Source organism: Ochlerotatus camptorhynchus, unplaced genomic scaffold (genome assembly GCF_037179485.1).
Source record: "Ochlerotatus camptorhynchus isolate MF236.1 unplaced genomic scaffold, CSIRO-AGI_Acam_v1.1 ptg000232l, whole genome shotgun sequence".
Taxonomy (NCBI): domain Eukaryota; kingdom Metazoa; phylum Arthropoda; class Insecta; order Diptera; family Culicidae; genus Ochlerotatus; species Ochlerotatus camptorhynchus.
This window is the reverse complement of record NW_027040722.1, coordinates 7,816,027-8,051,524: the sequence shown is the minus strand read 5'-3', so window position 1 is coordinate 8,051,524 and position 235,498 is coordinate 7,816,027. Positions and strand designations below refer to the sequence as shown.

Here is a 235,498-nt window from a genome sequence, read left to right as displayed (position 1 = left end):
CAAACATTGTGTAGTACTAGAATTTCGACTACAATAGGGTACGTTAATCGTTTGCTTGGGACCAATAGGCTACTAAAGTGGTGAGCCAATTTAAAATCTTTAGTTTCGTATTGATTGTTGGTACGACTGCGCCCATTGATTTAACACACGGCGGCTATTTATCCAGCATTCGCTCCTCAAGCCGCTGCCATAAAATACTATCTAAGTTACACACCCTTATATATAGTATAATCACAAACGAAGTGACAGACGGAGCGGCTCGAAAACTTTGGTGACTAACCTGCTATTGCAATTTTTCAGTGTACCACACGGCAACACCACTACTACTGGACTGTACCACATGGCAACACTACTATTAGATTGAACTACCATTTTCACCAAATGTACTAGAATATTTTGGTTCTATCTCTTTCACTCTACTCAAAACTGAAATGCATAAAAAAATGACAAAATGATACGCACTCTTTGCACACTGTCAAAGAATCATTGTACACAAAATCAACTTTGTTCAAATCAAAACAAAAAAACTAACCCATCTGGTGGATGATGGCACAAGCTTCCAAGAAAATTCTATTACAGTGAACCACATTATTTTAATGGATTTCTTCGCCAGTTAGTCGTCTGTAACTTCGTTTGTGGTATAATCCTTATGGGCAGAGTTGCATCAACCCGGGGGCAACTTGACAAGTCCAGTACATTTCCAGTGTACTCCGAAAATTTGGTGCTGGTGGTTCTGTCAAACTCACAAATTTCAGAAGTGTTATCTGAATAGGGCGAATGCAGATATGTAAATAAAGTAAATAAAATACTGAACATAAAAACAGATAGCCTCATCTGTTTCTTGAAACTTCAAGTTGGTGGGGAACAATGTTAATTAAACGGACGGGTGTAACAAAAGACAATCACTGAAATTTATTCGTTTTAGAAGCTCATTATGAATATCTTTTGTTGAGAGACGCTTATTTTAATTTATTTTATTTATTTCTTCATGTTTGAATGAATATACGAAATGTTAGTGTTCACACAGCAAACCTGCTACTCACCGCGAATAAGAATCAATTTTGTATTTTTTTTCACCCCTCAATAGAAAGATGGGGAAGTAAACTGTTTTTAATAATACGGCTTTTTATTGCAAGTCTTCACCGCACAAGTATGCTCAGAAACATTATTCTCAAGACTGATAATATTCAAGAGCAAAATATAATAGAATTAACCAATGTGTTTTTATTTCTATTTGATTATATAAGAAAAACTTCCATCAATCTGTTCCAATTTGTTTGGATTTATTTCATTTCACCACGAAAATCATAAATCGCTCTTTTCACATGGCATTCTTGCTTGTTGCTTGACATCCACACATGGTGAAACAAAAAGTTGCCTTCCCATAGAGAAATACCACTGCGGCGGTGAAGGGCAGTCCCTTTGTTTACGTTGTGTGGCGACATCTACTATTTGCAAGTGGGTACGTGAAACTAAGATTATCTGTCACCTTGCCGGGGAGTTGAGTTGCATCAACAATCAATACGAAACTAACGATTTTAAATTGGCTCACCACTTTAGTAGCCTATTGGTCCCAAGCAAACGATTAACGTACCCTATTCTAGTTGAAATTCTATTACTACACTATGCTTGTTTTGATTCGCTATGAAAGTTTGACAGATAACATCAGGGGTGTGTGGATTCATGCAGAACATGCAGGGGTGAGTGAAATAGCTTGGGACTGCTTGGGACCGTTGTTCTGGTACTGAGTGAGCCAAAAATAATAATGATTTTCTTCGGGACCCAGTGGTCTTAGAGTTACCTCTATGGTTGCATCGCGCTTATGAGCGGCGCGTTTCGACCGTCACCAAATGAGAATTTAACATAAGCGCGACAATACAATTTCGATGCTGCCCAGCAGATCATAGGCGCAGTAGAAATCCGCCGGGACGAAGCTCTTCACCAGCACGAAGCTCCGAAGGGAATCCAGATGTTCTTTTTCCTGTCATTTTAGTAAACACTGATCGAATTCCACTCCGTTATTCGGACTTAGTATAATTTTGACGAAAATTTTAATCGAACCAATGTATAAATTTTGAAAAGATGAATGTGAAACGTCATTTGAAATATTAGGGTCGTTTATAAATAATGAGACAATTTGAAAAGGAACGGGGCTAATCACAAATTACGTCCCCATGGTAACTGATATAAACATGAGTGCCGACCTGAGTACTGCGAACTCAGCCGATTTTATTTTTCAGGTGAGCTAGAAAACATCTTGGAAATCTTCCGAAGTTTCAAATTGTTTTGCTGAAACAACTCACGAAATTGTATATACATCTAGATATACATGCTGTCAAATGAACTCTTGGCTCCTCCTCCTCTGCTCCAGAAATAATGTATACATGGTGATGGGAGTGCACCTGCCCACAAAGCTCACATGACTCTTATAAAGTTTGATTACATTCTTGTTTCAGCAACCCAGTTTTGGCATTACACTGAAAAAAGTTTTCACTTAGTTTCTATTAGGAATGCACATAGTATTTTTCCAAAAACAAAAACTATGATTTTTACCTGAATATCACATAGCTTTAGAACTTCTATATGAGAAATCATATAGATTTCATTGGACACATAACGTTCATGTGATTTAGTAGTGCAATTTCCAATTATGGGATCACATGAAAGTTTTGTGAAATTCACATGTATATTTTCCACTGGTTATGTGATTTATTTTATGAGTGTATTAATATCAAATAAAAACACTTTTTCGAGCATCACGCTCCATGACTTACATTACTTGCCTACTAAGGTTGATGTTTCGACAGTTTCATAATTATAATTCTTAATTTGTTTTCAGTAGGTGGCAACACATTGACTTGTGGTTCAAATAGTAACTACCTACGTGACTTCTGACCCGCATAAACGCGAACCATAAATTGACCTTACCTAAAATGGTTAAAAATTGTTTATAATCCCTGCTAAACTTTAACTGAAATGGTTATGGAACTTTACATGAACGTTTAATGATAAAGTTTCAACCTTATGTATTAAGGTTTTTTGGAACTGGACCTTACAAATAATGGGTTGTTAAGAACCATTACCATTCCAAATTCTTGTTTTCTCCATACATTTTCAGAAAGAGAACTATATAAGAACGTTTTTACTTATGATTTGAGAACATTAATGGTAATGGTTATGGTAGTCAGTAAGGTCCATTAATGGTTTTGTATTATCGCTCAACTTTACGTGGAATATATCGTGAATTGGTAATCAGTAAATTACAGGCAACCAATTCGCGATATATTCCACATAAAGTTGATCGATGTTACAAAACCATTCGTGGACCTTACTGACTACCATAACCATTACCATTAAAGTTCTCAAATCATAAGTTAAAAGGTTCTAATATAGTTCTCTTTCCGAAAATGTATGGAGAAAACAAGAATTTGGAACGGTAATGGTTCTTAACAGCCCATTATTTGTAAGGTCCAGTTCCAAAAAACCATAATACATAAGGTTGAAACTTTATCATTAAACGTTCATGTAAAGTTCCATAACCATTTCAGTTAAAGTTTAGCAGGGATTATAAACAATTTTTAACCATTTTAGGTAAGGTCAATTTATGGTTCGCGTTTATGCGGGGAGCTCTTTTGAATGTTTGGCTCCCGCTTGACAGTTTGACTCGGCTCCCAGATGACAAGCATTTTGAGTTAGTTCGCAGTACTCAGGTGCTGACCGGTTGCTACTACGGCCATTCCATCGTACGACAGTGAAAATTTCAATTTGTCTAGATTAATTAATCTGTCAAGCTTTGTCAAGCTTCTGCATTCATGTTAAATCAGATGTCCCTGCTGTTGTTTGTGGTGACATGTATCGGTAACTACATACAATCTGTTTTCCGTTAATTGTTCACAGAGGACACTGCAGTGCAAAACATGTATGGTACCTCTATATATTGAGCCTGCACACAAAATAGCTCACCCCTCACAGAATTTCCCGCCGATTTTTATGAATGGGGTGAGGCTGAAAGAGAGGTACCAGACATGTTCTGTAGTGTCAGGTACTCTACTTTGTAATCTGTGAAAGGGAAATCACAAATCGAGTGTCATCAAATACATGGCATGTTGAGAGATACGCCTTTTTAATGCACCACCAACGTAGAGTGCGCCACGCGAGTTCGAGAAGAAACGTCAACCAAACCGTTTGTTTACATCAGAATAAGTATTTTGCCCAACGCAAATAACTGCATTTTTTATTCAAAATCTTGCCAATTCCCATCGCTAATTGTCTTATTGTACGATTCTCCACATATCTGAACTGATTTGCACCTTAACACACAAGAAATCCGGAAGATCATAACCACTAAGGCACTTATCTAATTTTCCATTTTTCTCAACAAAAATATTCCTGAACACCAGCAAGATATTTTCAAAAACGTTACAGAATTAAATTTTTCAACTGTAGATTAAGTTTTGCAGCATCAGATGAATCAATTTATCAGGAAAAGTAAAAAAGTGTTCCGCTTCCTATGTCTCAAGGCAAAAATTTATGCTCACAACACTCTTTTTGACGTTCTCCTATTCACCAGCAGAGGTTGAATCGATCGTTAAGTTTCTATTTAAAAGGCCTATTGAGGTCGTGCATTTTCTCTCTCAAATTTGAATTTTCGGCTCTCTGGAGACTGGTAATAAATCAGGCAAAACTGTATGGAAAAAAAGCATTTTTATTTAATTGTAGCTTTTTTTTTTCCTTGATTTGTTTTCCGTCGATCTTGTTTTCCGTGCTGAGCACCAATGCTGCCGACGCCAGAGAGGCAGCTCCCACATCTGGACCCTACCTATCGACCCATCAACTCATGAACCGGGGACCAACGGCTTTACTTCCCTTCCGAAGGAAGGCGTGATTAGAGATGTTATGCCTCAGAACATCCCGGCGGCGCTGACTGGGATTGAACCCAGGCCTGCTGGGGTGAAAGATAATCACGCTTACCATTACACCACCGGCGCCGCTTAATTAATTGATTAATTGTACACACCAAATTCCTTAAATCTTGTTCGGTACTATTTTTGCTGGATTTGTTCGGTAAAATGTATTTTTTACCGAATGCTTTGTAAAAAATATTGTTTTACCAATTTTCGGCAATCAGAACTGCTGAATTACCGTAATTTACATACATTTACCGAAAACTGTAAATAAAATTTGCGGATTGATACTGTAAAAGGCTGTGATTCCGCAATTCTGTAAAATTTGTGACGAATGTACTATAACAGCAATAAAGTACCGAATTCTGTAAAAGTTATTGAACATATTTTTGTACTGTTAAACTCAATATTGGCTGCCATTTCGATGTTGCGTGTCTTTCGGTTCTACCACAAACGAAGTGACAGACGGAGCGGCTCGAAAACTTTGGTGACTAACCTGCTATTTCAATTTTTCAGTGTACCACATGGCAACACCACTACTACTGGATTGTACCACATGGCAACACTACTACTGGATTGTACTAGCAATTTCACCAAATGTATTAGAATGTTTTGGTTCTATCTCTTTCACTCTACTCAAAACTGAAATGCATAAAAAAATGACAAAATGATGCACTCTTCGCACACTGTCAAAGAAGCATTATACACAAAATCAACTTTGTTCAAATCAAAACAAAAAAACTAACCCATCTGGTGGATGATGGCACAAACTTCCAAGAAAATTCTATTACAGTGAACCACATTATTTTAATGGATTTCTTCGCCAGTTAGTCGTCTGTCACTTCGTTTGTGGTTCTACGTTGTGAAATGTAAGTACTTTACTTTTTGCTAGATTCCGTGCAATTTATGCCGAAAATATAATTAGTACAATTTTTAGGCCAATTTCTTTCAGACGCCATAGACGTTAGGCAACTCAATGGCCCCCTCTACCGCAAAAACTGCAAAAATTTACAGAACGGATTGTAAATAAAAATTTACCGAATGGATTACCGAATGTTCAGCTGTTCTATATTCGGTAAAAAATTACAGTATACTGTAAAAAAATCTTAGTGTGTAGCTTGTTTAACAATAATTTCCTGGAAAAACTGAACGAAAAAGTCCCTGACTAATTCATTTAGGTTGTCGTTCACTCTTTTTGACCTGAATATGCACCGCAAGCGAATTATTCCCACTTCTCTCAATTTCTATATGGGGATTTCAGATTTCAGATCTCAGCCTGCAAATGAATTTGAACAAATAAAACAAAACATATTTGAGTTGTTGTCTATACCGGGTTGCCAGAATATGCATTATTCACAAACAAAAACAGTCAGCACAATGTGGCACAAAATAAGTGTGCAGAGTGACCAACCCCTTGAATTCGCCAATCAGCTACCGTGAAAAAATCATCCGAGAACTCCGAGGCCACAGCAGTGACGTCTTTGGAAACCACACACTAAGATCACAAACGAAGTGACAGGCGGAGCGGCTCGAAAACTTTGGTGACTAACCTGCTATTGCAATTTTTCAATGTACCACATGGAAACACGATCAACGTATCTCATTCTAGTCGAAATTCTAGTACTACGCAATGTTTGTTTTGATTCGCTATGAAAGTTTGACAGATAAAATGAGGGGTAATTGGTTTTTCCTAAGTTTCGAGGCGTGAATCGATTAGCTTGGGACCGAAGAGAGTACCAGAGCTGAGCCAAAAAGTTGAGCACGTTATTTCGGGACCTTCTTGTCTTAGAGTTACCTCTATGCTACTACTGGATTGTACTAGCATTTTCACCAAATATATTAGAATGTTTTGGTTTTATCTTTTTCACTCTACTCAAAACTGAAATGCATTAAAAAAAATGACAAAATGATACACTCTTTGCACACTGTCAAAGAATCATTGTACACAAAATCAACTTTGTTCAAATCAAAACAAAAAACTAACCCATCTGGTGGATGATGGGTTAGTTAGAAAATTCTATTACAGCGAACCACATTATTTTAATTGATTTCTTCGCCAGTTAGTCGTCTGTCACTTTGTTTGTGCTAAGATTATTTTACCGAAATCTCAACAGCTGAACGTTCGGTAAACAGTTCGGTGATTTTTACAGATTTTCTGTAATTTTTCAATGAATATCTTAATCTTTAAATCTGTGAAAAATCACCGAACTGTTTGCCGAACGTTCAGCTGTTGAGATTTCGGTAAAATTTAACAGATTTCGGTAAAATAATCTTAGTATGCAGGTAGACATCATATTATTAACATATTTATAGTATAATATATTCCTGAATATTGTATTTATCAAGTAATTAAATATAATAGGGTAAATGATAGCTTTGGCACCCATTAACTGTTCTCGGGAAGCAAATTTTAAACGTTAATTTCACTGTATTTCACGATCAACACACTTCGCTGAATGTATTCACACGATCCCTGAGTCCTTCAGCTTCAATCTGATTACATTTTTACGACTGAGCAATATCCTGTTATGCCAGATTTTTCTTTAAATTAAATATACGCACTCCAAAATGCGGTTGATTACGAGTTGCCGATAATAGAACAGCTGATTAATACCATAGAGGTAACTCTAAGACCAGAAGGTCCCGAAGAAACGTGCTCAACTTTTTGGCTCAGCTCTGGTACTCTCTTCGGTCCCAAGCTAATCGATGCACCCCTCAAAACATAGGAAAATCCATGAACCCCTCATTTTATCTGTCAAACTTTCATAGCGAATCAAAACATGCAGTTGAATTAAATGTTGTGCTCGAGGGACACGCACTAGCCTTTCAATACAACGTAGCCTGCTGACCAAATATTTAAAATCTTCCCGCATAAACAATAACCATGAGAAGTGCCTAACAACCAATTCGGGATATCATCCCAACTTTATGTGGTATGGACGTACCATCTATAATATCGTAAGTGCATAGTACCCGTTTATTAAGGCCCAAACGCAATGTGGGCGGAAGCGGAACGGAAACGGAAAGTTTGACAGTTGTCACAAATGACATCAAGATGCCTAACCGAAGTCGATTTGGATCTAACTAGTTTTCAATCCGACAAGTAGGCTTACTCAGATCGGGCTTTTCCGCTGCCGTTGCCGTTCCGCTTCCGCCGTCATTGCGCTTGGGCCTTTAGGGTTGCCATTACTGCATTCATTACTTTCAATACACTCTTAATTCAACAAATAACTTTTATTATTGGCAAAATTTAATATTTTAATTATTTTCAATACATTTATATTATTTTTCATTACATGAATAATCGTTAATTATCTGTTGATTACTTTCAACACCGCTAAAAGCTTTTAAATTCAAATTATTACTGTCTTCAAAGTATTCATGACAGTCGCATGACACTTTCCTACATTGTCTGTCAAAATTTGTCATACTTTATCATGTTTTGAAAAAAATTAAGCCAATTATGAAAATTGGAAGGTACGAATAACAAAGTTCATGGAATTGCATCGCCTGACCCCTTGCATAAAACATCGCCTGGAATCGTTGCGCCTTTTGTAAACAAACACAGCAAAAGTCGCGAATCTCGCTCTTCGATACCAGTAAGCTCTCACGCACACCAAATAAAACCACCAAAGAATAAACTGCACACAATGAGAACATAGAATTTCTCTGCCTCGCACACACGCACACCACTAACATCGTAGCAGCGTCGCTACAAAGAGACAGAGCGCAAAAAGCATCTATGCTACTGCCTTGTTTTATGCTGCGCTGCGAGCGATTTCGATGTGCTTCGCCTTTCGGTTTGGCTTTTCCGTCTCGCTAGATCAGAACGTCGCGTCCACTCGAGAAGAGCGAATGTGTTTTTTCCGTTGTTTGTCGTCGCCGTCGTCTGCCGTCGCCGTTTTTTCCAACATCTCATTACATATTGTATTGTGTGTATCAGAGCTACTCCGTCGTGTGTTATACACAGGAGCCTGTTTTTTTCTCCTAGTTATACTTTGTTGTGCAGTTTTGTTAGTCCCAGAAGCATAGAAAGAGCAGCATAGCTAACAACACGCGCGGAGTTCACAAGAAGTTTTGGAAGAGTGCGGAAATCGCGCACAGGAAAAGAGAGGAAGAAGAAAATTATCGTGAGTGAAGGAGTTCTACGTTCCTTTTTTTTTTGTGTTTCATTATCCTCCCGGTTTGGAGAGTTCTGTGGTGTGCGAACCCAAGGGAACTAGCTATCAGGAGTGATTATAATGCGTTCATTTTGTGATTGAATTGGAATTTCCACTGTTACAAAGCTACAGTGTTTCGTTTTCGGTTTGCCTGTGTTTATTGCCTGGAAGCAGAACAGTATAAACGAGAGATTATTCTCAGAAAAGCGGAAAGGAAAACGGAACATAATAATCGATTACAAAACAACGTTTGCAGATCTCGAAAGATAATCTCGCTGGAATTGGTTTGTGATTTTTCATTTTCTTCCCACCCTCCTATTATTGTATAATACAAAATGTCTGTAATCAAATGGGCAACCTTTTAGAAGGGAAACAAAACATAAGTTTTGGAGAAAACAGTTCCAAAATCGAGAGTAGTCATTAATCGGTGGAAGAGGTAGTCATTTTTTTTTTGGTTGGATGTCTGTGTCGCTTGACGCAGAATGTTTTGGCGAATTGATTTTTCTCCTACAACAAGAGAATTCGTTCTCGGTTTTTTTCCTTTGCTTCTTTCAACATTTAGAGTTTCTCGCATATTTTTTCCTTATTCAACTTTTTTTTTCCTGTCGAACGAACGGTGGTGGTCGTCGCCTACTATTCTGCTCTATGCTTTGCCCGAAGCCCGATGGATGGCATTTATGTGTTAACTAACTGGCTCGAAGGGTTGCCAGAAACGATCATTTTGATTGTTTTTGCATCGTATCTACGCAAGCAGATAGCATTTCCCTAGTGTGATGTTTAAACATTATTAACTCTTCGATCACCAAACCAAAATCAGACTTTTCAGTGCTTTTGTCATATCTTCGGTAATTTTGGAAGGATTTCTGATGTTTTTATCTTGTTGGAAAGTATAATGGTTCTCCTTTCGTATGGTTTAATTGGTTTTGTTAACGGGTAACCTGCGCAGTACGATAAGGATTAAACTTAGACGCAGAGCATGTTTACGACGGCGCTTATATTCCATGAACACTTGCTGGGTAGCTTTAGATGAGTTTTAGAAGATTTTTTTAAAAATAAGTTAGCTTTACTAGATTAACAACCACAAATACTTCATCGACCAAACAATATTCACAGCATGCGGAGCTGTAAACTTGTCTTTTCATGTGAGTTAATTTTTGAACTTTTTATACAGTTAACTCTCTCCAACTCTAAGGAAATGGATGGAACTCAAAGCTACTTCGACCACTTTTCGATACAAATTTCCAGAGATCCCTTAATGAAAACTATTATCGAAATACCGTAAAGTGCCATAATTCTGCGCACCTAATTCCTAATTCTGTGTAGTTTTGAAAAATTCAAAAATATTTATAAATTGAGTTCTTTAATTTAGACAAATTTACCGGTTTTTAAAATACTAACTTTAGTTTAGTTTATTATCAGCTCGCTCCCATACAAAGTGTCACCGAGTACCAGTGTATCAAAATTGATGAAATTTTGGATTCCGGTTCCGTTTTAATGAAGATTACGAATATGTATTAACCTCAAGCGCCTTAAAGAACCCAATTGTGGTCATTTGAATTGCATTGAACATTAGCGGGGAATAAGGAGTTGCCCAGAATTATGGCACTTTTCGGTAGTCTCAAAATGCAGTGAAAAATCCCCAATTTCTTTTGACTTCCTTCAGAAGCTTCTTTTAACTACCTACAGTAATTTCTTTCTATTTACCTTGAAAGATTCTTCAGATATGCACCGGAAGTTTCTTCAGACTTCTCCTTCTTCTGACAGTGTATTCTGTCTTCCACTGAAAGTGCCTTCCGACTACGCCCGGAAATGTGTTCTGACTTTTCCCAGGAAGGCTCTACCAATTTCCCCTGGAAGTTTCATCCATGTTTCCGTGGAAGGTAGTTACGGTTGCTTCTTCCGACATCTATGTGATTTTTTTCCAGAACTTTTCCGGAAAAATCAATAGATTTATCCTGGAAGCTACTTCTGACTTCCCCCAGAAGTCGAAAATCTCTTCGGACGCCCTTTGGAAACTTCTATATGCTTTCACTAAAAGCTTCTTCCGACTAGCTCCGAAAGCACTTTCACTTTTCCTGGATGTTTATTTCCTGACAGATTCTGTTAGCTTATCCAGCATGTTTTCTCAAGCTTTTCCCGGGAGTATATTTCAACCATATACTAAAACGCATCAATTTACTCTAAAAGTAAGGATCACGCCAGTTACTGTTAAAATCACCAGCAAGTACATTTAATTTATCAGTATCTAAGAATATCTCGAGGTAGATCTCTTGAATTTAAATGAAATGTTGGTTACTAGAATATGTAGAATGATATAATACCCCATAACTACGCCAGGTTTGTTAAATTTGGTGGAAAGGTAGCTGAGAACCCGATCTTACAAATATGTGCTACCCACACAAGCAGGTAAATGCGAAACCTATACGGCACTTTCAATCAAATTTCATTAATTTTGGACTTTGTTGAGCTGTTGTTTTCAGCTGAAAATTACATCTTCAAACTCAACCTCTTGTATTCAACCCAAGGGGTAAGTCACTCAGCTCATTGTGCCGAAATTAGATTGGGCACAGCTTGGGCACATCCATCAGCATACCTTCGACATATCTTCGGCACACCTTCGGCCCAATCTCGTAGACATTGGATTGTTGTAAATAAAATGGGAGCACGGCTGGGCAACTGTCATTGAAGTTGTTCACAACATTACGTGCTGTTTGACTGTATATTCAGGAACATCCTCTAATTGAATATACCACTCACACCAGCAGTTCACTTATAGATCTAAATACGAAATGTAGGTTCTAGATGGAGCTCATGAGGAAGAGGCAGTTAATCAGATAATGCTGCAACTCACTCACACTGCAGATAATTCAAATAATGCTGCAACTCACACAAAACAAACTACAGAAGTCTATTCATCATCCTCTATAGTCGGTCTCCAACAATATTCCCCACAGGTTCCGGCCGCTGATAGACCGTTGCTTTTCAGCGAACGAAAGGCTAGGTTTCTGTTCTACCTTTAAGGCATTAGAATGCCCTTAAACACAAGACTTCTATTATCCTTTGAACACAAAACACCAAAATTTCGCACACCCGCCACTTCCCGCGTCATCCTCAAACCGATTTATCCTTGCGATTTCAAACCAAAACATTCAAGGTGTCAGAAATACCGGGTTACCGGGATGGATATTTTACAAATAATCGCAGCTTGCGCTATGACTGGCACAATCGGCACACATGCGGCACACTGACAAAAAAAAATTACCCAAGATTGTTGTGTGGAGTGTACCCATAAGTTCTTTGAAGTTGACTCATAACAGTTCTAGACATAGCCTGTATCGTCTCTGTAGTTGAACCGTAAGGCCTCTGAAGTTCAGCCAATAAATATCTATAGATTTCTCATAAGGTACTTGAAGTTGATTCATATGACCTATAGACTTAGCCCGTTCGCCTGAGTTGGCCCATCTGATTCCGGTAAAATTTAATTGTAAGGTTCTAAGGGTGACCAGTGCCTCTTGATTAGCTCCCAAGAGCTCTGAACTTTAACCAAAACGCCTCTGAAGATGACAAAAAAAAATATCTTGAGCTGATACTTGAGTTAACTAAATTTGATTCATAAAACCTGTGAAGTTGTCTCACAAAGTCTCTAGAGTTATCTCATAGGCCTTGTCTAATTATCCCGTAAGGTTTTCCATGTCTGGATTCAAGGGGCTGAAGCAATGATTTTAAATCACTGTAGTCAAGCTTGAAGCCTCCAAAGTTGAATGACAAGACCTCTAGGCTGAGCCGATCGTTGGAGTTGATTCATAATACTGCCAATGTTTCCACAAAGGCCTCTGGGCTTTATAATTGGAATTTTACCCATAAGGTCTTTAGATTTCGACTGTTGTGTATCTGAACTAGTCTTGAAAGGAATTAAGGTCATCCCATAAGGCCTATACAGCTATACGGCATACATATAAGATTTCTGAAGTCAATCCAAAAGGTCTCTGGAGATATCCGGAGTTGATCCATAAGGATCCAAGAAACAACTGCAATTGCATTGAAACCAGACTAAATTTGGCTTATACTACAGGCTAATTTTAGACAGGGTGTCTACTACATTGAAAAACCTGGAATATCTGAAAAACCGGGTATCCTCAGGGAATTTTATTTTTCCTGGAAAAACCTGGAATTTTGAAATTCTCGTAAGATTTTCCATACATTTTAAAATACAACCATTGTCGCCGGAAGCCAAAGAAAATGCATCCACTGATTTTTTAGAAGTATTTGTTACGCTTCAAAGATGAAAATGTTACAATGTTTAGTTAAATACTAGGTACTGCGGAGTCGATCGACTTTATTTCGCAAGCCAAAGGAAAACTGCTTGAAAATTTTCTCATGTTTAAAACTGTGTTGCTCTTTCTCAGTTGATTCCCGCCAAAAATTTTGAGCCAGGAGTGCTCGAGCCCCCATGACTCTATCAAAATTTGATTACATACAAGATTCGACAAAATATGTTTTACTGCAATTGAAAACTCAAGTGAATCAAACTACGCTGGTTTTCATACTTTCATCATGTTGGAGGCGAACCAGCCCCAGGCTGAAAGCCTCCCTAATAAAGATAAATCAATCAATCAATACTTTCATCACTGAGCCTGTTTGTTTATATCTTTGAGCTTGAAATAAAAAATGTGTTTTAAAAAAATATGGATCATTTTTATGAGATTACCATGCTTTACGATAGATAAGAACAGTAACTGCATTTATTGCTTCTGCATGTTTGGCTCCCGCTGGACAGTTCACACTGGCTCCCATGTGACATCCACATTAAATCAAGCTGAACATTGCATTAAGTCCTAAGTAACATTGATCGAATCTCTTCGTCGACTTTCTGTTTCGTTAATAACTTGAGCACATAACCGTTTCTTGTTGTGTTTGTCGTATTAGATGCTAGATAAAAGCTTATTTTACCGATATGTGTACTGAAAATACCTGGCAATGTCTTTACATGGCCGTGGGAATACAAACAGAAAGTCGACAAAGAGAATCTGTCAATGTTACTTAGGACCTAATGCAATGTTCAGCTTGAAATGAGTCCGCAGTACCCAGGTTTAATATTGAAAACTGTATTTGAAATGCAAATCTTACAAAAATCTTACAAATAGGCGTCCAGAGATTGAGGTTATGCTGTTGGAAATTCTGTTTCTCAATTGATGTGAATGATTGAGATCTTCAAATTTCAATGTAAAATCAAGCTATTATGATTTTTTTATTAAAAATTTACGTAGAGGAAAAACAATGCGAGGTCACACTCAATCAACGCGTTTATTTTCTTAATTTTGACAGCTCTATCAGTTCTTAGCGGCTAGCGTCTACTCATTCCCGCAGGGCTTCTACAGTCGCCAGGGTTGCCGATTCAGCTGCTGTAGAGACAACCAACTTTATCTTCCTCATTATTCACTTTTACTCTTTGAATATAATAATTCCGGAGTGATTTTATCTTCAAAAACAACATATATTCTGAAACATAAATGGTTTTCAAGGGTTCTGAATCATGAATTATTTCTACAAATTTTAATATTTTTTGAGGACCTAATAATATCATACTTGGAGAAATTTTCAAGAATCTGGAACGAAAATAATGATCGAAGTCGTCGGAAGTTGAATGTTTTCTAAGGAACCAGATTTTTAAAAAAAGGCATTGCCTAAGTTTCTCAGCTTATGGACTTTAATGAATGCCATTTGATGAGAATTTTCAAGGAACTGTAGGGAAAAGGAATTCACAAGAGAGTTCCAAGGGATGAATTGTTAGGAAAACTTGAAGTGAAATCTGAAGGATTCCTTTCAAGTTAGTTCTGTTAAACACGATATTAAAAGTAAGGTAAAACGTAAGGAGAATTCCAATGTAGTTCTGATTATATCCCAAAGGAATCCTGAGTGGGATTCATTCGAAAAAATCCAACACAACTCTGAGGAGGATTCCAAATTCCAAGAGAGTTCTGTCTAAAGGATTTGTAAGGAGAGCTCCAAGGTAGTTGTGTCTAGAATTCCAATAGAAGAAGGAGAATCCAAAAGGAATTTTGGAACACATTCAGTGATTATTTTGATGATGATTCCAAAGGAACTCTAAGAATTTTACGGAAAGTTTAAAGGAAATGTCCAACAATGTTTTGAGGTAAATTTCAAAGGAATAGTTAGGAGAGTTTCAAGGCTATTCCTGTAATTATTTTAAGAGAAATCAAAGAAGAGTTCCTAGGAATTCTTGGGACCATTTCAATGAATTTACGGGATAGCTCAGAGAGAATTCTGAGTTGAATTTAGAGGAAATTCCGAAGATAATTTCATGGGAATTTCAGGAGATCTTTAGTGAATACTAAGAGGAGTTTATTTCAGCAGAATTATTTTGGATTACCTTGGTAATACAGCGAACCTAATTAGGAATTTAAAGCGAACAGTGGAGTGAATCATAGAGCCTTCTGGAGATAATTTGTAGAGTATTATGGAGCAAATTTTATGGGAATACCAGAGAGTACTCTGAGGAAATTTTAAAATGATTCTAAGGAAATTGTTGAGAAAATCCTAAAGACGTCCTGCCCGATGAATTCCAAGAGTATCGACAAAGACAACAACAACAAAAAATCAACGCTCATCTTAGAGCGCGATGCAACAAACTTCTGTTTGAAAGACTGATCTATGTATTGGGCTGGATGAAGGAATGAAGATTGATTTTACAAGCTCCTTTGATATTGTGAGCTGAGCTAGAGTTGACTCGACACACAAATGGTTCCGTTGCACATCGTTTTCTTATAAAGAGAAAGTGTAGCTTGCTATTTCTCTTTACTCATCACCGATGGCAGACACGAAGCTACTGCTGCCAGCAGTGACGGTTGTTTCGGGTTGCGTTCGGATGTAAAGCAAAAATCATGAAACTCAAACTCACCACGGTTTAGTTAGAATTGTCTTCATTCCTTTATTTAACGTCGGTCTCTGTTCCGCAATCTAGTGCCAATCACCGACGGACATCGATTGCCATCCATTGACGGCAATCGAATGTGCAGGAAGGCAGCTTCCACACCTGCGTAGGATATCGCACCCATTCAACACACATGGGCCGGGACCAACGGCTTTACTTCCCTTCCGAAGGAAGACGTGACCAGAGATTTTTATGCCTCAGAAAAATTCCACCGACCTCGGTTGGGATTGAACCCAGACCTAGTTAGAATTGTAGCTGGTCAGTTTTGTTAGCTTGATACTCGTAGCTACGCAGCTATTTCCTTGTTGATTTTTATCTACGAAAATCAAGCGTGATTTTGGGCATTGGTGAGATTTGATTTTTTTAAAAATATTTTCTCAACATTGGTTGTAGCAATGCTCGATTTTACCGTATTTAACCTTGTGGCTTCATTGGTTTATACATTAGGTTAAATGTATATCGCACAACCGATAACATTTCCAAACAGCCGGGAAAATCCTGAAAATTGCAAATTATTGCTGTTTGCTGGTCATCAATGTACAACTTAATCAAAAGGAAATTATTCAAATCACTTATAAAACTACTCATAGGAGATTCTATATAGGAATTCAATGTAATTTTCCATGGCAAAAAATGGAGCTTATTTTAATATCGAATCGTATTTCTATTTCTGAGAGCATTTAAATGTCACTATTGGTTAGTTATTTACGATTTAAAAGTAACTATTCGGTCACTATTTCCGTAATTTTAGTCACTACTATTATATCGCAGCCGCACCAGAGCTTAGTTTAAGTTAAACAGTGGAAAAAGGGCAAATAAAACTGCGTTAAAAAAGGGTTGGGTTTGGGTGTAATATAGGGGAAATGTATGTAATGTCGGCCTAAGTGTCCCTAATTTGGGCCCATACATAAATTCAGCAATCGACTAAATTTTCAATAGCAACCAAAAATATCCATTAGTACCGTCCCAATGACGCGTTCATCTAGATAAAATTGATCAATAGCAGATTTTTAGCGATGGGCCCAATGTTAGATCCATAGGCCAACATTAGAGCCATTTCCCCTATTTATTTCATAGCATGAAATTTTGTATGGCTCGTGGATAATTGTCAACCCTCCCCCCGCCCCCTAAACTGTCTAAGTAGTTTATGAAGAGCCCCTAATATGTATCAAGAAAAAAGACTACACACATTTTGGTATATTCAGCGAGTCAGCCATTATGTCCCGCTTTCACGCAAAATAATTTTTATTGAAATGAGTATCATTGAACTTCATTCAAGGTGAAATAATGCCATTCAACATTTATTTCCTGCCAACACTGCGTTCGGTCTGCGTTCGATTCGACCGGAGAGCGTGGTTGCTACAACACAAACACATAGAAACGGGCAGCTGCAGTTAGCGAGAGGATTAAAAGCTGCTGTTGCTGTTGTTGTTCTTGTTGTTGCTGGCTGCTGGCATGAAATTCTGTCAGCGGTGGATACGCGCGGTGGCGGCAGATGTGCGACAGACGCACGCATACATCGAAAACCGCGTTGCTTCGCTCGGTGTTTTTCTCCATCGTCCGTACGTACCTACGAATGCACGGAATGAAAGAACAAACTGCGAATCCTGCTGGCTTTTATGATGAAGACGATAATGATTGTCGTTGAATCGAGAGCAGCATCCGAAGAGAAGATGAGATGAGGAGTTCACGGGTGAGAGGCGGTGAAAGGAAGATGAATGGGAATGTTTGTTTTTGTTCGGAATTTTCGAAGCTTGCCGTTTTCCGTGCACTGCTACTGCTGCTGATGTTGCCGCTGTTGTTGTTATTGATTCCATTCAAGGAAATTAATTGGAATTTTTAAGTTGATGATCTATTATCAGCTGTGGATTTTTTTTACAAGATACATTTATAGCAATTCATACAGAAGCCTTTTATGATCTTGTTTAGTCGATTGAAGTGCATGATTGAGGAGCAATTTTCTCAAAGTTTGTAGATTTTGGATAGGGTGTTTCGTTGTGAGATCCTTATTCTCGTAACCATTTCGAAACTTAAAGAGCACAAATATCAGCTTCCTCGAAAGGTACCACATTCAAACTGGTACTTCACGTTTGATGTACTGCCGCAAACATGAAGTAGCAATTTCAGGTGACATGGGGCGTTAATTTCCGAGATTTGTGTAATTGAAAATTCTAAGTGGAAGTGCATGTATAGCCTATGGGGTGGATATTTGTGAACTCCACGAGGATTCACCTTAATGTACGTACGAACCGGCTCTACCCCATAGACCTCTCTGGCGTTTAGGGGTGAGCTCCTTGGACACCCTGACGTATTTTGGCGTGATGACTGCAAGAAATGTGCAATAATGGGTTTTTTTTTTTAGACACAGTGACGTCATATGGCAAATGTCAGAGAAGTTTATTGTGCATAATGGCTATTTGCGGGGCCGCATTTCAGGGGACCAACCTGTGCACCAACTTTCAAAACCTAGTTTGTGGCCATATTACACTGAAATTTGATGCAAAGTGGTGAGAAACTAGTTTCAGTGACTCTACGTTTTGCAACCGAATATAAATATGCAGTGGCTTCCCGTAACCTCTTTTTTTTACATGTGCACCAACTTTTATAACCAGATTTAATGCCATATTCATACTCGAATCGGTTGAAAAATACACTTAATCTTCTAATTTACTCAATATCTATCCATTGCAAGCAATATTTTGATAATTGTTTATGTGTTAAGGGTTGGTGCACAGGTAGATTGAGATTAAGGAAACGCCACTGAATATGACCATAAATCAGGTTATCAAAATTGGTGCACAGGTAAAAAAGGTGAGGTCACTGCTCTCAGCCAATCGACCCAAAGTTATGCCAATAAATCTGGAGTATTTGAAATATCTATCTAAAAAGTGTCCGTACAACTGTCAATCAATCATTGAACATTGCTTCTCTTCTTTTTAAACGATACGAGGTATTATTACTCGGAATATTTAAAACAAAGTAACCCTAAAAAGTGGTGTTAAATTTGGGCTTGATTTTAGGGACCAGTAACTACTGTTCAGTAACTTTAAAAATTAAATGCATTTAGATAATTGTAGTAGAATAAATCATGCATTGTAAAAGATTTGCAAATCATGCAAAATGCCTCTGCAGGGTAAATTACTTAATGTATGAAATAATAACAACTTATACATTTTAAGCTTGTTTGGTAAATTTCGATACCCTCAAGAACTACATCTTCTTCTTGTTCTTCCCCGCATTTCAAGCTTTTGCTAATCGCATATTAGCTTATTGCGAGCTCTCAACATAGTGCTCTAGATACACTTCCACAGTTATTAATTGAGAGCTTTCAATGCCTGTTCCATTTTTGCATTGGTATAATTGTGTGGCAAGTACAATAATACCCAGGGAAGTCGAGAAATTTTCCAACCCGAAAAATTCCTAGACCGGACCGGGAATCGAACCCAGCCACCCCCATCATGGTCATGCTTTGTAGCTGTGCCTTTACCGACAGAGCTAAGGGAAGCCCCAATGAAGCACAGGGTCCTCCCGAATTTATTGAGTTAGAAAGATTTGAACAAAGTTTGCGGTAATTGTTTGTCATTATGAGTTTGTAAACCTAAAGAAATCATAATAGCACCTCGCAGATGTCACTTAGTTATTGTATGCTTCCCATAAACTGTTTTAATTTAATATTAATTTGATTATAAATAAATCAGCCCCGAACTTGTTCAGTTGAACCGCATTTCAATATATTATTACACAACCTCCATCGAAAAGAGGCTTTGTGGTTGTCGTTCTCGTCATGTGGTGGGTTGATGCCTGCTTGCTATGTGTAGCAACCAGCCACAAGCCGAAACTTTATGTCCGACTCCGACCTCCTCCGGAGGCGAATGCTGTAACAAACATGAAGAGAGAATTGAAATATCGTAACTTTTCATTCTTTGTGCCGGAGAGCGGAACGCAAAAGCCATCGTCCGTCCGGTGGCCGGGCCGTTCTGGGCCGACCAACCGAATGAGCAAGAACGTCAGAGCTTCCACGAAAACATAGCATAATGATGAATTTTATGAGAAATATGCTTTTTTATTACGCTCGATCATTTTCGACCCCTTTCATCCGGCAGTTATACGCCACGATATTCGGTTTGCCGCTTTCAAGCGGAAAGAACGTTTTTTGGCCATTTTTTCTCCATTTACTGGAGGTTGTTAAATTCTATTAGCAACCCATTTCGCGCTTCCCTTGTGGAGCTAATTCCCCAATTGAAATTCGATCCGGGCAGTGCAGCAAAGCTCTAAGAATCGCTCATTTGCTACGGCTTTCCCGCTTCAGTTTAGTGGTTTTTTTCTATTTCATAACAGCGATGCTTCAAGATTCAAAATAAGGGTGAGCCACGTTAATTAACGCGAGAGTATCAGATTCCGAGTTGCAAGACATTAAATAAAAACTGAGCTTTGTGTTTTCTCGAGCAGTCGAGAGTCGTGACGCGTGACGTCTACGGGTGCTAATCTCGCGGCCAACCACCGCCATTCGTTCGTTCAAAGATTAATCAATTTTGAATTTAGCAAATCACGCGCCCTACGGGCGGTGCCGCCGTACTTCATGCAGCAGTTCTCTGTCGTATTCTGTGAGTCGAGTTATTCCTAATCTTTCTCATTCATCGTCAAGATGGTGCAATAGGACCACTGAAGGAAAAAGAACATTAGAAAAGATTTTCAAAAAGAAGGCTGGCAAAATCGGGTAATTACTGTAGTCGAAATATACAGCCGACTACGATTGTTCGACTCGCAGAATCAGGCACCGCCTCAGAGAAGTGACTCTTGCTTGGGGTCTCCTCCGCCATTAATGCATTAATTCAATACCTAAGAGTCAGTGGGAGAAAATCACAGCGAACGCCTTTTGTTTTTCTTTATATACTACATCACTGTGTCGCACATCTACTAGTTATAGTTGTTCAGAGAACGCATAGTTGGGTGTTGTTGTTGTTGCGCTGGTTCGGTGTGGTGGAGCTCTCCTTCTCCGGGCGGGCTCCAGATTACATCTATAGATGGTTCTTTCCCAACCACTTGTGGTCGTATTAAGGCATTCTTGATGGTGCGCAATACATACACACTTAAACACGACGTGTAGCGCAAAGAATGCTGGATTGGGGCGAACGCGGGTAGATTAGTAAATCGGAGGTTGTTGTGTGTATTATACCGAGATCAACTGGATACTTGTCGTAGGTATAGAAACGAGCGGTGTTCAACTGGTTTAGCGGTGTGGTGTAATATCGTTTTGTTGAAATCTTCTTCCTAGTAGGTAACTAGTTTCGTTGTAGTGCAGAAGGTCGTTAGGTTTTTAGAAAGCAATTATACTTAGCATATGTAGAGCCGTTTAGCCCATTTGGCGTGTGTGGTGAGAGGATGATTGATGCGTCAAGTGTTAGAATTTAGAGTCTTGTTTCAGATATGTCCGTCCTGATGGTTAAATTCTAAAGAAACTAGTGTATTCAATTTAAGTTTATTACTGCTATTTAGGAACATTTATCATAAATTATCCAATCCGTATTGTAAATACAATTGTAATCTGATGTTACATCTTGTACCTCTTTATAAGAAAATCGTAAATAGATTGAAATTCAATAAAAGATACATATGAATCAGAAGGTCTCCACTGATGGGATTTTTTTTTTAAATCGATTACATTCAAGTTCGGTTAAGTTAAGTTAAACTGAACTATCACAAGTTACAGTTAATGGACGGACATTCTGATTCATCTGTCAAAGTTGACCAATTCCAAAATATTTATTGATGCATTTTAAATGATTTGATAACTGATTAGACGTTAAAAATTAATTTCAGTTAGTGAATATCGTTCACTAAGGGAAAAGTAGTTATTTTTTAGTTGGCGAACGTTTAGTGTACCGGAATTTAAAGATAGATCAATCATTGTCAATTTTTTCACAGCAATTCGGAAGATACAATTTCCATTCCAGATTCGGCATACAGAATTCCTGACACTACACGCACCAGATTCTCTTACAACTTAATAAGAAAAATAAGGTATAGGTTATGTGACATGTGGTAATCCGACATGAAACTTAAATCCTACGTTAGCCCAAAAATCAATAGGGTAGATGCGCCAGTTTTGGCACTAATTTTTAGCATTAAAAAAAGAGAAATAGAAGCCCCTTTGTTGTGATGAAACTGATACCATAAAGTTGACATTTATTTAATGTATTCTGAATTATAAAACGGTTTAAAAGATGTTAATTTTACATAACAAAAATCATAATAATTGATTTTAAGCAATGTAGTCACGCCGCTGATTTTGAAATAAATTCATCTAATTTATGGAATTATATAAAGTAACTTTCGGTAAAGATTATTCCGCTCCTAAAGGTATAATATTCATATTACCATGTCAACGAATTTTTATATCAATAATGTGATGTTTACATCTATGCTTTTTTGCTAGCGCTAGTGTACTACCACTGTACTAAAATGAAGCCAACATAATGTAAACAGGGCGTCAGCATCTACCAGCATGGGATTTCAGGAACAACTGAAATTCGTGCTAGTTGCTAGCTGGCTGAGTTAGTGAACTACCATAAGTGTAAACAGCCCTTAAAAGTACCGTAAAGTGGGGTATCTTTGATAATGCGGGTATCTTTGATAGTATGATTTAATTTACTCTCTACCCTTTTTCCGAATTGGAAACATTGGTTCCATATTGTGATATCGTATATAGTTTTTATATAGTATGTGTTACATGTTTGCCAAACATATTAAAAAAAAAAACAATTTTCTTGTTTTTTGCCTGTTTGAAAAGGCACTCAAATCAACTAAATTATTTGACTTTCAGTCATGTTTTTCTACATTCATCGAGCATTATCAAAGTAACCCCAAATCAAAATACTGAAGTTCGGCCACAAGACTAAAAACATAGTACAAATCCTGATGAATGTGGGCGTCTTAGTGGAATACCTGTTTAATGAGAGAGAGAAGGATTAGTAATTTCCATTTAATTCCACTACCTTATTTGATTATCCTTGATAGATACGCGTATTTCGTCTACAATGTGCAGACTTCTTCAGTGTCTTGTACTAATACTGTACTAGTCAAGTATTAGTACAAGACACTGAAGAAGTCTGCACATTGTAGACGAAATACGCGTATCTGTCAAGGATAGGCAAATAAGGTAGTGGAATTAAATGGAAATTACTTAGTCTTCTCTCTCTCATTATAGTACAAATGCAATAATTTCCGTTAAACATATTACTTACGAATTTACTCTAGGAACCTCAGTACATGTTTAAAAAAAAAATTGAATTCGAAAAACATTCTTTGATGTAGAATTTTTTTAGAATATACTTCAAAAAACTATCAATGTTACCCCGTTTTACGGTAGCACCAATCCAAAGCATGCAGGGCCCAAGTCTAGATATGGCTCTTGAGCAGTGGTGTTCTCCTATCCTCAATCTAGCTCCGTAACGTGGGTAGATCACCTTTTCGTTGCACGTTACGGGATGTAAGATCTACCACCGATTCCTAGTCCTGACTATTACAAACTAGCGGAACAGGATTTTTCAGCAATCAAAGGAACACATCTTAGTCCTTGTTACTTTTTATGCCTTGTTGATAGTGACAAGACTCAGCTTTGTCCACCGAGGCTGATCTTTAAACAAGGAAAAATTAGTTAGTTAGTCTTCATCTATGTGATTCCTAATCTTCTATGCGTTGTTCTATAGTTCGAAGTGGTTAAGACTAGGGTTCTGATGCATAGTCATGTCCTCTGAAAATAAATAACTTTAATAAAGTAAAAAAAAAACATAGTCATGTTATTCCTTAATTTTGTTGCTAAGGAATCCAATTTTGACTAACAAAGGGGCGCGCCTTTGGAGGGTGTTTCAACACTCCGAAAAGTATAAATAGCGGAACCTTGCAATTAGAGTTGGATCCTTGCGATAAATGCAAGAATGACAACTGTAAAAAAATCGAATACTTCATCATTTCTCAATAGTGATTTAGTAATACGACATGCACTAAACTAAAGACATGGGATATACTACAATAGATCAAATTACTGTTCGTAGTGGTGTTAGGTCCCGAACAGAGGACCTACCCATTCAACAATTCTAAAAACGCAATCAAATAAAAAGTTATTGTTTTAAATCGATCTGGATAAGTGAAACTAGAAGACCCTATGTATTTTGAAACCGATTTACGATTTCAAAGTTATTGAACAGGTAAAATGTAAGGTTATGAGATGCCACTTCTCTTGAGTGAATGTCTTTGGATGATCAAGATGATAGAAATAAGCAGAAACTTAATTTGCATTGAGTTTGTTTTATTGAATAATGATCCCTCAACTTATTCGTTGTGGCAGCAGCCGTTGTTTGTCCATGAGTTTTCAGATGGGGATAATGATGATGCTGATGTTGATAATTATGGTCTACCACTCATTGTAGCACGGATACTATTCCGATAGCCTTGGGCTCTCCTCACTGTTGAACTTGATCAAGCTTAATAACCTTTGATTGTCCTCAGCAAATCGCTGTATGAAGGGCCAAAATCGAATGGATGGATTGATAGCCAATTCGCCTATTCATTTCCTTGGGGCAGTTAAGCAGCTTCTTCCAACAACTTGAGCAGTCAATTGGTCAGGAAACGAGCCAACCAACAGGAAGATACCCCAAATGAATGAGGAGAAGAGCTCGCCCTTTATCCACGAAATGTTAGCAACAGGAAGTTGACATCTTCACTCTCCCCATCAAAATCGCTTCAATTGGTGGTCCTTCCTCATCTCGATTTTTCGATTTATACTAATAGGGGACATGGCTCTAATGTTGGCCTATGGATCTAAGATTGGGCCCATCGCTAAAAATCTGCTATTTATCAATTTTATCTAAATGAACGTGTGATTGTGACGGTACTAATGGGTATTTTTGGTAGCTATTGAAAATTTAGTCGATTGCTGAATTTATGTATCAGCCCAAATTAGGGGCATTTAGGCCGACATTACATCCATTTCCCCTATGGAATTTAATAATCAGATAATCAGAAGCATAAAGTCTACACAAATATGCGAGTCGATTGAAATTTGCCGTAAATAAATGAGGGCTAAGTTGATTCTTAATATAGAAGCGAAGGTGCATAGGTGAAGAATAAGAGTAAGGAGAGTCAAAGGTTTTGACATGCATCATATAAATTTGCATTTCATCTAGTTATGATTATTGTCAATGATATTTACATTTCGATGAAGGTGGTGCTACATATTTTACCTTTTATGTGACACCAATCATCACAGAAGCCAACCTTGAATCGTAGACCAGGTCCATTAACAATGCACTCATTCCGAGCAGGGGCTCTATGGTACTCATACTGTATAGCCATCTTCTTCTTCTTCGAGTTCACTCGCCATCCGGAATGAGCGCTCGGTGCTTCATAGATTTGATATGGTTAGTAATATCAAATAGTCAGACGTCATTTCAATCAGAAGTGCCGTTTACGTACCACAATTTTTTGAAAAAAATTGAAATGGCTTCTAAATTTTACAAGATCTAAAATGTCCGAATTTTAGGTAAACTGCGAATCAATGTCCATAGCAAACAATTATACATAGTTTCATGCAAATTGTTCGAGTTTTTCCGGTTCATCATTTGGCGTCATTGTAGAGTAAATTACTATAATTCAGTTCCAAAGAAATCATCAAATTTAGACAATTAGGCATTGAGAGCTTTCGATGCCAATAGCAATGCATGAATTTGTATATTATGTGTCAAGCACAATGATACTCTATGCCCAGGGAAGTCGAGAAAATATCCAACCCGAAAGATTCCCTCGACCGGACCGGGAATCGAACCCGCCGCCTCCGGCTTGGTAATACCGTGCCTTTACTGACTAGGCTATGACGCCCTTTTCTACATTCTAATAGTCTTAGAAAGAGTGATGTGATTCTTAGATAAATTTTCCAGATTCTGGTAGGTAGGAACGTTTCCAAGGTTCTTAGATGAATTGAAATATTAGGTTATGCCTTACATCGAAATAGTTGAAAGTTTACAAAGTTAACTAAAAATTCATTGTCTGAATTTTATTATAATTATTTTTTGAAGATTTTCACTGGAAAGGGTGCTAAAAAAATCAGTTTTCTTATTCCAACTTTGTTGCATCAAATTAATCGAAAAAGTGGCCTTCAGAAGAATTGTAGGGACTTCTATTCAAAAGTTATGGGTTAAAATTTAAGCTGAAAAACTGGCAGTCTTCCAATGTTAATATCTCAAGTAGTTGAATAGTTAATTTTAGTCTTGATGCGGTTTTTGGATGGTCACACAAAACGCAACATTTGGGGTTAAAATTACGAGAACAACTTTTTATTTAGTGGGGTAAATAAGCTTTAACAATACCTGCAATTAATTCGAAAATTACGTGTAACTCATAAACGCCTGAATATAGCAACTTGCTGTCTTCAGCAAAAAAGTAGGCTGTAACTACTTTTCCTGAAATCTGAAACATTAAAATTAGATTAAAAACTGATTTTCTTCGAGACACTCTATTAAAAAGCACAAACATAGCTCCTAGCATGGTCAAATGAAGTCTATACGGTGTCTTCAGCGAAGTCGCTTGAAACCAAAGTCGAAAAACATGAAATTCTTCAAGAAGCTATGTCAAAATTTATTACTGAAGTAACGGTGAAGTAACGTTGCATTTAAATGAGAATTCCAGATTTTTCCAAGCAAAAATCAAAGGTTTTTTTTTTTATGAGAGAGAGAGAAGGATTAGTAATTTCCATTTAATTCCACTACCTTATTTGCTTATCCTTGACAGATACGCGTATTTCGTCTACAATGTGCAGACTTCTTCAGTGTCTTTTACTAATACTCGACTTATTGTCGAGTATTACTTATTGTCGAGTATTATACAGGTATTCCACTAAGACGCCCACATTCATCAGGATTCAAAGGTTTTTTTGTTTAAGTACACCGAGATCTCGTTTTTGGAAACTGAAATACTTCATCTATATTGCTAAAATCGAGACCGTGCCAAAATAAAGACCTTTTTCAACGTGTCACAATTGAGTGTTACAATCACTTAACAATAAAACGGAAACGCACTTATTTTGACAATGCTCATGTTTGGCCATTTTTTGACAATATTTAACGTTTTTTACACGCTACGCGGTAAATATACATAGGGTAGAGCGCTACTTCGTCGTAATCGCCCATTTCCGTTCTATCGAGCAGAAATCATTAATAAAATCCATGATTTCACCGTACACAAATCAATAATACGTTTGTTTTGATGCGTTAGCTCATAAGCTACATCACGAAGCCTATACGAGTGCGTTGTATGAATTGTTAAACTCATTATTCTCAAAACAAAAGAAGCGCTTCTAGCAAATCCATTTTTTCGGCCTTCATTCGTAGAACGAAGAAAACCCCTAGATAAACCAATGGCGTTTGAAACTCGTAAAGGGTGATACGGTCAAAATTTGGTCCAGGGAAAACGCGTGTAAATCGGTGAAATCGTTTATTTAAAAAATCAAATTAAATTTCTTTTTCAAGTTCAATTAGTATAAAATTCAGGAAAAATATTCAGTTAGGCTTCCGCTTTTCCAAATCCGAATTGCCGGGCCTTACGCTTGACCCTTGCCATCAGATTTTGTACAGCCACCTTGTCCACCTTCTTCGCCGCAGAAAGCCAGTTTGCCTTGAACTGCTGCTCGCCCTTAGCAGATTTTTTGGTCTTCTTTAGGTTCCGCTTGACAATAGCCCAGTATTTCTCAATTGGGCGGAGCTCTGGCGTGTTGGGAGGGTTCTTGTCCTTGGGAACCACCTGCACGTTGTTGGCGGCGTACCACTCTATGGCCTTTTTACCGTAATGGCAAGATGCCAAATCCGGCCAAAACAGTACGGAACAACCGTGTTTCTTCAGGAAAGGCAGCAGACGTTTATTCAAACAATCTTTCACGTAAATTTCTTGGTTGACAGTCCCGGAAGCTATGAAAATGCTGCTTTTCAAGCCACAGGTACAGATGGCTTGCCAAACCAGATATTTCTTTGCGAACTTTGACAGTTTCATGTGCTTGAAAACATCTGCTACCTTTCCCCTTCCTTTTGCCGTATAAAACTCCTGTCCGGGAAGCTGCTTGTAGTCGGCTTTGACGTAGGTTTCGTCGTCCATTACCACGCAGTCAAACTTCGTCAGCATCGTCGTGTACAGCCTCCGGGATCGCGCTTTGGCCGTCGTATTTTGTTTATCATCGCGATTTGGAGTCACTACCTTCTTGTAAGTCGATAGTCCGGCTCGTTTTTTGGCTCGATGCATGGTTGTAGACGATACACCCAGCTTATTTGCGGCATCTCGGAGAGAGAGGTTAGGGTTTCGCTTGAAACTACCGGCAATTCTCTTTGTCGTCTCAGCGGCTTCCGGTTTTCGATTTCCCCCCGATCCAGACTTCCTGGCTGTCGACAAACGTTCCCCAAACACTTTAATTGCATTTGTAACGGTTGATTTGGCAACTTTTAGCGATTTTGCCAACTTTGCGTGCGAGTAGCTCGGATTTTCGCGATGCGCGAGCAAAATTTTGATACGCTGCTCTTCTTGCTTGGACGGCATTTTGACAACTGAAGAGTGAATTCCAAAATCAAAATAGGAGCAACATTCTACACACACACACCTTCAAAATGAGGGGTGTTCAGGTTTTTTAAATGCAAAATTGAAAGAAATACGTCCAGTTGATATTGACCAAATTTTGACCGTATCACCCTTTAGAACGAATTTGCAATCAAGAAGCATCTTTCAATCTTTCAATCTCAATAATTTGTGACTTTTTATCAAATCCAACGGTACGTATAGAAAGGTAAATAAATTTGGAAGTCATCTATAGTAGAATCACTCCATTTTTGAGTTCATATCCGTTCGAAAAAACAGAGGTTAATTGTTTCCCAAGCATCACACTTTCATCGAAATAAGTTACTGCAACTTGAATGTGACTGGAATAAGTTGCACACAAGTAACTACAATTGCTCAGCGAAAAGTGTGCTGCTAGGGTTATGCTTAGTAGGACGGAAATTAAATTCAAAATCCCATCGTCAACAAAACGCACAAAGTTTGTGATTTAATCGTTTTTCTGAGGTATGACCAAAATAGGCCTTGGCCAAAAAATGGTACATTTACCCTGTTACGTTGAAAATTATTGAAAAAAAAATGCTATTTTAAATTTTTGTGTTGTCAAAAACGAAATTGAGATCCAATTGATCATTTTAGATTGTCAAGTTTTGAACCCACCACAGCATGCTTTTGGCGCTACGGACAATCAAACGTAAAATACTGTGGTAGCCACAGCATAGTTCTGTCAAAACCTCAGCATTTTCATTGATCCATTGTAGTAGACATCCTGTAAGTCCGGCTGATTCGTAATTAGGGTGTAACTGCTTTTGTAAACAATCATATACATCACCGATTTCTCGCAGATAAAGGCTCAATCTCACAAACAAACTATACTAAATGGTAGGGGAATCATACTCTTCCCCCATTCCTTGATTGTGTTGTTAGTTTCCAAGATTGAGCTTTTATTCGCAAGATATCGGCAATTGTTCACAACATCATGTAAGCCCTAATCACGAATCAGTCCGGAAGTGTATTTGACTTAATGTTTGTCTAGTGTAAACATTATGTTCTTCATTGGATTCTATGATCAAAGACTGAATGTAAAATCACTTGCAACCAACCTAACATCGATTCACACACCGCCGTCACCTAAATAGCGTCGTTCTTCCAACAGCCCGGGCGGCGGGCGGCCGTGCACTCGGTCCAGCTCATTCAACTATTCTCGTTTAAATTTTCCCTTCATCCATCCATTAATGACTACTCCGTTTGGAATTCTCCAGCAGTCTCCTTAGAGCTCTCCGCTGCTGTTAGAGCGTGTATGCCTTCCTAGTATTAGTGTGTTAATAACAACATAAGGGGCTGTTCATAAACTACGTAGACTCTTTAGGGGGTGGGGGGGTTGAGCAATTTCTACGGTTCATATAAATTTTCAAAAAAATGTATGGACGATTGTCTACGCAGGGGTCTAAAATCTCTTAAAATTGGTCTACGTAGTTTATGAACAGCCCCTAAGTAAATAAAAACACTTTGTTCTCTCTTTCTCTCTGTCTTGCTGTGGCTCAGAACTACTAATAATTATCTTAATAGCGAAACTCGTACTTATAAATTATCATTAATCTACATAGAAGTTGTTTTCTAGCTATATATTTTTCTTTATTTTTTTTCTCTCTACTACCATCTAGCAAACCGAAACGGCAGAACCTAACTAGCGAGTATACACACACATATAGTACCAAGAGATCGTTTAGTGTTTTCGTAGTGTTTGAAAACTGCAAGTAGTGTGGAAACCAAAGCATACTGTAGTGGAAAATCTGGTAACCAGTATTTATATATTACACCCATCAAAACAAAAACAAACAAAAAAGAGCATCCCGTAGAAAACAAAAAAGAAAACAAACAAACAAAAAATACATCACATAGTAGAAAAATAAGAAAAAATGCTGTTTGAAAATCCCGTGGCGGCTGCAAAAATGTTCCCATACAGTGTGCCTCCGCCGATTCAAGGTGCAGCTGCGGTCCCGGTGCAAAATTTAAGGTTTGTGGAAAACTTCCAATTCTGTTGTTATCGAAAAAACACACACACAAACACACACACGCAAACATTTCCCTCTTTCTGTTTCCTGCTTTATCTTTATTTACCTGCTCTCTATCCAAATTTTTACTTTCTGTCTAACATCAAACAAGTGGAAATTATCTAATCATAAATTTCAAAACTTGGTTCGGGAAAGTTACAGGCAAGTTTTTATTACCTACCAAAGACGATCGTGTTCCGCCACCCACACCTGTAGAAGAACGAGGGATACTGAAAAAAAAAACAGCCCACAGAAGAATTGTAGACGGTTGATGGTGGAAATGGAACCTTCCACGGTGATGAAGCAAGGACAGATGAGATATTTTTTCTTATTTTTTTAAGAGATGTACGTTTCCTTGTTGTATCTGTATATACCTACACTTCTATACATATATATGTACATATTTTTTTAGTTTGTTCTCGGTATTTATGTTTGCTGATCGCTCCACTATTCTACACCCAAACGAGCGGAGCGTCGTGATGCTTAAAACGAAATTCAGTCCATGCTTAAGAGGAAAATGACCTATACCTTAGGAATTGGCAGAAAATGTTCCAATGGAATCTTTTTCAAGGTTTTCCTCCGACAGTATGGTCCGCTTTCGCACCGCTCGCCAGGGTGCACTATGCCCTTTCTTTTGGATTTCGCCTTTTCTGCCCTTTGGATGTTTCGTTGCGCTGCTGTTTAAATGAGGTTCCAATTTTTTCTTTCTCTCTCTCTCTATCTCTATTGCTTGGCCCTACTCGGAGGGGTCGAAAATAGCCATTTTTTTAAATTTAGCCTCGTTCATAATTTGCACACCTATATGACGTTTGCTCTCCGAACAGCCGTAATACTTCTCATTTTTCTTGCCCCAACAACACTTATAATCCATTTTTTGCACTCAACCTTCATGGGTATTTCTCTTCTGCTATTTTCGATCACTGCACAGTCTTCGGGGCATTCAGCAGGTACTTAGTCGGTGGTGGAAGGAATATTTTTAGCCGATTCGGTTGTCCTTGCTGTTTGATTTCGGTTTCGGAAAGTGATTTTAGTTGGGATTGACTTGGGGCAGTGCTATTTTTCCCGGTAGATCAGTTTACAAAGTATGTTCCCTTCTTTGTAATTAGCTCGGTATTTGTGTAGGTACGAGTATAACCCAGGTCGAAACGTTTCAATCTCCCATAACGCTGTCAAAAACCAAAGCTGACAGATTGACATCTTACGTTAGCACTACACGACATACTGTAGACCGCAAAATAGTCAGTTGCAAGTCAAACCGTAGCACAGATTTTTGTTCTCAACCTCATAATAGCTGACTGTTGGTCATAGTGATCCGATAATAGCGTGCTTTCATGTACATATATTATATTATTACACAAGTATGTAGACCAATGTTGCTACTGCCATTACTCGCCCCGGCCGGAGGTAGGGGCTGACGACCGGAGCGCTCTGTTGGCTGAGTTCATTAAAGTTGATGAATCGACTGTTTAGTTTTGCCATTTTCAGCCCGTAGTATACTTTGTATGTGCGCTCTCAGAGAGTCACTTTTGCATTCGTATTATTTCATTTTAGCAGCAGTAGCTAGCATGATAATCGCATTAGGATCTAAGGTTAAGGGGCTTGTACGCAAGTTAATCCGGAGCAGTTTTTCATTAACCATTGTTGACCTCTCGGAGAGAGAAGGTGGTCAATTATTACTTGGCTGCAGTACGACTACCTACATGTTTTGGCTTTCGACATGATTTCACGGGTCGGTCTGTATTTGAGTGCTTCCGGATGGACCTAGGTCGATGGATGTTGATTGGGTGCGTGGCAATCAGCTTGCGTGCATTATATAATGGCTATAAGAGTGAGAATCATTTTTGAAATACATCTCAAGTTTGGCAACACGTAGCTTTTGTTTTTTGTGCGTTCCATAGGGTTTATTATATGTCTGTTTCCTTCAACTCCTGGATCAGATAGCGTTACGTATTTTAAGATTGAATACCTTAGTGTCATGTTGCCAAAAACGAGTTCTCAGTGTAAATGTGGCGATTTTTTTCGTCACTAAGCAGAATGCCACTAAGCCGGACGCTACTAGCTCGGATAGGTATGGGTATGATTAAGATTTTCGAGGATAAAAAATCCAGTCCAAACCAATCCAAAACGAAATATCAATTTTCTAAGCATACGCATTCCTCAAAATCGCTCAAGATCTTGCAAAAGCTGGTGAAGGATGCATACACATTGTACAGGGATATTTCGTATTGGAGTGGCTTGGACTGTTGTTTTTTAGTTTGGAAAATCTTAGAGTCGTGCCCCTAGTCGGAAGAAATTTCCGGGGAATGTTTGAATTAGCTTCTGAAGGAAGCCGAAAAAACTTCCAGAGAAAGAAGAAACAAGCTCTTCTGAAGGAAGTTTAAGGAAAGTTCTAAGAAAAGTCGGAAAATATCCGGGGATCTTCCGAGACAAAGAATGAGAAACAGCTAGGGAAAATTCAAAGAAACTTTCGGAAAATATCGAATGACATATCCAGAGCCAGAAAGGTTTTGGAAACCGGAAGTAAATTCCATGAGTAGCCTAGGAAAAGCTAGAAGAAGCTTGGAAAAACCTTCCAATAGAAGTCGAAAAAAAACCTCCGGTAGAAGCTTATGAAGAAACGGAAGACGAAATAAACTTCTGGGCAGGCTTGTAATTGCTCATTACAGCTAAAATGCTATTTTTCGGTACTATGAAACAATGGGATACTATAATGATAATTTGTATATGTAAGATGCAAGAAGAGGTGGTGAAGTATGTATATGACATAAAAAATTTGTCAATTTTGCTTTCAGAAGGTTGCAACTAGCGATTTTATGATCGCTGATTGCTCGCTCATCGCGTTGCTCATCTTTACAGCTAATCGCTAGTTGTGACCTTCTGAAAGCAAAATTGACACATTTTTTATATCATATACAAACTTTACCACCTCTTCTTGCATCTTACAAATAAAAATTATCATTATAGTATCCCATTGTTTCGTAATACCGAAAAATAGCATTTTAGCTGTAATGAGCAATTGTAAGCCTGCTTCTGGGAGGATTTGATGATACTTCCGGTAGAAGATTAAATGGATTTCCTGGAAAAGATGGAAGAAACTTCCTGGAGACGCTGGAAAAAAACTTCTTGAGGTAGTTTTAAAGAAATTTCTAAAGAAAGTCGGAAGCTTCTTCCGAAAAAAGCTAGAAGGTTTTCGGAACAGTCTAAAGAAACTTCTAAGAGAAGTTGGGCTGCAAATTCCGGAAGAGAGAAGCCAGAAGAACGTTTCGAGCGAAGCCAGATGAAGCTCCCGAGGAAAATCTAAATAACTTACCGGGAGGAATTGGAAAAATACTTACGGACTAAAGTGGAAGACAATTTCAGGGGATTTTTTAAAGCAACTTCTAAGGAAGGATTAAAAAAAAACTCCAGAAAGTTCAAAATAACGTTCTGATGGACTGTTTTGGTCACATGAAAGACATAAGTATTTCCCGATTCCGAGGAATTTACCGAGATGAGCTAATCGCTGTTTCTCGAGTTCTGGGCGTGGAAATGGAAACACTATTCGAAAAAGTATCTTATTTAGTATTTTAGGGAAACGCGCGTTTTCGTATGCCTAATACATTCTCAACAAACAATTTGAGCTGATTAAAAGCTGAATAAGCTATTTTTTAGCTGAAGCAGCATATTTTTGCCTAAATAAGTCCTTATTCAGCTTTCGATGTTAGTTGGGTTGCTTTTAACACATTTGGAAACCCTTCCCCCCTTAGAGCGCGACGGATATAAAGGATGCTTTTTTAGATGAATTATTTTTTGAGCATATCCAGAACGATAAAAGTCTATAATTAATTATCTATACAAGAACGATTCATCTGTTACCTCCTAAAATGGCCCTAAAGCGAAACCGAAACTTCTGAGAGGAGAAATAAACTGACGGCTTAATATGGATCCGAGCATATAATCTGCTATAAGATATTATTGGGGCCTCCCTTAGCTCAGTCGGTAAAGGTGAAGCTACAAAGCAAGACCATGCTGGAGATGGCTGGGTTCGATTCCCGGTCCGGTCTAGGAATTTTTCGGGTTGGAAAATTTCTCGATTTCCCTGGGCATAGAGTATTATAGTACTTGCCACACAATTATAATAATGCAAAAATGGTACAGGCATCGAAAGCTCTCAATTAACAACTGTGGAAGTGCATCTAGAACACTAAGTTGAGAGCACGTAATAAGCTCATATGCGATAAGATAAGCTTGAAATGCGAAAAAGAAGAATAAGAAGAAGAGGAGGAGGACATTCTTGTGGTAACATTTCTGTACATTTGGAAAAATCCTAGGAATATGTCAGAAATGTATTTATAAACAACGGTTAGGGGAGGGTATTTAAGAAGAAGTGTAAGAACAAGTGGCGCCGGTGTTGTAGTGGTAAGCGTGACTGCTTCTCACCCAAAGGGCTGAGGCATAAAATCTCTGATCACGCCTTCCTTCGGAAGGGAAGTAAAGCTGTTGGACCCCGGTTCATGAGTTGATAGGTCGATAGGTAGGGTCCAGGTGTGAGAGTTGCATTCCTGGCGTCGGTAGCATTGGTACTCAGTAAGGAAGACAAGATCGACGGAAAACAAATCAAGTAAAAAAAAGGTAAGAACAATCATAGGTGAATTACACTTCTTCTTGAGTGGATTTTGTGAAACAAAAAAAAAAGTTCATTCAATTCACTAGTGCAGTAAGGGTAGACTATAGAGAGTCAACCCATGTCTTACGTCGGCTTATCAAACTGATTTTCAGAATTGGAACCTCTAATTGCGGCTATTTGGCTGATAAGCCGAGATTAGACATATTTTATTTTCTATATACTAGCTTAAAATCACTAGCAATTCATTTGCTGTTCTTATCTTCCTCCTTCTATAAATAACACTTTGAAATTTTCCGAAGCATCAACGATTCAACGGTTTTAAATAGGCTGTATAGCACAAGATTGTTTACGATTGAAATATATGGTTAATCCTAAGGGGATTAATTATTAGTATCTATTCAATGATATGTATGAAGAATTTAATAAATCTAGATAAACATTTCAAAAGGTCCTATCTTCTTTGATCGATTCTCTTCATCGACTTTCTCTTTCATCAATATCCCAGCTGCAAAACCTTTCCCTGTTGTATTTGACGTTTTGGACGCTACATAAGAACCTCCTTTATCAAATTTGAAATGTTTGTCTAGATTTATGAAATTCTTCATACATTTCATTGAATGGATACTAACAATTAATCCCCTTAAGATTAACCATACTTCAATCGTAAACAATGTTGTGCTATACAGTCTGTTTCAAACCGTTGAATCGTTGATGCTTCGGAAAATTTCAAAGTGTTATTTATAGAAGGAGAAAGATAAGAACAGCAAATGAAATTTGAAATGTACATCGAGAAATGTACGCAAATGTTTTGGAAAAATGTATTGTAAGATCCGTGAGAATGATTGAAGGAAAGCATGACAAATTCTAAATCCATACCATTATGCATTTAATCAGAACTGGTATTTTAAGATAGCGGCGCCGGTGGTGTAGTGGTAAGCGTGATAACTTCTGACCCCAGCAGGCCTGGGTTCAATCCCAGTCGGCGCCGCCGGGATGTTCTGAGGCGTAACATCTCTTATAACGCCTTCCTTCGGAAGGGAAGTAAAGCCGTTGGTCCCCGGTTCATGAGTTGATGGGTCGTTAGGTAGGGTCCAGTTGTGGGAGCTGCCTCCCTGGTAAGTCACGTATATTTACCTTTTTCGTGGAATATGACAAATTTTATATAAGCTGCAAGCAAGCTTGTAAAAAATTGCGTTGTTTCTTCAATGTTGAGTGAATTTTTATATGTAGAAAGGATTTCGATTAAATTTGTTTAGGTCTTAAGCCCATTTTAACCAGCGTGTAAAATCGTTTAATTTTGAATTAAAGTTGGCATAAACAACGAAATTGTTTGCAAGCTTGTATACAACATTTCTGATTTACGTTGCTAGCGTTGACTACGTGTGCGTTAGATATCGCAGAAATAGGGGAAATGGCTCTAATGTTGGCCTATGGATCTAACATTTGGCCCATCGCTAAAAATCTGCTATTGATCAATTTTATCTAGATGAACGCGTCATTGGGACGGTACTAATGGATATTTTTGGTTGCTTTTGAAAATTTAGTTGATTGCTGCAGAGTTGCTTCCACTCACTTGCTATAAAAAATTATTTTCTGAATTTTGAAATCATTCGATGTTATAATGATATTTTATACTTGTTAGATACAAGAAGAGGATAAAAGGCAAGTGTTTGACTCATAAAACCTGTGAATTTTGCTACCAAAGTGTTACAATGAGCGATATTATTATTCGTGAGCGTTCACTCAGAGTGAACGCTCGCGAATTGTAAAATCGCTGATTGTGACTATCTGAAAGCGAATTTGACAGGTTTAATGTGTCAAACACTTGCCTTTCAACCTCTTCTTGTATCTAACAAGTACAAAATATGATTATAACATCTAATGATTTCTAAATTAAGAAAATCATGTTTTTATAGCAAGTGAGTGGAAGCAAGCCTGGATTGCTGAATTTATGTATGGGCCCAAATTAGGGACACTTAGGCCGACATTACATACATTTCCCCTATACACGATTTTTTTCAAACGATGTAGGAAGAGTCCACAAATGACCGTTTTGATTGACAATTTGTAGTATCAGTTCAAATTGAGTAATAGTTTCCAACATCAAATCCGACAGATGTCGTCCCGCCAGTGGTGGATAAACCAATTTTGCGGTATGGAGATTTTAGAAATCTTTCTACCCTTCAAACCTTGCTTCTAATGGTGAGAAAATATCTATATTTCGTTCTTTTTAGTAAAAGTGACAATATTGAACAAATTGCACTATTATTTAATTAAAAGCGAATTTCAGCATATCTTTTAAAGTCGATTTTCCACCAGCCCATACGATTGAAGGCTACTCGTTCTCTGATGGTAAGTGCTGTCAGAAGCAGCATGAATCACCTAATTGCCACACCATATTGCCTGAACTGTTGCTCATCCATTATATGTTATGTGGGCTCTGATCTGCGTGCTCTTGAAGGAAGTAAGAATGAGATCCATTAGAATTATGGCTTCGATGTAGGCTCACTTTACATTAAACCACTTGAACTGCTATAGTGATGCTTTTTGAAAAACCAATTCATAAGGAACTTCTCAAAAGAAAAGAGGTTATGTTAAAAGTTGGTCGACTATGCAAATTTGACGTACATTCACGAGGTTATTTCGGCTATGCAGTCTTGGTATAAAATCAAACGATTGCTTTGACTACACACTTAAAAATAACTACTTTTACACGAGACGTAATCTATATTGGACGTAAATCATGGAACGTAAACAAAAATTTCATGTAAAATTAAGTGTTCTCAAACCGAAACATAAGCTTAAGCAACTCGACGAAGAGTACGTTCGATTGAATTGATTATCTCGTTACTTTCAACTGACTCTTATGTCAAAAGGGCCGCTTACATGTGTCGGTCTCATGGAACCGAAATTTACACGACTTTTTCATAGTGTGTAGTATCCCAAGTTTTCGACAGCGATTACTTGAAAAGGCAGTGATCACAGTCGAAACGTCAGGATACTAATCAATGCAATTGTTTGATTTTATCACGATGACCAGTAAACCGGGAAAACGCAAGGAATTTGAAAACACCGGGAAAAGACCGTTCGGAAGACAAACATTCTGGACCTTGACAAAAATGTTAAGACCCTTGGACTAGAGCATATTTTCAGAATACTGTCGCTTTGATGAACTATGAAGAAAAAGTGAATGAGATTTCAGAATGAATTCTAGGGAGAACAAGAAGGTATTTCAGTGGAAGTTTCTAAAGGAGTTTTGGGAAGAACTTTTGGAAAGTTTTGTCAGTTGTGTGAATTCAGAGTAGATGTTTTAAGTAGTTCTGGGGGAAATTCCTTGTTGATTGTGAAGAGGATAGCAGGTCCATTTCTAAAGAATATTCTTAATTAGTTCTGAGAAGAACTTTTAGAGAATTCTGATTAGATTTCTTTGGGTATTGAATTCTGAGTAGTGTTTACATTTCCCCACCTTTTTGACTACCTGGGAATTGGCAAAACAGCAGGTGGCTCTTCCCGGGAATCGAGAAATAATTATATCCAGTAATTAGATAGGTTCATCAGAATATTCATGTCTCAATTTCTATTGAATGATACATGAAGGGTTCTGGCCTTTCCTGAAATTGTCTTCCGACTTGTCAAGAGGTTTTTTTCCATCCTCATTTTTATCCCGAAATCTTCTTCCATTTACCGCCGCATGCATTTTGACTTCTAATTATTTCCCGCAGTAATTTCTTCAGATGTTCTTCTGGTTTCTCCTTGAAAAGTATTTCAGACCTCATTCCAAAACTTATCTCGCTAGTTTATTTGAACTTCTTCCGAAGTTTTCAACTGATTTGCTCTGGACTTTTTCCTGAAGTTTCCCCCGACATCGTCCAGGATTCTTGTTTGCATCCCGCGGAAGTATTTGTCTTCTGGATTTGTTTCGGAAGTTTCTGCTGGCTTCCCCAATGATTTTTTTTGACGAACTGCCGCTTATAATTCTTCTGGCTAACGTTGAAAGTTTTTCCGACATTTTCCAGAAGCTTTCTCCGGTTTATCCCAGGAGAATTTTTGTTTTCATCTTCCTTCTACCTCAGAAAGCCTTTCCAACTTCAGGAAGCTTTTTTCTCGAATTCATGTGGAAGTTTCTCCAAACTTCCTCAAACATATGTTTAAACTAAACCATAAGGTTCTCTCGAGGCTTCCGACTCCGCTGGAAGTTGTAACTGACTACTTCCGGAAGTTTTTTGTCACATCCCTCGGAAGATTTGTGCGACTTCGTCTGAAACTGTCTTCTTTCTGGCCTCCCCTGGTAGTGATTTCCATCTTTCCCCAAATTTGTTCCGAAATCTTTCGAACGTTTCTTTCAATTCCTCTCGGAAGTTTCTCTAAACCATCCTCAAAAAGAATGTTTCCCGATCAGAAAAAAATAACTTATTAATACCAAATTCAGGTATGAAAATAGCATAACTGGCAACCTAAATATGGTATTAGTGAGGCTGACATAAGAGATAAAATACCAAAAATAATACCTCAAAAATATTCTACGAATAACGAACTAATAAATCATTTAGTTATTACACTAACAAACGGATAACAGACGCTTTTTAAGATGCCAGAATACCATAGTTTGTTATTTTGAAGGTCTTGTAATACCAATTCAATAACTCTTTTAGGTGTTATTGTCTAAAAACTGAAATTTTTTGTTATTTTGGTATACATTTGATATTTTACAAAATATTTCAATAACTGAATAATATCAAAACAAGGTTTTATACCACAAGCATACCAAAATCTGGTATCATACCACATTAAGATATTCATTTGTTATCGATTAGCTATCGGTTCCTGCCAAAATGTTAACAAGTTCTGGTACCAAAATGATAACAAGTTCTGAAACCCGATTATCAAGATTTGAAAACTGAACGTGTTATCATTGTGGTTGAATAAACAGCCAACATAACACAAAATATAACAAAATTATATTCATTGGATATCACAAAAATTTAGTTATCATTGAAAACATCCTGATAACAAATTCTGTGATCCTTGCATTTTTTTTCAACAAATTTCAAATTAATTTATCAATGTGGCATTAAAGCCTTACACTGATAACTGAAATTAGGGGGTTAGAAAGAAAGGGGTGTAAGTGACTTTGATCGATTCTCTAAGTGACTTTCATGGTTTTTTTTTCTTTTGATCCCCACAGCCTTACAAACAGATTTTGCGCTATTTCTGCCGCATAGTTTGATAGAGCAGATTCTCATCTAGCATCCAGAATGCACACAAATCTAGATAATCGATCGAAGTCACTTACACCCCTTTCCTTCTAACCCCCCTCAAATATGATTGGCAGTGTTTTCTATTCTAAACATGCGGATAATATTTGAAGTTTTGAACTTACCTTGTATCACTTCGTATTCTTTCATGATAAAAAAATTTGTAGGGTTTGATAACTAGATTAGTAATGTGATAACAACTGAAAACAAAATGATATCTGGAATAACAAGACATGTTTTCAAGATGATATCACGTTGTTATTTTACTTTGCTCGGGTATGGTCTGCCTTCCTCCGAAAGTCTTTACGATTTCTTTCGGTCCGTCTTTTCGGAACCTTATTCAGACTTATCGTCGAAGCTCGTAGATTGGATTTTTTTTTCGATTTCCACCATAAGTTTCTTTTGATTAGCTACACAAGTTTCTTTCTGTTTCTCCGGATATTTCTTTCAACTTCTCGTAGATGTTTGTTATAAAATCCCACCGAAGTTTCTTTCGACTTTCCCAGGAAAACACAAAGTAAATTCCGCGAAAAATACCAAGGGTATCGAATTTTGATGGAAGAATCCCAAAGCAATTCAATGGGAATTCCATATCGTAAATACGTAATTTTTATGAGGGTCTGAGAGGTGGTTTAACTCGATTAATGGTCATGGGAACGATATGCTACGTAATAAATTTTGTATAGTCCCAAATTTGAAATCAGCGATTAACCAAGGAAATTCTTTCAGGGTGTCCATCCAACCGGGAAAAAAACCGGGTATTCTGATTTTCCGGGAAAAATACGGGAAACCCCAAATCGCACCGGGAAAGATAATGTATACTCATCCTAAGTAACAATTTTGGTTTTATCATAGTCTTGTAGGCCATAATTTGGTCTTCAAGAATCATTTAATCCCTTATAAAACTTGCAATTTTACATGGAATCAACCAATTTGTTTTAATATACATAATTATATTCATTTGGTACCACTTCTGTTTACAATTTTCATATTATGCTTTCACTGTGGTAAAATATCAAAATTCCTCAAAATTACAAAACAAATTTATTCTTTTCTTTCACTTGTTGAAGCATGTGGAGCTAACAAGATAGCTTACAGAGTATTTTTTTAGAATTTCTTTTTGTTGTCATTGGATGAACATTTTTTGAATTATTTTGCTACAGTTTTCCGAGTAAAGTAGTGTTAATATAAAGCCTAACCGAGACATATCTTGTCACGCAGCTATTGAAGATAGAGAAGCAAATTCATGCCAATTTGCATGCAAATTCACGCTGAAGTCAATGTACTTGATTATCTTAGAGATAAATCATCCAGCTCAACACTAGGGGTAATCATCATTATCATGAACTTAAATCTAACGGGAATAAGTCACATTTAAATATTTTGCAAACACATCTTTGTATCTCACAAAATGTTTTAGGCATATAGATCCAAACTCCTGGAAGATTTTAGGAATTTTCAATACTGCGTATTGATTTATACTTTTTTTAACATACCAAAACACCATTTAGGCTAAATTTTTGCAGGAGACCCTTTGATTTTATACGAATTCTGCGAATGCCTCCACGAGCTTTTGGAGATCTAGATCAACAACATATTAATGTAAATCTTATCTCATATTTTCCTGCAAAATTGACGTATTGTAAAGCAATTCTACTGAAAAAATATGATTATCTATAAACAGTTATTTTTGAATGCCTTTTTAATTTAAGGCAGCGGTGATTTTTGGGTTTTTTTTTAAGTAACCGGGAAAAAACCGGGAATCGGAAAACTGGATTTGAATGGACACCCTGTTCTTTCGTCATTGTTGCTGTTGAATCTTGAAATCAAACATTTTTTGTCTTCATATTATTGTAATTCAATATGTCTTTCATCTCTTTCACTTAAAAACTTTGGCTCATTTTGAGTTTAAAAAAATCAAAACCATTTTGAATAAATAAAAAAAAAAAATCAATCATGTTACACCAAACAAAAACAGTTTTTTTTCTGTCACACTTTAAAGATTCATTATCAGTGAATAAATTGAACAAGGAATGGAAAAAAATAAGTTAAAGTATACAAAATACAATTTTTTACCACTGTACAAAATGCAATTTTTTACCAGTGTACAAAATTTGCAAGACAAAATTTTGTTTTCTTTATCCAAAGTTAAAGCTTACACAAATTGATGTAAATTTAGGTGCACTGATACTGACAAATACGAGCGTCAATTTTGACGCAAAATTGAGTCGTAATGGACGTGAAATTCAGCTCAATCAAACCTACTTTCAAACTTTTCAGTCTCGGAGCACTTAATTTTACATGAACTGTTTGTTTATGGCTGATCCTTTATGTCAAAAATGGATTCCGTCACTTGTAAGATTAGGTATTTCTTAGTGTGTATATATGAATCTTGACATATTTTTTTTTCTTCTTTAGTACTCTCTAAACCATCATCCTTGAAAATTTTCAAATCATTTGTTATAGTAGCTAACCACTATAATAGTACAGCCACTTTGTGGTCCATTTTCCAGGTATACATCAATACAATACGAAAACGCAGTAGGCCATCGCATAACTTTTTTTTTATGATGAGTGAGATAATTAGGACCAACAGACGTTTAAAATATCCCCGATGTTAACCTTTGCATACCCCGCCTTTCTTCTCTACAGTAAATTCTAGGAAACATTAAATCATATTCGAAGAGACTTGCAGGATAAATTTCCTGAATTTTTGGATCGTTATAAATTAATTTTCTACCAGCTACCAGTTACGCCAAATCGACGATCAAATGCGTTGTTTACAAAATCTGATACGTCCCTTTGAAAAAGTTATCCAGATTTATTTTAGAGGAATTTTGAAACAAACTCTGTGAAGGGAAATGACTCTAAAGGAAATTCTAGAGATTATTCCAAAGAAATCCTGCAATAAGAATTGAACGAATTTTCAAGTTAGGTAAAAGATAGATAAATTTTGATTTTTTCAGTAATGACCCATTGAACCTAGTGATCTTTTTGCTACAATCGCCTTCGGTTTTATGCTTAATTTAAATGTATATTGCACAACCAGGAAATTTAGTGATTTTAGTGCATACGTTGTAAACGTTGGATTTCGCAAAATTACATGAAATACCACATAAATCTCTAAGATTGCAAGCATATTGCAAGAAATCAGCTAACAATTGCGTTTTTCGTGTCAGCTTATATAGCTTCAAATGATCAACATGCAGTGATATTTCGTTTGCATAATTGAAAAAGAGACCTTCACAAAAACCTTCTATAATGTTGGATATATCTGATGTGAAGTAAATGACGTCAACAGATTTGGGATAAGCTTTTAGTTGGTTGAGAATTTTTTTTGGGTTTGGAAGGTCCTGTTGGAGAATCTTTTCAGGTTGCCTAGTTTCCCGAATTCTCAAGTATCAATTGTAACTTATATTTGCAATGTGCTATTAGTCAATATCAGTTCTACTGTTCTAGAGTCAGTGAATTTCGCCAAAGTCAATAGATAGTCGGCCACCTCCTCACATAGTAACGATACTGTTTCCAAACAGAGTACATATTTCAATCCTAGCCTTTGTTTCTAGGCAAATTAAATGTTCACTTTTATCGAAATCCTGTTTACCAATTCCAGGTCAAATAGGAGAAAAAAAAAATTTAAAACTCGGCCTCGACACAATTATGCAAAGTTTTATGCAAACCGGAGTTTTCCGATTCGTCATTTGGCGTGGAACGCTCTGTTTCCAACTGAGCATCAGCCACACACACTCTTCTTCAGTTTTCTGTTATTCTGAAATTTGTTACCATATTCTACGCTCATCATCACCAGGAGAACCAGTTTTCAGTGGAAGGAGACGTTGTTTAATTTTAATGTCATAACCCACGAGCCCCTCGAAAGACAGGCTGAACCGCACAAATTCTTAGGCTCCTTCCGGTGAGGATCCATTTCATCGCGTTTCGTTTCATCATCATCATCTTCATCATTCCGTTAAAGTATCTAATGTAGCCTCCTAAACACGCACCCATACTCTCTTAGTCGTCGTCACCCGTTGATCCAGCTTTAAGGGTATGAGTATTTTCTTTCTCGTTTTGCATAGAATTGGACGGCAAGGAAACTTTTTAAGGATAGCCATTTCACCCAACAGCAACCGAAATCCTAATTGGTCCACTCGGGTGTTGCCGTTGTGCATGTTGGTAGTTTTCCCACACAGCACGTCCTTCCCCTCGTTAGAGTTTTAAACCGAAGCAGTTTCTTTGAAAGGACACCCCATATACGGTGCACGAGGGGGTGACTTGGGCCGTTACCTCTGAACCTTTCTAAGGAACGGCAGGGTCATGTTAGCCAAAACCAGACTAGAAACAAGACGCAAGCGATAACCCCGATGGGAGATTTTAAATTCAATTCGGGCAAAACTGGAACTGTCACTTTGACAAAGCCCCTCGAGTCCTCGCCTGTCGTTTGACCTCGAAGGAAGCGAACAGCCCATAATTTCGAGACCTCTACGCTGCTGATGCCACATGTTCGCATCACATCGTCACCGGTTGATGACGTATTTTTTATGTTGTTTTGTTCTTTGTCGACAACTACTTCAGTATAAGAGATACATGTTCGAGGTCAGAGCTAGTGTGGCGAGGTGAATGGAGCTCCAACGTCAACGGCAGCTGTTTCTGAGGGATCAGGTTCTACGGCTGAAATTGTTCGAGCTGCTGTTGTTGATCCCCGAATAAGAGACTTCGATGCTGCTGCTGATGATGCAAGCAAACGGTAACAACATACAATAACAGCAGGCATACAGGACGACGTCGACGACCACTATTGGAAGCATAGGAAAAAGCATATGCGTAGCTTACCAGTACACCATCTGCCTGCCTGCACACGTGAGGCTTGTTTGTTGCTCCCCCAAAACCGATCCAAAATGAAAAGGCTTCCTGTGTACGTATCTAATTTGCTCACCGGTGGTGCTTCAGTCGTGGGGCTTCGAAAAATACCTAAACCAGCTCGAATAGAGTCCTGCTGCCAGCGGTGGTGTTCGTTGAACCTGCCTGTCTGTCGATGTGGAAACGCGGTTACGGGTGACTCGACTGTTTTAAAATTATTCGCACCCCAACGACGACGCACATTTGCTGCGAGTCGCTTCTTCGACACTTTCAGAATAAGAATAGTTGGATGAGTTGCCAAAAATCGACGGAGCTACGAGAAGCATCCATCCATCCATCCATCCGAGTGCTCGCCGTCAAAGTGAATGAGCAAATAATTAGGCGACGATGAAAAGAGTCCCTTGACGATTGTGGAAAGGTTTTTCTGCGCTTTTTGGTAGATGAATGACGTTATTAGAACTGGGGAATGAAATTAAACGAACATTTGTTTTCAGCATGGCGTGCCGGACGCCCCATGATTGATACTGAAATGAAATATTGTTATGAACCTTCTACGCATACAAATCCTCTGACGTGCCTGCTCTTTCCTACTTAAAAACCTTTTGAATCAAACTCCGCTCAGTTATCGCGTCGCCCTTGTAAATATACGACAAGAGCAAATCAAGCACCATTGCGAGTATAGTAATTTCATGCCCGTCCGAATCTCCCCTTCTTCGCTCGTCCTATACCACACCAGCGTGCCGAACCATGCTGCGCCCGCGAAAAACTACTATCGCCAATCCTAGGGTTCATGGCTGTATGTTGATTTTTGTAGCCGCATGCTACTACTGCGCGCTGTTGCTACTATTATTACTGCCGTTGTGATTTAGTTTCTTGATTCAGCTCTTTCTATGTACCTACGATGGGTCCACTGGGTCCGGTCGTTCGTTTGCCCGTTCGAGTTGGGGGCAGCAAGAGCACGCGGCATTATGTTGATACAGTTTTGAAGTGTATTGGCGAGCTTTGCTGGTTTCTATGGACACTGTACGCATACATTCCTAGCTTTGCTGGCGTAAGGGGTGGTAACCCTTGCCAGTGATTCATAAGGAAAAAGAGATTTCAATACGATTGTTACCACCCGAGTCCCGGGTTTTACGGTCGTGTACCTCTCGGAACCATTGTAACTATAAATATCATGTAGTGGTAGAGCTTCCAGCCTCCTGCATCTACCTACTTTTACGCCGCACTCACCGTCACCGTCGTCGTCTCATCGTTCGAGATGTTGCCGTTCGTTGTCCGATTGATCTTCTCGGTCGTTGTTGCCACCCTGCAAAATATCACGTTTTCTTACCTGAAGTTGGACCCGGTTTGTTGTTGGCTTCTTTGAAGAAACGAAGCGAAAATGTAAGACACAGCTGCAGAGCCAGTTTACATTTGCACTGTACCGTACACCAGCGCCGGGTACCATGAAACCCTCGAAGAGTTCCTTTGCCTAGTTTTTTTTCCTCCTCGGAACCTTCCCTCTAATGCTAAATGTACTGCAAGCAAATGTTGTGCACAGTGGGATAGTTGATGTATTATGAAGTTTTAAATTCTACGTTTGTGTTGTTACACAAACTGAGCGGATACAAGGTTTTCAGAAGCAAATCTGGAAGTCCTAACAGATATACCTGAAAAACATTGAACGCTGAATTAGAACTTATTCAGGCAAAAATATGCTTCTTCAGCTAAATTAATAGCTTATCTAGCTAATAGCTTAAATTAATCGATGGAAATGGTTTCTGCGCTTATTGGCCATCAGATGTCACTACTGTTGTTTGTAGTAACATCTATCGGAAATTACGCATAAATTGTTTTCCGTTAGCAATGTCAGGTAGTCTGTGGTTATGTTATGTTATGTAGTCTGTGAAAAGGAAATCACACATCGTATGTCATCAAAATACATGGATTTTTGAGAGATTGACCTTATGAGAGCGAATAAAAAGTAGCTTACTCTCCGGGTAGTAAGCTAGTAAGTGAGGTTATAAAGTAAAAGTTCTCAAGATGGTAGATATTTACTATCTCTATGTACTTGAGCACGTGAATTCTTGATTACTGCTTGTCGTTATTGGAAATAATTAATGTTGTCCCTTACTGAATTCAAACGTTGACTACCAAGGAAACAGCGCCATCTCTGATAAAATTCAGTATGGGAATCAGTTAATTCAAGACCAACAATTGAAATGGCCTAAACTCCATGTTGTAAACAAACCTTGTAAGGTCATTTTCTAGCAAACCGAAACCTACATTAGCAAACCTAAACCACAATCGGGTAGAGGAGAATTTCCCCTACCTGTTCATTCTGTTGGTTGCCCTTGGCGGACTTCGGTTCGCGAGAAAATGGCCTTACGAGGTTTGTTTACAAAATTGAGTTGAGGCCTTTTCAATTGTTGATCTTGAATTGTTAGTTAAGTAAGTCATGGAAAGCAGAATCTTTGAAACTTATCGCTGAAAATATTGAATGATCTGATAGGAATGGGAAGCGGTGTAAATCTGATGTTTCGTAAGAACTATTTTGTTAGAATCTTAGGAGTATGTCGTTACAAATTACTACAACTCTACTGTAGTAGAATCTGCCTAACAAGCTAAGTTTGTCCCTAAGTTAACCATCATGCTGTAGAAAAAAATTACAAGGGACAACCCTATGGGGTTGTACGCAATGGTGCCGTAGGACTACGTGGTCTTATATAATAAATGTTATTTCAAGAGCCACATGTGAAAAGGGCATACAAGCTTTTTGTAAACAAACCTTTGTAGGCCCTCTTCTCGCCAACCGAGGGTCGCACACGCAAACTAACAACATCATCGGGAAGGGGAAACCTTCCCCTATCCGGCGATGTTGATGGTTTGCGTTGGTGTCATATGGGTGGCGAGAAAAGGGCATAAGAATAACATTAATAACATTATTTACTATATAAGACCACGAAGTCCTACGTCACCATTGCGTACAACCCCATAGGGTTGTCCCTTGTATTTTTTTCTGATGATGATGACGTGTAGGCAGCTGGATCAGCAAATCGGACCGGACAATCCCATATGCTTCGGTTCAATGATTGGGCACTCGCAATAGTCTCGGCTGGAGGTGGCTGACGACGAGCACTTGGAAGAGTCTCGGTCCGGCTACTGCTAGGCACGGGTTGACCCGGTGATTGGAAAGGCGCAGCGAAGGATACCTCAACTTTGCTACGAGAAATGGGCACTCAGTAGAGTCTCGGCCCGGTTGCTTCAGGATTAGAAGCTTGGTTGCTACCGTTTTGCTGGTTCATTTTGCTAATCGTGGCGATGATTCTAATTCCACACAGGGGTAGTTGCTTTGCTGGTTATGTGACTAGATGAGTGAAAATGAAAACTACATCAGAGATTTTCGAAAATGTCATTGAGGTTTAGTGTTTACCTAAGGTTACTTGATGATTAAATAAAGATAATTGCAGAAAGTAGGGCACGGCTTGTTGGTTGTTAAGGTGCTACAACAAATGGGCACTTGGAAGAGTCTCGGCCCGGCTGCTGCTGGATACGGGTAATTCGTAGAGTGCACTTGCTTCCAAGGTGGGTTACAAGATTACAACTCTGGAGAGCATTTTGTGTGGTCGTTGTTACGCAATTGCAACCTCCCTATTCGCACACGCCCGAAGATCGGAGGCGAATGCCTTTTCTTTCTGATGACGGTGTTGGGGAAGCAGCAATGCTACATCGACATGTTTCGTCTAGAAACGATTCTCTGATGACTGTGTTTGGGAAGCAGCATATGCATGTACGTAATTGGGGGATTTGTTAGTTATTTCAACGCTTTTGGATAATGCTTGACTTTTACCAGTTTTTCAAAAGTTTCTTGTTAAACATCAACAGTCGCAAGCATTGCTATCGATGCGAAGACATATTTGAGTTATTAACGTGCAAAATCTTTCATAATTTCGTTACATGTTCTATTTTCAGTTTTCACAAAGTGTCACGTCAAAAAACGCATTTCAGTTATGCGTCGAACCATTGCGTCTTATGCAATGGGTCAATCTTAATTGTCTCTACAGTGTAAGGACACTTGAAGTTTATTTTATCTAGGATGCTTGGTACGTCAACAACTCTCCTAGCAACCGTTTTCCAGTAAATAATGCTCTCTGACAATGTCATATCTGTTGCGTAAAGATTCCCTTCCAAGCAGATCTCGTTGAAAAATAATAAGGTCAACAGTTGGCCAAGGTTAGTTCCTTGGGGAACTCCTGAGCAGTTTGTAAATTAGTTGGATTACGCTACTCGCATTTTACAGACAAGCGACAAAAATAATGGAGATCCCAAACGATCAAATGTAGTTAAAACTATGCGTTGAGCTGCCTATTGATTAGAGTAAACTGTTTCCATTTTCCTCTGCAATGGTTCGTTTGTTTGCATCCGTTGAATCCGCGTTCGATTTTGGTATGTCCACGCCTCAATTTGTAAATAGAGTAAGAAGGTTGAACATTATTTAAGACATTGATGAAGACTGTTTTGTCATATGAATTACTAAACAATAAATAAATAAATTTGATTACCGTTTTCGATATTCGTAAGGCATTGTGACGTAAATTACACGAGATTTGTTTTCAACAGATCGCTCAGGGAGAAGCCGTGTTAATCTGGAGAAATGTTTGATTGGATTCAAAAAAACATACATCCCCAATCATAATGGCTAGCAGTATACAACTAACGTATACAATTGTTGACAGTTGAACAAAAAATGCGAAAGTGCCGCACCATTCAATTAATTTTCCAACTACACCTTCATATTCCATGGTAAATGACAAGGCAGAGAAAGTGCAAAAAAGACTGCTCCTTCACACTTGTTTTTGACCATCCTCGCGGAAACCTTACGGTTCTTATCGACTGAATTGGAAGAATCTTGGATTCTTTGATTTCCTGTTCATTTGGCAAATTTTTGATCAGTAAACAACATTAATTAATTAATTTATCTTTATTAGGGAGGCTTTCAGCCTGGGGTTGGTTCGCCTCCACCGAGTAAACAACATAAAATGGGTTGTTAAAAATTATCAGCTCAGTAGTTTTTGGCCCTAGTGGCTCTATTTTTTTCCTTGATTTGTTTTCCGTCGATCTTGTTTTCCGTGCTGAGCACCAATGCTACCGCGGCGCCAGGGAGGCAGCTCCTACACCTAGATCCTACCTATCGACTCTACACAACTCATGAATCGAGGGCTTTACTTCCCTTCCGAACCACTTCCGAAGGAAGGCGTGATCAGCGATGTTATGCCTCAGAACATCCCGGCGGCGACGACTGGGATTGAATACAGGCCTGCTGAGGTGAGAGGTAATAACGCTTACCACTACACCACCGTCGCCGCTCCAGTGTCTCTAATTGGCCCTATCTTAAAGTAGATATTTTTCATTTTTACAAAATGTAGTTCAATAGGTTAGAAAATAGATTTTAACATATATCTACGCAACTAAATCCACGAAAAATCATTTCAAATTTGATTTAGGTCGTAGGGCCAACAATATAAGCACTAGTGCAAGATCTGACATACGTACCCTAGTGGAATATAGACTATTTGTTTGCCGTTTAAATTAATTTTCAGACTTGGAAAATGAGATTTTTCTTGAACTAGAACACAGGACACGGAGAATAACTCAGAGAGAGTCAGTTGTATGAGATATTTCTAAAAACTGTAGGTACTCAGCACTGAGTTCCTGCAGTTTTTAAAAATTTCTCCCTACCTCTGAGTAGAAGTGACTTTCTCTCTCTCTCTCTCCCTGAGTTATTCTCAGTGTCAGTGTTTTAGAACGTGTGTCGTTTTTGGCATGAGTGAGAAAGCTTATTATCTTTCAAAGAAATCAAAGTGGATAACAACACAGAGGAATGAACGGGTAGTCCAAGATTAGTATAGGTCTAAATGTTCTCTCTAATGCAAATTCAATACAAACAGCATTTTTAATTATATTTTTTGTAGATGAGTAGTTCCAGGAATCTCACTTGTAAATGATTGTAAAAATGGATTCCTGGAGTTTTTACTTATCTGCCTTATTCTTCCCCGCACTTCCTTTGCCCACAAACTGATAAATCAAGTCATCCTGAGGATATACAAATCAGGAATTGCGGTATGGACTGCGTAACCGTAGGTGTTCTTTGCTGTTCAATTTAAAATTGAGTCGGATTTCACTCAAAATCGTGAAAAGTGGGGTTACTCACTGAGTTACTCCTCATATTCTAGGCGGTTTTTAGGAGAGAGATTATTACTCACTCATTTCGCAACCCCACTTTTAAGCATTTTGAGTAAAATTCGACTCAAATTTTGCTGATCTCATTGACCGCGTGGGCTTTTTTTACTCACAAAAAATCAGCAGCTCACGATGGCAGGTGACTGTAAACTTCCTTCCACAAGCAGTCATTGAAGTTAAATGTTTTTCACTCTATCTGGCTGACACGTAGGAAATTTTAACCGATGGGAAATAAATCCTAGAAATAACCGGGAATTTGATTGCAATCTCAACATATGTTTGTATGCATTTTGATCCTTGGTAACTATCAGTACTTTCTCCAATGTTTTATTTACTTTGCTCAAAATGTGTATGCAAACTAAGGATTTTCAGAGGCGAAACGTTTAACTTAAGAAAAGAGCTGAGATAGAGAATCTTCAAATCCCATGTCTCAGGGTTTTCAGAATTACGTTCAAAATTCCCCTGAATAACCTAAGGGGTTGTTAATAAACTAAGAAGAAAGTTAAGAGAAAAGGGTGGAAGTTTTAAGGTCCCCACAAAAATAAATATGTCTGAACTACTGTCTTTTAAAACCGCTTACGTAGCTTATGAACATCCCCCCCTCTATGCGTTCCCTGGAAATTTTTGTTCATAACAGCCTTCGAAATTCTCTGCATACCACTTTAGAAAACCCATCCAGAAAACTCTTAAAATTTACTCTATAATTATCTAAGTGGTCTTAATTATCACGAGAATTCGCTTAAATTTCTCTCCATAATTCTCTTTAAAAGTTACCCTTGGAGTATTTCCAAGAATCTCCTAGAAGGTCATCTTAGAATTTTATAAGAAATCTAAACAAAATTGTCTAATAATACTCCCCAGGATTTTTTTGTTCAGAAAATTCCCTTGAAATTCAGCTCAGCATATCCAAAGTATCGTCGCAAAATTCCCTTGTAATTTCTCCTCAGAATTAATATGGATTGCTTCTAAAAACTCCTTTGAGAAGAGTTATGAAAATGTATCAATGATTTTTCTTGGAAATTCCTTGCATTTATGAATTGAACTTCCTTGAAAGCTGCGTATTTTGACCTCACAGCTACAGACCACATTCCTAAGGGTCAAAAGTTTCCGAACATAGTAATGTATGTCCCAAGTATCAGTGTTGGTTTTATAATGCTCTTGTAGACCATGATTAAGGCTTGGAGAATGCTTTAAAACGTTGATAAAACTTGTAATGCTGCTAGGGGCATTTAAAAACGCAAATTAGATGTTACCAAACGGTTAATTTGTATCCATATATGTGTGAACCGGGAAAAATCCGGGATCAAATCCACCGGGAAAAAAATCGGTAATATCCCGTGAAGTTTGTGGACTAATCGCGAACAAATATTTATTTATTTATCACCATCTTCGATTGAGTTGTACATACTGAACATCTCATAACTATATATAAACTGAGGTATGAGGGATTAGCAAGTGTCCAAACAATGTATGGACGATTGTCTACGTGGGGGATGGGGTGGGTCTATAATCACCTAATGGTCTACGTAGTTTATGGGGCCGTATTTTTAAATTATTTTTAAAAGAAGAAATCTCACAGGATGAATCTTTCGAGCGATGTTAGAAGAAACTTCCAGGAGAGGTTTAAAAATATAGGGTAGAGAACTACTTCGGCCTAATCGCCAATTTTGGGCCTACCGAGCAGAAAACTTCAAATAAATCCATAATTTCAGAGTTAACAAGTCAATTATACGTTTGGTACGATACTTTTCTTAATAAGCTACGGAACGAAGTCAATGAGAACGCGTGATATGAAGGTTTGCACCCATTATTCCCAAAAACAAAAGAAGCGCTCCGACCGAAGCAATTTTTATCTGCATTCGATAGGCCGAAGTGAATTCATTGGCGTTTCAATAGCGTTTCAATGCGTTAGGCTGAGTTTAGAATCCGTAGGTCGAGTTTGGCGTCAAGAAGCAGCGTTAGACTTTTGACAATATCTCAACGATTAGTTTCTTTTTATCAAATCTTACGGTACGTACGGAAAGGTAAATAAATTTGGAAGCCATCAGTAATAATAACATTCCGTTTGGTGCTAAACTGCGCTAGATTAAGAAAGGCTAAGTGCGGGTTGTGCTTAATAGGCTGGAAATGGGGTAGTTAACCCTACCTACGCTTCAAAATGGAAAAAAAAAAGTAGAAGAGTCTGTGTCTAAGGGCACGAACGGAAACTTGATGTAGGACCGTGATTTCCGTGATTATTCGTTAATAACTTGGCTGCATTCATATTTAGGGCTAACTCTTCTGCATAGTCTGTTAAAAGAAGATAAGAACAGCTGAACATGTGTTTGGAGTCGATGAAGAGAATCGATCAATGTAGATTGGTCTATTTATCTGGTTCTCTGGTGCAATTTGACAGCTCCTAATTTTCCTCGAAGAAAAAGCTTGGTACATGTCGCGTCGCGTTATGGAAATAGAGAAAGTTTTCTAGATAATGTTATAGTTCAAACATCTGGAAAATCCGTTGAATTTTGTGGTCCGTAGTAAATCAAAAAATCCGTAGATCTACGGATAAACCCGTAGAACTAATGACATTGGTAGCAAGTTGCTTGCGGTCCCCTTTCCGCAGATCTTCTGTGGTGAGCTGCTAAGTGATGAACGATACGAACACGTCCGATGTTCGAATGTAAATGCTGCTTCGGCTTGTTTCGTTTGCTACCAACTATGTCTCTGTTAGGAAAAACACCTTGTGGTCTAAGCAAATGTATGGGAAATTTGATGCTTGAAATTTTAGTGAAATTTCTTAGTTGTTTAACTATTTTACCTATACCTACTGGATAAAAGTTGCCAAAAATGGATGGGAATCGGCAATGCTATTAGTGACAAGAAAAATCATGGTCGATGAAAACCCAAGTTTCCTTTTTCTTAGTAGCATGCATTGTATTGTCTGTTTTAATTTATATTTTATAAAAAATGCTTGCTAACTTAGTAGTAAAAAGTGTTTTGACTAAATACAATAGAGGGTGCATGTGCCCCAACTTGTATTTATTATTGCATTAAAGCTGTTATTCGTAAACGTTATATTTTTTTAAATTGTCCCATAAATTAAAAAAAAAAACAATTGTTGGCCTTGTTGATTACTCTAATAGCTAGACGTCGAAATAGATCTCCAAATAGTCCACAGAGTTCTCGGGAATAATTTCTAAGAATTTATAATCCTAGCCTAACATGCTTTAAAATTTACCATAAATCTTCCACTGTGCAGCGCCCGCAAAGCCGAACAAAACTGTTGCTGCATGTAAGCACACTGCGCTGATCCAAGCCAAGAAGGTTACGAAGGAAACCATCACTGTTCCGCCGAAGATTGAAGAAAAAAAGGCTATGAACTTTTAAGGGTCACATTACGATGCTGCTGGGTTGCCCTCTGAAATGCGTGTCGAAAGAGCAGGAACAACACCGACGGTGAGGAGGGATTATTTCGTTCTCATAGATCCTCTCTAAAGATGAGAAGACTATGTTGGTGTGCGTCTGTCTGTTGCGGCGGTGGCGATGATCGATCCTTCCGTCCGTTCGTCCGCGTCGTTCGAATGTATAGTGCTTTGTTGTTTTGATTCACACGTCTTCTAGATGAAGTAGAAGGAAGGCAAACTGTGGATGAAAACTGGTTTCATCGTCTTGTCTTAATGCTGTCGAGAAGCATACTGACTACGTATTGTGCTATCAGTTTGTGTTTGTGTTGTTGTAGCATTGTACGGGTCAATCACGTTTCTGCCGTGATGTGTTCCTGTTCTAGATAGACCGGTCACCGTTCTGGTGGTGGTGCTGCTGCTCAGCGAGAGGAATTTCAATTTGTTTAGAATTTGTTTAGGTGCGTCAAGATTTGGTTCATGGGGTGGGGATTCATTCAAAGGTGATTCAATGCGTAGCAGAACTGTGAACTGAACATGTTGACCTTGTTGTATTGATTCTTGGTTCATACTGAAAGACAGACAACGAAACATTACTCCATTTTCACAGTCTAAATGAACCGGAATGAATCTCATTACAGTCTTCTGTTCGGATCAGGAAAAACAAAATCAATTCACACCGTAGAAAATCACCTTAGTGGATCACAACGCCATTAGACCCTGTGCTGCGCTCTGAACATCGATGGTGGTCGATTTTCTGCAGATCGAATGCGCGAAAAGCGGCACAAACACAATCTCGAAGAGCGGAAATTTGCTGCCAAAGCCGTTCTGATCTGATGCTGGTTGGTATATGCCGTGGTGGTTTGGTCTCATTGTTCTTCATCGGATTCAGGGACGCCAATCGTCATCATCATCATCATCATCGTTGCCGGCAACCACCATCACCGGTTGGACATAAAAAAAACGAAACAAGCAGTCTGATTCAAGGATCTTCCATCTCGCTGAGAGAGCGCGAGGAGATTGTGTTACATTGGAGAATGGTCGGTGGAGGTAGGTCGCACAAAAAATCGCATTGAAGCTATGCCCCGCCACATCCGCACCGCGCCCGTCCGTCCGTACCGCAGCTTTTGACATCCGCTTTTTTCAACCTACTAGGTCAATTTGCGTATACACTCGGATGGATCGTTGGGCGGGTAGAGAGGGGGGGATTAGTGTGCGCTCATCAACTGGTTCATTAGGATTTTGTTCTTCTTCAAGGGGATGATGTTTTAACCTCTAGCTCTCTGTGAAACCAAATTAATGAATGTTTCAAGTGTGCTTGGGTTTTTTTTTGTTGAATTCAGACCTATTGAATAAAACAAACATTATATAATGATGAGAATTCTAATAAATTTTATGATTTTCATAAGTTCATCACTAAAACTAATACCTTTACAAATTAAGTTCTTGGTTAAAAGTTAGTTATTGCTCAATTTGAACTACTTTAAGACTCCTGTGCATAACATAATTGTATCGTAATATTTTCGAACAGTCAAGAAAATTTCAAAAATCAACTTATTTGAAGGCAGCTAGCTGCTTTAAGAAGTGCGACAATATTACTGTGTACCTATTTTCAGCGCACGAGTCTAATAAGGTGTTAAATCTGCAATAAAAATACAGTACCCGTTCGATTTTGGCAACAAAATCACAAAACTGTTCGTTTTTGGCACTGGGATTTTGAACATAATGTATTTTTGCTCCTTGTGATTACAATGTTTAATTGAAGATTAATTATTAATCACGTCTATGTCATAAAGATGATTCACGGTGGTTCAAAACGAAATCGTAAATTAAACATCAAAATTAAATCGTTCGGTGTTGGGACGGTTCGAATTTTTCGGGCTTGTTGCCAAAATCGAACAAGTACTGTAATTAAATAATATTATTTGAAAGGTTTCCTGACAATTACATTTCAGTACAGCGAGGTACCGTTGTTTGCGGATAGAGCTGTAGCCACTATTCGTGTTCCCAATTCCTAGCTGCCTGATCTTTGGTAGTAAGAATACTAAACGCAAATGGTATCTTTATCAGGCCTGAACCAAAGACAACAAATCAAGAAGACTGGCAACTTTGCCAGATACAATGGCGCTGCGCTTGAGTGAAGGTGGAAGCAACGCATAGAAAAATGAGCAAATACGTAAACCCTTCCTCTGAGGATGTAATTTTTGCTATCAAATTCGTTCGAAGCATTTTTTTTTTGTCAATTTCGCTTCCAGAGTGTCACAATTAGCGATTAGCTATAACGAATAGTACTCACTCATGACGATTACTCATTACAGCTAAAATAGCTAATTGTGACCCTTTCAAAGCAAAATTGACTGGTTTTATGTGTCATACACAAACTTTACCTGCTCTTCTTGTATCTTACATATAAAAATTAGTATTATAATATTTCATAGTTTCATAATTTCGATAAGTAGCGTTTTAGCTATAATGAGTATGTTCAGGCCTGATCTTTATTTCCAAAAACCAAGTATCAAGGAATCCAGAAAAGATAATACCGACTAAAACTCGATCCGCAAACAACGATGCCTCAAAGTATTTGTGTGATTTATCACATATTCTGTATATCTATTGCACAATATTGTAAGATAATCTTGCATTTTCAGACATACACCGTTCGGTCACCCTTCGCAACTAATGCTGCCTCACTCAAAACTGTGAGATAATAATTCAAATTTAATAAATTACCTAGCATTTTGGGGGATAAATGGGTCTGCAGAAGTTGTTACGCGCCATGTTACGCTACTAGGGGTTTAAAATTGGTCAAAAGTATACTACGTCTAATAGTTATGCCACAAAATCCAAAATAACTGTATTCAGGTGAAATAAATGGCCCATAGAAAGCTTGTTAGCATTGTAATATTCTAAAAAGCACTTCGCAAATTCACGAAGAACTGTTTCATTTTCAAGACTCCATGGCAAGCAACTTCAACTGTAAAAGGGAGCAATCTGTAAAATGAATTCGGTAGTTCACTTCAAAGGCTTAAAGTCCATCTACCTATTTATGGCAATGAAGACAGGATTGTGAACTAATTAATACTTGAACTTGAAAAAGGCTTGGATGCATCTGTAATTTCCCAGTATTTTCAGCTGATTATATATTTACTCAAGCTCAAAGTATAACTTCAATCGTTTGAAGATTGTCAGTTGTTTGCATTCTCAGTATCTTCGGAGTGCAGAATTTCGTCGTTAAAATTCCTACGCTCACTCCGACCGAGCTTTCATTTTGATAGAGCAAAATTAGAATTAATTCCTGCAATCCAAATGCCTAGATCAAATTTTCGAAAACAACCCATTCAGAGATCAAAGGAAGCTCTTATGCCAATCATTTCTTCTCAATAAACCGGAGAATCCCATCCAACATCCGGTGGTAAAGGCCCCAATCTCAACCCGGTTCATCTTTAATTTCGGAATTAATTTATTTTTAGCCACCTAATTCTTCGACCACCTTCGCCTTCGTCAGCAGGCTTCCGCCAGGCCCCAGCCAAACTAGAGTCAGGGGAGATCACAAGCGAACGTTGGGATTGGAGATACGATAGAGTACCTCTCAAGAGCGCATTTCAACAAAAGATCAAATAACACCAATAGCAGCAGCTCCTCCAAGCAACAGCCAGACAGACAAACAGAAAGAAGTAGCAACTAGAGGAAAACCAATAATAATACCACTGGTAATAAGTACAGTATACAGCCACCAGCCACCACCATCGGGTCGCTCACACATGTGGTTTGAGTTGTGAGCACACTCATATCGGGAAAGATTTGAACTCTACCGGGGAAGGCTTTTTCTGCATCCTTCACTGAACTCTGTATCTGACAGTGTAGCGTACGTACTAGAGAGAAAAAGAGTGAGCGAGATATTTTCTGGTTACGACACCCCCAAGTTAAAGAATGCTGGAGCATGGCAGCAATAGGCACCGGAGTGGCAAATGATTGAGGCAGATAAGCGCAGAAGAAGGAAGCGAAAAAAGCTCTCCCTGTGTTTGTGTGTCGGAGACGTAGAGACAAAGTCGAAAGCTCCATTCAATTCTACTAGTTCGTTCCCTTGGCATGGAAGGCAGGCAGGCAGTGCTGTTGACTGAAACTGAAATCTACCCTGGTGCTTGTGTAAAACATAGCCAATGCGAGAGGAGCACTGCAAACTTCTGCAAGAGCCCTAACGACAACGGAAAGTGAAATAACACAGGGCTGTAATGTGATCTTCTTCAGTCACAATACTAGAGTTTTCTGACCAGATTACAAACACTAATTACAAAGATCTTCCTCTGGATGGTGAAATAGATATTGGATCCAAATCGCTGCAACCGACCTCCAACGACTACAACCCTTACCGGATGAGGAGGAGGAGGAGGAGGACGCTGTAGGAATCTCTCGTGCACTGGAGAGCAAAAATGGTAATAACAAAAAATTCAAAACACATTCTCCTCCATTGATATACAATGTGCTCTGTTGCTTCTTTCCGCGCGCGCTCTCTTGTGCACTCGTCCATATCCACCACCCGTCCAGTTTGAACACGGTCTTCGTGGTGTGGTGAATCGGTTGTAAATGACGCAAACCTACGTCGACAGAGAATACCAATTCAGTCACGCGGTTCTGACATTTGAGCGGGTCCGCCAGAGGAAGGGAAGAGCCCCGCTCGTAGTCACTGCGATGGTATGGGGGGTCGTTGGAAACTCAGAAACATTGATGGTACAGTTGTTGTTACTTGTGTTGGCTTGCAGAAATCTGTCTGTCGGACCCCGGCAGTACCTACGAATGGACGGAGACACGGACAAAAGCACGGCAACGAGAAGAACTCATGCCAACAAGCGATCCAGCAAGCACAAAGAGATCGAAAGTAAACGGAGAACTATAAAGCCAAAAAAATACAGAGTGGAATGAGAATTAGCGGAAGATGTGGGACAGGAAGTTAGGCAGAGGGCGAAGGAGGTTCCAAACGAAAGAGAAACGAAAGCATAATCAGAGCACGAAAAAAGCACCCGGTGCTTGAGACGCTAAAGGTAAATTCATCCAAATGAGAGGCAGAGTGTGGCAGCGCAGCACTCTGCATGGTGCGGCGAGAGAATCGAGACGGACATAACCGTGCGGTGGTCGACGGACCGGTTTCGAGGGGTGAGCTGATGGAGAAGCATAGCAGACAGAGCGAACCGAGCTGGTGGAAAACAAATTAAAATGCGATCCTGAAATCGTGATGGCTTATTTGAATAATGGATTCTGTTGCGACATTGTCGATAATTTCCAGAAAACGACTCGTAATGGAAGTGGCGCTTTTGTGGGAGAAGTTCTGTAGAGCTATTTGACATTTTGTCGGTAGCCTACACCGAAGAAAGATATTCCGGAATTAGACGGCTCGAGGTTGATTTAGGTTCAAAGTATGTCTGAAGACAATCCTAAGCTCACGAGGGAGGTGAATTCGATTTCCAATAAATAAAAGACTAAGTTCAGAAGATGCCAAATTAATTAAAAATACTAGGTGATACAGTTTTTCCTACGTATTGTCATTATTCTGTGCGGTCACAATTTAGTCCCCGAACTTTAATCGATCGAAGAGATATTTCAAGATCTGGTAATGAGTAAATTGTCGATTAATTTTCAAATTCTGTGCACTGGTTGACTGTCCATGTTTTTTTTTTCAATCTTCTAGCTATTTTCTAGCATTGAAGTCTTAGAAACGAATCAAAACAGCAACACCAACCACAAACAAACAAACTCCCTCTCGAGCGACGACGAATTGATCCTCTGCAGCAGTAAATTATACTCTAACGCGATTAAATTTCTCAATTACCTGTGGCCCCTCGTTTTTCCCAAGCCTATAATAAATATGACCCTGCCGTCTCTGAAGGAGGTGCTGGTCGGCGGTGCGGTGACTTCGTAGAGTGTGACAGAGAGCGGAAACTACACTGAAGTAGTAGCCGGAGGAACATGGAGGGGTCACGGGAACTCAAAGAATCAACCACCGATGCGAGTATAGCGACGAAGACGGTGACGACGACGACGACGACCGGTGGTATGGCGTGGATACAGATGGAACACAAGAAGGTTTCTTTCCTGTGCTGCTCTCTGACGTCGTCGACGATGGTGTTTTTTCCCCTCTTCACCAATGCTAAAGAAAGGAAAAACGAATGTTATACGCGTCGTCTTCGTGCACTAAACAGCCAGAGTTTATTGGCCGTTCTCTGTTCCGTAGGTACAAGCTTCGCGTAACAAGAATCTAGACCAACATGTGAACAGGGCCAATAAGCCGAATGGCTTTAAACGTCGGTTTCTTGCTGATTGAGACTCGTTCTGGCAAATCAAGAGCAGCATTTGGTAGAGAAAGTTTGCTCTATCAGATACTGGAGTAAGTTTGCGTGGGTGGGTTTGTCATTCGCGAGAAACCGACGATTGAAGGCATTGTTTACATTTGGATCATTGACCCGTTTCACATGTTCAGCTAGGAATATGCTTTTGGATGGAGCGAGTATTGCGAAAACTAAAGCGGACCCCACACGTATCCATATAATTGACAATCATCGTATTGTCAATACTTCCGTCAATCACATCAATACATCGGTATTGACAATATGTTTGTCACTATGTACTGTATAGTCGAATTTTGATCACGTTTTAGTAAGGTTCCAGTTAGTTGGGCTGTAACTCACCTAAATCGAAGTCAAACGTCATTTCTGACAGTGCTGATTCATTTTCGTGGGGCTCATGGATGAACCATTTGGATAGTTGCTAAACGAATTTGATAATAATAAACAATCGGAGTATCCCTCAACCAATTTGAAGCTTTTACAGCTCAGCCCACACAGTTCGAAAAGTAGTGTAAATTTCTGTTCAATATGATGCACACAAATGAAACGTCAAATATCATATAAGTTTACATTATATATCATGTAAAGTTCTAGCACAATCCATGCAATGTAGCAAATATTGTATACAAAAGCCCATCTTTGTAAACAACATTGTTGTGTGAAATTAAATTTAAGTTTACGTGAATGAATGTTTACATCACAATTAAAATTCAGAATTTTTATCTGTGCAAATAACAAAAGTCTTTCACTAAGTGGGTTATAGGTTTACCCCAACGAGCGAAAGTTGACTGTATCTTACACCATCAATATTATTTCTAATAATTCCGCTTCGCGTCTGCGGTCCACTTAATGCAAGAAGTCGTTCGATTGCTGATTCTATTACTCTTACAATGGAACGACGTGCCAAATCCTTATGAAGCAAATAACTAAATCCCTCCCCACCCCGAAATCTCACACGGCTCTCCCTTCCGACTGAAAACAAAAAAAAAACAATGTCATTTTGAATCGATTCCAAACTTCACACGATGACGCCGGACTACCTGTCAGACACAAAATCGAACGCGTTCTGGGCCGAACAAGAGCTCCGAACTCGTTCTACCTGTTTGCGGGTAAAACGTGCCAAGAGTCTGATCACCCCCCGCCCCCCAGGATAGTGGCATCGAGCTTTTTCGGGTGCTAAACTTTTACAGTCATGCATAAATTTACATAAAATGTGAATTTGTCTACACAGCCACCAGCACCAACTCCTGAAATACAGCTCTAAGTCGTCGGTACGCTCTGCAGCACTACTGGAGCAAATTTGGACTACAAACATTTTCTCAGGTCGCGTTCATGTTGGACACTTTCCCACTTTTCGAGAGGTATCAAAAGCGGAGTTGCTGGATTTATTGCGGCACATGGAAACAAAGGGATAAAGACATCGGATTTGGAACTTGATTTTCTTTGCGCGTTCATTGTGTTTACCTAGCTGAAAAGCTAGGTAAATACGACGCAAAAAGTCCGCCGATCTAAATAATGCTGGCGAATATTTTTTTTCGAAACCATTATCAACCATTTCATAAACTCAACCGAGGACTAGAATAGAAGCGTGACTAGACACAAAAGAAGCTTTAGTCGTGCGATGAACTTTGATGTCTACCATAATGATGCATAATTGAGTCAAATAGCTTGGTTCCAAAATCATGATCATGAAACTGTATCTATGCAAACTTGCATGGTTGAATTTTGATGGTGTGCAAGCATAAACATAACTCAAAGAGAAAGGTTCTTGCCTTGATACCAGGAAACGCTCTAATGGGTAAAGTTTATGTTTAAAGGAAGCAATGGATCAGCAATCCTTCAGAAAAGCCAATCATCAACAATGATTACTTACGTTCCTTTTTGGAAAACGAGGAAGATCAATGCAGAGGTTGGTTGATTGATTATCTTTATTTACAAGACTTCCGTCCAACGGCTGGTTCGTTTTGGACAATCCAGACGATATCAACCCTTATAAGGCAAGAGCTCTTTCAGGTCATGTTTGAGGATTACAAACTGAACTTCTCCCTTCGCTCTTTGTCCAGGGCATGGTCAGAACGTACACTAGATATGTTGAATGGATCCTCAGGACTCCTGGAACCGGGTTTTCAGATCAAACGTTGAAGTCCGACAGGTTAATTGGCAGTGAATCAATTCTTGGCATATAGGGTGGCCACTGAACTGGGAATCGAGGAAAACCGGGAATCTAAAAGAACCGGGAAAAACCGGAAACAAGCGGGGATTTGATTGGATACAATATTTCATTGTGGCAGGTACAGGATACCAAACATTAAGTCTGAGATGTAAACAAAATAGCAATGTCCCAGAGTCTAGCATTTCTATTTTTTTTATGATTTTTGATGTCACAAATTCAAGGAAATTTCTCCATTTAATGGACATTGAGTCTATGGAAAAATTTTCTCACTTACCTTACAGTTATACTTTTCTGAAATTTCTAGCTACATAATCCTAAACAGTTTTCTTCATTCCTTTATTTAACGTCGGTCTCTGTTCCGCAATCTAGTGCCAATCACAGGTGCAGGAAGGCACCTTCCACACCTGCGTAGGATATGCACCCATTCAACTCACATGAGCCGGGACCAACTACTTGACTTCCCTTCCGAAGAAAGACGTGACTCAGAAAAATCCCACCGACCTCGGCTGGCATTGAACCCAGACCCATTGGAGTGACAAAGCAGTCACGTTTACCACTACACCACCGGCGCCGGCTAATAAATAGTTTTCCAATGCCAGGATCTTAAAATTTGTTCTCAATTGAAGTCTCAGAATATTAAGAATGTTTGTTAATCCTGGATCTTGAATTTATGTGCACAGAATCTTGAAAATTTTGCAATGTTTGAGTTTACTAAATTGTTTTTTTTAAGGAACTGTATATCTTTGCAAATTTGTCAATGATTTGCTTCGGATCATTCCAAAAAGTCTTCAGAATTACGTTTACTTTCAAGATTTCCCTCAATAATCTTATGATTCTGTTCGGTATTCACAAGACAGTTTCCGTCTCGCAATTCTGTGCAGAACAATTTAAGAATTCCTTCCTGAAATTTATCAATTAACTGAAATTAATTTCGATCCATATTTTTGCTTCCAATTCACTTGGAATTCGCCTCGGGAATCTTATGGTATGCCATTTAGAATTAAAGTATGTATTTTCTCAAAATTTCCTTGGATTTCTCCTCATAATTCTTCTCAAAATGCCCTTAAGAGGATCTCTTGGAATTCTATTGATATTTTCCTTAGTATTCCCTGAAAATTTCTGAATATTATCTCATAGTTTCTATGGAAATTTGCTCAGGAATTCTCTTGAAACTATCTTCAAACTTGCATGGAATTCTGCAAATAATTATCTGAGCTATTTTAAGAATTAGAGTTTCATGGAATTATAATCGTTATTCCCTTGCAGGTCTTCTTAAAATTTCTCTTTGATTTATTGATTGTAGTCATGTATTAAAGTTTGTTTCAGGGTTAATTCTCTTTGTTGAAAGAGGCTCTGAATTCCCTTAGAATGCTCCCTGAAATTATTTTCGATTTGCTTTAGAGTTCCCTGGAATTTTAATCTTAAATCCCATAACAGTCTCTTCAGTAAAGTTCACCTTTACTTCTCAAAATAACCTGACATTTCTAGTTCAATTCCATTGTAATGTTGTCCAGAGTTCCTTTAGAATTATCCCTAGATTTCCTCTACAACTATCCTCAATTTTTTGGCATTATCATCTTAATTCTCTAGTCAATGCTTCATAGTGTCATATGACATTTTTTCCCCAGTGAAAACAATTGCTACGTCGTATTTAGCTATTTATATCAAACGGGGAGAAATTTGTTGGGTCCCCGTGGAAACCCGGGAATTCAATTTCTTAAATTCAGTGGCCACCCTGCAAATATCAAGGACAATCCAAACAGTGTTCACCAGGGATAAACTTGCTAACCTTAAGGATAATGTCAGAAGACTTCAACGGCAAGTTCAGATCCCTTTGGAAGCATGTTCGAATGACTCAATACGAGACGATAATCTCGGCTCGTAGCTGATTCTTTTGAGCATTCCACATTACCCAATTCTTGCTGTACTTGGTGTCTAACACCATCTTAACGGCATTATTTTCAGTATTCTCACAAAGTGCCCCGGCGATCGTAGCATTAGTTTCGTCAGTTCACAGTTCATTCTTCTACTCAATACGCCGTTTTTATAAACTCCTTCAAAGATCTTCAAAGATTTTAAAGTATTTTCAGCTGAACGGAAGGATTATGCCGTTCAAAAAGTTCATCCGCGTCGTGGGCGTACGGCTGGACCAACACCTCACCTTTATCGATAATTTCAACAATGTAAAGAAGATCTGCCGAACAAGACTCGACCTGTTTTCGGAACCTCGTCAGAAGACACCAGACAAGCAATCAATCTGTCTGGATGCGCGTGACCATGGCGGTAGTCGATTACAGACTATCCTATAGTGTCGAGTTAATCTGCCTGGCATTCGATCAGTTGGATACCACGCTGGCCTCAGCGTATAATCAGTCCATCAGTATCACTTTAGGTCTTCTTCCCTCTACCATGCAAGTGAGCCGTCGGGTTAGCAAAAAAAAAACACTGAACCAGCAGAAGGAATGTCTCTCCTGGAGGAAGCGAACGAGCTCCTGGCAATCAAGAGCTCCTTCGAAATCTGGCAACCAATTAGTTCCTTCCGGTAATAGAGGTCCAACGCTGTGGAAACAAGGAGCTGGAACTCTCCCGGAAGCCAATCGACTTGACGATAAAGAACATGGGTGGGAATCAACAGAATTGTCTCTGCTACCGACTAGCCAAAGCATTTTCTCGGATTCAACCAGCGCTCCATTCTGAAACGGCCAAACATCCCTGGATCCGGGGAGTTCAGGGGTCTGGATTTCAGGGTACTGTGTTGTGAAGGCTGACCACCTCGCGTGTTCAGTAAGTCCTCTCCGAGAGACATAAAGAACTGGATCATGGGAGTAAAGGGTGATACGGTCAAAATTTGGTCAATATCAACTTGACGTATTTCTTTCAATTTTGCATTTAAAAAACCTAAACAACCCTCATTTTGAAGGTGTGTGTGTGTAGAATGTTGCTCCTATTTTGATTTTGGAATTCACTCTTCAGTTGTCAAAATGCCGTCCAAGCAAGAAGAGCAGCGTATCAAAATTTTGCTCGCGCATCGCGAAAATCCGAGCTACTCGCACGCAAAGTTGGCAAAATCGCTAAAAGTTGCCAAATCAACCGTTACAAATGTAATTAAAGTGTTTGGAGAACGTTTGTCGACAGCCAGGAAGTCTGGATCGGGGGGAAATCGAAAACCGGAAGCCGCTGAGACGACAAAGAGAGTTGCCGGTATTTTCAAGCGAAACCCTAACCTCTCTCTCCGAGATGCCGCAAATAAGCTGGGTGTATCGTCTACAACCGTGCATCGAGCCAAAAAACGAGCCGGACTATCGACTTACAAGAAGGTAGTGACTCCAAATCGCGATGATAAACAAAATACGACGACCAAAGCGCGATCCCGGAGGCTGTACACGACGATGCTGACGAAGTTTGACTGCGTGGTAATGGACGACGAAACCTACGTCAAAGCCGACTACAAGCAGCTTCCGGGACAGGAGTTTTATACGGCAAAAGGAAGGGGAAAGGTAGCAGATATTTTCAAGCACATGAAACTGTCAAAGTTCGCAAAGAAATATCTGGTTTGGCAAGCCATCTGTACCTGTGGCTTGAAAAGCAGCATTTTCATAGCTTCCGGGACTGTCAACCAAGAAATTTACGTGAAAGAGTGTTTGAATAAACGTCTGCTGCCTTTCCTGAAGAAACACGGTTGTTCCGTACTGTTTTGGCCGGATTTGGCATCTTGCCATTACGGTAAAAAGGCCATGGAGTGGTACGCCGCCAACAACGTGCAGGTGGTTCCCAAGGACAAGAACCCTCCCAACACGCCAGAGCTCCGCCCAATTGAGAAATACTGGGCTATTGTCAAGCGGAACCTAAAGAAGACCAAAAAAACTGCTAAGGGCGAGCAGCAGTTCAAGGCAAACTGGCTTTCTGCGGCGAAGAAGGTGGACAAGGTGGCTGTACAAAATCTGATGGCAGGGGTCAAGCGTAAGGCCCGGCAATTCGGATTTGGAAAAGCGGAAGCCTAACTGAATATTTTTCCTGAATTTTATACTAATTGAACTTGAAAAAGAAATTTAATTTGATTTTTTAAATAAACGATTTCACCGATTTACACGCGTTTTCCCTTGACCAAATTTTGACCGTATCACCCTTTAATCTGGGTCAGCTGGAACATCGAATGACTTCAGTCTAGTTCACTCTTCATCCGACGCACAGTGGGGATTATAGGGACAAAAAAGAAATAAAATTGTCTGCCGCTGAAATCCCAATATGAAATATTTGTTCATTTAGGTAAATGGATAAAGGAACCTTTTTCGTACAATTTCATTCGGTGCATGCTATGGCTTGTTTTGAGCCTATTCTACTCCAAAATTCCATGAAAGATCTGAAAACTTTCGAATTTAACGGTACCAGTGGGGCCTCATAGTCTAGTCAGTAAAGGCAGGGTATTACCAAGCCGGTGGCAGTGGGTTCAATTCTCGGTTCGGTTGAGAAAATCTTTCGGGTTGGAAATTTTCTCGACTTCCCTGGGCATAGAGTATCATTGTGCTGCCACACAATATATCAATTCATGCATCGGTATTGGCATCGAAAGCTTTCAATTAATAACTGTGCATTTGGTGTGAGGGCAAAACTTTTTTTTCCTTGATTTGTTTTCCGTTGATCTTGTTTTCCGTGCTAAGCACCAATGCTACCGACGCCAGGGACGCAGCTCTCACACCTGGACCCTACCTATCGACCCATCAACTCATGAACCGGGGACCAACGGCTTCACGGTGTAGTTCTAAGCGTGATTACCTCTCACCCCAGCAGGCCTGGGTTCAATCCCAGTTGGCGCCGCCGGGATGTTCTGAGGCATAACATCTCTGATCACGCCTTCCTTCGGCAGGGAAGTAAACCGGTTGGTCCCCGGTTCATGAGTTGATGGAAAGATAGGTAGGGTCCAGGTGTGGGAGCTGTCTCCCTGGCGTCGGTAGCATTGGTGCTATTGACTAAAAAACATAAATGGTAACTTCTACTAAAATTTACTGACTAAATAGATGATTGAAAAAACCTTTGATGTATGGGAGCATGGGGCAACATGAGTGCCAAATCACGAACTTAGCGTAGTGTGCGACAGCGGAATCGATTTCTTGTTATTATAAGTTTAACTGAAACATATTGTCGATCTGCTCGACGGTGCCAAAATTATCACACAGCCAATGAGAGTAAATCAGTAATTGAGTCGAAATCGATTCAAAGGTGCAAAAAGTGGGGCTACTCAGTGAGTAGGTTGATATTTCCTAGATATTCCAGGAAAAATTTTCTTGAATCTGAGGAAAATCAAGAGATATTTGTCTCAGACTATTAGTATACTTCTGAGTAAAGTTTGTCGTCGATTTTCCTCATATTCACCCAGTTTTTCCTGGAAAAACGAGGAAATTTTCCTGCAATAATTTAATAACAAGTTTGCTACAGTCTAAATTCAATCTTATGTACAGGGGGGGGGGGGGGCAATGTCCGAACGATAAGTTTCACATGCCCACTTCAGATCCTTTTCCAGTGTCCCGAAAATTCCTCACTAAGCTCAACGCATCCCTTAGGCCCCCATTATAATATCATAAATTCCTTCCGACGAATGGGCATTTTATCTTAATAACAATAATCCTGCCCGAAGGGGATCTCACACCTTCTACACGACACCGACCTTTCTGATAGCAACAAAACACACAGATTACTAAGAGTAGAAGAAACACCTGCCGCATTCGGCAGATACCTATCACACACCTGTACATTTACGAGATACAAAAAAAGCAACAGAGACTTGTCTTGTACCTAATAATAGATGTATACCCTTTCCAACCATGTGATCTCCGTCCATCCCGGGGTTGTCCAGCCCCAATAACAATAAGAAAATAATTTTGGTCAAGCAAACCAATTACTGCGCCACCATCCAAGCAACCGAACCCAAGTGGTCGGTCCCAGAGGATAACATGCTGTTCTACATGAACGTTGTGTGTCCCGCCGCAATATGTGTGTTAATCCCAGGCCCTTGTCCGCTCTGCTGACCGTTCGTTGACTGGAATAGGCCGTATTCAGAGAGCCGAACAGGGCAGCGAAGTATTTTTGTTTTTGCACACCTCTCCACGTGACAAAGTAAACATGAGACATTCTATTGCCTTTGAAATGTCACTGTCCACTGTCTGACAAGCGAAGCGACGAACGATCCGTCTAGTTGGCTAACCCCAGGGGACAAAACGGCTCCTTCTATGCTATTCCAGCTCAGAGGTGGTTTGTTTTCACTACAAATTCTATTACGGGTAAGGAAGTAATCACTCATCCACCATCGTCGTCGTTGATGAAGCCGTTGGGATTTCACGTTCCGATGGGTCCGCGTCGTTCGTGCAGGTTCATAGCGACCGACGACGGTACGACTTGCAGCAATATTAAATACCCATATTATAAACATAAGCTGCGAAATGGGGCAGTCCTTTTCATGGGAATGTGACACAGGAATCATCCTAAGTAGGATAATGTATTGAAAAGGACCTGCGCTTGGTGCGTCATCCTGGTGGAGGAGTTGTGATGTAACTTATCTCGCTCAACGACAACAACAGCAGTGGGGATGCATTCAAAAGTGAAAGAGCTGGGATTTTTTTTAGCGAGCATCGAAAGCAGTGGAGGAAGTATATTCCTCCCAGAGGCTGCTTTGACATGGATGAAAGCTTTTACCGGAAGGATGAAAAGGAGGAAGAAACCGGGGAGAAACGACTGCAAACATTCAAGGTTACATGCTATGTAAAAATGGGGGAAAGCATCGAAATCACCGACAGCAGTGTGGGAGTGGGACGAATCTTTTCAGATGTTCCAGTTTTCGTTTGACTAGGTAGGTGTGGGAGGGGAGGTGATGTTACGCAAAGGTTTTTGAGTGGTTGTTCAGCGAAAGCTGTGTGCGCGTGGGTGTATGGGCTTGCAAACTCGGTTATTCACCTGAATGGGTTGTTCATTGTTCTGTTCTTTTCCGGAGCAAGGCTTTCAACATAAATTTATTGTACTGCAACACATACTCATATGTGTTCCTAGCTTATTATAAATTCCATCCTTTGAAATGGGCTCCGAGAATGCCGGATTAACCGCACCGCGGCATTTTCGTGGAACAAACTCTCTCAGTGGCTGTCAGTTCTTAGGAAACTGTGGATATGTTGTAGGATTCGAAGAAGCTGAGATACTGGCTTTTGTTCGAAATTGAATTTATTAAGAGACATTCAACCAGTGTAATGTTGTTGGATACTGATTTATAACGTATATTTCCCTAATTTTTTGGAGTTTTTGCTAAAACCCCAATGGAAGGCAGGCGTTATCAAAATAGATAAACGATTCTACAACATATAACATAGTTTGTTATCTGGCACCACTGTTAATCAATACCAATGCATCACCAATCTTAATTAGGTCAATTATGAGACAATTCTGGGAACCTCTTCCACCAGCAACCAACGAGAAATCACGTCCAACCTGCTCCTCTTGAAGCACATTGTTTTTTTTTTTCTGCTGACGTAATGAGCTTCTTCTGAACATGACTTTGGCAAAACTCAATTACGTTGTTCCCCGGCAAACCGAAGTACCACTATGTGACTACCTACAGGCGAATGTTGATTTGGTTTTCTGTTATCTTTTCCGGGACCGCTCCCGGCAAAATGGAGGCTGAGCTGAGATGATACGTTGAATTATACGGAAACGAAAAGCGATGAGTCCGGTCGGTCCGCAATGAAAGGTCCATGACGATCATGGTGGCGGTGATGATGTTCATTTGTTGATGCGAGCGGCTGGGATTGGTATGTAAATATAACCTCAACAAGGCCTTAATCAAGGATGGGTACTGATAAATGGTGCTACTGCATGATGATCCTTGAAGAGCGTTTCCCATGCTCGTATGAATGTCTCTCCGTTCGTAGCACATTTCAATCGGCGCCCTAGTTGTGTTTCGAAAGGTGAATCATATGGAGAATGCTAAGAGGATGGATGGGAGATGAAGGTCATTTGGAATAACATACCTTACTTGTCGTGTACCTACTGTCTGCCATTTCTCATATTTCGATTTTTTGTTTGCTCTCCGACTGAGTCAATGTGGGTCGAGTGCTTGTACACTTTTTCAAACAAAGAGTAAAAGGAATTTCTAATTATTGGTATCGTGTTCAAGCCTGATTAATGAAAATTGAATGTTCAAATGGACTTGCCATAATTCATAACTGTCAAGTTTTCCGATGACTGATACCAAGGTGAAGCGAAGACAGCCTTCCAAGAAGACTGAAGATTCTCCCAGAATCCAACCTAAGATGTGAAATTTGCTCCGAGCTGCCATCATTGGTTGTTGACATCGTGCCTGTTACCGAAGACAACATATCAAGAAGACCGGTGGTAACTCTCACTCTATGTTAACGCTTAGAGACAGATACAGTCTCGCCATCTACCGCTCGAAGATAAAAGCTACGAACAAATTTCATAGCAAAGATGTCAGCTAGTGTATTTGTTCATTTTCATATGCGGTAGTTATACCTTTGCTTAGGGTTACAATAAGCTAGTGAGTAAATGAAAATTTCATAAATGGTTTTATCTGAGACATCACTTCCGATTGCAAAAAGCTCTCGTCGGTGTTTTCCTTGTATTGTTTCGCACAAAACTATTCACTAGGTCACTTTTACTTTAAGCGCAGCACTGCAGTATTTGTCCCTTGGATATTGCCAGAGGTGCCGTTATTTTAAGATAATTTTGAAAACACGTCTTCACATAAGGACCCTCATAAAACTTTCAAACGGGATCTATGCGAGTTATACCAGATAATATTAAGGTGATTCCCTGTAGCGTTCTTTTTCGTGTTACACTTCGCTATTTCTGATGTAAAAATAATAAGGTTTCTGTGAATGCTTGTAGCTGAAAGTACTACTTGTTGTTTGCTGCAGAGAAGCAAGCAATGTCTGAAATTTGCAGATGTATAAACCTCGTAGATCTTGAGCTGTGTGCTCTTGAAATTGCGAGGTGTGATGGAAAAATGGACTTTACAAGGAAACACCTTAAGGTTAAACACAAAATAAGAAACGGGTTTTGTAACATTAAAACGATGAAATGCTCCATAATCCTTGTAATAATCCTTTTGAAAACACGTCTTCACATAAGGACCCTCATAAAACTTTCAAACATGATCCAAGCGAGTAATAATATTAAGGTCAAACTCAAAATGAGAAACGGATTTTGTAACATTAAAACGATGAAATGCTCCATAATCCTTGGAAACATTTCTTAACTGATTTACTATCCTGTTCATGTTTTTTTAGTCAAAGGAGCGGAGCGACGGGCAAGCGTCTAGGATAAGCTTCTAAAAGAAGATTCTATTGACAAAAATGTCTAAAAAAGTGTCTAAAATAAGATAAATGAAAAAAGAATAAGAAGATGAGCAGTTCCACGCCAAATGACAGGGCTGATAGCGGGTCACTTTTTTTTGAAGGTGGTCACTAAAAAGTCCCTATTTTCGACAAAAAGTTACTAAAGTCACTTTTTTCAACATTTCTCCTTGAATTGCAATGAAAAATTCATTCAAAAAATAAATAAAATTTGCTACAGTGCTACAGTATATCTTGTTCCTAGTTGGAAGTCCGTTAAACTAACGAACGGAAAAGTACGCAGAAGAAACCTAGACGATACATCGGCAAAGCACACATTTATTTGCGATTCCGCACCTTTGAGGAGTCCAGTTTCAACTGCAAAATACAATAAACAGAGGACCAGTTACCCGGGAAATCGGGAAATTCGGAAAATGTCAAATTAGATGTCACCAAAAAAAAAACGAGGTTAATCCTTGAACTTCGAGTACTTCTTCCTCTCTCTAAAAAATGTCAAGTAACTAGAACTAGACTAGATTTTCAGGATACAGTTACTAAGAAGAACTACTTTGAGAATTTATGATTTTTCCAATGCAATTTTGAACAGATCTTTTCCAATGCAACTTTGAACAGATTCTAAAGATACACTCCTGATCAAAAGTTAGGGGTCACAAAAAACCATGCAAATGTTTTTGTATATATCTCTACCATTTTACGTCCAGTTTTAAAACTTTAAATGTCATTTGAAAGGTATTGAATGAAACTTATTTCGTAGGTATTTTGGTAAATGTGTTTCTAATATTTTGTAAACTAAACCTTTACCTTAAATTACAACATTTTCCAAAACTCACACTGTTAAATTATGACTGATTTTCTTAAAATTGGGTCGGCCAAGATTTGAAATGAAAGTGGTAGCAGAACCAGAGCTGGTAACTATCACGGCCGTCATTTGACCATGAGAAAACAGGTCCTCTCACTATCACGAGACGAAACTACCTATCTTGAACTTTCTTGTCATTTTCCAATGATCGAGCACTCGTGAGAATAATTTTCATACGGTTTTGCAATCAAAGTTTCAAACTGATTTAGGTGAATTTAGGAAAACAACAGTATGTAATCGGTAGAGTGAATATATTTTTAAGATTTCCGTGGTACAAGTAACAATAATATCAATAACTGAGCTAGTAGTTGCAATGTTCATAACACTGTCACGTTCTGTCATGATGTCGATGAGATTTTGAAGAAAATCTCTATTATCGTTTCCTCATTCGATGCTGGTGACAGAAGTGTCTCTGTAAAAATCGTGTGAGATCTTTCATTGAAATTGACATTTGCCAGCCCTTAGCAGAACCCTTATCCAGGAAACTACAATTTGATGGAAAAATTTAGAAAATATTTTAGATCAATAAAATAGTAATTCATAACATCGATCATCATTTGAGGACGCTCACAAAAAGATAGATCTTAGTAGAATTCCAATGCAACCCTCAACAGGATTCAAAAGATCTAACAACTTTTGACGTTAATTTGTTTTCTGAAGAGAACTCAAAAGTAATTCAAAAGAGAAACCTAACGACATGATTTCAAAAAGATTCTGGAAGAAATGAATCCGGAACATATTTCCATGGGAGTTTTCGGAGAATTCATAGGGGTATGTTAAGGAGGATTACAATTAAATGTGAGTATAATTCCAATAAAACCTCAAGTTAATTCGGTCAAAAATTCAAAGAGGGTTCAGACAAATTTTCAGGAGGAATCTAAGGATTTTTTTCCTTTTGTTCGGGACATAAAACCACTGCGACCAGTAATTAGATCTATTGTAGTATATCCCGTGTCCTTAGTTTAGTACATGTCGTATTACTCCACCACCATTGAGAAATGATGAAGTATTCGGATTTGATACAGTTGTCATTCTTGCCTTGCGATTGCATTAGCAAGGAATCGATTCTAATTGAAAGGTCTTGCTATTTATACCCTTCGAAGAGTGAGAGCACCCTCCAAAGGTGCACCCCATTTGTCAGTCAAAATTGGATTCCTTAGCAACAAAATTAAGCAATGACACCGATAATGACCATGCCTCAGAACCCTAGTCTTAACCACTTCAAAATAGAGAACAATGAATTATTAGGAATCACATAGATGAAGACTAACTAACTCATGTTTTCCTTGTTTCAAGATCATCCTTGGTGGACAACGCCGAGTCTTGTCACTAAGACCTCACCTTGGACTAAGATGAAAAGATAATCTACCGTTACGAGGCATGATATAGTTACAGCTATCCCTCAAAGAAAGCGTTACCCTCTGCGTTCTACCCATCTCTTTTTCTCGGCGGGTTATCAACTAGTAGGTCTGATTTTTTGCATGTCAGTAATGTCAATGGAGAATTAGGTACTCGCAGAAAATCAGAGCGATTGGTTGAAAACCCGTCGAGCAACAGCGGTGGGTCGTTACCCGTTCTTCGGGGAAAAGCTGTATAATAATTATCGTAAAAAAAAGTATCATCGATAGCCTTAACATATTATAATTCTCAGTCCGGCCAGTCTTTTTAGAATCATTTATATACACCTCGTAGATATATTAATCCATCAGAAAGATCATCACAACTGCCGTACTACATACACGCTAGTTTGCTTTTAGGCAATCAAATAAAACAAACCTGAACTTCTTTCATCTGAGTACCATTTGCATACATTTGGTAATCCAGAAAATTGAGGCCCGAGCTTTTTCCGAGCGAAATCCTCGCTCTCGAAAAGTTACACCAACTTTTAATTTGATGGATCACTCTCAAGAGCTTCCACACCGTACCGAACTGGTTTCCGATTTCCAAAGCGCCCTTGTAACCCACTAGGGACTCCCATTGACGCCTCAGTGGGATTCCCTCCCCAGCCTTTCCAGCCGAGCAATCGGTGGCAGAGGAAAATTCCCACGAACTCCTCTCAGCATTTCAATAACCCCTTTACTTACTCCCAGCTACATGCCACTCGTTCAATCCCCAACAGCGCCAGTCAGTAGTGGTGAACTTGTACGTGTCAGTGGGTACTGCTGCTGCTTCTGCGAGGGTGATGGTTGGTGCTTATAGACTGCTGCAGCTATTGAATTCATCGAATGGGAAAAAAATCGATCGATTTTTCTCCTTCTTTGCAAATCCACCCCCTCAGGATTGCGGCTCCGGGTGACTATCCGTAGGCTAGTAGCATAGCGAGTGGTCCTATCAGGTGAATACACTTTTGTCGGCTGCTCGTCGACACACAAAGGTCTCCTTCGAGGTAGAAAATCTTGCAATTACCTGTCCATAATAAACTGTATGTATACGTACAAAATAATAATCCCTACGATTTGCTAGCCTCCAACTCCACTGCTGCAGCAGTGCTGTCAGCGAAGGATGTAGAGAAGGAGAGACGGCTGATAAAAGTCGGTTTGGGATTCGGAGAACGAGAATCTTTGTGAAATTACACTCGTAAAAAGGGGTTCGATGAGCATTACGGGAGGGGATATCTTTTTACGAATCCTCATTTACTTTTCGGAGCATCCTTCTTGGTGGATTTGGTGAGGATTGTAGGTAGCCTTTTCTGATCAGTGTTGGTGCTGAGAACCTAGACCTTGAAAACTGTCTACTTATTTCTTAATCAGTTCTTAAAGCTTCTTTTCCGTTATTTTCATTAGTGCTTCATATGTATGTACTGCTTTGTAATCTGACCTGAACATGTGATGCATGATTGTTTTTTATTCCCTAGCACTAATCGTAATGATTCGCTCACTCTTTCTAGTTCCGTCTCTTTTTAAATAATCACCTTTTTTTGCTCTTGTCAGTATTCCACTATCATCCCAATTCATGACTTTCAATAGTTTTAACATTTCAGAAGATAGCACCTAGTAGTGGTTTAATGATAGGAACTATATTTTTGAGATTAAAAAAAAAATGCAAATTTTGATTTGATGGTTGGGGGTTAAAAATGTGCGATTTTTTTATTACTTCTACTCTAGCCCGTTCAATTCCGAAGCGAATGGAACACTGTTCTGCACCAGCTAGAGCAGTGTAATTAACGCTTAATTAACAGTCGTATATCTTGTCCGATATTTGCCAACATGGGGTATGCTTTTATTTTCATTCCTTCGAGTTTTCGCCCCCTAGGATACCGTTCTCACCGGCGCTCTAGAAAGCATAAAATAGAAATCACCCATCTGTGTTGTCAGTGATGGAGACAGTGTACATACATGTTCAGCGCTGGCAACGTTCATCTGGAAAGTTTTAGCGCTCGGTCCTGATTGTCGTTGGTTATATAGAGTTTTAATTGATAGACAAGTGACAACTTACCTTCTCAGGACCTACCAGCAGCTGCCCCCTACATACCTGTCTGTCTAGCATTCAAGCCAAACGTACTAACCAATATGTATATTGTATATAGTATCTCTACTCTCACACTACACCTGACCAAAATAATATCAACCGACTCACCCGTACAAGAAGACACAATTATAAAACTTTGTCCTCTCTTGTTTTCTTCTCTTTTCTTGGTGCCGATATAGATTGCATGGAACTACTTTTAGGTAAGTAGCCCGAGTTGAGTGTTCAGACGGAGACCGCAGCAACCAGCAGCCAATATCAGAGGTTTTCTCTAACTGGCTGCTGCTAATCAAGTGCCCCCTGCAGTGGCATGGGAAAATGAGTTCTCTTCGATGATGTACTGTAATCAACTTCGAACCTGAACGATGTTCCATATAGGTTTGATTTGCTACGTGTTATTTCATGGGGGAAGAGGTGATTGTTTTGGTTTAAACTTTAAGTCTGACGAACGTTTGACCTGTTTCTTCAACCAAAATCTTTAAAATGTTAGGAACGAATGTTCAATTCAATTTAGCTACTGGATTAAAAATTTACACCTGGACGGCGATGAAATTAAACCCATCTAGCCATCACTCCTACAAGTTCGTCGTAAATTCGGAACGCTTCCGGTTTCCTAGAATCGCTGTTAGCTATTCGAGTATGGCAATACAAACAACCAATTCCGAAGAATCTCGTCGTAATTAATTTTTATTCAAACTGGGTGAGCTACTGATGACGAAATCTACTGGTCTAATCTATCCTGATGAATGTGGGCGTCTTAGTGGAATACCTGGAATGGATAAGCAAATAAGGTACTGGTCTAATCTAGTTCGCAATTTAACGTATTTGAGCTATTATTATTGAACGTAGGCTTTGGATTGTTTGTATTTCAATGGAATAACGTAATTGAAGCAATTTAATAGCATCTTTGCCGTATTGATTAGAAAAATATCCGCAGGCAGATTTTCACTAAAATGACACAAATCGATGTCCTAATGGATCCTAAGGTGTTTTTTTATCGATGGAAACCCAACGAACTATAAGCAGAAGAACCTGAGTTATTTTAACTAAGTAAACTCGGTTAAAATAAGTTGTTCCCTTAATAATCTTGAGCACCCGTAGTCTCTCAGCATTGGGTCAATAAAAAAGAACTTGCTTTGACGACGTTTTCCAATCAAGAAACAATGTCCTGCCGGATTCGAACTCGTAGCCGCTCTTTTATGTTGTGGTTGATCCCTCTGTGGAATTACCCCCCTTATGTTCACTAATTTCTGCTTTTGATGACATCGACGATGGGGCTTAGCATACACATTTAAAAATAACTAATTTTACACGTGATGGAATCCATATTTGACATAAAAAATGAGACGTAAACAAACATGTCCGAGGCTGAAAAGTTCGTTGCTCGACGAAAAGTACGTATGATTAAGCTAGATTTAGCGTCTGTTATGATACAAATTTATGTCAATTTTGACATAAAATTAAGTCATAACAGACGAGAATTATCGAGATTTTCAGCTGCAGGCTGGTTCATCTCCCGTAAAATTAGTTACAATTAGTCATTTACATGATTTTTTCTAAGTGTGTATAACAGCATACACGGAAACAAATCCGATTCCATTTTCATGAATAAAAAATCATGGAATGAAAAAACTTGCCATCCCATGAAATCGTAACAATGATTCATGATTTCGTCATGGAAATTCATGATTTCATAATGCGTAATAATTGCCGTTGAATTCTTTTTGGAATTTCCTTGCAACCCCTTCTAAGAATTTAATTGGAATGCTTCTTAGAATTCCCTTAAGCCTATCCGGAGACTTTGAATCCTTTGAAAATATTTTCAAAAATTTCTTTTAACTATATTCAAAACAGCAGAAATCTTTCGAAATTTTATTTAGAAATCCCTTGGAGTGTTTTAAATAATTTCTTTCTAATTCTCAGCAAATATTTTGCAATAAATTTTGTTTGAGTTCTGTGATGAATCTTTCGCACTAGGGTTGAAATTATTGCCAGCACAATCTAAGAACTCTGTTTCTTGTTGAATTCTGATCATAATTCTCTTGGAATTCTTCTTAAAATTTATCTCTAATTTTCTTCACGATACCCATACAAATCACCTAAGAATCACGTAAGAATTTTCCGCTATGTTTTGTTTTTGACAACTCCTTTTTAAATCTTCTAAAATTACCTAACAATTTAATTTAGAACTTGCATTCTTCTCCACAGAAATCCTTTCAAATTCATCTAACAATTACTAAGTTGGTGCACAGGTAAAAAGTGAGGTTATGGGACCGCCACTGATTTAGACTAATGAACATTTTAGATTGATCCATACAAACTTATTCCATAGCCATCAGAAAGCTGTTATGTTGCATTATCCAAACAAACATTTCATTAAACTTTTTCGTTATTTGACCGTATTTTTTTATTAACTAAACGAGAAATGTTTAAGAATGAATTTATGGCATTGGCGAGGCGTTCTCGCTGATGAGTTAACTTCCGCAGGTAATGATAACTGTTCAAGATCTAGTTCATATAACTCAACCATTTTGGCTAATATTCATCATCTCTGATTCCACATTTACAATTGCTTTTTTTTTAAACTTCCAGTACATAACATAGATATAAAATTGGCCAGTTTAAATAATATCCGTTCTCTGAAAATTTGAAACCAATGCGATCCTATTACTGATCATGGCTTCGGTATTCATTTCAAGCTGCCTAGTTATATCTTTTAACAGGCTAGTTTAGTTTAGTTTAGTTTAGTTTAATTGAGATTAATGTTAATACAGCCACGTGACTTTCATGCTATCGATCTCATGTGCGGAAAACGTAATCCATTACAAAGGCCACAATCGAAACCGAGTAAACCGGACGGGAACCAAATGCGATTACCAAGGTTATAGAACTATACCGATCCAATCATCCAATTAGTCGAAAGACTCTTGTTTGAGAAATGTCAATTCCCGTAGCGAAAGCACGAGAATCAATTAACCTCTTCCGACGGGCTGCGTTTTATGTAACGTTGGAACGTTACATCATAAATTTCAATATTGAACGCAAGAAATTGGATTAAAACATGAACCAACATTATCCAACGGCAACGAAAAGGCTATGTCATCCACGCTAAAAGAACGCAACGTCGTCGTCGTCGTCGTCGACGACGACGAGTAAGACTTGAAAGCTTCTCTAATCTCACCAGGTCACGATTCGCTTGGATCACGAATCGAGAGTGAGACACACAGACTGACTACTTTTATATTGTGCTCTACAACTCTACCATCTAGTAACGCGGGGGAATAATTTATTGGCTTAAAACATTGCTACTAATATTGCTGCTGTTGTCTTGCAACAACGACAAGTGATGGTCTTAAGTAACGATAACTCTCTCGGTGCAGTTTCAAGTAGTTCTGGACCGTGCTGGCGGTGTCGAGGTGTGCTGTTATAAAACGGATATGCTCAATGCTTATTAATTGAAGTTGTACGGTGGTATTACTATGATAGCAATGTGTGACACATGCTCTGCAAGATCTATTGGCTATGGCCGGGGACAAAGGTTGGGTAATCTAATCTGACGAGGCTTGCTTGGCATACTCCTCCCGGTAGGATAGGGCTTCATTAAGCTCCGGCATAGGCTTATATTCCTGGTTGAACACGCGCATCTGCAATGGAAGTGGAAAGGGAAACAAAATCAATAATCTATGTTGTGGGAATATATATATGTAAAAACGTTGAAACTAGTGGCGCAAATTTGTATTTGTGTTGAATTTGACGATTTAATTACCAGCGTCACTGGTGGCATCTAGAAAATTTTGTTTTAATCCATCATGCGAATCTAAAATCCGATAATCCAGTAGGAAAGGGGTGGCACTCACTGGAGCATAGTGAAATAATCTAAACTGTCAACTAGCCCACCCTCCATCACCGCTTAGTATGTTTTCCATGCACACATTAGTATGCTTTGGAACGCAGAAAAATCGTCGTTAGGTGAACAGTGTATCTCAAAATTGAGCGTACAGCTAATCAGGTGTACGAGGACAATTTGAAAAGTTTGATTTCTGAATTTCTGGCTGCTGGATCATCAAACATTTATCGGTTATTGGTATAGTATTTTTCTCAAAAAACCTTTTTTTTTAAAATACAATGAACAAATCGTTTTAACATTTTGCACATTTGTAGTCATAATAATTTTACTAAAATCCATGACAATTAAAATCCACAAAGTGACAATCTATTCAGTGTGTACAAAAAAATTGTCCATTCAGGTGTACGCTCAATTTCGAGATACACTGTACATAGCACTGCTGGGCGGAAAATGCTTTGGAAAAGCGGCTTTCCCGCACGTTCCAACTCCCAACAATCGACTTTAGTGATGCGTTTGTTTACTGGAAGAAAACAAATAAATATTCGCAGATTTTTTTCTTTTTCCTTTTGGTGTGCTAACGAACTTCGGTGCTTTTGTGTCGCTTGATGGAAAAGTTCTGGTTGTTGGTGGATTTGGCCAACATAGTTCCCCCACCTGATTCCTCGGAAGGGTGGGTGGCGCGAAGAGGCAGACGACAGCGATGAGACGACGATTTTGTGTCATAACAAAGTTTTATTGCACTGTTTTGCTTTTTACTGTACACATTATATTCTGTCGCCTCGCGTTGTGCTTTTTGTTTTGTTCTGTGTATGGTCCGTAGATGGGAAAAGGATATGTACATATGAGCCTCCAGGGTGGCATCAATAGCCGAGCTAGAGGCTAGGGTTACCATTAGTTGTTGTTTTTTTTTATTGATAATTAGAGCTTGGACTTCAACTATCCGGATACTTCAGTTTTTTTTCTTCAATAAAATGACAAATGGAATATCAATGAATTGGTATTCAGTATACAGAGTATCATGCTTTCTAGTACCCAATATTGAAATAAAATCAATATAGAAAACATTGAGATGCTATACCTCTCACGCCAAAGTCACGAGTTCAAATCTCACCCCCGGACAAGTCACGAATGACCCAAGAGCGTTAAAGTGACTATAATAAAAAAAAAAAAAAAAAAAAAAAAAAATTGAGATGCTTATCAGGCGGACAGTAACTATCCGGATATCCGGATAGTGAAATTTCAAATTTGTTCTCCCTGTACCAGTTTTTTTTTTGCTGTTGCAAATATTTGTCAAAAAGTTGGTTTTTAGTTTCCCATGTGGCCTGAAGTGGAATGGCAAATTTGTTAATTGCCAAAATTTAATAAAATTGAAAAATCAAAATATCCGGATAATCCGAGTCCCAGCACATTATCAATTGATATTCTGCAAAAATGAACGTCACTAAAGCTTGTATTGAACCAGGCGTGATTTAACGGTTATTGACTGAGTAAATGAATAGCACTCTATTGCCCAAGCCCGGCTTAAGAGCTGGGATCAGTGCTGAGATTTGTCATGGTCATTGAAAGGCTTCAGGCGATATTGACATTATCTCATTTATGTTTTCGTCAATGACAAAGATTCACCTGCACAGCAAAAAAATAATTTTGATATCACATCAAAGTGGATGCACTACAATCATGTCGAAAATTTCATGTAATTTTTATGACCACATAAATAAACAAATGCAGTAAAAGCAGCATAATGTCAGTTCATGCATTGTATTAATGATAATTTTGTCCTTTTTAGCAAGTAATATTACACCATATTTTCGACATGATTATAGTGCATCCACTTTGACGTGATATCAAAATTATTTTTTTGCTGTGTGGTAACCAATGGTGTAATGTCGTAATTCGGGATTTTATTTTCACCCGGAAAATCTAGGAAAAATCTGGAATTTTAATAACCCATCAGGAGAATAATCTTGTTTCAATGATTTCAACAGTTTCTAAACTACACATACATAAGTGATATTGGCAACTTGTTTAAAAACTAAAAATATTGACAACTAATCCAAGAAAAACTTATACGGCAACTAAAAATGTGCTGTAAGTTGAACAGAATTAACCTCAAGTAAGGTAAATTGTATTCAGTATTTATCGTTCTTTTCAAAATTTATTTTCGAAACAATCCAGATGGCGACGTGCTTCGTTGATCACAGAATCAAGTAAAAATTGACTAGTGAATGTGCCGTGGCTAATTCTTGAGTCGTTTTCAAGTATATTTACAGGTAGCTAGATAAGCAAATCAATCCCGGCTTTACACATAGTTGTGATACTGTTATTGAGATAGAGATAATTACTATGTTTTAGTAGTTAAAAACTATCCAAATGGGTAGAATCTGAGCCAAAACCAATTCACTCACTGATTTTAGATCTTATTGTTCAGTAGGTTAGAATGGTTTTCATATTCTTTCAGTTTCTCGCCTGTTTCGTTCTACTGCTGCTGAGTCTATTAGCAGTTGTCTGTTTGGTAGAATCAACACTCGTTCAGTTATTTTTAGCATCAAAGTATTTGAGCATCCAATAACAGTTTAAAGTAAGTGAAAGTCGCATTACTTTCTGATCCTAAAATTGGATTCATGCACGGGACTGACATCCCTATTTCTACAAGCAACAACTGGTAGTAGTCAACATAAGCGAGGACTCATACTGTGGGCCCAGCCTGACAACGTATGCATGCGCATGTGTTACCATTGAAACCAGCCATGTTATACTTTGAATGCTGGCTACAAAACAAATACGACATACCAAGCCCTTAGATTCATGCGCTACGGGTGATCCGGAGTTGTTTTCGGTCCGGTCAGAAAAGAATAAAGATTGATATTTTTCTAAGTTACATATGATATTCTATTGTAAAATGTAGCGCTTTATTACATTCTAAACGATTATTATTTTTTTACTGGCCTGAGCAGCGGTCTACTTTGGTGCATAATGCTTATTTTTTTATACTTCAAAATTGGTTTGCAAAAACTTTTCATATTTTCATAATATATTCAGACATCTGTATAAATGCATGTATACAGCAGCATCAACATTTAATAGCGCTCAATAAACTGCAGTGATTTGAAATGCTAGGCTAGTGTTGATTTAAAATCTTCTGAAAAATTTATCAGATTTTAAAATTCAAAGTTCGTTTGTTTTCATTTTGTTAGGTAAACCGGTTTGAATTTCTAATCATGAAACACTTGCGGAAATTGAGTAAATTTTCAATAAAATTTATAAAAGCATTTAAACCTTTATAAGGCAGTGGTAACTATATAGCCACCAACAACTATTTCTTTTTTTTCTGTTCACTTACAATATCTTTACAATTTTGTTTTACCTGTTGGTAACTTCTGGTATTTGTCAACACTTCATATTTTTCTAAGTCACAACAAAAAATGACCATTTGAAAGCAATATTTGTGTCAGCAAACGGTCATTTTTATCAGAAAAAAATAAATTAGCTGCTGTATTGAACGTATTTTAGTTACATAGAAGCCAAATCAAAGATTTATGTTTTTATAATAAATGAGCAAAATCTCTGCCAATTTGGTTCCTGGTTCTTAAAAATAAAGCAGTTTGAAAATAAGTGCTTTAAAATAAATCGGTTTACTAAAATTCTTCAAACTTCTGACAGAATCAATCATTCAAGCTCAAAACTATACAGATACAGGGTGTAGACTACCTGAAAAAACCCGAATTTATCCACCTATGGTGTGATCAGACCCTTCTTACTTATTCAAGTTTATTTATTTTATTGTCATTATCAATGACCAAGCCCCCCACCCCGGTGTCATCCAGTGACGCTACGCCACTGCCTGGGGGCACCCGGAATATATCCGGGTGTAGTCTATTTGGTGAGGCTACCAATCACCTTATCATCGTATTTTAATGTTTTTTTTTTTTTTTCCTTATAGAGATTTTTAGTTCATCTCTTATATTTTAATGTGATTTAATGGGTTTTAATTCAATTCATATTCAAACAACTTCCCCGGGGTACCCGGAACATGTCCAAGTGTGTCCAATGTGGTCTGGAACACTTGACACGACTTGCATTGATCTTATTTTTGAATTCTGTAGTAATTTGATGCGTCGCATGATGGTTTTGATACGTTTTCCGTTAAATCCAGCGTGAAGGCCCATATTCACCGGATCTTATTCCGGCCATATCTCCGGAACCGGTTCACCGATTCCAAAACCGTTCAATAGCGTTCAATGGGACCCCAAGACCTATCATTTGGCGCCGAGTTTGTCCAAATCGGTTGAGCGGTTGCTGAGAAACGTGAGCGCATTCATTTCGTTACATACATTATTATTATTATTTAGCTTTATTAAGGAGGCTTTCAGCCTTGGGCTGGTTCGCCTCCAACTCGTTACATACACACACACATACACACATACACACGTACACATACACACACACACACGTACACATACACACACACACACACAGACATGTTCCAATCTCGTCGAGCTGAGTCGAATGGTATATGACACTCGGCCCTCCGGGCCTCGGATCGATAGTCGGTTTTTCAAGTGATATCTATACCCTTCTTTGTAAGAAGGGTAAAAATCTGGAAAATCTGGGAATTTAAAGGAAATCCTTTTTAGTCCTGGAAAATTAGAGAATCTCAGGGAATTTCTTAAAAAATCTGGGAAATATTTCTTAATCCTCTCTGAAAAGTATTACTGATCTCGCTAGACTCATACAATTTAATTACTAGGTGCAGTTTTAGGATGTTTGTAAATTAATAAAATCTTCAATAGAATTGTAAAGCTTGTACGTGCTGAATTATTTTAATTAATTAAACAAAGAACATAGTCTTCTCCAGCTGCATATGTATTGTATAAAAGACTTTTATTAACAGTTACAGATGCATAACTGTAAGAACTGTCAAAATCCTATGAATGTACACGCTAGTGTTCGTGAGATTCTGCTTGGATTTAATGAATTTTGGGCGTCCCTAAGTTGAAGTGGGATCCAGAGGGACGGCAAAAATCCATTTACATCTTTGAGTAGAGCTGTTTGTTGGTTGTAACAACATTCATGCTCCAAATGGATTAGCGCGTTTCTGGGTGGGGCTGCGTTTGTTCGGTACAACAAAAATTAAACCTCTGAAAAGAATGGCAAAAAGTTGAGAGAATAAATCTGCATACTTGTAGTTCTAGTTCCTCATTGTGTGCCCTAGAAATTCAAACATTAAGCTATACAATGAAAATTTAGATTTATCATCCTGCTTGGATGAACGAATTATTGATTGCTTGAAGGGTATCCCTTAGCTCAGTCGGTAAAGGCGCAGCTACAAAGCAAGACCATGCTGAAGGTGGTTGGGTTCGATTCCCGGTCCGATCTAGAAATTGTTCGGCTTGGAAAATTTCTCGACTTCCATGGGCATAGAGTATGACTGTACTTGCCACACAATTATACTAATCCAAAATTGGTACAGGCATCGAAAGCTCTCAATTAATAACTGTGGAAGTGCATCATAGCAAAATCAATCCAAAATAGTGGGCTTATTGGCTACTTCCCAAGTAACAATTTTGGTTTTATGAGGGGTCTATAGACCCTGATTTTGACTTTGTAGAGTGCTTTTAAACCTAAATAAATGTTACTACGATTTCCCACCGGTGCGTGGTATCCCGCTGCGATCAACCGTGTTATCCATAACAAATGTTCAACGGAGATGGGCAATGAAGTGTGCACGGGGAATATATTTTATAGCGGGGGATTAAAAACAAGTGTTTCATATGCGGAAATATCCCTAACGGAAAGTCCAGAAACAGTCAGAAAAATAACTAACAAGAGTGAGGAAATTGACATGTCAAGGAGAGGAAATGAAGTAAATTGAAAAAAAATAAGGGGATCATGAACGTGTTGAAAACTTTCTGGCGATCAAGCTAGTCATGAAAATGCATGTTGGTGGGATTTAACCGATCGGTTTACGATAACTTTATCTTTAAGTTATTATTATTATTATTTAACTTTATTAGGGAGGCTTTCAGCCTTGGGCTGGTTCGCCTCCACTTTAAGTTCTTGTAGATTACAAGATAGCAAGCTGATTGATATAAAAATGATTGCAGTTTCATTCATACATCATTATAAATCAAAGTAACACCCCGCTTACTGACTTAACTGATTACCTGGTTCATGGCATGTGTTTAGCCAGTAAATTTAGAAAAATGTGACTTATTTTCTACACCTGGAATTTTTCTAAAAATTAGGTCCTATTTTTACATTCAAATTTTTTTAGCAATTAAATTGTATTTGTTCATTACAACATCTGAACTTAATCTTGTATTGTAGTACGAGTCGATTCCATCCTTGGTTTCCTCGGGATTATAAAGGATTAAATATTCTTATAATAAATCTTGATCACTATTTCTATGGAATGAAATTGTTTTTTTTAACATAGTAATGACACCATTAGGAAGAGAAATGTTTCCTCTATCAGCTGGCATCGTTAGTTTGCAGGAGTGAGCTTTCATTTGCGCGAAATCGGCTGTGGAAGACATTGTTTACAAAAGCCGTTTCTACCCTAATGAAATTTTGGCACCGAAATGTTCAACTTTTGGCTACAAACATGATTTATGAAACCAGGAAATTTTGGAATTATTGATCAGGAGAACCGGGAAAAACACTGGAATTTTAAAATTTCTGATTCTTTGTCACATCCGTCACATGTTATCCAGGCAGTTAAGGACGAAGATGCTTGTTCCCTTTAACGGCTCCATGGAATTATTTTGCTCAATTAATTTAATTTCGTTTCAAATTTACTACCCATAAAAGCATTTCAATCCCATCTGGGAAAACAGCATGCCGAGAAAAACGCTGTTGAAAATGTAATTATCCGCAGACTCTTACGGGTGGGACAACTAAATTTTGGTATTTTTCACCATCTTTTCTGAACAAACATGTTACTTTTTGTGTGAAATACAGGTAGTCTACAAGCAATTCTAGTGGATAAATCATTTCTGACTGTCATGCTATTATCGGCAGTTTATTTAATAAGAAAAACTGCAAATGTTCGTCACTGATAGCATTGTCACTGACAATTGACATGACTTCCCTTGAAGATAACTCTTAGCTCGAAGGAGTGAGCAAAGCTGTTTTTCCAATATCGGTTTGCTTTCATTTCATCTACTGACTTTGCTCGGGTAACCCCCGAGCATAGACGGATACCTAAATATTATCAAATTATATCAAATTTTGTTTTTAAAATCGTAATGTTAAATCATATGAATTTTTTTTTCCCGAATCGAAGGTTGAGTTCATATGTTGATAACTTTTAGATATTTTTGAAAATTTTAATCGATATCAACATAAGATATTGAGAAAAATATTTCGATATGTCGACTCTGGGATTTGTCTGTAGTAACAAATAGGGTTCATGATATACTTGTGTGTAATTTAATAATAAATAAAACCATGATAACAAGTGTTGACATAGTATCTTTTGTAATTTCGTCACATAGGGTTTTTGATCTAATTTCCGTCCTACTAAGCACAACTCGCGCTTTACCTCTCTTACCTTTACCGGAAATGGGCGATTACGACGAAGTAGCGCGCTACCCTATGGATTACTCTTTTTGATAATCATTACCAAAACTACCGATAGCATAATTAGTTCTTGATTAGTTTTCAGTGGCGCCTGGATTTGCCATTAGTTTGATAATATTCATGCATTATTTAGATCGCATTTTAGTTCTGATAGGCTAGACACGTAGGCAGTTTTCGGGGATCATTCATAAATGCCGTAGAATTTGAGGGGGAGGGGAGTGGTCTCAGAAGTAGAGACCGGACGGAACACGCTACCAGGTGGAAGGGGCTGTATGAAATTGGTCAAAAATATGCGCCGTCATTTATGGATGTTCCCTAGACAATCATCCATAAATTTCAAAAATTTCATATTATACAACAGCGAAATGGCTTGGGGTTTTGATTCGATGTTTTACAAATTACGAATTTATCTATAATATGTAGATCAGCACTTCAATTTCAAGCTCTAGTTAAATCACAACAATAGGATAAATAATATCTGTGCTGCCATCTATGTACCATCTATTCTCGAGCGGTTTTGAGTAATAGTGGCACGTGTGAGCCGTGCCGAGATATTTAATTATCATATCAAATCCTCCCAGGGTGGTAACCCTAATCTGCTAGATACTATCGCAGCTAATGGGAAGTCTTACAAGTGGGAGCAATCGGTTCTGGAAACCGTGCAAGTGCTTCCTCCGGCAGCAGCGCTGCTCCTATCGATTAGGTAACATCGTCCCCATCGTCGTCGTCATAGGCCTCATCGTCATGGGCCCCCACCTTTGAGGAGGACTTTAAATTGGATTATTGCCCTCTTCCACACTGCCATCGACTTCTTCTTCTTCTTCTTTGGGTTGAACGAATACAAGGACAACATACAGCGCACGGGAGCAGCGGTGTGCTGGTGTCAAAGGTAGAAAAAGGATTTAAAGTTGTCTGTTTATGTAGAACCGAAGGAAAAAGTTTTCCCTCACTCCAAGCCTATGTGCTACAGAAGCGAAAATTTAATTACCGGTGCATATTGATTGTGGTGCAGGTATACCACCCATCCAAGCAAACTCTCGTACCCGTTTTGCCCGGCTTCAAACGGAATGGAGGATTCCAAGCGGAAAGAAGCTTTTCTATGGCTTTATTCTCACCAGGCCAGTCTAAAAATAACCAGCTCGTGGGCACAGGTGCAGGAACAGGAGCAGGTATTCAACGAACTCGGGGATCGACTGACTCGGCGGAAACAGAGCGAAAGTGTATCTCCCTTCTAACGTTAACCGCACTAAGTGAAGTGACGACAGGATTTGTCAGTCAAGCTTATGTGGGGCTGCCACTGTCAGCGGAAGTCTTGTGACACAGGCATGGGGGAGTTTACTGCGGTGCACTGTTACTATGTACACAAAACCGATCTCCTTTAGCTTCGTTGAATAGCGTTCGTACAATTCTCAACTTTTAAAACCTGAACATTTTTTTCAGCGATTTCGTCCGGATATCCTTTTACGCAGCAAAAGCGAGGATGATATCAGATTTATCCATGATTTCGACTTAGATGTCTAGTAAATCAACCTAATAGGTTTACCACCGATGGGACCGTTCACGTTCTGTGTCGCATTTTTTTTCTGTCGGAAATCATCCATTGATTGTGTTGGTTTGCTAGGAAAATGAGGGTGGGAATTCGAATTACGCGCACACCATTCCGTGGATTCAATTAACGAAATTAATGATCGATTGAATCGTAAATGAATGGAAGCGTTTGTTATTTCTGGATTGTGCGATCTGGACCACTGATGATGGTGGCGGCGGCGGCGGCGGCCATCGGCGAGATTAATGCGCCGGAAAAAATATGAACGCGCAAGTCTGACGATTTTCAATTCAACTAGCCAGCCGACAGCAGCAGCATCATGCATGGGAATTAATTCATTTCGACAGAGTACTCTTTCATCTATTGCTACTTGGCAACAGTACAGAGAGAGAGAGCGAGCAATATGCCGTGTGAGGGTAATTTCGTGCGATATATGGTTCTTCCGTCGCACGCAGCCATCTAAGCCCCGGAATAGATTGCGCTAATCGACGCTAATGGGAACAATCTGTTGGTGACGCGTTAAGAAAAGCGAGAACGAAATCGTCCAGTGGTTCCACCACAGAGGGCAGCGGCTTCAAGTCGTTGTTCTTGTTGTTGATGTGCGAGCTAATGGAACGAACCAGCTGGTGCTAGTGCTGGTCGTACTCAGAAGACGATTTTCCTAATTGGGGCCACCCATTAGCCGAGGGGAGGGGGTCATGGATCTAGTTGATATGGGTGGAGGTTGATTTGTTGGCTTACTGCAATGGCTGCGGGGGAATCTGGTTTCTTTTCGGTTCGGGCTACGCTTGTGATTATACGGCTTGGTTCTGCTGTTTCGGGTGAATTATTTCGGAAACAAGTACCTATTGTGAATTACGATTGAAGCAGGGGTTATGGTGTGCTTCTATTATGGCATATGGGACTTCCATATGCCATAATAGAAACGTATAGAAAGCGTTGATTGAACTTGATAAGTTAAGTGATATAACAAATTATAGTCAAGCCAGTGTCCGATAAGTGCTTCATATTCAACAAATCAGTATTATTATTATATTTTTATTATTTGCGATTTTACTGTGTTCTTGATCGTTGCGAACAATTAGCGTTCGGGTCCTGTCTCGATCCGGACGGCAATCTTGTAGACTTCAACGACGAAGATTGTGTGAGGATTCTAAAAGATGTTCGTCCGCAACAGCTAGTCTAGCATGCATTATTTCTCGAATTTCAGAAAGTTTTTGCTCGATTATGCGGCATTTAAAAAGAATATCCTCCCAGGTTGGTTTTGAACAACTAACCTCGATAGCTTGTTGTAACATACTAGCTGCTGTAGTTCGTATTTTTCCCGGTCAGCAAACATCGAATCATCATGGCGCATACAATTCAACGTTTTGCTCCACCAAGAGAGTTTGTTTCTGTTCCGATGGAAACTGCTTGGGCAGAAGCCTTCGCAAGCGGTCAACTGTTGTTCTTTTTCTGATATGGACTTAGAACAATGCGTACAGCTCATCGTAAGAGGTGTTCGTTTGTTACGCCGCAAAATAAAAACAATTGTGGATCACGACTCAGCTAGCAGTTCGCGAAAAAAAGGATCTTTATCGGTTGAAATAGAAACTGGTTGTTGCAGAAAAAGCTGAAATATGACCGAATTTTCGAGAATATGACACGACTAATTTTTCACTGGTAGGAAAACTACAGTATGCGGCAAGAGCAACTCGATCAATGGATCAATCGTTCGTATTACAAGTTTTTTATTGGCTCAAACGGAAAATTTTATGGATTTATTTTATCGATTATGTTACAAAACAATACAGGTTGGTATCGATTTACGGTAATGACTATTGTCACATTCATAACCGATTTCTAGCAATCGACCATCAATAACGTGAAGTAACACCATCATTGAACAGCTAAAAATTCCCCTTCTTTTGGTAATATTCATTTGTATGATTACATTGTATGATTTTATCACAAAAGTCAGTTACCGATGATCGAGTCCGACCTGTAATAGCACAAGTGGTGTACTAATGATCTTTACTGCCCATAACAGCGCAACAAAATAAAACACAACAATATGGAAAACAGTATGCCAAGTCACTGTTGATTTTTGTTTTGCTTCCATGGGATCATATAATTGATTATAGTTGTTGACTTTTTTCGTTATTTTCTAAACAATCAAACTAACTTTTCATGGACAGGGGTTGTCCATAAACTACGTATACCGTTTTTGATAAATTTTTGACTCCCTCCCCCCGCTTTGACAATCGTCCATACAATTGTTTTGAAATTTATACGGACCGTAGACATTCGCCTGGACATGGTTTATGAACAACCATAGTCAAACACAGTACTGCCGCTATTCGCATAACAGTCCCATGTAGATAGCGGCAGAGTACTGTTATGCTTTTATGGGTAGCTTCAGTGTTGAGAAAATAAATTAAAATATCAATCCTCAAAATAATCACCAAGCGGAGATGGCATAGAGGTATTTCACATAAGAACACTTCTAGTATTTATGTTATACAAAGTGGTTCAAATATTTGGTCTAATATGTGATTAGACCCTCCGCTGAGCGGCGCCGGTGGTGTACCCGTGATTACCTTTCACCCCAGCAGGCATGGGTTCAATCCCAGTCGGCGCCGCCGGGATGTTCTGAGGCATAACATCTCTGATCACGGAAGTAAAGCCGTTGGTCCCCGGTTCATGAGTCGATAGGTAGGGTCCAGGTGTGGGAGGTCTGCCTCCCTGGCGTCGGTAGCATTGGTGCTTAGCACGGAAAACAAGATCGTCGGAAAAGAAACCAAAGGAAAATAAAAAAAATAGACCCCCCGCTGTATTGACATTTGAAGCTGAAGAAGACTTTGAGCGAACCGCGGATCCAAAGTGGAAGCGTTCCTGCTCGGTAATGTGTTGACGGAGGTTTCGCATGAGGGAGGATTTTTATAAATGGAATGGCATTCTCCGATCCACAATTATGTAAAGTAGTTGGTGAGTGATCACTGAACGGATAAAACTGGGAAAACCGCGAATCGAAAACAACCGGGGAAATCCGAGAAATAACCGGGAATTTAATTTAAACCTTTTGTAATATTTTTTAAAACCTATTTTAATTAAATTCTGTTGCATTAAAAATTTCATGTCTGCCATCTAGACGATTTCACTTAGAATCTTGAATATTTCTTCAAGTCTTGTATATCGGAAAAAGCCCGGAATTTTAAAATGGAAATTCAGCTAGGGGAAATGTTGGCTTCGGCAATACCTTAACCTATTATCGTCAGGGGGTAAACAAAGTCCTAGAGCATTCAAATTTGGCCAATAGTTGCTCTGAAACACAATGTATCCACATGCGAAAATTGAGCTCTCAAGGACTTTGTTTACGCCCCTGACGATAATAGGTTAAGGTATTGCCGAAGCCAACTTTCCCCTACCACCCTAAATTTTGATCAAATCTTACGCCTGAATGGAGAATCCCAGAATTTTCAATGCTGTTTTTGTTTTTCTACTGGGCAGTCCAAAAAAATCAACGCGTTACTTTGAAAATCTATCATCGTCGAATCGTCTACATTCTAAATTTGATTTTTTTTAAGGGAATGTTCATAAACTACGTAGACAATTTAGGGGGGGGGGGGGATTGACAATTATCCACGGCCCATACAAATTTTAATTTTTTTGTATAGACAATTGTCTACGCAGAGGGAAGGGGGGTCAAGAATCGCAAAAAAAAACTGTATACGTAGTTAATGAGCCCCTAATCAGGTTTTTCATTTGTGAAGGCTCAATTGCTGTAGCTTTACGGAGTCGAAATTCATGTTGTAATATACATTGTGTCTTAAAGCTAAAGGCTCGGCTAAAGTAAGAATAATGTGGCTTACTCGAATGTTTACATTCGCAGTGCTGCGTGCTATCAACAATGTGAATTGACATTATATATTGATCCAGAACTGAATTTCACTTCTGACACTGATAGTCGTAGCAAAGGAGACATCGGGCGGTATACGGCTTTGACATATGAATCCATATGAATATCACTAGCTGACAGTTGTAAAATCTCACTTTTATTTCAATAAATGAGCTATGTTGTATAACCATTGCATTGTTTCAATAGTACCGATGAGTTTTTTAAAGATCAGTATGCGATTAGCTGGTATGAATCAGACATGTTTGCTACAGAACTTTGATGAATATCAGTAGATCCTATCACGATGTCAATGTCATTTGCACACTGACATTGAGCTGAGTGGAACTATGTGAGCTTTTTCTTCCTATCCTATCGACCCATCAACTCATGGACCAACGATTTTAATTAGCTTCCGAAGGCCTCAGAAAATCCCGACGGCGTCGACTGGGATTGAACGCAGGTCCTTTGGAGTGTGAGAGGCAGTCAAGCTTATCACTACACCACCGGTGCCGCTCTATGTGAGCTGAAACCGATAAAATTTTCGTGGCATTTTTTTCAGGTCATATTTTTTTATGGATTGCTAAGATAATTTCCTTATCATTTCACTACAAAACGTTCTTCCGTACGTTATGAGTTTTGAAAGTACGTGATGTCCGGGACAATCCGAGAACTTCAACTTTTTTTTCCGGGAAAATTAATCACTCCGAATTCAATACAATTGACACCCTCTTCAACCATAGGCTGCACAGGCTGAACGCTTAACACTAGACAATGGACAACATATAACACCCAGTAGACCAGTAAGGAATTTTTCGGGTAGCGAAATGTTCCTCCGGCTGGAGCGGGAATCGAACCCTAACTTCGTGGCACTCACAATACGCCTGAATGACTCCTGCTGCCAATCTCCTAAAATAACTTCTCATATTTTAAAGAAGAAAATAGGGGAAATGGCTCTAATGTTGGCCTATGGATCTAAGATTGGGCCCATCGCTAAAAATCTGCTATTTATCCATTCTATCTAGATAAACGCGTCATTGGGATTGTACGAATGGATGTTTTTGGTCGTTATAGAAAATTTAGTCGACTACTGAATTTAGGTATGGGCCCAAATTAGGGGCATTTAGGCCGACATTACATCCATTTCCCCTAACTGCTATATTTTTTTTGTTCCCAGCACCCGGGGTCTGGAGAAATGTTCAAAGTGTGGGATTTCAAATTATTCCTAAGTGCGGGATGTTCAATTTTCCTAAAGATTAATATCTCTCAACATTTACAAAACCCCGGATTCTTTTCAGACAATGTTGCCATATATTGATAATTTGTCCAAGTTCCAAAATTATGATAATTTTCCAACTTCCAGAAACAGAAACATCGCTTAATTTTTTTTTCAAAATTAGAAAATGAAAATCATTCGAAAAATGTTGTAAAATTTACTTATAGTTCATTGAGAAACTCATTGTATATCTCCTTTTATTTGAGTTTTTCCTCATTTCAGTTGTTTTTTTTTGTTCTGCATTTTTTTTTGTATGTGTAATATTGAGGAGTTCCTTAAATTTATCAAATAATTGTGAAAGTCTTAGTAAAAAATAAAATGATTTCGATAGATTAAGTTAAAAACCTATCGAATGAACAGAGGCTTGAAACGTTGTGAAATAAGAAGCAAGTTAATTTTGAGTGACAATATTTAAAGACTGTGGAAAGTTAAGTAAGTTTGTTATTGAAACGACGTTCGTGCTAGAGATGGGCGATCCGCTCCCGAGCTGTTCTTAAGACCCGATCCACTGAAGTGAGCTTTTTTTTCCTTGATTTGTTTTCCGTCGATCTTGTTTTCCGTGCTGAGCACCAATGCTACCGACGCCAGGGAGGCAGCTCCCACACCTGGACCCTACCTATCGACCCATCAACTCAAGAACCGGGGACCAACGGGTTTACTTCCGAAGGAAGGACGTGGTCAGCGATGTTATGCCTCAGCACATCCCGGCTTCGCCGACTGGGATTGAGCTCTTCGGATCTTTTTCTCTCGATTCCTCACGATTTAGCTCCAGATCCGGATTTGAGCTGACGATCTGGAACTGAAGTCGAGAATAGTGAGAGCATTTTTGCGTGCATTTTGGTTACGCGGTGGTTGTTCAGTTATTGCGTTAGTGGCGTTTTCAATTGAAAGGTAGAGATTTATTGGTTGAGACTACTTTTACAATTTTATGTAGTTGTAAACCTAGAGTCACCAAAACCACTTATATCTTTTACGATTTTGAATTCGTGTCAAAATTTCTATAATTTAAATATGAGCTAAAGAACTGTTCAAAAGAATCGGCTCCGCTTAGTGAGCTGGACGGGTCTGATCCGCTCAGCCAGATGAGCTGTTTTGCCCAACTCTAGTTCCTACCACTCGTACTTTAATGTTAATAACAACTCCTTAGGATAAAATCGCTTATGAGCAGTTCCTCGCCAAATGACGAACCGAGCTAATGCGGCCTTCTCCGATTTGTATGAAACTTTGTATAATTGTTCACATTTGTGCTAATATTCGTCCATTTTGAATATCGCTAAAAACTTCAAAAGGCGCATTTGATATTTTTCAACAAATCATAACTCTGAAATGTCACTTCCGATCGGAATTACTTCTGAGACAAAGTTGTAGGAACAATAGTTCCTTTTCAGTACAAATATACACGGTAAAAAAAAACTCATGTTATTTCTGGTAAAACATTCAAAAGATTATCTCTTCAATTTTTTTTTTAAATATTTGTCATTAAAAAGCAAATGCTGTCTGTGAAAAATTAACAAAAATCATTGAACAACAAATTTTGGAATATTTTCAAACTTTTTATTTAAAATTAATAGAAATCATTTTTTTTCAACTATCAAAATCGTTTCCCCTGCGAAAAATTAGTAAAAAAATGTAAAAAAGTTCCAAAAATTGTAATAAAAAAGTTCTATAGTGTGTCCAACTTAAAATTTTCGCAGACGCTAGCATTCTTGATAAGCTTTTTAATTAAACATATTCAATAAATATTGAAAAAGTTCATTTTTAGTTATTTATGCTTTCAAAACTTTTTTAGGTTTTTACCCAAAATTACTTGAAATTTGTTATTGTGAATATTTTTCCTGAAAAGCAACAATTTTTTTTCTACAACTTTGTCTCAGGCGTCATTTCGATTGGAAGTAATGTTTTTGAGTTATACTAATACGCCATTTTGAAGTTTTTTTTTTAGACTCAAAATGGCCAAATTTTTGATCAAATGTAAAAAAAAAAAAAAAAAAATAAAAAAAAAAAAGTGCAAATCGGAATAGGTTGAGTGATTTTTTTTTTCTTTTCTGTGTTGCTAGGCAATTAAGTTAATCTACTGTGATATTGAAATCGTTTTTCCAAGCAACATCTACCCACTGTATAACAGCAACGACTACTACCTACATTGTGAAGGTCGCCCCATCGATCACGTTACAATCTCGCGACCAGAACATTGTCGTTCCCCACTTTACCGTGAATCTCATTCCCCCAGGGAGTCATTTTACCCACCGAATCTGATCCTCTGCTACTAAATGCGATTTACAGTTTTAATCGACGAGCGGACTACTGTCCCCATAGCGACTGATTAATTTCTAGATAGGGGTTTTCACCCCCACCAAAGAACCGCACACACACACCGAGACACGCAAACTCTCAAACCGCAAGTGTGCGGTGTACAGGAATGGTGTTGACAGAAAGTCGATTCCCACTTTCGAAACTTGCCAGCTAAACAACTACGGAGCTGTGCAGAAGGTCGACTGGGAGTATACTACACTCCAAGTATGTACTACGAAAATGGCATCAATTTGTCAAGTTCCGATAAGGATGACTTCAAGTGTCACTCCAAGCAGCCACCGTCTGTGCGTTGACGACGACGACCACCGAAAGTAATTTCGTATGTTAGTGTCAAACCGGAAGGATGATAAATCATGCGTGCGGAAAACGGAAGAATGTGCAGTGTACCGAGTTGAGCGAACACACACACACACATACACCCAGCAGGCGCCACCCGATGACGACGGTGGTGGGATTCGAAATCGCATATCTCGACAAATCTCGACCGGCAGCAAGCAATCACTTGCTGGATGGGAAAGTTATTAAACGCACTGTGACTACTGTTATACTTTTGGGGGGAAGAAACTTCCTGTATGCCTAGGCGGCTGCAAGGAATCCGGCAATGCCGTCCGAATCCAGGGGTATTGGAAAATGGAATTTCCTTGCAGACGACGTTTCGGTTGGTTTGTTTCTTATCGCATCTCGTTTCCTCCATGTGCTGCCCGGCCATAGGAGCTGGACCGCAGTAGCAGTATATTTCTTTTCTGTGTTTGAACGGTGCCGGCGATCCAATCGGGGGCGCAGCAGGGAGGCTATGGGGTTTGGGGCCTTGGGGGATGAAATCGAGCAAATGAAGTATTCCACACCAATAAATCATCTCGACATTCCTGTGCCGCGCACTCTGGTTGCTCGATACGCCATCACCTCCCAAAAGCGAGTGCGCCCCTGGGGGTGGGTAATCTTTCAGCACGCAACGTTCTCGGTAGGGTTTTTAGTAGCATTGCAACAATTTATTAAAAGTATGAACGTCATGAAGATTGACCTGCAATTTGCTCCCCAAAAGATTGCAATGCATTTTTGGATAGTTTTTCGGTCTTGTTCGACATTTTCGAAAGACTTCAAATAATACTGGTGAGTGGTGGATCTTGATTGTCATTGTCTCCTTGATTTACATTACGTTAGAACCAAATTTCACAAAACAATTTGAAGTAAATCAAATTCTCTGCCTTCAAATTTTCACATCTGGCAACCCTGACAAATTCTAAATCCTCCCCGACAGGGACTCAATTTATTTTTTTTGGCGATGGTGCGCCTCAGTCCCTTTTCCGCTTTTTTTTTTCATCGATCCGGCTCGTTATCTTTATTCTTTTTGCAGTCAACCTCAAACCACCAATCGCTTCAACGATTACGGTGTATATTTTATTGGAACCGTTATGACATAAAAATGTTGTGCAATGCTACCAAGGGAACTTAAAGGGAAAATGATACACAGATAATAAAACCTGCCATGAGAGGCCCTAATCGCAACCTCCGAAGAATCCTGGTTTTCTATAAATTGTCAAACGAGGCGCAGTGATTGGGCATGTCTTTTGACTTTCTTGGCGTGGCAAAGGATATTCACTCGGGCGATATTGCCACCGAGTAAGCAAGCAAGTAAGCAAGGTTTCGTACCCTCAGAGGGAAAGGGTAATAAAAAATCAATAAAGTTTGATCGATTTAATATCTGTTGCTAGTATAACAATATCTTTCTGCAACTATGCTTCGTCGAGCGGCCAGCAACCGTCTATGTAACAAAAAAAAAACAACAACGAAAAACTTGTACATACATACAGCGAACATCCCAGGTTGGAAAATGGCGCTGGAGTTTTTCCTGCTCTATGTCTACCACGTGCTGGAAAATAAGGCTGCCTAAATAGACACACTGCGCGCAGGCAGGCAGGAAGCGCAAGGAAATGGCAGAATGAAAGCAGGCAAAAAATAAATAAATGAGAAATACAAAAATCATGCAATTGCAGGAATTGATGATTCGACTCCGGTTGCAACAGCAGTGCAGCGATAAGAACAGACAGGAAGCGAACTTCACAAGTCTACACTGGAAACGAATACCCATCCTTTCTCAAATGAAGAAGAGAAGCAGTTCAGGGTTAGGCCGGGGGAATCGGGGCCGTTGGGTGGAGGAAAATTGAGCGCACGGACATAAAACTAGGAAGCATTCCAGTACACACAGCCCACGGAAGGTTATAAACAAGAATAGAATATGTAGAAAGTTGGCCCTTGCGAAGCTTGCAGTCCGAAGCTCGGGTCTGATTTTTATGTCATTATTAATGGCATTTATCAGGTTGTTATTTGACTGTTTTGTAGCAAACTTTGCTGGTGACGTGCTCCACTAAATTGGCATGTTTGGTGAACTCGATAGCAAACGCGATGATCGTATGCAAATTTCCAAATAGATTTACGGGGTAGCGTTTGTGGGTTTTTTGGGCGGATGCTTTCACCGTTACGTAAGCAAAATTCTTGCGGGAAACCGATTTACGCGGCGGAATCGAATCGAGTGTGACGTTCCAATCATAGGCATCAATGTCAAACAATGATAATTACGACCGTTCGAGTAACGGGGGTGAAATATGGCTTGGTTGACATCGTTGTTGTTGTTCGGTGATCTGATTCAATATTGATAACCTTGTAACCTACAAACGATATTGTTCACGCTTATAAAGAAGCATTTTGAAATTCGATTCCCAGGTCATGAAAATAGTTTAAAAAAGAATAGTCACTGAAATTAGTAAAACCAAAATCCGAATGTTCGTGCTTGGTGGCCTCACAATTTGATCTCCAATGCTGAGCTCCATTGTTTAACCAAAATAAAAGCCGAAAAAACTGATTGGTTGTTTGGTATATTTGCTAATAATTTAAAAAAAATATCAAATTGTTTTTCGGTATCGCGGTAAGCTTTTCCTTAATAGAACTAACGTAGAGTTTTCAGCATTTTCCTGAAATTCTCTGAGAACTTCATTAAAGATCCCGTTATTTTCCTGATGATCCTGACGCTCCTAATTTCTTTGAAGTTTTCTGGACATTATTCTTGGAGCATCTGTCAAGTTCCTGAAGTTTATTTTTTAAATTAATCAAACCGCCAGTTTCAAACGAACTATTAAAAAAATCTGAAGTTTTAGAAATTTCCCAAATGTTCTCAACCTTTTTTTATGTTTATGGAAATGCATGGAATTTCTCAAAACCTTCCCGATGCTCTTTAACCTTCTTTAAAGATTTTTAAACTTACCAGGAGATTGCTTGAAGTTCTTGTAAAATGCTTGAAGTTGATGCAACTGTTATGAAGTTATCTGATCTTCATCAAGATAAAGATTTTTTTTAAGTTCATGGAACTGCACTAAGCTTATGAGAACTTACCCTTGAAGATCTTTAAACTTCCCAAAGTACAGGACTTGAACATCAAAAATTAATAGAATAGATTATTAGATTAGCATTTTTCTAATGACCAGTACCGAAAATACCGGTATTTTCACATGCCAGTAACGGTATTTCGGTACCAGAAAATTACCCGATATTACCGGTAAAACCGATACCCGTAAAACCGATACCCGTAAAACCGATACCGATAATACCGGTACTACAATCCTACTCATGTAACAATTTTGGTTATATCATACTCTTGTAGATCATGACTTATGTGATGCTTGGGGTATTTTACCACTCTTAGCTGTTTCCAGTACACCAGGAAACCAGGAAAAGTACTGGAATTTTAATTCTTAACTCAGTGGCCCCCCGTTTAATCAATTTCTGTCTCCAGTCTTTTACTACCCGAGATATATGCTAATGATCTATTCATGATCTAAATTCAATCTCAACCTAGGTATAAATTATATTGATAAATGCGTTGTTTACAAAAAAAGTAAGGCGGTACAAATGGTTCGGGGTGATGAATTGTGTTAAAAGTTATTTTTAGAGATGAGATTTATGAGTAATGCACCTTACAATTCTTGTTTTCATTGTAAAGAAGAAAAAGTAAGAGTTTGTATCCAAGACACGACCGTAGATTTGACGTAGGATTAAGAAAGGTAGTTTTGATGTCACAGCAAAAATATAGTATACATTAAATTGATTTCTTAGCTCGTTATCAGCGAAAAAGTGCGGAAGCAATCTGAGAGTTCTGTTTGTGAGGTGCTCTGTCGATGTCCTCTGGACGATATGTCTTGGATACAAGCTCTTACTCTTTCCTCAGTCATTTATGGTCCTGAAAAGGATCGATGGGTTGGAAGCTTGGAAGCCAGTTTAGAACAATGCTGTGGAATTATTTCCTCGATGTTCTTGGAGATGATAGCGATGCGGAAATGAAATATGTATTAGGGAAAACACGTGAATCACAGAATTTGAGCCTACCGGACGGTACCTACGTTTATGCTTTTTGATGAAAATTTTAAACCCCTTCTTTTAAGAGAATTCGGGAAGAACAAAGTGTTTCTGGTTATTTAATGTATGGGGCAAATGGTTATCATTTTTACTATCATAGCAACAGTTGCACATTGGTGAAATTGTCAATAGTGACATTTTGAAAAATGATAAATCCTTAACTTTAACAGATCCGTAGAAAAATTTCCTACCGATTAGCGTATTCAGAATTAAAATCCATCATCTCTGGATCAAAATCAGACCACACAGAACTTGCACTGCCATTGGCCTTAAAAATATACGGTATGTTGGAATTAAACATATGGGAACTGACATCCGATTGATGACCTTGACAAATGTCCAAAAAATACTCTATCAAATTTATGGTGGTCCTGAAAAGGACTGTTTAGCCGTGATGGTTGAGTAATGCTGAGCTATTAGGGTGTTCAACACAGATAAAGCTGGCGAGCTGTACGAGAGTGACGCTCTTGGCATAGATGGCCCTCAGCAACTCACGAAGATGGATCCCGATCAGTAGTAGTGAGGCTTCTACCTCCTTCTTAGGTGAATGGAAGTTCGCTGCTTGCGGGCAGCCTTTCGTTGAGTACAATGCTCAACGCTACGCACCGAAAGCACTGCTGCTGACGAACGATCGGACACCACAACAGACGGTCGAATTAGATTTTGAAATCTGTGTTAGGAAATGCGCTGTTTTAGGCAATCGTTGATAATTTTGATCACTATTGCAACAGGTGGACTTTTGTGTAATTTTCAGTAGTGACCTATTGAAAATTATTGAAGTGTTCAATTAAACAAATTCGTAGCAAAATTTCTAATCGATTGGCTTATTCAGAATTAAAATCCATCCGCTATTGACGGAGTTATATGTGCTCAAAACCTGACCACTTTTCGTAATGCAGTCAATTTTGTTTTTTTAAATTGCACCCCCAATATGTTGCCGAAAGACGTAATCCTACGTCAAAACGTCCATAGTGAGTCACGAGCTGATAGAATTTTAAAAGTGGGTCTCAATCAACGAAAGATTGAAAACCGTTGCCTCAGAGTATTATTTCCTAATATGTATTTGTATGAGTTTGTCGCTGGGCTTTGGCAAAACCTTGAGGTAGTTTAATTAGGCTACCAGGTCCCAGGGCCGATCTGGATCTTTACCACATTAGAAAGATGCTCTCTAATGTTGCCAGATCAGTGCTGATGCGGATCAAAAGTGCATTTGTGAACCCGCTCGTAATAGCATTTTAATCATCACATATATTGTTTTGCTCTGAACTACTAATAAATGATTAAGCACAGCATTTTTTAGTACGAATGCAGAATTTAGTCACAGTAGAAAAAATCGGTTTTTAAAAATATCCTTTGTTGAATTCGATTTATTTCGATTCACGTTTGGAAAGTATCATCACAGGGATTCTGCACTCAGTTCAGAGCTTTTGGGCAGAAAGCGTTGTTTTTATCTATTTATAGAGTCAATTCGTAGAAATACGAACCCTAAGACGAATTAAGCATTAAGCACAAGACCTTCAAGAAAATAAAAACACGAAGTCTGAAAATGCTAATAGGGGAAATGTCTCTAATGTCTCTAAAAAAACTTCTGGCTAAACTGAACGTCTTCTGGCTTTCCCTGGAAATGGCTTTCGATATTTAAATCTTTTTTGGCTTTATCTGGATGTGCCATCCGCTTTTTTTTCCGAAAGTTTGTTTAAATTTCCATCAGAAGCTTCTAAATATTTCTCTTAGGACTTCCGCGGATGCTTTTCTTTAGGACTTTCTTCAAACTTCCTCCAGAAGAGCTTCTTTATTCATTCTCTGGAAGTTTTTTCGACTTCCTTCAGAAGTTAATTCAAACATTCACTGGGAATTTCTGCTGACTTCTCCTGAAAAGCAAATTTTCCGTTCTTATTCCATTCTACGGATTATACCAAGACATTTCAGTGAAGAATGCCAAACTACACACTGCGAAAGTCTCTTGTAAATTTAGGTGCTCTGAAGGGCGATTTGTTTACCTCCGCTTAGATATTAAAACTGTTTTAAGGCTTAAGCAGAGGTGAAAAAATCGGCCCTGAGAATGACACATACGAGCTTCACTTTTGATATTAAATGATTAAAAACGCGAAATTCAGCTTCAAAACAATTTTTGGAAGAATTCCAAGATAATTGAGAGACCAGCTCCAGGTGCATTGTAACGAGAGTTCTGAAAAAAAATTCCATGACGATTGGATGAGGATTCTAGGTCCAAATTCTAATAAGTTTTTAAAATAAGTACTGTAAAAATTATTAGAGCAAATCTCGTGAACTCCAAAGGTCTCCAAACTCAGCGAATAGTGAAGGAATTCTGCGGCGATTTCTGATGCTGATTCCAAGAGAATCCTGAATAATTCGATGAAAGAAGAATTCCAATAGAATCAAAATGGAACTGTGAGAAGAGTTTCAAGGGTATTCTGGTATGGATTTTTTTGTTGAGAATCTAAACTCTAAAGAGAATACAAATTCAGGGTATCATTCAGAACAGAAAGTTAAATCATTTCTGAGGTTAATTGCATGCAAATTCTAAGGAGATTTCAAGTAAATTAATGATTCTAAAAAAGTTCTTGAGAATATTGCGATGAATTTCTGTAAAAAGTTATTAGCGAATAATCAAGGTTAACTAACCTAGATACATAGAAATTTGTGGCTTCATTGATTTATACATAGGTTTAAATGTATGTCGCACAACCAGTAAAATTTGCAAAACTCCAGGAAAACCCGGAAAATTTTAATATTGATATTTTCTGGTCATCATGTAAAATGTAATCAAAAGAAAATTATTCAAATCGATATAATTAGAGGAATGTAACTTTAGGTTCTATGACAAAAAATGGAATTTATTTCAATATCAAACCGTATTTGAATTTCTGAGTTACCATATTTATTATTTATAAGTCACTATTTGGTCACTATTTTCGTAATTTTAGTCACTACTATTATATCGCATCAACACTACCAGCCCTGTTGTTTTATTAATATGTATGGATTGGCGATGCGACATAGTGCCGAGGAGATATACGCGTTTCAATTTCATTGAATCAAGTTTCTTTTATTTTTATGATCAGTAGCGGGTTTGAATTAAACAAAATTGTATATACGGCTGAAAGTCTCCTTAATAAAGATAAAAAAAAAAAAAAAAATGTATTTTTTCTACATTTTACAACCTAACCAATCCTAATCTTTCCCGAATGGCGTTCAAGTGGTTCTCATAGACTATTAAGCCATTACCCTTCCCTAATACTCCGATTTGGATTGACTTGCGCGCACATTGCCCCACCAATCACTGTAAAATGAAAATGAATATGACATAGAGAAATGGATGTAATGTCGGCCTAAATGCCCCTAATTTGGGCCCAAACATAAGTTTAACAATCGACTAAATTTTCAAGAGCGACCAAAAATATCCATTAGTACCGTCCCAGATTGGGCCCATCGCTAAAAATCTGCTATTTATCAATTTTATCTAGATGAACGTTACTAATGGATATTTTTGGTTGCCATTGAAAATTTAGTCGATTGCTGAATTTATGTATGGGCAGCAATTAGGGACACTTCGGCCGACATTACCTGCATTTCCCCTATGTCACATATTTCGGTGCTACACATTGAAAGTAACCTGGTTTATTTTTTGCAGAATAAGATATCATTATTTTGTGAAAAGTTTGTGAATGTACTAACCTTAATATTGTATAGGTTTCCTTTAATTTTCTATGAACACTAGATGTGGTAGCAGTGTTTAATTGAAAACGAACATACAATTTGAACCTGACATTTAATTATAGGGACCTGGAAAAATCAAGGAATTTCTACTGGGTATTTAAAAAAAACTCCATGACTATACAGTGTCAAATTTTACCGATTCAAAGGAATTCAGTTTCAGTAATTCTTTGAGTTGTCTCTAGGAAGCTTAGCTTAGACTGGCTCAATGATTGATGCTATTTCCTTTCCTTTATTTAACGTCGGTCTCTGTTCCGCAATCTAGTGCCAATCACCGACGGACATCGATTGCCATCCATTGACGGCAATCGAATGTGCAGGAAGGCAGCTTCCACACCTGCGTAGGATATCGCACCCATTCAACACACATGGGCCGGGACCAACGGTTTTACTTCCCTTCCGAAGGAAGACGTGACCAGAGATTTTTATGCCTCAGAAAAACCCACCGACCTCGGCTGGGATTGAACCCAGAACCATCGGGGTGTTAGAAAGCAGTCATGCTTACCATTACACCACCGGCGCCGGCTAATGATTGATGCTATGTAATTGATCAGCATAAGTGAAAGTGCACAATTAATCAACTGAATGGGCTGGGAGTGATCGTCCATTCTCGTTGCCTTGAGGTCTCTGTATGCAGCTGTATTCAAAGTCATGTAATTACTTTTTTTTTATTGCGGCAGCGTTCAACAAAATGTTGACAGCAGACATGAATTCCGGTTGGAAGAATAAGGCACTGTGATTTATCGATTTTGTCCACCAGATACTTTCTGATTCACTATGAAACCCTTGTGTAGTTTTTTCCAATTCAAAATTCAAGGTTTATGTTTCAATGACCCTTATTTTACCGGCACAATTGATAGAAATACGCATGCTCCACTCGTTGCAATCGAAACTCATTTCAGCAAAGATTGTCAATTTGCAAACAATCACGATTTGTAGGCCAATGGGTAATTGCTTTCACTTAGTGCAGTCGCTTCTATCCCTTCACTAAATGACCCCAAATCGCATTGAACCGATTCCAAGATTTGTTTTGAGCCAGACGATCAATTATCATGCAAGGCCACCTATTAACGACGCGATGTAATTGTTGAAACAGACATGTACTAAGCTCGAGTTTGTATTTTTTTTTTCGTTTCACACCCAAAGCTTAACATTTTCATCGCTCCACCCTGCAACGCCTTCCTCTCGCGGGCATCATCATATGGTTCCCAATCAACGCGGGCGCAGTCGAACCAGCAGCAGTACCGGTCGGGCTAAATCAAGGATAATCTGTTCCATTCATTTCAACGAGTGCAGAACGCCCTCGTCGTCGCTGTTTTGCTTTCTTCTCTTTTGCGTCGATCAACCAAGCGTTTGTGTTCTCGTTTTTCTTTCGCTATCACTTGGGTGGTAGCGAAGCGGAAACCTTGTCCTTCTCCGAACCGAACTGCCAGCTTGGTTCGACATTTTTGGCAGTTGTTTTTTTTAGAACCTACTACCTAAAATGCGCGAAAGCTGTTGTAATGGTTCTAGAAATTGACGTAAGCGCCCTAGACACATTCAATAACACTGCTGGGTGGAACGATGTGAATCTTGATGTTTGAATAGATCTGGGAAATGTGCCACCGACGAGTACAGCAAGGAAATAACTGGCGTTAAAAGAAGGCCCACAGAAGCGTTGTTTCTGGCAACATCATTAACGAGTTTTATTCTAAAGTATTTTTCGACTATTCTCTACCTTCATTTTTTTTTTTGCTTATCCAACCAAGGAACAGCGCTTCGGAAGGTTGGTAGCTCCGGGCCCGTTCGCTACAACAACGTAGAGAGGAGCGATTTGGACGGCTTTTTATTGTCGCTTCAAATTATTATCATCGGGTTCTGGAGGATTTTGCGCTCGTCTACTCCTGCCCGAGCCCCTCACGTCGGATTCAATTTATGCAGAACGCAATCTGATTTACTGTATTAAAAATTCTATTACCATTTGCCGTGCTTTTCGTTTTCACTCTAGGCATTCTAGGAAAGGAACGCACAATATGGTGAATGTTAGGTACTTTTAAGTACGATTTTGTTTCGTTTCTGTCTGTTGAACAACTTGAAGGAGAATTGTGCTGCAGAAGGTATTTCCATTTTAGAACTTTTACGGGACTTCCACGCCTTTCAAATTCCTATTTAAAAGACCGTAAAGTTCTCTTTCTCTCTCCACAAAGTGGTAACTTTTTTCCCATCTGCAATTTACTGGTACGTTCCACATTCCATCGCCTATGTCGTGGATTTCTTCGGGGAATGGTTGATATCGATCTACCCTGTTCGTGCAAATTCGCAGCACCATGGGATTGCGTGGGACTTCTTCTGCCGGCGCAATTATGTCGTTCCCTACTAATTAAATTAACATTAATCCGATTAACGCTCAAGTGGGCAATTTTGTTTCGTTTACAGAAGACCACCACCAGAGGAAGAGAGTGGTCAGCGCATACTACTTCTTTCAGTGCGTTTGCACGCTATGTTTGTAAGCACGTTTGTGATGATTAGTAGGAGGCCAAGCCCATGAATCGTTTCGCTTGCCACCACCGTGTGCACCTTTGTGGTTTATAGACTAATTGTCGTCCTTTTTAGTTGCGTTCTCGTGCTTTGCACGCCATAAAATGCTCTTGAAGTGCAAGTGCTCCCGTAAAATCTTGGCGAACTTGCAGTAGGTCGCGAGACCGTTCGTTGTTCCGTGACCCACCCACCCAAGGTATAGGCCGAGGTCAATGTGTTTACGGTGCTACTATGCGTCATTAATTTGGTTCCATTTCCTACCGCCACCTTTTAAAGCTCACGACGAAGACGGCAAGAAATCTAATTTGCAGTTGATTAGCATTTGGCAAAAAAGTGAAAGTGCAGCACCACACCGTCACCGGAGGGGTTCGTGAACTTTTGTTGTGTCGTTGAGACGGTTATAAAATTTAGAACTTGGGGTGGCTGGCGGAGAAGTCCGTGGAGTGTTAGTATGTGTTATGGTATGAAGGACTGAGAAACTTCTGACTAGGGTAGAGTAATGTCATCTTGGGGGTGGTCCACATTTTTTGAGAAGTTTTAGAACCCCACCGATCATATATATTTTTCAATGTTATACACGTGCTATATGCACAGGTCCCTGGAATATTCGATCAACCTCTAATTATGGGAAAGCTGGAACTGGAACGATAGTTGTATAAATGCTTGAAAACAGCCGAAGTAATATTTACTTGCATCGGAACCATAAACTCATCAGCTAAGCATTTCTATGCCGAAGAAAACTTCCAACCTAGAATTATTCATGAGTTTATCAGCCCAGCGACGCACAAATTTATGCGTCAGCCGGTGCCTGTAGGAAAACCGAAAAACTTCCATTCGTAAAATCCTGAACTGGATCCCCTGGGGCAAGGCTCTAACCCATCCGCGGCTACTTCTTATCGATTCTGCAAAAATTTCCACCCCAGTGGCGTTGCGTAACATTTTCTCTTTTCTTCGAAGGGCAATAATGAACCCGTTTGCGGAAAGACAATGATCGAATTAAACTCAGTTTCAAGATGATTTGAATGTGAAATTCGCCGTTCCGACGAAACGCGACCGGCTGCTTTCGAACGAATTTCAATCAGCTCCATTTCCAAAAGTGGAAATTCTATCCGCCTAAACTATAGTAATGGCATAATTAGGAAACTAAACTCCGGTTCGTTCATTTTATTGTCCCGGAACGCATCATTCATAATTCATCATCGCGCACTAACCGCGCTCACACACACACAGTTCGGTTGAGTGCACTTCAACTTTGTCCGGCCTCTCTCGATACCGTGGGAACATCACACGCCAGTCTGTATCTGGAAACTCAATGTTGATATGTGTACTTTACCACTCGCCAATTACTTATTCATAAACGGCTGCTGCTGTTGACTGACCCGAAAGCTCGTGCTCCCGAAAATTCCCTTCCCTTGCCTAAGCCTTGCCGATTCAACAGCTTGGACTAAACCGTATAATAATCATGGGCGGGTTCAGGCACCTTGCACGAACTCGGCGTCAATCGATATAGCAATTTCATCGGATGCTGCCGTGGTGTATTGGATCATGTATGTTTTCAGCTTCTGTTCCAATCAGTTAGCAAACGCGTGAACTGGTTCAAGAACTGAAACAACTTCGGATGATTAAGAACGTTTCAGTTTTGTTAGAAAGTTTGTGAGAAGTGCTTGGATATTGTCAGGTCATATTTCTCAAGATCTCTCGCATAACCTGTCCCAAAGGATGTGCAAACTTTTCTCAACAGATCTCCAGATTTGTCCAATAACATCCGTGATCTGTACATTTCACGTAAGACATAGTCTTTTAAATCTTCGAAAGTAAAAACAATACTTCCTCTGAATAAGTCCCACAAGGTTATTGGACTTGTCCATTATAGTTACTCTTTAAGAATCGACCAAGATGATGATTCATAAATCGTCTAATAGGGCTTCTTAATTTAACCCATAAGACTAGTGGATTTTAAAGATGCTGTGAAGTTGACCCATGATAAGTCGAATAATAAGATGTGTAGAGATGACCCCTTGCCCTTAATCCATGCAACTTTCGGAGTTGAGTTTTCTTCATCATGGCTTTGGCGCTCTTCCATGAGCTTGTGCTTAGTGTACTTTGAAACACTTCGACAATTATTAATTTAGGGTGTGGAAATCAAAACTGATACTCTATACCCATGGATGCCAAGAAAATTTCGATACCAAAAGACTTCTTATACCGAACCGTGAAGAGAACCCACCGCCTGCTGCTTAGTAAACCAGTGCATTAACTTCTGAGGTCTGGACCCGTAGACTGAACTACATAACATATGTGGAACTTCATACAAAATAACTGACTAAAAGTTGGTCCCTTTTTTGTGTTGCCTCAGTGGTATAACTGGTATAGTTGGCCATCGATCTGTCAAAATAAAATTTTCATGATATCGACACTGAGCGTTCACAAGGACCAATGTTGAAAACGAAAACAATGGCTTCTTTCGTAAATTTCTCGTAGTTCAAAGTCAATCTATGTAAATCACTAACTCTATCAGATAGGGGGACTCTCCCTCTAAATAATCATCGTGGTGGTTTACTTTATTTACTCAATTAATGGGTAGTCCTAGTTTCCCTCGAAAATGCTTACGTTGTAGTCACTATTGGGTATTTTACGGTTACCGTGCATGGTTCCAGTGAGGCGCCGGAAAGCTTGACAATATTTTATGGGATTTTCATAGGAGTGAAAGGGTAAGGAAATGTTCACCATGTCGTGAATGTACCATAGGAGCAAAGAGTTGCAGAGTGGCCGGTGATTTGTATATTATCAAGGTAAAGCGGCCATTTTTTTTAGACTTGCTCTACAGGGGGCTTATCAAAGGATTTTTTAACTAGTATTTTCAAGTCGGTTAAAAGCGAATCAAAAGCGTTATTAACCTGTGTCAACTTGTCAATGTTATGCTTTTAGCACGAAATATTCTGTGGATGGATATTAACGTTTACAATAAAAAAAAAAGTTGAAATTCTTCTGAAAAAAGCAAGAAATAAAACTAGGGTAAATGTGCTAGTTTAAAGGCTCTAGTTGTGCTCGAATTGGCCCTTACTTAAATTCCCACATTCATCAGGTTTAAATTACACATTTTTGTATTATTTTCAATTTTTTTTTTTACAATACAAGGTTCGAACATATGTTTAATTTGAAAATATATTTAAAATTTGATTTAGACCCTAGGGCTGGACCAAACTAACTCTACGTTAAATAGATCCAAACGATTACTTTCGTTTTTAAATAGTGCTTAATCTTGATAGGAAAAATAGCCGTTCCTGGTAACTTTGAGACAGTCTTAGTTTGGGACCTTAGCCAATATGGTCGAACAAAGTTTGCTAGGATCCTGTTTCGCCCCACCTTTCCCTTTTAGATCAATCTTTCCACGTTTTTTAGTACAAAGTTATTGGAGTAGATTTTTGTGCTGGGGTTTAAGCAAAAATTTGCAATTGGCCGCAGTTGAATCCTTGGCTATTACAGGTATCGAGGTACTCGATTTGATTTATCGTCCTGCTTGCGAAATTCGTTTGATCCTTTATTTCAAAGATGGATTCCGTCACGTGTACAATTTGTTATTTCTAAGTGTGCAGGTTATTATTATTTTAATAGAATTGACTACCCCCTTGTCTCCCTTTCTCATTTTACAGCTGGTATAATCAATTTGACAGATCGATGTCTTTATATACCACTTGAAATCACTGAAATGGGGTCGATTTTTGATGATCGAGTTCCACATATGTTCTGTGACTGAACCCAATTGGGACTATCCTGTAAGGATTTCGGAAATAACCCAATTTAGATTATCCTGTAAGGATTTCGGAAATAACCCAATAGTTTATCTACAAAGTCCACGTCCTACAACGTTTATCTACAAGTCCCAATAGTTTATCAACAAAGGTTTCTAGACGCAACTACAAGGCCTGTCAAAACCCCAAGTGGCACACAACTGTCACAAAAAGTTGTAACAACTTTATTGTGGCTAAAATGAGTCACATAGAAGTTAGTTTGTGATAACAGTGCTACTAGGGAAGGACTCTGCAGTGGAACAAAAAAGGGCGTTGGGTCTTTTGTGGTTGACCCATAAGAGTTGACTCATAATATTTTTAAAGATGGTTCAAGTAACCAGCAAGCATTTAATTTATTTCATTTACAGCCGACCAACCATATAAAATTAAAAAATACCTACATCAGTCCGAAAAGGAGTTTTAGAGTTTTTAAGAATGCTGATATTAATGATATTATGCCAGGAGAAAAATGTAACATACTCTGTTTTATCAATTTTTTCCCCTCCTAATTTTTTGTTTCTTCAATTTAACCATAAACGCTATCTCTGGGCAATATTTCATAAAATTTTGGAATCTGTTGTGCCATTTTGTTAGATAATTTAAAAAAAAATCCTCAATTGCTTTAGAAATCTTGAACTTGAAACGAATGAGAGCTAAGAAAGCCCGGAGTCAGAAAACGTTTTATCACTCCTTAATATGTACTAACTAGAATTTTAAAATTTTGAGATTTAGGTATGGTTCTATAATTCTGAGGCTTTGACATTTGTTCACTCTACAGCCTATATTACGTGATATAGAATACCTTGACGTCATACATATTATCAATTCGAAGTTGACCCATAGGATCTCTGCACTTTTAAGAGACCAATAAAGTTGATAAAGAATGCCTCTTGATCAACCCCTAAGTCCTCTGAACTTAACGTATATGCCCTCTACAGTTGTCCTTAGGAATGTCTTGAGATGGTCCTGAAGTGTCTGAAGCTGATTCATAAGACTTCAGTACTTAACTCCCAAGCCCAAACAAGAGTAAATTTGAACCCCCTTTTGTGGTTATCCCATATTAACTGTGAAGTCAGGAGTCAGAAGGCTTAATTTAACATAAAATATTTCTGAAGCTAGCCTTCAGGCTTCCAAACATGATATACCACATAGTGCTCTCAACTTAGTGTTCCAGAGACAGTTATTAATTGGGAGCTTTCGATGCCTGTACCATTTTTGCACTAGTATAATTGTGTGGCAAGTACAATCATACCTAGAGAAGTTGAGAAATTTTTCAACCCGAAAAATTCCTAGACCGGACCGGGAATCGAACCCAGCCACCTCCAGCGTGGTCTTGTTTTCTAATGGAATTGCTAAGCTCATTCAATGAATTCGACCAAGTGCCCTTCGAAGAATGTATATGTAAGTTAATAAATTTCATAGTTCTGAGTCTTATAAGAACGTTTCAAATTTGGTAATTTGTTGCTATCTTGAAACCTTATAAATATAGGGGAAATGACGGCTTCGGCATGCCAGACTATTTTCGGCAACCCAATTTGAAACACTATTTTCACTGGATTTTCTTACGAAAACACTTCGCTGAATGCATGCCAACGATTCTTTATGCTTTCAGCTTCAATTTGACTATATTTTTACCACTGAGAAAAAGCAATCTAGCAAGGTTTTCTTGAAATGAAACACACGCACTAAAAATTGTAGCTGATTTCGAGTTGCCGATAATAGAACAGCAGATTTACATGCAGTTCAAATGGAACGGTTGCCGAAGAAAAACTGGTTGCCGACAATACTCGCTCTCACTAGAGAAGATTGGAGCTTTGTAAAAGCGTTTCAAAACAGTTTTTGACAATTCTTTCGACTGAAATTGTTAGAGCAGTTGGCAGCAAAATATTGTAAACAAACCAATACTGCATATTTGTCTGTTACTTTGAGAAAAAGGCTATAGAAAGAAGGTTGCTGCTTAGGTTGCCGAGAATACGTAAATTCTATTTTTTGGATCGATTAATTGTTAATCGATTTTTCAAAATAAATGAAAGTTATTTTGTTTTTCAGCGTGCATCAAAAAAACGATTTGCTTTCACGCCAAACCAATTGATAAATTTAATGAACATAACATAAAAATTTGCATCACCATAGTCGCTCCGAATGTTATATAAAATAGGTGACAACAAAGACGAGTAGTTCCACGTTACCAAGCTAATATTCCATGGTATGGGGTTATGATGACTGTCGTCACATTTTAACTATTTTGTGCAATTGAACTTGACAATTGAAAGCATATGTGGCATTAATTCCATTGCTGATTCTTTGATTTCACTTGTTTTTTTTCTACCTATCGTCTTCCATTTAAGGGATTTAAAAAAAAATCTTCTGGTAAACAAATAAATCTTTTGAACAACACGAGTAAATGAAAATAAAAAATGTGACTTTTGTTACTTTCAAATTGCGTAAATATAATTCAGCATTATGAAAAAAAAGATCGATTCTTTGGTACCGATTTAATCGATGGATTGATTCCGTCGAGATCAATCTTTCCCTGAAGATCGCCCAATTCTAGCTCATGCGTCTTACACCAGACTGCCAGATGACAAAAGTCAGAGTGGCCAGCAAACCGGGAATACCGGGAAATATCCGGGAATCTGATAAGTAACCGGGAAAACCCAGGAAATTCGGCGATAGAACCGAGAAAAACAAATTAACCATACCATAGGAACAAACTTTTACACCAGAATTTCTGAATAAACCATTAAAACAGAGGGTTTCCTTTACCTTGCTCTATTTGCAGCATAATTTTCATCAGTTTCCCGTCTTATTGTATTTAGAGTTTAATCACTCAGCAATATTGCAAATTGATTTTTGTCGTTTAAATTTCAGATGTAAAGTGCATGTTCCTTAAAAGAAAATATTGAATATGCTGGACTTTGGAAACAAATATTTGTAAAAACTGAATCTGAATTATACTTTCCCGGGGTGTTAATTTTTCGTTGTTCAGAATTCTCATGATATGAATTTCAGAATTAACTTGGAATTCTGTTCTGAATTATCTTGAAATTGTTCTGAAATGAAGCAGAAAACACTCCGCGTAATAATTACCGTTCAATTCTTTTCGAAATTTCCTTGCAACCACTTCTAAGAATTTAATTGGACTCCTTCTTAGAATTCCCTTGAGCCTATCCGGAGGCGTTGATTCCTTTGAACATCTTTCAAAAATTTATTTTAACTCTATTCAAAACAGCAAAACTCTTTCGAATCCCCTTGTGGTATTTTAAAGAATTTCTTTCTAATTATCAGCATTTTTTTGCAATCAATTTTGTTGGAGTTCTATGATAAATCTTTCGCACTAGGGTTGAAATTATTGCCAGAACACTCTTAGAACTCTGTTTCTTGTTAAATTCTGATTATAATTCTCTTGGAATTCTTCTTAAAATTCATCTGTCATTTTCTTCACGATCCCCATATAAATCTTATCAGAATCACGTAGGAAGTTTTCTTTTTCACAACTCCTTTTTAAATCTGCTGAAATTTCCTAACAATTTAATTTAGAACTTGCATTCTTCTCCACAGAAATCCCTCCAACTTCATCTAACAATTTCTAAGGATTTCATGTCAGAATAATTCTGGAATTCTGCTCAGAACTTCTCCTTCGAAAACTGTGTGGGAATCCTTCTCAATATTTGTTTGAAATCAACACTTTGAATTCTTTTAAATTTTACTAAAAATTCCAGGGTTTGTCCGCTAGATTCTATAGATTGTTCTGTAATGTGTTATAACCCTTAAAATGCTTTCAAGTCTCAGAGCGGGACAATTATGACTCCACAACTCATAAGTATGCTTGTTTTTTCAAATCTGTGATCTTGATTTTTTTTTCGAAATCTCACATTTTAATTATTTTTTCTCCAAATCTTGCATCATGAAGATTGTTATTCATAACAATTTTTTTTAAAAAGAAAGTTCTAGTTTCAACCCCAGAATCTTGGGAATCTTCTTAAATCCCTTTTTTATCCTTTCAGTAAATTCCTTTCAGCACGTTCTTAAAAGTGCGGTCAATTTCGTTTTTGTTGTTGAATATTAACAATCGGGAATTTTTTTAATATTTGAACCGGGAAAACCGGGGAAAATCGGGAATTTCAAAATGAAAATTCACTGGCCACCCTGCAAAAGAATATGAATGACTTGTTTGAGATCCTGTTGCACACACACGAGAAAAAGATGACTGACGATTTTGTTGGTTTTTTTTAACACATCTTAGAAAACCGAGTTTCTTCGGTTAAAATTTGACGATTAGGAATGTTTAGCGAACAATCGCTTCAGTTTACGGAGCTTTCACGATTTTCGCCTACAAAACTCTTAAATATCGCTACTTTACCATACTTTTCGGTTCAGCCATCATTTCCAGCTGTAAAATTTGGCCTATTGTAACCGAAATTCTGGTTTGACTCGAAAAAATACGTCTGGCAACATATTTTTAAACGAATTATACGGCTTCTCGTAGGTAATCGAAGTGGTTCGGTAGAATATTAAACCAAGTTCGGAATTATTTTCTAAGTGTTTCGAACGGATATGAAACAAAAATGGAATGATTCTACTATATTTATTTACCTTCCCATACGTACCGTTGGATTTGATAAAGAGTCACCACAAATTGTTGAGATACTGTTAAAAATCTTGAAACACCATTGGAACTTCTTCGTCCTACGGATAAAGACAGGAAGAATGGATTCGCTAGGAGCGCTTCTTTTGGTTTTGAGAACAATGAGTGTAGGTATTCATACAATGCGCTCGTATAGGCTTTGTGTTGTTGCTTATGACCTAACGCATCGAAACAAACGCATAATTGATTTATGCACGGTGATATTATTGACGTTTGCTGCTCGATAAAACGGAAACGGGCGATTACGACGAAGTAGCGCTCTATCCTACCAACCTATCCTTATGCATTTTGTTCTGAAATTCAGGAGAAATTCCGTTATTTTTTTTGAAGAAGTTCTGCCCTGTTTCTATTTTGGATCTATTCCTATTTCAGTTCTTTCGCTAAAAACCAGGATTGAAATACTTCCCTCTATTTTGTTCATGAGATGAAAAATCAATCAGCATTGATTCCGTTTTTTTCTGTTGATGAACGATTCATACCACTAACCCTTTATTGTTATCTAGAAACAGTACCTCGAAGGCAATGAGCGCCCCTCCGCTCTTGCTCCCTAGCTTCGGCAGTGGATATAAAAATCGCGTTCGTTCGATTTTTTGTCGCTCGTAAAATAACATTTTTTTAACGAATTCCTTCGAAAAAAACGAAGCTAAAACAAACTTCCATGTAATATCGATCAAACCACGCACATAAAATAAACAATCATAATGCTCTCTATATTTACATTTATGATCCGATTTACGGGTTTGTCTTTCCAAATGCATGACCGTAAACTCACCGATGATGATGGATGAATAAGGGGGGCGACGGATGGGAAAATTTCACTTTGCTCGCTTTCAAACAGCTAGTATCAGCGCAAAAGTTGAACGAGTCATCATTACGTGTTAATTAGACTAACTGTTGTGACAAAATTGCAAGGATCTCTCTCAACTGTCGGTGGTTTAATGAGGATTTTTTTTTCCGCTCCTGCTACTTCCTACAATGAGTGGGCGATGATGGTTATGTAAAGTATATTCGCCTAGGCTGTAAATGTGTGTTAGTAAGCCGTTTTCACTCGGTGTATCGCACTAATGTGCTTCCTTTCTTTCATTGCAAAGATTTTCCATAATCATCCCTCTCATTCGGATTGAAGTGCGGGAGATAAAAAGAATCTAAACAAGAGATTTGCTGGATTTGTCTGACGATGTGTCACGTGCGGGTGGTAGCAAGTGGGTGCATTCACACTTGAACTTGTAGTTCGGCTACTCGCCGCATGACGGTGTGACACAGGACGCTTTTAGGCTTCTCAAGTGCGGAGAAAGCTCGTTCTTATCACCGTCAAGGCTCTCTAGTTGAGGATAGTTCAATAAGGGAAGCAGCGAAGCTTTCAGGATACAGCACATCCTACGCGCATGTGTGACATTTTGCTCGAGAACCCTCTTCACCAAAGCACAAGGACCCGGTCCGGTCACGTGAGTGAAAACCGGGGATTCTCGTCAGAACCGTGGGTAACGCGGGCGCATGTTCCAGGTTGAGCTCGCTCTTGGTGTGCGTTTGGAGTATATCAGTGTGCACTCCGGGGGTGGCACAGTATATCAGTGTGCATTGTGGTGCTGAATGGGAATTTACGGCGGTCAAAATCATAATTAGACTAAATTTACTATCATTCTATAACAGTTTATTCGTGTTGAATGATTAACGATTTGGGTATGTGAAAATTCACGTTTGGGGAATTACCGTGAAATGATTAAAAACGTGGTTTTCGCCGTGTTGTGTAATAAGATAGATTTCTTTTAAATGTGTAAAGATATAAGGTGCCATACGGCTTCATTGGCTTTTAAACAAATTCTTGACGTAAAGGGGCTGTCCAGAAACTACGCGGACTGGTTTTTGTAAAATGTTAGACCACCCGTCCCTGTTCCCCGTGTACAAATTGTATCGACCGTGGATACTTTCCTAACGTCCCCTAAACTGTCCACATGGTACATAGCATCCCCAGAGTTGCAAATTATGAAAATGTTAAGATTAAATTCTGTTCAATCTTAAACTTTAAAAAAAATTAAGACGATTTTTTTTTCTTCTGGTCATATCTAAAGTGTGAGATTGTTTAAATTTAATTGAAAATCAAGGGTTTAGATTAATATGAACGCGTTAATCAACACAAATGTGATATGTTCGGGTAATGATCTTAGTCTGTGAGTGTAATAAGCATTTTGCGACATGCCAAATTTTGGCATTTCTGTTGAAGGCACAATCATTTTTGCCGCGCTCAATTTCCATTCTTGGCCACAGTGCGGTGTGGTTCGGGTGCACTCGAAAGGGGCAGCATCCTGTGCATTTTTTGCACTTAATCTATAAATAAAATCACAGGAGGTCGGGGATGTAATGACGGGGTACCTACACTTGAATGCTTCTTCGGAGCCGTAACCGTTTATCGAAAACTGAAACACACTCATGGCATGCAATGAATGCTCCTATAGGGGTAGTTTTCGTTTTCGTCGGCAGAAATGACGTATGCGATTGATAGGGGCTATCGTGTCGGTTTTGTCTTGAAGGAGGGTTGAAGGGTAGCGGATGCTATATTGTTTACACAAAATTTAATGATTCGTTGTGTGTGTGTTTGCGTGTGCGCTTACGCCGCTATGTAGAGGTGTTCTTGCGAAGGGGAGAGTTAAATTTAAATTTAATTAGCGATTTTTCCGCTCCTAGGAACCACTCCTTTGTGACACCTGATCGATAAGATAATTGATTTTTGGTCGAAGCTTCCGCAGCTTCCCGGAAGTGTGAACCCAAACGCTAAATAAAGGCAGCCTAAAAGATCATCGCCGCCGTCGTTCGTGATGAATAGTTGCGGATCGGGTTTCATGATTTGATAATTTCGTTGCACGTCTAAATTCGATTAAATTGTCAACGGTCGTATGTCCTCGGCGGCAGCCGACGAGCCGAACGGTTGTTGCGTTCGTTCTGGTAATTGTATCTCGGCACGTACAAAATGGCGTTCTAGCGATGACGAATTTCGGCCGGAAAAATCAATAACCGGTTTGTGTGAGCCATGGGCATAGGTTAAGGTTAATATTACTGCTTCATCAACTTAGATGAATTTCCTTCACAGTTAATAATTTTATGCTACTTAAACAACTGAAAATAGCTTTTTCCATGAGCTGTGCGTTTCTCCAAACGTTGCCCTCGTTTTTCCGAGAAACATTTTGCAGGGTGCATAGAATTTTCTCAGTATCGGCCGCCATCTTGGATCAATCACCGCTAGTTGACTTTGAACGAAGATTCCGATTCCAAACTTATCCACACTCCGAACGGTGTTACTCTTAGCATCTAATAATCCATCATAAGGGGCGTAATCCACAGTGTTCCAGACTGTGTGGGATGGGCAACCTGCTGGGGGGAAAAGTAAATCATTTGTCCACTTTGACACACGCTCGAACTTTTGGCTTGACGACACTCCGTTGTGACGGCTAGAATCAATGTAAATGTCCCGAAACAACAGTAAACTAGGAAAAGTACTGCTGTGACAGGACAATATAATCGGTTTCTAGCAAATTGTGATACACGGTGCGTGGTAGGCAGCCACCGGGTTCCGCCGGGGACAAGACAAAATTCACCGAGTTTCCTTTCATTATCTACAAGCACTGCCCCATGGACGGGGAAAGGAATGACACTTTTTCGAACTAGGGCGTGACTAGAATCGATTTTACATTTTCTTCGAATCAAGATACACGAGAACACGACTTTGCTTCCTAACGAATTTCCGAAATTCCTTGGATAGCACAGCGATTTGTGGATACAATTAATCCTTCTAATCTCTTGTCAGAGCTGCAGACTTTGAGCCTGGAGTCTGGCCTGGACTCCCCACAGCAAGGGTATAGCCAGAGCATTATCGGGTCGATAGTGAGGACCAAACGTATGAACACTTCGAGTCTACTGAAACGACTAGGGATGGTTCCCTTTATCCGGCTGATTTCCCGGTGGTGTCATGACAACACGTACAAATGTCGACCCGAGAGGAGTACGCATACAGTGAAGGTTCGCCCGCGATGGAGCATGCGCCCTGCCAAAGGAACAGGATCGCTTCGTCCTGTTTACGAGATTATACCTTGCGATACGCGTACGCGTACGGTGCGGCTGTATGTCATGGTGAAAGTCCTACATGAGGGTTACCAGCGGCATAACGCCATCACGCCACAGTTCCCTCGCATAATCCCGTCACCCTAGACGTAAATCATTGGATCAATAGAAATCCGTCCATTCATCTTCCCAAACTTCAAAAGGGAAACCTGTTTTACAAGCGATTTTCCCCTGTGACTAGAGACAGGATATCTTCAACAGCTTCAGTGCCGAGAGTAGGGCACATATCCGTGGGTAAGCCTGGTTGGAAAATCGATATTAAGATGGACTGAAGGCGCATACTCGCCCTATCGTCGGGCCCGTCTCTTTGTGTGGTGGTGAAGTAATACTCGATTCGGCGCGTAGACAATGGGAAAAATTTCCCGGCTTGTCAGGACACCAGAATGAGTATCGTACCATCATCTTCATCGTCGTCGCCTTCGTCATAATCATTCAATGCTCCTGCCGCTTGTGTGCTGGTGCTAGTATTAGACTTTTGCACGCGCAGATTCACAGGACGAGTTTTTTTTTTTCTGGAAACCATCAAATCGTCCGGGTGTTGGGCCCGGGATGAGGGAGTGTTGAGCCTGCCACATCTAGGTGTATTTAGAACAATTAGTTCCGGGAAAAGAATGCTTGCGTTAAATCATTCCTACATCTCTACCACTTCCCTCCCCCCCTTACAATCCGCAATCCCCTGTGTGTGTACAATGGAAAGGATCGATACTCACTGTTCCCACACACGAGAGCTCGCTGAGCTGACAGAGTTCGTTGTCCTTTTGAGTTGGATTCAGTAGCCTGGCCCAACCAAATTACGACCAAACTCGCAACAGTTTGCGTCTAGAAAACAGAAAAACTTTCTTCTCACACCCAGTTCCAATGCTCGGACGCCCGATTGAAATCAATTTTCCTCCTGTTGGTCTAATCCGACGACGGTGACGACGACGACGACAAGGGTGGAGGTGCTTACATCACACGCGAGCCTTAAATTAGCTAAAATACAAACAACAGCAGCACCGACGACGACCGGTGGGCGCGGTGACCTCAATATTCATTTTTTCCACAGTCGATCCTGGCCCCCTTTGCTCGACGAAAGCAACAGTGTGCTACTCCACCTGCAGCCGTTGGACAAAATTGCTCATGGTAGAGTTTATGATTGCTGCTAGACATGCAACCTTGGAGACGATTTTTTTTTTCTGTTTTTCCATTTGAAATATATATTGCAGGGTGTTACCCTTGAACTATTGTGGGAGTACCGTTTGGAGGTCCCTCTTGTACGAAGTCGTGAGAATAATTGGAGTCTTGTTTCGTTCGAGCACCACTAATGCTTGCACCGATGCAGGAGTGTAAATTTATTTCGTTTGAAGCCAGGGCTAGTGCAACTGGCGGGGATTTTGTAGTTGTCGCGAGTTGGACACGTTTTATGGTACCCTACAATTAAACGCGGATGGCTGAAACTGATGTTATTGTTACTTCAGTTTATAAAAATTAACTTTAGTTTAGGAAGGATTTATGGAACATCTAAAATCTGATAAACTGAGAATTCCTGTAGGGATTCTCAACAATACCACAAACAAATCTCAAGTATTCCACCAGACATAACTTATGAATCTGGAGGATTTTGATTTTACAGGACACTTATGAATTTCATAAACACGAGTTATGAATTAGAATTATTAAGTTGTTCTAATTCCCAAGCGTTGATAGACGTGAGAGCAAATTATGGGGTCGAAAATCTGAACACTCAGGGTGCTATTCTAGTCTGCTGTTTATTATGTTATGTACTTTTTTATGTTTTATAAGCTTACTTATGATTCCCATGAAATTCTTCTGTCGAAATTTCATAAGGGGTTCTTATGGAATTCTTACGTTTTTTTTTGCCTCAGTGCATTGCTTATTTATTTAAGGAATATTCATTCGATGACGAGCTTGTGAAGAAAATCCAGCACGGGAAGAAATCTGATTCCATTTTCATGAATAAAAAATCATGAAATGAAAAAAAAATGTTCCATGCCATGAAATCATACCAATGATCGACAATTTTATGATGGAAATTCATGATTTCATAATGCAGCGGAATCATGACCGCTACAAGCGTCGCACACGTACCTGGCAAACTGTGTTCATAAAATGCACTATACTATTCATAATATAGAGCTACCTCTTACACGCCTTTTGCCGTTCTCCTTATACAAGTACTGATAGTCTTGTGGTTAAAGTACAGGTTTAATTATCCCAATGTTCTTGGTTCGAATCCAGTCTGACGCTTTATTTTGTTTTACATGTTTTGGTTTAAAACTGAAAGTTAAATTTATGAATTTAGTTCATAGCTTCATCTCGGATGATTCATGATTTCGGGAATCTTGACTGCGTTACGCAAAAATAGCTCCTGATATCATGAATACTATGCATGGTGCAACATGAAAACACGCTATGTTTATGAAATCATGAGCAATTTTTCTCGTTTTGGTGATTGGATTTGTTCCCGTGAGGTAATCAGTTTCGATCAGGACAGTTTGGTATTGTAGAGTAATTTTGACATTTCTAGACCTCTTTGGCTCCGTAGGCTTTTTAAGAGCTTTGAAGTCATTTAGGAATTTATTGTTTATCTTTGAGGTTTTCTGGTCATAAGCAATTCAATCAAGGCAGGTCCTTTTGGTTGCCGGGTCTATTTCGAAGGTTATTTAACAGATTTATCAGTTCTAAGGGATGTCAGCATTTCATCAGGTCTCAGAATATTGAATGTTTTATTCTAAATGCTGCTTGAATTTCTTGGAAAATAGATCTGGTATTTGCTTGAAATTTTCTCCATAAATGTTTCGAAATTCTCTGAATAACACTATTTCCTTCAGGATACTTTTCATGCCTAAATTCGTTTAAATTTATCTTCATAATGAGCTTAAAAATTCCCTTGAAATATTCCACAGAATTGTAATGAAAATTTCCTTGGAGATCCCCACAGCATTCCCAAAGTATCCTCTAAATTATTCATATGAAAGTTAGAAGATACTGAGAGATAAGCACATATCGTCGGTAAGAGACGTGTGTGAGAAAATTTGCGATAAAACCGAAGGGAACCTAAGAGATTCGAACCCACAATTCCCATTCAGTACACGGGTGCATTTCCAATTATACAACGGTGGACCTATGTTCTTCGGATGTATTTGGCTGTATTTCGAATCCGTTTCCCTCCTTAGTATTTTTGTGCAAGCGTTCTCTAATACACAACAATCGTCTATTTATTATCGACGATATTTGTTTGTACCGCATCCACTCAGTATCAGTCGACGTAAACAAACACAGCTCGTTTGTGGTCTACATCACACATTTTGAATTAGGGTTGTCCAATGCAGTATGAATAGAGCAGTGAACTGCCGTCCTCACCGCCGACCACCAGGCCGTAGTAAGAAAGTATAGTATTTGATGATATGTGCTTACCTCTCAGTATCTTCTAACTTTCTCATGAACAATTAAAATTGACTGCAAAGTAGCTAATCGTACGTATCCTCTAAATATTTTCTAACAATACTTCAGAATTTTGATAGAATTATCAGAAATTCTTTTGAAATTCTTAGCAAAAATTTCCTTGAGATTCTCCTTGAAATGTATTTGGAATTATCTTCAAAATTATTTCAAACACTATTGGAATTATTCTGAGAATACGATTGCATAGAACCTCTCTTCAGAATCGTTGAAGTAACACTGATAATTCGTTTAGCAATATTCTCAGAATTCCCTTTGAATTCTTTTAAAAATTTCGTTAAAATCCTCCTAAGTTCCATTCTAAGTTCCATTCTAAGTTCCTCAAATTCCATAAGAATCAGTATGAATTCTTTCAAACACAAATCCTTTGTAATTTACCAACGAATAAGTTAGCTGGTGAAAAGCTAATAAACTTGAGTATAGCTGCATAAGCATTGTCTGTACAAGCTGTTTTACAGTTAAATTTTTTCTACTGGGTGCCTACAGCAATACACACTTAGTTTTTTTTTCTACCAAGCTCGGTTGTGCAAATCTCGGCAAAAATAAGTTTCACTGAGATCTCAGCAAAAGTGACATTTGATTGCTGAGTCTCGGATAATGCTTAGCTGAATCTCAGCAAACAAATGAAATGTTTGCTGAGATCTCAGTAAAACTTTTTCTGCCGAGATTTGAACAGCCGAGCTCGGTAGAAAAAACTAAGTGAGTAGCTTAAAATTATTGAAAGGTTTTAAGCTACGCCGACAGTTTAGGTTTCCAGTTTTCTGTTTAGATACAGTGCTTTTTTATACTAGCGACATATATTGTTGAAATCATGCATGTAGGTATTCCATTTTTTAATTTAACCGGGAAAAGTACGGTATTTCAAATCTATGAATCGAGTGGCACCCCGGCGATATTCAAGGGCCTATCGACTTAGGGAGGTGACAATTTAGGGGCTGTTCATAAACTACGTAGACAATTTTTTGGGATTGTTTACCCCCCCCCCCCCTAAACTGTCTACGTAGTTTATCAACAGCTCCTTATAGAATATAAAAAAAAATTCCCGAACATAATCAAATAATATTGTAGCATATTTAGCTATTATTTTGAACTCGGAGATTGGAAACATATTCAAGCATTTGTCAAGTAGATGTTTTTTTATTCATAAAAATCTCTACTAGATCACATGGAAGCTAAACTTAGAACCTCAATGATCATTTTTCCTGTAAGGCTTTATCTTAAATCATCGGAATTGTATTTTATATAATATCGACTTAGGGAGGTTAAAATGCATGGAAAAATTAATCAAAACACATCGAGTCAAAAATTCTGTGGGCCTCTACTGTTTACATCTCATTAGAGTTAAGGAGGTATGCAGTTACAGAAATATCGAGTTAGGAAGAGCTTTGCTTATAAAATTGAAGGGCTTTTGAATTTCATCGAGTTAGGGAAAATATCGAGATATAGAATATCGAATAAGAGATAGTTGACTGTATCGTAAGAGCTGTTTGGTTAATACAATTCTGGTAACTGTAGGGAAACACCAGTGTCTAAGAAATTCTAAGGTAGTGGGAAAAATATAAGAAAATTCCACTTACTCTGGAAGAATAAAAAAAAAAACTATGTCTCGATAACTTTTTCAAAGGGACGTATCAGCTTTTGTAAACAACATGCTTGACATGCACAGTTGTACACAAGAACTGCTCATTTGTTAATAACTTTTCACTCAGTTATTGAAAATTGAATTTCTTTAAAGTAATTGATAGATTAGGATCATAGCTTACTATAGATATGCAAAGTGTAGGTAAACCTTAACATTTGAATCAACACCAATGAATTTTTACACTTAAAGTCCGAGATGTGCAGCGAGCATTTCTCACTTAATTTTTTAAACGCAAAAACAAATACAGTTTATTACTAGAATTTAAATCTACTTTTTCTTACCTACATATTACAAACTTAAACATTATTCTATCTACTGCTTCAAACAGAACTATGTTATGCCAACTGTGTGCAAAGTTATTAGCAAATGAGCAGTTCGTGACCAAAATTGTGTTTGCCAAGCATGGTAAACAACGCATTTGATCGTCGATTTGGCGTAACTGGTAGCTCGCCCACGCATGTTTACACTACAATCAGATAGAGGAAATTTTCCCCTACCTGCTAGTGGTGTTAGTAAGAGAGTCAGAGCTACCAGTTACGCCAAATCGACGATCGAATGCATTGTTTACAAAAGCTGATACTTCTTCTTCTTCTTCTTCCTCGCATTTCAAGCTTATTGCATATCGCATATTAGCTTATTGCGTGCTCTCAACTTAGTGTTCTAGATGCACTTCCACAGTTATTAATTGAGAGCTTTCGATGCCTGTACCATTTTTGCATTAGTATAATTGTGTAGCAAGTACAATCATACTTTATGCCCCAGGGAAGTTGAGAAATTTTCCAACTCGAATGATTTCTAGACTGGACCGGGAATCGAACCCAGCCCCCTCCAGCATGGTCTTGCTTTGTAGCTGCGCCTTTACCGACTGAGCTAAGGGAGGCCCCAAAAGCTGATACGTCCCTTTGAAAAAGTTATCGAGATATGAAGAGGTGTTTGGCTCTATTTTGATAGACCTTCCGGAGCGAAACCCGCCCTAGAATGCCACAATCTTTTCTAAAATGGTATTGTTTGTGTTTTCGTATGCTTCGAAGTGGGACTCAAGTCACATAATGGTTCTCTGAAAGATACAGAATAATCGTAAAAGAGATTACTCTTTGTCGTTCAAATTCCCAAGTTTTGTTAAACTCTGAAATTTGTCATATTTTCAAACATAAATATTCAAAGGAACTTTAAGTTTGATAAATTTGCAAAGATCCCGAAATTCGTTTTAAATCCTGGACTTTAAATGTTACCAATATCCTAGGGCTTGAAACTTCCTGATAATTTTATCTTTCTAAATGTATTGCAAGGTCTAAGTCACAACCATACCTGCGCTTTGAATTGCTCCAGGATTGAATTTGGTCTAAAAAGCGGTTTTTTTTTACAAGAACTCAGTCTTGGCGAAAGGCTAGAATGGTGAGAACAAAAAGTTCACTTTTCCCATAGTAATTCCCATATAAACTTCTAAGTGCAGTATGACTTCACATCCAAATAAACTCAAAGACCTAGTTGAAGATGCTAATGGTAGGGGTAAACAATAGTTGCAATTTCCAAACCTACGACTGGATGCCTTCCTTCAAATAACAACGGAAGTGCGGTAAAAAATCGGTAGAACTGTTTCAAACACACAGTTGGTACTTGAGCGGGTCGGTTTTCATCTCTTTGCCAGTGGTGGCGGGGGGGGGGGTACCCCTCACCATCCCATCCCCAAAGGGGGAGTTTGGTAAAGAGAGATGAAAAAACCGATTTGTACCTTCCTTAAAAGTTGTCCTAGCTCGCTTTTCTAATATCTATACACAAGCTTCACACTGCCGTACTCTAACGGAACTATCAACTCTATGCTTTCATCTACTCCATCTATCGTATAAAAAAATTACCACTACAGTCTGTTATTTGAAATTAGCATCTTCAACTATGTAAATCGTTGACTTCACGTAGAAGTAATACTAAAAACATATAGTCAAAGCTCAAAGACCTGCTTTAGAACCGATTGAGCTTGGTGAAGTAAAATCGATATTTTGAACCACCCTAATAAATAGTCATACATTAGGAATCAGCCGAATCACTTTCGTCGTTGAAATTAAAATTGCTGTGATGACTATATTTACCCTTCTGTATGACTGATTATTATCTTAGATAGAAAACTGGGTAGTTAAAGTTAATTCATTCTTATTTTGTGGGATTATACCGAAATTATTTTATCATTCACCTGCATTTCTTAATTTCTCAGAATCTTTTGCAAACAACGGTAATAATACCTATCTTGAAACACACAACAATCAAATCAAGCTTACCTTCAGTTTCTTCGGATTCATGACGTCCATGGTGTCCCACTCGTAGGTTTTCTTGTTGAGACTGAAGCAGTAAAATAAGCACAAAACGAATTAGAATTCGATAACGAAATTGCTTCTTGAATCATTCTTATGGCTATACTAGGCCAGTGGCAATGTGTTCCACATCTACCCACCTGACATCTGGACGAGTTAGCGCGGCGTACGTACTGTAGCCAACGACACCTGCCATGGTACAACCAATGATGACGACCAGTGGGAGAACCTGTAAATGAAAAAAAAAATATGAAAAATTACACCCAACCGTAACACTATGATTGTAGAAGAACTTTAGTCAAATCGTATATCTAATTTTCGCTTTCGTTTGTCTCGTTTTTCTTCTTTTTGCAGTGCTGGAACCTTGGACACAACCGGATTACTTGAGCATGACCTACACAACGCACTGGTGCCAATCAAAACAGCAAACCTTCTCACACCACAGGCAGCTGCCGCGGCCGTCGTTGTCCAACAGAACAGGTATGTATCGCTTTCGATGCTCCCCTCTTCGTTTCCTAATTTCTTTATTTAAATATCGCTTTGAACAAAAACAATAAATCATTGCATTTCATACGCACACAGAGATCAACAACAACAACAGCAACAGCAACAGCAGCAGCAACAGCAACTTCAGCTCCAGCAGCAGCAACAGCAGCAACAACAGCAACAGGTGCAGCAGCAGCAACAGCAGCAGCAAGAACAGCTACTTCAGTCAAATTGCCAACTCTCGCTCGTCAGTAATGCTGCCACCAACACCTCCAAAGCCGGTTCAACCAATGGTAGCTCGTCGGGGCGGTCAACGCCAAACAGCAGCAGCGATCCAGCGCCAGGAAAGCTATTCGTCGGCGGACTCAGTTGGCAAACGTCGTCCGAGAAGCTCAGCGAGTACTTTGGAATGTTCGGTAAAGTGACAGATGTGCTGATCATGAAGGATCCAATTACTCAGGTAAGAACGGTGCAACGGTAATTTGTGATGGATCAAGTTCTATGAAAGCTTAATTTTTACAGCGGAGTCGGGGATTCGGATTCATCACGTTCCAGGAACCAAACAGCGTAGACAAAGTTCTCAAAGTGCCAATTCACACTTTGGATGGAAAGAAAATCGATCCCAAGCACGCGACACCCAAGAACCGACCGAAGACCCAATCGAACAAGACGAAGAAGATCTTCGTGGGAGGCGTTTCGCAGGACACATCGGCCGAAGAGGTCAAGCAGTACTTCAGCCAGTTTGGCAAGGTCGAAGAAACGGTCATGCTGATGGATCAGCAGACGAAGCGCCACCGTGGGTTCGGCTTCGTTACGTTCGAAAACGAGGACGTGGTAGATCGAGTGTGCGAGATTCATTTCCACACGATCAAGAACAAGAAGGTCGAATGCAAGAAGGCTCAACCGAAGGAAGCCGTGACGCCCACTGCCCAGCAGCTGCTACAGAAGAGAATCATTCTGGGAAACTTGGGACTGCCGATTGCCACACCAACCACGGCACGGATGGTCGGAGCGGCACATGCTCAATCCGCACCGTTGGTCAGCCAGCTGGCGAATCCGCTGATGGTACAGGCTCAGGCACAGGCTGCCCAGGCCGCTGCGGCCGCCGCTGCCATGCAGGTGCAAAATGGCTTCGGAAAGATGTTCACCACCTATCCACCGACGCTGCACAGTTTCAGGTGAGTTTGATTTGTGGGAACCCAGATATGACTCTATATGGAATTAGCTTTATGGATGTGCAGTTGGAACTGTTCTAGATCACTCGGGTGTTATTTTCGAGTTCACTTGGTTGATCTTTTGGAAATTTGGGTAAATCATCAAAATTGGCTACCAAATTGCATTCCTATGTTTTTTTTATTTAGTTGCGCGGTAATTTTGATCTGTGCGCTTTGAGAAACTGATTTATAGTACGTGTTAAAATTGAGAGATGAGCGGAGTGAATGTTTTGAGCCAAATGAACTGTCAAAATCTGATTTTTTAGCCACTTCTGGGCTGTAAACTATCATAACTTAACAATGTCCAGAAAATGTTGCGTCAAATTCCAAAACTAAGAGTCCACATAGAAAAACAATCTTCAACTGCGTTTTTCGCAGCTTGCTTTTTTAACGAATGGGAAAATTACGTTGAAAAATACAGTAAATTCAAAGAGGATAACTTTTTGAACATTTGGGAACATTTTAGAGTTTTGGGCCTATTTGTGAATTACATTGCACTCAGTTTATCAAACCTGGTTTGCTTTAAGTAGTCAATATAATAGATAATAGTAAGTAGATTTCCATCTAGGCGTTCACATTTTTGCGTTACATAATCGAAGTGAATCAGAGTCACGTAAAAATGACATAAGTGTTTCACGTTGGTCATTGATATAAGATTTTGTGAGAACTAAATTCGAGGAAAGTTAGCACCACTTTGTTTGAAGTTCCTTTTTGATCATTTATTGCGTTAACATCTAATTTCTGTGAACCAAATAGCGGAGAATTTTGAGAATTAACAAGCGTCCTGTATAAGTGCAGTCAGACACAGCAAGAAGTTTTTCAGTTAGGGATGTTCAAAATCAGATTTTTAGTTATTACTCATATTCTCGTTTAAGTTTAACTCGCGAACGAGATGAAGCCTGTTTAAGCCTCATGAATCTCGCTAGGAATTCTTCTTCAGTCTCTCGGAATTTCTGCAGGCATAGAATTCTTTCGAACTTGTTCATCAGAAACGTACAACACCTAATTTCTACCGTAATTTCTCGTGCAGTCAGATTTTGTGGCACATTACAAGGGATTTAGGGATGTCCATAGAGATTTAGGGGTTACAGTTTTGATTGCATCATATGTATGGGTTTACAAATCTAATTGAACGCGTGAAATGTTAAGTCCAGAGCTGGTAAATGTCACGGCCGTCATTTGACAATGAGAAAACAGGTCCTCTCAATATCACGAGACGAAACTACCTATCATTAGCTTTCTTGTCATTGTCCAATGATCAAGCACTCATGAGAATAATTCTTATGCGGTTTTGACATCAACATTTCTAACTGATTTAGATGAATTTAAGCAAGCAACTGTATGTAATCGGTAAAGTGAATACATTATTAAGATTTCCTCAGTACAAGTAACTTCAATAGCAATAAATGAGCTTGTAATTACGATTATCTTAACACTGTCACGTTCTGTCATGACAAAAAATTCGATGAGATTTTGAAGAAAATCTCTATCATCGTTTTCTCATCCGATGATAGTGACAGAAGTATCTCTGTAAATATCGCGTGAGATCTCTCTATGAGGCTTTCACGTGAATTCGGCTACTGGTTAGCAGCACCTTTTCAGATACCAATGAATCTTTGTGAGTGTAAAAGCTTTGTCCAGTAAATTAATTAACATAATCGTTTTTCTAAAAAAATCTAGGCTACCATTTGAAAAGAGGTGATCTTTGTTTCAATTTTTGTTTCTAATCATTACTGGAAAATGATGAGACATACAAAAATTTGATCAATAAGTGAGTTGAAGAAAATTTTCAAAATCTTCACAAAAAATCAAACATAAAAATTGCATTCATACACTGAAAAAATATATTTCAAAATAAAAACTAAGCACAAAAAGGCTACACGTCTTTCATACAATATGGGTGGCAATAGGGCTGAAATAAAAAAAAACACCTCTAACATTCCAACGATACGTTGTAAGCGTATTAAGGTTCAATTTACTTTGAAGCTTTTTGGAAAATTTCAAAAGCAGTTTTTTTCCGACGCATGATTTCAGATTGCAAAAAGTTCGTACTATTCGATTCCTTTCGATATTTTACACAAAATGACGCAAGATTTTTGCAATCTAAAATAATGCCTCGAAAAAAAAACTGCTTTTGAATTTTTAAAAATTGCATCAAAGTAAATTGAACCTTAAACTACTTTACATACTTGTTTTTCCCCAATAAGTTAAAATCGAGGCCACTTAAAATGTCTAATTTTTTCGATTTAATTAAAATATTTATTTTAAAAATTATACGTTCCACAAAAATTTAGTAAATAATGAAATTGTAGAAACTCGTCTAATTTTTCATAAAAACTTTTGTAAAAAACCATTTTAAAGGGTGATACGGTCAAAATTTGGTCAAGGGAAAACGCGTGTAAATCGGTGAAATCGTTTATTTAAAAAATCAAATTAAATTTCTTTTTCAAGTTCAATTAGTATAAAATTCAGGAAAAATATTCAGTTAGGCTTCCGCTTTTCCAAATCCGAATTGCCGGGCCTTACGCTTGACCCCTGCCATCAGATTTTGTACAGCCACCTTGTCCACCTTCTTCGCCGCAGAAAGCCAGTTTGCCTTGAACTGCTGCTCGCCCTTAGCAGTTTTTTTGGTCTTCTTTAGGTTCCGCTTGACAATAGCCCAGTATTTCTCAATTGGGCGGAGCTCTGACGTGTTGGGAGGGTTCTTGTCCTTGGGAACCACCTGCACGTTTTTGGCGGCGTACCACTCCATGGCCTTTTTACCGTAATGGCAAGATGCCAAATCCGGCCAAAACAGTACGGAACAACCGTGTTTCTTCAGGAAAGGCAGCAGACGTTTATTCAAACACTCTTTCACGTAAATTTCTTGGTTGACAGTCCCGAAAGCTATGAAAATGCTGCTTTTCAAGCCACAGGTACAGATGGCTTGCCAAACCAGATATTTCTTTGCGAACTTTGACAGTTTCATGTGCTTGAAAACATCTGCTACCTTTCCCCTTCCTTTTGCCGTATAAAACTCCTGTCCCGGAAGCTGCTTGTAGTCGGCTTTGACGTAGGTTTCGTCGTCCATTACCACGCAGTCAAACTTCGTCAGCATCGTCGTGTACAGCCTCCGGGATCGCGCTTTGGCCGTCGTATTTTGTTTATCATCGCGATTTGGAGTCACTACCTTCTTGTAAGTCGATAGTCCGGCTCGTTTTTTGGCTCGATGCACGGTTGTAGACGATACACCCAGCTTATTTGCGGCATCTCGGAGAGAGAGGTTAGGGTTTCGCTTGAAACTACCGGCAACTCTCTTTGTCGTCTCAGCGGCTTCTGGTTTTCGATTTCCCCCCGATCCAGACTTCCTGGCTGTCGACAAACGTTCCCCAAACACTTTAATTACATTTGTAACGGTTGATTTGGCAACTTTTAGCGATTTTGCCAACTTTGCGTGCGAGTAGCTCGGATTTTCGCGATGCGCGAGCAAAATTTTGATACGCTGCTCTTCTTGCTTGGACGGCATTTTGACAACTGAAGAGTGAATTCCAAAATCAAAATAGGAGCAACATTCTACACACACACACCTTCAAAATGAGGGGTGTTCAGGTTTTTTAAATGCAAAATTGAAAGAAATACGTCAAGTTGATATTGACCAAATTTTGACCGTATCACCCTTTATTTCTACACCGAAAAAAATAATATTTTGTAAACTAAGTGATTTTATCAATAATCACAGCTTTGATGATTATTTTTCTAGAAAGACAATTCCTACATATCCATCCACAGGTCGTCAAACGCATCAAGATGGGCACCTTTTTTAGAAAAACAAAATTCTTAAGGAGAAGTCTACCAAAATTTGTTTTTTTCTGGCTCGTTTTGATTTTTATAAATATATTGGAAATAGCTATCAAAAATCCATGAAAATCAATTTTTTCCTTAGATTTCTGAGAAAATTTTCATCATGAAAAAAGTTGAACTCCTGTTTTTTTAGATCTTCGATTTTTTTTTTTTTTTTTTTAGAATAAAAAACCAAAACACAAATTTTATTTTTGAGGCGTAAGCTTCTCTTAACAGCAGTTTTTTTTGCAATTGACTTGTACGTATCTCTCTGAATCAAGTTATAATTTTTAAAAATAAAGATTTTGAGAAATTTGGTTTTTAGTTTTTTTTTTCAGTGTAGGAATGGCCATTTTATTTTTAAACCTTTTTTTCTTACAAAAATAAAATTCTTGTCGGTCTTTTGAACTTTGCATAATTATGTGTTATGGTCAATCATTAACATTTGAAGTCAAATTCGGCCATTTTGAATCTCGCGAAAAGCTTCAATTCGATATTTTTCAACAAATCATTACTCGAAAACGTTACTACCAATCGAAATGACGTCTGAGATAAAGTTATAAAGATATAGACGGTAAAAAAATCAAGTAATATTGAGTAAAAAAATAAATAAAAAAAAAGTGTTTAAAACTTGAATTTTAAAAAAATGACCTGTGGAGATTCCCTTTTCAATCTTTTTTAAATATTTTTATTTAAAAAGCTGATAGAAAGTGCTATCTTCTGTGATAGTTTCAAGTTAGACACTTCGAAATTTGTTGATTCATAGAACAACAACTTTTGATAAAATTTTTGAACTTTTTGTCAATAATTTCAAGACCAACAATTGAAATAGCCTTAACTCCATTTTGTAAACAAACCTTGTAAGGCCATTTTCTCGCGAACAGATGTCCGCAAAGGTAAACCAACATAATGAACCGGTAGCGGAAATTCTCCTCTACCCGATTGTGGTTTAAGTTTGCGAATGAAGGTTTCGGTTCGCGAGAAAATGGCCTTACAAGGTTTGTTTACAAAATGGAGTTAAGGCCATTTCAATTGTTGGTCTTGATTTATCAAGATTGGTAGATTGGAGTTTAAAGTTATTGATTCACATTGAAAAGGACCTATCAGATTTTGATTTGAGAAATGAGCTTACAAAGTTTTGTTTACAAAGCTGATAGACCTTTTTCGATTGTTGGTCGAGAGTAGTTCTTCTGATTTCCTTCACAGAAAAATGAAATGAAAAAAAAAGCAATGGCATTAAAATGAACCCAGTCGTCACTTTAACCTTATTCGGCTATTTGCTAGCATTGTTTCAATAAAACCCAACTAATTTCTTTCCCTTCCTGCAGATATTCGCCATATCCCATGCAGTCGGCTGCCGCCGCCCACGCAGCGAATGCAGCCGCTGCGAACGCATCGAATCAGCTTACTACCGCCGCCGTAAATGCACAGGCTGCTGCCGCGGCCGCCGCCAGTCAACAGCACCAGCATCAACATCAGCAGCATCAGCATCAACATCAGCATGCTCAATCGATGACGGGCCACACGGGCCAACCGACGGCGACCGGTGCACCGCAACAGGGCAACCCACAAGCACCTCATCAGCTTATGCCAGCCCATCAGCTAGCCGCCGCCACCGCCGGCAATCCCTACCAAGGTTACAGCTTAGCCAACGTCGACATGTCCAGCTTCCAGAACGTGGATTGGGGTTCGATGTACGGCATGGGAATGTATGTATAATTTTCCACTTTCCCTCCTTCTTCTTATTAGTATGTTCTTAGTGCTTTCTCACCGCGAGCAACTTAAAAAAGCGACTATACCTATTTTAAAACCAATAACGCGGTTCATGTATGTTTATTTTCCAATATGTGTGAGTGTGGGGGCAAGAATAACACTTGGCAAAAGTGATACAAAGCTCAGACTTAGATATCTTATAACACACATCCTAGATTCACCCCGACAATTACGCGCCTGCCATCGGCTCGCGTGATATGTGTAACAGTAACCCACATTCAGTTCATTTTAACGCTTAGTCTAACGTTTGTTTGTAAACAGTAGTAATGTGTTTTTTAGCGAGACGGAAAATCTCGGGAATGTCGGAGACTATGTATGTAAACGGTGAAAACAATACTCCAACACTAAGCTTCCAAATCAAAGCAGTGAGATACATGATTTTAAAACCTAGGTTTCGTATGGTAGCAATAATTTAGTATCCTACTTGGAACGAACTATTTCTCTGTATACAAAGTGCTCTTGTCCATTCCAAATCATTACTTAAAAGATCTATTAGTAGGTACATTTGTTCTTAGCAGCATACCGCAAGTCGATTGTTTCATCTTCCCACTATCTTACATAGTTCGATCTTGTTGATCTACATTATGGTACAGCAGCAACGTCAGAGAGTACAGTAGAAGAGTAATGTAATATGCAATTCGATGCAAGCAAGTAAAACACACCTTGGTAAATGATAGCTCTCTTATGGGGATGTAACACGATTGCGGGTGCGGTGTGCGTGTTCTATTAGTGGATGGGAAACATGATGAATAGCTCACACTATTATTATAGCAAATCATTAAACCGCGCGCGCGCACATAAACGCGAGAGAGAGAGAGAGAGATTAATCCCAAGCACGCTCGTTCGCGCATTACGATAGAGTTTTTGATTCGAGGCGACAGCCGGTGCATGGCTGTTTTAACACCTAATTAATTCGTGTACGTTTTGTAGTTATTATTCGTTAAGTTATAGATCTCGTTTCCTCTAAATGCTCTGTTTTTAATGCCCTATATAGTAAAATACTTTCATAGTAGAGTTGTACACGGTAAACAGACTATATTCATTGCGTCCATTATTTTATCCTCTATCTATCTTCCCTGTTCCGTAATTGTTTTGCATCCATCATCGAACCATCGAATGCGCATTTAAAATAAAAAAAATATTTTTACCTGAACTGAACGCGTAAAATGATCGGTTTTGAATTTTCTCACCTTAAACAAAAAGCGAGCATCTAATTATCTCAGTATTGTCCGTTTAGCATGTAGTGATGATAATTTGTAATCAAAAAACACCGAAAACCGAACAATAAGCGAAGGGTCCACTTCTTGCGTACCTATCTAGTTTTCGGGTTTAGCTTATATACGACGCAACCCTTGTGTGATGGCAGACTGTGTATTTATGTTTCTGTGTTCGATTATTAAGTGTAAATTATTAATTACGTTTTTATGTGCCTGCATTTTTTTTTATCTTCTTCATCGATTGCGTCATTATATTTTAAAGTGATCATTTTGAGTTGGATTGAGACTGCGCTGGTAGCTAGTAGCTGGGACAGGTCCGTTATTTAGCTTTAGGTGTCGTAAGCGTTTGTGGATTGTGGAAGTGTATAGTGGGTCTTAGGGAACATGGTTAGTTGTATTGTTGGAATTTATTTTGGGATTCTTTCTCCGTCCGTCGGTTTAGGTTTTATCCCGGAACTAGACAAAAATTGTTATCTGTTTGTATTTAGAGGGGACGATGTCCTAACCCCAATTGTAATAGCACTTTAATCTGGTTTGGTTAGAACTGATCCATAGGCAATATTGAGGTTAGGAAATCGACCGTAGAACCTAGTTTGGTTGACATTTAAGGTGCAATTAAAAACATTAGTTAGCAGAGCCAGCATCTTGAAAATTTGTTCGTAGCCTGTAGTTCTTTCTGACAACATGAATTGACAGTCAACCTCAGAGATCTCAGCAAAATTCTTGTTTGATTGCTAAACCTCGGCCTTTTGTTTACTGAGTCCCAGCCAAATAAAATCGGCTGCACGGATCTCGGCAACTCCTATAAATTAAGTGTTCACGAATGTGTCCAGATCCTCACGAATGCTTCATGAATTGTCAAATGTGCAATTTCCCATGCTTCAAAAATCAAGTTTCTATGGAGCTGAGCTTATGTCATCTAGAAGTCAGGACTCCAGTCCAGGCATCTCTAGTCCGAGATTTTTACTTCAATTGTATTGTGTTCTAGAGGCCGCCTATAGACCAACTTTGTGCAAAAAAATGCCGCTGCTTTCCAAGATATTTTTTGAAAGATTATTTGCTTGACCTACCAAAAGACGTTAGATGGTCTCTTATATCAAGATGCTAATGAGTTCTTTGTTTAGGAAATTCTGGAAAAGAGACGTTTGAATCTTTGTTTACAAAAGCAGATAGTGTTCCTCAAACCTTTTTCAAGAAGACTACTTATAAGCCATTGCATAGATCAGTGGCGTCGCCCTAACCCAATCTACCTGTGCACCATCTATCAAAACGTTAACAAAACGTTAAGATCAGCAAAATTGGTTATCCCATCGCATGAGTAGCAATGGAACGAAACAAACTTTGATTGTGTTTTTCTCGGTTTGCTGATTTTTGATTTGTCTTGAGCGGCATTAAACAGCTGGAAAATCACAATGCGTAAAACATATCTAACCTAAATCTGAAGGTCAATCCAAAATTGGACAAATTTTGAAGACTTCGAAGGCAAAACCAAATTCAAGATCCAGGAACAATTCTGTCTTAGTAATTCCTCATTTAAGGACACTATCCATTTTGCATACAATTTGTTTTACCACTTCGCAATTTCTCGGGCACACATCTGGCGATCTACTTGATGGACAACGTTCAAAATGAATCCACATCTCTGCTGCAGAGAAGTAAACATTTAATTTAATTTTCACTTCTGTATGTCTTCTGGATGGCGAGATCAGTGCCACCGAAAACGCGAAGTGGAGGGATTTCATGAACCTTCAGTGATCTGTTCGACTCAATCGCATTCGGTTTGATGCTTAATTTGAAAGTATCACAAACTGGGAAAATTTTAAATTTGCTGGTATGCATGAATTAAATAATAAACCGGGAAATTTTTAAGATTTGTATCCTCCGCAAGTGTAGTTTTAGCCCTCAACTCAGACTCTATTAAGCTAGCAATTAACTAGCATTTTCCTAAGAAAAGTGAAGGCTGACACACGAAGATGACAAGACCCCCCTGACCACCGAACTCAGGTTGTCCTGGCAAGACTCAGAACAGACCATACCAGAGTCTCGCATAACTTTTCTGGGAGCGGCCCGTTCCGGAAATGTTGTGAGCTCTGCCGCACCAACTGTTCAGTGGAACACATAATCTGCCACTGTACTCAATACGAAGGCTCACGAGTGCTGTACGGCATACCGGGCAGCATTAAGGACGCACTGAGTAACGATCCGACTAGAATCACAGCATTAAGAGACTTCCTCCGCGAGGCCGGCCTCTTCGACCAAATATGAAACCTGCCAAAATCCCAACCACCGCAATACAAATGGACTTTCTCTTATCACCCAACATCTCAAACCAAAGCTAGATCCTCAGCAACTTAACAACCAAAACTCCGAAAAAAGACAGCACATTGACAGCCTCAGTATTTAACTAGAGGAGGCCTCTTACAGACCTCCTAACATGATAGAAAAGGAAAAAAAAAAAACTTTGTAACTATATGAGGTCCCTTCTGAACCCACACTTTCTTTTCAGAGACGAACCAGCCAACGGCTGAAAGTCTCTATAATAAAGAAATCAATCAATCAATCAAGATTTGTATCGGGAAAAACCGTGAATTTCAAAATGAATATTCCCTGGCCACCCTGTATACTGTTGATCAAGCATTACATGTCAATATAGGACTGATATGATGCAAAAAGGGGGAATAGCGGCCCGTAATAATGCTACTTATGACATTCCATAATAAACACTTCTTATGCCAACTTAAGGTCGATATTTTTCGCTGTTTATCTACTGCGAGCGGTGCATTGAGCTGTCTGATGACTGCTACCCGCTGTGGTAAGAAATTAATGAGAATCGTCTTTGAGGATTTCTTTAGGCATAGGATTGGCTCATTCGCGACTTGCCCGGGGATGAGATTTGAACTCGTGATTTTGACTTAAGAGGTATAGATGTTAACCAATACGCCGGGGTCGTTCCTCCAGTTTCGGCTTGTGTAAATGCTGCAGAGACCAACTCACTATAAGGACTACCCAACAAAAATTCTAGCTGATTAAAAGTGGATTAAGCTTCTTTTAAGCTGTTTAAGCATAGTTTTGGCATTGTAAGCTAATGTGTTTGATGTTTGTTGGATGCGGCTCAAACTGTCTATAATGAACTGCAGTCAACTCTCCATCTCTAGATATTGAAGGGACCATCGAGATATGGAGAAATCGTGCTATAGAAGACTAGACCGTTTGAAAAAGTGGTCACACATAGAGATATGGAACATCGAGGTATGGAGAGTATCAGTGTTGGGAAAATATCAAAAAATCATATCTCACCAATGCCCAAGATCACGCTTATTTTTCGTAGACAAAAATCAACAAGCAAATAACTGCGGTTGATTTTGCTAGCTGTGATATTGCAGGTCGGAATATCAAGCTAACAAAACTCACCAGCTGCAAACTGTGGTGAGATTGAGTTTCATGATTTTTGCTTTACACCCGAACCCAACCGAAACTTCCATAACGGCTGGCAGCAGTCACTTCGTGTCTGCCATCGGTGAAGAGTAAAAAGAGATAGCAAACTATTGTTTTCTCTTTATAAGAAAACGATGTGCAACGGAATCATTTTTGTGTCGAGTCAACTCTCAGCTTGATTTTAAAACGTTGTTAATAGTCTCGCAATATCAAAGGAGCTTGTAAATTCAATATCAAGCATGATATTTTGTTCCAATACCACGCGTGATATTGAGAGCGCATGAGAGCGGGAAAATATCATTTGATTGATGATTTTGCCAACACTGGAGAGTGTATTGATAGTTCACGTAGTTTTCATGTCAAGATGCTTCAAAGCACTTACGTAGCTATATATTTGCCTTTAACACTATGGTTTGGGCTAGGGCTTATAAGCATTAACAATTGCAGCCCTTTGCGATGCCCATGTGATGCTGATATAGGGCTTCCTTTTTTTCAATAAGCATTGATAAGCATTACCAGTACTAATTACAGACTTGTTTGCACAAGCTGTACCGAGTTGAGGCGTTGGTATAGTGCTTGTGAAGGAGTTTCAGTGAGTATCGTACGGTGAACTTAATAAGCCACTTCTGAATTGCTTCAATTGGAGTACTGATAGAGTATACTGAAATGCAAAGCTCATTCCTAAAAACAAAGGAAAAAAGTAAATAATGACTCCGTGAGGTGAATTCTCCCGAACGTCTCTAGAGGCATTATCAGAAGAGGCCTCAAAAAAGAAATTTTCTGTGATTCGTTTGACAACGTTCCTAACGGGAAGACCGGAAAACCTCTCCCATATATTTTGACAAGGAGGATATCTACAGCACTCAGTAGTTGGCTTCTTACGGTGGCCACTGGATACGTACTGTTCCCGACAAACGTTTTGTGGAACACTTTTGAAGCAGCCACATTGCATTGGGAGTCCGTTCAGACATCGAAGGCTTGCTACGGTATCGTTTTCGTATTATATAAAATCGGTTCAAATCAGAAACTGAGGAATATGTAAACCAACTATCTGTTGCAGAGTCGGGGCTCTACATTTTCGAAGCTCTGAAATGAGCATGAGTTTTCTTCTTCTGTCAGGCAACGTGTTTAACACATCATTTCCATAACGCCTGTCTAGTCTAGCAACGCCAAACGAAAATGACAAAAGAAGCTCGCTAAGAGCGAAAAGCTAGTTGTTGATTTTTTCGTCTTGCTTCGCTCACTTCCTTTCAATGGAAGTAGCTTCGATTTTCGAGTTGAAACGAAGCCTCAATTTGGCTTTCAATCCCTTTCACCGACACTCTGTTGCCTGCTCTTTCACGGGATTTAATATGTGTTATGTCCCGTTTTCGTTAATTTTTTTGTAGAAAAATATGTGGATGGAAGATAAATTAAACATATTACGTGTAATTTTTAAGTGTTCACATGTCATAAAAGGTCGGTTGATATGCCTCATGAAAGACGAACTGACCAAAGTCGTGCGTTTTTTCACTCGTCCGTTGCACCGAAGCTTGAAAGTATGGAAGAAAGAAAAACTGAAAATGTGTTTGTATTCAATTGTATTCAATTGAATGCTGCTCGAATTCAACAAAAAACTACCAGTCCCTTCGTCGCATCGACTTTATCGATTGCAACTGATATTGTGACGCTCTAGATTACCTGTCCAAAATACAGTCACCTCAGTATTATAGGTCAGCTAGTCACTATTATTAGTCAGTCAGTTTTGCGTGTTAATCAAATGGAAGTGGCCCATAATTGTGGGTGACCCACAATACTGGGGTGACTATAAAATGTATCGGAAAGTATACTGCCCTTAACCGCAAGCCAGTCCCATCTGTAAAAAAACCGGAAATGAGAAAACGTTCACAGATTTGTCAAGTTTTCTTATTTTGGAGGGATAATCTTGCATAAACTTGCAATGTGATAGAATGTGATGACGATGCTGCATTAGTTTAGCACACTATTGAACAGTAGAAAGACTCCATGATCCCATAGAACGTTACTGAATGTTTTTGGAATAATTCCGCTGGTTGCGGAGCTATGGCCGGAACATATTCCAGCGATTATGGGTCTTGAGACCAGATATTTTCAAAAACGAGCCAAACCCACATGAGAATTCCTGAATAAGATCAATAAGAGTCATAATGAGTAACCCACACCCGGACATGTTCCCGGTAACCCAGGGGGAGTGGTAAAACCTTTTTTTAAACAAAATACATCATGTGACGCATCAAATCACATGAGAATTCAAAGTCATAACCATCAGCGGTCATATTAAGAGTCGTAAGAACTATATTGGCCACATCCGGGTATGTTCCGGATTCCATCGGGAAAGTGCACAGAATCTGGCTTGAGTCAAATTTCATGATGCGATATGATGTCTAACATTCTAAGCAAGCAAGCCTAAAACATAGCTGTGACGTTGTTTCATAGTTTGTTTTCCTAATGGGACTAACTTGCGATTACTTCTCGCTGTGGGACAATTTGACTTGTTATTGTTTTTCAGTTTTCTTGCACAAACCAGCTGTTTTCAATAGCACAGCTCAAAAAACATAGAGCGATAAATTTTCCGTCACCGGCAGTATGGTACTCCTTCATAATACATATTAGCGTTTGAGGATGCTTGTACATATGCTGAATGACAGTGTTGTCGCCCTAACCTCAATTTACCTGTGAACCAGCTCTCAAAACGTTCACAAATCTCAAAATATTACTTGCAATCGGTGAATATCAGTAAAACTAGAAGATTATGTGTCTTTTGCAACCGATTTGAATGTAATTATTGCTAGATATCAAGTTTTTAAAGTTGGTGTACAGGTAAAAACTTGAGTTACGTGAAGCCACGATGAATATCTATATATTCCCTGTTAAGACAGAAGCTTTCAGGCGTCCAATGCTCATTGCTTTAGGTTGATATTGTGGTCAAATAAGGCGAATATTGTGCCTGCACTTGCAATGGAGCATCAAGTACAGTACGCTAAATTATGCTGAACTCTTCAATATATTAGGCCCCTAAAACGAAGAGCAAAGTAAAAAGTAAAATTACTTATGGGAATCTCACGGGGTAGTCGGTATTTCTGTTTAAACGAACAAGATCGCTCAATCAGCTGTAGCCATCTTACTGCAACACGATCCTTTGAAGAAAGAGGTAAGAACCCACAACGAAATGCTTTGGGAAGGCTTTGAACCCTACTCTTGCAGACTAAATGGGGTTTATCGGGGTTCTCTAATGGTTTCATCAATTTTTCAGTCTGTCATTTAACGATTGTGAATTAAATGCCGATTTCAATCCACAGGGGGGGCCCACAGCAAAGTGGTTCAGTATGCGAAACCATTCGCTTTTGATTGTTCAGTGATTAATTCCTCTTGAAATGAGGTGCCCAATTTATGCTGCCTCATTGAATGTAATGTGACGTTTTTGGCAAAGTTATAGCAATTGCTGTTACAATCAACTTTTTCGATTATATAATTTTGATTGTAAAAGTTTGTATATCACTTAGCTAACTATTTATACCAACCAAGGAGTACACAAATTTTATTTTGGAAAACATTTGTTAACTTTGAAAATATTTTGATATTTCAGATAGATATTCTGTAAAAACTTTGCATCCTGTACGCTACATCCTGTTCACAATCCAATAAAAAAACGGTTCAAGCATGACTCAATCCAACTCAAACGAATGCATTTTTACCTTAGCAATCATATCGAAAACTGCTTTCCATTGTGTAGTTTTTTTTAGGTTAATCCCAACGCGAAAGCGTTCCATATGTACAAAAGCAAAGCATACCTACTGGCTTAAGTTTTACCACTTAACAAATCTCTAAAAAAAAAGGCAAGCAAGCTTAACGACCGTGGCTTTTATCTTATTTATGTTTAGTTTTAGTGTAACTTTTAACCTGTGTTTTAACTGTGGAAGACTTTCCTAATTTAGCAAATAAATCAACCCTTCAAGTACCCACACTCTTTTGTGTTTTATATTTTCTTCTCCTTTCCTGTGTAAAACTGAACTAATATTTTTCTCCACATCGGTACTAATCCAATCGAAATAGAAGGAGCACACACACACACACGCGCGGCAAAATGCGTCACATTCGTCGTCGTAATGAAGTCATCTCAGTCAGCCTAATTATTAACGCGCCACGTAGCAAGTGCACTGCCGCAGTCTTGGTCTGTAATCTTCCCGTAGCATCATGCCGTCATTAGCGAATCTCTTACGTAACGAGGCCGGCTACTGATCCTATTTCGATCGTTGTGCCATACACCGAACCGAAATCCTTTAGTTGCTCTGCTCCCAACCGAATACCGCGTTGTTCGCAAGTTTGCGCGTATTTTGACATTTAAATCATTCATGAATTATGGCAGATATTCACGGTCTAAGTACACGCTCTACCCTCCAACGAACGGCGGGCACTTGATGCACCGTCTACCGCGCTCGGATGTACGTTTTTTTTTTAATAGTATTTTGGAGTACCCCCGTATCCTAAAATAGATTTACGCCGGCCTGTCTTCTGCAAACAGCTGGGTTCATAAATTTATTATTTATAGTTGTGCCGGTTTGTGGCGTGCTAGTCAAGTTTGACACATTCCGGTGTGGAGCGAAACGATTTCGCGTGAGATTTCCCCCGCTGTCGAATTCCTTCAACTTGTTGCCACGTGAAAGTACGAATATACTGTTGTATGCTTCGTTTATGAGAAAGTTTGAACATACTGAGAGGTAAGCACATATCATCGGTAAGAGACGTGTGTGTGCGAGAGAAAATTTGCGAAAAAATCTAAGGGCACTGGTGGGATTCGAACCCACAATTCCAATGCATTGCCAATTATACAACGGTGGACCTATATGGTCTACGGATGTATTTGGCTAATGACATTTGAGTTTCGAATCCGTTTCCCACCCTAGGCTTTTTGCGCAAGCGTTCCCTTATCGACGATATGTGCTTGTACCACAACCACTCAGTAACAGTCGATGTGAACACGATGTGTGCTTACCTCTCAGTATGCTCAAACTTTCTCATAAACAAAGTCGCTAAACCGTAAATCAAAAATTGTATGCTTCTTCCGTAGTCATGTTCATGTACTAAACGCCACTTCCAATAATTTGTCTACCAGTGTCCGGGTTGCGCTATTGTTATTGGAGTAATAAATCTTCACCGAGTAGCTACCCTTCTCGTTCGGCTGTAAACAATCGTGACAAATTCCTGTTTGTATAGATATTTGAGACAATGATCCCGACCAGCCAGCCTGTGAGGAAATCAATCGCGTGTGTGGTTTTGCATCCAGCTTCACTAAACCTCTCCATCCTCCGCGCGCTATCTTCTAATAGGTTGTTGTATGTAATATCGAATGCCCATCTACCCTCTAAGCAACTGGTACAAGTTTCAATTTGCATATCCCGCTCTGTTCCGCAATAGAGGTGAAGTGTGGTAATCGCAGTTGTTGCCTTACTCTAACACACACACACACCCTATATTCTGGCCTAACACGACACACGTAGGTACTCACTTACTTACTTACTAAGCGCAAGTGTACGATGATCTCAGTTCCCTAACAGCGCACAATTTCGGCCTCATTCACTCAACTGGTGGCGGAAGCAGTCCAGATCCATTCTTACGTATTCCCCTGTTTTCCTGTTCCGACCGATTGTTTGCAGACTGTTTCCCGAAGCGCACTGTTGATTGAAGCACGGCAGCACGGCAGCAGGGCGGTTTGAAATGCAGTGCGCCCAGTTAGTAGCAGCGGTGTGATAAACGCGTAAGTGATATAAAACCCAGCGCTCCCAGCAAAGAACGCACGCGGAGTTTGGGGCCTAATGAGGAGATTTTGGGCGCGATTCCTTTCTCATGGATACATGATTTTTCTCGCTTTTCCCCTCGCCGAAATTCGAAGCGGGATGAGCGGGAAGGGGGATTTGCTGCGATATTTTTCGTACAAGACTGTCTTTTATTTTACGTTTTAAGTAATCAGTTTAGTTTTGGTAGGTTGTATGTTTTAAGTGATTTTAGCCGTAGTTTTGATCTTCATTTTTTTTTATTTAGGGTTGTTTGGTTCGCTCGAGTCGTGTAGTGTATTGTATGTTAGTTTTAGAACCAATGATTTTAGCGCGTTTGCGTCCGACACACAGTATTTGTTAGGATTAATGTATTAGGTACGGTTTTACTTTTGCACGTAAGTTTGTATCGAAAGACAATTTTGAAAAGACGAGAGTGTGATTTGAGGGTGAGTGAGTTGGATTTTATTTTTCAATAAGCCTGATTTGTGTTCTACTGATTGTACGAGAAATTGCGTTACACATCACATCTGCTGTTCGGAAATTATGATTTCATAGAAGTAAATAATATTTGGTTGTTTTCTTTTTCTGGTTTGCGCCATCACATTTTTTGATTTTCAGCCATAGGTACCACAGATAAATGGATGAGACAGAAGATTAATGCATTCGAGATAAGTGGTGTTTGCAATTATAGGACGCACATCGACAACATATTCATCAAATAATGAATGCCGACATAACAACAACTAACTAATAAATTTGGTTCAACATTTCACATTTGTAAACAATGGGTTTCACTGTCGATTTCTCAATAATAAAATCTCACACACGTGAATTGATAACACCAACAGGCAAGGAAATGCTTCCTCTACCAGTTGATAGTAGTAGTTTGTGACTTTTAATTCGTGATATTTGCATCGGAGCTAGGAGCTACCGTCAGAGCGTGATATTCTTGAAAGCTTAAGCTGGGTGCGAAAGCCGCTCCATTCAATTCGTTCCCCTATCCACACCATTTCAAATCCCACGTTAAACACGTCAATAAACGGTTCAAGTGAGTTGATGATGGTTGGCGTTCAAGTGACTTGAAAGCGAATAGAACAACATTAATGGGCTTTGGGGATGGATATTTTCGATTTAATCTGAGGAATGGAATGGTCAGTTAATTACAATTAAATTACAACCAATTGCCTAAAATAGTGCGACATCGTTGAAATTGATCAGTTATAGATGTCACCCACGCGATTCAATTGAACGTCGCAACGATATCGATACTATTCAGGACCATGCAAACTCCATCTGGGCTACTGTTTCCAATTTGGAATGCAATGACTACGCTTTGCAGTTCGGGGACTATAACTAACTTTTGCTACAGTAGCAACAAGCGCTGAAATTCTGAGCTAAATCGAATCTAATCAACCAACTCTATGATCGAAAGAGTGAAGGGGTGTCATTTTCTCATACATTTTGACCAAAAACCCCATATAAACTTTGAACCAAAGGCTTCAGTTCGTGCCACAACCAAATGAGCTGAAACTGTCAGATAGTGGTTTTCCCACCTAAAGGCACTAATAGGTAGAAAATTAAAATTTTTATGTGGGCCATTCTACTTGATCCATACTAGATCCTGACGCCTTGGGCATACGAGAAGAAACTCATACATTTGATTTTCGATGAGCAATTGCGCAGTCTCCCGCGTTGACTGGCGACCAATCGAATCAGCTGGTTATGTTGACGACGCTGATTACTACTTTATGGCCTGTTTACATATGTGCTGGTTCATAAAGCGGATTAACCAAAATTGGTATAATCCAATCAAGGTTGAGTCAGAAATTGATGCGCCAATGTTAATCAGCACGGAAAAACTGTTTACATCATGCTAATAACCATGGGTTTGCGAACGACAGGCTCACCAGCACGTAAATCAGCACATTAATCAAACGATTTACGACCTCATGGTTGAATTTTTTTCACCTTTCTCGCCCACGCCCCGTGATCTAACGTTGTGCGTCGACGGAAACGGTACAAATCGGAAACTTTTCTGACCATTTGTCAACTCTAAGAGGAACCCAGTGCACGAAAAGGCGACAGCAAGAATGTACAGAACTACTGCGGAATCATCTCATTATACTGATACTCTAAGGTATTTTAAATCATCGTCAATCAGGTGCACATACATACACTCTCAATGAAAGCATAGCAGTTAAATCTTTGCTTGATTTCCTATTCAAATGAGACAGTATTCAACAACAATAGACAGGTTCGGTAGGAAACTCTTTTGGGATTCTTGCAGAGTGGTGTACCCCGTTTGGTATAATAGTCGTTTGGCATAGTAGTCATTTGGCAGAATGGTCGTTGACATAATAGTTGTTTGGTATAATACATACAAAAATGGTACATGAAGCTGCTAAGCGGTCAGTGGACTGTCTGCAATTTTTCATGTGACAGGGATTTTCCATAGGAGTAAAGAGCGATAGTAGCACCGTCAATGAGAATTTGATAGCTCGCTACTAGGATTTTGTTTTCTCTTAATACTTTTATAAGGAAGGGAATATTTCCTTCTTTGCAAATTATTATAAAAATAATAAATAATAAATGGAATTCCGGTGAACAGTTTATTATGGGAAAATAAATTTCAGGGAATCATTTCGGGAAATGGCATTCAGACAAATAATTTTCCGAGAAATGGCAACTCGGGAAATGGAATGCCACCGTTTGTCCGAATGAATTAAAAATAAAGCTATAGGGTAATTGCACCAGTGTTGTCCATAGTTTCCTATTTTGGTCATACCTCAGAAAAACGATTGAATCACTATATTCGTGCGTTTTGTGGGCGATATGTATGTGTACCCCTATGAATATGATTTGAATCAACAATCTTAACAGAACTCAAGACCACAAGCTTGTGAAAAACGTTCAATATCGCCAAAATAAGGACATGGCCAATATAGGTGCGTTTCCCCTATTAATATTCTTTGTGATGCCAATTAGAGGTGAAATTTGCTGTTATTGTTGTGCAATACTAAAATAACACTTTTTCACGGAATTCTGCCAAACGGCTGTATGTCAAACGGCATTATGCCGAACGGAGTAGACCCGTTTCAAAGTACTTCAGAAGCAAATTTAATGAACTTTCAATATAAACATAACTAAAACGGCAGTTCCAAGCAGAGACGTCAGATTTGAAGACTTGTCTTCATTTTGAAAACATTTGAAACTCCTTGAAAGCAGTGTAAAATTAATATTTTTAATAAGTTATTTAACTTATACAAAATCCACATCTTGGACTTCGGAAAAGTTTTATAATTTTTTGGCCTACATACAAACTTCTTTGGCATTGATTCGGTAGATAACTAGTTGCATGGCGTGGATTTTGCGGATTAACAATCGGCATTTTTGTAACAACCCTGCACTTCATCAACCTACAGTGTTGAAAAATAGCCAGAGAAACTTTACTGATATTTACGATAGACGCTGGAGATTTTGTTAATAAATCACAAGCTAATATATGATCAACCAGTAATCTTAGGAGACTATCTGAACACCCAGCGGAGTTTATTCATATTTTATTGGAAATCCGGAATACCAACGAAGTTCAAGTTTCAAGTTCCACAAAGTTTCTTGAACTTAAAGTTAGTTTCATGATTCCAAACGAAGTTCCCTGAACTTCTTTTCAATCCATTGAGCTTATCCGAAGCTCCCTGGGCTTGCGGGATGTTCCATCAACTTCTAAGAAGTTCCCTATACTGCCGTGAGATCACAATGCGACGTAAATCCAATTAATAAATTGTTCAGAAAACAGATATTTTTGTGTAATCTCTCGTAATGATTAAGAAAATTTGAAAAAATATTACTGGTTCTGTTCAATTAGTGACAGTGGAAATTCGTGTCAATCAAATACTTTTTTCTTTTGGAGCAATATGCAAGGCAAACGTTTTTTTTTTTGCGATGTTAAGGTGGAAACCTTATTTCAGATTACTCTCATTATCACCCCAAAAATATCTAAATATGATCTAAACGAAGCTACAAACATGAACCTTGATGTGTGTCTACAATGCCTTTTAATTTGTCAGCACTTATGAGTAGAAACAGTGAACAATTTTCACTGCTTCTTTGAAAATCTATGGCTTACGTAACGTTGTTTGCATGCTTCAGCAGAACCCGAATATTTACCTTTTACGTCATCTTCCAAATTCCAGAATTTTTTCGCAAGCTCTCTTTATTGGGTTCTTTAGGGCTATTGAGGTAATTACATATTCGTTATCTGCTTTACAAAATGAAATCGAAATCCAATATTTCATCAATTTTGGTGCACTGGAACAGTGCCATTACATTGGCAGAAATCCGAGCAGCACAGATTCCTTGGCGAAAAGTTTCGATTGACCGGACCTCCGGACAATTGGGTTCTTTAATTTTGAAAAATATGTCGGTTTTCATACATCATCTGAAAGGGCGTCGTTTTCTGAGCACAACGATATTTTTTTCGATCCCATTTACTTCCATCTCAATTTTTAAATCAGGATTAAAAGCAAAATAATCACTTCACTGTTTGACACTAAACTAACAAACTGACAGCTCGTTCCCATACGAAGTACCATCGAGGGGCGCTAAGATTTTGATTTTTGCTTATGTAATCACACTTATTTAAAATAGTTACAGTGCTCCAAAATTGATGATATTTTGGATTTCGATTCCATTTGTAATGCAGATTACGAATATGCAATTACCTCAATACCCCTTAAGAACCCAATTCGTAGGATTCATCTCTTTTGGCACGTATTGCACATTGTTTGCTGTGTACCAAGCTACCGTGTCTTTCGAGTAGTGTATTGACACCAAATCGAACCAAAATAGTACTGCGCCATCATGTTGACGGATCGTGGACCGCAGACGCCGAACGTAAATTTCAGTGTTTATCGTCTCCTTCGTCACTGTCCTTTCTGGGACACCCTATATGTTATCGGTTCTTGCTCGAGAATCACCATTTTAGCGGCCTTCGGCGGTATTTTAGTATAGGAAGAGCTGTCAATTTGTTAGTTATGTGTCAAAAAGATTCAAAAAACGAGTTGAACGTTCATGGGATCGAAAACAAATATCATTGTGCTCAGGGAACGAAGCTCTTTCAGATCATGTATGACAACCGATGAATTTTGAGAATGTAGGATCTCAATTTAACCAAGATCTCCAAACTTCCGGGAAGATCCTGAACCTTGATTATTGAATGATGATTTTTTTTATATTAACTGGCCGGAACATCCAGGGAGTAGTTCATTGAGCTTTTTTGAAACATGTTCTCTGATAAACTGCTACAAAGCTCTCTAAACTGATGCGAAGCACCCTGAAGTTCTAATGCTGAACTTCTACGATATTTGCTGAGCTTCTACGAAATTCCCTGAAGTTTGCTGAACTTTTACTAAGTTTGTCGAAGTAAAACCACATTTCTATGAAGTTTAGAAGTTCTCCTAATTTCTACTAAATATGCTAACAGTTCGATGAACTCTTCTGAATTTAGCTGATTTTCTGCAAAAAAATTTGAAGTTTTGCAAAGTTTTCTGAACTTATAAGTAATTCCCTGAATTATGCCAAGCCCATTAAACCATACCGAAGTGCTCTGTGACGACCAATTTCCCCAGCTTGGAGTACTTCTCAGCTTAGAGTGCTGAAGCGTGAGCGTAACGCAGTCCAGAGAAAACTACGTCGTCACAGAACAGCTGACACGAAGCGTGACTTCAAGCGTGCCAGTATCATTTACATTAAACTTAACAGTGCCTTGTATAAATCACACGTCCTCAGAGTTCGGTGGAATTTGCGGCGTAACCCCCGAAATTATTGTAGCTTTGTCAACAGCAAAAGGAAAGATTCGAATATACCGTCCAACATGCTACTCGATGGGAAGTGGACTCTTTCTTTCTGTCTTCGATAAAAATATGACAAGTGACGTTGAAGCTGTCTCTGACTTAGTGGAACTGAGCACATTCGAAGTAACTCGGGATATGGTACTTTCACTAGCAAGGAGACTGAAAACCTCACTCTCTCCTGGTTCAGATGGAATTCCGTCAGTGGTGTTCTGCCGTTGCTCAGCTGCCTTAGCAGAACCTTTAGCAGCCATATTTAATGCATCCTTTGAGCAAGGAAAATTCCCAACATTTTGGAAGCAGTCGTATATGTTTCCTGTTTTCGAAGCTGGCAATAAACGGGATATTAAGAACTATCGAGGTATCACCAGTCTTTCAGCAGCGTTCAAACTGTTTGAGATCATCTTGAGCGAATTTGTCCAGAATCGCTCGAAGAACTACATTTCAACTGACCAGCATGGATTTATTCCCGGTAAATACTGATCTGAAAGCCTGAGCAACTTAGGTCGTGGTTACATTCCTACTTGACTGGACGAACTCTTCGGTTACAACTAGGATATTGTGTCTCTTCTACGTTTACCAGCACCTCTGGAGTACCTCAGGGAAGTAACCTGGGTCCACTTTTACGTTATTCTTCAACGATGTAGCAGCATTGTTGGGAGTTAAATGCAAGCTCGTTTATGCAGATGATCTTAAGCTATGCGTCATAGTTCATTCGATTGAGGATTGTCGTCGTCTTCAAGCTCTGCTAGATTTGTTTGTGAATTGGTGCCGTCGCAATAAGCTCATCATCAGCGTTCCAAAGTGACGTTTCACCGCTCTAAGAGGTCAATCCTTTACGACTACTGCATTGACAATGTAACGCTTCGCAGAGTAGAACGTATGACTGGTATTGGTGTTCTTTTGGACCCAAAGTTGACCTTCAATATTCACTATTTCTCGATCATCTCTAAGGCGAATCGTCAATTTATTTCAAAGATTGCACGAGATTTCAAGTTTAGTTCGGCCCATACTAGGTCTCCATATGAGCTAGTGTGAAACCTCCGAATAGAACGTGTTTAGAAAAGATTTTTGAGGTTTGCTTTGCGCAGCCTGCCGTTGCGCGAGCCGATGAATTTACCACCTTATACAGCGACCGATGCATGCTATTGGACCTGGACACATTGGAACACAGAAGAAAAATGCAACAAGCGTTATTTGTAGCGAAACATTTAAATGGCGATGTGGACTGCCCTCCACTACTTTCACAAGTAAACTTTTTCTACAGTACATTGTAAGAAACACATCCACATACAGAGGATGTAAGAAATCCTCACTTACAATTAATGTTCATTCCATTTATTTTGCATGTAAATGTCACTCATATTTGGGGATTTTTTTTTTGAAAATTCGAGCAGATTTGTACTCAGTGAGTACCCGTAACGATTTTGAGTAAACGGAACCCAAATTTTAGTCAGAGTCTATGGTTGCGTCGGTTGTTCCTTATCCTTTCATTCCACCGAAAAAACTCCATAAAGCAACTCTAGATATAGCTGGAATTAGGGCGTAACAGCTTTTGTAAATAATGACTTCTCTTGGTGATTTCTAAAAGGTCAAGGCTCGCTCACGCTAGTCAACATCACCTTCGGGTAGGGAAAGACTTCCGCTTTCCGATGGTTATGTTGGTTTGCGTGGGCGTGTCTTGAATTCCTAGAAATCATCGAAAGAAATCATTGTTTACAAAAGCTGTTACGCCCTAATTCCAGCTCTATCTAGAACTATCATTCTGCGCGTGTAGAGACAGGTGCCGTCAACGCCAATAGGTAGTTGATTGAAACCTGATGCTTCTGATGGGTTGAACCCTTGCTTTCGATTTGATTGTTGAACATTATTCAAAGCTAAATAATGCCTCATTATTTTCAAAAGTGCATATTTCATGAGAAACTTTAGGTTGTTCGAAGCTATTATAAAGCACCCTTCCGTATTTTGCCTCCATAAGCCGGTTGATCAAATCAAAACAAAGATTTGTATAAAGATTCTTCACACCGCATCCATTTATCTGTGAACCAGTGCATTCTATAACTGCCAAGTACTTATAGGAACTCGATTCGATTAAACCAATATAATTAGACGCTCGCCCGCTAAATCTTCCCTTTGCATGTTCCTTCTGTTCTTCCCACATCTTTTAATGAAAGCTTTAACCTAGTAATTTTCTCTCCCCATTCATCCCCTCGTCACCACTGACTGATTCGCATTGAATCGAGTACCGGCTGCCCAATGCGGTGGGGGTCACGTTGTAGAAAATCGAACGCAACTCGAACACTGACAGAGCTATTCGATTAAGTATCGCCTTTCTGCCGTTGTTTTCGATTTTTGCTAGTTTAGAGTCAGTTCTGTGAACAAACACCTACATATGTTTTATTTTCCTTCTCTCTTCTGTCTTGGTATCGATTGCTTTTACGTTTAACAAACACGTTGTAACCGTGCGTACGGAAGTGCTGGTAGATAGTGGGATTTCCGCCAATCCGTCGCCAGCTGCTTCGTAGTGGTCCCGATAGGAAGTGGAAGCGCTCCTTAAAAATTAGTTTACTTTCATTCATCGTCGTTTGTATAGAAATATAAGTTTGTACGAGTATGCATCCGTAATCCAATTGTAACTAGCCAAACTTATTCAGAAAATTAAGTAGGATTCAGTAGACAAATATTTTGTTCGTATTCTTTTAGATTTACTCGACATTAGTGGAAGTAGTCAATCTTTCCTATTTATACTCTAACGGTCAGTATCGCGTATTATATAGCATGATTATTTTCGTTCCCCCATTTTTTGCCAAATCGAAATATATACATACTTTGACGTTTAAACAATTTGTTGATGTTTCTTTAAAAGTTTGGAACGAATTATGGTAGTTAGTGTATTTTAACTCAAGGTATATCGACTAATGCCCTCTGTATTAATGACAATATCCACCGTTTGACTTTTATTTATACGTATAGTTATTGTTCACACTTACCCTTAAAAAAAAGTATCGTTGCTAGGGCGACAGCAAGTGAAGCTAAATTAAACATATCCTCACTCACTTAGCGTATGAAAAAGGTGATTTAAATTTAAAATACAAATCATTAAAAAGAAACACATAAAGAGTTATATATTCTGAATTATTGCGAATGAATAAAACCAAACGTTCTTCCATAGGCAAGTAAACACAAAAAAAAACTTAAGTGATGTCAACAAAGCAAATAAAGCTTTATCAAAAAAAAAAAGAAGCTATACTTAATATATATATATATACATATATATTACGATACTAAGTAATCTGATAACTGATGAATTTAAAACAACGCTTGTTTGGTAGCAGACGAGCGGAAACCTGTTAAGCAAAACCAAAACGAGCACGTGTCCGAGCACGCAAGCACACTAAAACACACTAACTGCTAGGGTTCGGAAGCTCAACGATGTTGAAACGTCAAAAAAAAAAAATAAGATGAAACGGACAAGACACACGTGCAAACTTATATCTCTCGTCAACTGAAGTCTAAACTTGTGAGTGAGAATTTAGTGAAACTTTTTTTTAGTGGGATCGGCTCCAAATGCGCCAAACAATGCAATATTTATTTCCTACTGTACTGTATTTAACTTCCTAATCTTTAGCCCACAGAAAGGAACGACTACAGTTTTGAATTAACTATCATCACACTCCGTTTTGGGTAGTTGTTGTTATTGTTGCAAACTTTTTGCAGATGTCCTCTTGCTTCTTCCGTGCGCTCGTGCGCAGGAATGCCGAGGTTTGAAAAGGGGGCATCGTTGTTGACATTATTAACGTAGACAACAATTGCTAAAGCAGCAAACCAAACGTAAACAGAAAATACAAAATTACGAAAACAGTTACGTGGACCAAACTGCATACAAATGAAATGCAAAAGCAAGCGATACGAGGCAGAAAAGTCTGTAAATTGTGTCGTCGGTTTGAAGTTTGAATGATTTGACTAACAAGTAAAAGAGAGTAAAACAAGAGCTTTGTGACAAAGAACAAACGTCGTGGACCGGAGCATTATTAGATCACTTATAAAGTTAAATAATAATAATAAAAAAAATGATGAAATAGTGGAAATGAGATAATGAAAACTATGGAAATAATCCCATCGAATTTTGAATTTTGCAGTTTTGATCAATTTTAAGACAAAAAGTAGATTATAAAACAACTATCACCAAAATAAAATATGAATAGTAAAAGCAAAAAAAAAATGAACGTGTATGTTAAAAACAATATGAATGTTAAAACAAACCAAACTAAGTGAATCTAAATCTGTTAGGGGTAAAGCAAAACCAATTCAAATACAGGATCCAAAAATCTCAATCGACAAGTAGTAAGCAACGGAAATGGCACGCATTAAGGCAACCGCCAATTGCGCAACCGGTTGCCACCAAACTCTAACAATATTAACTCTAAAGCAGAAAATGACTAGTTCTAATAATAATGACTCAACCCAGTGACCATCTCACACATCATGGCTGTTTCACTATAAATAACAGAAGCAAACCAAATGCAAAATATAGCAAACAGTCACGCAGTCTTGAACACGAAGGTGACGATGAGGATGGAATGCATCAAAAATTGGCAGCTTTTTATATTCACTTCGTTTTGATCTCCCGCTCTAGAAGATAAATATGGTTAATATATGTAGAGAGAGAGAGACAGCAGAGGCAACCAGTGACCAAAGTGTATCGATCAAAAGCAAACACGGACTTTTCTTCCCTACATTTCACACATACACACACACACACACAAGCACACATTACTCACAGACAAACCTTCGCTTCTATACGCATCCCACGCAAGCGATCGACGTTTTCTTCACTCAATAGGGAAAATTATGAAAATATAAATTTAAAAGACAGAATCACGACGCTTTCATATTTCATAAACGGAGACGAGTATATTTTTAGGCAAGTACTTCAATTATTGCGGAAGGAAGATAAACACTATACAAACATGTACTTGGGTACTGATAAATTAGCGCGCAGAACTTAGCGAAAGATATGTTTGAATAACATACTAAAGAAAACAAGCAATCACTTTGTAAGGAAAAAGGAAAATCCGTGCATGATTCGGGAAGCTGCGGAAGCGGTGAGGAGAGAATAAAATTATCATGCGTACATATTTGTGAAGCAATACAAAATGCACTGAATTCAACCCGATTCGGTGCGATCCAAGCGATGCTCATTTTATTGTCTTTGTTTAGAAGTTCAATTTTCCTAGCGATGCTCATTATTGTTTTGCGGTAGTTGTGTATTAATTTCATGAAACAGGCACTTTTTTTTAGGCCAAACATTAGTACATTCACCCTATGACAAACTGATGATATGTTTATGACTGAAAACCTTGCATACGATTTGATCCGTTTTAGAATCTAACGACACTGAGTGATTGCTGGATTGGCAGAAATCAGTTTCGAGCGAAGATGTTTCCAGTAATTTGCGATCCAAAGTTACATTGGAATGCAACGTGGAGAGTAATAGTCTCATTCACTGCGGATCAGCTATTGTGTCAAAGCTTTCGATTTAAGCAAATGTGTGACCAGCGATCATTTGAGCCTTTATTCAGTTTAATTTAGTACACTTTACTTGTGGCCATTTGCGACGAAATTATTGAGTGTATCATTTTAATGTCTTTTAGAATATTTCTTCAATTTTTGAGTACTTTGTTTGAGTGGTGAAAATGGTTGATTAAGGGAGACATACACTCAGATAAAAAAAATAACTTTTTTATGTCTGGTTAAAAATTGTTAAACGTCTACGGAAACATTGTAGATGACATCATTTTAAGAAACTTTGTCGAACACGACAATTTGCTATCTCTCAAGTGGACGAAGTTATAGGGTGAAAATGGAGTACAAACGGTAGTACCCCCTCAAATCCCGTTTTTTACCATGGCTTTTTTGTTTGAATTTTCTAATTTTTTCAATGTTCCAAAAAGTTGTAGGTGCTTTAAAAATGTACATTTTTGTTGAAGAAATCAAATCGCTATCTCGATTAGAAGGATTTACATCCATATTTATAACTTTTTAACGCTATCTTGCAGGTTTGTAGGTATTAGCAGCTAAACACTACATAATTTCGTTCAGCAACTTATACCCCACTGTTACATATACATTTCATACAGGGATCCAAGGGGATGCCTAATGAATTTTCTAATAAAGTACCTCAATGTTTTCCAAGTATGTACATTAGGGTGGATTCCCCCTTAAATATAGTGTTAAAAAAACATGAATACGGATATAAATCCTTAAAACGAAGAGATAGCGATATGTTTTCTTTGTGCATTTTTGAAGCATTTACAACTTTGTGCAACAATGAAACAATTGGAAAATTCAAACAAAAAAGTCATGGTAAAAAAACGGTTTTTATTTAACGGGGTTAGTACCGTCCATTTTCACCCTATAACTTCGTCCAATTGTCGTCTTGGACCGAGATGGTTTTATCACGGTGGGCAGGAGCTCACGGTCTCCCAGTGTTGGTGAGTTTTTTTGTCGTTACTGTTCACGAAAAGTTCACTATTTTACCATACAGAAATTCAAAACAAAAAATTGTATAAGCGGATTTGGACAGTTTTTGACCTGTTTCATACGACCGGAAGGTGTATGCTGGTCACAAATGCCGTGCCAAACTGATTTCCTGTGCAATTAATCAACCTTTGGTGTGAATTTCGCTAATAAATGCGAGGAGCATTTCTTACAGCAAAACTTGCCATAACAAAATGGGCATAGTTCATTTTAGTAAACAAACTAACACTTCTTCCTTGTGTGTCACCCTTGATGAAGCTCCTAGGTCTTGAACAAAGGCCATTACAAATTATTTTGTTTTTTTATCTTAGTGTATACCGGCAGCCCTAAGTATGTACGTTTAGAGTTGATAAAATGATCCATAAAATATTGAAAAACGGTCCGTAAAAGCATCCAAATGATCCAAATATCAATATATTCCATATTTTATGTAAAATTTAGCTACACAATTGTAAAAATGTACCGTTTAATTTCTAAAGAATGAGCATTGAAATTGCACGAAATACCCATAAACATATTGCAAATGATCCATAAAACTTTCAACAATGAACCGTAAACGAACGAAGTTTTGTTTTTGTATTTTGATTTATTTGATAAGGCTCAATCGAATAAACTTCACAGAGCTGAGGATTCTTTTTCACTGTACAAAACATCTTAAAACTATAGTCAATAGGTACAGCACAGCAAACACTTTATCTTCCGCTATCCAATAAGCCTCCTCCATCAGAACGGGATCCGCTTCCAGTAGTTTCATTGTATGGCAGTATCACCAACAGGGGACAGAGCGCTTCCATTATAGCAAAGGCCGCAAAACGCGGTCATCACTCACACACTCATCACGAAATGGTTGCTTTCCAAAGTCGACGACCCATCGACCGAAAGAACTACTGATGAAGAACAATAAGGAAGACCACACAATGGTTGCTGCCGAGTAAACAGACGATCGCGTGACACACATCGAGAGTGGCCTGCTTCTGTCGTCAGCCGAGTGAACACTGAACTAACGAAGTTCACACCAAAAATCTGAATCGAGCTCCAGCAAAATGGATTGCTGAACTTATTCCAGCAAAAGCACTTTAAACTGCATAATCAGCATGCCGGAAAATGTTGCTGGATGTTCAACAACATGATTTGTCAAAACAAGTTTTTTGTTTTGAGATTCATTATTGTTTTTTGAATGTGCGCTTTTTTACAAATTCATCGTGTGATTACTAGCCCAATTGACCAGGAAGAGAACCGAAGTAAGAGAATTGAATTTATCATTTGATTAATTAAACAATACTTCCATATAATTTTAGCACTCTTCGAAAGGTGTTCTACCTGTAATCGTAAGCTAAATGAGTCAATATTAAATGCAATATCGCATGGCGCTGCGGCGAAAAGTTTTCACCGTATCAATTGTTCATTATCTACTTGGATGTATTTAAATAAACATTGAATCTTTACAATACAGTGAATTGCATTAATTAATACTTATTACGGAAGCGAAAACAAATGGATAAAATGTTACTGATACTCCGGCAAACGTGGCAAACAAAGTACTGACAAAAGACATTTGCTACAGCATCAGCAAAAAACAGATTTACTGAAGATTCAGTCAAATGTTTTCATTTTCACAGAAGTTCGAATTGCTAAATATTTCAGTAGCTTTATTTTGCTGGAAAGTTTGCTGATCTTTCATCAAGTTCAAAATCAGCAAAATTTTGCTGATTTTCAGCGATTTAAATTTGGTATGTTGATCCATAGAAAATCAAGTTTACGCACTTAGCCTCTGAACCATTTGGTGGATTATTTTAACTTTTGGTTAAAATTTGATAGATGGAAAGTTATCGATTAACCCTGCTATCCGAGCGTGGTTACTTCTGACAAGAAGTTAAATTTTGACAACTGTGGCTGAGTTCTTCTCGAAAACCGGTCGATCGACAGCACAGGGATTTTCGAACATAGAAAATAACTTTCGAAATGTCACTTTTAACCACGAGTTAAATTTAACTCAAACCAAAATGGTTCACAGCCCTAATAATATAGGTTAGGGGTGGTCACATCTATACACTTATTTTGTGTTACATTTTTTCTCAGTGTGCCGCAGCTTTGCTGGCAGTGTCCATTCGACTGATGCAAAATTTGACTTTTTCGCTCCACAGTGGTTAAATGGTTTCAAATCGGGTCCTGATTAGCCTCCCAAAGTTACAACTCATTTGGTTAGAAACAGACTTCGCACAAGGCATTTGAAGTTTACATGTAAATTACTATGGGAAATCTCATCTTTTTGTTCATTGCCTTCGAGTCTTTTTCCATATTGAGCTGCGAAACAGTTCGATAGTCATTCTTATAGAAAATTTTCTCAGCTACAACTTTGCTAAAGATCGTTTCTATGTAAAACGAGACAGGAAAAAGTTATTAATTATTTAAGAGATTGGTAAACTTATGACATGATCAAGCAGCTGCTCTGTAGGCAACACTGTATTTTGCAGTGTTACATAGTAGCCATGATTTTTGTGTCCTATTCAACGCTCCAGAAACACCAATGTTGCCTGCTGAGCAGTTGGTTGAGCATGATCATAAGACATCAGTGCATTGAACCATTGATAACTTTCGATCCTTGCATTTAATCAAAAAGTGTTCTTCAGCAAAGTTGTAACTTTTGAAGCAGACCGATATGGTGAATTATTAGATAGACATGAACAAAAATCTTGGTTTTACCATAGTAATTCCCATACAAACTTCAAATAGCTTGTGCCATATCAGTTTCTCACCAATTGAGTTCAAATTTTGAGAGGTTAGTCAGGATCCGATTTGGAATCGTTTAAGTATTGTGGAGCAAAAATTTCAAATTTTGCATCACTCTAGTGTCCATGCAGGCTTGATGGAGCATCGCTTTTGAAATGTTTGAAATGAGTCGAGTGTAGCATTTTTCTGAGGAGTAGAATGCCTACTGCCAAATCATTCCGCTGAGCTTCAGAACTTGTGAGAGAAGGGGGATAAAATGAGAGTGAGGTTTACTACTATTCATGTTCATGTTTTTTATGACACGCTCTTACTCTCACTCTGGGTGAACTCTGAGCTACTTGCGTCGAACAAAAAACTCATCCGGAGTCTCGAAAAGCGCACCTCATGTCAAATCATCCTTTCGCTGAAGTTCACTCTCCCTCTCTCTCGAGGAGTTTTTGTTTACTTCTTCCATATTCCTGTCGCCACTCACTCGTAGGATTGGGCGATCTTCAGAAAAAGATTGATCTTACATTTGGCTCTAGTATTGATCCACTGATTAAATAGGTACCAAAGAATCGACCTTTTGTAGATTGATTTTATGGTTTTTATTTTAATTGACCTTTCTATCTCGCACACTTGCGTAATCCCATTAACAAGTTTTTTTTGTTTAATCCTACATTAGGGAGATTTTTAGCCATTTTCAAGTGCTTAGTTTCCTATCCTCACTTTCGCTCTAGCAAAAAATGTTGGTTTGTTATAGTTATCCTCATTTTCGAACCATCAATACTCTTGCATATAGAATATACTATACGCTTGTTTACGTTGGTACCCCGAAAAATTCTATGCTTTATAGTATTCAATTAAGGTGATTCCCTGTAGCGTCCTTTTTCGTGTAACACTTCGCAATTTCACATGTTAAAATAATAAGGTTTCTGTGAATGTACGTAGTTGTTTGCTGCGGAGAAGCAAGGGATGTCTGAAATTTTCAGATGTATACACCTCGTAGATCATGAGATGTGTGCTCTTGAAATTGCGAGTTGTGATGGAAAAACGGACTCTACGAGGAAACACCTTAAATGTTGTCGTGACGGTAAGGATCAATGAGCACAGGACGTTCGAAAACGTAAATAGTGACGCCATTGTCATCGTTATGTTCGTTCGTTAAATATACCACGCAGTCTGGGATGAGAGTAAATCGTTTTTCCAATGTAAATAAAATTACAAAATTTAACACCAATTGTTTTGAAGATCGAATCGAAAGAAGAGATAGATTTTTTTCGATTTTTTCGTGGACAAAGAATCGATCCAAAATCGGAAATCGGGATGAAAAATATCGTTCTTCCAAAGATCGATCCAAAATCGCCCAATCCTACACTCGAGGTGAGGGCTCGAGATGTTTTTAACACAGGTGGGCAGGAACTCACGGTCTCCCAGTGTTGATGAGTTCTTTGCCGTTAATGTTCACGAAAAGTTCACTATTTTGCCATACAGAAATTCAAAACAAAAATTTTTATCTGCGGATTTGGACAGCGTTTGACCTGTTTCATACGACCGGAAGGTGTATGCTGGTTACAAATGCCGTGCAAAACTGATTTCCTACGCAATTAATCAATCTTTGATGTGAATTTCGCTAATAAACACGAGGAGCATTTCTTATAGCAAAACTCGCCATAACAAAATGGGCGGTTCATTTTAGTAAACAAACTAACATTTCTTCCGACCGTGTCACCTCTCTTACTCGCCTAGGTGAGGGCTGGATAAACAAAAGTGTTTTAAAACCGCCAGTGAGTTTGAGGAGTTTCAGCAAGCCTGGTGCCAAGAGTCATTGTTATTGAAGAGCCTGAATTTATAAAGAGACGACATCTTATCCATTTGACAGGTCTTCTGCTCGATTGGAACGACTTTTCCTATGACTTTGACAGACAATCGATTGTTCCAATTTTGACATGTCGTCTCTTTATAAATTCAGCCTCTTTAATTGTTATAATAAGAGTCCCGTGAAGCCAGAAATACCAATTGAACTGTCAAGCAGGGTACCAAACAAGCAAAGTAAATAAACATTATTGTTCCCACAGCCAGTGAACTACAAGTATTGCATTCATTACTGACAACATTTTAGTGATTCTAGATGAAATTTCTTCGCTACATTGTGGTATTTATAAGCTATACCAACCACTTGTTTGACCATTTTTCAGGTTCTATAATTGTTTTTGTCTACCAGAAGCTCCGTTATCGACATGAAATTTTTAACTTCTGAATGAAAGTCAACCGATGCTAACGCAAAAAATCTGGTTGCATTTTACTCTGACGTAAAATAAATCACAAACAGTGGTGCTTGTTCGCAACATTTTCTCTTGGCGGGACTCTTATTATAACATCGACTCTGGCAGTACCAACCCGAGCAAAGTAAAATAAAAACTTGATATCATCTTCAAAAAAAGTCAAATTTAGTTATCAACATCGACTAATTTTGTTATCAGTTGTTATCATGAAAGAATATAAAATGATGCAAGGCTACTTTAAAACTTCAAATATTATCCGCATGGTAAGGAAAAAAACACACTTCCAAGCATGTTTCAGTTATCTGCGTAAGGCTTTAATACCAAATCGATACAATAATTTGAAATTTGTTGAAAATATTTGCATGGATCACAGGATGTGTTATCAAGATGTTTTCAATGATAACTAAATCAGTTGTTTTTGTGATTTCCATGTGTTTTAATTTGTGTTATGTTGGCTTCTTATTCAATTACAATGATAACATTTTCAGTTATCAAATCTTGATAACCAGGTATCAGAACTTGTTATCAATTTGGTATAATCCTTTGCTCGGGAAGAGTGCCAGTCATCGGACTGACTTTTGTTTGCTTGTGAATAATAGTATGATTGGCAACCCGGAAAGTTTCAGTGGAAGCCGTACAAAGGCGATGATCCTGAGGCCCTCCGGCTGCACAAAGTAATCCCACCGGAGGATCCCGTCGAAAATGTGTCGTCTGACCGCTGTAGATGCTTAGCAAAGACAGCATTGAAACGCATCTGATGGCATCGGGAATTTAACGCCACCGGGGCAAGCTGCTGCTAATGTTGAAATCGCTGGAACCCGCTCGGAGATCCAAATCGGCTGTGGAGATCAGAAGGCTACTTAGCAGGAAACCGGAATTTTATTTTGTACTTGTTAGATACAAGAAGAGGTTGAAAGACAAGAATTTGACTCGTGAAACCTATCAATTTCGCTTCCAGAGTGTAACAATCAGCGATTTTGTGATACGTGAGCGTTCACTCTGAGTGAACAATGCAACGAAAGTGTTCCACTGCTAAACGCTGGCTTCTTCGGTGGTGTCCCGAAAAGCAGGAGTATGCATTAAAAAAGTGCTGATAAAAGGGATTCCGCTAGCGGTTGTGTTTACCTATGTTGCCTTTCACCACCACCGCGATTACCCTGGTTTGGGTCTGCATTGCGTGGAATGAATTACTGCTTCGGACAGGCATTAGGATTTGTGCTGTTCGGGAATCCAACTCAGTTTTGGAGAATAAAGCGAAAACTCTAGTTTGCGTAAAAAAATTATCGACAATAATGATTTGACACATGCCCTGCGCAAGGGTAGAGAAAGGTCAGTGTTGCCAGTAACTTTAAAGTTTATGAAAATTTCTTATCATGGATGCCAAACTGTGTCGATGAATGTGCCCAGGTGTGCCCAAATTTATTTTTGGCACACTGTAAGGAGTAACCAACCCCGGGTAGGTGTTATGACTATACACACAGAGTTTAGATTACCGAGGTCGGTAAAATTTTACTGGGTTTTCAAACAGCTGAGTTTTCAGTAATCAACTGAAAACAAAAACTCCGTAGATCGCAGAATCTCTGAACTGTCAAAAATTACTGTTTAAGTCAGTAAAGAAAATGCTGTCTATATCAGTAATTTATTTGTTTACATTTGTTTTTGCTGAGTTTTTCAGTATTTTTATTTGAGTATTTTGATGAATAAGTCAGTAAATTTATCAAAACAGTTTATTTACTGGTAGTTGTTTAGATTTTTTTTTTTTTGGTTTCATACGATGGGTAGGATTAAAATGTTTTATTTGGAGACTGAGATTAACATGTTTACCGCTTCCTTAGTGGCTCTCTTCGTGTGCCGGATTGCGTGTCCCTTGTCTGGAGCTCAACAACAGGCAATGTTAGTGAATTGTTTAGCTTGAAACATTTGGAAGTCGATGCAGGAATGGAAAAACTGTCCAATTCCGTGTCAGTTTCTACACTCTTGCGTTGACTTCCTGATGATGTTTCATTTATTTTCACAAAGATTTTCTATTATCACATAGAGATTTCCGAACAAGTTCGAGGTAAGTGCGCGATGTGAAACGGAGGAGGGAAGCCGTGACTATGAGTGTGTATGTTTCTATTATGGTGTGTTACAATTATGGCCTATGGAATTTCCAAGAGCTTCTTAAGACGATTGTAAAAGAAGCATCAATATGAAGCTTTTTAAGCATAAGCATATACTACGTAGTAATGGAGCAATTTTTCAAGGTTTATGGATCAAAATTTAAAAAAAATGTGTCCAAAACATGAATAATATACGGCTAATTTATGCATCATGCCTATACATATAAGTGCGCAAACATGATTTTCTATCTATATCTTTAGTTTAAGGTTCATTGTTGAATGTTTTTTGGATAATTTACAATACATATGTTTATGGGTAATTCGTACAATTTCAATGCTCATTCTTTAGAAATTTAGCGGTACATTTTTACAATTGTGTTGCTTAATTTTACATAAAATATGGATCATATTGTTATTTTTATGGATCATTCACACTTTTTAAGGAATCATTTGTGTGTTTTTGATTGAGCGTTTTTATATTCAAAAGTATGTTTGCTGTGTATTCCCCCCTTAAGCAAACATTTTCTCCAATAAAGTACTCAAAAATTGAAGAAACATTCTAGAAGACATCAAAATGCTAAACTAAATAGTTTTTTTTTTTATTTCGTCCCACTGTGTGGCCATAACAAAATTCTCCATCTCGAACCTATCATTTTCATTTTATTTTTAAAGAGAGACATTTCAAAGATTAGACTTAAAGCAAAAGAAACGGTAAACTCATTGACAATACTTGATTTGAGAAATACATTACAATTATTGTAAGCTATAATACTTGACGATGGTGTGGATAAATTCAATGAAAATATTCTTTACATTGCTACACTGAAACGTAGATCAAAGAAAGCAACCAGAATAGATTTTTTTCTTCGGTTCCGATTGCTATTTGTATTTACTATATCTGAATATACAAACATACATACACACACACAAAAACACACGCGCATGTACATATACATACGGGACAACAACTTACACAAAATTTGAAGGAAGAAATTCGAACATCTTCTCGTATCGTGTTGATGGGAAGAGATATATATATTAAGAATAAAACGCGCCCCTTGCAGGCGTAATAAAACTGATAAGCAATAAAACTTAGTTTTTTTTTATATATATCAAACAAAAAGACATAATTTAGCCAGAACGAGGGGAGGGTCACGCTGAATATACGCAAAGGTTTTCCATTCTGGGACACGAGCAAAGAACAACAAAGATATGGAAACTTATTATTATACACTTAATTATACAACTTGAAGAAAAAGAAGGGCGAAGAAGAAGAAACTGTGGGGGGAAAGAATCGACATGAAGAGCGTGTTATTATCATTATTATAAATAAATTATTGAAAAAAAAAAATAAACCCAAAAGCAAAAGTGCAAATGAAGAAAAATACACGGTAAAAAATACTGCAAAAGCTACACTTAGTTTGTTGAAAATTTGAAGTTGGAAAGAAAACAGCAAGACAGTAGAACGGTAGAAAAATTAAAAACGAGTTGTGACATTGACTGTATGGTTTTGGAAGGTAATGAACAATTTCTACGCTAGGCTAAGCTTCGTTGGGGCAGTTTTGTAGAGAGCTTGATATCGTTAGGAGGAGCGCATATTAGTGCAAGCTTTTTCCACTAAGGTAGTCGCATCGTTTCGATCACCCCCGTCAGTTTTGTTTTGTCCTAAATTATTGGAACCTGTACAGAAATTGAATACGAAATTCTCCGGGGTGATTCAATGTGTGAATGTGTAGACGTGTGTTAAAGTCGTATTACAAGAAACATAGAAAACAGTTTGTGATGATTGGAAAAAATGTATAACGTGTTAAGGTACGCGGGTGTAGTGTGATCGGAGTACATAACTTAGCATTTGGGATGTTTATTTCTTTGAATCCATCGGCGCCGGTAGTGGTAGAGTAAATTTGGCTGGTCCAAATCGCATGACCCACAATTGGTTGTAGGAAATATAAAAAAGCTAACAAAAGCAACCGAACATTGGCTGTATCTAGTTGATTCATTCACCACCCCCCCTCCATAATCCTTAAGCATCCTACATTTGATCAGTATTCGAACTAAAGTAAAATGTGTTCCTCTTTATGAAAAAAAAGACAGTGAGCGGAGAGGGCCGATCTAATCCGGAGGTAATGTGATATGTTTATACATTTTTTTCCCTAATTCGTATGATTGAGCAAAAATTTCTAAGCAACCAACCACTTGTTCTACTTTCCTGAATCACACTCTCCTAAGCTCTATTAGTAGTAGTGTTTTGAGGCAGTAGTTTGCAGTGAGTAAAAAGTACATTACGCAACTTAAAAGTGTACGTATAGTTTGATGAACAATAGAACTCGTAGAAGTATCGTTAGACTGTTTCACGTATATAACCTGAGAAAAGTAATAAAAACAAAACATATGAATAGAGCCACACAAAAAGTATTAAATAAATATTTATACATCTATATATATATATACATATTCTAGAACCATAGCTATGATTAGTGCATCTGTTTGACTGCATAAGAAAGCAACCTAGTATTGTAATTATTGCCAAACACAACTGGGCACCGAATAATCAATAAACCAATACAATGTGTCAGTTTGAAGCAACAGAGTAAAATAACGGTACATACTCGTTTGTAGTAGTGATAGAGCGCACACCACTATTTTTATGATACAAAAACCAATAGTAAATACACACCGTTAGTAGTACTTCTAACACCACTGTATTCTCCATTTGCAACCAAGCTGTTTGGATCGCCATCAGCCTGCCAGTTTCACACATTTTTCACAGGCACAAACACAGACATACTCATACTAAGGTCTGCTGTTTGGCGCAGTAGTTCCGAACAGACATACACACACACACATTCATACGTAAAATACATAGAAGCAACCTAATGCCGTGCCGCTAGAGCATAGTTACTTAGGACACACACACATCTCCATAAACCACCACCAGCCATGTCTCAATGTAACGCGCTGTACTTACTGGCAGTAGAACAATAGATAGAGCGTACACCTTAGCTATTAGTACATGTACGTGTTGAAAGCAAAACCATAGTCGTCGGTCAGACGCTGCATTTTGTTTTTAGTTTTTAAAGTACCGTGTGTTTAATGTGTGCGAATGACAACAGCAAATGAGCAATGCCAGAAATGGGAAAAACAAAAATAAAAACAACAAGAACATTTACAATTATTGAATGCAAATAAAGACACAAGTAGAAAGTAATAAAAACGAAACGTACATTGAAAATTGAGTACTCTTTTCAATTATTTCTAGCTTTGATTTAAGGACAAGTATTTTGTTTTTAGTGTACTGTAAATGACTTGTACTACTAATGATTGAAATTTCGATCTGTATAGTTTGGTAAAACCGAGTGATTAGTAGGTATCTTGTTTTTCGAACCTAATTCTATTCTAAACTAACGCTGTATTTAGTAGCTAGATGCTAGTGCACCTTGCAACTAACAATTAAGTAACTATTAGATATTTTGCGTGTTTTTTGTGTTGTAGTTTTTTGTGTCGACACTTTTCAGAGGTATCATTTTGTTGGTAGTTCAGTCAGTAATGTCTCAGCTGCTGCTGCACAGCTAATCGGTTGGGGATGCGTGTGCTAAAGAAGTATTCTATAGAATGTTTGAACTTTTGATTTTTATCCACTGTACGGTAATACCCCTGCTAGGGTATTCAAACTATATGCATAATGAAACTCCATGAAATCAAACACCAATATCTTCTCTAAGTAAAACAACCTCAGGTGACAGCGGTAATCACATTCTTTCTATAATTATTAAATAGATCAAATGTGAGTTTTGTAGAACTTTTTTCAAATTGTTATCGAGATGTTTCCATTTTATTTGTACCCAGTAACGCTGGTAGATCACCTTTTCGTGGTGCGTTACTGGTGTAAGATCTACCACATCGAACTCTGGTTATGACGGTTATGAGCCTCGGTTCTGCTGCATGGTCAAATATCAGTATCAATGGTTGTTTTTGTCGCTATGAAGACCTATTTCCTATATCCCCTATTTTTCAAATGATACGGAACATCACAATTGAATGAGGATTCATGTAAGACCTACTTTTATTGATGAGAGGGTGCGTCTTTTTTAAAGGTCCAGGAACCAGTGTTGCAAAATCTCGACAATACACGGCGATATTCAAAATTCTGCTTTGATCACTCATTTGAGCTAACAATTGAATGACTTGAGCAAAACAATTACATGGAGCCGTTAAAGTGAACAATCATCTACGTCCTGAACTGCTTGGATAACAATAATGTGACACAGAATGCACGAAATTAAACGTTTTGTTGCCAGGCGAATCTTCGTCTTTGACGAAAAAAAAAAATGAATGAGATTTTGACAAAGGTTTTTTTGGTGATCAAGTCTATCAGTGACTATGTGAAAAACAATTTTGTCAATATCACGCGAAAGTCTGCCAATGACAATGACAAATCTCAACACTGGTCACAATACTCGCCAGAGGTCCACCTCGTTCGATCCAATCAACAATGGCTTCCACATGTCAGTGTCAACGTTGAAATTGATCGTTTTGGATGATTTGCGCTATGGGACTGAACCAATATCATATGCATTTCAATTTGGAATGACAATCATTCTGCGGAGGGCATTACGTAGTTCAACTGAGTTCCATTCGCTTCTCGTATTAATGTTCATCCTGTATTCGAGAGGAACATCGTTTGATTACCAAGCAACCGTCATCTGGTTGCAGCTATCATTCAAAAAAGCTGTTTCGATGTTTCGTTTTGAATGGTCTGAAGTTTCATTCGAACAGAGGATGATGTTTTGGTACAGTGTGGATGAACTCTGAGTGCCTTGCTTCGAACTAAAAAGCATCGAAAAGTGCATCTCACTACAAATCATCTTCTTCAGTTCGCTCTCCTTCTCTCTCTCTCTCTCTCTCGGGGAGTTTTTGTTCACTTCTTCCATATTTCTGTACTCCCTCACTCGACCCAAGGGTATTTTAAAACCTCAAGCCAAGAGAATTTTAAAATCACCAGTGAGTTTGAGAAGTCTTATCAAGCCTATCTACATCTTTGTCTCAGACGTTATTTCAATTAGATGAGCCGTTTTCGTGCTATGATTTATTGAAAAATAGCGCATACGCCATTTTAGAAAATTAGGCGAGAGTCTATTAGTATTTTTTTTTAAAGTGTTAAACACTCAAATATTTCAAAATGTCCTTGTTCAATTTTTAATCTTAAAAAAAAACTCATGAAAATTGCAATTTTTTTGGAATATTCAAAACCTGTACATTTGAAAATTGACAAAAATCGTTATACAAGAACTTTTGTACATTGTTTTACTTTTGTTAGTACGCGTACATTTTGAAATGTTCATCTAGAAATATGCGTATTTTTATGGTATTCTGAGAGGTGAAATTTGAAATTCGTTTTTTTTTTATTTTGGCGTGGATTTGCTCTAATTCGAAAAAAGGGCACTGCAAGGAAGAACCTTAAATCCAATCAGAATACACTGTACTAAAACATCATAATCTATTCGTATGAATCCTCCGACCATTTATTATCGATACATCGAAATCGCTTTTTCGAATAATTGCTGCAATCGAACGAAGATTCTTTTGAAATCAGTTGATGTTTCTTTCGAATATAGGAGGAAATGAATTTCACTCCGAATTGTTAATGCATATGGTATTGGTTTAACACCTTAAAGCCCGGTTTAGACGATTCATTTCAGCGTCAGAACTGGTACGATCATGACCAAAGGTCGAAAAACTTAAGCTAAACTGTACCAAACCACCGTCCTCTGTTCGAATGAAACCTCAGACCATTCAAATCGAAACATAGAAATCACTTTTTCGAATGACAGCTGCGACCGGGTGACGGTTGTTTTGAAATCAGATGAGGCCTATCCCTTTCCATTGTTATGAAAAGGGATAGGGCCAGTGCTGTAAATTCTCAAAATCATTTGAACATTTTTGATGAAAATGAGAAAAGTAGCTATTCGCTATCAAAGGGGACCTCCTCCGAATGGGTGATATCAGTTGCTTAGTCATTTGACGAAGGCATGGATCATTCTCATTTGAGAAACGCTATATATCATTCAATTGAGTGTAACCTACACACAAACGGAGCTCTGGTCGACATTCCGGCGAAAAAGCTAAGCCAACCCGACACCAACCTGACTTCTATCAAACCCCAACCCGATGTTGACCCGACATTGACCCGACATTGACCCGACATAAACCCAAAATTGACCCGACATTAACACGACATTGGGTCGACATCGACCTTGAATTAGCCTTACATTGATCCGACATCGGGTCGACTTGTCTGTTCGGGACCATTTTCCTGGATTTCTTCCATACTCCACTGTCGTATATCAAATGATACTGAGTGACTAAATTGACACTGACAATGAGCTTCGAATGAGAAAGGGGCTCTTCAAATTATGGTCATGTGAGAATTCGTTTACACAGAATTGATTGAATGGTTGTAGTGGTTCATCTTCAATCGAATGATATGAAAATTTACAGCACTGGATAGGGCCTTCGGTTGGAATGCGTAATGCTCTCCGCATAATGATAGTCATCTTAAATTGAAATGCATTTGGTATTGGTTCAGTCCCTTAACGCAAATCATTCAAAACGATGATATAAATAATTCTATTGAACGTCATTTGCTGCTCTGAGTAGACAAACGAGGTGGAAGCATAGCCATCGCTATCAGAGCTGGTACGAACATTGGTAAAGTTTGGAAACCGCAAATGATCTATTTCGTGGTGGAGGAAGTTTCCTCTACCAACACTACATTTTTGAATCCACGATGAATGGCTGTGCAATGAAAATGTAAAAAATCGAATTAATAATCTAATCTAAAGCATTTGCAAGTCATGCTATCCTTAAATTGTTGTCCTCTGAGCCCAGTATGTTTTACAGCCAATTTTCAAATAAATATCATCCTTTATTTGGAGGACAGTCATATGAATACTCATCAGTTGATGACGAATTCAACCATAACGAAATCATCCGAATTTCGACAACACATTGTTAAAGAACTCGAGCAATACAATAATCAGTCAAAGTATTGCGGATGTTTTCGTTCAGTGTAAACAATGACGTGGTAGAGGGAGTTCCGTCCATTAACGAAACCGCGGTCTTTTTTGCAGGGTCGAGGAAATCTTTCATGTTGGACATTTTCTCGACTTACCTGGGCATAGAGTATCATTGTGCTTGTCACACAATATATAATGTCATGCATTTGGTGGGCATAGAAAGCTCTAAATTAATAACTGTGAAAGTGCATCTACACTGTACCAAAACACCATCCTCTATTCGTATGAATCGTCTGACCATTCATATCGAAAAATTTAAATCAGATGATGTTCCTCTCGAATACAGGATGAAAATTGATGCAAGAGGTGAGTACCATGGAAAAACCGTAAGGTAATCTATGACGTGGTAGAGGAAGTTTCCTCTATCAAAGGAAAATGTTGGTATCCATTATGAAATGGATGTTCATGGCTATTCATTGTGGAAATCCATAATAGAATAAACAATCGAATTATAAATCACATCTCTAGCTCTTGCATGTCATACTATTCGTTATTTTTTGTCCTCTGAGCGCTAAATGTTTTACAGTTAATTTTCAGTCAGGATGCTCATCAGCTGAGAACGAATTCAACAATAAAGTAATCGTCCGAAAAATAAAAGCCTATAGTTAAAGGGCTCGAGCAATGCAATAATCTTTCCAAGCATTGCGGATGTTTTCGATTGAACCCTAAGTTGAGATCCGGAAAAACGCTAGAGTGCGCACTCTACACTGCACCAAAACATCATCCTCTGTTCGAATGAAACCTCAGACCATTCTAATCGAAACAAGGAAATTGATTTTTCGAATGAATTTTTTGCAATCGGATGACGGTTGTTTTGTAATCAGATGATGTTGCTGTTGAATATAGGATGAACATTGATTCGAAAAGTGAACGAACCTCAGTTTAAATACGTAATACTCTCTGTAGAATGATTGCTTTTCCAAATTGGAATGCACATGGTATTGGTTCAGCCCCTTAGCGCAAATCGTGAAAAACGGTGATGTAAATAATTCTATCGAACGTCATTTGCTGATCTGAGCTGACAAACGAGGTGGAAGCATAGCCATCGCTATCAGAGCTGGTACGAACATGGGTAAAGCATGGAAACCGAAGGTTCTCTATTTCGTGGTAGTTTCCTCTATCAACGTTAAAAAATCCGTGATGGAATGGCTGATCATGGATGTTCAGTCTTGTAATGTAAACAATGGATTAAATTTATGTCTTCTGAGCACAGTATGTTTTACAACAAATTTTCAAATAAATATCATCCTTTATTTGGATGGCAGTCATATGGATGCTCATCAGCTGATAACGAATTCAACCATAAGGCAATCATCCGAAATTTGAAAGCATATCGTTAAAAGGCTCCGAGCAATGCAATAATCCTTCGATGTGTTGCGGATGTTTTCGTTCAGTGTAGTAAATCTTCAGAGAAAATACGGAGCGTTGCTCAACGGTGCAACTTTTTGAAGTTTGATCGGGAGAATACTTGCATTAATCTATCAATTTTAGGATGGATTAACTGAAAATAATAATTGGACATAACTCTAGCTTTTCATATTGAAAAGTAATGAACGATGCTCAAAAGAGCGATCCATCCCTGGAAGGAGTTTTTTCGGCTTGTTTTAGTGATGGCAATTTGACGTGTCATTAGACCAAAACTTAGAGGACTACTTCATATCATACAGTATTAGTATCAAACGATACTTCAAATACAATATCTTATTATTCCATAATTTCATAAAACATTTGTTTAGCCAAGATGAACGGATGGCACCCTGTTTGCATGTTTTCCGATTATCTTGTCGTGGAGATTGTTAGAAAGTGGGAAATCTGACAATCCAAAGCAGCACGGCTTCCCGCAGATCAATCTCAGACCCAGATGGTGGATCATCAAAGATGAGCCTTCAGATGGTGGAAAGTAACATTCGCACTGATCCGAGAAAAATAATGTTTTGTATTTTGAAGACTGAAAAGTTATTCCTACTTCCAACTAAACACATATAATCTCATAGTGATTTGTAGTAATGTTTAACATACTAAGCAGGGTTTTAATCATAAAAAGCAGATCGCAAGCTTTCATGCTAAAAAATACTGGTTTTTGAGTCAAAAGTTATTATACGTCGTTTGGTGGCCCCTAATGTTACTTGAGTCAAAGTGTATTTACCAGGATATTCGGGATCATGTATCTTTACGTGCAGCCCATTCATCATTTTAGGGCCACTGAAATCAGCTTAGCACCAAACAGTTCGATTTATTCACTTTAATAATGAGAAATGCGAAACGACAAACGTACACTTTTCACGGGTTTCTCTGCGCTGTTACTTAAGACAAATACATAGAAATCGGGTGACTTAAGTAACATCAAAAAATATTTTGATCGGAAGGTGATTACGTCAAAAACAATTTGATTGTTTAGTTAGTTTAAAAATTGGATGTGATCCTATATTCGAACAGTATATAGTGTAATAGCAGGAGCATCGATAGACACTGATAGCTCGACTTCGTTTACCTTTGTTACTTTCGACGTAATGAAAATTTGCTCTTGAATTATTAGTTCTTTTGAATAGTTTTCGCGATAATAGGCTATGAATTACATGAATTGAGTTCAGTGTCTATTAATCGGAGAACATGGTGGGCATGAAAAATTAATTTCGGATCGAGAGGAAATGTTCTCGAGCTGCATTAAAGTTTACAATTGACATAAGATATTGGCCTAAGCACTGAATTTCACTTCCGACACTGATATTATTGTTAAGCATAATATCAGGCAGAACGGTTTTGATGTTACTATCCATATGAATATCACTAGGGAAAAGGTGAAAATTGTACTTTTATCTCAATAAATCAACTTTGTTGAATAACGGTTGCATTGTTTTAATATTACTGATGAGTTTTCTAAAGATCGGTACTCGATTAGCTGGCGTATATAAGAAACATTTACGGCAGAACTTTGAATATCAATGGTCCCTTTACGATGTCAATGTCATTTGCGCACTGACATTAAGGCGAATGATATTGATATTCTAACTGTGTGAACTGATACTGACATCAGGTGGCTAGTGAAATTCAGCATTTTGTTGGTATTGATATTGATATTTTGCAGCACTGGAGCCGACTAGAGGTTGCTGCTAAACTACTCTGTCAGCATTGTCAGATAAAACATCACAATGGTTTTTAACAGATATTGTAATAAGGTAAGATGGAGATGTATTACTTGATTTATTATTATTTTTCAAGTCAACGACAACAAGCTCAATGTAGCCCCGATGTTGTTTTTTTTTTTAAGAAACCATCATTGGACTTGCATTTAACCTGTGGATTTTGACAAACAAAAAATTCAATAAATATACTAGCCACCTTGCCCCGTTACCCAACTTGGCCAATCTTACTGCCTATGTTTGCATGTGTGTTTTTTTTTTTGCAAAATAATTGCATAGAAACGGTAAAAAAAATGCAACTAATCTATGTTCTCCAGAATCCAGCAACATTAACCTGAAGTTTGACACTGAGGGGTACCGTGAACTTCAAGTAACGAACTTTTCAATGTTATTGGAGTTAATATTTTTAAAGAGTATTTTAATTTATTCTATTTACTAGTTCCCTCTACGACTCTGCTCGTAAACTCAAATAAATCAAGAATTATTCTTATAACCGCCTAAATCCTGATAGTTTTGATACAATATTTTTGCTCACAAAACCACATTCAAACAAACCGATTAGCTTGTGCGCAGCGCCCATTTGCACCATTTTACCTGTGTGTTCTATATTTAGTGAGCGAAAACTTAAAGGACAATACTACCCAAAAAAAAAAATCACAAAACAACAACATCTCCACCACCACCTAATCTAACCCCTCACGACTAATCCACCTACTTAGAACGACACTGGCATATCATAAACCGAAATCGTAGACTTTCTTCCTTCCGTTCCTCCCACTTAAATCTGTAACACATTTGTAATGCTACTCCCTGGAAAACTCAAAACAAAGCAAAACAATATACTCATGCATGGCAAAGTAAATTTAAAAAAAAAATACCACAAATCTCAACAGCGTATGATAACTGCATTACGGTAGAAGTACAATATTACCTATAACGACACTTTGTGAACTAAATACCAATAGAAAGCAAACAGATACGAACCAACACTTTATAGAAAGTTAAGCGTACGGCAACGTGTAAAAAGTAATAATGACCGATATATATCACACTACTATAATCCACTGTACTTAGATTTTCCCAGTAGAAGTAGATGCAAATGTGATGTAATATGTAGTATTACCCAATATGGCAGTAATAACTGAATTTTTTGCGAAAAAAAAAATTAAAAAAAAATGGAACATGAAAATCACACGAACGAGTAGACTGTGTTGTATGATATTTGTACTGCTGATCGATTTAAAAAAAAAAAAACAACCCTTAACTATATGAATAGCTCACCATATGATACCTACATATGTAGTGTGTAAGCAAGTAATGTGTCATGATCCACCATGACAACCCTTTTCGGAGATTTATTTCCCTATTTCTTAGTTGTAGTTTGGCTTTAAGTACTCAGCAGTAGTTCGTATGTATCAAATTCAAAATCCGATTAAAAAAAAAACACTTTATTTTGCACTTCTTTCGAAAAGAATTTTCGTTCACTTAGTTAATACTCTTGAGTATTGATTTTTAATAGCACTCGGATTGAACAAAATTTGTCAATCACACGTAATTAGTAATTAGATTGTTTTATGCAATTTGAACATTACTTACAAATATGATAAAAAAAAAACAAGAACAACAACAACAACAATAATTACAGGAATACTAAATATTCACGTATAATGTTTGAAGTTGAAATAAAGTATTGGTAGTTTAACGAAAAAAAAACAAGCAAAAATGTAGTTAGTTGTTTTCTTCCGCTTTTTGTCACAACAAAAAAAAAGTGACATATTCATGTATTTTCTCTCCCTAGTGATATTAACCTTCATCTTCTACGTCCATTCTAAAGTAGTTGATTGCTGCATTGTCCGCACTGTTTTGTGTTCACTCATCTCTTGTAACTATATATCCATATTCTCCCAAGTATGTATGTAGCGCGTTACAGCTTCTTAACGTATCATGTAAGTACAACATATTTATTACTATACCGACAGTGTAGATTATGTGAATCCACCCCGTTAGTACTCATTTGCAATTATTGTCGTTACGAAATTCTCTAATGGAGCTCAGAACAACGATACTAACATTTTTCTGTACATTTTTGTAATCGTAGATCGCAGGGAAGCACGTTACAGATTGCCCAGGATGCATGCCAAATATATTGAGAAACAATATCATATAGCCTCTGTTATGAATCCGACAATCAACGACATAGTTTTTACATATTTTTGTTACTGCATTTCAATTAATTTATACCGAAGAGCATAAAACATACGAATTCCTCACTAATGAACAATTATCGTTTCGCAATCAGTATCCCACACCGTTCAGGATCTGGTATTCATTTGGAACATGACCGACCCGCTGGTGGTGAATCCGGAAATCGAGCTACCCCAGCTGGACATCAGCAACAACTACACGACGGACTGTACTATCGAGTATTCGACGGGTAACTTCACCTGCCTGGCGGTGGTGTTTAACCTGCGGCGGCGGTTGGGCTACCACCTGTTTCACACCTACATCCCGTCGGCACTGATCGTCGTCATGTCGTGGATTTCGTTTTGGATCAAACCGGAGGCCATTCCGGCGCGGGTTACGCTCGGTGTGACGTCGCTTCTTACGTTGGGTAAGTTGAAACGTGTGTGTTTGTTATTCCAAAGCTATTCGTTTAGACAAGGGCAAAGTCAATTGGCGAACTGGATATGGTTGTGATGATAAGTCATTAGGGTTAAGGCCATTAGGTTCAGCAGGTTACTAGGTCAGAAGGCTTATGAAGCCGAAATTTGAATAATCAATGAATAATAACGCCCGATGACGAATCGGAAAAACTTGACCTTCTCCGATTTGCCTAAAACTATGCATACCGTGCCAACACCATATTTTACGCGTCCCTAATGATGACGCACTCGTCTACCCAACAAACAATTTTAGCTGCAGCTTAGCTTATACAGGCAAAAATTAGCTGCATAAGGCAAATTTTGGCTGTATAAGCTAATCTACAGCTAAAATTGTTTGTTGGGTAATGTTTATCGCATCTCGATTTTGACAAGATATTTTTTTAAACGTTGTTACATCAACATCCCTAGAGCACAGGAACTTATACTTGCAGAAGTAACATTTCAAAAATAATTATTGAAAATAGTCAAACATTATTGAGTGCGTCGATTTAGGAACCGCTTCGAATATGGTGCCTCTACGGGATTTGTGTGTTAAAGGGTGATACGGTCAAAATTTGGTCAAGGGAAAACACGTGTAAATCGGTGAAATCGTTTATTTAAAAAATCAAATTAAATTTCTTTTTCAAGTTCAATTAGTATAAAATTCAGGAAAAATATTCAGTTAGGCTTCCGCTATTCCAAATCCGAATTGCCGGGCCTTACGCTTGACCCCTGCCATCAGATTTTGTACAGCCACCTTGTCCACCTTCTTCGCCGCAGAAAGCCAGTTTGCCTTGAACTGCTGCTCGCCCTTAGCAGTTTTTTTGGTCTTCTTTAGGTTCCGCTTGACAATAGCCCAGTATTTCTCAATTGGGCGGAGCTCTGGCGTGTTGGGAGGGTTCTTGTCCTTGGGAACCACCTGCACGTTGTTGGCGGCGTACCACTCCATGGCCTTTTTACCGTAATGGCAAGATGCCAAATACGGCCAAAACAGTACGGAACAACCGTGTTTCTTCAGGAAAGGCAGCAGACGTTTATTCAAACACTCTTTCACGTAAATTTCTTGGTTGACAGTCCCGGAAGCTATGAAAATGCTGCTTTTCAAGCCACAGGTACAGATGGCTTGCCAAACCAGATATTTCTTTGCGAACTTTGACAGTTTCATCTGCTACCTTTCCCCTTCCTTTTGCCGTATAAAACTCCTGTCCCGGAAGCTGCTTGTAGTCGGCTTTGACGTAGGTTTCGTCGTCCATTACCACGCAGTCAAACTTCGTCAGCATCGTCGTGTACAGCCTCCGGGATCGCGCTTTGGCCGTCGTATTTTGTTTATCATCGCGATTTGGAGTCACTACCTTCTTGTAAGTCGATAGTCCGGCTCGTTTTTTGGCTCGATGCACGGTTGTAGACGATACACCCAGCTTATTTGCGGCATCTCGGAGAGAGAGGTTAGGGTTTCGCTTGAAACTACCGGCAACTCTCTTTGTCGTCTCAGCGGCTTCTGGTTTTCGATTTCCCCCCGATCCAGACTTCCTGGCTGTCGACAAACGTTCCCCAAACACTTTAATTACATTTGTAACGGTTGATTTGGCAACTTTTAGCGATTTTGCCAACTTTGCGTGCGAGTAGCTCGGATTTTCGCGATGCGCGAGCAAAATTTTGATACGCTGCTCTTCTTGCTTGGACGGCATTTTGACAACTGAAGAGTGAATTCCAAAATCAAAATAGGAGCAACATTCTACACACACACACCTTCAAAATGAGGGGTGTTCAGGTTTTTTAAATGCAAAATTGAAAGAAATACGTCAAGTTGATATTGACCAAATTTTGACCGTATCACCCTTTAGGTGCAATCATTATTTTTTTTACAAAAATTCACCCATTTTGTGTAGTGTAATTTTGTTTTCAAAATAGCGTTGTTGTCATTTTTAAATAAATTCAGATCTTCAAAATTTGATATGCGAAATCCTCGATTTCTCAAAAGAAATCCGCGACTTCAAATGCTAATCCGCGACCGATAAAAAAATGTTTTCATTGCTTAAAAATACCATTCGTATTACTACTACATGGCATTTCAAGCTTATTGCTTATAGCATATTAGCTGTTTGCTTGCTCTCAACTTAGTGTTTTTGAAGCGCTTCCATCTTTTTAATTGAGAGTTTTCTATGTCTGTACAACCGTATATCCAAAGAAGTCGAGAGATTTCTCATCCCGAAAAATCCAGCTTCCTCTAGCAAAGACTTGCTTCGTAGCAGCAACTCCTTTACCGACTGAGCTAAGGGAGTATCGTTTGAATCCTTTGAAAAAAAAAAAAAGAATAGTAAAATTAACAATTTATCGAACATAATAAAAAACAAATTACCAAATTCTAATGAATAAAAGCGGCATAGCTTTTCTGAAACATTATTTTATGCATTTTCATTTGAAATGCAAATTAACTTAAAAATGATTAACAACCAAATCCCAATGCAAAATAGGTTGCATTGGGAAATAACCATGCAGTAAATTTAATTTGAGGTTTTCATTTCTAAGAAAAGTAATACTGAACATAATTCAAAAGAGTTTTGATGATATTTTTTACGAAAATTCCAAAAAACTGAATTCAGAATTCCAAGGGTAGTTCTAACAAAATTTTGAGAAAAATTTCTATGAAATTCTATTATACTATATCTATACTTTTCTAGAATGTCCCGGTGATAATTTTAAGAAAATTTAGATAGATTTTCAAGCAAATTATGAGGAGCATTTAAAAGAATTATTGGGAATTCTGACCAGAACTAAAAAGAATTTCCTATGGTAATTCCATGGGAATTTCTGGAGAATACTTAGTGCATGCATTTTCTAATTTTTGAACAATTTGAAGTTGACGACCTTGTTTAGAGTTTTTTGACGTTTAATCGTCTCTATCAGGGTGTCGACTACCTGAAAAAACCTGAAAAATCAGGGAATACCAGAGAATTCCTTTTTGGACCTGGAAAATCAGGGATTGTCAGGGAATTTCATTCAAAGTCAGGGAAATATTTCTTTATGGACGGATTTCACGCCAACTCGTCTTCGGAGTTGGCAGCACCCTCTCAGAACCTTATGAAACTTTGTGGGTGTGGAGACTTAGCAATTTTAAGCAACTTTGAGTACTTATTTTTTTCAAAATTTATCTCGCCTAACATTTGATAAGGGTCAAAGTTTTTTGTCGATTTTTTTTCAAATCGATATAGCTTAAAAATGACAAGCCCTACAAAATAGTGATGTATGGCGAACTTTTAGCAAATAATCTGAAATTTTATAAAAAAATTTAAATAAATTAAAAAATTGGTTTCTACACTCTAAAAAAATATATTTAAAAATTAAAAGTCATTTTCCCAAAAATGGTACCCCTCAGATTTGCTTGATATTTTTTCTCATGAAAGGCAATATAATTACCTAACTTTTCTTCATACATCGCAAAGTGGGCGCTTTTAAGGAAAAAAAAGTTGTTCGAACAACAACTTTTTCATGTTAATTTTTTTTTAGCGTGTTTCACTCAAAGTCGAATAGTAATACGCGCACAACCTTATTAAAATCCGTTGAAACTTAATGAGCATAAAGATTTTGACCTTTTGATAATCTGGGCGTGCTTAAAACAAAAATCTAGCCTAACATTTGAAAGGGCCTAATACAGAGGATTTTCCTGCATTTCGAATGGTGTTTTAATAAATGAAAACTCTAGTGTTTTTGTTTAGTGCATAATTTATTTTCCTATAATTCTCCATACATAATTTGAGTTTTTCATTGATTATTAGTCTATCGGAAACAGAGTGAAATTTTTCGGAGTTTCCTTTGAATGTGAAAATCGCTTAGTAGAAATTATGTTTTGAGAAATAGGTACAAAACAATGAAATTTTTGTGTACCAGGTATAGTTTTTACATGACTGAACAGCTCCTTGAGTTCATCGGACATCTTTGTGTATTGATCATTTGATATGAAGCAGAAGTTCAATTTTGTTATGCTTGTATCTGTTTGTTTAACTGCCCAGTCATACAGTTCTTGTGGAGTTGTGATTGTGTTTCCATAATCTCGAGCAAGACTTGCTCTCTTTGCCATTCGTTTGAGAGTTCCTCCAATTGCGTCACATGGGCCTTTCCCATGAGACGTTGCGAAGAAGTGCCATTCTGCTTCCAATCCATACTTGGACTTGAAGTTGCACAAACTGGCAAAATTCTTTTTATTTTTGTAATGAGCCGCTGCTCCATCTGACATGAAAGTAATTTTTGTGAAACTAATAGATTGTTTAATGAAATCTAACAATTTTGATATAAATAATTGAACTGCTATTGTATCATGGGTCAATACTTCTGAAATACTAATAAAGCTTTCAATTTTCCAACTTGTTTTCTTTTATGTAGTAAATTTATTTATTTATTAGTCGTCAATCAGTGTAAGATTAATTTCGAAAGGATGTATCGTAGCTTGATTATTGTTCCAATGATACCCCTGTGCTGAGTTTTGAATAATAAATGAATAATTTTCAGAAAAGTCGCAAATCACTAAAATTTCACCGTTTTGAAGAGAATTTTTTTTTATTACTTAGGTAAGATGATTGCTCTTTATGAATAAAATCATGGGTTATGAGCTTTTCAACTTTTTCCGTCAAATATTGAACAAACTCATCTGCAGGTTTAATAATAGTTTCCAAATTACAACGGTCGGTAGTCAACCACTGTTGAAATAAAACTTCTTCCATATCATCTGCTTCTAATACTGATGTAAGTTCCCTCACGATACTATCTGTGGAAATGCATTCTTCACATGTACGATAAAAACAATCTATGGTTCTAATAGGACTACTGCAAAGTATTTTGTCTGCAATTTCTTTATATGAATCAAATTTTACACTATTAATAATCAATTTAACATTTTCATGTATAGTACAGACACATACATTATGTGTACCTGTACTATCCAACAGTATGCAATGCTTTGGTCGGAGCTGAGTGAACGAAGTAAATCCGATTTTAACACTTTTGTATTTCTCTTCAAAAATCATAAAAGCCTCTTTAAGAGACATCATCAATAAACGTTTCTGAACATGCTCTTTATATCCATTTCGATATTCAGAAACATAATCATTACTTCCTGGCATAGGCCTACTAATATCATCACTGTCAAATAAAATTTAAAACAATTTGTTTTTCAGTATCATTAAATCCATGACCACTTCTTGCTTTCTTACTACAAAGAATACCTTGTTCTCTGACTAGCCTTTTCATCTGTTTCACTGTATGATGGGGTGCATTAAACTCATTAACTATTTGACTCACTGACCATGATTTAGGGAGCACTGATAACACTTTTAATTTGTCATTTGTACTCGTAGAAGGCAAATTAAATTTCTCCTTTAACTGCATGATCATTTCGTCAAAATCATTTGATTTGTTGACATCGTCTGAATCCATCCCAAATATATTTTTACGCACTGCCTTTGTGATCTCTGCAGATTTTTGAACACGATAATTCATACTTCTCATACTTCTCGATGAAATTGGTGATAACTGTAAGGTTGAAGCTATACAATTGAATTGTTCCACATTATATGGACCTTGGATCTGATCCGCTGATGGGATTGATTCTAGCGATGGATCTGTATCTGTAAAATTAAAGAAAAGAAAAAAAAATATATTACCACACATTAATATATAACGCTGTTAAGGTGATAGTACCATGAACGGGGGTGGTTTTGATAATAGGGGTAACTTTGGTAATGCAGCTAAGCCAAAAATTTATGACTTAAGGCACATCGTACGCAATATTTTGGATAGGAAACCGATGTTCCCTTCCAAAATAATGAATACGAAGAGCATTAAGTCATAACTTTTTGGATTAGCTGCATTATCAAAGTTACCTCCATTATCAAAGACATCCCCGTTTACGGTACATCGAAGCCGCATCTGAATTTTCCCCATGTTTGTGGAGCACGAGCTGCATAAACCGCATATCGTACAGTCGTGAAAATTTGATAGATTGTTCACCGAGGTTGGCCTACCAATCGATCAAATTTGTACGATAAGCGGTTCATCCAGCTCGTGCTCTAAAAAAATGTTGAAAATGAAGTTGTATCTTCGATGTACAATCCTTAAACCACACAGTTGAAACAGTTAAAGTTATTATTATTTACCTAGTGTATCATCAAATTCCTGATGTTCTGATTGCTGATGACTTGTTGATGGTTGCGGCTCTTCAAACTTCCGAGCATGGCTTGATTCTTTTCCATCCGATCGCCTCTTTTTCGGGAGAGGTGTCCTATTGTGCACTAAAATTCCACGACACGATTCACAAATACGCATTGTTACATCCAATTGATGATCAAAGCCCCATGAATGTATTTTCTCTATGAGACTTGATGATAAATTACGTAAATTATTGCGGCTGCAATTGGGATTGTTTATGTTGGCACTACATTGCACCCTTTTAATAATCAATTCAGCAGATTTTTCCATTGTTGTATATATAAACACTTTTTCGTTTCAACAACTATGCAGCACTACACTTTGAACAACTATGCACTACAGCAACTATGAGCATTGTTGTGATATCACCAAACTTAAATATTAGATTATGTCGGTAGAAACAGACTGCGGTGCTTTAAGTTTATACCTTATATCTCTCATGTGACTACCTGCGTTGTTATATAACTGCTATATAGCAGGTAACTTAACGATTATTTTAGGCATGCCTTAAATAATCGTTAAGTTACCTGCGCTATTATATGTATTCACTTGAGAGATGAGGTATAAACATATATGCATATTGCTTACTAATGGACACACCTAATACATAAAAATAAATGAATGATTATTTTTCTAATTAAATTAATCACAAATACATGAATTGAAATCTTTTCATGAATAAAACATACTAAGTGATTTTTACTTAGTTTACCTGTTGATTTGGAACAATTTGAGGGTGGTTTTATAGAAGTTGGATAGAGTGTATGCATATATTATAATACAATCCATCACAGGAAAGTGCAAACCATGCTGAGATGGCTGTTCCTCATTAGAACGTTTTGTTCTGAACTCTTATTGGACGATTTGCAGGTAATTTCTCTGTACCCTTTTCAAATGTTAGGCTAGATTTCGCCCAGATTATCGAAAAGTATACCCATAAAGTTTAATCGAATTTTAATAAGGTTGTGCGCGTATTACTATTCGACTTTGAGTGAAACACGCTAAAAAAAAATTAACATGAAAAAGTTGTTGTTCGAACAACTTTTTTTCCTTAAAAGCGCCCACTTTGCGATGTATGAAGAAAAGTTAGGTAATTATATTGCCTTTCATGAGAAAAAATATCAAGCAAATCTGAGGGGTACCATTTTTGGGAAAATGACTTTTAATTTTTAAATATATTTTTTTAGAGTGTAGAAACCGATTTTTTATTTTATTTAAATTTTTTTATAAAATTTCAGATTATTTGCTAAAAGTTCGCCATACATCACTTTTTTGTAGGGCTTGTCATTTTTAAGCTATATCGATTTGAAAAAAAAAAATCGACAAAAAACTTTGACCCTTATCAAATGTTAGGCGAGATAAATTTTGAAAAAAATAAGTACGCAAAGTTGCTTAAAATTGCTAAGTCTCCACACCCACAAAGTTCCATAAGGTTCTGAGAGGGTGCTGCCAACCACTGGATGAGTTGGCGTGAAATCCGTCTATGACAGAAACATATTAATAAGTATGGCTGACTTCGCTACTTTCAAACAACTTAATTACTCGTTGTAGTTTGAGGATGGTTTTCAAATTTTAAATAGAGTTACGAAAGTGTGGTTGTTCAACACTTGATGTTGCAGTTTTGCAAGTGGATCAAAAATTACTCAAATAAAGGGGTATTTAGATGATTTTGAGCCTATTATACATTCAGCTTCCACTGGGTGTTGTTACATTCCTGAGTTGAATCGAGATAAATATTCAGTTCCGTAGAGGCGTTAGGCGTTGTTCGTTGTTGCAAAATTAAGTTGCTTATGGAAATGTGCGTCTCTTAATAGATGTTATATCTAATTGCGTCTGACAAAATTTAACCTTCAAGTAGATTCTGTGTCTGCTGGATCCAGTTGTGTCCAACAAAAATCAATCCCTTGAGCGCATTGGAGCGCTTTTGAGTAAATTCAAGAATGATTAAGAGTTAAGCTGGGCTTAGATAAGGCAAGTCATTGATCAACTCAGTTGTATTAAATTGGCTTGAAGAGTTGAGTCTGGTTCACCTTTTTTCAATATTACTCGCGGTCGTCTCGAGAAAGCATATTATCCGGAATAATAAAAACAAATATAATGGGATTAAAAACTAGTGTTTAATATGTGAAATGCAGAGTCACCAGTGAACCGGGAAAACCGGAAAAGGCTGGAATTTGAAGTCACCGGGAAAATCCCATGAATTTAGTTAACAAATCTGGACAAATATACCTCGTCATCTCTTCGAAAACAATAAGATTTCAAGACTCTTGAACTGGTCTATAGTTTCAGGATAACTGCAGTCATTTCGAAGAACAATAACAATAGAATTTTAGTTTTTTTTTTCCCAAAGCAAATTTGAGTTGATTTTAGAATGAATTCTAGAGATAACACCAAGGAATGTTTTTTTTTTTATTTCCGAGAATATTTTCTAGGTAGCTTTAGGAAAACCTCTAGGAGAGTTTTTACTAGATCTCCCAAGAGTGAAGAGGATTTCAGGAATTTTGAAAAATACCAAGGGACGCGAATTTTGAATTCAAAAATAATTATGCGAAGATCTATAAGGATAGTCCGAGTATAATTCCAAGCGCATTTCGAAAGGAATTCTAGAGAACATTAATGTAATGTTGAGAAGAATTTAGAGGAGCATTCCAAGATAATTCTGAGCAAAATTTGACGACAATTCTCGGCGGGAGAATTTTCCCTGCCAGAGGTGTTGGCAGGGAAGGGGGATTACAGATTTTGCTCACAAAAGCTAAGACTTCGAACCTTTCGCAGATCCAAATTCACGATCCAGTAAAGGTGCTGCTGTCTTAAAAATTACCCATTTAACCTTCGGCTTCATCGAGGAAAATTGATAATTGAGATTTGCTGGGCGCCATGAAGATGATTTGAAGATTTGGATGAACTTACGCCCCTTGGGTAGAATGCGGATCCTTCCCGTTTTTAGCAACATGAGATTTCTGTCTTATTTGAAATCTATAAAATGGATGGAACGCTTTATTTAATTTGAAATTGTACTGGACCACTCTTTATGGGTTAGAGGTCCGTGTGGTATTTTTTGAAAAAAATGTACATAAAGCACCAATATATTCTGAGAAAAGTTATAGCTGGTGGGGTTGTGTTGCCAAAACCGGGTAGGTACCTGGATTTTTTTTTAAATTACTGGAAAATCAGGAAATATCAGGAAATTTTGTTTTCTTCGTTGAGTCGACACCCTGTCTATCTACAGGATGTCCACTCATTTGGCTAAATAAAGTTCCCTGAGTTTTCACGGTGGATAATTTCTAGGTTTATAACAAGAAAGCTAAATGCGTTTAAAATATGTTTTTTTTTGTAAAAAAAAAAGCATCAACAACAATTAGCGCAGTTGTTTTTAAGGCATGACAACCAGTTTTAAAGAAACAGCTTTACTTCATTTTAGTAAGTCTAAGATCACAACATTTGTAATGTCTTGAATTTTCGTACTAGCAAAATTGTGGAAACTTTTAAGAAGTTCTATTTATCTCAGAAAAGCAAGATCTAAGAGAAGTCCCCGAAACTTTAGCTCAGACTTTTGAATTGGTTTTTAAAAATCTATAAGCGTTAGTTTAGACAAATTCAGGATAGTTTCATGATGTGCTGAAATTAAATCGAGAACCCTTAAGATGTTCCGACAGAGACAGAGACCTTCAGAAAATTTATGAAAACTTCAGAAATATTTCAGGAACTTCACAGAAATCCAGAGAATTCCAGGGAAGTTTAAAGGTGTTCACGAGGATACCATTTATTTTAAAGCAGAACCGAGATCTTCATTAGAATTGAGAGCTTTAGGGAATATTTGAGAACATCAAGACAGATCATAGAAATTAAAAGCAGTTAAAAAAAATTAGAGAAAATTGCAGAAACCTTAAAGAAGTTTCATGAAAATTTCCGGGAATTTCCGGAAACTTCGGTTTGCTCAGAGAAAACTTCTGGAACGCAATAAAAATTATATGAACATCTGGAAAATGTGAGAGTACTTCAAGGATGTTATATCATGGAAATTTCAAGATCTAAAAAAATTCAAAAATTGAGCTAAGTTGATTAGAGAACATCATCGAAGTTCCATTTTAGCAATAACTTTTAGCAAGCACCGATATTTTCAAGAAATTTCAGAGAACTTCCAATAAATTTAGATATTTTTAGATTGTTTCAATATATTCAGTGAAGTTCCGAGTATTTCGAGGATGATAAGATAACATCGGAAAAATCTCATTAGCTTAAGGAAATTTGCAGTGACTTACAAGGAGTTCCTTGGAATTATGGAATTCTATGATTGATCTGAAGAAGGCTTAAGAAGATTCTGGGAATTATAAGTATATATCAGAAAATCAATTTAGAGAAATTCAAGTAAGCATAGAAAATATCAAGGCTAGATTTCCATGACAAATGAGTGATTTAAGGCAAAGTTCCGTGAGCGTTTATTAACTTAAGAAAAATTGTAGAACTTAAAGGCAATTCAATCAATTCCAGTAAAATGGTGGGTAGTATAGAGAATTTTAAGGAAATTGAGAAATATTTTGGGCAGTTTTAAAAACATCAGGAAACTGTTTAAGAAGCTATGGATTAGTTTCGATAATTTGAACTTCAGACAAATCTTTATGGAATTTAAGGGGAGATCCGAGAACTTTAGGAATTTATATGGACATTTCAGGAGCATTTCAAATAAGTTTAGTAAAGCTCCAAAAACAAGGCGAATTTTAGGGGAGTTCAGTTCATTTAGTTTCACTTAATTTGCGGGGAAATTTTAAGAAGTTTCCAGATTTTCAGAGAATTTTAGAGATGTTAAGAAAGTTATTGAGGTTTTCACATAAGTCCGGAAGTTCACGGAAGCCTAAACAATTTTAGAACAGTGCAATTAAATTCAGGGTAACACAACAAGCTTCATGAGATCTGCAAACACTTTAGAGAAGTTTCGAGAAATTCAAGAAAGATATTGATCTCGCCAATAAAGCTCTACAAAAAAACAAAAAAAAAAAGAAACAAAAAACTTCAAGAAAGAACAGATATTATCAGAGCAGAGATATTCCAGAGCAGCGAAATTACATAAATTTTAAAAAAAGTTTCGAGGAATTCAGTGAATTGTTAAAACTGTAAAGAAGATTCATGATCATGATTCATGAAGATTTGAAGATTCATGATCATGATCAGGAAAATTATGGAAACTTTAGGAAATCCGAAAAAGTTTAGAGAAGTTGAAAATATTGATGAAAAGTATTGTGAGCATCAGGCTAGTTTCTCAAACTACAAAAAAATAATTTCAAGGCAGTTTCATTAACTTCAGGAATATTTTGGGAACTTTCAAGCTGTTCTGAAGATCTCAGAATAGCCCATTACATATTCAATGGAGATTTCTCTTGAAAATTCGCTTGAAGTTCTCCTAATCTTACGCTCGTATTCTTCCGAAAATCTAATGCAATTATTTCAGAAATTCACTTGGAACGCTTATCTGAATTTTCTAAAAAAAAATATCACAAGAATATAGTTAGAGTACTTCTCGTAATTTCATTGAAATATTCCTCAAAATGTCGTAGAAACTAAGCCTCCGAATTCAATTTTATTTTAATTTTCCTGGGAATTGCCTTGAAATTCTCCTCAGTAAGAAATCTTATGGAAATATTCTCAGATTTTTCATTGAATTCATTTCAGATTTCCATTTTAATCTCATCTTGGAATTCTACTCACAGTGAAAGTCTCCTAAGAATTCCTTTTTTATTTCTTCTCACAAATTCCTTAGATTTATCCCCTTCTTTGAAGATCTTCTGGAGTTATTCTCTGATTTAATTGTAATCCTCCTTTTAGCATCCCATTCACCTTAGTATTCACCACTAGGACTTATGCTCCGATTTCGTTGTCTTTCACAAACTTCATGTTATTATCCTCATAATGCCCTTGGAATGTTTCTCTGAAGTGGAATGAAGAGGAGGAGCAATTCCTATGAATTCGCATTCAACTTTACTTTGAATTAAATTCCGGGTTCTCTTGAAATTCTATTCAAACCTATCTCAAGCTTCACATGAAATCTAAAATTCTTCAGAACTACCATGAAAGCTGATTGGACTTGATATTTTTCTCCTAGATTTTTTTCCCAGAACTCCCGTGGAGTGAGGCCCTTAGTAATTATAATAAAATTCCATGAGCCTTAAAACTGTGCAAGAAATTTGACTCAGTTCAGAATTTATTAAATTTGTTGGAAATGTGCATATTCTATAACCATAACCATATGTGAATGAAAATAACCAGGAATATTAAATGTTTTTATTTTAAAATACATTCTTTTCTTTGGAATATCCTTAGTAAGAAAATTATAAGATTCCCTGAGACTGCCAGGTATTTTCAGGAGAAATAAAATTCGCTGAGAATTTCCGGTTTTTCAGGTTTAGTTATAACCTTTCTATTGAATCTTTCGCTTTAAAGGTTCCTATCGTACATATTATGCAGATTTTTATTGAATAAGTCTAAAACACCAAACATTTATTTGGTATGCCATCAGAACGACTAATTTTCACTTTTTAGTCTCTTTTTTACAACTATAAGCCACTATTTGGGCATTTATTTCTTCAATATGGTCACTAAAATCACTAGTTTTGACAGCATTGTTCGCTACCAGCGCCACAGGAGAACTTCAAGTGATTTTTCAGAAGTATTTTTCGGGGAATTGCTAGAATTATTAATAATATGAGGAGCAATTGCAGAGTGAATTCAGAGAGTGTTCTACAGAAGATTTCAAATTACATTTTATGCCATATCTAATTTAATAATTCAGCTGCAAAAGATATTTCACTACTAACATGCAAGTTTAGATATCGTTATTATTTGGATATTAATTAGGCATGACAAAAAAAATGTAAAACTCACCATTTTAGCATGTAAACTCACCAGGTAAGTGGATGTAATGTCGGTCTAATGTATTCAAATTGGGTCTATAAATGGATGCACCTTCGTCCTATCGAAGATGACTGTGGATCAGCAAAGGTTAGGCATGTGAAATCGGGCTTCTTTTTCACTCCTTATCATACATTGTGTCACTTTCACATATCGTGTAAGAACTGATGAGGAAGAAAGAGACAGTGCTTTCTTTCCGGTTGATCCAGATAACATCAACCACTATGCTTTTAGAATCTAAATCAAAGCCAAATAGATTATCTCACGCCCACACATACCGTCATGTCACGTCTAGGGCAACATGTTAAAAGGGCCTATGTGCCAAATTTAAACAATTTCTTTAAAAGTCGGATTTTGCGCGAATTAAGACTCATTCAGGCAAATCAACAACAGCATATGGTAGAGTAAGTTTGCTCTATCAGATGTTGTAGTTAGTTTGCGTGGGTGTGTTAAGAGCCGTGAGCAATCGACGTTTAAAGTAATTGTTTACATTCGGCATACAGCCTCTTATCACATGTTGCTCTAGCAGTGATAGGACCTAATCGGATCAATATATTGTCAATAAATTGACATACTGACAATATTATTGAAAAGGCAACATTAATGACGATGGATTGATGACGAGTATTGTTGAAAAACGGATTTTCATTTCACTTTGTCAATATTCTTCCCCTACCCAAGAGGAGAAAGAACGAAGGGTAGAATGGTGCAAAACGCACCGTTTAAGCAAAATCGTCAATTTCAGACGTATGGAAGCAAAAATCAAGAAGAAAGTAATGGTGTATGGTTCATTACCATGTTTTCTACGAAGATCAAGTGATTTCGAACTACAAAACGATGAATTTTCATGATTTTCAAGGTACTTTATAAATTGGTTCCAAAATGATAGCGGGACAAAACGCCTGATTCATGGTGCAATATGCACTACAACATTGGGGCAAGGCGCATGACAACAATGGCCAAAACGCACCACAACATTGGGGTAAAATGCACCGCATGTTAGACAAACCATAACCCCTGCAAGCAGATAATGCAAAGGGATGAGCTATTTAAAATTATTATTCCTTTATGTTACATCAGAAATAACGAATCAATAGAGTGTTAAACTGTGATTCATGAAGTAAAACATCTAAAAAATATACTAAAAGTGAATTAGTTCCATATTTTGCAATATATGCTGTTAAAAGCTTAAGCTGTGTCATGTTTTGGACAAAATGCTATTTTTTTAAGGAATCAGTGAGTCAATATATGATTTTATGATCAAGAATTATTTGTGAAACACAATTCGTTACCCGGAAAATGCATCTGAGGAAAAGTTATCGCTGTTTTTCTATAAGTGGGCATTATACTCCAGGGGTGCATTAAGGGCTGTTCTCCCTTACGTCATTTAGACCGACTGACTCACAAAGCACCTTCTCGCATGCAGTGTTGCCATTTTGTTGAAATTTTCGTGTGTTCCATATAAATTCATGTATTTTTTTTTACTTTAAAACACGTAACGTAAATTTATAATATGCATGGTTTTCATTTATGAATGTTTACCGAAACATCAGCGTAATAGTTTTATTTGGGAAACTGCATACCGTGAAAGTCGGTAATTCCACATGAGTGGTAATTCCGCGCACTTGACAATCGATTTGAATCGATTTTTTTAAGCATATGTATTTGCATGTGTTATCATGTTGTCCTGTGTATTTTCTATGTCCTGTCAAAAAGTTACAACATTCGATTTACCAATTTGGTATTTGAATGACAAGTTCGCGGAATTACAGCTCACGCGGAATAACCCACGTTCACGGTACATCCTGTGTTAATTAATACACTATATGCGTGACCATTAATACAGTTTATATGGCATATCACCTGAATTAACTATCTTGCACGTCTTCTGATCATTAGTTGACTTTTGAATATTATGAATAATCAACAATAGTAATTTGCCAGAAAGTATAAGAGGATTTTAATCAAGATAAAACTAGTGTATCATTATGATAAAACTAAGCATAAAATGTATGGCTAACATTAGGTAAACATTATTGTTCTAACGAAACAGGAGGGTTCAGTGATATCGAAATTAAAACTGGATGCTATAATTAATCACCTAGTTCTTATATCATTCCTAAACTACATTCCTTTACATTTATACGAGAACTTAAAAATAGACCTGAAATATGTGGATCATTATTGAACACGATTTATTCTAAAAAACATACAAATTAATTTAAAATGTGCAAGTATAAGTAAAGGTTGGGTGAAACCTGGTTTTCTATAGTACACACTAAACCAGGACTCCGCGATTTCGTATTTTTTTTTGAACTTTGGAAAAGTTCGGTAAAAACTAAAAATAAGTGAATATTTGAAAATTTATTCCGAAAATGTTAAATGAAGTTAATCCCATTTAATGATAAAAATAAAATTTGGTGATTTTATTGATTTGTTACGAATAACGGCCCCATCGTCAAGTCAGTCAGGCACGGTATAACAAAGTCGGAGGCGGTGGGTTCAATTCCCGGTCCGGTCGAACGAATCTTTCGGGTTGGAAATTTTCTCGACTACCCTTGCCATAGAGTATCATCAACAATCAATACGAAACTAACGATTTTAAATTGGCTCACTACTTGACTAGCCTATTGGTCCCATCGATTAACGTACCCCATTCTAGTTGAAATTCTAGTACTACACAATGTTTGTTTTGATTTGCTATGAAAGTTTGACAGATAAAATGAGGAGTTCGTGGATTTTCCTAGGTTTCAAGGGGTGCATCGATTAGCTTGGGACCGAAGATAGTACCAGAGCTGAGCCAAAAAGTTGAGCTCGTTTCTTCGGGACCTTTTGGTCTTAGAGTTACCTCTATGGTATTATCATATAGGTAACTCTAAGACCATAAGGACCCGAAGAAACGTGCTCAAATTTTTGGCTCAGCTCTGGTACGTTTTTTTTTAATACATTCGGAGTATTGACAAAGTGAAGTGAAAATCAGTTATTCGTCAATACTTGTCATCAATCATCGTCATCAATTTATTCTTTTCAATAATATTGTCAGTATGTCAATTTATTGTCAAAATATTGATAAGTGTAATGAGCGCTTATAGACTGAGGAAAATGTTCATCGCTTTTCCTCAAAAGTTCGCACGAATATGAGAAAAATCGACAAAAATTTTACTCAGTCTAGGAGTATACTAATAGACTGAGTGAAATTTGTCTCGATTTTCCTCATAGTTGAAAAGCTATTCTTGGAAAACCGAGGAAAACTTTACTCAGTCTATGAGTGACCTACGTTTTTACGAATTTGAACGGAACTCAAATATGAGTCAAACGGCCATGTGCCTTATGAAGTTATAAAACATAGTGATTAATTCTACACCTTATAAAAATTTTATGAAAATGTCTTTCCTTTCGATTAATTTTCATTTTTGGAATAAAAATCACTGTTATTATAACACAGTGTGTAGCAATGATAAGAGAGAAAACGATTAGTATGTTTTAAGAGAAGATTAATCACTCTGCCCTTCAGAACCAACCGGGTACTGAAACTGGATTGCCTTTTCAGACTGCAGTGAGATGCAAACCACATTTCTGGAATGTCTACGAGCAACATCCTTTCATCACGCACTTCCTCGGCATTTTTCAAATTAAAGTTCGGAAAAAAAATTCTTTTCGATAGTGCTTGTAAACAGTACCACTGATCTGTATAAAAGTGCATCCGATTAACTGACGTCATGCAGCAGAACCTAATAGTCATTAGGTATAGTTCATTTAACGCGTTGACAGTAGCCAGTTTTTCTGATTTAACTGATAATATTGTTGTTAATTCTCTCAGCGGGTAGGTAATTTGTCTCCTGTAGGCGTTCATTCATGAATTGGAAACGTCTCGTGAAATGGTCTATTTTCCCCAGATTCTAAGAACTGAAACACATTTCAGTAGATTTGCAAAATATTGCATAACTTCGTACAGTGTATCTTAGCCATTCGTAGCTTGTAACAAACACCAACATTTAAATCAATTCTGGAACCACTACAATGAATGTTTACATCAGAAGACAAATGTACACACTAAGATTATTTCATAGCTTTCTGTGAAATTTTATCGAAACCTACAAAAAATAAATAAGAATTACAAAACAGCCAGTGAGCATGAGCATTAGACCTGTTCATTTTAAACGAAATGTTCGGAATGTAACGGGTCAACCGTGATTACTGTTCGTCATGTTAATTTGTACTTCTGTGTAAATTTTCAGCAAAATCGGTGTTGATTTAGAGGTGCTTCTAGTTAATTTTATGTTTTCAAGGTAATTTACGGCTTATAATATTTGTATCTCGAGACTGAAACAACGAAAGCTGCTGTAACAACTTTCATAGCAAAGTTTAATGTGTCATGTATCAACTTTGTAACCAAAGGTTGACTATTCGAAGTGATTTTATTGAAGTTTGACTTAGTTTCATGCTCGAAGATATCTTAAAAAGTGAAGAATTTTAAAGTATTTGTTCTACGAATTTTCGACCCATATGATATAAAAACTAACGGCGCCGGTGGTGTAGTGGTAAGCGTGATTACCTCTCACCCCAGCAGGCCTGGGTTCAATTCCAGTCGGCGCCGCCGGGATGTTCTGAGGCATAACATCTCTGATCACGCCTTCCTTCGGATGGGAAGTAAAGCCGTTGGTCCCCGGTTCATGAGTTGATGGGTCGATAGGTAGGGTCCAGGTGTGGGAGCTGCCTCCCTGGCGTCGGTAGCATTGGTGCTCAGCACGGAAAACAAGATCGACGGAAAACAAAATCAAGGAAAAAAAAAAAAAAAAAAGATATAAAAATGTGTAGTGTACGGCATAATGTTCCTCATATTGTTCTAGAAGTTTCGTTCCAACATAGTTTTCGTGTATATTTCATAGATTGAGAGATAAAAATCAGAAAAGAGGCCGTTTAGCTAAAATTCACAAGACAACAGAACCAATAAAAGTCAATTAGATTGACAGAACATAGTTGCATTGCTTTTCAATGACGACCGATGACTGTTTCATTGATATATGATTTTTTCATAAATATGAATCCTCAGTAGACGTGTTTTTTATCAAAGGCAAGTGTCACTCGAACCATAACAGCAATTTATAAAATAACGAACATTTTGAATGGCTCGAGTGACACTTGCCTTTGATAAAAAAAACACGTCTACTGAGGATTCATATTTATGAAAAAATCATATATCAATGAAACAGTCATCGGTCGTCATTGAAAAGCAATGCAACTATGTTCTGTCAATCTAATTGACTTTTATTGGTTCTGTTGTCTTGTGAATTTTAGCTAAACGGCCTCTTTTCTGATTTTTATCTCTCAATCTATGAAATATACACGAAAACTATGTTGGAACGAAACTTCTAGAACAATATGAGGAACATTATGCCGTACACTACACATTTTTATATCATATGGGTGGAAAATTCGTAGAACAAATACTTTAAAATTCTTCATATTTTAAGATATCTTCGAGCATGAAACTAAGTGAAAATTCAATAAAATCACTTCGAATAGTCAACCTTTGACCACAAAGTTGGTAGATAACACATTAAGCTTTGCTATGAAAGTTGTTACAGCAGCTTTCGTTGTTTCAGTCTCGAGATACAAATATTATAAGCCGTAAATTACCTTGAAAACATAAAATTAACTAGAAGCACCTCTAAATCAACACCGATTTTGCTGAAAATTTGCACAAAAGTTCAAATTAACATGACGAACAGTAATCACGGTTGACCCGTTACATTCCGAACATTTCGTTTAAAATGAACAGGTCTAATGAGCATTAGCATGATTGAGAAAGGAATGGGTAGGAATGTGTTGACGTGGCACTCGCTTTGATGGAAGCCGAGAACACAACTGCACTTCCACGAGGAATCACTGGGATATTGGGTAAGAGGGTTGGGATTGCAGTTTTGGTAAACGATAAAGCTGAATTGATGTCCTAGCGATCTATGACGTGAAGGGGCTTGGGATTGAACCCACGGTCTTCTGCTCAGTAAGCAACGAGCTCCTTTTATTACAACACACCAATGATCAGTTTGTTGTTATTCCAATGTACTCACATTAACAAGGCCCCTTATATCACATCAACCAAACTACGATCGCGTTGTTATTGCAACCATTCTAAACCGATCCCGAAGGTGACGTTGATGACGATGTTAAGTTTCACAAAACACACGATAATCAAGCAATGTTACTATAAGTCTCCTTAAGGTACTAAGGTTGGGTGGGTCAAGAGTGCCACCTTAACAATTGTACGTTATATATATATATGTCAAACAGTGGATATTTATAGGAGTTTCTACACCGTTATACAACTTCATATTATTGCCTTCATATATCAGCAATGTAATGCTAATTATATCTCGTCAAAAGCTGATTACAATTTTTTTTTCAAAATGTCATCTCAAATCTTTTTTTGAAACTGCAATGGGGCAAGAGTGCCAACCCTTATGGGGCAACAGGGCCATGCGTCTTAAATTGAGTGAAATCGCTTAATGTTTGTTTATAAACATAGCCTTTTCATTATTAATCATGCTAGCAGCAGCTGTTATTGTTTACCCAATTTAACTATTGAATTTTACAATATTAATCAATACATAACAAATGAACTATGTTTACCAATGAAATCAATTAAAACCATTGTTGTTGATATTTTATGTAGCTGGTTTTGTCATATTTGGTACAAACAAGCTTACCGAAGACTTAAATGGACAATGAAGCAATTTCTTTTACATTTTTGTACGATTTTATTAATAAATATAGCCCCATGTGAGGTTCATTTTTGAAGAAAATTAGTTTTGACCAATTATAGGGAATATTTATCTATTCTTTGTTATTGGTGTTTCAATTATTCATTATTAGTAATGCCTCAATGCAGGAATTGTAGGAAACAATATTTGGAAATGCCAAAATCCCTATTTTATGATGTCTAATTATTATAAGTAATTTTGATTTTTGACACATCAGCACAGGTTTTTTGCAATTTTTGTAATACTTCATTTTGGACAAAACTTTCTATAATGCTGCATGGGAACACCATTCTTAGTTTCATGGGTGAAATAGCATTGAAAACATGTTTATTTTCAGATTAGGGGGTGGCACTCTTGCCCCACCCGACCCTACCATTTAAACAAGAATAAGCCTCTACGATCGATGATTTGCAAATTGTCAACATTTAGGCGTATTCCGTATTACTTTAAATCCAAATATGCAATTGTCCATAAATAGCTTTGAAATTGTAACATCGGATTTTATTCCGGCATACCAAAATTATTGCGCCATTTACCCAACAATGACTTGCCTAAAAATCGAATTGATCGTTAATCATTTGCGTTTTTAACTATCACACTTTAGGCCATTTATTGTTTGTTTTCTGTTTGTTAATTTTGTACACATTCTCGTGCCCGTGAATTGTATCCGATGGCAATTGCATTCTACTGGTAATAACGATCTCTTTCCCCCATTTCCGCTATCATTTCAGCAACCCAGAACACCCAATCCCAGCAATCGCTACCGCCCGTATCGTACGTGAAGGCCATCGACGTGTGGATGTCGTCCTGTTCGGTGTTTGTGTTTCTCTCGCTGATGGAGTTTGCCGTCGTCAATAACTACATGGGTCCGGTGGCGACCAAAGTCATGAAAGGCTACTCGGACGAGGACCTCTCGGAGGCGATCGATTTCAACAAGAACGGCTTCAACAAAACCCACCGATCGTCCGACCTGCCCCAGTACGACACGTTCTGCCACGGGCGGGAAACGGCACTGTGCATCGATAAGTTCTCGCGATTTTTCTTCCCGTTCTCGTTCTTCATACTGAACGTCACCTATTGGACGACGTTTCTGTAGGCGCGTGCGCGGATGGAAACCTCTAGTCACCGAGGCAATCTTAACGTTTTAATTCTAAGGAGTTTCTTCCACAGTATGCTAGTTTGTAATTTTGACTTTAGTTGGTAGATTTGAGACAAATAAAAATCTTAACCTAGAAGAACATAACGGAACGAAACGAAAAACTTACGGCTGGGTTCTTTTTCATATCGGTGAAGGTGAATCCCCGGGGATCGGAGTAGGGATCGCGGCTCATAGCGCGAGATGGTACGGTCTGAAAATAAAATAAATATTAACGAATGAATCTCAATCGATTGTTTTCTTTCTATTTAGGAAAAGAAATTCCCAATTCACTGACCTTGCCATTTTTGTTGGCCAACAGAAAACGCCGGAAGTAGGGCGACGATACGAGGCGGAGCGACATGGTGGCTTTTCCTTTAGTTTGATAGCAGTGGCAGATCTAAGAGAATACTGTCTTGGTTGCCGTTCGATTAGTATCTGCAAGCGACAAAAAAACTGCGGGTTAAAATACGAGACAAAAACGAATGCAGGAGAAACAAAAAGTTCCAAGTCATCGTGAGGTGTTGCATTTTCTGGCGATTCACACCTCCGAATGATGGTTTGAAGTTGTCCGTTTGGCGTGATCGTTAACTTATGTTTTAGCGATCTGATCAGCTGTTTAAAGGGGGGAAATGGCATGGTGCGCGACGACTCAGTGTCGCTTGGTGCTCATGATGGTGTGTTTTTATAACATTGTCTTATACGGTTATTGCATACAAATTATGTTTTTTTTTTCTGTAATGCTTAGGCATAGATGTGGATCGTATGTTTATACAGTTGATATCTTACAAATTTTTTACCCGTAACGCAGGTAGATCACCTTTTCGTGGTGCGTTATTGGTGTAAGATCTATCAAATCGAACTCTGGCCTTGAGCTTTTCTTGTTGATGGTTATGAGCCTTGGTTTTGAGAGTCTCCGAGGAACTGAGATTGGTAGCAAGATAAGGTTTGGATCAGGATTCTGATGCATATCAACTATCATGGCTTGTTTTTGTCACAAAGACACTTATTTGTATTGATGGGAAGGGGCATATTTAAAGAGGTCCCAGAACTTTTCGAATCATACGGAACATCACAATTGAATGATGATCCTTGTGAAACCTCTTGGAATTATGTAGAACATCACAATTAAATTAGGGCTCCTTGTGAGGAGAATACTAATATTAATGAGGTATTACGACTAAAAGTGCACAAAACAAAGGACACGGACGTATCACAAAAGATCAATGTGTTGCACGCAATGATTATGACCCAAACAAAATGGGAGCGTGGGTTTTTGAAAAAAAAAACTGTTGACCGTGATATTAAAAATTAAAACTGTAGAGGTTAGAAGGAAAGGAGTGCAACTGAAAATCCTGAAAACTAGATACAAGCATGTGCAATAGAGTGGGTCATCGTTATATGGAAAAGCGCTAACTTTACCGCACCAATCGAGAACAACCCTTTTTTGGTTCCATTTGGAGTCCCAAACAACTCTAGATAGAGCTGGAATTAGGGCCTAACAGCTTTTGTAAACAATGACTTCTATCGATGATTTCTAGAAATTCAAGGCTCGCCCACGCAAACCAACATCCTCATCGGGTAGGGAAAGACTTCCACTAACTTCGGAGTTTCTTATTTTATCGATTTGGTACGTTCAGGATGAATTATTCAAAAACATTTGCTCAATTTCATAAGCGTTGTTAGACAGCGTGGTGGGGGGAGGGGTGAAGGGCTTACTGTTTGCAGTTTTTAAAACGAAAATTCTTGTAGTGTAAATATTTAATATCCACTTGTCGGTTCATTTGTTAGTCAGGAGATGTTGTTTGAATTATTAGCAGCTGTGAAATTTTAAATTTCTATACAAAGCTTTTATTTGAAATATTAAACTGCCATTCGGGCCACCCGCATATAGAAAACACAGAAGTAGTCGTACGTCAAGAACCAAAAACAAGAGAAAACGAAAACTGTTTTGACCAGTTTCGTCTCAGACACAGGTACAGTCGGATTTCGCTTGTTGGGCTAACTTTAAGTGGGGTAAGTTTCAGTTGAGCTCCCAAGCCAAACGTCACTTCTAACAGTGCTGATTCCTTTTCGAAATTTCGACCGGCTTCATGCAAAAATCGGCAAACGAGTGGAGTAATGATATAGATTATTTCAATGCGATACAACGAGTTGCTTCCTTGATGGTTGTCAACGATATGGCTAAAGGGGTGAAACTAATTTCTGACTTATCAAGAAATCCACCCGAGACCTAGTTCAACAGCAATATTTGTTTAAAAAGAAGGAACAGCATCGAAAAGAGTACCCTGAGAAATCGTAGAATATGTTAAAATGAAATCCAGTACATTTGTGTGAATATATGTATCTGACATTGCATTGTATGTTGCACCAAAAAGAGTAGGGAAGAGAATGGTAGTACTCGCTTTATAACTGCTTTTATGAGATTAAGCAAATGTTTTTGAATAACCCATCCGAACAACTCGAGAGATGGGAAACTCCGAAGTTTTTTTAGTCTTTATCTTTACCTTCATTGATATAAGTGAGGGCCGGAAAGCACATGTTTTTGAATACATCTGAATATACCAACTTGACAAGATCAGAAACACCGAAGTTATTGCAGTTTGAAGCCTTACCTCCATTAATATGGATGAGGGAGGCGGTGTATAATTAGCCTTCCCCCTCTTCATCTCTTAATATGCCTATGAAATCGAAAAATTGTTTTTGAATAATTCGAAAATATAAGAAACTCCGAAGTTATTTGTGTTTGAAACTTAACTTCTATTGATATGAGTGACCCCCCCCCATCCCTCCTCCGACTACGCATATGAGATAGATCTATTGTTTTTGAATATTTCATCTGAACATACCAAAACGATAAAATGATAAACTTCGAATTTGGAGTCTGACTGGAGTCTGACTTTACACCGGCAGTGTTGGCAGAAAAGAGGATTTTTGGCATTTAATTCGAAACATTGATCTTTGAACAGCTATAGCTTTTTTTAGGGGCATTCTAGCACAATACATTTTTGAGCAAATTTGCTAGGCACTTCCTGGGCTATACTTTAACGTATTTAGATGCGTGGTTTGTGCAAAATTGTGGTCCCTAGTAATAAAGATGCAAATAAGTAGGTTTTCTCATACTAATTTCCATACAACTTTCAAATGCAATGCGGAAAGTCGGGTTACAACCAATCGTCCCCAAATTTTGCACAGTTGTTTGGGACCCCAAATGGAACCAAAAAAACATTGTTCTGAAAAAAATGATCATGATAACCTATTATAATGGGCAATCATTTACATTCATTTCGTGCATTCATATACATTCATTTGCCTCTAACTTTGATGATCAAAAGAATTCCGTAAAATTATGTATGAAACTTTTGTAGGTTTTGATATTAGCTACAAGTTTTGTCAATAACTCAAATCTGTTTATCGCAAGCATGATGAACCAGAGCGAACAGAACCCACCATTGTTTTTCAGTGATTGTAAATTGCATTCACTGAAAAACAACAACAACTTCTGCCCAACCTAGTTCGTCATGCATAAGAGACGCACACACACTTAGATTTTTTGCCGAGATGGGCACCACCGAGCAGCTCGGCATTTTATTTTGCTGGATCTCAGTGAAATACTTGCCGAGATCTCAGCTAACAAACATAATTTTTGCTGAATCTCGGCAAGTTTTTGACTGAGATCCAGCAAAATAAAATGCCGAGCTGCTCGGTGCAGTCTTGTAAGTGGTCACCGTAGTCGACATATTTTTACCATCTCGGCAAAAAAAAAACCAAGTGTGCAGATTTGAGTTTTTCACATGACCTACACCCAATCGGGAAATGAAAGAATATATCAAGAACAACATGTGAAAAGGGCATACAAGCTTTTTGTAAACAAACATTTTTATGCCATTTTCTCGCCACCCATATGACACCAACGCAAACGATCAACATCGCCGGATAGGGGAAGGTTTCCCCTTCCCTATGATGTTGTTAGTTTGCGTGGGCGACCCTCGGTTGGCGAGAAGAGGGTCTACAAAGGTTTGTTTACAAAAAGCTTGTATGCCCTTTTCACATGTGGCTCTTGATATTACAGATTTGCATGAAAAGTATGCAGAATTTGCAATGTTTCACGAAACAGATTCTGTAATCTGGTCGCCGGAAGGTTTCAAAAATTATTATTATTATTAATTTATTTGATAAGACTCAACCGAATTAACTTTACAGAGCCGAGGATTCTTGTTCACTATACAATATATCTTAAAAACATAGTCAAAAGGTACAACACAATAAACATCAGAGTTAATGTACACGTGCATCCATCCCGCGTGATAGAGACACGCTTTCTATCAGATCTTAGGTGTCTGGTACATTTTGAGACGAATTATTTCGCGTCTCTTTTTTGTTCCTACGTGCCTTATTCGTGTCACATGTGCTGTGTCTCATGAGCTAAGCTCGGCGAGCTCCAGGGAGATCGGCAGCGTACCTACGTCCTGCGTGCATGCTAAAAGTGGCTGGTTGGTGATAAAGAAAACAACGGAGAACTGATGATCGAGTAGTCCTGTCACATTCTCGTGTTGCTGGTACAGCCGATTGATTTGAATCAGTTGGTATTCAGTTTTTGAGCGTTGAGAAATTGCGGTTTTATAGAAGTATTTCAAGTGGAAGATTACGAACCAATTACCGGCGGGGTTATTTGTTACCGATCCATGCGCACGGAATTTTCATCGTTTAAAATATTGATTTTGCTCCACCAAGTTCAAACAATTTCAAATCATCTCCTGATCATTCTCACAAAATTTGATCTCATTACGATGCGAACTCATTCTGCACTTGACCCTTTGTAGTTTATGTGGGAATTGAAAAATTGAACGTTAGGATAATTACCTAATGGGACAAACAGTCCAGGCTATTATGTCATAAGTGCAAGATGCAGTGTTGCCCTGAAAGCAGCCGATCAATCCTACCAGAAAGTTATCAACTTGGAAATTAATTCATAACTAATTTTCTGGACATTCAATTGAAAAGTGGTTTTCAACAAAGTTGTAGCTGGGAAAATTTCACGTAAGGGGGGGGGGGGGGCTTCGATGGACAACTTTTCTTATAGTAATTCCCATATAAACTTCAAAGAGCCAGTACAGAATGAGTTCGCCATCAAATTAGTACAATATTTGGGAGATTGATCAGCCTGATTTGGAACCGATTGAGCTTGGTAGATCAAATTGAAACCATTATATTATGAAAAGATACTTCGCAGCTGGCAGCGAACCAATAGTTCGGAGGGCCCTTTAAAACAATATCTTCGTTATTGAAATTGATTCGAGTGACTGCATCCAGCAGTATTTTTAGCCTTTCAAGCTGTAGCCGATAACATCACTAGTTAATTTAAACATGTACTTGGCACATGGGCTTCTTTTTTGCATGCTTTATCGGTCTCCTGTGGGCACGTCCATTATCACCACCTCTTCATGCATCACCTCTACCACTTCCTCTGTTTATTTACTGGTGCAGTCTTACAATGCACCTACAGTCACTACACCAGAGTACGAACTGTTATCCTAGTTGCAAGGAATTTTGTAGTTATTCAAGAAACTTCGCGGATCTTCAGGGAACTTTTGAAAGGTATTGTAATTGTAGATTTTTTTTTAAGTTCACCTAACTTTGTAGAAGCTAACCGAACTTCAGTGAACTTCGTAGAGTTTCATCGAACTACTTCGGTAACTCTCCCTACTAGCACGCTTGTCACAAATCAATTGTAGAATCTTATATACGACTTGTTTCAGTCATAAACAAGTTGCTGTAGCTTATTGCGATGAAAGTGTGCTACTCGGGCTTTTTCTACGCACCTGAAAAAGTTATATGACAGCTACATTACATACACCTTGCAGCTCGTAATTGAAAGTATGGGCTGAATGAGGCTATTCATGATGTCGCTAATGTGATTAATAGCGCTTATGCTTAACTGTTTTTACTGGAACACTGTCCTAATTTTGAATGTTTCTTTGATATTGTTTTTATATTTTGTTTTATGCATTAAAGCTCAATGAATTTCCTGATGATGAAGATTTTGGACCATCGTTTTATTTCAAGGAACTTTTAAATTTGAGTAAATTTTCTGAAACTTATGGAAATTTTGTAGATGTTCAGGAAACGATGCATAAGTAACAAGTTATTCTTTCAGATATGCCCCCTAGACAGCCAAGAAGTTTTAAAATACCAGCATTGGCTGATGTTCTTCTGATCAGATTTAGAGAGTTGCTAAAAAAAAGGATGACTTAAGAATGTGCTGAAGTTTTTGAATATCATATTTTTTTCAAATGGATTGATCAACTTTAGTGAATCATATTCCGGTGCTGCGCCGATTCTGGTGGCAACATGGTGATTTGATTGGTTGGTCTGTTGAAGGTTGTAGCGACGGCTGTACGACTTTCTGGTCAACCGTTTGTTGTAGCGAGATGGTGGCGCTTGGTGGTCGCTTTGTAGAATTGGTCCTGATACTCACTGTTGGTATACAAAGGCAAGGTCACCCATTATCGAACCGAAGAGGTTATTTCTTCTTAGCGACTACGATGCCATCGAAACCCACAGAGCAATGGTCCTTAACGTCTATGTATAGTTGACTCAGAAGCCACCTAGATCGTACCGTGCCAACCAAAAAACGATTTAAAGGAACGGAACAAAAGGTCGGTAGATTTAATAATTGGAATGGTTAATATATCACTGCACTGGTCTACATGATTATCTGAGTTAAAAAAAAATATTCTACGAAAAATTCTTTCACCCATTGACTTATCATAACATTGCTGCATCCGTAGCATTCTGATATAATCTATTCAAATTACGTAACATCCCTCCTAGCCAGTTGTGTTGCCGATGCATGGTTAAATTATGTTGAACATTTGTGAACGTCTTGAAACGGTCAAATCCCCATTCTAAACAATACACTTTTTGTAGAATTTATGTCCATTACATATTTTGAAAATAACGTGTCAAAAGATGTTAGTCATGCAAGTGCATTTAAGTGTTGAACCGGGAAAAAAAAATAAACAAAGGACATTCTAATTGACTGGCAAATTAATGGCTTTGGCTATTAGGGGATTTCAAGAATAAAAGTATTGCAAACATATCAAGAGCAACAATTGAAATGACCGCAACTTCATTTTGTAAATAAACCTTGTAAGGCCATTTTCTCGGGAACCGAAACCTACATTTGCAATCCTAAACGACAATCTAGTAGAGGAGAAATTCGCCTACCTGTTCATTCTGCTACCTTTCCTCTAAAATAGGAATGGTTTGTGGTAACGCATATGAAATGTCGGTCCAAGCAACCAAGTTTCAACAGCGTATTTCGTTAGCCTACACCTTCCAGAACTTAGAGCTCTACTGTTCTAGCAATAATCGTAGCACATGAGATGAGGCACATGAGATCAGCTCGAACCTCGCGCACGCCATGATTTTGGGTGTCGCATTTGTTTCTCGCTCGTATCTTATTCTCGCGTGTCTCTTTCTCTCTCGTCACATATTGTTTTCGTTGCGACGGGAGACGGTTTGTTGAGAGTCTCGGCAGCACATTTTTGTTCACACGAGGAAAATGTAACTCTGATAAACATTTTACCTTCCGCTATCCAATAAGCCTCCTCTACCATAACGGGAGCTGCTTACAGTGTTTTACTTGTATGGCAGATTCGCCAACTAGGGTCAGAGCGCTTCCATTGTAGCAATGGACGCAAAACGTGGTCAGCACTCACACATTCATCACGAAACGGTTGCTTTGCAAAGTCGACGACGCATCGACTGAAAGAACTGCTGATGAAGAACAATGAGGAGGACCACACAATGGTTGCTACCGAGTTAACAGACGATCGCGTGACACACCAAGAGAGTGGTCTGCTTCTGTCGACAGCAGAGTGAACACTGAGGTTTTTAAAATTACTTTGTAATTTAAACAAAAAGCATTGCGTCTAGAAAATCAACTCGTAATGGTTTTATACAAAAATGTGCATTCTGGAAAAACTTAGTTCATCACAAGAACTGTCATTACATTTGTTGTATGGAACAAATGCAGAGGATGTAATAAATTCAACCTCACATTGGATGTAAGAGAAATTTGTTTTACGTGCAGTGAGGTCTAAATAGCATAAGCATCTTGAACACGCATTTTTTTTAGAAGATAAGCCATAATTGCTTTCAGACGCCTGGTTTCGAGTTGATGTTGCCAGAAATAAAAATTGTTTTCCCTATTGATGCAGCCGTTCGTTGGAAGCCTATCAGTTTTTGATTGTAATTATATCTGAACGATAATGGTGTGCACCATCACATTAAAAAAATAACAACTCAAACCGGCATGCAAAAATAAAAAAGCGAAAATGGACAAATTGTGCATTTGCTGTGCATGTTATCTAAATTGATGTGCATAGTCAAGCGATAAGATTATTGATTTTAACCGACTGGACGGTTTGCTGATAAATCCGTGAAGTATAGATTAGTGTGTTACTTGTCAACAAAATGCATTCCCCTGTTTTAACTGCTTGAGTGGTCGGTATTCCATGGAAGTATCGAACTAGGTGAAGTATTGACTTAAGGTAAGTACAAACAATCTCTCAATGTCAAGAGCCTAAGAGGGATCGTCTTATGGACAACTTTCGCTTCCAGGAAGCTCCGTTATCGAAATAAGTCATTCAAATAAAATTATACGTTTTAGCTAGATGTCACTAGACCAAATGGGTTATTTGACCAAACATTGAATCGTCTCAAATGAAATCATCATTGTCCATCGATAAACAGCAACTAAAATAACAGAACTAAGCAAAACATTATTGATGCACATTCAATCAACGATGCTTTTAAATCTACATCAACTATTAAAAAGGCCGGAGCAACCAGTTGTTAACAAATTTCTCGAGAATTAAAATACAATGACGCAATCTAGTGCCAGAATCTGATAGAGCAAACTTCCTTTATCGAATGATATTGTTAGTTGGCGTGGGTGTGTTTTGATTCGCGAGAAAATTGCGGTTTAAAGACATTGCTTACAAATGGTTGAGCCGCCCTTTTCAATTTTCGCCCAAGCAGCACACTTTCATCGAGATAAGTTGCTGACATTTGTTTGTGACGGGAATAAGTTGCACACAAGTAACCACCATTGTTCAGCGACAAGTGTGTTATTAGGGGATGTAGAAATTATTAGTATGAGCAGTTCCATGCCAAATAGCGAAAAAATATAGGTACCAGTTTTAGATTATGCCTCTTAGAATTCCGCAAACCTTCGCATAATTGTTCGCAAGGAACAATGAGCCGACCTTGTGCTGGAATTGGGCCATTTTGACTCACCCCTCCCTAATTATACAAAATGGCATGTTCGATATTTTTCAATAAATCATAGCACGAACACGGATCATCTAATCGAAATGGCGGCTGAGATAAAGTTATAGGAAACTGAATTACCTTTCCACAAAAAAATACACACGGAAAAATAAAAACATTTTTTTTTGTTAAAAATGATAAAAAAAACTGTTCATATCATGAATGACCATAGCGAAGCAATAAAATTTCTGACCAAAGCACACTATTGACATCTGGCTGAGTGTTCGCGAAAAATATTTAGCTAAGTCATGAACCCGCATGTAAAAGTTATGCATTGGTTCGTGTCTGATCTATTTTGAGCATTTTTTTTTATCTAGATCAAAAAATCCTCTGGTTTTGACAATTCGGATCACTGCACATTTAATTTGGTCGTTTACGATTTTCGGGCATAAGTCAGAATTAAGCGTCATCTCGGTTTGTCGGTGGCCATTCCATAGGAAAACGATATAGTGGTTCTCAAAATTTCGTAAAGATTGGTAGTTTTGTTCCTTATCGCAACATGTTAAACGCGTATTTTTTGTCATTAGGGTGACTATTTCCATGTAATCCAGAAATGTTTTTTTTTCAAAAATGATTTTTTTAAATTCATAATTATTGAACCACTGGGCCGATTTCAAAGATCGAAATCTCAAATTAAAGGTACCGTAAAATGGGGGTCATTAATGAAAGTAGACACAAAGAAAAATATTTATTTTCGAACAAATTCATAAGTTTACTTTATATAAAATAAAAACCAACATACATATGACCGATTTCACGTGAGTTTGAAACTTCTCATTTCTGAAGAACAATCGGACTTTTCTCTTGATACCGCCTGAAGAGGTGAACCAGCCTCTGGCTGTACGTCTCGCTAATAAAGATAACCTAACCTCTTGATACCGCCCATTAGATTCTGTACAATTTTCTTTTTAACTTTTCGTTGTGCTGCAGACCAAATTTTCTTGAAGCAGTCAACAGAGCTTGCTTCTCTTCCATCGTTCTTAAGATGCCGTTTAATTATTTCCCAGTATCTTTCCATAGGACGCAGTTCAGGTCAGTTTGAGGGATTTTGGAATTTTTCGACAACATCGATTTTTTTCGACAAAATCGAATTTTTCCTTCTTGAGCATCTCCAACGTAGCAGAAGCATAGTGAGCAGATTTCAGATCCGGCCAAAACAATGGAGGATCCGTATGCTTTCGGTAGATGGGTAGAAGCCAGTTTTTGATGCATTATTTTCTGTAATTTTCAACATTGATTGTGTCCGATGTGAACGTTGTGAAATACGAAGAAATCTTCAAGACACAGAAGCAAATGGCTTGCCACATCAAAACATGTTTTTCCAAAATTTTCGGTTCGTATGTATCACACATCATCAGGCACATCTGTCCTATGCTCAGCGTTGCAAAACTGCGGCCCGGGAAGTGTACTGGTATCCAATTTGACGTACATCTTGTCTTATGACCGTATTTTCGAAGAAGCTTTCTGTGAATCCGTCCTTTTGGGTGCTTTTTGCTTCTTGTAGGTTCTGATTTTGTTACGTTTTTTTGATATTCTGCACAGTTGCGACGCTAATGTCCAATTTTTCGGCAATTTCACGAACGGAACACGGTTTATGCGTTTTCAAAAGGCGTACTGCTGCCAGCTCCTTTTTTGGTCCGATGCCCCCTGTTTGCGCCCAGATTTTGGTAAATCTTCAAGAGAATACGTTTCTTCAAACTTCTTAACAATCTTGAACACTGTAGATTTACTGCACTTGACGCTTTTTGCCAATTCTCGAAACGACAACTTTTCGGAAAATCATTTGTGCAGAATTAATCTGTGAGTTGATAAGCTGATCCGATCCTCGTTCGAAATTTCTCACTTTTTTTTCACTCCGTTGACAAAATAAACAATGTTTTTACGCACTGAGCAAACATTCACAATGTTTCGTTACGTTTGAACCCTAAACCATTGATAAACAGGTGTCCACTTTCTTTAATGAACAGTCCTTATTACTTTAGTTTGTATGACCGAAGATAGTACCAGAGCTGAGCCAAAAAGTTGAGTTCGGGACCTGCTGGTCTTAGATTTATCTCTATGGAATTACGGTGACAGTCTTCAAAACTATGAGCAATCCCTTTAAACATAATGAGTTTTGGGGAATTGGGTCAAAATGGGTTATTTTATTGGTCTGCACAGGTTAAAATTGTAGTTGGTTTTTATGGCTATTCACCATATCATTCACGATATTTAATACCTGTAGTTCACTGACAGAGCCATATAAAGTCAAATAACTACTAATTTTCTCAGAAAATATGGAAAATCGGCCGTGGCAAAACCAGTGGCATTCGATTTCCCGAATTTTTTACATAATAATAGCTAACTTTAACATCCTGAATTCAGCGGCACGAAATAAATACGGTTCTGGGTCAGATTTTGCCCACTGTGGGCTGGTCAAGAAATTATGACAGTATGTGGCAGAGCGGGGGTTAATTTTGGGCAAATTTCACGTGACATAATTAATGAAAGCTCCCTAAAGGATAGCACATAGGCTTAATTTATGTCAGGGCCTCTCTTGAAACAATCGATAAAAGCGCAGCTATAAATCAAGACCATCCTGGATGTAACTGGGTTCGATGTCCGGTTCGGCCTAGGAATATTTCGGGATGGCAAATCTCTCGACTTCCTCTTCGGCATAGAGAATGATTGTACTTGCCACCAGAGGTGTAAACGGCAGTGTCTGTTTTTATCATTTACCACCACCCGCAAGGAGTAGCGCTTCAACCCAGTGTAGATGAATTATTGCGTTCGTTTTGAATATCTTATGAATCTTGTGAAGTACGAACGAAACGAACAAATGAGTTCATTATACATCGACGAATATGCGTTTGTTGATATTCAACACTGTTTGATTATCTAACCCAAAATTGTCAAAATTAGAAGCGATCCTCAAAAGCAAAATATTCAAAAATTAATTTTGGGCAACATGACTATTTTAAATATTTTCGACTACAGAGCCTAAAACCTCGATATTATCATCAATTCGACATAAGGCAAAATTTATCAATCAATCTGTGTATAAAAACCCAACACAACACGTTCTATAGTGCTATATTTGTGTAATATGAAAATAATCATTTAGCATTTGATCCTGAAAATCATCCCCACCAAGACGGAGATGAATATTGATATTGACAACAGCACTGGCGATAATAAACGTCCAGCCACGATTGAACAAAAACAAATGTTGACTTTGATACTCAGAGGGTGCCTTGATCAAAGAGAATTTGTTTATGTTAAAATTCAAATTCATGCAGGTAGTTGGTCTATCTGTTTAGGTTGTCTTTATTTTCAGCTAAGTTGAGCGTAGAAGGAATGATTTATATCAGCACTGGTAAACGGTGATTGCTGTTTACTTCATTCGCTTCGTTGACGTGGGCTATATTCTTTTTATTTTTGTACACTCATTGCTCTACCATTACCTCTCTCGCGTAGCACGAGCGGTAGAACAACATTCGCGTTAAAGGAAAACCACAGACAAACAGACATAACACTCACTATTAAATTCTTCGCAAATAAGGCTTCAGTTCGGAATGTGCTCGCATTTGTCATGGTGGCGCCACTGAAGCGTGAAGCAAGTCAACACATTTTGAACTTATCAGTGGTGCCAGTTCGTTTTCAGGTCAATTTAGTAGATGTCAGTTCTTGAAATAAGGAGGCAACGCAACAAATCACCTTTCATTGTTTCTTGGGAAAGCATCTCACATACTAATCTGACTAATACAGAAAAAAAAATACAAGTTATTGAAGGTGATGATGATGGTCCCACCGCTTATCCCTACAAATATTTGAGCTGGAGGATTTATCTTTAAGATAATTAAATATAACATTTACATAGATTAGTTAAACAAAAACGAACTAGTTACAGTTACAAACTTAATCTAGCTCGGTAAAATACAGATATAAATTCCCTCAACACTTTTCAGTTGCTTCACAGCGATATAAATATGAAAAATCTTCGGCGCCACTGAAGCATTGAGCAAGCCACCAAATTTCGAACTTATCAGTGATGCCAGTTTTTTTCACGTCTAGGTAGTAGATGTCAGCTCTTGAAAATGATAAGTGGTCAAGGCATCCCACTGGAGACACATACCACATCTGATGAATACAGAAAAAAAGTTGTTGAATATTACATTGAAAGTGCTGCACATTAGTCATTCCGTTCCTTATATTACGCTGTACGATTAAAACAGAATTCGAGAACAAATCATGTTGATGACTGTAATATTCTAACAACTTTTACTCCTTTTACCAGTTATTGATGTTCAATACTTCACCATGAATTTCATTGATTGATACATATGATATTTTTGCTGTACACACATTAAAGTGATGAGCGGTGGTAGAAAGGGCACTAATTAGTTATGCATTACCTCGTTTAAAAACTTGTTTCCAGCAAAAGAAAAAGCACACTAAACAAACAAAACAAATCACTAAAAAAAAGTCTTAGCTTCTGTGAATTTTTCCTACGGATCCGTATTTCTGCAGAATTCAATCAATTCTATACACGGCGAATGAGAACGACCCAAATTTGAGTTTAGTTCATTCATAATCGCCAAAAGTGCAGGAACACAGCGATGAGTAAATTTGCCTCATGTTTTACCAGGTTTTTCCAGAATTTTCCAGGGAAAAATTCCCGAATTTGAGAAAAGTAAAGATTGCAATCACTCAGTCTATGGTACTACTCCGAGACTGAATAAAATTTTTGTCAATTTCCTCATTTTCTGGCAGATTTTTTAGGTTTTCCACAGGAAACCATGAGACAAATTTTACTCATCACTGAGTTCCTGCACTTTTGGCGATTATGAGTGAACTAAACTCAAATTTGGGTTGTTCTCATTCGCCGTGTAGATGTACGGAAAATTTAGTAGAACCGACATCACTGACTTCCATCTGTTTTGTTTTTATTCAACACAGCTCGATGTCAATTATACAAGGTCTGGCCCAACCGGCTTATTGGTATTAGTGAAATGTGAATATGTCTAGTGGTGGTCGTATTTCATCGCAATGTTTATCTTTTTACACGAAACAGCTGTTTTCTGTGACGACACGTCTGCTAATCGCAGTATGGAATGTTGTGCTGCCGTGACATCGGCATTCGCTTGCTCAGCAATGTTTACAATATTTTTGCTGCTAACACTAGCAAGCTGCCTGTTGTTCCAGACCTTGTATGATTGACATCGAACACAGCTGACGCGTTGACAGAACGAGGGAAAAGCAACTGGTGAAAAAATGGAATGAACGAGGGATACTCTAGTTGCACATCAATGCTTGGGAATGTGGATGATAGATGGTGCTAGTGCGCATGCAAAATACGCTTGGCGATATTTTTTGAAGAATTTTCTTTTAAGAGTTATGTCTGTTTGTCTGTGGGAAAACTGTCAAATAACAGCGCCATTTCGTTCTTATTCTTCTATTTGGTGTATATTTCAACTATTTCTGATCAGCAATGTCTCGCTTATCGTTGCATATTATAATGGTAATTGTCGCAAGCACGGCGACAAATGACAAGCGATCAATTAACCGAATGATAACGCTATGTCAGAAGTGGAAAGCAATAATGATATAATCTTCTTCCTTCTTTTTCATGACAAGCAGCCCGTGCGACACAACTCATTCGGGGCAAACGGGCAAATTGTTGGCAAGCTGCTTCACGAAGTAAAGCCGAAGATGATACACGTATGTTAATGGGAATTTGTTTGTTATGTCTTTTCTCGATTCTGATCAAGCTATGTCCACATCCGCGTATATTGCAACAAAGCAGGCAAGCAGTATATTATCCTTCTATCACTCGGATCGAGCTATGTTACAGAGTGAGTTTGTCATGGTAGTCATAGCAACCGTTTTGTCTGTATCGTTGGTTGCTTTATGTGTTTGGATTCGCTACTTGAGGCTAAGAAGTCAGAGAACTTTTGTTGCTTGAAAGCTTTCTGTAATGCCGAGTTGATGCTATTATCTGTCATTTCAAGCCGGGTTCATTTTTTCTGGGAATTTTTATGTTATGAAAACAAATCATAGGGAAAAACACAACTGCAGAATATCTTCACCGCTAAAAGCAGGAGAAGACCAGGAACAGATCATCACTACTTCAGCAGGAAGGCCGTCTAGAAAAAGAGGAAACGAAACTCGTGGCGAAAGGAGTTTCTTTAGAATGGGTGGATAAAAGTCTTCCGGTAACGGAGCCGAAGGATCTGAATAATTTGGATTCGACAACTCGTCGCTGTAGGAGTTTTGCGGTTTGCCGGTAGAAGAATTTAACAACATCGGGTGGGATCGCCGTGTTCGATGTTATCCTTCTTTATTTTGTTTAGCGTAATTCCATCAAGCCACCTTTATTAAACCTGATATATGCTTTTCCCAATCTAAAACAGCCTTCATCGCATCTTCCCCCATTCCAAGTATCTGAACGTCAAAGAGTAAACAAAATATCAATCTTTAATATCATTTAGTTCAATCGTAGACAGCGGTCTCATTTAGGTCATTCAGCTAAGGCGCGCAAAAATAATCGATAAACTTTAGTCTTCTGTTCGAATCTTAAAATCAATACAATAAAAAAAAAATATATATAAACCAAACAGCAAGTGGATAAAAGAAGGAGATAAAGGGATAAGCCACCAATATTTTTGTTTTGATTTGCTGCCTTTTATGTCACTTATTTCACTGCTTCTTGGTTTGACATTTCTCTCCTGGTGCTCTAAAGTTATTTCATGTCTTACCTCAAGCTTTTTGAACGATATTATATGCGCCTGTAATACTGAAAATGTGAAGCCTATAAGTGCTTGGGTTACTTGGGCGATCTGATAATTCCCGACAATCACGACACTCATTTGTGCTCGTTTTGAAGCAGTTGCTGCTTTGCTTGCTTATGTGAGTGTTGGCGAGTGAGCCCAACAGCTTCCGTTTAATTTTGCCAGCTTTGTAACTCACACAGTCACGCGTGCCGAGTCGAACTTGGAATGCGTAGGCATTGTTTTCATTTTCTTCTGTCGTTTTCCTTTTTTCATCATCGTACTGCAGAAGTCTATTGTTTTCGTTATACTTTACATCAACAGCAGCGGCTGTCATCAGCGACCATTACTGGTGATTGTTGTTTGCCATGGCTCTACCTCTCACTGCTTGACAAAACGTTCTGTCAGCGATAGTCGGTTGATGCGTTGACGAGTGTCATGATATTTTGCATCTCTGAGTATAATTCAACCTGAAAACCCGTTACGTTTTATAACCCGGCAAAGTCTTGATGCTGGAAAGCTAATCGAATTTTGATTTCAACATCAACCTGAAATAATACTTCGATTCCAGTTTACGCGGTTGACAATTAAGATAACATAGGGGAAATGGCTCTAATGTTGGCCTATGGATCTAAGGTTGGTCCCATCGCTAAAAATCTGCTATTTATCAATTTTATCTATCCGTCCCAATGATGGATATTTGTGGTCGCTATTGAAAATTTAGTCGATTGCTGAATTTATGTATGGGCCCAAATTAGGGGCATTTAGGCCGACATTACATCCATTTCCTCTATTTTGTTTTTATTTGCTGTTCATTTGCTCTTCAAATATATGTTACAAGCAGAGTGTGTCCAGCCTTGCTCGGGATTCAATGTTAGCTTGAGTTTAGGCGCCGATTCAAAAAAGCATGCTATATTTTTCTGTTTCATTTTTATGGATGCCCCCCCTTACAGAGGGGGGAGGGATCTCGAACCGGCTCCTTTCCCGGCTCCAAAAACTCCTGCATACAAATTTTCACGCCGATCGGTTCAGTAGTTTCCGAGTCTATAAGGGTCAGACAGGCAGACATAAATTTATGTTTATATATAGGGGAAATGTCGGCTTCGGCAATACCTTAACCTATTATCGTCAGGGGGTAAACAAATTCCTAGATCACTCAAATTTGGCCAATAGATGCTCTGAAACACAATGTGTCCACATGCCAAAATTGAGCTCGCAAGGACGTTGTTTACCCCCATGACGGTAATAGGTTAAGGTATTGCCGAAGCCGTGATTTACCCTACCTATATATTGCAGTTTTGTTTTCTTTGCCTTAGCAGAACGTCAAATTGAATACTCATTTTGTTATCAACAGAAAAAATGTACATCAAATTGAGTTTTCAGTTTGTTCTCCCTGATAGCAGAACTAGTTGTCAATGTGATGCCACAGGAAGATTTTGTTGCTCTTAATTTTGATATTTTAACTGTTAAAACGACCTGAGTAATCATTATCAGCGACATCACAACTACACATTTTCAATTTGATCTCAGGCTTTGCTCGGGAACTCTTTCTCACGTACTGAAAAATTATTACGCGTTTCCATCAAATGCTTCCCAAGTATCACATGTCACTGATTTCACTTTCTGAAAATACACACTTAGAAATACCTAATTTTACACGTGACGGCATCCATCTTTGACATACAGGATGAGACGTAAACAAACATGTCATGTAAAATTAAGTGCTCCGAGACTGAAAAGTTCGGTACTCAACGAAAAGTACGTTTGATTGAGCTGAGTGTTGCGTCTATTACTACCCAATTTTATGTCAAAAATGACGCTCGTATATGTCAGTCTCAGAGCACCTAAATTTACATGAATTTTTTTCGGTGTGTAGCTTTCCTCTTCCTGATGATCGATTATGGAACAATCCAAATTTGAAACTGAACTTCTCCTATAGATTTCGAAAATAATTGATCCTTACAACATCCAGGGAAGGCCGATACGACTGTATCTGGATTATATTTTCACATGTTGAACGTTGTACTCTCTATAATATATGAAATCCATTTTAACACCGTGGTGATTTCAGCTTATGCAATAACATTTCTGTTTATAGCTGCAATCTTTAAAAAAAATCCGGTAAAACTGATAAACACACCCGTTTTGCAATTCACTGCATTCCACAACGCCAACGTATGCAACACCACCACGTGACAGCAAACCCACCCAATATATCCTTTGCGGCAAAAATATCACTCACGTTTTCCTTATTGAGCGAATTTCAAACCGTCACCTTCCAGAAGAGTTCAACACTACACTGTTGTCGATCCGTATCGTGAATGCACACTGTGCTCGAAATCTGTAGGTACCTTCTAATCGCAATCGCATGTCTTCATCAGTCTACCACCACTGATGCGCCGACGCGACCGATGCGATGATTCAAATCGCCAAAATCCGTTCCAAGCAGCAGAAAACAGATAACAAGTTTGCAAAAATCACGTAGCCCAACCGTCGAGTCGGTCAGTCAGTCAGTCAGTCAGTCGACCGTTAGTATAGAATCGTTTTTTTTAACAGGAAAACCAGAAAAATTACTTTGCTGATATTTAGCAGAATGTGCAATGTGTACAGTACATGGATGGATATTTATTGTTGTTTGGCTTACGATTGGCGTAAGCGCGAAAGTCTGGTGTGAACAGTTCTGAGGTAATAAATACCTAAAACTGGATTCGAGAGAGGGGGCGGGGGTAGACACACTGTTTCCTCTATTATTATTATTAGTAGGTAAGCGTGGTCGATAAGGAGCAGTTCCAGCCCAAATAGCAAAACATAACTTAAGACTCTACCTTGTCTGATTTGCATGAAACTTTCCATAATTGCTTGTTATGGGCAATCATTAACATTTGTTCTAAAATTCGGTCATTTTTCCGTTTTTCCTGTAGATTTGAAGACATACTTCAAATCTCCGCATACATCGTACACTGGGGCAGATCAGTGATTTTCTCGGAAAAAATTAATAACTTTTGAACAAAGCATCAAATCAGAATACTGTCTTGAGTAAAGTTGTTTGTATTAGTTAAGCGCTTCTTTTGAATAAATTAATTAGTTCGCAACTTGGTCGTAGAGATGGCGCGCGAATCTAACTTTTGAATAAAGCATCCTAGACGTATGGTGTTTTGAACAAAGTTTTTTATCTATTAAAATGAAGGAAAGTTGCAGAAGACATAAAACTTCCATAACCTTTAGTTTCGGAGATATAGGGTGTATTGAAAAATATGATGCCAAAATTCTTATTTGTAATTTTTTTGTATATTTTCATATGTTTGCTCTGGTTTCTGCATTTATTCCAACGAAAACAAACTAGGTGCGAATTTTCATTGAACTATTTGTGGAATTTATAGTGGTTTTAGTGAAATATTCTCGAAAAACATGATATTTTGCCTCTATTTTAGGTGGGTGGGATTCTCGAAAGGGCAGCTAAGGGCAGCTGGACTTTGTCTCTTTTGCTAGCTCATGTCATTGTCTAAGATATACCAGAAAACTGAAGATATGATATTCGATGATTTTTTAAATTTCACTTTATATATACCGATAAAAACATCCTTTACATTGAAATGAACTGTTTCACATAATGAAAAACATTATATAAATTTTTGACATGTCACCATTTTTAAATGCTGTGCTGAATTTTGAGATTGTTTACTTATTATGAGCTGCCAGCGAACCAGGGGCCTGGCTGGCGGCCATGTTTTTGATGCTATCATCTGCTTTTGACTCTCTGCTTACTACACGATTATCCGTCCCTTTCCACCATGTATACGTCAGCTCAATCAGCTGCATTACCCAGGTAAAGTTGTATATGTGACATCATCGTACAAGCTGTGTGCTGCCGTGCCAACGTGATCGTGTACAACGTACAATTATCGATTACTTTTTCGAAGAGACGTATTAGCTTTTGTAAACAATGCATTTGATCGTCGGTTTGGTGAAACTGGTAGCTCATTCACGCATACTAACACCACTATCATGCAGGAGAAAATTTCCCCTATCTGATGGTAGTGTTAGTATACGTGAGCGAGCTACCAGTTACGCCAAACCGACGATCAAATGCATTGTTTACAAAGCTGATACATCTCTTCGAAAAAGTAATCGAGAATTATTAATGTGCGTCAATGTTTCAGTAGTTGGTATCCATAAGCGTGAATTTTTTTCTCGTCTCAGTTCAGTGATCAATTTCCGGTGTTGAGCAATAATCCACAAAGTTGCTATAATGGATTCACCTTCAATGTAAATTTTCAACAGTTGTTTATTCTATGCCATATGCTCAACATGCATGTCTCAAAATTAATTTTAGTAAAGATAATAGATCACACAAGCACATCAAACTATTTTTACAACCTGATCCATTAATAACAAGTCTGCAAAAAAGACCGAAGAAAAATGCAGCCCAATTAATAAAAAAAATTAGCGAGATATTGGCATTATTACAACCACCGGATTCATATGACAAATAGTGACAATTAAGGACAACTGATTTTTAAATACTTCACCTTAAGAGATATTTTAATCTTTAAACCATTACTGCTTTTCCAATTTAAAAAGTTTAACGAATAAAAATTATACATAACTGACAGGTTTCCTTATTAGTAGAGATATTTGTAACGGCTTACAAAAGGTGAAATTAAAAAAAATCATCGAATATCATGTCTTCAGTTTTCTGGTATATGTTAGACAATGACATGAGCTAGCAAAAGAGACAAAGTCCAGCTGCCCTTAGCTGCCCCTACGAGAATCCCACCCACCTAAAATAGAGGCAAAATATCATGTTTTTCGAGAATATTTCACTAAAACCACTATAAATTCCACAAATAGTGCAATAAAAATTCGCACCTAGTTTGTTTTCGTTGGAATAAATGCAGAAACCAGAGCAAACATATGAAAATATACAAAAAAATTACAAATAAGAATTTTGGCATCATATTTTTCAATACACCCTATATCTCCGAAACTAAAGGTTATGGAAGTTTTATGTCTTCTGCAACTTTCCTTCATTTTAATAGATAAAAAACTTTGTTGAAAACACCATACGTCTAGGATGCGTTATTCAAAAGTTAGATTCGCGCGCCATCTCTATGACCAAGTTGCGAACTAATTAGTTTATTCAAAAGAAGCGCTTAACTATTACAAACAACTTTACTGAAGACAGTATTCTGATTGGATGCTTTGTTCAAAAGTTATTAATTTTTTCCGAGAAAATCACTGATCTGCCCCAGTGTGCATCGTACGGGTTAGGCAAAGAAGTGTGCGTTTGACTTGTACTTTCGCATTAATGGCCCTTTGCTCATTTTCAACTTCAATTCAATTGTCATACTGCCATACTCTAACGGAACTATCTAGCTACCCTCTTCTTAGACCATTCTCTAGCTAATAAATTATCACACTAAAGCTTCATGTTAGAAAGCATTTCCAACCAACTCTGAAAAACGCAAACTTCCCGTATAAAGAAACATAAAAACATTTGAATGCAAAAATTGTTGTTCAACGATTTTTACCATTTTTTAAGTGTCCAAAGTGAGTGGTGCCGGTGGCGTGATTACCTCTCACCCCGGCAGGCCTGGGTTCAATCCCAGTCGGCGCCGCCGGGATGTTCTGAGGCATAACATCTCTGATCACGCCTTCCTTCGAAAGGGAAGTAAAGCCGTTGGTCCCCGGTTCATGAGTTGATGGGTCGATAGGTAGGGTCCAGGTGTGGGAGCTGCCTCCCTGGCACGTCGGCAGCATTGGTGCTCAGCACGGAAAACAAGATCGACGGAAAAAACAAACCAAAGGAAAAAAAAAAAAGTTTACTTATAAAAAAAAATCAAAAATATTCAACAAGGAAATGTTTATTTCAAGTTTTTAACACTTTTTTTTTTATTTTTACAAAAAATTATCAAAAAAAAAATTACCCTGCATATTTTGCCTAGAAAGACTTTATTTTCCCCTAAAAATTTTTGTACTATGATTTATTGAAAAATGTCGAATACGCCATTTTGAAAATGTATTCAAGATTCAAAATGGTCGAAGTTTAGCAAAAACGTGAAGGATTGCCCTTAACAAATAATCATGCAACATTTTATGCAAATCGGAGAAGGGCAAGTCAGATCAATTCGTCAATTGGCGTGGAACTGGTCTAAGGTTGTTCATGGTTGTCCGATGACACTACATCTAATTTGTAATGGGATATTTGTTTTTACTAAGAACAATTCTTTTGAAAAGAACAAACTTTTTTATCAACTTCCAATAATGGTGTTTTCCAGAACAAATCGACGCTCGTTTGACCTTGTCCTCTCCGATGTAGAAAAAACATTCCGAATCTGTACCTTCTTCGTATTCAGTTATCCAAATAATTCGATTTAGAAAAGGGCGTTATGGTGTAAAGCTCGATTCAAAGTAAATCTTGACGCACGCTTTAATATACCACCGTGCCTCTGGTGGTTGGAACAAAAAACGTTTGACAGGCATTTGTTGATGTTTCATTGACGAAGACATTGGTGAAATTTTTTTCTCGATTGATCGACGCATCCCGAAATTACGGATCTTGGAACTTGAGAAAAGAAAATTAATTGTGCACAAACATCTAGAGAACCGTTCGTGGTCTGCCTCAAAAATAGCAAAAGTGTTAAAATTCCCAAAGTCAACGGTGAGTCTTGTAATCAAACGTTACAAGGATACTCTGAGTGTGGATAGAGCACAGCGCATCTATTATAAAAGTGGCACTAGGGACAAAGAGCTGAGGAAAAAGGTGTTGAGGTACGTGAAAAGCAACCCAGGTGTCTCCGTACGTGATTTGGCAAAGAAATACGATTCCAACTTTTCCACCGTGCGTAACATCCTTTCAAGAGAAGGATATAAGTCTTTTTGTGCCAGTAAACATCCGAATTGCTCCCTGAAACAAAATTTAGTGGCCAAAAAGCGAGCACGATTACTAAAGGGTGATACGGTCAAAATTTGGTCAATATCAACTTGACGTATTTCTTTCAATTTTGCATTTAAAAAACCTGAACACCCCTCATTTTGAAGGTGTGTGTGTGTAGAATGTTGCTCCTATTTTGATTTTGGAATTCACTCTTCAGTTGTCAAAATGCCGTCCAAGCAAGAAGAGCAGCGTATCAAAATTTTGCTCGCGCATCGCGAAAATCCGAGCTACTCGCACGCAAAGTTGGCAAAATCGCTAAAAGTTGCCAAATCAACCGTTACAAATGTAATTAAAGTGTTTGGGGAACGTTTGTCGACAGCCAGGAAGTCTGGATCGTGGGGAAATCGAAAACCGGAAGCCGCTGAGACGACAAAGAGAGTTGCCGGTAGTTTCACGCGAAACCCTAACCTCTCTCTCCGAGATGCCGCAAATAAGCTGGGTGTATCGTCTACAACCGTGCATCGAGCCAAAAAACGAGCCGGACTATCGACTTACAAGAAGGTAGTGACTCCAAATCGCGATGATAAACAAAATACGACGGCCAAAGCGCGATCCCGGAGGCTGTACACGACGATGCTGACGAAGTTTGACTGCGTGGTAATGGACGACGAAACCTACGTCAAAGCCGACTACAAGCAGCTTCCGGGACAGGAGTTTTATACGGCAAAAGGAAGGGGAAAGGTAGCAGATGTTTTCAAGCACATGAAACTGTCAAAGTTCGCAAAGAAATATCTGGTTTGGCAAGCCATCTATACCTGTGGCTTGAAAAGCAGCATTTTCATAGCTTCCGGGACTGTCAACCAAGAAATTTACGTGAAAGAGTGTTTGAATAAACGTCTGCTGCCTTTCCTGAAGAAACACGGTTGTTCCGTACTGTTTTGGCCGGATTTGGCATCTTGCCATTACGGTAAAAAGGCCATGGAGTGGTACGCCGCCAACAACGTGCAGGTGGTTCCCAAGGACAAGAACCCTCCCAACACGCCAGAGCTCCGCCCAATTGAGAAATACTGGGCTATTGTCAAGCGGAACCTAAAGAAGACCAAAAAAACTGCTAAGGGCGAGCAGCAGTTCAAGGTAAACTGGCTTTCTGCGGCGAAGAAGGTGGACAAGGTGGCTGTACAAAATCTGATGGCAGGGGTCAAGCGTAAGGCCCGGCAATTCGGATTTGGAAAAGCGGAAGCCCTGCTGAATATTTTTCCTGAATTTTATACTAATTGAACTTGAAAAAGAAATTTAATTTGATTTTTTAAATAAACGATTTCACCGATTTACACGCGTTTTCCCTTGACCAAATTTTGACCGTATCACCCTTTATACGAACGAGTTTTGACGAAATTTTATGGCTGTATTTTAATGGATGCAGACCCCCTTCACTCTTTGGAATTTATAGAGACAGGTAACAGCGCCAAAAGGTTTATAACGAGACAACGTTGAACTACAGGGATGGAAGAAAACACGCACACCAACATCTATGCATTTACGAACCGACACCCCAGAGCGGACGATACAACGCAAATCATACCAAGCGGTGTCATCCTCACTCATCGTCATTCGGCAGCTTCTGTTTGCGTTTGCATACACCGGCGTTGACAAATACCTCCCTACGTTATAAAATAGGAAAGTAAACATTATTCCAACATAATTTTTTTAATAGAATGCGTGCTTCGAATGTTTTTCTATGATTAATTCTATGCTTATATAGATTATTTTGAGCAACACTATTTGAGATTTACATCTTACTGATACCGGTGATGATACTGAAAGCTCTTTCACTCGAAAGCAAAACATTATTGTCGATCAAGTTGGACACCGGAAAACATCACACGCGACATCAGATTTTACTATCAATCTTTATGTTAAACTTAACGTCGAACATAGTGCGCATTATAGCGCATCATTGTGCGAATCCAGCGCACTATGTACGACGCTATGTTTATCGTACAGAACAAGAGAAAAATCGATTGTTGCGTGTGGGGTTTTCCGGTTTTCAAATGTACCGATAATACGCACATCATAATGCGAACTTGGATTAGTGGTTGTTTTCTCAAGTGTTTGCATAATGATTGAAAAACGTAAACGCCCGCGCTGGAATCTGTCATACTGACACCTGTCAGTTATTGAGCCCTGGTGGTGAAGTTGACGGGGGACAGTTTGAATGTGCACTCACCAGATGCCACCATATTCACATAAGGATGGTGTATCCATTGCCTTATTAGAGGAAAATATTAGTGGGATATCTTGTTAATTAGATATCTTTGATGGATGACAAAACATATTTCAAAACAAAACAAAAACATTCTGAAATGGGCTACTGGATCTGCAATAAAGCTATCACCGTTTAACTCCCGGACTAAAGCTGTCTACAATGACCATAAATACGGCATTGTAGAGAGAGTTCTCCCATAATAACACTGCCGGCCAGTGGGGTTAGAAGAAACACACACATCCACACACAATAGTCCCTTCACAGTGGTTCCGGGGGGTCCAGGCAGAGAAGAGAGTAAGGAATGGGTTTTAGTGGAGCTGCACTAGGTAACTAGTGGATACCACACCATGCCAACTACACTACAGGCCAGGGGCATGAAGTAGTTCAACTCCTCGTGGTGTGCCCTGGAAACGTTAATTATCGAACCCAAGGGAGAGATATTGCGGCTAAACGAACTACCGCAGAGCAAGGACGCTGGAACCCCATCCAGCTCGTCCCAGAAGGTTGATAAGCCCTGCACCCTCGTTGTGCAAAGGCAGGAGTAACACCGGGTTCTTAGAGTGCTTAGCACACGCAGCTGGTAAGCGGTCACATCTGTTCTGTTTAGCCCTGGACAGTTGGCTGGCTATCACGTCTGCTCTAGAACTCAGGCAAACAACTAACAGCGAACAACAAGAGAAAGGCCCTGCACAGCTGATCACTGTGCAGTAGATAGTGTCACGTCTGACACAACACTAGTGATGCGCCATAGCGCAACCGGCCCCCTCCCATGACGTAATGCTTTCGGGCGGTTCCGGGGAGGGCAAGGGCCTAGAGCACAGGGTAGGGTTTAGTGGGTCGGGAGTGCTACTTCTCCCATCCCCACACCCTGAGTTATCTTCTTAGGTGTCTGGGAGCAGATTCCCCCCTGCATAAAAAAAAAAAAAAAACTACAGGCCAGGCTTCTTGAAGCTTTCCTAAACCTTACTATAAAAAAAAAAACACACACACACACATACATCGACGGTGGATGCAATTCGGACAGTGATTGTCAGAACCGAGAAAGCTTCTATACAGAAGCAGAGATGAAATCGATACTGCGCCGTGATTACGATTGATGTGAAGAATGCATTCAAGAGCGCCAAGGCGCTCCATAGAATGAGGGTTCCAGGCTACCTCTGCAGGATTCTAAGTAGTTACCTTTAGAACCGGGTCCTGGTCTACGAGACAGTCGAGGGGCAGAAATCGCTTAGAATCACGGCGAGAGTTCCACAAGGCTCCATTCTAGGTCCCACGCTGTGGAATGGAATGTACAATGGCGTGCTGACGCTCAAGCTGCCCAAAGAAGTTGAGATCGTTGGCTTTGCGGACGATGTCGTCTTGACGGTAGCCGGTTAGACGCTGGAAGATGTGGAAATGCTGGCGGCCGAGGCGATATATACGACCGTTAACTGGATGCAAGGAGCGAAGCTGCAGATAGCCCACCACAAAACAGAAGTGATGTTGGTCAGTAACTGCGTTAGAGAGCACACCATTGTTTCGAAGCGCGTGCTGAAGTATCTGGGAGTGATGATCGACGACCGGCTAAACTTCAACAGTCACATCGAATATGCTTGCAAGAAGGCGGCGAAGGTCATCAACGCAATAGCCAGAATCATGCCGAACAATTCTGGTCCAAGCAGCAGCAAGAGGCGTCTGCTGGCTAGTGTGCCCTCATCGATACTAAGGTACGGAGGTCCAGCCTGGATTGAAGCGCTGATAACGAAGCAGAACCAAAGGAAATTGAGCAGTATGTTCCGGCTCTTGACCATGCGAGTCGTGAGTGCGTACAGAACCATTTCGATGGAGGCAGTGGAGAGGAGTACGAAAAATGGTGAGAACGGAGTCGATGGCTAAGTGGCAGCAGGAGTGGGATGCAGCAGAGAACGGTAGATGGCTGTGTGTCCACCGATTCTTTCGACCTGGGTGAACAGGAAGCATGGAGAAGTCAACTTCCACTTGACGCAGTTCCTGCCTGGTCATGGCTGCTTCAGGAAGTACCTGCATCGGTTCGGACACACAACGTCAACCTTCTATCCGGAGTGTGGGAATGTGGAAGAATGACCAGAGGCACGTGGTCTTCGATTGTCCTATATTTGATGCTGTGCGAGAGGATATGCTCGCCCTTAGCGCGGAGAATGTCGTCGAAGAAATGTGTCGAGAGGAGGGCACCTTTAACGCCGTCAGCAGAGCAGTAACGCAGATCATGTAAGCGATGCAGCGAAAATGGCGAGAAGACCAGCTGGAAAGTAGTGATGTGCTCACACAAGTGCGAAGTGAAAGCTGAAGCCGGGAAAACTCTCCGTCGAGTAGGCTGAATCCACCACCGGGGTTAACCGAGTAGAACGTGACGCTGGGAGCTAAATGGCTAGCAAATTGGAGAGACGATCAGCGAACTGGAAGCGCCAGTTAGCTGAGGTAAAGTGAGGTGCGTAATGCACAGCCCCCTCCGAAGTAATACGACAAGTGGTTCCGGAGGAAAAGGGTCAGGCGTCCAAGGAGGTTTTAGTGCGGTAAGACCGCACCGCGTCACCGCGACCGTGCGCCCGGTCGGCAAGCGGTGGCATGATGGCCTTCTTGCAAAAAAGAAAAAGTTAAATTCTGATCTGGGTGTGACCAATGTTGTCCTTCGAACTCAACACGGTCGCCTGTGATTTTATTTTTGAGTTCTCGTGTGATTTGATGTATCGCATAATTCCATCCATAGTTAGATTCTAACCATAGTCCATGTCGTCCAGGCCGGTAAATATGACCAATAGGCTGATGCAAAAATTGAAATGTTCGCTCCACAGTGCTCAAACGATTCCAAATCAGGTCCTGATTAGCCTACCTAAATTTAAACTCATTTAGTAAGAAACTGACTTGGCACAAACCATTTGAAGTTTATATGGAAATAACTATGGGAAAACAAAACTTTTTGTTCGTTGTCTTATAGCCTTTTTACATATTGTACGGTTAAAAAATTCTATTGCTATATAAGAAAGGAAAAAAATCTTTTTTTCAGCCAAACGTCAATTTAAATAGTTTAAATAGTTTAATTAATAAATTAATTTAATAATAAAATATTAATTGTTTAAGTGATTGATAATCTTATGGCAAGGATAAGCAAGTGTATTGTGGGAAACACTGTTTTCTGCAGTGTGACATAGTAGCCATGATTTTTGGGATTTTTGTCCTCTATTCTACGCGCCATAAACACCAATGTTGCCTGCTGAACAGTTGATTGAGCATAATCAGAACTTATGATTAGGCTCAATCAACTGTTCAGCACTGATTCATAAGACATCAGTGACTTGAATCATTAATAAAAATTTTGTTATTGAGAAAGTTTTCAAGAAGCGCAGCTTTCATTTTCTTAAGCAGAGTGAACTGATAAATTTTGAGATAGATATGAACCAAAAGTTTGGTTTTCTCATGGTAATTTCCATATAAACTTCAAATGGTTTGTGCAAAGTCCGTTTCTTAATGAATTTAAATTTTGGGAGGCTAATCAGGATCAAATTTGGAACCGTTTGAGCACTGTGGAGCGAAAAGTTCAAATTTTGCATCAGTCTAATGACCAAATTCTCATATTATTGAATTCTCATGGTAGTTGTCACCAAGGTTGCAAATACTCATTTCAGCTAAAATAATGTTTTTCGGAATAATAAAACCAAAAGATGGTATGATGGCATGTTTTATTTGTAAATTTTGCTTTCTATGAGTCACAATCAGCGATTTGCTGATCGCTGAGTGAGTGAGTGAGTTTGTGAAAAATCGCTGATTGTGACTCTCATGAAGTGAAATAAACAGGTTTAATATGTCAAACACATTCTTTGCAACCTCTTCTTGTATCCTACCAATTCAAAATTTGATCATGGCATCTAATTATTTCATAATTTAGAAAAACATTGTTTTAGCTGAAATGAGTCTTTGCAACCTTGGTTGTCACATGGTTGTTTTGTCGCAAGACAGATTCTGGCCACCTAGTCGAGGGTATGCGGAATTCCTGGTAGCTGGAACACTTGTAAAAATACAAAATAAGGCTTCTAGAGCTAGTCTAGAGTATTATTGATCCGCAGGTGAAAATATTTGTACTATATATTTGGCATCAATATTTTTAAATTTGGTGCCGTGATTGCTGAGAAACATGTCTTACAAAATTGCATTGCATAAACAATTTGCGGCTTGATATTATAACCCATCTGTAAGAAGGGTAACAATCTATGATTTTCATAAATATTCACAATTTGTATAGTGTTTTCTGAAACATTCCAATAGTTTATGAGGATTTGATAAAACTCTAGGAACCTAATTAAAGTTCAAAGAGCTAGATAAATAATAACTAGATAATTTCATTACCACCTTCTCCGTCTCTAAGAAGTCATAGAAGTTCGTCCCATAAACCACGAGGACACAGATTTATATGTTGAAGAATGGACTATGAACTTGATCACTCATAAAGGTTGAACACGAAAAAATACGATCACATTAAAAACGCTGCCATTAGGGCATTTTTTGAGTAACATTTTTCAAAATTTCACTGAATCAAGCCAAGAGTGTATAGAATCACAGTAGGCATTCAGGATAAGTTAATTTGTTTACATCATGACTTCACCGGAGCCAGCACGTTGCGAATTGATCCTACACGCTCGAATTGAAAATCCCAGTCTAACCGCTCCTGTCAGTTTTCGATCAAATTCCTCGACAAGAATTTTATACCTCGGTTGACCGGAAGAGTGCCCCAGAAGAATGTAAAATAAAAAAAAAAGTCAAAATTCCAAGCAATCTGCAATTGTGGGCTGAAAAGCGAAACTTCCGTTACTTCTAGGACCATGAACCAGCAAATTTACCAAGAGAAGTGCCTACGGAAGATGCTACTGCCTTTTAGGGAGCAGCATGAGGTGGATTACCTATTCCGACCGGATTTGGCAAGCTGTCTCTACTCAAATTCCACCAAAAAGTGGTACAGCGAAAATGGCGTCAAAGTGGTTCCCAACGAGATGAATCCAAGGTTGCAAATACTCATTTCAGCTAAAACAATGTTTTTATAAATTATGAAATAATTAGATGCTATGATCATATTTTGAATACGTAATATACAAGAAGAGGTTGCAAAGAATGTGTTTGACATATTAAACCTGTTTATTTCACTTCATGAGAGTCACAATCAGCGATTTTTCACACACTCACTTACTCACTCAGCGATCAGCAAATCGCTGATTGTGACTCATAGAAAGCAACATTTACAGGTTTTATGTTTCAAACGCATACTGTGTAGCCTATTCACGTAAGTTTCAAGTCAAACATGTCATCATACCATCTTTTGGTTTTATTATTCAGAAAAACATTATTTTAGCTGAAATGAGTATTTGCAACCTTGGATGAATCCGGCCAATACTCCGTAACTAAGGCCAATTGAGGAATGCTGGTCAATTGTGAAGCACATACTGAAGAAAAAAGGTGGAACTGAAATTGACCTGAAGGATTTCAAGCGGAAATGGAATTTGGCAACCAAACAACTGCTCCCTCTTGTTCGTGCAAAAGATGATTGTCGTGTATGAAAAAAAAAAAAAGTTAGAGCAAAGGCCTATGGTAAGAAGGAAGACTGAAACAATGGTTTTAAAATAAGCATAATACCTACTTATGTATAGCTGTTACATTGAACTATGAAAAATTAAAGGCATGTTTAAACCCCAACAAGATTTTCGTGTCCGTATTTTTTCGTGTTCAACCCATTCAAAATTTAGTCCGATATGTCTCAGTATGAGTCCAACGATAGCAATTTTATAATCATTTCGAGATGGAGTCAGACCCTTTCCCTTTCCAAATCGACATTACAAGCAGATTCAAAGTTCAAGCAAACGTGCACAACAGCATGTATACGTCTTCTCCATTCCAACAATGCATCAGTCCTTATCAATCAACATCTTTCTTGTCAGTAGGAAATTACACGATGATGATACTATTTTCGTCTGCACATAACGTCTGTTCAATTATTTACATCTTCATCCACATTGGGAAACAGAAAAGGACATTCAAGGTCGACACAGTGCGCGTGTCGACCCAATTGCGTTGGATATCGAGGTGACCGAATTTCCCGCTCGGGAAAAGTAATTCACCAGACGGTGGAGGTGGGAAAGGAGACGTGAAGGTCATTGTTATTGAGGGGCACAAAGAAGCAGTAGAATCTAGAATACTGTACATATACTTCGGGTGAAAGCGGTGAAAGGGCAACGCGCTTTTTTACCTCTCATTAGTATTTGTTAATGGGTATATGGTTTCTTAGTTTCTTGTTTTGGTTTAGTCGGTCAAGTTTCAACTTTAATAAAAATGTGGTATGCGTATGTCCTAATGATACAATTTTTACCACTTTGGGTTGGTTGAACGATGAATCACATTGTTAATAACACACACTACGCACGTAGCAGCATTGTTTTATCTATCAAGAAGATCAAACATGGAACCATTAGGGCAGCCAGTTCGATGTCCGTGCTCGTAGTCAGCAATCTGTAAGACTCGTGGTTAGTCGTTGAAAGTTGTACAACAAGTAGCCGACAGGTCGAACGGGACGAATTGCTGTAACTTATTTAATACTAAAGCTACTGTAGGTGATTGATCGAAATGGATTCCGTTGTGTTTGCGTTTGAATCATTTTAATCGTTTCGTCCTTCTTCTTCTACTAGGCTTTCCGAGCAAAGTCGGTTAGCGAATCGATATTAAAATTGGGTGTTCCTATCATAATGAAAAACTAATTTTAATTTCAATTGTTGAGCTTTCCATTATGCAAGCCAAAAGTTTTTTTTTATGGAAGCAACTAAAGTTCAAATTTGGACATGTTGAAAATTTAATTTTCTATCATTTGTCGATTATTGTTTGTTTGTTTTGTTTAACACATTATAGGACAATCGTGATTCGTCTGGATGAGATTTGAACTTAAGTTTTTCAGCGTGAGAAACAAATTGAGGTAATTGAAAGCAGGATTTGTTTTCAGTTAGATTCAACAGTGAACAATTATGCTCTGGGGCCACATTGCGCATCTCGAAACGAAACACTTTTTGTACGAATGCTTGTATGAAAACGTTTTTCATTTCGAGATCCGCAATGTGGCCCCTGATATAGGCCAACAGTTTGTCAGCTGTGATCTTGGATTTCTCAGGAAAGATGTTGGGAATCTGATGGAGGTTGGCTGCGTTTTCAGCTGTTCTGTCCGAGATTGTGGGAGCTGATGAAGTGTTGACCTATCACTGCAGCCTTCTCTACAGGGGTTATCAGATGAACCACTGAATCGTCGGAACGTTTAGGCTTGTTTTTAAGAATTTTGGAAAATTGATGCAATAGATTTTTGTCTGAAATAATTAATTATTTTGTTGGACATTTGTTCTAAAGTCTCAACATTCGAAATTCTATGTAACTCGATAGTACTGTACCCGGGAGGCAAGTGCTTTTTTCCTGGTCGTGCTACAACTAGACCACATTGGCACAGCGTAGAGCATGGCCGGTCTAAAAACTTTTTTAAATATTTGAAGCTTATTCTTCAGGCAAAGTTTGAATTTCCTGTTTATAAGAGGATACAAACATTTTATATATTTGTTACATTTGGCTTGAATGCCCTCAATGTGATCTTTAGAAGTTAATCATTGGTCAAGTATTAATCCAAGATATTTCACTTGGTTTGACCAGGAAATTGGAACTCCGTTCATAGTGACTATGGTTTCAAAAAGGAAGCTCTAGGCTTATGTGGGAATATTATAAGCTGAGTTTTGGAAGCGTTGGGAGAAATCTTTCATTTTTGTAAATAAGAAGAGAAAATATCTAAACTTTTCTGCAGTCTGCTGCAAATAATACGAAGAATTTCTTTAGCGAAAATGCCTGTGTCATCGACGAACAAAGATTTGTGGCAACCCTGAGGCAAATCAGGGAGGTCCGAAGTGAAAATGTTATACAATATAGGCCCAAGGATGCTACCTTGAGGAACTCAGGCTCTAACAGGTAATCGTTCAGACTTGTAATTTTGATAATTTACCTGCAGAGTTCTATCAGTTAAATAATTTTGAACTAATTTCATAATATGGAGTGGAAAATTAAACTTTTTCAATTTAGCAATCAAACCTTCATGCCAAACGCCGTCGAATGCCTTTTCTATGTCTAGAAGAGCAACTCCGGTTGAGCAGCCTTCAGATTTCATTGAACGAGTAGCAAAGTCGTTATTTCTGGGATCCACCATCCTGGCTTGGATAATTTTGGTAAGGCGATTGCAATTGGTCTTATGGACAGGCAGATCAGAGCGTTGGTACTGCTTTCGGGTGGTGTTGATGATGATGATGGTCCCACCTCTTACCCCTACAAAGGTTTGAGCTGGACGATTTATCTTTAAGATAATTAAATATGACATTTTAACCAGGTTGGCAAACAAAATCGAACTGGTTTCAGTTACAGATATAAATTCCCTCTTACAGTTGCTTCACAGCGATATAAATGTGAAAAAGCTCAGGCGTCCAACTCTTAGTTCGCCTTTTTGTCCACCTAAAATATTAATAAGTATTACAAGCAATCAAGAGTTAGTGAACAATCAACAAAGCATCCTATTACACTAGCAACCCCGCAATCTGATGCTATCATAATTTTCAGCAATGTCAGGAATGCTCACGAACCCCCCACATTTGCCAGAAAACTTACTACTAACTCAAGGTATCTTCCAAATAAGCTTCAAAATTTCATTTTTTTTATCAAATGTTAAATCCAGTCCTCTATATCCGTAATACGCGCGCGAGGCTCAAACCTTTGTAGACTATATTTTTTTTAAATTAATCTACTATTAAATCAAATATTAAAATTCCATCATCACCATCGTGGTGAACAGAAATAGTTTTTGCAGTGCTACAATAATTAATAAAAAAAGTCGTTATGACAGCTATCGATATAAAATAATCCGTTAGAGATAACTTCGTCAAGATACAGAATTTGTCAATTCATAAAAAAAAAATCACTGGATAACTGTTCAAAAGAAAGTTTTAACGTGTGAAGTGCAGTGTCTTTTAAATTCTGTAAGTGTTGCTGAACGTTTGATATATCTAGGCATCGAATTGAAAACATTTATTCCTTTATAATATAATGAATTTTTTGAAGCACAAGTCAAAAAATGTGGTGTTCTTATTTCAACCGCGTTTCTAGTATTATATCTATGAAAGTCGCTTCCTCTTTCAATTCTATCACACAAATATCGAGGCAGCAAACCGTTAACTACTTTAAAAAATGGAGTTAGGGAGTCTTACAAGGACTTTGGTAGATCTGTCAAGGTTCAAAGTATTGCTCACCTATCTGGATACTGGCACGTGTTGTTCCTTGGCCTGGGATGTTGCCTCCTCGATTAATTGCAGACACCGGTCAACGTCTTCAGTTGACATGATGGTAGATGCGCAATCGGTTCACCGAGAAACCAACTTCGGCCACCACCGGATACTGGTCCGCGCTGAGTTCCTGGTAGGTGATAGGTTGAGCGATGTTGTTGCCCATGTTGCTGATGAAGAAAATCGATGGTAGCGTGAACACCGGACCTACTCAACTGGGTGGGAGTGTCCGGACTCAAGATGTTGTACTGCGCTTCCTGCAGGTCGTTGTTTAGGATGGTTCCGTTTTGATTGCGCCGACTGTTGCCCCAAGCTTGATGTTTGGCGTTCAGGTCACCGTCAACAAGCTTAGGTACTTCATTTTTATACCTGCTAACCTATCAAAATTCTCGAACCAATGGGATTCCATTTACATACGGTCTATTACCATAGAGGTAACTCTAAGACCAGCAGGTCCCGAAGAAACGTGCTCAACTTTTTAACTCAGCTCTGGTACTCTCTTCGGTCCCAAGCTAATCGATGTACCCTTCGAAACATAGGAAAATCCACGAACCCCTCATTTTATCTGACAAACTTTCATAGCGAATCAAAACAAACATAGTGTAGTACTAGAATTTCGATTAGAATGGGGTACGTTAATCGATTTGCTTGGGACCAATAGGCTAGTCAAGTAGTGAGCCAATTTAAAATCGTTAGTTTCCACCGGTTGCTATTACGCTTCACGCTCACTTGATTCTACTCATTATTTATTCCACACTAACTCTATCTACTACTCGTAGGTCACTCATAGAATGAGTAAATTTTTACTCAAATATGAGTAACTGTCACTCATATATGAGTAAATGTCACTCAAAAAATAAGTGACATTTACTCAGAGTTTTTTTGAATCAGACCTACCTTAGGTTGGGGTCACACTGGCAGGTGGCGGTTTCGTATAGTCGCAACCTTGAGATTCGACGCGAGTGTAGTGAGATTCCCTTTTAGGCAACCGAACGTCATGGATTTGTTCCATGTAGAAACTTCATTGCCACGATTATAATGCAGATAGGCAGATAGATTATACTGAGCGATACAAATAGTGGATGAGAAAAAGTGTGAAGTGTGAAGTTAATTTTAATTAAATTAAAAATTAAAAAGAAAATTTCTTTACAGAAGGGATATATTTGGATAAGCTACACTGGGTAAATTGCTCAGCACTTATCTACTATAGTGCAAGGTGAAAGCGGTTGATCCTGATATTTCTTAATGAACTCGACGACAACTTGCGTATCAAATGGACTTGTGCCTAATCGTATTTTTTAAAGTACTACATACATATGTTCGCGACCGGGAAGAAAAATTAAAGTTGTTTGATGAATTTGATGCTTGCAGATAATTGTCGCTTTTGTAATGTGTTGTGTTTCAAAAAGTTCGATTGAGGTTTAATGGTGGTGGCTTTTGCATTAGGAAGAGTGCCATCACAGACAAACATACATAACACATTGAATATTTCTCACTGTAAAACATCGTCGCTAAAACATTACCGCCATCTGTTGAGTACACTGTGGTGGGTAGTACACTGAACAGATGGCGGTAGTGTGTAAACGTCAAACGAAAGGAATTGACTATGCG

The 235,498-nt window shown here is 38.3% G+C and overlaps 2 protein-coding genes across 4 annotated transcripts; one reads left to right on the top strand and one right to left on the bottom strand.

Annotated features, from left to right (window-relative positions):
* The first annotated feature begins 8,716 nt into the window (after positions 1–8,716).
* Positions 8,717–178,242, top strand: msi (musashi). 3 transcript variants are annotated; one of them, XM_065225670.1, is made up of 8 exons: positions 8,717–9,348; positions 30,269–30,621; positions 77,349–77,369; positions 128,582–128,707; positions 128,810–129,173; positions 129,236–129,891; positions 135,075–135,455; positions 177,964–178,242. In XM_065225670.1, exons 2-8 carry the CDS (start codon positions 30,524–30,526, stop codon positions 178,100–178,102), a joined length of 1,785 nt encoding a protein of 594 aa, XP_065081742.1. In that variant the 5' UTR covers positions 8,717–9,348; positions 30,269–30,523; the 3' UTR covers positions 178,103–178,242. The 3 variants fall into 3 exon arrangements, with proteins under 3 accessions (XP_065081742.1, XP_065081744.1, XP_065081743.1); XM_065225672.1 differs by lacking the exon at positions 177,964–178,242 and adding an exon at positions 145,844–148,378; XM_065225671.1 differs by lacking the exon at positions 77,349–77,369.
* On the bottom strand, positions 80,320–199,747 carry LOC135704237 (uncharacterized). Its single transcript, XM_065225717.1, has 5 exons — positions 199,608–199,747; positions 199,440–199,523; positions 128,368–128,456; positions 128,195–128,255; positions 80,320–80,810 (listed from the first exon to the last, which is right to left on the bottom strand). Exons 1-5 carry the CDS (start codon positions 199,671–199,673, stop codon positions 80,715–80,717), a joined length of 396 nt encoding a protein of 131 aa, XP_065081789.1. The 5' UTR covers positions 199,674–199,747; the 3' UTR covers positions 80,320–80,714.
* Between the last annotated feature and the right edge of the window lie 35,751 nt (positions 199,748–235,498).

What these genes read in the sequence shown, in the direction of transcription:
- msi (XM_065225670.1), top strand. Translation starts at nt 30,524, where the DNA reads ATGCTGTTTGAAAATCCCGTGGCGGCTGCAAAAATGTTCCCATACAGT. An exon ending in GTCGTTGTCCAACAGAACAG is followed by an intron (nt 128,708 to 128,809) that starts GTATGTATCGCT and finishes ATACGCACACAG; the next exon opens with AGATCAACAACAACAACAGC. An exon ending in TGAAGGATCCAATTACTCAG is followed by an intron (nt 129,174 to 129,235) that starts GTAAGAACGGTG and finishes TAATTTTTACAG; the next exon opens with CGGAGTCGGGGATTCGGATT.
- LOC135704237 (XM_065225717.1), bottom strand. Translation starts at nt 199,673, where the DNA reads ATGTCGCTCCGCCTCGTATCGTCGCCCTACTTCCGGCGTTTTCTGTTG. An exon ending in TGGCCAACAAAAATGGCAAG is followed by an intron (nt 199,524 to 199,607) that starts GTCAGTGAATTG and finishes TTTTATTTTCAG; the next exon opens with ACCGTACCATCTCGCGCTAT. An exon ending in ATATGAAAAAGAACCCAGCC is followed by an intron (nt 128,457 to 199,439) that starts GTAAGTTTTTCG and finishes TTTCATTTACAG; the next exon opens with GTTCTCCCACTGGTCGTCAT.